Source organism: Carcharhinus amblyrhynchos, chromosome 12, assembly GCF_965287045.1.
Source record: "Carcharhinus amblyrhynchos chromosome 12, sCarAmb.v2.hapA, whole genome shotgun sequence".
NCBI classification, from domain to species: domain Eukaryota; kingdom Metazoa; phylum Chordata; class Chondrichthyes; order Carcharhiniformes; family Carcharhinidae; genus Carcharhinus; species Carcharhinus amblyrhynchos.
The window spans coordinates 2,964,595-3,252,952 of NC_137335.1; the positions used below are offsets into that span (position 1 = coordinate 2,964,595).

The 288,358-nt window shown below is 44.7% G+C and overlaps 1 protein-coding gene across 4 annotated transcripts; it reads left to right on the forward strand.

Moving 5' to 3' along the window:
- The first annotated feature begins 7,165 nt into the window (after nucleotides 1–7,165).
- LOC145350738 (homeobox protein Meis1) lies at nucleotides 7,166–234,649 on the forward strand. 4 transcript variants are annotated; one of them, XM_080199986.1, is made up of 14 exons: nucleotides 7,166–7,697; nucleotides 7,977–8,203; nucleotides 8,867–9,008; nucleotides 9,641–9,691; nucleotides 10,616–10,666; nucleotides 11,748–11,900; nucleotides 23,888–23,986; nucleotides 44,460–44,568; nucleotides 83,953–84,098; nucleotides 137,482–137,558; nucleotides 193,935–194,074; nucleotides 229,782–229,871; nucleotides 230,214–230,309; nucleotides 233,023–233,139. In XM_080199986.1, the coding sequence occupies exons 1-13, from the start codon at nucleotides 7,686–7,688 to the stop codon at nucleotides 230,270–230,272; spliced, it is 1,356 nt and encodes a 451-aa protein (XP_080056112.1). In that variant the 5' UTR covers nucleotides 7,166–7,685; the 3' UTR covers nucleotides 230,273–230,309; nucleotides 233,023–233,139. The 4 variants fall into 4 exon arrangements, with proteins under 4 accessions (XP_080056112.1, XP_080056110.1, XP_080056113.1 ...); XM_080199984.1 differs by lacking the exon at nucleotides 230,214–230,309 and having other exon boundaries at nucleotides 7,167–7,697; nucleotides 233,023–234,649; XM_080199987.1 differs by lacking the exon at nucleotides 23,888–23,986 and having other exon boundaries at nucleotides 7,169–7,697.
- The last annotated feature ends 53,709 nt before the right edge of the window (nucleotides 234,650–288,358 follow it).

A 288,358-nucleotide genomic window follows, 5' to 3' on the forward strand; every position in this document is an offset into this window, starting at 1 on the left:
TCGCCACAGAAGAAGTGACTGCTGGATGCCAGAAAGTGTGTACATATAGTTTCTATAACTCGGGGAGAATTTTAACATGAGTGCACCGCACTGAAGAACCGAAAACTGTGTTCCTCCATTAACTGGATCCTATCTCAATTAAACAAAACGGAATGCGCAAAAAAAAAGTAGTTGGAGGTGATAAACACTTCGAAATATAGAAATTAATTATCATTATCAATGATCTATCTCGAACATCCGCGAGTATTAAAAAAAATCATCTTATAAATGTTGGCAAACCAGCTGTTAGCTTCGATGAATTTATTACAGCAAGGCAAACTCCAATACTTTTAAATTAACGTCAATCATTGCTTCATTTAGATTTCCAATTATTCTTTGATCTATAAGACTTCAGAAAAGCGTCAATTAATTAATTTAAAAGATTGTAGATTAATGCGCCGTTTACAATGTGCCTCCGCCTGCCTCTGACACCTGTACAAAACCCGGTAGGCGGGGAAATTCGGGAGCAAAAGAATCCAGTGAATAAAGTCTCCATTACAGGGCAGCCAATATTTATAACGGCCCTTTTGGAACAAAAGGAACGCCGTTCCTCGATAAATTATGCAAGATAGTTTTATGTATGATTTAAACGCCCTAATATATATCGATAATTGAAGGATTGGGCGTGCATTAAAATATGCACTCACTTGACAAATAAACCGCACGGATGTCGATGGGTGAAACAAGTTATTTTAACAGACACGTGAAGCAAATCAAATTTGAACTCTCAGCCTTTTTGATACCCGCATCAAGTTTTAGTTGCTAAGCCTTTAGTTAAAAAAATGGGTTTGCAAACGCCTGGACTCCAGTTATTGTTTTACTCAGAATTACACAGGTCATTCCTTTCGCCACATTCCTGTTTTCTGCACACCTCTTTGGGCGTTTTGATTTTTTTTTTAACTGTAACATCGCCTCTCCGGGACCCAGCGAGAGATTTGGATAGTGAGCGGTGTGGGTAGGGTTTGGAGTCAGCCAGCGCTGCGGCCTCTGCACACTGGAGCTCGGTACCTGCTCCCAATCCGATTCAACCGTGAAAGGGAGACGGGGAGAAAAAGGGAGATAATTTCTGTTTTAAAATCGAAAGGAATAAAGTCCTAAGCTTGGCTGGGAGGTTCTGTGAGTCTAAAGCAATTCTGGGTTTAGGCTCACAGACAGTCATATTAAACTTGCCAACAGTACAACAGCAAAGCGCGGATTTCAGCAGAGCGGCTGCGGTAACAATCTCTTATCGGGCTGTCTTTACAAATAATATCTTTGCTGCCTTTCAAATATTTGGGTTTGTCAGCTTGGTGCTGCTTGCCCGTGTTCCTGTAGACGGCGCAAGTGTCGCAGTCCTGAGTGGATAAAGTCAAAAACTCAGCCCAGGATCAGGAGGGGCAGAGAGAGAGAGACTGGGACAATTTCTCCTTTCCCCTGCCCTGCACTGTTCCTTAACCCCATCTCTCTGCACAGAATTTGCCCCTTTCGATTCCCCCCCATCTCCCCAGTCTGAATATTCAAAGTTGAGTATAATGTAATTCGTTTCATTCGCTCACGGTGAGGCCAAATTAAAAATCAAATATCTCCCAGGGAGAGAGAAAACAAAACTGGCAGGACAACGCCTGATAGCTTACCTGAGAAAGTAAGAAGTCTTACAACACTAGGTTAAAATCCGCATCATCTTACCTGAGAAGCAGTAACTGCCCGCAAGAATGTTCCCCAGGGTGTGAGATCTAACTGGCACATTCAGCTGAGCAGAATGCGAATATATTTACAAGTTAGAATGTTAGAATAAACGGCGAAGACTGATCGGCTCAGGAGGTTTGCACGGGATGACAGCGCCAGTAATGTTGGACTGGCTCAGAGCTGGGTAAATCGCTAATTAATGATCTTGCTCTAATAACTTTCACCAGCACATCGCCTTTAAAGCTTTCATTGCTACTGTTTTTGCCTCCTCTCCGGTACCTCTGTGATATAAAGCAGGAACTTCGGGAATAAAATTCTGACTGTTCACGAATATCTACTGGACATCATTCTGGCCTAGCTGCCAGCTAATTGCAATCACAATGTGACTTCCCCGGGATAAAACGATTGCAGAGTTTGGGTGTCTCGGGGGGCGAGTCACAGCTTTGGCAACGCTGGTTAAATTGTTAATTCGCTTGGAGTTTTATTTTCTCTCTTAACATTCAGGAGTTTTTTTGTTCTCTTCCCCCTTCTGTTTTAGTCCCTAGGTTGAGAAGTATTGATTTTTTTTAATATATAATTTAAAACAAAGAATGATAAGGCTGGAGGGAAGCGGCTCCCAACGCTGGCTTCTGCCCGGGAACTCCCTCGGAAAGTTTCTGTCCCTGTCGCTGAAGTTATTTTGGAGTGAAGTTTAGAACTCCCTCTCTCTGTCTCTCTCTCTCCTGCCTTGTAACCCACGCTGACCTCTGCATGACACAGAGAGTGGACAAGGCAGTCCTCTGTTTAAAGAAACATCTCACCCCCCCCCCCAGCCCTCACTCTCACTCCCCCTCCAGCCACCCCCCTCACCCCCACTGCCCCTCCAGCCATCCCCCTCACCCCCACGTATCCTCCCTCAAGCCCATCAACAGACACAAAACCGACAAACTCTTTCAAACCTTCCAAATAGCAAATGACTGGCGGTTTCTTCAAATTCGCTTTCACGGTAAAAAAAAAGGGGACGGGGGTGCTGCTGGAAGGGGTGAGCTGATAAAACACACGCCACAGCTCCGTGTCACTGTCATCTTGCAGTGAATCTAAACTTTGTGACAAGCTTCAGCGGGGAGAGAGAGAGGGTGGGCTTTTTTTTGATAACTGTGAGTTGAGGTTAGAGTTAGGTCACTGTTTTAACACGACCAAGGAACAGAGCAAATCTTTAAGAACATTTGCTCTGACCAGAATGTAGTTGTGGGGGGTGGGGGGTGGGGGGTGGGGGGCGGGGGTGAGATCTCTCTGAACGCCCAGCGGCTCTGGCCGCATTACTCTCTGAACTAATGACCTTGATCAACTTCACACGCATCTCTCTTTCTACCTCTCCCTCGCTTCCTCTCTCTTTCTCCTTCACCCTCTGTCTTTCTCCCTCTCCTTCTCTCTCTCTTCTTTCTCCCTCCCTCTCTTTTTCTCTTTTCTTCCCCTTCTCTCTCTCTTTCCTTCTCCCTCATTTCCCTTCTCTCCCTATTTCTTTCTCCCCCTCCTCTCTCTTTCTCCCCCTCTCACTTTCTCTCTCTCCCCTTCTTTCTTTTCCTCTCTCCCTCGCTCTTCCCCTCTTTCTCTCTCTCTTTTTCCCTCCCTCTATTTCCCCCTCTCTCACTCTCCCTCTCTCCTTATCTCTTTCTCTTCTCTCTCCCTCGCTCTTGCCCTCTATCTCCCTCTTTTTTCTTCCTCTCCCTGTCTTTTTCTCCCCCTCTCCCTCTCTTTCCCTCTCTTTCTTTCCTTCTCTCCCTCCCTTTTCCCTCTCTCTTTCTCCCTTTCTCCTTCTCCCCTCTATCCCTCTCTCTTTCTCCCCTCTCTCTTTCCCCTCTTTCTCCCTCTCTATCCCTCTCTCTTTCTCCCCCTCTCTCCCTCTCCCCCTCTCCTCCCCATTGTTTACCCTTCCCCTCGATATTCGCAGCTTCAGGAAATCTCAAAGCCAAAAGAAAAACAGAACCACACATTCCCCGGGGGCGAGTGTATCGAGTGGCGAAGGGGGGTTTTCGCCCCCGGGAGATACTGTTCCCCCCACCCTCCACCTCCCGTGTGAGAACCCCCCACACCCACCGCCCAGTGAGCAGAAACCAAGCTGAGTTTTAATACAGAAAACCAAACTCAAATCTACCGAAAAGATGGAGAGTGGGGAAAGTGAAAATACGCAAAGCACGCGGTGTGCGGGTTTCATTAGTCAATAAACAACATGTGGCGACAATTATTAATAGGAGAGATTTCTAAATAAATCCCTGCTTCCCATGGCCATTCCCGGGTTTATATTCCAAGTTTTTTAGCGATTGGATGTACGCCTTTTTAAAAAATTATGTAGAAAATAAAGAAGCGTTCACCTTTTAAACTGTCCATATGTTGAGAATAGTAATACACACACACAAAAATATATATAATAAAAATATTAGGTGTGTAAATTGAGGGATAGATGTGATCAAACTATTGTAAGCTGCTAAATGTCGACATTATTGTTATTTGGTCTGAATGTGGGGCAGGGAAGTAAACACTGAGCAGCTGTGCAGAATACAATTTAACCTAAAAATAAGATTTTGGCATTCTGGGTCCACACGGGATCGAAAATAGAATTTAGATTCGGCGCGCTCTGGTTCAATCCGGTGGGTTGTATTCCGTTACTGCCTGCAGATACTAAGTGGCGTTTCGAATGAAGTGCTGTCCGTTTTAAAACTCTTGTTTCCCCCTCCCTCATTTACTTTTCAATTTAGCGGAGGACAGTCGTGTTTGTACCCAAGTGTCAGGAGTCGGTGCTGGGATTTGATCAGGAGGATTTGCGCCGCAGAACTTCGGGGACGCTTCGACATTTAAATCACACATCTCCCTCACAGAAATTTTATTTCGCTTTTATTCCCCCCCCCCCCCCACCCGACACCCCCACTCATTAGTTGCAATGATTTAATGAATAATCTGTTGGGAGCGTGGCGGGAGAGATCAGAACCCGGCTCTCCCCCCGCGTGTGTTAACTGCAATAACTGTTTACTAACTATTGTAAAGAAAATATATATATATATATATACAACAGCCGGGCCAGTAAACTAATTACTATCGTGTCACGTTAGCCCGGGAAAAGAGTAGATCGTGGCCCATTTCTGCTGAGCTGAGTTAGACTGGTCACTCACTGTTCAAATGGGGCTCGGTTAACACTTATTGCGCCTTCGTGCAGTTCCCTCCTCTTTGCGGGGGGAACCTTTCATTTCCAATCTATTGCCTTCGTCTCGTAAGAAGTGCAAGAAAGAAATCTTTCCTTACCGGAGACACTGGCGTCGATTGAATCGTTTCCCGATCGGAGGAGGCGTCCCACCAGAACGGATGGTTGTTATCTCGGGGATGATATTAGATTATTGTGTGGGGGGGGGGGGGGGATGGTGTTTGTTTTCCCCCTCCCGGTCCAGAGCAAATGGTGCGTGTTTCTGATCCGCTGTCCCTAAAATTAAACAAAAAAGAAGCAAAATAAGCGACCACTTGCCTACTTCTCTTTCTCAGGGTGAACTGTTTTAAACACGCGCACTTGGGTGTAATCTTGGTGGCAATTTAACTTTCGCAAATTCCTCGGCAACTTCTAACTGTGGGCTTTCGGTCTGACCAATCGGAATTATTTTATTTCACGCTCCCCAAACCCCTCACCAAGAGTTTTCTTTTAAAAGAAGCATGTTTTAAAATAAACTCTGTGGCAGCCAGGTGTGAGAGTTCCAGAGGACACAAAAAGAGAAACATCCCTTTATACACAATAAAGTTATTGGAGTGGATGTGGCGAGGAGGGGGTTGACTGGGGAACAGCGGGAGAGGAGGGGGGGGATTTTTTTTGGAACAGGGAGTGGGGCTGGTGGCAGTCAGTCAGTGCTGCCTAGATGGACCCGCCTCCGTCCATGGGTTTGAGCCAATCCCTTTGGCTACCGATGCATCCTTCCATAACTGATCACGGGAAAGGCCAATCAAATTGCGGTCTTCCCACGGCCCGCTTTGATTGGACGTTGGCTCCATCTCCAGTGCCCACAGAGCTCCGGGCTGGCTCATTCTCTGTGTAAAATAGGGGGGTGGGGTACAGAGAGAGAGACAGAGAGAGAGAGAGAGAGAGGGAGAAATGCAAACCATAACCACAACTTGCTACATCTGAGGGAACGCACACCTTTGCAAAGTGACACCGCAGCAACGCCAGGAAGGAGGTGGACTGGAGATTCTTCATTTGATTGTGAATGTTAGACCTAGGCAATTCGTAGAGTGAAGTGGCGACAGCGAGAAACATTTACTAAACGAATAGATTTGGGTTAATCTTTAAGGACTGGATTAATCCTCGCAAATTAGCCGGCGGAACAATAACACCGAGGGTTTGGCAAAACAAAAATAAATAGGAAAGAGGATGATAGTGTATAAATATTATATCCTAGAGATACACAAAAAAAAACACAAACAGCGCGAGTGAAACAAAAGTTGGGTGTAATTTCAAGAGAGCAGGTCTGTTCTGGTCACATATATTTAGCAAACAATATTGACACACTGCTCCGTAAATCAAAGCATTTCATTAACAGTTCACACATCCAGAGGAGTTACTAGGAAGAAGTGTCAAAGTCGTGTTGCTCCCCTGATATGAACACAATTTGCTGGCAGATCCCCACTGTTTGTTACGGGGGTGGTGGTGGTTGTGGGGGGGGGGGGGGGGGCCGTGGTGGCTGAGGATGGAATGACAATTGTTTTGACTTTTGTTTAGGGGGGAGAAAAAGTTAATGGATGCAGAGAGAGCAGGGGCAGGACACACACACAATTCTTGAAGAGGCAACTCTGTGTCCTGTGCGTTCCGCTGAAGATGAGTGATGTAGTTGCCTTCAATCTTAATAAATAAATACTTGGGGGGGGGGGGAAATTGTCAAAGGTGCAGATGGGAGAGGTGTAAGGGGGGGGTGTATGTACCTGTCTGTTGGTGTTGGTGTCTTTTTGCATTGCACGGTGTACCCCTGTCCCTATCCACAGCTCTCTCTCTCTCTCTGTCTCTCTCTCTCTCCCCACCCCTCCTGTGTGAGACAGATGAAGCAGTCCGGTGCGCCTTGTGTAAGACGCGACCTGTTATGGCCACCACTGCTTCCGGGTTCCTGCATTCTCTGCAAGCCCACCTCTGGCTCCGCAAGGCTGGGGCAACGGCGCCGGGCCCTTTAAAGATCTCCAAAGTCGGCAGAGAGTGAGAGGCGGGCACACGCCACCCCCCCCTACCCCGAGCACCGGCTCTCCGAGGCTCTTCTGGACAGCCCTGGGGAGGGGGGGAGAAGAGCAGACGGACCCCGGGGAAGAGGAGGAGGAGGAAGAGGAGGAGGTGGTGGTGGTGGTGGTGGTGGTGGGGGGCGGGGGTGGGTGGGTGGGTGGGGGAGACAGAGAGAAGAGGCTGCAGTACTGCGGGCAGATCTCGCTGCCATCGCTAAAAGGTGTCACCCACCACCACCAACCCCCCACCCTCCTTTCCCTTCCCTCCCCTCCCTCCCCCCCTCCCTCTCTCCTCACCACCAACCCCCGACCGACCAGTGGAAGTGCAGAACGGATCATCATTTATTCACTACCTTGACAACCTTGTCTTGATTGACAGCCGGAGTGCCAGAAAGCTATGAGACAGGGCAGTTTTGTTTGAGGGGCGCTTTCCCTGGCTTTTGGGGGGGACGGGATTCTCCAATGCTCCCAGGTGCTGCGCTGCCGGAGAAGGATATCTCTACACCGGGATATATTGAGATATATATACTGTATCGCTGCCCAGAGATATCCCCCCCTCCTCCCCTCTCCCCTCCCCTCCCCTCTCTCTCTCACACCGAGTTTCCACTGAAGACTCTGGGCTAAGATCATCTACAGAAAACAGGGGGACTTTACAGGGATCTTTTTCAGCTGCCTGTGGACTGGCGTGTTTATATCTTTCTGATACTGGCCCTGTAGGGAGTCCAGCACAAACTGCTCCAGAGAGAAGGGTTCGAGACAGGCCGATGGCGCAGAGGGTAAGTGAGTCTTTCCAACTGTGGTACAAGTGCATTTCGCCCCGTCTTTCAGCCTCTCCCACGGCTTGCGAAAACTTTTGACTTAAATGTTATTCTCCCTCTCTCTTTCTCACCCCCTGTTCTCTCTCGGCAACTTCGGATGTGAAGTGCGTGACTTTAAAAAAAAATAATATTTTCGGTCCTCTTAACTTTGCTGACATGCTGATTTCCCCGTCCCTCACTTTTCTGTTTCTCTCTTTCTCAAAACCACCCCCCCCCCGCTTTTTTTTGTCCACACAGTATGATGAAATCTCACATTACGGGGCTATGGATGGAGTAGGAATCCCCACTACGATATACGGTGACCCTCACGCTCCTAGGTCCATGCAGCCTGTCCACCACCTGAATCACGGACCGCCGATACACAGCCACCAATATCCGCACTCGAACCACGCCAATACCATGCCACCGAGTATGGGCTCCTCTGTAAACGATGCATTAAAGAGAGATAAAGATTCTATTTACGGGTGGGTAGCTTCTACCTTTTATTTTACCACTTCTTCAGATCATTTCTTGAGCTGTGGGGAGAGACCTCGCGTGTGACATGTTGGGTTTATTTTTTTAATTGTTCTTTTTTTTAATTTTAAAATTAAAAAAAAAACCAAACTTTCATTTAGACTTGCTTACCATTTATATTTTGTGGGAGAGATCTCAATTTGGAACAACCTTGTGTCAGTTTAATTTCATTTGCAACTGTAAATAGAGTGGCTGCTCGCTGCTGCTTTTGACGGATGTTTTTGTCAATGTAATATTTTTTTGGCTATAAGCTTTTCAAAAAAAAACCAAATTGACGTCCAAAATGGCTGCTTTTCTTCTGGGCCATTTTTACTGCTAAATTCTGGCTTATTCTGCGTATCTTGGACGTTAAGAGGTCACTGTTAAGATTTTTGGTCACTAGACAGAATCGCGGTCTTTCTCCAGTAACTAATTTTGACACAATTTACGACTGTAATTTATGATAAAGCCAGAAATCAACAAGTACTTTTTGGAGAAGTTTTGCCTTGCTGTTGTCTCGGTTATTCTACTAAGTCACTTACAAGGGAATCTCTCTCTTTCTCTGTGTGTGTGTCTCTCTCTCTCTCTCTGCTTTTTTTGTTGTATTATCTTTGACATTCAATCCTCTCTTTCAGACATCCGCTGTTTCCCCTTTTAGCACTGATTTTTGAAAAATGTGAATTAGCAACTTGTACACCTCGGGAACCGGGAGTAGCAGGCGGCGATGTCTGCTCTTCCGAGTCTTTCAATGAAGACATAGCAGTGTTCGCTAAACAGGTCAGCTACCTCGCATGGTCCACTTAAACATTCCAACCTTAAATATTTTTTTAAAAAAAATAAGAAAAATGCCAGTAATTTAAGCGGGCTGGACGCACCTTTTCCTCTGGTCTGCAGCGTGCCTTGTGCAGGCAAAAAAAGACCTTACCAAACAGCTAAAACAAAATGTTGGAGGATTAACAATAGCAAATCGAACGGTCTCAGGTTTGCACCCGGAATCAGGGAGCAAACAGGACAATTACTATCCAAACCGATAGTAATCGGAGTATTATTTTTGTTGTTTCGCGTGTCAAGTTACTTGCTTGCCAGAGGAAAACCAGTCGCTGCACGCTTTATGCGAAGGAAAACGCTGTTTTGTAAGAAGCTGTGAAAATATCATTTTTTAAATATATATGTATATTTAAAACACTCCTGAGAAATGTAGTAACTTATTTTTTATTCGACCACAATCAACGCTTAAAGCCGCATGCTAGGTGAACCAATCTGATCTTTCTGTGTGTGTGTGTGTGTGTGTGTGTGTGATGTTGAAAGTGCAATTAGAAATTGTAAAAGTTTGGAAGTGTGCATTCTGGCAAATCATGACCGTGCAGAATGGGGAGGCAAATCACACTTTTATTATCTTCCCACTTTAGATTCGAGCAGAGAAACCTCTGTTTTCCTCAAACCCCGAGCTGGATAATTTGGTAAGCTTGGTAGCTTTGCAAAGAGGAAGGAAGATTGCGGAGAAATTTGCGTGCGCGGTCTTATTAATCCAAAACAAATATATATTAGACAGATGTATTTATTAGCCAAATCCCCAGTTCTGCTTGGGGAGTTAATTCCGGCGTACGCGGCGATGTTTGCAGTTTAATACAGTCCCGTGTTTTGAGAATTGCGGATAGTGATCGTTACAATCCATTGCAAATCTGCGCTTTTGATTTTATGATAGGTTTGAGCTGTCACCAGCGATAAACATCGCTCGCACTGATTGTACAGCTGTCAATCCACTGGCGATGATGTGTGGGTTCATTTATTTAAAATTAATTTCGCTTTCGGCTTATGATTTTTGTGAGCCCCGAGATCTGGAGTTTCGGCCACTTCTTGGCTTCCCCGTTCCCCCGCCTGGGAGTCTAGCTGTGCACAAATGGTTCTCCGAGGGTTCGCCTCGAGAATTTAAAGAGTCGCTTTTTTTTTCCTCCAAAAGAAAATCCTCCCCCCCCCCCCGCAGACTGATTTCATTCCACCATTCAGAATAGAAACAAAAATATATAAAGTTTTGTATAATTCCTAAGAGGCTTCAAAATGGAGTGTGTTCCTTGGTAGAGAGAGAATATATTGTGTTCTCATGCTGGTTCCTGTCTATATGCAATATAAAGTGGATTTCGCTGTATAGGTAGCATGGGGGGAAATGGAGCTATGCTGATAATATGTTACTGCCTTTAAGGTACATTCCCCCCCGCCACCGTTCACCCCCCCCCAACTCAATCTAGCCCCTCTCCCCACTGCCACACACACATGTTAGAACATTGAAGGTTTTATCATTGCAACTGATAGGAGTAGAATAAGATTTTTTCCCCCCTGTGTGTGTTCTGGATGCTAATAGATATCTACACCTTCCTTTTTAACAGATGATTCAAGCCATTCAAGTATTAAGGTTTCACCTTTTGGAGTTAGAGAAGGTAACTCTTCATGTTCCTAGTGTATTTTAGATGCTGTTGTGCAGCTAGTCCTGGGTGCGAGTACATTTGCATGAATCTCTTCGTTTCTGGCCCCCCTTTGTAATTAGTGTCAAAACCAATCCTGCAGCACATTCCTCTTGCTGTTTAATTATAATTTCTGTCGCTAAAACCCTGACCACAAACGCCCCCGACGTTTTGTTCATTTTAATCTGGCGGCGGGATTTAATTTTGATCATCTTTTTAACGTAAATCCTTTCCCCCCCCACCCCCATCCTCCCCTATTGAGACTAAAGATTTTAAACAGTCGAAAGATGTAAACACTCTGTCGATTATGACTAATTAGACGGGGAAGGGGGAATCATTATATTTTGTCCCTTTAGTCCGCGGGGAATATTTTAATGAAATATAAAGGGGGGAGGGGGACTCTTTTGGGTGGGTGGGTTGGGGGGGGAGGTAGTTTGGGAAAGGAGGGGGTTGGTTTCACAGCCCGTTTGGCTGAATGTGTGAGCGGCGGCTTTGGCCATCTTTTGAACCTGCCTTGTCTCGCCATAATATATACATATATAGACTTGGTGAGGTCCAGGGGCAGTGTATATGAGGGCTGGCCATTGAATGACATCTGTGTCATATTCAAATTCTACACATCTCCCTTTGTGTGTCCAGGGCTCCTCCGAGGTTATAATGAAATAACTAGATGAAATTAAACTGTTTACCTTAAGTGTCACTCATGCGGGTCAGTCCTGTAATGGTCACAACCTCGGGAGCAGCTGAATTTAACACGGATGTTGAATATGCTGTAGTTGAGAATTATCTTGTCATTGTCAATTTTCGACGATATCTCTATATTGCGCAAGTTATTCCAAATTCTTGATGCGTGCGTCTCTGGGGGATAATTGTAATGTTCCCAAGTGCTTCCAACTACTTTGAACCGCCTGTCACAGGCCAACCCTCGACCTCCATTTGTGTCCTTACGGTTGGGGCTGGAGGGGGGTGAGGGGGGGGGGGCGGTGGCGCGGCTCCCCCCCCCCCCACCCCTTTTTAGCTTTTTTTTAAAAATTTCCCATTATTGCTCCGATTGTAGGTACACGAATTATGTGACAATTTTTGCCATCGGTATATAAGCTGCTTGAAGGGAAAGATGCCCATCGATTTGGTTATTGATGAGAGAGAAGGCGGTTCCAAATCAGACAGCGAGGATATCACTAGATCATCATCTGTTAACATTACGGATCAGGTACGGAGCTTTAGATTTCCTCTCGGAAACGCTTGCCCGGGCAAGCTGGCTATTTGCATTTTATCAAGATCTTTCAGTCGAATGGGGAATATTTTTTTCTACATAAGTGCCTATTGTATACTCATTAAAGGGCGCTCTGAGCCTTTGTGTAGTTATGGTTGGAAAGTTGACCTGTACCTTGGCGCTCCTCGTTGCTCTTAAGGATTTTATTTTTGGTGGAAAGTGGTAAGAGGAAAAAGGACAGGGAGCTAATTTTTGAATGAGTAGATGGGGAGGTGTTTAAAATGTGTGAGTGTGGAGAGAGGGGCGGGAGAAATCCTTTCTTATATGGTGTGATTTTTTTTTGCTCCTTGCCCTCATTGCCTTGTTGGCTTCCCCTGGCCGATTTCCCCCCACCCCAATGTTGTTTGGAATTGGGGAGACATGGTCCTCCCTCAGTCACCACCCCCCCCGTCACCCGTCCCAAAATTTAAAAAAAACCCAAAGAAAAACTGTGATCGGTGACTTTATTTTGATTTTCAATTTTGTTTTAATTAATCGGGAGGCGACTCATTTAAAAAAAATCTTGCTTCAGCGAGGGCTATCTCGCTTGGAGATTCCCTGGGCGGGTTTGGTGTGAAATGTGGGGAGAAGGGGTAATGGGTAAGTAGGGGGGGGGGGGAGTTGGTGGGGGCGCCCGCCGCCTGGGAAGCGCTGGACTCGGGGAGACTCAGTGAGGAGGAGTCGGTGCCCAGAGTGGTACATTGGCTTTTGATAAAATCCAAACCGGTTGGAGCTTCGGGTTTTTTTTAAACAAGGACAGCGGCCGAGAGGGGTTGTAACCGCGGCGGAGAATAGATTAAATTCAACGCTGTGTTTTTGTGAAAAGTGTTGGGGAGGGGATTCTCTGGCTGGCTCTCTGCTGCTGCTTTCAAACAGCAGCACAAGCGGGATCCCAACCAGCACTGCATTCCCATGTGATTGCAAACAGGATTCTTCCCCACGTTAGACAAGGCACCCACACAAACAGTGACCCCCTCACCCCATCCCTCTCTGTCTGGTGACATTTGAAAATAAATTTACTTTTGGCAGAAAGGTGCTTAGATAAACTGCCCCGCTTTAGCAAAAGGTTGAGCATGAGATGCAGATATACCTCAAAGAATGGGCTTTCAAATCTCACTCCTATATATATATAATATCATTGAGGGAATCTCTGGATATTTTATAGACAACACGGGGAGGGCGCAGTCATGGTAGAATAATGGTGCCATTGGAATATGTTGGGATGCATTAGCATTTCCCACAAGAGTGTCCAACTAGGGGGACATTGCATTCAAAGTTCCTGCTAAGTAAAATCCTTCTTGGCCCCACTTTGCGCCGTTCGCTCGCAGAAACAGAATGGGGGGTAAACTGGCGCTATTCCTGATCCGCCCGCCGACTCGATGTGGGTGGGTGGGTGGGGGGGGGGGGACGCTTAGGGAAAAAAAAGATAAAAATGCCATCACATTTTTTGCAACCAATTCCATCCTGAACAAGAGTGTGAGAAATGTCTACGTTTAAATCCGCTAAGATTCTCATGGCTGATAGTAAAAACAAGCCGGACAGGCACAGAGGTATTTGCAAAAAAAATTACAATTATTGCTCGGGGGAAAGAGTAAAATCAACATGTTAATTGCCCTCCAAAATGAAGATTTATACCCCTCCTCATCAGTCAATCATTTAATGTTTCATTCTCCAGTCACCATTGCCCTCTTTGTAACTGTGGATTCGATTTCATGAGCATTTGTCAAGGAAAATTAATATATATCATTTTAAAAGCTGCTTACCTTGAGAAAAGTTTAATACTGGTACAGGTTCCCCCCTCATCTTGTCTTTTACATTTTTCCAAAAACTTTCTAGTTTACATTGTCGCAGTAACATCATTGCGGTGTTAATGTGAGCCCACTTGTGACATTAATAAATACACGTAAACATTTAGACTGAGATTGGTGACAACATCCGTAGATTAATGCCCTGTTATGTGTTTTTTAAAAATATTTACCGGCGGGCAAAAAATTAAAAATAAGCAAATTGATTAAACTTAAAGAACAAAAATTATCGACGATGTCAAAAAAAGGGGAATGTTTTTGTTCCCGGTCTAAACACTTTTTTTGCGTTTGGAAGGGTTCCGTTGTCCTAGTTTGGGACTTGTTTTAATCTGCCTCGGTTAGGTGGCTAAGTTCTGGGCCCCCTCCTTGCCACAGCAGTTGGAAAGTTAAGTGAGGTTCCTGCTCTAGCCATGAATGTGGTTTGCCAAGTTTAACAGCCTGGCCAGCAACCGCCCTACAAACACTGAAGAGCCGCATGGAAGGAGTGAATGGGACAGACTGAGGGGACTAACTAGGTGTTGTATAAGCTGCAATAGACACGACTGTTGCGGCTCTTTCTGCATTCATCTGTCTCCCGGGGCGCTTGCTGCAATCATGCTTGCCCGTTTGGAAGGGCAAGGTTCGGTGTGTCACCCCTCTCATTCCAAAATCTGACACCGAGCGGAAAGTTAACAAAGCTCCCCCAATTTTTCACCGAAATACCTCTGCTTTCTGTCCTTGGCCGGCTGTATATATGTGTGTGTGTGTGTGTGTGTGTGTGGAGACTGTGGGGAAGCTCACAGCATTCCACAACAGCACAAACCCCCTCCTCCCCCCAGCAACAACGTGTATCACACCAAAACCAATGTGACACTGGCTGACACTGGCGCATGACCCCCCCACCCCACCATTGGCATTGCCACATGACCCAACCATGTCCATCGTGGCATAGGCTGTCACATGATCTAACCTTGCCAATTGTTATACTGACTGACATTTTCACATGACCCCCATTGGCACTGTCACATGGCCCCCATTGGCACTGTCACATGGCCCAGCATGCCTACTGTTACATTGATTGGTATTACCATGTGCCCCCAGGGCCCTGCCTGCATGGCAGTGAGCTCAGTTGCCTCTTGCCTGGGTTACAGTCTCTGTCTTGGGCTCCTCCGCAGGACCCATTCCCCGTCTCCGGTTGCATCCTCAGACTCTCCCCGGGATTGTTGCAGTCTCTATCAGCTCTCACATGTACCTGGGGGCGGCTAACTCTGCTGGCGATTGACTCCTCACTGAACTTGCTGCTTTTGTATGGCGCCTGGGCTGGCATTTTCCTAATAAAAGCTGGTGGTCTGTAGATTCTTAATGTTGCCGATTGCAACGTGGTGAGAAACACCACTTGCCAAGTGTACTGATTTACTCCTGAGAAAATAATCGCGCGAAACCAGCCAGCAGAATAAATTCCAGCAGATCCTGACCGTTAAAAAAGTGATAATTATTGATGTTATGTTGAGATTTTTGTACACCGATTGGGTTTGAGTATTCTGCAGACATAGAAATATTAAATCGAGCAATTCTCATAAAACGCGGAATATAATTCATGTGGGCAAAACGAGAGCAGCAATGTTTTAAAAATGAATTTAATTCACTTTTATGTGTATATGTTTCGGGTTTTCGGTTTGTTTTTATTTCTTAACTGGTGGTGCTGTTGTGTTGTAATGGAGAGGTTGGTAAAAGCTGCAGCAGCCAGGAAATTTAAGGTGTATGGAATTATGTGACTCATGCCATTGTCAGGGATTGCTGAGAACTTAACGTGACAGCAGATTCTTTGCTGAAGTGTCTTATCTCGTGGAATGTAGAAATACTGGATATTGTGTCAGCATTGAGAAAAATCGAAGTGGCGTTAAATGTCTGTTACTGCGAATTTTATTTTTTATAATGTATGTTGATTGTGTTATCAAGTAATCAAAATAGTAATTAATTTGCATTCGCCAGGATTGTTGTAAGTGGTAAATATCCAAAATTTCTTTCTCTTTTCTTGCGACTGCACTGTCTGGGGATAGCTACCTACTGATAAAGAATAAATTCGCACAACCTGCTTTGGTCCAATTAATATTTGATTCTCCAGTGAGTTATAGAATAATTCTGTAGCTTTTGGACTTCATTTCGAAGCCCCAAACTTAAACACAGCTACAAACAGCTCAATGAAACCAAGTTTACAGCTACCCTTGTGTGTTTCAAAGGAAAGCACAAAATAGTTTTTAAAAATTCTCATAGTCAATAGCAAATTCCAAGCGGTTCTTGGCTGTATGTGCTTGGTGATGTGCAATCTTAATTCTGAATTAATGCGCTTTCTTTATTGTGTGATCCCTTCATTTTTGATTGCCTTTTTTCAGAGTATTATTTTATAAAATTCACATTTAAATCATATTCCAAAAAAAAACTGTGGCAAGTCTTTCATGGTCAGAGACTTTGCCCATTGTATTTGATAGAACAGAAATAATCTCAGTTAAACATCAAACTTCTCCTATTCCGCACATTTTTGTTTTAATATAGAAATTAATCCTAAAAATCAATGCTCAAAACCATCAAAATCCACAGGGTTAAAAGATACACAAATCATCTGTAGTTTTGTTATCTGTTGCTGACTCTAATGCTTAAAGTTTGTGGAGTTTGTCCAAGAGATGAACAATGGACTGGAATATTAGTAATTCAAATACAAAAAAATCTTTTATTCCGATGTTGCTGTAGAGTTTGCTTTAAAAAAAATCCCTTTTTATGTAACTTTCAATATTTTGTTGAGAAATGAAAGCTAAAAATAAGTGTTATGATATGTCAGATGGTAAATATTAGTCAACTGTAATTTCAGATAGCAGCAGTTTTATAGACAGTCTTGTGAAGTGTTTTAAAAGTGTCACTCCAGTTTGTGTTTCCAATCGAGAATAACACACGGGTCCTCGTATGGTAGCATGAGTGGCCCTGGGTGCAGGTGTTATGTCTGCTATCTCTGTTTGAGAACTGTTTGACATGGGTGCTAACTCTATTTGAGGAATGGCTAAATAATGCTGGCAATAGTTTCAAATAAATAAAGTGATTCTAAATGAAGTAAAATCTAGGCCTACTTTGTACTTTGTCTTGGCAAACATGTTTGGATGTAATGGCATTTGATAGCTAGGATTGGATTCTCTTCCAGAGAACTTTTTTTTTCCATTAATGATACATTTGAACAAAATTTTCCAACATTTAATATGTCTAAGAATTTCCGGGTTGGGCAGTGATGAATTTCAGTTTAATTGAGACAAAATTGTCCCTGAGAAATGTGACTAAAGGCAAGTGGGGTGAATGTGACACCTGGTTAGAAAATGGAAATGGAATGCTTCTTTCACATCCGCATAGTTAAACTGATAATGTTATAATGTTCTGGGAGACCATACCATTGGATAAACTGTGTTAGCTCATTTTATTATTTCATCTGTGATAAATCTGATTTATCTAGTTTTCTGTTTTTGTGGACACATGCTTCACTTCTTCACTTTTTCATTCACATTCAGATGTTTTCTACGCGTTGCATCTCATCTCAATATTCAGTTTACATAATAGTTTGCTTTTTCATGTTCTGTTGTGGTCTGGTAACATTCTGAATTGAATGTCCGTATCTCATTAATTCATTGAATGGAGGTGTCATTGGCAAGGCCAGCATTTATTGCCCATCCCTAATTGTCTGCAAGTAGGTAGTGGTGGACTGCCTCTTGGACCGCTACAGCCTGCATGCGGTGGATGCATCTACAGTGCTATTAGGAAGAGAGTTTTTAAGGATTTTTATCAAGCAACAGAGCGGAATGATGATATATTTCCAAGTCAGAATAGTGTGTGATTTGGAAGCAAGCATCGCAGCTGATAGTGTTCCCATGCATCTGCTGTCCTTTTCCCTCTAGCTTAAGTTTATTTATTAGTGTTGCAAGTAGGCTTACGTTAACACGGCAATGAAGTTGCAGTGAAAATCCTCTAGTCACCACATTCCAGGGCCTGTTCGGGTACACTGAGGGAGAATTTAGCATAGCTGATAAATCTAACCAATACATTTTTCAGACTGTGGGAGAAAACCAGAGCACCCAGAAGAAACCCAGCCAGACATGGGAGAACATGCACACTCCGCACAGACAGTGACCCTAGTCAGGAATCGAACCCGGGTCCCTGGCACTGTGAGGCAGCAGTGCTAACCACTGTGCTACCGTGCCTCTCTATTTGGTAGAAGTTGTGAGTTTGGGAAGTGTGCTCAAAGAAGCTTTGGTGAATTGTTGCGAAACATCTTGTAGGTAGCACACACTTCAGATATAGAGTGTCATTGTTGAAATGAATGAAAGAGGTGCTAATTAATTGTCCTGGTTGACATTGAGCTCTTTGAGTATTGTTGGAACTGCATTTACCCAGGTAAATGATGAATGTTCCATCACACTCTCGACTTGCGTTTTATAGTTGGTAGGCAGGCTTTGGTGAATTAGGAGGATTGTCACATACTGGAGATTTTCCTGTCTCTGACCTGCTGTGGTAGCCACAGTAGTTATATGGCTGGATCCAGTTCAGTTTCTGGTCAGTGGTAACACCCAGGATATTGATATATTGATACTGGGGAGCAGTGGTAATGCCATTGAATGTCAAGAGCAGATGGTTAAATTATCTCTTATTGGAGATAAGAGCACTTGTTTGGCATGAATGTTACTTGCTAAAACATTCAGCCAAAGCCTGAATGTTTCTAGGGTGAGATGTGGCCTGTTTCAGTGTCTGAGGAGTTGCAAATGAAACTGAATACTCAGCAAAAATCTCCACTTTTCATCTTAAGATAGAAGGGTGGTCATTGATGGGATAGCTGAAGATTTGTTGACCCAAGGTACTGCCCTGAGGACACCCTGGGACTGAGGTGATTGGCTGTCTTCCTACATGCTCAGTATGACTCTAGTCAATGGAGAGCTTCCCCCTGATTCCCATTGAATTTAGTTTACCAGGGCTTCTTGATGCCACATTCGGTCAAATGCTGTCTTGGTGTCAAGGACATGCATTCTTACCTCATCTTGGGTTTTCAGCTTTTTGGTTCATGCTTGAACCAAGGCTGTAATGAGATCTGGAACCAAGTGTTCCTGGCAGAACCCAAACAGAGCATTGGCCAGTGGGTTATTGTTTGAAAGCACTGGCAACAACACCAAACATCAATTCTCTGACTAACGGGCCGGTGGTTGGCCAGGTTCAATTTGCCTTTCTTTCTCATGGGCAGGATATACCTGGGCAATTTTCCACATTGCCGGGTAGATGTCAGTGTTGTAGCTGTACTGGAACAGCTTGTCTTAGGGTGCGGCTAGTTATGGAGCGCAAGTCATCAGTACTACAGCTGGGATGTTGTCAGGGCCCAGAGCCTCAGTGCAGACAACCATTTCTCGATATCACGTGGAATTAATCAAATCAGTTGAAGTCTGGCATCTGTGATAGTGGAGAGCTCAGGAAGGGGATGAGATGGATCGTTCATCTTCTATTTATTTATTTAAAACTTTGGTGTGGTGGTGACAGAGCTGAGAAACTTTAAACAAAGTGCATTAGTTAATAACGCAATTTGGCGTGTTCCGCTCTTTGCAGTTTGCAGTTACATAGCTACTTTCTGAATTGAGAACGCTTTACCGTTCCTGCTTCACAACTGTTCCATCTGTACTGCCTAAGAACCTGAATCTCAGGCTGCAATTTCTTCCCCATGATCTCTGGCAACATAATTATTTTTGTGACAGTTTGTGGAGGATAAACAGTGGTGTTTTTTTTCAATTAACAATTGAACAATTCAAAGGACTGGTCCGAACCCAAATAAAAAATGGATTGTACCAATCTTTTTAAATTGGTCATGTCAGAGTAAAGTTACTATTCAATGTACTTCTTAATTTAAAATCTACCTGGGAAGTAAAATAGAACAAATGAATTGTTCTGGCAGGAGAGATGCTGTTCCTGTCCTCAGAAATTTATATAATTTTGTCTTTCATTTTGAATGTGTTTAGCAATTGAAATAACTATAATAAACAAAATGCAAATGCTGCCTTGGTTGTTCTTGCCCCAGATCTCTGTACTTGGCTTTTGCTGAATGACATATGTGTTATTGTTAGACTAAGACTTACTTTATTTGTTCAATTGTCATTGTGGGTCGTGGAAGTTGTACCTGTGGTTATTCATGATCAAGAAATTAGACAAGTTGGGAGGAGTCTATGGTGGTACAAGTTTCTTGTGTTCTATGAAAAACAGCAACCTTTATGGGATAAATAGTCATTTCGGATACTCTCACTTTTTAAACAGAACTGTAGCTTACTAAATGAAAACTATTGACCCCAAAACCTCAAAGACTTGTGTTATATTTTTCTATATACACGATTGTTATCTGCTTGTTCATTGGTTTTGTCTGCGCTTGAGTTCTTGATTTCAAAGTTTGAGTCTCCATGTGTGTTGCAATAAGCTGGAATCTAAAAATAGTAAACTTGGGTCCTAAAAAGTTTACTAATGCTTTCAGAAATTGTTCTTAGTTTGGGTCAGAAGGAATGGAATAATTGTGTTAATTGATCCTAAATTGCATTGTACTGGATTCTACCTGCTCCAGCACAAAATATATTGAGGGAACAAAGCACAATGTTTGAATATGTCTTAAATTTGATAATGGCGCATCAGTGAATTGTTACATTTTTGAATGAAAGTAAAACAGATACAAACACTTGAAGTGTAATTACCTAAAAAGAATTGTTATGTCGTCTGAAATTTATTCTCTGAAGCATTGCCCAGAAAACTTAAGTTTTGCTCACCATTTCTACATTTGTCATACAGTGTGGAAGGTTGTGCACAGTACAATGCTTCATGGTACACTGATCACATCTGGTTATTATCAGGTACATGTTGAAAATACTGGGCGATAATTAAAATAACAGAAAGAGAAAAAACAATTTATGTTGTATATGTAAAGCTTACATAGCAGCATATGACAAGAAAAATAGCTTCAGGCTGCCTTTTGGAAAGTAATCTGCCCTAGAGAGCACACCATCTCAGAATATAGCTTTGACTAGGTCTAAAAGGGCTTGCCTCCAATAACCTAAAGCTCTTTTCTTAATATCCTGCTTTCATCCTATATGGTGTTCGAAAGCTCGTGTAAAATTTGTCTAATTTGGTAACAGAAATACAAATATGTGGCATTGTAGAGCATTTGTAAGCTGGCTACACATAGCGGCTGGACAAAATCATAGCAACTGTTCTGGCTAAACAAACATGCCATTAGAATCATTACCACCAGTTTCTTACTAGTCAAAGATCTTAATCAATGGGGCTATAGCTTGTGCCTATCTGCACTGCATACCTCAACGTGACAGAGCTTTCCCTACAGAATAGAAACACTTTCGCAAATGCTACTTCTTTAACTCTCTGACATCAATGGGTTACTTTTATTTGGCAGCAGTTCTGTTTGGTTTGTATTGCGACAGTTTACAATGCACAAATTAAAAAGGTTATGAATCAGCGATGCTGCCATAATGAACAGTGATTTTGATTTTTCACCAAGTTGGTGGTAGATGTGAATTCTATTACACAATTAAAGTTGGCCAGGAAACAGGAACCACACAGCTGTATAGACCTTATTTGTACCGACTGAAGTTAAAGTGGAGAGTGGTATTTATTTATAGAGAACAGTTGTTTGAAAAGAGTTCTGTGCATTAGCTGTGACAATTGTATTTGGCCATATAAAGTGATGTGTGCAGATTTATAATGTTAAACTGTTTTGTTCTTATACTAAAAGATTTTGGTGCTTTTATTAATTTCCTTGCAGAAGGATAGGTATCTGTGACAGTTTATGGTGTAAAATGTTCACATAATTCCTGAGTCATGGTAATTAATATTGCAACATGTTTTCTTTTGAAGTTTTACTTACTTTAACTTTGGGAGTTGAACATATAGAAATTAAATTTTATCAGACAAGCTAACACACAGCTTTCTACACACCAGTACATAGCAATGGTGGCGTTCTTAAAATGCTGTTCTAATATTGCTGATTTAATCTAATTGCAAAATAAACATATTTTTACTGTTTGATTTCTTCCCCATGATTGTGTATCCATTTACAATAGCAGAAAAATAAGTTGCAAGTCATTTATAGCACTTGTCTGGACAACTAAGAAATCACAAGAGTAGTATATCAATTTGACTGAGTCCCAACTCATTATATTTGATCCCTAGTTTGAATTAGAACTAAGGTGCTCAGCTATTAAAATAATAACTTGGCATATTGACTTTAATAGCTTATAATATGACTCTATAATTTGCTTATAATTTAGCTCAGTTGGCTGGACGGCTGGTTCATGATGCAGAGCGATACCAACAGTGTGGGTTCGATTCCCGTTTCGGCTGAGGTTATTCATGAAGGTCCCACCTTCACAAACTTAACCCTCGCCTGAAGTGTGGTGACCCTCAGGTTAAATCTCCCACCAGTTCAGCTCTCTCCCTCAAAGGGGAGAACAGGCAATGGTCATCTAGGACTATGGCGACTTTACCTTTATATATAATTTGCTTCTTAAGTGTAGCATTATGATTTATGTATGATTTATACTAATACCCTTCTCTTAGGGCATTACAAGCATTCTATGGAATACAAAATATGTAGAAATTATGTAATAAGAAGAAAGTACATTTCTGGAAATGTTAGAATTTTCCTCCATGTTTTACATTATCACGGAACTCAATTTGTTTTCTCATTCAACTCAGAACAGTAAACTCACAAAATGATACAATACAGAAAGAGGAAGCCATATACAGCTACAGATAGATTAACATAAATGGTATTATATAAAGCAATATTGCCTATCACTAAACCATTGTGCTCACTATCCGAGTATAAACATAATTAGTCATCACTTTTTGCAAAATTTTATCTTGCTGTCTTTTGGCTCGTTGAATACTTGGTTAATGATGGGCGCATTGGTTTGAAGAATCAATATTTTTTGGTGATACCAGCACAGTGGCGCAGTGGTTAGCACTGCTGCCTCACTGCGCCAGGGACCCAGGTTCGATTCCAGCCTCAGACCAATGTCTGTGTGGAGTTTGCACCTTCTCCCCGTGTCTGCATGGGTTTCCTCCAAAGGCTCCGGTTTCCTCCCACAGTCTAAAGATGTGCGGGTTCGGTAGATTGACCATGCTAAATTACCCCTTAGTGTCAGGGGGACCAGCTAAGGTAAATGCATGAGATTATGGGGATATGGCCTGTGTGGGATTGTGGTTGATGCAGACTCAATGGGCCAAATGGCCTCCTTCTGAACTGTAGAATTCTATGATTCTATGAACTGAAAAGGGCAATCTGTATAATATGACATGTATCAGTGTGTAAGTGCAGAAATCAAATCGGCTTATGTACGATAGATTCAATACTTCTCAGGTTAATGGACATATTCAAGAATTGGCTGTCGATGATTCACAGGGTGTGTGTGTAATTGTAAGCTTCATATAATAAACCTTCATTGAGCTGAGTAATATTGCACTGCAGTTACCAGTCAAAGCATGTTACCCTTTGACTAACACAACTTCAGTAGGGAAGCATGTGTGTGTGGTACACGTGGGATTATTATGTTACATTATTTTGGAACCAGTGTCATGGAGTGATAAAGTCTTAATGTTTTATTTGCAGTATATGTTATGCATATTTTAAGTTAACAACCTGATATGGTTCAGTTCAAATAAATGTTATTGTATCTGCTCTCTGAGCCCCAGTTTCTGCTCCCTTGACTATTTCCCCTTCCAACTCCTGATCATTCAATTGCTTGTTTGCTTCCAAGCTCATTGACCTTGTTATTGGCTCCATCTGCATGGGAATTATTGCGATCATTTACAAACCAACCATCAAATATTCTTCCTCTGCCGAGCGACCTTATTCCTTGTTGTATGTACCCAATTCTTAGCAATCCACTGTCAGTACTGAGACACCTCGTCAAGCCCCATCTTTGTGACCAAGTTTGTGATCATCCTGCCTAACCCTTCTCCTCTTCCTCCCTCTGTACTGTGTCACTTTGTGAGTCTATTGTTTTACATCCATTTCCCCTCTCTGAAGTCTCACAACACCAGGTTAAATTTTTCCTTTTTTTTGTCGGTTATGTCCCGTATTTGTCTTCTGAGGAGGTTGATGTGGTTTTCCGCTGTGGCACGTCGGAACTGTCGATTGATGAGTCGAGCTCCATATCCCGTTCTCACGAGGGTGTCTTTCAGCGTCTAGAGGTATCTGTTGCAATCCTCCTCGTCTGAGCAGATCCTGTGTATACAGAGGGTTTGTCCGTAGGGGATGGCTTCTTTAAGGGTGGAAGCTGGAGAAGTAAAGCATTGTGAGGTTATCCGTGGACTTGCGATAGAGTGCAGGGCTGAGGTGCCTGTCCTTGATGGAGATGCATGTGTGAGACTTCTTAATGTGTCCACCCCAGTCTAATTCATCTCCACATCATGAAGTACCTTGGGAAGCTATGTATTGTGTTATTGTGACGTGCATGCTATTTTAGTAACTAATAATGCTTTAAAAATAAACTCAACAATATCTCAGATTAGCAAATTCAGATTAGTGGTGATAAAAGCTGGGATCACTGTTGTTTACCAATTACCTAAAAAACTTGGAGTCAGCAATTTCAAATGATGCGATGGTGACACCAAATTAGAGGGTGCAATCAATACAGAGAACAACTGTGACGAATAAAGAAGACATCAACAAACTCGCAGAACGTGCATACAATTGGCAAATTAACCTCAATATAGATAACTATGTGGCAGAGAGAATAAGGAAGTCGTGTACTTCTTAGAATGTAATTGTCTAAGTGAAGTTGAGTAGAACAGGGAACAAGTGGTATAGGTACACAGAACTCGAAATAAGCAATGCAGTTTGGCGAAACTATAAAGTAACAAGCAAGGAAAGTCAGAAGCTTTTTCCCCAGGGTGGAAGTGTCAATTACAAGGGGGCACAGGTTCAAGATGAGAGGAGGAAGGTTTAAGGGAGATGTGCGGGGAACGTTTTTCATGCAGAGAGTGGTGGGTGCCTGGAACGCGCTGCCAGAGGAGGTGGTGGAAGCAGGCACATTAGCAAAATTTTAAAGGAATCTAAATGGGCACATGAATAGGGAGGGAATAGAGGGATACGGATCGAGTAAGGGCAGAAGTTTTGTTTTAGTTCAGTTAGGGCAGCATGATCGACACAGGCTTGGAAGGCCGAGGTTCCTGTGCTGTACATTCCTTTGTTCTTTAAGCAGTGCGCTAGGATGTATTTAAAACTAGAAATATCAGATTGCTACAAAAGCTTTATAGACCACACTCGGAATACTGTGACCAGTTCTGGTCTCCATATTGTAGGAAGTACTGAAGTGGGTGCAAAAAGAATATGCCAGAAGTGAGAGATTACAGCTATCAGGAAGAATTGAATGGAAAGGGTTACACTTCTCCCTGGAGAAGAGAACGTTAGAGTTGTCCAAATGGAGACCTTCAAGATAGTGAAAGGGATTTGGTTTAATCTCACTGCCCAGTGCCACCGGTCACTGATTCGGGGGCCGGGGCGGGGGGGGTGCGGTGGGGGGAGGGGGTACCTGGGGTTTAGAAACCATTCATTTAAAAACTGTTCCATCCCAACCGCAACTCTCCCAAAGCATCGAGACCTGAAAGTTTGGGATGGGAAGTGATCCTGGGAATGTCTTTCATGCAATTGTAAAGTGGATGGAAGTTCATCACCTGCTGGTTCCGAACACTGAAACTTCCAAATCAAGTCAGACAGAGCCATGGGGAATCCATTGTGGTGTGAGAGAGACATTGAGTTTGGACGGCACGGTGGCACAGTAGTTAGCACTGCTGCCTCGCAGTGCCAGGGACCCAGGTTCAAATCCGGCCTCAGGTGACTGTCTGCGTGGAGTTTGCACGTTCTCCCCATGTCTCCGTGGGTTTCCTGCGGCTGCTCCGATTTCCTCCCACAGTCCAAAGATGTGTGGGTTAGGCTGATTGGCCATGCTAAATTGCCCCTTAGTGTCAGGCAATAAATACATAGGGTTACGGTAATAAGACCTGGGTGGGCTTGTTGTTGGTGCAGGCTCGATGGGCTGAGCGAGCTCTATTAGTAATAAATTGTAATAAATGCAATAGAGAATGTAGAAAAACTTTTCCCGAGATGGGTGTGAATGTGGAACAAGGAGCAGCAGAAGTGAAAAGTATGAATGCGTCTAAAGGGAAGCTGGATAACCATATTTGGGAAGGGAGGAAGGACTAGAATGATATGTTGATGCGTTTGAATGAATATAGTTGGAGGAGCCTTGTTTGGAGGATAAATGTTAGTATGGACTGGTTGGGTTGAATGGCCTGTTTCTGTGCTGTGATCCTGACGTATCACAGAGCCAAGGAATCATTATGGTGCAGAAGGAGGCACTTTGGCCCATCGTGTCTGTACCAACCCTCCAAATGACTTAGTGGCATTCCCCTGTACCCGTGCATATTGTTTCTATTCAGCTAAACATCTGACGCCCTTTTGAATGACTCGGTTGAACCTGCCTCCACCACTTCTCCAGGCAGTGCATTCCAGACCCCTGTAGAAGGAGACTGGTCTACAAACTTAAAGAAAAATACATTTGAAGCGTTTCCTATACCAACATTCCTCCCAGTTATGGGGTACCATTGGCTGTTGAGAATTCCCTTTCAGTTTAATGGGAACACAGAGCCTGCTGAGATCTCACCCATTCTCTGTCCACCCTGTTTATCTTTTGTCTGACTATGGTTAATGAAAGGATCCACCAATTGCAAAGCAACTTGGAACACCTTGGTTAAAGGTGGTGACCCAAACCCTAGACTGTCCCTTGTGAGGAATCCACTCGCCTAATCTGGAAGAAATTTGGACATATCCCAAAGAAAATCTGGCTACTATTCATGGTAAAATAGTCTGCCAAGCATCACTGGAATGGGCCTATACTTTCTAAAGTTTAGTAGAGTGAGAGGTGATCTCATCAAAAGATATAAGATTTTTCAAGGGTTTGACAATGTAAAGTCTCAGGGACTAGTTGGAGTCTTTACAGCTAGGGTTAGTCTCGGGGTAAGGGGTCACCCATTTAGGACTGGGATGAGGAGGAATTTCCTCACTCAAAGCGTTGGGAATCTTTGGAATTCTCTATCCCAGAGAGCTGTAGATGCTCAGTCACTGAGTATATTCATGATGGATTGATAGCTAATTGGGAATCAAGAGAATCAAGGAATATTGGGATTGGACTGGAAAGTGGAGTTGACGTTGAAGATTACCCATGATCTTATTGAACGGCGGAGCAGGCTTGAGGGGCCGAATGCCCTATCCCTGCTCCTGTTTCTTATGTATTTGGTTCACACATGAAGAGCGACTTGGCCCACATCTTGGAATAAGGATAGCTTGGCTGATACTGCCCATTTCAGTAGAGGAGGGAAACAAATTCTGGCTGAAGCTTTTAGTTAAAGGTGTAATAATGTTGGTAGAAAGTACAAAGAACCATTGATGCGTACCTGAGTGTTTCCAACCAAATAAACAACATTTAATGTGAATAAGAAGCTTCCATTTTGTTTGTTATGGTCTTGTGAGGGTCACTGAATTTGTGGAATATTCTTTTGCTGCACAGTCAATTGAGGAGTAGAAATTTTATTCTAGTGCCAGTTGATTTATGGGGTTACATTTTTGATTTGGTTTGATTTTGATTTGATTTATTATTGTCACATATTAACAGACAGTGAAAAGTATTGTTTCTTGCTCGTTGTACAGATAAAGCATGCAATTCATAGAGAAGGAAATGAGAAAGTGCGGAATGTAGTATTACAGTCATAGCTAGGGTGTAGAGGAAGATCAACTTAATGCAAGGTACATCCATTCAAAAGTCTGACAGCAGCAGGGAAGAAGCTATTCTTGAGTTGGTTGGTACGTGACCTCAGATTTTTGTATCTTTTTCCTGACGGAAGAAGGTGGAAGAGAGAATGTCCGGGGTGCGTGGGGGTCCTTGATTATGCTGGCTGCTTTGCCAAGGCAGTGGTAAGTGTAGACAGAGTCAATGGATGGGAGGCTGGTTTGCATGATGGATTGGGTTACATTCACGATCTTTTATTGTTCCTTGCAGTCTTGGGCAGAGCAGGAGCCCATACCAAGCTGTGATACAACCAGAAAGAATGCTTTCTTTGGTGCATCTGTAAACCTTGGTGAGAGTCGTAGCTGACATGCCAAATTTCCTTAGTCTTCTGAGAAAGTAGAGGCATTGGTGGACTTTTTAAACTATAGTGTCAGTGTGGGAGGGACCAGGAACAGGTTGTTGGTGATTGGGACATTTAAAAACTTGAAGCTCTTGACCCTTTTGACTTTGTCCCCATTGATGTAGACAGGGACATGTTCTCCTTTATGCTTCCTGAAGTCGATGACAATCTCCTTCATTTTGTTGACATTGAGGAGGGATTATTGTTGCTGCACCAGTTCACCAGATTCTCTACCTCTTTCCTGTACACATTTAGGCTAGTCTGGCTAGTGCAAATGGGATTGTTTGGTTCAGATTCCCAATTTACACTCTATTACACTCCAATTCTATTCTCCATTAATATCAATGGACTTGGTTAAAATTGCCCCCATTGTTAATGAAGAGGAAGTTATCCTTCTTCTTTGGCAGTTCCTCAGAGTCGGGGATGACTCTGGGGAGGAGGGTTCTGGGGGTGACTGAAACGTTCCAATCTTGGAGCCGCAGACTCTGCCACAGGTTTGGCGGGGGGGTGTTTGATGAAGGGTGTGGGTGGGACTCTCTGGGTTCTCCATTCTCTTTCCGCTGTTTACACTTGGTCTCCGCCTTCTCCACCCAGTGACATTTGAGGTGATTGGCGCCTTCACGGATGCTTCTCCTCCATTCTAAGGCAAGCGATTCCCACGCGTCGATGGGGACATTGCATTTATTTAGGGAGGATTTCAGAGTGACCTTGTAGCGTTTCCTGTGCCCTCCTAGTGTTCGCTTACCCCTGCAGAGCTCAGAGTGGAGCACTTGTTTCTGAAGTCTTGTGTTGGGCATGCGGCCAGTGTCATCCTCCCATCGCAGTTCGTTGAGTGTAACCTCGATACTGGAGATACTGGCCTGGGAGAAGCCTGCAGCAGCAAAAGAAAAGCCTAACTCATGAAATCTCTGAGCGGTAGATCCATTTGGTGTGCTATGTCTACCCTTAGCACCAATGCATGGCCACATAGATTACTAGCAAACCTTAAGCATGGCAGTACCCATTCCTATATCGGTAGCTGGCTCTGCTAACTTGCACCGGGACCAGGGGTTCCTTTTGGTGTTGTTTGTTTGGATTCAGTGCATTCAGAGCTCTGTACTCACTCCCAGGCAAAGCTGATTGCACTGACTCTTCCAGCACATGTGTTAGACAACATCTCATCCTGATGTCTACCACTCTTGGAATCGCTTATGGTTACCCTAAACAGTTCTCCACCAAAAGGTGGAAACAGTCCCATGTTGGAATTTCACCTTGGAATTTTGAACCACAGAAACCTCCAAAGCAACAGTGCGAGCATTCACGAGAGATGCAGCGCTGTGGTTTGGCCTGTGGAACTAAGGTCGCAACTGCAAATACCACTAGGGTTGCCACAAGTTCAGTGTCAGAATGAAATGCACATAATCAATAACCCAGTGTTGGATGGGTTGGACTGTCCCAATGCATCTCACTGTCCAATGCAGTGTGCATGCTACAAATAATCTCTTCATTGCAGAGCAGGAACATGTAACCCAGTGAGTGACACTCAGCGCAATGGGCCACACCCTGTGCTAACTGGCCCCATTATCAACTCCTATCCTTGGCAGTTCTGTGCTGTCAATGCTCAAGGCCTCTCACTCTGCTTTCCCCTCCCCATCACTCTCTGCAATAGTGTGTTTCCTGTGGTGCCAATAACATAAGTATGAGAGTGTGCGTTACTGCTCAGGTGAGTGATTCTCCTAATCCTTGCACAGAGCAGCTGGGGTTCTTTTTTCTGTACTTAATAACACTAATTAATTATTAATTAATGTATTGTTATTGCATGCACCAGCATAAACTTGTGTGGCATGAGTATATCTGAACATGTTAATACAAGGTAGTATGCAAATCATAATGATTAACATGTAATACTGAACTCTTATCCAATATCTTCATTCCTAATACATTCCATCCAGGTTTACCACTCCAAATACTTCCTGTGGTGCTGAGTCTTCACCTGTAAAAAAACTTGCATTACAATAGCGCCGTTCACAACCACTGGCCATCTCAAAAGCACTTTACAGACAATCACATACTTTTAAAGTGTAGCTGCTAAGTTGACCCTAGTTTTGGCGGGGGGGGGGGGGGGGGGGGGGAAGGGATTTGCAGGGTAAATATGTAGGGTTAAGGGGATAACGTGGACTTGTCAGTACAGGCTGAAAGACCTCCTTCCGTACTGTAGGGGTTCTATGATTCACCGTTGTGAAGCGAGAATAAAAGCAAATTAATGCGGATGCTGGAATCTGAAACCAAAAGAGAAAATGCTGGAAAATCTCAGCAGGTCTGGCAGCATCTGTAAAGAGAGAAAAGAGCTGACGTTTCGAGTCCAGGTGACCCTTTGTCAAAGCTTTGTCAAAGGACTCGATGTCAGCTCTTTTCTGTCCTTACAGATGCTGCCAGACCTGCTGAGATTTTCCAGCTTTTTCTCTTTTGGTTTGTGCACAGCAAGATCTCACAAACAACAATGTGTGAATGATCAAATATTCCATTTTTGTGATTGATTGAAGGATAAATATTAGAAAACTGGGGAGATCTCCCCTGGCTCTTCTTCAAGCTAGAGCCATAGGATCTTCTCCACCCACCCAAACAGGCAGACGGAGCCTCAGTTTAACATTTCAATCAAAAGACAGCCCCAGTGACAGTGCTGCACTCCCTCAGTCCTGAAAGGGGACTTGAACCTTGTGGCTCTGGGTGAGACTACTGCTAGCTGTGCCATGACTAATCCTACGTAACTCTGTGTATTCATTATTCTGCACAAAAGCAGTGGCCACTGAGTTGCCTGCAACTCACTGCGTAACATTCTCACCTCAGATCTTTGAAGGCCCAAAGTCCAAAGATGTGTAGGTTAGATGGAATAGCCATGATAAATACATGGGGTTGTGGGGATAGGATGGGGGAGAGGGTCTGGATAAGATTCACTGTCAGAGAATCGATATAGACTCGACGGGTCGAATGGCCTCTTCTGCACTGTTGGAATTCTAAGATTTCTGTGATTTCTCTGAAGGTTGAGGGTTCAGAAGCCGTTACGAAGTCTTGTACAATAAATCCAGGTTGACACTTGCCACACAACGCTGAGGGAGTGCTGCACAGTTGGATGTGGCATCTTTTAGGTGAGGTGCTTAAACTGAGGCCTCATTTACCCTCTCAGGTAGCAGTTACTGAATGTGGGGCACTATTTGGAAGCAAAGCTGGGGAGTTTCCTAAAGTGTGCTGGTCAATATTTATCCATTAACCAAAATCATAAGAACAGATTAGCAAGTCATTATCACAGTGCTGCTCATGGGATCTTGCTGTGTACAAGACTGGCTGTTCCACTTCCTGCATTGCAATATCTACCCTTCAAAAGTACTTAATTGGCTGTAAATCACTTTAGAATTTCTTAGTTTGTGAAGGGGGGGATGCGGCAGGAATATTAGCCTTTAGATTTCACTCAGGATCATCCCTTCCTGTGGTATTTCCCCTTCTCCAGTCATGCAATGTCCATGTTGATTTGCATAACTGCATTGTTTTTACTTCTAGCTCCATTCTTCATTCTCAGAGTCAGAGAGCTTTACAGCACATAACGAGGCCCTTCAGCCCATCTGCTCCCAGCAGTGGATCTTCCAGTCCAGCTGGTGGGAATGGGTAGGGAGTGCATAAAATGGGAAACCACGTTTAGAGTGGTGGACCAGAGGATCTCGCTTCTGGCGAACGATGGGCTCAGTTCCTGGCTTGGGTCACTGTCTATGCAAAGTCTGCATGTTCTCCCCATGTCTGTGTGGGTTTCCTCCCAGTCTGAAAGACGTGCTGGTTAGGTGCATTGGCCATGCTAAATTCTCCCTCAGTGTACCTGAACAGGTGTCGGAGTATGGTGACTATGGATTTTCACAGTAACTTCATTGCAGTGTTAATGCAAGCCTACTTGTGGCACAAATAAACAAACTTTAACTTTAATTTTACAATGCAGAAGAAGGCCATTCAACTCATTGAGCTTGCACTGACAAAAATCCCACTCTTGCCCTCTTCTTGTAACCCCACGTATAACCCTACTAATCCCCCTGACACTAAGAGGCAAATTAGCATGGCCAATCATAACCTGCACATCTTTGGACAGTAAGAGGCAATTTAGCACCACCAATATACCTTACCCACACATCTTTCGGACTGTGGGAGGAAACCCCGGAGCACCAGGAAGAAACCCACACAGACATGGGGAGAACATGCAGACGCCACACAGACAGTGATCTGAGGCCAGAATCGAACCCCGGTCCCTGGAGCTGTGAGGCAACCATTGTGCCATGTCCCCGTATATACAGCTTCTATGTTGCAGCAGTGTCCACTTCACCTGCACCTTCAGCCTGGTCCTCCTGATTAGTCACTCGCTGCTTTCATGAAATTCTTGATGCCTAGTTTCAGAGCTGAAAGATGCCTTCTCCCACCAAAATTCTGTCTGCGTTCTATAATAGCAGAGGGTATCATCAATATGCAAGACCTTGTCAGTAAATCAACGGTTTTACGATTTTTAGCCATTTTCCAATAGAATTGTACGTTGAAACAGCTGGAATAACAAACCATTCTGACATGTATATTGGCTAGTCGGCTAGGTAGCTGTTTGTTAAGTGTTAAAGGGTCATTATTGGAGGTACATCTTGATTAGTTACTACTTTGCTAACAGTCGTAAAATCATATTCTTGGGAAGTGCAGGTTTCAAAATCACCTTTCCCAGGACTTTGTACGGGGGCTGTAAATTATATTACGAAACAAGCACATCTCCTGCTTTTATTCAAAGGGTAAAAATCTCACTCTGAGTTATTTTACTGCCTTGCCTGCTGAGTTTCAAACAGTTGCCATGATGGTAACTTGCACCATTAAAAGAGAAATGGACAAAGTGACAATTACTGACTGATTGAATAAATAAGACAAGAATATGCTCGAGTGCTGAAAATTTTAACCGTTTTATTAGCAATAAAATGCATCATTTTCAGTCTCAAATTATTTGAATGTGGGTATTAGAAAGAGCGAAACATTTAATTTTATTTTAAGAGTCATAGTAGTTAACAGCATGGAAACAGGCCCTTCAACCCAACTTGTCCATGCCACCTTTTTGTTTTAACCAGTCAGCCAGTCCCAATTGCCCACATTTGGCCTCTGTAGCCATCCTATCCATGTAGCTGTCTAAATGCTTTTTAAAACACAAAGTTGTACCCGCCTTTACGAGTGCCTCTGGCAGCTTGTTCCAGACACTCACCACCCTCTGTGTGAAAAAATTGCTTAGATAAATTGTAATTTTAATCTTTATTTAATTGCACTTTATTTTAATTCGTATTTAGGCTTCTAATGCCAGGCTTCTGATTACTCTGATGGTTTTATAAGTGATTTTCTTTCCGCTTATTTGACCTTTTTTTGACTATAATTTGTATTTTTCTTCCTGTTTCTGCCCCTATCCTATAATTTTCCTTCCAGTTTGTAGTCAGATGTAGGCTGTTTCCTTCGATGTTAAACGCTGGACCTTCCAGGAACAGCAGCAACGCGAAAAAAAAACCCCATCCAACAACCGTCGGTGTTAGCACAAGAAATAAAAACCATGTGAAAGGGAGGTCACATGGCGTTGCTGAAACCCAAACCGAATGTCGAGCTCAGAAACTGTTCTATACCCCACACTAAACTGCTCCCCCTCTGCTAATCCTTTCTCCCGTATCTAACTGCTCCTGAAACGCCTCCATGCATATTCACTGGGGGGGTGAAACTTAAGTGTGTCTGCAAATTAAGGCACATCAGCCAATGCTGCAAATCGCAAAGGGGTGCGGGGAGGGAGGGGGGGGGGGTGGTGGGAAACGAGCATTTAATATTAAGTCATAGGTTGATTGTGTAATATTAAAGCAAAAAGTTAAGCCTCAAATAACATTGGCTGCAGAGAAAGGGACCCACGGCGGGTGCCACAGTCCAAAAACATTCACTTCTTTCCATACTAAAATCATTCCATTTAATGGGGGGGGGGGGGGGGGGGGGTGTAAAATCATTCCATTTAATGGGGGGGGGGATAAAAGGAATTGCTTCGAGACTGAGAAAGATTTGCATGTAGCCGATACAGTACCCCACTTATTTAATGCATTTTCTTGCACATGCATTGGGGGTATCTGTTGCTTGTTAATACTGCAAAATTGGCTCCCCACCCCCCTCCCAATGTTAAACTCCTTTGTGCATCTTTTTTTAGAAGTGTAGGGTGTTGCAATTTGTCAGTGCATGCTGGTCGGGCCTGTGTCACTTTGGATAGGAGTTTTGATTCCTTGAAGAAGAAGAAGAAAAAAAGGGATATAATTTGATTTTGCAAACATAAACTCCTCCACTCTTGCACGGAGATCACTATCTGTGTGCCCCGTGAGCAAAAGGGAAGGAAAATGCAAGGGGCTTGCCAGTTTGGTTTGTTATCCCTCTCCCCCTGTGATCTCACTGAGGGTGAAGGCTGGTGGGGTCCCAGTACAAATCTCCCCTTTCCATTTATCACCGCTGTCAGTGTGAGGCTCATTTGATTCTCTATTCGAGAGACTAAAGTTTGCTGAAACGTTACAAATGTTTTTTAATGCCCTTGATTCAGTGGCATTTCATTGTGTCAGACTTATATGAATAAAGTTGCGTTGGCTACAGCAGTTGTTGAGGGCAGAGTGAAAAGCTGTGTTTAGTTTTTTCTCTTCCCCCCCCCCCCCGCCCCACCATTACAAAAACTGCACAATGGAAGTTTTAATTTGACTGAGCAATTTGTTGTGGGAGAGTTCTATTTCAAACCACCCTCTCATTTCATCCACATTTAAGAGAGACACCAGCATTTTGTCCATATTTTGTGTGTTGAAATCGCATTGGAGGGTGACTGTAGCAGAAATTGCTATAAGCCGAAGTGGAATCCAACATTTTCTTGCATGGTCGCCTGTATAATGTGGAGATAGCTGTGTGAAAAGGGAGGTGGTGGCGGTGGTGGGGGGGGAATGCTGCTACTGCCCAGCATCTAAGACCCAACACAATGGAAATGCAATGAATCGGAATGCCTCACAGATCATAGCGGAATCCGAATTTCCAGCGAGGAAAATCTTTTCATGGTGTATTAAGTGCTGGAGGAGAGTGAGAGAAAAAAAAATAGTGATGAGAGAGGGAGAGAGAGAGAAAAAAAGGTATGCTCAGTTTCACAAACGCTGAACTGAGCAGCTCAGTGGTTGGAAGGGTTTAAGAATCTTAGTGAAGAATAGAAGGCGGAAAATTGAATTTACCAAACAATTAAGAATTGAATTAGCCTGCATCCAGTACTGGAGTGAGAGAGAGAAAAAAAAGGAGGACGGGGGAGGGGAGAGCAGTAGGAAGAGACAAATAAATGGGAGCAGCTCATTAAGGAATGGTGACTGTGTGAGCCCAGTTGTGTGACAGAGACAGTTACCAGTGAATCAGTGCACAGTTCTTTTAGGCAACCCTTTTTTTTCTGAAGTCATACACTTAATCTGGTTAATAAAAGCTTTTCTGCTGAGACCAGTCTGTTTCTCCATATTTTCTCATATTATACACGGCTATCCTATTAATTACAAGTTGTATTGCCAATCAACAAGAGGAGTAAGGGACAAAATAAATGGAATGAGAGTGCCCTAGAGATGTCACTTAAAGGATCTGATGTATCCTGGAACTCCCCTGGGTCTCTGCAGCCTCCCACATGCCTTGCTAGTCTTTTGTTCAATTACAGTTAATGCAATAGTTTGCCATTTTCTCCTTCTAATTATATTTTCAAGTGGGATTTGTAGCACATAAAAAAACATCCTTTTACATGTTGAAGCACCAGGGTTTTGTGTCTGGCATTGTCAGTCCCCTGAGTGCTGTACCATTCTTTCGATGGAGCTCTGAATAAACAAATCCCCCCTTTTAAAAACCCGCGATGGTGCAAGCTAACAATAAATACTTTAACCCTCCGCACACTGAATATGCGTTTGAGATTGCACGCCAGCAGTTTACTTTCCATTGCTCTCAGTGGTCTGAACTGTTCGGTGCTACCTTTGCCACCTGTTAGTTTTACAGTTAGCGGCGTTTCCTTTGTGGAAAAAAGTGTGGCAGCATTTGTTGACCACTTGGTGAAATAAAAAAGTGAATGTTATATTTAGTGATCAAACATCCCATCAGATACAACGTTAAGATTCTCGAAACTGCAACAACATCAGTAGCAAATAAAAGCCTTGTGTAAAAGTATTTGATATGTATGTATAAAACATTATTGTTATATCCCCTTTCAATGTAGCATAAATACAGTTTATCCCCAAGGCAATTGGAAGACTGTATGAACCTGGGTCAACATTTTCAAACCCCTACCTCCCCGGCTAAAACAGATGTTAAGAAGCCCTTGCCCAGGTCTGTGGAGGCTGCCAAACACACAAGAAAAAACACATCTCTGGCGCGATATTCTTTCTCTGTGAGTTGGCCTCAAACAGACTTCTGGATTTTTGAGCAGATAGAAATCTGCCTGCAATGGTTGATCTCTGCTGATTAGGCCTTTTGTGTTAGTATATATTAAAACAAAATGATAGGCCAGAAGTGGCACCTCCTGTCCCCTTCAGGATTGACATCCTGAAAATAAACAGCAGTTCATTAAAAACAAAATCCTGATGTTTACAAAGGTCCCCTCACTTCGAACGGACTGCATTTGGGTTCAATTCCAGTGGGGGGAGGACGTCCTGGAAATTGGTTACTAGCATACATGTGCACGCACCATCATTCCATTAGCTTAAAATTTAAATTTATTCCTCTGAGCCCTAACATTTCACATGGGTGGAAGTCAAAGCAGTTTGCACTCAGCTGCTTAATGCATTTATAGTGGGGAGGGGGAGGGGGGAAGGAATGGATTTGGGCACTGAGACATCATAAACTGCACAGTGATGCAAGTAAATACATGGCACGGTGGCACAGTGGTCAGGGCAGTATGGTGGCACAGTGGTTAGCACTGCTGCCTCACAGGGACCTGGGTTCGATTCCCGGCTTGGATCACTGTCTGTGCGGAGTAGGTATGTTCTCCCCGTGTCTGCGTGGATTTCCTCTGAGTGCTCCTGTTTCCTTCCACAGTCTGAAAGATGTGCTGATTAGGTGCATTGGCTGTATTCTCCCTCAGTGTACCCGAACAGGTGGTGGAGTGTGGCGACTAGGGGAATTTCACAGTAACTTCATTGCAGTGTTAATTTAAGCCTTACTTATGACTAACAAAAACTTAAAATACAAGTAGGCTGTTATTATAGTATTCCTTTAAAGGGAATATTTGTCTGCATTCCAATTCTAATCATTGTCCTATTAAAAATTAAGTGTGTATTTAATACATGACCAGTAGGAATAGTTTTTTTACCCAGCATGGCCTTTTGATAAAAGAGCTTTATTTTGATTTGTTCCTCATCCCCTTCATGGGTACGGTACAATAATGTTTTTTCAAAGTATTAAAATATATCCGAGGCAAAGAAAGACTCAATGATGCTGTCCTGGGGATTTTCACAGTAACTTAGTTGCAGTGATAATGGAAGGCTACTTATGATATGAATAAATAAACTTTAAAAAAACTTTAAACTGATTTTGAAGTGCAGCTCAGATTTGTCCCAAAACAGAAAATAATAAATTTACATTAACACAGCCTTCAATTTTTGCCAGACAGTAAACTTTCTTTCACTATTAGCATGTTGTCAGCCAGTGAATCTTTAGTGATTGGTCAGGGACATTGAGACCGAGAACTCTAAGAAGAGAATGAAACACCTCCTGCATTATAGATGTTTGAGCGAGTTTTCAAAAAACAAAGTTCATTTATTCTCCTGAAAGGTGACCTTGCATAATACTTTACTCCGTGTGAGAATATACTCCTTACATAAAAAAAAGATCAAAAATGGCCTGCAACTTATTGTTGCCTTTCAAAAGCTTGTCCAGGAAGCTAATTAGATGTATTTTGTTCTGGTGATTAAGTACAGATTTGGGAGGAGAGCAGCGTAATCATTCTATATTCATCCCTCCAAAATTCAATTTGCAGTCAATTTCTTTGAAACTTTGAAAGGTTCCCGATGATAAGAAACAATATCTATTTTACTGCCCAGTAGTATAAGGTTACTCGGTACGGGGCAAAGGGTCCATGGGATGCTGGTTGTGCCGATTTGAAATATCTCTCCCATGCAAGTTGCACATCGCAGGTTTATGTCATAACAAATCTTCAATACTCTTAACCACTTACCTGCTCAGAGTAACATATATCTTTGTTGCTAAATGAACACACTGAAAATGAAAGGATTTTTCTGCAGTTTAACTTCAGTGTGCTTGTTCAGCCTTATGGTAGGTTATTTCCCTGATGTAATTTCTTAGGTACATACACCTCTGAATATGAATTTATTTGTAAGGAGGAATTTTGGAATTCAGATGGTTGTGTCTGTTTTTCCATTCAGTCAGATCAAGACTAGTCTGTAGCTTGGTTTTGAAACTATTAATACCCCTTGCCTCACAACATTCTATTAATCTCACTTTTGACATTTTCCATCAATCTCACCTCCATGCCCTCAACAACCCCAACAGTTTCTTTGGAGAGTGAGTTCTGGATTTCCACTCCTTCTTTGTCATAGAATTCCTACAGTGCAGAAGAGGCTGTTTGGCCCATCTGTTGATCCAGAAGGAACTCTTCCAGTGTAGACACTAAAAATATAACAAAACTTACTCCAACTTATAAATCAAAGGAAAGGTTTAATAAAGAAACTTCATTCCTCCAAACTTGAGGCCCCACCCTGGGCCATTCCAAGTAATCTCACAATTCCCAACAGGTTCTTATTGATACTGAGTCAGCTAGTCAGCTGATTATTATATCATTTTGTCATTGGTTACATGGTTTATTGGGTCAGCTGACCCTTACAGCCTGTTACCATTGGTCATATTATAACAGATCCAACGTTAACACTGGTTACATTCTAACACCATCTAGTCCGCACCAACTCTCTGACAGTGTACCTTACTCAGGTCCTCTCTGCTGTCCTATCCCTGTGAATCCACACGTTTATCATGGCTGGTCCATCTAACTACAGACATGTGAAGAACTGCTCCCCATCATCACCCATTATCAGCCTGGTTCTAATTTTAAGACAATGGTTGGGATTTTACTCACCCGTCCCCCTCCCCATCCCCCAGCCCCCCTGAGATAGGTAGCCCCTTCCCAGTGGAGGCGTCGGGTTCCCGGCGGTGGAGCCGGCAAGTCATTGCCTTCGGCGGGACTGGAAGATCCCACTAGTGAGCTGCTCAAAAACCCGCTGCAGTGGGATCTGGAAAATCCTTGGCCTACACCTCTTTATTCCAGATACCCCTCCCCAGAGGATGTAGCATCTCTCTCTCTCTCTCTCTACCAATCCTGTCAAGTCTTTCATTCACCCGAAAGACCTCAATCACAATCCTGTCAATCTTTGATATTTGAGGTAACACAAGGTTAGTTGATGTAACTCTGTCCTCGTAACCTAACCCATCTAGTCCTGGAATCATTAGTCTGTAAAATCGATGACATGCAAGAAAAAAATTTAATGGGATCCTTTCAGCCAATGGTTCAGATCACACCCAGTCAGCTCGCCCACGCAGTTAGAAGCTTTACGTGGTAATCTGCCGTACCTTTTATTGGGACAGGGCTCTCTGATCTCATCCGTGTCCATCCCCGCTGCACGTGAGGATGGAGAATCTGGCATTCCGGATGAAACTTTCAGCTGCACTGGAGAATCCCAGCCGCGAGTGAGGGCTTTGATGTTGAATTTGTGTGAGAAACGATGGATCTTTTCTGTCAGATAGCTGGTTTGGTATCATACAAAACGAACAAAGGTTCATACATACACCTTCGGCTCACAAAGCCAGCAATGGTTTTGCTCTGAGTGCTGTGAGTTCTAACTGAGAAGTGCAGGCTTTATCAGTTGGATTTGGACCCTGGGCAGAAAGTGTCCAGACCTCTGCACCTGAGAGCCTGGGAGATTTGAACTTTCAGTTGGCGTCACCTTCCTTGGTCCAGTCAGCCTTCCATCTGAGCCTGGTGGGGAGAACAGATTGACCCCAGGCAGGTGGGCGTCTGTGAACTGACTGTCCCTGGCATTCTGCTAAGTGGTTGAGTCAGGGGGGAGGAGGATAGGGTGATCTGGAAGCCATCATGGCGAGAGCCAGGCGTAAGTGGAAAGCCCAGGACAGGCAAGCCCCAGGGTCTCGCTGTCAGAGGCGGACAACTGCTCCTGCTCCATCTGTGTTCTCGGGGAGCCAAGTGAAGGAATGATGCCTGTCTGGGCCTCTCCAGGCTCCGGCTCCCGGCTCCTCTTGCTGGAGCTAGGCCCAGGCCGGAGATTCACAGTGGCCTCTCACCCAGGCACAGGCTGTGGGTTAAGATGGCAATCTGGCCCTGCTGCTTTGATGGCAGGTTACTGACTCACCTGCTCTAACCCATGGGGAAGGTAGCAAGTGAGCTGCCACGATCAATAAGACTAACCGTTCAACTGGACCAACACATTTTTGAATCAGTTCTCAGTCATTTCACACAAAGAGGAGCTTTGATATTTAAGTAGGGTTTCCTGGAAAAGGAGGACTGCAGCATCTGTTCAGCCTTCTTCCCTGAATTCCTTTAGTTCTTGTCGAAACCTCTGTATTTGCAGTCCGTCAGAGGTACAACTACCCAAGAAAGCATGTTTGAAGAGGCCTCACACTGGAAACTGCCACTGCTGGTAGGACAACCACACATCTGCAATGTGGCACTCTATCACCACTTAAGTATCTAAATTGAACAAATTCACTCTGAATACTATTAACCTATATGTAGCTTTGAATGTCATTTAAACAGCACTCCAGCATAAAGTACCCACAGGACCAAAACCACTTGCAGTAAATCACTGGACTAGTTAATGGGTTAAACATTACTGTCATAGTGGTTGGACTACATACATATCTGCTCAAATGTTAAAGGCCTCGCAATTTCAGTACGTGCTCCCATGTAAAACATCAACTTGTGAATGTAATTAGTTAACGACCGTTAGCATTCATTATTGAAAAAAGCTAAAAGATCAACTGTTGCCTCCTAGGCAAAGAAGTAATCTGCTGCTAAGGAAAAGCGTGCTTTATTATTTTTCCTGGGTAAGCGGGGTTAACAGAAAAATAATAGCATGCTCCAACGCAGCGAGAACCTAATCTCAGCTGACGCGTCTGGGAGTTGTCGCAAATGATGACAAACCATTTCCCCACAGGAAAACTGGTGAACAAGTGCAACAACACTGCTCCTACACATCTCCCAGTAGCCAGTTCAAAGTTAGCCTTGGTGAATGTGCATAACAGATCTCCACGCGGATCATAGTTTACGATACGAGTGAATCCCAGAATCCAGGGTTAAGGTTGGCGAGGGAATTGAAGTGGGAGGAATTTCTAAAACAAAAAGACCAATGTGGTAATTCACTGACCCATTTAACTGTTTGTTAAAACATCTTATTTGTATCTTGACTGTTACATCGGAGTTATTTTATCTAAGTTACAAGTTCAAATCCCAACAAGTTGACAGAATAAAAAAAAGCTGGTGTTAGTAATCGTGACCCACAAAGTGACTGGATTGTCATTAAATGTCCATTAGGTTCCTTTAAAGAAGGAAATCTGCTGTCCTTACCCGGTTTGGCCTACCTCTGACTACTGATCTATAGTCTGGAGAAGCTGGTGTTTGACTGGGGTGGGCACAGTAAGAAGTCTCACAACACCAGGTTAAAGTCCAATGGGTTTAGTTGGAAACATGAGCTTTTGGAACACTGCTCTATCATCCTTCATTACCTGATGAAGGAGCAGCGCTCCAAAAGCTCGTGATTCCAAATAAACCCGTTGGGCTTTAACCTGGTGCTGTGAGACTTCTTACTGTGCCCACTGATCTATAGCATCTGCTTGATGCTTAACTGATCTCTGAAATAGCCAAGGTGTTACTCAGCTACACCGAGGTGGACAATAAATGTTGACTGTGAAAGCAACAGGCCTTGTGAAACAAATAAATAAAAAGATGCCTCTGTAGTCCTCTCTGTCTTTTATCAAGGTCAAATTGCTCATTAAGTACAGAATTAGTTTGAAAATGCATATCAGTAATGGGAATGTAAAGAAAGAGTCTAATAATTCTCTTAATTGCTGTTCCCTGTTAGTCAGACTTAGTCGTTAGGATTAGATTCACTGGAGTTTAGAAGAGGGGATCTAACAGGGTTAGACAGGGTAGATTCAGAAAAATGTCCCCAGTGGTGGGGGAGTCCAGAACTTAGGGGTCATAGTTTGAGGATAAGGGGTAAATCTTTTAGAACTGAGGTGAGGAGAAATGTCTTCACCCAGAGGGTGGCGAATGTGTGGAATTCGCTATCACAGAAAGAAGTTGAGGCCAAAACGTTGCGTGATTTCAAGAAAAAATTAGATCTAGCTCTTGGGGCTAAAAAGATCATGGGATATAGGGGGGAAGGGGGAATCAGGATATTGAATCTGATGATCAGGCTCGAAGGGCCAAATGGCCTACTCCTGCTTCTAATTTCTGTGTCATTTCTAATTCTTAAAGAGTGCAGTTTTTTTTGTGTTTTATGTAATTGTCGGATAGTAATGGTGAGGAAAATAGGACTTGTGAATGGGAGTAGGCCATTCAGTCCCTCTTGCCTGCTCTGTCATCCAATAAGATCATGGTTGGTTCCCTGTCTGTCCTCCATAATGCCGACTGCCAAAAATCTGTCCAACTCAGTCTGGAGTGAATTCAGTGACGTGGCCTCCCCTGCTTTCTCTGGGAGAGAATTCCACAGACTAACAACTCTCCAAGAGGGGTAAGAGAATTCTTGGGGGGAATTTTCCTGCCCCTTGGGAATCGTACTGTGATGGTAGCAGGAGGTAGGGCGGGGGTGGCGGGGGCGAGGGTGGTTGGACCATGCAAAGGTCTGTTGATTTTTGGGTGGGATTTTCCAGTTTTGGGGTGAGCGCGCCCAGAAGATCCCGCTCCTCATCTCTGTCTCAAAAAAAGTGGGACTGTGGTGATGGGATATCACTTCAGCAGCACTGAACGCATTGGTGCATAGGTCCTCAGTGATCATGAAGGGTGGAGTTTGAATTTCACATGTGGCAGTATCTGGGCAGTGGTGTAGGGCGGGAGATATGTGCTTGAGTTTGCAATATAACAATGGCAAGTCGAATTCCATGGTGCCTTTGATAGGGAAAAACACCCCAAGATGCCTCACAGAGCTGTCATCAGAGAAAATGAATGTGGAGAAATTGGGAAATGTGATGGATATTAGAAATATGATATGTTAGGGGGGAAGTGATGGCCTAGTGATTTAATCACCAGACTATTAATCCAGAAACTCAGCCAACGCTCTGGGGACCTGATTTTGAACTCTGCCACGGCAGATGTTGTAATTTGAATTCATTAAAAAGTATCTGGAATTAAGAATCTCCTGATGACCATGAAACCATTGTCGATTGTCGGGAAAAACCCATCTGGTTCCCTTTAGGGAAGGAAATCTGCCGTCCTTACCTGGTCTGGCCTACATGTGACTCCAGAGCCACAGCAACGTGGTTGACTCTCAACTGCCCTCAGGCAACTAGGGATGGGCAATAAATGCTAGCCAGCAAGCGTGTCCCACGAATGAATAAAAAAAATCAGAGGCTTTGTGAATCGTTATCATAGAATCATAGAATTCCTACAGTGCAGAAGGAAGCTATTTGGCCCATTGAGCCTGCAGAATAATAATCCCACCTGAGCCCAATCCCTGTAGCCCCACGTATTTATCCTGCTAATCCCCCTGACACTAAGGGGCAATTTAGCATGGCCAATCCACCTAACCTGCACATCTTTGGACTGTGGGAGGGAATGGGAGCACCCGGAGGAAACCCACGCAGATACAGGGAGAACGTGCAGACTCCGCACAGGCAGTGACCCAAGCCAGGGATCAAAGCCGGGTCCCTGGCGCAGTGAGGCAGGAGTGCTATGGTTAAATAATCAAAGGCGCATGGAGTGTGTGAGTGAGAGCATAAATGGGACAGGTAAAGACAGATCTTGGATGAATCGGTAAAAAGTGAGATTCCATTAACAAACAAATGTCTTTTTCGAGAGATGATGGTTATTTTCTACTTGATTTCCATCCTCTGACAGCCGTCCTGTATTTTTTCCTGTGAGGATAGTTGGGAGATTTGATCCAGAGTTGTGCCCGGGCCCCATATAACCAGCAGCTAGGCTAGGGGGGGCTGAATGGAAAAGTGTCCTTTGACCTTATCTCATGCCTTGGGTGAAGCAAAGCTGAACTCACTGGCAAAGACAGACTCCCACCTGATATCCAGAACTCCTCCAAGTAGCATCACAGAGCCTGAGTGATGGGTACCGTGCTCCCTGTTGGTGTCCTGGGCCAGGATTTGGGAGATTGTCTGGCCAGACTCTGTGTGCCTGTGATAAGGTTGATGTGGTGAAATTGCTGTCAGCGTTCCTGATCTGTGCCATTCCCTCCTCCAGACATGGAATAGAGATCACGATGACACAGCATCAACACGCTCAGGGGGCACGCCCGGACCTTCCAGTGGGGGTCACACGTCACACAGTGGGGACAACAGCAGCGAACCAGGTAAGAGACAAAACCATTACTCTGCAGTTTGACAAAAGCTTTGAGAAAAACCGAATAGACCTTGAGGTATTAATGCCAGAGGCATAAACTCGAAAGGTCGCGTGCTAATGATGTGCCTTTTTCCTCTCCTTTTCAGTGGAGGGAGAGTTAGACGAGAGAGTGATAGGAGGGGAGGGGAGGAGTGGAAGAAGAGAGGAGAGGGAGGGACAGGAGAATGGGGGTGGTGGGGGGAGAATGGAATAGAGGGAATGGTGGGGAGATGAGTGGAGGAGGGAGTGAATGTGATGGGGAATGGAGAAGAGGAGGAGTGGAGGGACAGGGAGTGAAGGGAGGGGGTGGAGGGGGAGTGAGTGGAGGGGTGAGGGGAGTAAGTGAAGGGGGAGTGGAGGGAGAGTGAGTGGAGGAGACTGAGGGGAGGGGGAGTGGAGGGGAGGGGGTGGAGGAGAGTGAGTGGAGGGGGAGTGGAGTGGGAATGGAAGGGAGGGGGTGGAGAGGGTGAATGAAAGGAGGTGAATGGAGGGGGTGAATGAAGGGGGAGTGAGAGGAGGGGGTGACTGGGGGGAGTGTGAAGGGGATGGAGGAGATGAAAGCAGAGGGGTGAATGGAGGGTGAGTGGGGGAGGATTGAGGGAATGGAGTGGGAATTTGACCCTGGGAAAGGCAAAGACTGTTACAAGGCAATGGAGATGACTGAGCTCTTCCCCTGGATATGTGGAGGATAACTCGAAGACAGGTTTACTGTTCACATCATTATCCCCACTGAGACCAGATAATATCACACAATAAGAATCAAATCAGCAGCTTCATGGTCAGTTTCTGTCTGTGAGTTTAAATTGATACTCTTACCGAGTGTGGATGGAACAAGGCTGGGAATTGCGTAGGTTTGATATGGATTTTGATGAAAATGGAATATACAATATCACACCGTTGTGACAGATTCTAGCACTTCACAACATGGTAACTATTTCATTGTTAGCTGTCAGTTAGATATGAGATTTACTGCACCCAGATTGTACTGAGACCTGTATAACACAAACACACACACACACACAAACATAGACACTTAAATACAGTCATCCACAGACACGTATACACAAGTACAGACACACATACAGACACATACACACATCCACACACACACACATACACCCAAACACACATACGCACTCATATACACCCAAACACACACACAAACATACACACACAATCTCACACTCATATGCAAACACGCACACACTCACATACAGACACATGCAGAAAGGCCACACACAGACAAAGACACACACAAACACACACTGGCAGACATATGCAGACAGACACAGACACACACACACATATATACATACACAAATAGTTCACTATTAGTGAAGAATGATGATGTGGGTTGTTCATGTCCCGCTTGAGTGAGTTTAGTCTGTATTATGGGATTAATGTCTTTCAGTCATTACTTTTCAAATCTGTTTTTGTGCTACTGAACTTTGAAGAAACTGCTCAAAGCTAATAGTTTGCTTTCTCTGGCAGCTAAATGTTTCTGCAAATAAACTCTGTTTGGGAGGTGTAAAACTCTGACTTTTTAAAAATAATGGTTTCAGAGCATTGTCATTGTCTTTTTTTATTCATGTGACGTGGGCGTCGCTGGCTAGGCCAGCAGATATTCAACACCCCAAATAGTCCTTGACAAGGTGATGGTGAGCTGCCTTCTTGAGCTGCTGCAGGCCATGTGGTGTAGGTACATCCACAGTGCTGTTAGGGAGAGAGTTCCAGGATTTTGAGCCAGCGACTGTGAAGGAATGGCCAATATATTTCCAAATCAGGATGGTGAGTGACTTGGAGAGGAACTTGCAGGTGGGGGTGTTCCCAGGTACCTGCTGCCCTCACCTTTCCACGTGGTGAGATCATGGTTTTAGAAGGTTCAGGCTCAGAAGCTTTTGGGTTCCTGCAGTGCATCTTATGGATGGTACACACCACTGCTAACGTGCATTGCTGCTGGAGGCAGTGAATGTTTGAGTACGAGGTGCCAATCAAGCGGGGCTGCTTTGTCCTGGATGGTGTGGAGCTTCTTGAGTGTTGTTGGAGCTGCACCCATCCAGGCACGAGGGGACTATTCCATCACACTCCTGACTTGTGCCTTGTAGATAGTGGATAGGCTTTTGGGAGTCAGGAAGTGAGTTACTCATTGCAGGATTCCCAGCCTCTGATCTGCTCTGGTAGTCCAGTTCTGGTCAATGGTACTCCCCAGGATATTGATGGTGGGGGACTCAGTGATGGTAATGTCACGAGTTGTCTATTGGTCATGTTTAGATCCTCCCTTGGTGGAGATGGTCGCTGTCTGGTATTATTCTGTTACTAATAACATAATTCAACCTAAACTAGGATATTGTCCAGGTCTTGTTGCAACTGGAGTTTGAGTGTGCAGTATGTGTGAGTGCATGGAACAAGTGTGTGTGTGTGCAGTGAGTGTCCATTGTATGTGTGTGTGTGTGTGTGTGTATACTGTATATATACAGTGTGAGTATGTGCACTGGGTGTGTTTGTGCGTAGTGAGTGCATGTGTCTGTTATGTGTGCAGTATGTGCGTGCATTGTGAGTGTGTGTGCAGTGTGTGCGTGCAATGTGTGTGTGCACAGTGTGAAGGTAAATGTGTGTGCAGTCTGAGTGTGTAAAGTGTGTATGTGTGCTGTGTGAGTGTGTGTCTGTGTGTGAGGTGACATTGTGTATGGAGTGGGAGGGGGGTGGTTGGGTGACTGTGTGTGTGTATATGTATGTGTGTGTGTATGGGGTGTAGTGTGTGAGCGATGAGAGTGTGTGAGGGGTTTTGTGTGTGTGTATGTGGAAGGGGCGTGTGTGGGATGGGTGTGTGTGTGTGGGGTGTGCATAAGTGTTGGTATGTGTGTGTGTCAGGTATATGTGTGTGTGAGAGGTACATATGTGTATGTGTTGGGTATGTGTGTGTTGGATGCGTGTGTGTGTTTGTGTGTGAGGGGGATGTGTGTGTGTGTGTGAGGGGTGTGTGTGTGTCTGTGAGGGGAATGTGCGTGTGCGTGTGTGTGTGTGAGGGGGGTGTGTGTGTGTGTGTGTGTGTGAGGGGGGGGGGTGTGTGTGTGTGTGTGTGAGGGGGGTGTGTGTGTGTGTGTGTGAGAGGGGGTGTGTGTGTGTGTGTGTGTGTCAGAGGGATGTGTGTGTGCGTGTGTGTGTGTGTGTGTGTGTGTGTGTGAGAAATGGATGGGGGTGGGGGTTGGGCTGTATGTGGTAAACCAGAGGCAAAAAGCAACTCCATTTATTATTGAAGGGAACATTAAGGTTATTTGAGGCCCTGGGAAGCTAACAGACAGATCGGGATGAGGAAAAGGGTCCATATTACGTTCCAGGTGAGTGAGCAACGATTTACTGGAGATAGCAGCTTGCTTTTTACATGAAGGAAGTAATCAGAGCACAAGGGCCAGCACAGAAACATTCAGATAGCTCATGACTAATAGGATAGGTGGAAGGGAAGGTGATGATTGGGTGTCTTAATGAGCAAATTTTGTGCCGAGTTTAGGCTGAAGATCCCCTTGACCTTTGCTCTTTATCGACCAATCTGACACTTCATTTTTCACATTCTTCCAATCATCACTTGGCTAAAGGATTGCCCAAGCTCACTCTGCCTTTCCCCCCCTTTGTACAGAACATGTGAGCATCTCCAATCAGACCTTCAAGGACTTTTAATTTGCAAAACGAGCTGTGGATTTTCAGGGAGAAATCTGAAACTGGTGTCACAGTTGTCACCACGTTAAACCTTATCAAAGCAAGAAGCACGGACAATTTGCCTGTGTCTAATACTGATAAAATATCTATTCTCATCAATTAGGTGCTTGCAGTCTGAAGCAAAATGCAACCACAAGGTGAAAGTACTTCTCCATATTGACAAGTTCAGCAACAAAAAAATGGTCGTGGAATTAAAGGGAACATACAGCACAGAAACAGGCCATTCAGCCCCACTAGGCTGTGCTGGTCTTTATACTCCACATGACTCTCCCCTATTCCATCTCAGCCTTTCAGTGTATCTTTCTATTTCCTTTTCATAGGATCGTAGTATCCTCCAGTGCAGAAGGAGGCTATTTGGCCCATCAAGTCTGCACTGACCACAATCCCACCCAGGACCTATCCCCATGACCCCATACATTTACCCTAACTAGTCCCCCGACACTAAGGGGCAATTTAGCACGGCCAATCCACCTAACCCGCATATCTTTGGACTGTGGGAGGAAACCGGAGCACCCGGAGGAAACCCCACACAGACATGGTGGGGGGGGGGAACGTGCAGACTCCACATGGAGTGACCTGAGGCCAGAATTGAACCCTGGTCCCTGGTGCTGCGAGGCAGCAGTGCTAGCTACTGTGTTACCCAAAGATATTCATAGACATTCACAGCACAGAAGGAGGCCATTTGGCCCATCATGTCCATTCTGGTTAACAAAGATCTGACTACTAATCCCATTTTCCAGTGCTTGGCCCATTGTCCTGGTGGTTACGGCTACGCAAATGAATATCTAAATACTTCTTAAATATTCTGAGAGTTTCTGACTTAACCACCCTGATAGGCAGAGAGTTCCAGACTCCCCCACCCTCTGAGGGAGAAGGTTTCTCCTCATCTCCTCTCTTAACCTTCTACCCCTTTCCTTAAATCTCTGGTTATTGACCCCTCTACTAATGGAAAAAAGCCACATAATCTATACTCACAATCCGTTACACCTCCATCAGATTCCTTCTCAAACTTCACTGCTTCAATGAAAACACCCCCAGCCTATTCGATCTTTCCTCGTAGCTCAATCCTTCCAGCCCAGGCAGCATCCTGGTAAATCTCCTCCCCACCCTCTCCACATCCTCCATATAATGTGGTGACCAGAACTGCACACAGTGCTCCAGTTGTGACCTAACCAGTGTTTGAGACAGTTTCAGCATGGACTCCCTGCACTTGTATTCTAAGTCTCGGCTGATAAAGGCAAGTATCCCATAAACCTTCTTAATCACCTTATCTACCTGGCCCACTACTTTCAGGGATCTGTGGATATACATTCCAAGGTCTCTCTGATCTTCAGTACTCTCCAGGGTCCTACCATTCCTAGTCTAATCCTTTGCCGAGTTAGTGCCCCCCCCTCAAGTGCATTACTTCACCCTTTGCTGGGTTGAATCCCATTTGCCACTGCTTTGCTCCCCTGACCAATCCACTGATACCATCCTACAGTCTGCACTATCCTCCTCACTATCGACCAACGGACCAATTTCCGTGTCACCCACACACTTCTTGATCGTACCCCCTACATTTAAGTCCAGATCGTTAATGTACGTCACAACTAGCAAGGACCTCAGCACCGAGCCCTGCGGAACCCCCCTGGAAACAGACTTTCAGTCACAGAAACATCCCTTGACCATCACCCTCTGCTCCCTGCCTCTCAAAGTCAGAAATCTCACAACACCAGGTTAAAGTCCGACAGGTTTATTTGGTAGCACAAGCCGCTTGCTTTCAGAGCGCTCCTCCTTGTGCTACCAAATAAACCTGTTGGACTTTAACCTGGTGTTGTGAGACTTCTTACTGTGCCCACCCCAGTCCAACGCTGGCATCTCCTCATCCTGCCTCTCAGCCAGTTTTGGATCCAATGTGCCAGCGTGCCTTGGATCCCATGGGTCCTTCCTTTCTTGACCAGTCTGCCATCAGGGACCTTACCAAAAGCTTTGCTAAAGTCCATGCAGACCACATCAAAGGCTTGACCCTCATCAACCCTCCTGATTACCTCCTAAAGAATTTGATTACATTTGTCAACCAGAACCCTCCCTTCACAAATCCTCTCATGTTCAGCTGGCAGTTAGGAAGGCAAATTCAATGTTCGCATTCATTTCTAGAGGGCTACATTACAAGAGCAGGGATGTACTGCTGAGGCTGTATTAGGTTCTGGTCAGGCCCCATTTGAAATATTGTGAACAGCTTTGGGCCTACCTAAGGAAAGAAGGATGCACTGACTTTGGAGGGGGTCCAGAGGAGGTTCATAAGAATGATCCCAGGAATGAAGGGTTTGTCATATGAGGAGTGGTTGAGGAGTCTGGGTCTGTATTCGATGGATGGGGTGGGAATCTAATTGAAACTTACAGCATACAGAGAGGCCTGGATAGAGTGGACGTGGAGGGGACATCTCCACTAGTGGGAGAGACTACAACATGAGGGCACAACCTCAGAGTGAAGGGACACTCCTTTAAAACAGAGATGAGGAGGAATTTCTTCAGCCAGAGAGTGGTGAATCTCTTTGCCACAGAAGACTGTGGAGGCCAGGTCACTGAGTGTCTTTAAGACAGAGATAGAGATGTTCTTGATCAATAAGGGGTTCAGGGGCTACGGGGAGAAGGCAGGAGAATGGGGATGAGAATCATATCAGCCATGATAGAATAGTGGAGCAGGCTTGATGGGCCGAATGGCCTAATTCTGCTCCTATATCCCATGGTCTTATTTGGTTTTCTCCTGAAGGTCTATGGAGGTGACAGTGAGTTGCAGGTTCTGACCACTCTCTGAGTGAAGGAATTTTTTCATATTTCCCGATGGGATTTTTTTCCTCACTCTTCTGTATCTATTGGGCCAGCTGGGACAGGAGGACAGCGCGAATGGTTTGACTGCTCTGTTTGCCAGTTTAGGATTAATATTGTGAATATACTTCAGCTAAAGAGAGCTGAAACACCGCCCTGGGTACAGTGCACAAGTACATGACCAGGACACGTTAGCCATCGACCCACTTCCATTTTGTCAGAAGTCAAACCTGGAGCACTTTCCCTGTGGTCGATTTGGGTGGAGGGGATTTTACACACACACTTTCCCCAACCTCTGCTCAGCCTCTCTGTCACACAGACGCACAGAGTGACATCTGACAGACAACCTAACACCCAAGTATTAAAACGTACGGGAAGATACAACAGACTCAGGGGCTGGGGAAAGGTGGGAAGGGAGAGGGAGAGGGAGGGAGGGAAGGAAGGAAGGAAGGGGGGGGGTGGGGTGGCGTGGGGAGGAGGGAAGAGAGGAATGGAGGGAAGGAAGGGAGAGAGGGGTGGAGGGAGAGAGAGAGGGAGAGGAGGAAGAAGGGTGGAAGGGAGGGAAGAGAGAGGTGGGGAGAGGGGGAGGGAGAGAGGTGGGGTGGGAGGGAAGGAGAGAGATGCGGAGGGAAGATGGAAGAGAGGGAGAGAGGTGGGGAAGAGAGGGAGGGAGGGGAGGGGGGGTGGAAAGAGGTTGGGAGGGAGGGAGGAAGAGAGGTGAGGAGGGAAAGAGAGAGGGAGTTAGGGAGGGAGGGAACCAACCAGGAAAGGCCGGGCAGCCTGAGTGGGGCTGGGGTTCCCCGGCTGGCCTGCTTGTGCACTGGAACAATGTTGCAGAGACATCTCACAGTGCTAAGTGTGGCCTTCCCTCATTCGATAATCACAGGATGAAACATGCCGGAGCTTTATTGTACGTGGCTGTAGGCTGAAAGTAATGGAAGAAAGTGGGTTCCCGGTGAGCAGAGGCAGGTATCTGATAAAGGCAAATCCCTGTGGCCGTGATCCTGAAGAGTTCGAATAGAGACACAGGACTGACAAAAGATGCCACTTAAACATCACAGAAATCATTGTGTCGACAAGACTATTGATGGGCAGCCATCCGTGTGCTTGGTACTCTTTCACCAGTTTGAAGCTGTATACTGTAATGCTGTGATATCAGCGGGGACAGATTATTCCCCACTTCACTGTATATATCCAAAAAGCTGTGTGTTTCTGCGAGGCTGCAGGGGCCTGCAGTGATGTGTGTGTGTGTGTGAGAGAGAGAGAGTGTGTGAGAGAGAGAGAGTGTGTGTGTGTGTGTGTGTGTGTGAGACTGAGTGTGTGGGATTGTGTGTGTGTGTGCGGGGTGGTGTGTGTGTGCATGTGAGTGTGTGAGTGGATTTGCGTGTGTGTGTGTGTGGTGTGTGTGTGTGTGTGGAGGGGGGTGTTATGTGTGTGTGTGTATGGAGGGTTGTGTGAGTGTGTATGGAGGGGGATGTGTGTGTATGGAGGGGGATGTATATGTGTGTGGGGCGGTGTTTGTGTGTATGTGAAGGGGGAGAGTGTGTATGTGTGTACGCGTGTGTGCAGAGGGGTGTCTGTGTGTGTGTGTGTGGAGGGGTGTACATATGTGTGTGTGTGTGGAGGGGACTCTGTATATGTTTGTGTGTGGAAGGGTATGTGTGTGTGTGTGTGTGTGTGTGTGTGGAAGGATGTGTGTATGTGTGTGTATGGAGGAGTGTGTGTGTGTGCGGAAGGGTGTGTGTGTATGGAGGTGTGTGTGTGTGTGGAGGGGTGTGTGTGTGTGGAGGGGTGTGTGTGTGTGAGTATGGAGGTGTGTGTGTGCATATGGAGGGGTGTGTGTGTGTGGAGGGGAGTGTGTGTGTGTGTGTGTGGTGGGGTGTGTGTGTGGAGGGGTATGTGTGTGTGTGTGTGGGGAGGGGTGTATGTGTTAGTGTGTGTGTGTATGGAAGGGTGTGTGTGTGGAGGTGTTTGTGTGTGTGTGGAGGGGTGTGTGTGTGTATGGAGGGGTGTGTGTGTGTGTGTGTGTGTGTGTGTGTGTGTGGAGGGGTGTATGTGTTAGTGTGTGTGTATGGAGGGGTGTGTGTGTGGAGGTGTTTGTGTGTGTGTGTGTGTGTGGAGGGGTGTGTGTGTGTGTGGAGGGGTGTGTATGTGGAGCTGTTTGTGTGTGTGTGTGTGTGTGTGTGTATGTGGAGGGGTGTGTGTGTGTGTGTGTGGAGGGGTGTGTGTGGGTGTGTGTGTGTGTGTGTGTGTGGAGGGGTATGTGTGTGTGTGTGTGTGGAGGGGTATGTGTGTGTGTGTGTGGAGGGGTATGTGTGTGTGTGGAGGGGTATGTGTGTGTGTGGAGGGGTATGTGTGTGTGTGTGTGGAGGGGTATGTGTGTGTGTGTGTGGAGGGGTATGTGTGTGTGTGTGTGGAGGGGTATGTGTGTGTGTGTGTGGAGGGGTATGTGTGTGTGTGTGTGGAGGGGTATGTGTGTGTGTGTGTGGAGGGGTATGTGTGTGTGTGTGTGGGGAGGGGTATGTGTGTGTGTATGTGGAGGGGTGTGTGTGTGTGTGTGTGGAGGGGTATGTGTGTGTGTGTGTGGAGGGGTATGTGTGTGTGTGGAGGGGTATGTGTGTGTGTGTGTGGAGGGGTATGTGTGTGTGTGTGTGTGGAGGGGTATGTGTGTGTGTGTGTGTGGAGGGGTGTGTGTGAGTGTGTGTGGAGGGGTATGTGTGTGTGTGGAGGGGTATGTGTGTGTGTGTGTGGAGGGGTATGTGTGTGTGGAGGGGTATGTGTGTGTGTGTGTGGAGGGGTATGTGTGTGTGTGTGTGTAGAATGAGGAAGAGAAAGAACTTGCTGATGATTTAGTGCTCCCAGCAAATGGAGGAAAATCCGCTTTTTCCATTGAGCAAGTCCAGAGGTGAAACAGCCTGACCTGTAAGCATGCTTTCGGCCTCTCTTTAAATAAAACAATTGATCACCGTGAGTGCAGTTGTCATTAGCAGCCATCGACTGATGGCAATTTGTCACAAGCTTAGAAGGTCATCCAGGCTGCGGATGCTTTAGCCTGTCTTTGATTGACCTTTACTGGTGTTATTGTCACAGGATTGTTTCAGCTCAATATGACCAGCTCTGAGGGGAGACACAGCTTTCACCGTGCAGCCGACCCCTACCATCACCGCTTTCATAAAACATTTGGTGGAGCTGGCTACGTAACCAGAGGTTAACAGTGAATCGCGGTGCTTGTGGTACTTTTGATAAACCTTTGCTTTGTGGCCTTATCATCTTTTTCGTTATCGAGAGGGAAACCCTTATCTACCCCCGTACCATTGTGCACACTGCGTCTGTTAACCCTTGTTGTACATGTGCAGTATCAAAGGATACAGGAACAGGATTAGTCCATTCAGTCCATCAAGCCTGTTCCACCATTCACATGGCACAGTGGTTAGCACTGCGGCCTTACAGCGCCAGGGATCCTGGTTCAATTCTGGCTTTGGGTTACTGTCGGTGTGCATTTGCATGTTCTCCCCATGTCTGCGTGAGTTTCCTCTGGGTGCTCCAACACTTGGGTTAGGTTGGTTGTCCAATGCTAAATTGTCCCTTAGGGTCTAAAGTTGTGTAGGTTAGGTGGGTTAGCCATGAGAAATGTATGTGTACTTATGGGAGATAGAGCCTGGGTGGGATAATTATTGCAGACTTGATGGGCCAAATGGCCTTTTTTAAAAATTATTTATTCATGGGACATGGGCGTCACTGGCTGGCCAGCATTTATTGACCATGGAGAGTAGTTGAGAGTCAACCACATTGCTGTGGCTCTGGAGCCACATTGTAGGCCAAACCAGGTAAGGATGGCAGATTTCATTTCCTGAAGGACGTTAGTGAACCAGATGGGGTTTTCCAATGGTTTTATGGTCGATTCTCAATTCCAGATTTTTTTTTTATTGGATTCAAATTCCACCATCTGCCGCGGTGGGATTTGAACCCGGGTCCCCAAAACATTAGCTGCGTTTCTGGATTAATATCCAGCGATATTACCACTGGGCCATCGCCTCTCCCTTCTGCGCTATAAGAATTCTATGATTCATTCAGTGAGATCATCGCTGATCTGTATCTTCGCTTTATCCAGCTGCCTTCGCCCCATGTCTTGCTCCCTCCTTGCACAACAAAAATCCTGCTGAGTTACGTTCTTGAATTGAATTGGCTTCCTACTGCTTTTCATGGGAGAGTTTTGCATTTCCGTCACTCTCTGCTTACTTAGCACCACAGAGGAAAGAGTCAGCCTGGGCAGTATAAAACACTGCAAAATCTATACTTAGCATCCCAGCCATTTTCTATAGTTACCCTCAGGGTTTATGCAGATATGAGATGTCTAAAGCAGGCTTGTCCCTTTGTGCAAATTGAGGCTCTGTAATGTCAATGGGACCACAGTGTATTTTTCATAGAATCATGGAATCCCTACAGTGCAGATGGGGGCCATTCAGCCTATTGAGTCTGCACCAACAACAATCCCACCCAGGCCCTATCCTTGTAACCCTATTGAATACCCCCTGGCACTAAGGGCAATCCCACACAGACCTGTTCCCCATAACCCCAAGTATTTATCCCACTAACCTACACATCTTGGCAAGGCAGTTTAATCGGGGATGCAGCAGAGGAATCACAGAATCCTACAATACAGGAGGAGTCCATTCGGCCCATTGAGTCTGCACCAACCACATTCCCACCCAGATTCTATCCCCGTAACCCTACTTATCCCCTGACACTAAGTAGCAACTTAGCATGACCAGTCAACCTAACCCGCACATCTTTGGATGCCAGGTCCTTTGAGCATGTCTTTTGGGCGGCACAGCAGCACAGTGGTTAGCACTGCTGCTTCACAGCGCCAGGGACCTGGGTTCGATTCCCGGCTCGGGTCACTGTCTGTGTGGAGTTTGCACATTCTCCGCGTGTCTGCGTGGGTTTCCTCTGGGTGCCCCAGTTTCCTCCCACAGTCCAAGGATGTGCGGATTAGGTTGACTGGCCTCGCTAGAATTGCCCCTTAGTGTCCTGAGGTAGGTTAGAGAGATTAGTGGGTAAAATATGTAGGGAAAGGGAGGGGGATGGGGCCTGGGTGGGATTGTGGTCAGTGCAGACTCGATGGGCCGGGTGGCCTCTTTCTGCACTGTGGGGTTTCTATGATGTTGTAGGACCCATTCTGGAGATCCACTTGCCCTGAGTAGATCAGGTGTGGTCTCAGGGTTACCTGGCCTGGGGGCTGGCTTAGCTCAGTTGGCTGGATGGCTGGTTAGTGATGCAGAGCAAAGCCAATAGCATGGGTTCAATTCCTGTATCTGCTGAGGTTATTTAGGGAGGCCCCGTCTTCTCAACCTTCCCTCTCACTTCAGGTGTAGTGACCCTCAGGTTAAATCACCACCAGTCAGTACTCCCCTGCAAAGGGGACAGCAGCCAATGGTCATTTGGGACAATGGTGACTTTACCGTTTACCTGGTCTTGGGTTAGGGTGTGGTCTCATTATGGTCAAACCATCATTTTTCTTTAAAGATTGCTGGAGACTGTCAGTAGAAAAGGATGCTTTTGAAAATGAATGATTTCCATACGAAATGGAGCCAGGGGAGCTAAAACGCTCCTCCTGCTATTTAACACGTCTATAAGATCACTGTTACTCCCCGCTCCCATCGCATCCCCTGGCCCATCTCTCTCTCTCGCTGTTCTTTAACCCTCCCTCAGGACTTGCCTTAGGAGCCTTGCTCTAATTACAGGGGGCCAGAGTGGGCAGCTGGCTCTCGGGATGTGACAGACAGTGATAGACAGATCACTTTAAAATTTATTTATTTATTAGTCACATGTAGGCTTACATTAACGCTGCAATGAAGTTACTGTGAAAATTCCCAGGTCACCACACTCCAGCGCCTGTTCAGGTACACTGAGGGAGAATTTAGCCTGGCCCAATGCACCTAACCAGACCCATGCAGACACGGGGAGAACGTGCAGACTCCGCACAGACGGTGAGCCAAGCCAGGAATCGAACCCGGATCCCTGGCGCTGTGAGGCAGCAGTGCTAACCACCGTGCCACCCTATTTGGATGGTCGCCATGAGCTTGGGAGACCAATTTCAGGTGGTCGCTCCTCTGGTGCATGCGACACCCATTCATGCCCAAAGATGATCTCGGGGCAAGTTATCCCTCAGAGTTTTGAGCTCTGGAACATCCCCAATCTCAGTGATCAGCATTTTGTTCCCTCAGGTTAAGTGCTTGTTGTTGAATGTGTGCTTGGTACATCATTACCCAGTCCCCTGGTAACAGCTGCAAATGAGGTGACAAGACAAATACAAATTCAAAATGCCTAAACGTAATGGAGTGTGCCACTAAACTGTGCTCGCACATGTAACCTGCACCCTCTTCAAATGGGAGCTCTGCATGAAATGTGTTATTACAAACTATGTATATGGTGTTTGCGTGATTATTTAAAAATTACAGGTAGATTTGTAAGCGCTGCGCTTTATATTTAAAGTTCTGGTAAATGAAGTGATGTAGAATTGTAGAATCCCTACAGTACAGAAGGTGGCCATTTGGCCCATCAAATCTGCACCAACTATTATCCTACCCAGGCCCTATTCCCGTAACCCCACACATTTACCCTGCTAATCCCCCTGACACTAAGGGTCGATCAACCTAACTCGCATATCTTTCAGACTGTGGGAGAAAACCTGGAGGAAACCCACACAGACACGGGGAGAACATGCAGACTCCACACAGACAGTGGCCCGAGGCCGGAATCGAAACCCGTTGCTGTGAGGCAGCCATGCTAACCACTGTGCCACCGTTGTGCTGTGTGAATTTTACAAGTGAGGGGTTAAGATATTTGAGATGCAGAGTATTAAATCTCAAATGTGGAATATGAATATTCTGCAAATGAGTTCTTGAATTTTCAGCTTATGGCTACAATTCATTTTCCATGGTGCGCTACCTTGGCGTTGAGATATTTAGCCCCCTATTCAGCACACATTTGTGCATCTGTAAAATTATGTTTTCCAGAAAATTTTCCACAAAGCCCATTTATGGAGATTTTGCAGGTGTGAATAATGGCATTGAGCTGCCGAAATTCTGCTGAATACCAAGTCTAATCACTAAAGCGCAAGCGAGGGCCTGAAAATTAGTATTTCTCTGCTAATCGACTAAACAATGCTGTACTGCATTAGGGAAATTGATTCCCACAAACTCCTGTCTTTACCACAAACGGTAAATCTACCAGAGGGAAGTGCAATGGATTTTAGCAGCATACTTTATAATGACAGGGAGATGGGGATATTTTGTTCCCGTCCTCATCCATCCTCCCCTGAGATGTCAAAGATCAGGTGGGCCCTCAATTAGAAAGAGAGGAACAGAAGGTCACAAGAAATGGGAACAGGAGTAGGCCGTTCGGCCCCTCGAGCCTGCTCCGCCATTCAATCGGATCACGGCTGATCCATCATCCAGCTCCTCAAAGCCATGCTGCTATTTCATTAGACCATGGCTGATCTGCAACTGACAGATAGGGGATATCGATGGAGAATCTACTTCCTCAACTGAAATCAACACTCTGACACATTTTGACAGCGGGAACTATTGCCTTATTTTATAGTTTTCTAAAGATTACCTGGCATTGGAGGCAGTCCAGAGAAAGTTCGTTATGTTTATCCCACGTACGTAGGGAGTTTTTAATGAGGGAAGTTGTGTGTAGATTGGGACTATACTCATTGGAGTTTCAAAGAATGAGAAGCGAGCTGATCAAGACAGAAAGGATTCTCGGGGGGCTTTGACAGGGTCGATGCTGAGAGGTTGTGTCCCCTTGTGGGAGAGTCTAGGACCAGAGGGCAGAATCTCAGAGTAAGAGGCCACCCATCGAAGACAGAGATGAGGAGGAATTACTTCTCCCATTGAATTTATGGAATTCTTTATCACAGAGGTGTGCAGGTTCGATGGATTGGCCATGCTAAATTTCCCCCTAATCAGGGGGATTAGCGGGGTAAATAAGCAGGGTTATGGGGATAGGACCTAGGTAGATTGTTACCAGTGCAGGCTCGATGGGCCGAATGGCCTCTTTCTGCACTTGCAGAGATTCTATGATTCTTCTTTGATTCAGAGCTGTAAAAGGTCATTAAGTATGTTCACGGCTGAGACAGACAGATTTTTAATCAGTCAGAGAATTGAGGGTCATGGGGATAAGGTGGGCAAGTGGAGTTGAGGATTATGACATCAGATCTCATTGAATGGCGGAGCAGACTCGATGGGCCGAATGGCCTACTTCTTCTCACCCATCTTATGGTCTTACATGAAGACTTTGTGCGGTCATGCTTTTGAGCAACTAGGACCATTGTCTGGGACAGTTCAATCACTGGTTTCACGTTCTATTTCATTCCTCTGTTTCTCTCATTCGCCTGGATGTTGTATTTTGCAAAGCAGTGCTGGATATTTCTTAAGCTTGTGGCCTACAATCGGGAGCACGATAGAAATCTAAAGTCTGAGAACCCAAAATCAGGTCACCTATTTTATAAAAATACCATCTGATAACGCGACTGAGCTCCAGATTTTAAAATACCAGTTCCCCTCTCTGAATTCAGAAAATGAAGGATTTCAGTGAAGCAAGAACTCAGCATTTGGCCTGGGATTTCTCCAGGAGGCTGTATTAGCACAGTATCACACTGCTTTTGAGTTGTTGTTCCAGTACAACGCCCTGATCAGCAAATTATCTTTAAACACGAGGTAACTTGATTTGCAATTAACTGAGGTCAACAAAGATACCCCACTCATCAAAACAAAGCCACACTTGCAAAGAATTTTTTTCAATTTTTTTCTTTTTAGACCTTCAGACCATAAGACATAGGAGCAGAATTAGGCCACTCGGCCCATCGAGTCTGCTCCGTCATTCAATCATGGCTGGTATTTTTTTCATCCCCATTCTTCTGCCTTTTCCCCATAATCCCAATCCCTTTATTAATCAAATAGCTATCTATCTCTGTCTTAAAGACACTCAAAGGCATTCTTTTTCTAAGACGATGTCAGAACGAGGTGACATCTTGCAAGCTGTGCTCAGCGTACCTTCTAATCCTATCTTTTACTCTCGTTCTATGCTTCTAAAACATCCTAGTTATGACTACATTCTACAATCTCTTGTTTCCTTCTCTCTGAATGGTATGCTTTGTCTGCATAGCACGCAAGAAACAATACTCTTAATTGTATACTAATACATGTGACAATATAAATCAATTCAAACCGAATCAAAAAAATTGAAATGCAAAATGGTTAGTCAGTGGCACAGTGGTTAGCACTGCTGCCTTACGGCGCTGGTTCGATTCCCAGCTTGGGTCGCTGTGTGTGCGGAGTCTGCATGTTCTCCCTGTGTCTGCATGGGTTTCCTCCGGGTGCTCCAGTTTCCTCCCACAGTCTGAAAGACGTGCTGGTTAGAGTGCATTGGCCGTGCTAAGTTTTCCCTCAGTGTACCCAAACAGGCGTTGGAGTGTGGCGACCAGGGGATTTTCACAATAACTTCATTGCAGTGTTAATGTAAGCCTTACTTGTGACGAATAAGTGAACTTTAAACTTTTTAAGAGAGCGTTGCCACTTTACGGTGGGCTGGATTGTATATTCAATCACCGTTTTAAAACCTTTGTAAGGTTTTTATCATCCTCCATTGTGAGGTATCTTTGAAAATCTGGTGGTCAGAGTATAGTTGGACTGTGACTTTCTCAGTGGTTCACTTGTTGGGATGGGCTGGCAAAGATTGGCAGCTGATTGTCTCCATAAATGGATGCCATCACGTTATAATTGTTGGAACAGGATTGTTTGATTAGCTGGAAATTGCCTCCTATTCAGTGATAGCTTTCAAATCACTTGTTTATTGTGAGCAATTGTCAGCCATACTGTTTATTACCTAGCTGAATATCAGTAGCAAATGCCCCCAAAGATAAACGAAAATGCAAGTACTTATTGACCTTGACTTGTTTTTACTAGTTGGTGGAGTTGATGGCTTTATTGCTGTTCAACTGATAACGAGAGAGATGTTGCGCTATGAGGGGGAGAAAGCTTTTAATTCCCAGAGGAAAAACACACAGGTTTGCTTTGAGAACGGCTCCCAGTGCTGAAGTCAACATCTACCTGAGCTGTGGGAAAATTGGACACCACGATTTTACAACTTCATTTCCAAAGGTGCTTCATTTCCAGTGTGGATCAAGGTTCTGCAGTAAACCAATTATAGCCTTCACACTCAAGCAGCTTGATATTTTGAACACCCTCCTAACTAATAGTTCACAGCAAAATGCAGAGGTAACCTCTGGGCTGGGCAGTGGCACAGTGGTTAGCACTGCTGCCTCACAGCGCCAGAGACCCAGGTTCGATTCCTGCTTCGGTTGACTGTCTGTGTGGCGTCTGCACGTTCTCCCTGTGCGTGCGTTTCTTCCGGGTGCTCCGGTTTCCTCCCACACTCCAACGATGTGCCGGTCAGGTGGATTGGCCATGCTAAAGTGCCCCTTAGTGTGCCAAGATGTGTAGATTAGCAAGATAACTGGAGTTACGGGGATAGGTCAGATGGGGCGGACAGGGGCGAAGATGCTCTGTCAGAGAGTCAGTGCAGACTCAATGGACCAAATGGCCTTTCACTGCATTGTCAGGGATTCTGTGACTCTATGAAAATTATTTGGCCATTTGGATTATGTGCTAGGAACATAAAGTTTATTTATTAGTGTCATTAGTAGGCTTACATTAACACTGCAATAAAGTTACTGTGAAAATACCTAGTCGTAACACTCCAATGTTTAATCAGTTGAACTGAGGGAGCATTTAGCACGGCCAATGCACCTAAGCAGCATGTCTTTCAGACTGTGGGAGGAAACCGGAGCACCCGGAGGAAACCCACGCAGACACAGGGAGAATGTGCAGGCTCCGCACAGACAGTGACCCAAGCTAGGAATCGAACCGGGGTTCCTGGCACTGTGACACAGCAGTGATAACCACTTTGCCACAGTGCCACATAGGAAAGCCCATGAGAACAGAAGGAGACCATTCAGCCCACCAACCTGTTACATCGATACTATAGGAGGCCACTCAGCCTCTCGAGCTTATTCTGCTGTTCAGTATGGTCATGGCTGATCAGTGTCTTAATTCCATCTTAATTCACTTGGTTCCATAACCCATAATATCTTCTGTCTAACAAAAAAATCTAACTTCCTCAAGTTTTGCAACTTTTGATTGAACTCCATTTTATATTTTAGCATATAAAACTATAAAAGGATTAAAAAGACTAATTAATTGTTGATTAGTGACAGTTCTGTTGCCCCTCCCAGGATTGAGGCCTTGTTCAAGTACATTTCAAACCTACTCACGTGCAAAAGTATTGAGTTTCTTAATTTAGTTGCTCACAAGTTAAAATGAACACCATATCCCATTGGAACGAATAGTTCATGAAACTTAATCAGGGTTGAAGATTCAAGCCTTATACTGTAAGGAAACTTTTGAAGTTTTTGTTGTGACATGTGCTCTTAGGCCATTGTAATGTAAAGGGACCCAGCTGAGTAAGTGGTAATGTGGGACTGGAGAATGGTACTACCCACAGTATGATGTATAGAGTCGCATGGTAAGAGACTCTGAGATTAGTCTAAAAGCAGAACTCGGGAAGTAAGCAACCTACCTATGTGAACAGCTCAATACATGACCATACCTTAGAACAACAGCTTAAAGTCCAACAGGTGAGACTCACCTGATGAAGGAGCAGTGCTCTGAAAGCTCATGATTCCAAATAAGCCTGTAGGACATTAACCTGGTGTTGTGAGACTTCTTACTGTGCCCATCCCAGTCTAATATCGACATCTACAGGTCATGTAACCATACCTTGAAATGGTAAATAGTTACAGACTATCAATAAACAGTTCATTTTTGAACATACAAGTCTCAAGCTCTCATCATCGAGACATCATCATATTGCAACTGGTAAGTAGGAGATCAGTTTAGCTACATACATCTTGAGCGAGATTCTCTGGCGATCCTTGGTGCATTTCTCAGCGGTGGGAGGGCAGTGTGCTGGTTGCTGGTGGCGGGCTCATCTGGTCCCACCGCTGTCGATGGGGATTCCCATTGAAGCCACCCCCAATCTGCTGGGAAACCCGTGGCAGGGAGAGCACCATTGTGGGATCAGAGAATCCCGCCGGTGTGAATGGTTGGGGAATCCCAGCCATTATTTCACTTACTTGGGCTGCAAGACAGAGGAAAGGTAATGACTGCCTCGGAGCTGAGCCCGGGAGTGAGTGAGCAGGAGTGCTCCTCTTTCATGTTCTTGTTTGTGACTGGATTTATTTCCGAACGAGGGAAGATCTGTCGACCTCAGATTTTGTGCAGCCAAAAATATATGGCTGAAAATGGCAAGATATGTAGCGTAGAACACAGGATCCTTCCAGTCCGCCAATATTGTACTCTGTTCAAGATGGAAAAATGGCACAAAGAAAATTGGGGATCATTTCCTCAATTGTGAAGTTGTCAAGCTGTTTGTGGATAGTTGTTTCATCATTTTTGCTCGATCTGGCACATGGTGGCTCCTCTTCACGCACACACAGTGATAGTTTATAGTAAAGAAAACCCAAAAGGAAAATGTGTGTTTGGGTGGTCACTTTGAAACGTTACCCCGTGTGATTGTCCAAAAGGGGAGTTCACCCCCATTCAGTTTCCCAGTGATTACAGGTTAGGAGGAAGTTTCGTGCAGTGCTCATTCCTGCAAAATTCAAGACTTGAGCACATTCACGGTGGCACAGTGGGTTAGCACCGCTGCCTCACAGCGCCAGGGACCCGGGTTCGATTCCCAGCTTGGGTCACTGTCTGTGTGGAGTCTGCACCTTCTCCCCGTGTCTGCGTAAGTTTCCTCCTGGTGCTCCGGTTTCCTCCCACAGTCCAAGGATAGGTGGATTGGCTAAGCGAAATTGACCTAGTTTCAAAGGAATGAGCAGAGGAAACATGCAGGGTTACCGGGATAGTGTGGGATTGTTGTCGGTGCAGGCTCCATGGGCCGAATGGCCTCCTTCTGTACTGTACTGGATTCTATAATGTAGACTGACCCTTCAGGGCAGCAGTAAGGTAATGCTGCACTGCTTGCTCATTGAAGTGGATGTGAAAGATCTGGGGAGGCCTAGTGGTATTGATGCTAGGCTATTAATTCAGAAACTCAACTAATGTTATGGGGACCTGGGTTCAAATCCCGCCACAGTAGATGGTGGATTTGAATTCAATAAAAAATAATTAAGAATCTACTGATAACCATGAAACCATTGTCGATTGTTGGAAAGACCCATCTGGTTCACTAATGACCTTTAGGGAAGGAAATCTGCCGCCCTTACCCGGTCTGGTCTACATGTGACTCCAGAACCACAGCAATGTGGCTCACTCTCAACTGCCCTCCCAGGGCAACTAGCGATGGGCAATAAATGCTGGCCAGCCAGAAATGTCCATGTCCCCCAAATGAATAAAGAAGAATCCCTAGACACTCTTTGGAGCTGAAGTCTCTAAAAGAAGGATGCAGAAATTAAATAAGGTGGTAGTGAAGAAATATCATTTCATCAGTAACGTGAGGGACCCTAGCATCTTATTAAATCCAACTTTGCAAAGCTCTATGGAGGAAATTTTAAATCTTAAGTCACCCCACCCTCTCTGTTTTGTATTCATTCACAGGATGTGGGTGTCGCTGACTAGGCCAGCATTTATTGTGCATTCCAATTGGGAAGGTGGCGGTGAGCTGCCTTCTCACTGTTGCATTCTGTGTGGTGTAGGTACAGCCACAGTGCTGTTAGGGAGGGAGCTCCAGGACTTTAACCCAGTGACGGAACGATGACACATTTTCAAATCAGGATGGTGTACGGCCTGGAGGGAATTAATACTACATTCTATCACAGAGTGCTCTTGAGGACTGACAGAACCTGTTGGATTTCCCAAATCCTGAAGCACCTTCTTTTTCCACTCTTCTCTGCAATCCTTGGCAGATCATAAGACCATAAGAGATAGGAGCAGAATTAAGCCATTTGGGCCATCATGCCTGCTCTACCATTCAATCATGGCTGATATGATTCTCATCCCCATTCTCTTGCCTTCTCCCCATAACCCTTGATCCCCTTATTAATCATGAACCTATCTATCTCTGTGTTAAAGACACTCAGTGATCTGGCCTCCACAGCCTTCTGTGGCAATGAGTTCCACAGATTCCCCACTCTCTGGCTGAAGAAATTCCTCCTCATCTCTGTTTTAAAGGAGCGTCCCTTCACTCTGAGGTTGTGCCCTTGAGTTCTAGCCTCTCCCACTATTGGAAACATCCTCTCCACATCCAGTCTATGTAGGCCACCCTAATATAGGCTAGATTTACTCCAGGAAGTCACAAAAGCTCATTGAAATCAGATGGGCAGAATGTCTGTCCCACCTGTCTGTAGCTCGCTCAAGATGGAAAATCTGGGCCTGTATGCCCTAGTATTTATCGCACATCAATCTCACACCAGCAGTTTTTTTTTCAGAAGCAATTCACACTTTGTTTTCCAACTACCCTGGGCACACGTTGTGTTGGCTTTTTTGTTGTTGACAGTAATCACCCAGAGCCATCTTTTTGTTTCTCATGATGGATTGCATCTTGGCGATAAAGCAATGAGTGGCAATGAATGAGAATTAGTCTATAAGCAACAAGAGGTGCTGAAAGACTCTATCTGATACGCGTTGGCCACATTTCCAGGGAAGATCTGATAGCACGTACACATTGTGTATATGTCTCTAAACTGATTGGACTAGCAACGTGGAGCAGGCATGGTGAGAGAGAGAGAGAGGGGAAATCTCACGGTGTTAGATGTGATGTGATAGAGAATTTAACTCCTTTCTCAGTCCCTGCCTGTGTATTTTTGTACAGCTAATCCTACTGGGTTTGTTTTAGTGTTTGATTTGGAGATTAGATGGGTAACTATCAACTGAATGAGCTGTATCTTTTTGATCCTGTTTCAATTGTCTGTATTATCATTCGCTCGCATTAGATCCTCTAAGGGAGCAAAGCTAGTGACTGCCTGCGCTGTTTGAACAGATACACTGACCTGCTGCCGACGTCTTTCATTTCATCTTTTGTCCTAAATGATACATCAAAACGCTCACCAACCATTTTGGATTTGATGAACTCATTTAACGTTCGAACGCTGCGGCCAATTCCAATCTTTCGAAAATTAAAAGCGTCTCGGCCCCAGAGACGGCAATGAGCATCCTGGTCAAAAGTTTAATTGCTCGCTTTTTACCCCTGTTTAGCTGCCCGAGTGAGGACAGGAATGCTGTTTGAAGTGTCGCTCTCCGAGCGCCAGGCGCTATTAGTTTGCATTATTGAGATGCAGAATATCAAGACTGAGCTGAACTGAGTCGTGGGCTAATGCTGCAGTGTTGTGCTAATTTTAACCTGAAAAGAAGATCAAGATAAACTGAGTACTGCTAGGCTCCATATGCCACACTAAAGCTAATACGGTGCTGTGCAACGTTCTGTGAACAATACCCCTGTTCCTTCATTTTATCTTTTCAAATCTTAAGAGTATAATTTTTCTCATGCAGGATGCTTGTTGAGTTTCTTGTACAAAATATACACCGCTGCTTTTCGCCACCCCACCCCCCCTCCCCTCCATGCCACTCCCGGCTATTTCAGCCCATGCAGCAAGAATTAGAACCTGTAATGCTATTAGTGTCATTGCATTAACCTATCTGAAAGGGCTAAAGCACGAGTTTAATTCAGCATTTTAATAGTTTATTTATTAGTGTCTCAAGTAGGCTTACGCTAACACCGCAATGAAGTTATTGCGAAAATGCCCCTATTTGGCCAGAAGTGGATCACGTTTGTTTGAATTGTTTTCGAATGAGTCTAGATTGTGAAAAGCTTCCAAAGAGATCTCCTGATTTGATTTTAACCCTGTTTAAGCGGACGGTTAAAATCTTCCGAGTCTCCAGCAAATCCAAAATCTTTTTCCTCCAAAGGGACCATGGAGTGGTCCCATGTTTGGGGAATTTCGGTGCTACAGATAAAGAGTGTTTGACCTTTTTATTTGTAACCCAGAGCACTCACCGGACGGGGATTATTTGTTCCTGCTAAGCTAGGAACCCTCCCCGGTGTGGACACTGCAGATGGAGTGAGCCTCGTTGGGGCTTGGGAGGGTGGGTAAGGAGCTTTGTGTGCACAACTGGCAAAGAGCTTGACCTGCGGGTGACCCTGGCCAAACAAACGCAGAGCTGAAGAGGCTCCTATTGACATGGATACCCATTGAGGGTTTTAAACAGGGGGATAACCTGACCCCTCACTCAGATTGCTGGGGAGTTAGATTGAAAATGCCTGACACAAAGTATTCCTAAGATTGACTTGGAGGAGTTAAATTGTTGTAAGGTGAAGGATATTAAATACAGCCTGAGAGAGGGCAGGACAAAAGATGGTGTTGGCGCAGTCTTTAGTACACACAAGATGGTGGAAGATTTCAGTAAGTTCTGTTGCTAAGTTGCATCTCCGAGATGAAGAAGTGCACATATTTAAACAGGTAATTCGATCCTCAGAGCAGCTCATGGAGTTGAAAAAATAGGCAGGGCTCCTTGATGGATATGTTTGATAAAGTGCTGAATAAAAGAGACCTGGCATTAAGCAATGTCAAATCTTCCCTCTTGCTATCCTGGCTCTTTGTCTCGGCAGGGTCTTGTCCACAGGAACAAATACATTCAAGTAAATAAAAGCAAAACAGCAGCAGTGGCCCGTATCACTGAGACACACATGCTCACAAGTCAACTCCTGCAGGAAGCTGGGAAGGCCAGTGCATACCATTTCCATTGCATCTTTATCTCCCCAGCTGATTGTTTGCTGCTCAGGGCACAAGCTGCAATTTCCCCGCGTAAAAGCTTCCTGTTGCCTTGCCTTTTTAGCACAAGTTTTTTTTCCAGCAGGATTCTTAAGTCCATTGAATGGGTGGTGGGAAGATTAAGCAGCATCTTAAATGACCGCAGGAACAACACAATAATGCCTAAGCTGAGACCAGGGGAGGTGGTGGGGGGAGGTGGTTGGGGGGAGGAAGTGGGGGTTCGGAGGGGAGGGCATTCAAAAAGCACAGCAAGATTCCAAGTGTCACTTCAACTCATGTGATAGCTTGCTGTATTTACGTGCGAGGGCCTATTTTCAAACAAAACTTGGCGCAGAGCAATTTAAGGACATTCCAGGGCAGGTTTGCCGAAAGGTTGATTGAAGAGGTAGATTTTAAAGAGTTCCTTCCAGGACAAGAGAGAGAAAGAGAGAGAGAGAGAGAGGTTTAGGAGGGAAAATTCCACAACTTGGGGCTCAGGCGTGGTCGCCAATGGTGGAGCAATGGAAATGAGGGGAGGGCGTGTAGGAGCACAGATTAAACTGAAGAATTGCAGCGCTGGAGGGGTCGAAAGAGGTTACCAAGATAGGGAAGGGCGTGAATCCAGGGAAGGGGGTTTGAGAACAAGGATGTGTCCTTTTAAAATTAAAGTGTTGCTGGCAAATGTAGGTCAGCTGTTAATCCAAATTATTCCGAGGCGAAAGAACATCAGTATACTTGAAAACTCACAGTGACTGCACGGAGTCACCTACGTGAGATTTACTCAGATTTACACCCTCCGCTCATCTGTAAGAAATTACACTTTTCTTTCTCCCCCAGCACAAAACACAAACATATTTCAGCACCGCGAGTGGCACAAATGGACAGAGCGTTATGCTAATGACCGTAGCTAAAGGTGCTCTCACTAACCCTGCATGTTTGGCCACTGCTTAGGAGTTAGCATTGCAGAGAAGCAATGCCCTCGGGCTGAACCATCAATTTCTGCATCCTGACACGTAATTTTCTCACCCTGAGAGCCTCCAGACTCCTGTGCACTTTTAAGAGTTGGGTCCTAATGTGAGGCAACGAGAAAGTAAAAACGTGAAAAAAATATATTTGAAAAAAAAACACGTTACGTGGTTGCCAAGTTAAGAAAGGAGTCCTTAAAATTTAACTGCGTTGAAAAAAAGAGAATATAGTTACAAGATTATATGGTTTTAGGCGAGTTAATAATTTTATTGACAGTAAAAGTAGTGATTTGTATCATACTGACAGCATTAAAAATAGATCATTCATTGCACAATTATCCTCTCATTTCAGTTTATCAGACAATTGATTTGTTACAGGCCACAAAATGTCACATTTCTCAAGTCTAAATTTTACAATAATTTTGATAAATCCCCCGCCTCTCCCCCCGGTTTAACGCTTTGTGGATTGAAGCATAGGACAGTTTACACCGAAGTTTAAAGTTTAAGTTTATTTGTTAGCGTCACAAGTTGGCTTACATTAACACTGCAATGAAGTTACTGTGAAAATCCTCTAGTCGCCACACTCCGGTGCCTGTTCGGGTACACTGAGGGAGAATTTAGCACGGTCAATGCACCTAACCAGCACGTCTTTCTGACTGTGAGAAGAAACTGGAGCACCCAGAGGAGACCCATGCAGATACGGGGAGAATGTGTAGACTCCGCACAGACAATGATCCAAAGCCGGGAATCGAACCTGAGTCCCTGGCGCTGTGAGGCAGCAGTGCTAACCACTGTGCCACCGAGCCGCCCCAAGGCTTTGCGTTCGAGCATTTGAATAAAACCACTCAAGAAAAGTGGGGGAATTTTCCAACATTAGCCTTCTTCATCTTTTTGGGTCAGGCAATGCACCAGAAAGGAACTTTAACAAGGGCACAAGTTTGTTGGGGTAACATTCACCTGAGGGCGAGGATGGGAATTATTATAAAATTCCCCAGTAAGCTCAGGAGCTCTCATTGTTCTGTTGTCTTCAGAGCAGAGGCTGTGCATTTATGAGACTCACAGGAAGCCACTGCGTTTAAATTTTTAAGCGATGTGCATATTTACAGTCTATTGGTAATAACGAATTTAGGAAGATTGGCATCACCCGGTTAAGCCTTCTTGCCTTTCCCTGTTTCAAAACAAGTTTTTGACTATTGTAAAACCCGCACCGAGCAGACCATCTCATTAATTACCACTCACCTTTCAAGCTAGAACAAAAATTAATGGAAAGCTTCCTCATACAATGTAGTTTCCAGCTTTTCCCAGTCATCTTGAGTGATCTTTTCCGAGTTGTTTTTGGGGCCAGCTGTCGAGAAATTTAAAAAAAATTTGCTTTAAATATGTGTCGGAAGAAATCGGTCTCCTCTCGCCCCACACCTCCTGCCCTTTGGCTCACCAAAAACAAGAAATGATGAGAACCCTCAACGTTAGTCTAAATCCTTGAACTGTATCATCTTTACTGTTTGAATTTAGCATAAGACATGTTTGTTACAGGGAACAACCATACACCAGGAAGCTTACTTATCTCCAGTCTGTGTTATTTAGATAAGTGGTGTATAAAAAAAAATTCATCCGCTGTGTCAATAGTTAATAAAAAAAAAGCTCATTTTGGGAAACTGCAGAGCTGGGTTTACACAGTGAATAAAGAAAACAGGGAAACATGTTAAAAGGTCTGGGATACAACCAACAGCACTGGTGTGTTCTTGGTTTCTGTCTCTGTCTCTCTCCCTGTGACTCTCACCCAGTTGTGAGACTGAAGAGCAACAGAGACCTTTATTACCCAATGCTAACGTTGCAATCAGAGTTACACATTAATATAATAAATCAAAACTGGTTTGCACTCTCAATGACACATTGACCAGGCCCGCATCCACTCGTTGGAAGTAGGGGATCAGCAATCAATGGTGCGGACCAGTTAGTGAGGTGTGATTTTTAATGGCACAAGCAGAGATGGATGGTGGATGTGATGGATTAGAGAGGAGAGACAGGAAAGGAACGTATGAAATGGTATCAATTCATAAAAGTATTGATTTTAAGAGCTGCGAAACTGGGTTCACCCTGGGGACTGATGTCTGTTTTTTTGGAGAGACAGCCCTTATTTGCTCCCATTGGAGGCTTCTAATAGTTGCTAGAGGTGATTGTCTAATTGGGATGATCACAAGGGCAAGTTTCATTGTAGCGTACAGGCTAATATTGAGCTTTTAGAATATGGTGTTAGTGCTGTTGGATGGGATAATTACTCTTCAATGCTCCAGCATCTTAACCTCTTGTGAAGTCAATAGATTGTGCTTTATATCACAGTGTTGGCCCTGTAAAACACTTCTTGCAAATAGTACAATAAATTTGTCGAACGTTTTAAAGATATGGTCATAGTTTCTGAAGTAAACTGCTGCCAAGTTTGCTTGCGATTGTTAGATTAAACATCCCACTCCCTCCACCACTGACAGCCACAGCCATGTGTACCATCGACAAGAGGCACTGCAGCAACTCACAATGACTCATTCAAAAACACCTTCCAAACTCATGACCTCTATTACCTGGAAGGACAGGGGCAGCAGACGCATGGGAACACCACAGCCTGCAATCTTCCCTTCAAGCCACTTACCATCTGGACTTGGAAATACGCTGCATTGCATTACATTTCTGACCTTACGGCTGTGATTACACTGCAAAAGTGGTTCCTGGGAAATGTTTTGAGGCATCCGAAGGCCATGAAAGATGCTGTATAAGTGAAAATATTTCTTCCTCCGTTGTTGCTCTCTAACAGCACTGTGGGTGTCTCTACACCTCTTGGACTGCAGCGGTTCAAGGCGGAGACTCACCACCAATTTCTCAAGAGCAATTAGGGATGGACAATAAATGCTGGTGTCACAAGTGTTAATTGCACCTCAAGAATGATTGGCTCAAGTTTGTTCTTCAAGTAGGTCAGGACTGATCTGCTGCAGTGTCATTTTCCTGTATTATCCCCATGTGCCGCAGAGTCTTTGATGTCTCAAGACCTCAGTCTTGAGTATATTCAATGTTCCTAACCTCTACAACCCTCTGTGGTAGAGAACTCCAAAGATTCGCCACTCTGTGAGTGAAGAAATTCTTCCTTATCACAGTTCTAAATTTGTTGCCCCTTATTCTGAGACTGTGGTCCCCTGCGTCGTAGCTACACCCAGAGTGTGTTAGGGAAGGAGTGGCGGGGTTTTGAGTCAGCAACAATGAAAAAAACGACAATATAATTCCAGCCGAGGTGATGGGCTAGTGATATTATCACTAAACTATGAATTCAAAAACTCAGCTAATGTTCTGGGGTCCCCGGTTCGAATCCCGCCACGGCAGATGGTGGAATTTGATTTCAATTTAAAAAAATCTGGAATTAAGAATCTACTGATGACCATGAAACCATTGTCTATGTTAGAAAAACGCATCCGGTTCACTAATGACCTTCAGGGAAGGAAATCTGCCATCCTTACCTGGTCTGGCATACGTGTGACTCCAGAGCCACAGCAATGTGGTTGACTCTCAACTGCCCCTCCAAGGGCAACTAGGGATGGGCAATAAATGCTGGCCAGCCGCGACGCCCATGTCCCATGAATGAATAAAAAGAAATCAAGATGGTGTCTTACTTGGAGGAGAATTGAAGGTGGTGGCAGTCTGTAGGCAATGAATGGCTCCTTTTCTGAAATTGCTGTTAGTCAGCTGGTGAGCCGCATTTGCTATTTGACTGCAGAAGGAACCGCAGCAGGTCCTGTTTCCATCCTATTCTGGCTGGAGGGTGCTGCTTTTTCTAACAGTCCCACTCCTGATACCCACACGTACTAACTTCCCACAGAGTTTGATGGGCAACAAACTGCAGTCAGGGGACCCGGGTGAGCTGTGCTGCACCCAAGGGCATTGAAGCCAATTCCGATGCCACTTTTGTTGCCCCCACTGAGTTCAACTCATTTAGAGAAAAGTGGGGTTTGGTCCAGAAAGGGTTCCGTTCTGCTTGGCCGAGAATGTGAAAGATGATAATGTTTTGACTTAAAATGCAATATTTTTTTAAAAATCTCAAAAGGCCATGCTTTGCAGCTCCAGGAGGCAAGTGCAGCAGTTTAAGTTTATTTATTAGCGTCTCAAGTCGGCTTACATTAACACTGCAGTGAAGTTACTGTGAAAATCCCCTAGTCGCCACACTCCGGTGCCTGTTCGGGTACACTGAGGGAGAATTTAGCACGGCCAATGCACCCTAACCAGCACGTCTTTTGGACTGTGGGAGGAAACCGGAGTACCCGGAGGAAACCCACGCAGACACGGGGAGAACGTGCAGACTCCACACAGATGGTGATCAAGATGGGAATCGAACTCGGGTCCCTGACGCTATGAAGCAGCCGTACTAACCACTGTGCCACCATGCCACCCGTACATTCAGTGATGTAAGGAACTGCACCAAAATTTCTGATGGAAACCATTTCCACGGCTATTGTGCGGGATTATTTCACATCCTCTTGAAAATGACTGAACAGAAGGATTGGCGAGTTTGGGGGTATTTTTAACTATTGTTCCCACTGCCTCGGGAAAGGCAGCCAGCATGATTAAGGACGCCACGCACTCCAGACATTCTCTCTTCCACCTTCTTCTGTAGGGAAAAAGCTACAAAAGTCTGAGGTCATGTACCAACAGGCTCAAGAATAGCTTCTTCCCTGCTGCTGTCAGACTTTTAATACCTTGCATTAAGCTGATCTTTCTCTACACCCTAGCTATGACTGTTACACTACATTCTGCACTCTGTATGAATGGTGTATTTTGTCTGTATAGTGTGCAAAAAACAATACTTTTCATTGTGTATTAATACATGTGACAATAATAAATCAAATCAAAATCCACTCTCTCCTTTCCTTCTCTATGAATGGTATGCTTTACTGTATAGCACGCAAGAAACAATACTTTTCACTGGATCCCGTTACACGTGACAATAATAAATCAAATCATAAGAACATAAGAAATAGGAGCAGGAGTAGGCCATCTAGCCCTTCAAGCCTGCCCCGCCATTCAATAAGATCATGGCTGATCTGTCGTGGCTCAGTTCCACATTCCCGCCCTATGGGATGATTTGGAAAGCTGGTTTGCAGCCAGCTCGATATCACAAGCATGAGGAAGCGATCATGAAAATGTCTCGGTATGTTTCACTACATCGAAGGTGCTACGTAAATGCGAGTTGTTGTTGTACAATAGGTTGGGAAGGGGGCACGAAGCCATGTGATCCAGTCAGCTTGTCATTGGCTTTTGGACTTCACGCCGACAAGTGCTCTTGATGGTTAGCTGAAGAAGATAAACGGTTAAAGTTCTGATTTACCCGAGCCTCAGATTAGGAGTTGAAGTGAGCTTCACGGTATGCAGCCGATTCCCCGAACAGAGCACTAACCTCTGAGTGGACAAAACCGCTGAGCTCGGAAGCCCAGGCTCGTAGTAACTCATCGAGCTACAGGCAAGCCTGTCAAAACAGCAGAGGGAGTTCCTCCAACCCCAAAAACCACTTCACCCTTTCAACCAAGAGAAACGTCCACACCAAAACAAATGTTGAAATTGGTGTGAACCTTTCCGTGGATCAAAAGGTTTTCTTTCAGGTGGTGATTAGAGTCATAGAGGTTTACAGCATGGAAACAGGCCCTTTGGCCCAACTTGCCCAAGCCACCCTTTTTTTTAAAGATGTGGAGATGCCGGCTTTGGACTGGGGTAAGCACAGTAAGAAATCTCACAACACCAGGTAGAAATCCAACTGGTTTATTTGGTAGCAAAAGCCACCAGCTTTCGGAGAGCTGCTCCTTCGTCAAGTAAGTGGGAGTTAAGTGGCACAGAGCTCCCAATTACCTGATGAAGGAGCAGTGCACCAAAAGCTAGTGGCTTTTGCCACCAAATAAACCTGTTAGACTTTAACCTGGTGTTGTGAGACTTCTTTGTTTTAAACACTGAGCTAGTCCCAACTGCCTGCCTTTGGCCCATCTCTCTCTATTTAAAAGACAAAACTGTTTCTACTATTACCTCTACCTTCTTTTTCTAAAACATGCAGTAGATTTCATAAGAAAAACAATCCTTCCTAATTCTAGGAGCACAGAAGCTAATAACTGGAGTTTTGTTTCGGATTGTGAGTCAGGAAAAGTATCCACCTGATACTTCACGTTGACAAAGTCATTCACGAAATGTTTCTCTGGGGGTTTAATCATAGAATCTACAGTACAGAAGGAGGCCATTCACCCATCGGGCCTGCACTGACCACAACCAGCCCCTATTCCTGTAACCCCACATATTTACCCTGCTAACCTCCCTGACATTAGGGTCCATTTAGCACGGCCAATCCACCTAACCCACACATCTTTGGAATGTGGGAGGAAACCCACGCAGACACGGGAAGAATGTGCAAACGCCACACACACAGTGACCCAAGCCAGGGATTGAACTTAGGTCCCTGGAGCTGTGAGGCAGCAGTGCTAACCACTATGCCACCCACGATCATCAATGTTGGAATGATTCACATTGGGGAGGGGACCTATAGTAACTGGTGAAGGTTTGACCCTTGACATAGTCTGTATTCCCTGTAAGACAATTTATTAAGGTCAACACTGGAGAAGAAAAGTTACATTCATATTTGGCAGAGGACAAGCACACATGAAGAAAAGTGATTTGACCAAAAATAAATATTGCTTTATCGTGGGCTGGTTGCAGTATGAACTTTGCGCTAAAGACACTGATTTTATTTCAATAAATCACAGCAGGTTGAATACATGTGAGACACATTGAGCAGAATAACTCGTAAAATCTGAAGCAGCTTTAACACGGCATTCTAGTATGTATCCTCAGAACATCAGCTACATATTGCCAATCTGGAATCCTGGGTGCAATAGAAGCTGTGATATTATCCCTTTATCATCAACTGACTGTAAAAATAACTTGTTTATAAATGAGCAGTGTGGGCCCGTAGACAGGGAATGTCAGGGTGATTATGCTTCTGTTGTCTGTAACCTTCGAATGAATACTGTTGCCAGAGCCACAGACTGTGTGCACAATATTGCTTCCCCATGCACATGTGCTGGACAGAAAGTGTCCTTGTCATGTCCAGCTTACCATGTGTCTGAATTTTGTGAAGTGGGCCATTAATTATGCTGACCTTCTTATGTCGGAAATTGGAGGAAGAACAGGGATTCAGCGAAATAAATGAGAACCAGAGTTGCTTGTACCACTGTTCCTAGCCAGATAAAGTAAAAATAAAGTTTATTTATTAGTCACAAGTAAGGCTAACATTAACACTGCAATGAAGTTAATGTGAAATTCCCCTAGTCGCCACACTCTGGCGCCTGTTCAGGTCAATGCACCCTAACCAGCACATCTTTCGGATTGTGGGAGGAAACCAGAACACCCGGAGGAAACCCATGCAGACACAGGAAGAATGTACAAACTCCACACAGACAGTGACTCAAGCTGGGAATCGAACCTGGGTCCCTTGGCACTGTGAGGCAGCAGTGCTAAACTTTGTGATATAATTGGATAATTTCTCCCCTAACCGTGTTGGATACAATTGGATAATTTCTCTATCAATCACAAATAGAGACCATGCTGGCGTTAGTGATTGGGATTGACCTTACACCTTGTGCATGTTACTATCCTCCGCTTCCTGCATTTTACTGGAAAATTCGTAGAGTAGTACAGCACAGAAGGATCCCATTCAGCCCACTGAGTCTGCCCTGACTCTTTAAAAGAGCAGTTAGTTAGTTCCACCCTTCCTTCCCGCTCTTTCCCGCATTGCCTTGTTTTTATTGGGACAGAGGGCTGCAGTCTTGGTTAGGAGTTCTGTTTGCTGTAGTTCGCAGAGACTCTTGTTAAATAGACTCTGTAGACTTGTTCAATGTGGGGCGCTGCTCAAACAGACTCTGTTTGCTTTGAAATAGACTGTTTGCCATGAACCCTGCCACAAGCCCCCATCCCCACTTCTTCAACTCATTGTTGACTGGCAACCAATCGGTGTATTTCGGGGGATTGGTTAGACCAAAGGTCTTTCCCCAACCCCTCAGCTTTTGTTGAACAAGTCTGTAGAACTAATACACACCAAGCAACCAAAAAAATTTTAAAATATCATTATTAAGCTATTAAGATGACATTCAGATACTCAAACAACATGAGTTATCAGACATAAATGGCAAATGGCTGATGTTTGGGCACTCCTGCTATTGCACAAGTATATAATATTTAGGGAAGGCGATGGCCTAGTGATATTATCACTAGACTATGAATGTAGAAATTCAGCTGATGTCCTGGGGACCTGGATTCAAATCCCACCATGGCAGATAGTGGAATTTGAATTCAATAAAAAACATCTGGAATTAAGAATCTACTGATGACCATGAAACCACTGTCAATTGTCAGAAAAACCCATCTGGTTCACTAATGTTCTTTGGGGAAATGTCACAGTAACTTCATCACAGTGCTAATGTAAGCCTTACTTATGACAAATAAACTTTTTAACTATTGGGAGGGAAATCTGCTATTCTTATCTGATCTGGCCTACATGTGACTTCAGTGACCATGAAATCATTAGATTCTTAATTCCATATTTTTTAAAAATTGAATTTAAATTCCACTATCTGCTGTGGTGGGATTCGAAACCAGGTCCCCAAAACATTAGCTGAGCTTCTGGATTATTATTCCAGTGATAATGCCTATCCTGGCAACCCAAGACACTTCCCAAATCATTTGTAATTTGCTGCTATTTATTTGCAAGATTTATTCATGGAGAACTGGGTTATTTTAATAGACAAAGACAATAACATGGGACAATATCAATACTTGCAGTAGTCGATAGTTTTACTCTCATCCAGTTTGTCGGGAAACGTATGGACCTTTCCATCTTTCTGTGAGCAGCAAATATCTGATAATGCAATGGCACAATTTCACAGTTCTTTTCTAAGCAGTTTAGGCTAGGAAAATGTTACTAAAAATGCCATGGAGAATTTTAAAAATCAATAATATTACCCACATCTGTATTTGGATTAACTTAAACTGCTTTGAAGCTAATCTTAAAACCTGCAGATACATAGTCAGGGGAGGCTAAAATATAAGACAGAAAACATAGAGACACACAAATAGGTACACACACACACACACAGGTACACACACACATACATACACACACAGATATGCTCACAAATTGATACACACACTCAGATACACATACGTACACATATAGTTACATACACGTAGACATAGATACATACACATAGATGCGCACACACATACACATGTATAGCTACACACACAAATATACACAGAGATACACACACATAGACACACTCATATGGTTACGCATACAGAAACAGACACAGATACACACAAGTACACACATATATACACACAAATATATGGATACTCACACAAAACAGATATATACAGACACAGATATAGATACAAATAGATACGCACACATACATACATAAATACCCACACAAAGAACACATAAAACACACACACACATTTAGATACTATGTGCACACACACACATACTCACACACATACATACATAAATACCCACACAAAAAACACATAAAACACACACATATATAGATACATACACACACACAAACACACAGATACACACACACAGATAAAATGTTTTTATAGTGTGGCTAGATTTTCAAGAGGAGGAGGGAAGATTGCCTTGACCTGTGTGAAGGGGAACCCCTGCAGACATAACCATTCTGACCCATTGAATGGTCTGAATACGATAAATGCTGCTTTATCTTCTCTTGAAAGGAACTAGATAGAGAGGCCTAAATGCCTGGGCATGCTTAAATGGACAACTGTGCAATGTTTGAGCTGAGTGGGTGTTTGAAATCTGAGCAATCCAACAGGCTAAGAGCTGCCACAGGTCACCTGCTGTCCTCCATGGGGATAGGCGCAGACCTTACAAGAAATTGCCCATGGTTGAATTGAAATACAAATTCCTTTCTCTGCTGACTGGCCTCTTTCACCAGACCATGGCCTATAAAATTTTGTAAAAACAATTCTAAAAAAAAATATTTCAAAGGGCAGGCGACTGTGATGAAAGGTTTGACAGTTTTGACTTACAGTTCATGCTCTTCATTACTAGAAAACTGAATTGCAGGCCACACTCAGAAAAGCTTGCTACAGATCCCACGGTATTCTTAACTAAAGCCTAGTTGTGGTGCCTTTTTTTTCTGCCCCCCTCCTCCTCTGGTGCTTGAAGCAGCAGTATATCAGCTTGACTGATTTCAATCGCATTTTGACTACATTGAGATAAGCACAAAGCTTGCACCTCGACTCGAAATGTGGCATTTATTGCAGAGCCAGGTATCGGCAATTAAAGTGGCATTTCCCCAAACAATCGTATCAAAAGAGATTACCCCAAATTCATCTGATAATGTCACGCCACGCCTAGAGAGAGATGGGCAAGGGAGGTTACAGACCCATTGGAACGGATCAAACTGGGGACGCTCACCACGGCGGCTGGCTTTAAGTGTGCTGCAGATGTGTGGAAGTGACTGGGAGGCCTGTGTGCAAAGCTCTTTCTGCTCTTCCCCCCTCCCCAAATCCCTCCCCCCCCCCCTTCCCCAAATAGCCAGAGGCGATTGAAGAACGCCTCTGGCCGCCCCACTCACTGGTCTGCTGCTTAATTGCCACATGGAGTCCGTGACACATGGGCAGATGATATGACATTTTCAGTTCCTGTCACTAGCGAGAAGCCGCCACACAGCTCACACTAGTTGCTAAGAATCTGTCAGAAACTGTTAGCAGTTGGCAAAAGTTGCCCCGTGGCATTTCCTTGTGGCATCAGCAAAAAAACGAGCATAAAGCACCCAGTGCAGCCTGCTGCTGTGCTAATGAGGCTGCGAGCTTGTTTATCAACTCGCATCATTTTTATGATTATTTCCACCTTTTCGGTTTTCCCTTCGTAATTTGCCTTCGCGGGCAGCAGAAGTCAGAGCTAGAAGTGAAGTCAGCGCTGATATTTTGCAAATGTGACCCGTAGCCGCTACCATATGGCTGTCTGTGAGCGAGCTGACTGGAGTCTGAGAGAGAGAAAGAGAGAAAGAAAGAAAGAGAGAGAGAGAGAAAGAAATTAGCCCCAGACCTCACAGAAATCCTATCAAATTACAGCGAAAATGGGAATGCCAATAAAATTGATGCTGCCGAGTTTTCTCCAAGGTTTTGACTCTCAGAGGTCAGGACGGCAGCGAAGTTAGAAAAGAAATGGGTGGTGGGGGGAGAATGTGTTTAAGGAAAGAAACGGAGGAGAAATGTGAGTGAGAGCACAGTGCTTTCCTGTGGCATCCAGTGGGTCAACAACTCCCCAAGTCTCCAACTCAATCCGGAGGAACTAACTCAGAGCTTCTGTTTATTTTTTTTCTGAGGCATTTCCCCCCCCCCAACCCCCCCACCGATCTCAACCCGATTTTGCGGCGGATTGGAAGCATTTCTTCCTGATGAGAATCTTGTCTTAGATTACAAACCGAGCGGCCCCTCCCAGAGCCAAAGCGAAAGCGTCTGAATTCGCCTTAAGAAACAGTAAGGGAGAGAACACGAGATCTGGAACTGTATATATATATATATATTGGGGGCTGGAGATAATGATGTAACAGAAACCTGTTATTTTGGGGTAAGCCTCCCTCTCCAGACTGATTGAGGGGTAGAGTCTCCACTTGAGAGCTTGTACGTACATAAGTCTCCACTTAAAATTTCTGTTTCCAGTGTGGGTGCTTTTGCTACATGAGAGAAACAGGAAAAGTACTGGTGAGTGTTTTATATGGAACGCAGAAAGCCTTCCCCTCTCTTAATGGTGTGTTTAATTCAGGTGCCCTAAAGGCATGCTTTCAGGGGTCTTTTTGCCTTAGGTAATGGGAAGCAAAGGCTGTTTTAAAGCCTTGATTATTCTATTGATGCGCAAAGCTGAAAAAGTCATCTCTGGATTATAGTAGATATTTCCATAAATTATCAATGAATTCTCCTCTAGTGAGGCAGTGGGGCATTATCAGTAAATGAATTTGAAGGCTTTTTTTTTGTGTGTGGCACAAATGGAAAGTTATCTGTAAAGAGGAGTGTTGATGCCGAGATATTAAGGTGGGGAGGGCACCTCATTAGATTGGAAGCTGTTGCAGATTTTTAAATCAATAAGCGGTCCCCCTGACTCTCATTTTTGGTTGCCGCGGATAATCTAACGTTTGCAGTATTTATATTCAGAATCAAACAGCTGTTGGTGTGTTCTTCTAGTCAAATTTCTTTAATAAATTATAATGGGATGGAATAAATTGCTTTGCCTTACAACAGGAAACCCTCAGTATTCACCTCAAACTCAATGATAGTGCCACAACATGCACTATGCGTTATTAATGAAGCAAGAGGGTATATTTTTCTTTTGTCCTTGCCTGCTAAATGAAAGTGTAATTCCAGCTATAACATTTTAGCACCTACATTCGCTTTTGCAACTTATTTTTTGGTGTTTCTCAATGGCCGTGTTCTCCAAGACTGTGCTGCAGAAATGAAACACAGTTCACTTTGCCTCATGTAAGCTTAAGTCAGAATATAACATAGGTCAGTTCCATTGTGCAGCCCTCCACACTGGGACTTAACCTTTGCCTCAAAATGGCACCCCCTACTGCACCAGCGAGGGATTTTCACTTCTCACCCTGTCTGGCCTTTGCACAATTTTGTCAATTTGTGCTGAGACAATGGTCAGGCCCTGTGCTGTGGATCTCTATCCACAGAGAACACATCCGTGACTGTCCAAACTCAAAAGCATTTAAATAGGCTTCCCCAGCCGTCTGCAGAGCACAGACACTTTCCAGCCCACTGGTCTGAGAATCGGGAGGCCGGCGTTAAGCAAAAGTTATAAAGCTTATTATTATTGTCGCAAGCTTACGTTAACACTGCAGTGAAGTTACTGAGAAAATCCCCACGCTCCGGCGCCTGTTCGGGTACACTGAGGGAGAATTTAGCATGGCCAGTCCACCCTAACCAGCACGTCTTTTTGGACTGTGGGAGGAAACCGGAGCACCCGGAGGAAACCCACACAAACACAGGGAGGATGTGCAGACTCTGCACAGACAGTGACCCAAGCTGGGAATTGGACCCGGGGTCCCTGGCGCTGTGAGGCAGCCGTGCCAACCACTGTGCTGCTTTGTACAGTCCATTAGCACTGTAAACTTAGCATAATGTACAAAAGAGTGTTAACAGTGTTAATTTTACTCTGCACTGAAGCAGCATCGATATGTCGATAGGGGACTGAAAAATCAACACTTTTTCCCCCCTCCTGCCCCCGACATAACTTTAATTGTAGAGTTTAAAAGGGAACTTGGGGCTGTGTGGCAAGTACCTTTGGAATAGTCAAAGTGTTAATGACTTGTACCTGATTCCCACACTACAGGTGGGATCTTTAGCCACTCAGCTACGTAGGAATTACAAATGTTGCATTGTTAATTGTGCTTATATGTGTGTGGCTGTACAGTCTGTGCTGTGTGCGCAGCACCGAGGTAAACTGCAGCTTGCAAATTCAGGTGAGGGTAATATTGGTCCCAATTCCTTCGTCTTGGCATGGGCATTGAAACTATCAGTGCCAAGCAAACTGTGTGTTTTGTGGCTAGTGTAAGCACAGGCAGATGGTTTACATCTGTGCCTGAAATGTTATTTTCCTCTCTGTCCCTGTCTGGCAGTGGGGCATTGAGGCGAGCTGGGGGGGTGGGTGGATTCTACAAGTCCAAGACAAGTTGAATCACTGGCCAGTCCAGCTGTTTCCCACCCCGTTGTTGGATCTGACCATTTCCTTGTGTTTAAGTAAGAGCTGTGAGCACAGATAATGCACGCTGGCCACCTCATTTTATGCAAAATAAGTTTAAGTTTATTTGTTAGCGAGACAAGATTGACATAGTGGTTAGCACTGCTGTTTCACAGCGCCAGGGACCTGGGTTCTATTCCTGGCTTGGGTCACTTTTGTGCGGATACTGCACATTCTTCCCGTGTCTGCGTGGGTTTCCTCTGGGTGCTCCGGTTTCCTCCCACAGTCTGAAATTCATGCTGGTTAGGGTGCATTGGCCATGCTAAATTCTCCCTCAGTGTAACCCGAACAGGAATGGAATGTGGCGACTAGGGGATTGTCAGAGTGCCTTCATTGCAGTGTTAAAGTCAGCCTACTTGTGACACTAATAAATAAACTTAAACTTAAGAAAAAATAAATAAACAATGAGAGAGGGAATTTGCAGGGTGGGTGAAGGTGAGGGGTGGGGTTTGTTGGAAAGAGGTCTCTGTTGTGATCTTTTCCTCCAGTTCAAAGTTCAAGATAATTGGTCATGTGTCTTGGAGGGGGTGGGAAGTGTGGTCAGTGGGGCCAGTGGTACTGAACATACAGAGCAGAATACTGCACTGTACGGTTGTAGGAGTTCAGGTAGAAACCAGCTATCGTTTAGTGGGACTTTACAAACAAGACTGCACTAGCGCCCTAGTGCTGGGATATGATCAACAATTTATTTTGATGTCTCCAATCATTTGAGATTACAAGACTTTCACCAAAACATTAAATTACCTGTATCCTAAACGCCTGGAAAACACTGACATTTAACAAAATAAAAATAACTCCCAATTGTATGATGGCCACAGTGGTTAGCACTGCTGCCTCACAGCCTGCCAGGGACCCAGATTCAATTCTGGCCCAGGGTCACTGGCTGTGCGGAGTTTGCACTTTCTCCCCGTGTCTGCGTGGGTTTCTTCAGGGTGCTTTAGTTTCCTCCCACAGCCGAAAGATATGTGGGTTAGGTTGATTGGCCATGCTAAAGTTCCCCTTATGTCAGGGGGAGTAGCTAGGGTAAATGTGTGGGGTTATAGGAATAGGGCCTGGGTGGGATTGTGGTCGGTACAGACCTGATGGGCCAAATGGCCTCCTTCTGTACTGTAGGGATTCTGTGTTGTGCAACCTAAAGAAGCTATACAAAAGTCTTAAATGACCAGAGAAGAGTGCCTTAAAACTGCATCTTTAATGTACTGACAGGTGATGGCTTGGACAACAGTGTAGCTTCACCCAGCACAGGAGATGACGATGATCCAGACAAGGATAAAAAACGGCAGAAAAAACGAGGCATCTTCCCAAAAGTAGCCACAAACATCATGCGAGCGTGGTTATTCCAACACCTCACAGTAAGTGAAACATAAATTGATAAACCTTGAGATGTGGGTGAATTTCTCGATAATGGGGTGGGGGGGATGTTATTTCTTTGATGGAAGAGTCACCTGGATGGAGCACATGGGTGATGGGCGGGGGGGTGGGTGGGTGGGTTGCACACCTGCTTTGCAGCCCACCCAATTGCCTGCTGATTTGCTTCATTTGGTGGACAATTTTCCCTGTCTGTAGATGTTCTTCAGACCACAGTTACTAAGCGTTGAGGGGCGATAGCTACGCAAGGCCACAAAGAAACAAACCCAAGGCTTTATTTCCAGAGGGATAGAATTTGGGAAGTTAGGCTAAAGCTGTATTGAAACTTGGTCAGAGCACACTTTGAGTTACTGAACGCAGTTCCGGTCACCTTATTATGTACGAAAGGGACATGGAGGCACTGGGGTTGGTCCATGGAAGATTTACAAGGATGATATCAGAAATATGTTGGAATATATATCAACACATGATGGGCTGCATTTCTTCTCTCTCAAACAAAAAGGCAGAGGAGTGACCTAATTGAATGTGTTTACTTAATAAAAGCAAGGAAACTTCAAAAACAGTGGCACGGTGATTAGCACTGCTGCCTCACAGCAGTGTCTGTGTGGAGTTTGCACATTCTCCCTGTGTCTGCATGGATTTCCCCTGGGTGCTCCGGCTTCCTCCCACAGTCCAAAGATGGGCGGGATAGGTGCATTGGCCATGCTGAATTGCCCCTTAGTGTCCCGGGATGTGTAGGTCAGAAGGATTAGTGGGGTAAGTATGTGGGGTTATGGGGACGGGGCCTGGGTAGGATTGTTGTCGGTGCAGACTCGATGGGCTGAATGGCCTCTTTCTGCACTGTAGGGATTCTATGATTCCATTCTATGAACTAGGAGTCATTGTTCGAGGATAAAAGGTAAGCATTTCAGGGCTGTGGTGAGGAGAAATTTCTTCACCCAGGAGGTGGTGAGTGTATGGAATTCACAGAATGAGGTGCAGGCTAGAACATTGTGTGATTTCAAGAAGAAATTAGATATTGCTTTTTGGGCTGAAGGGATCAAGGAATATGGGAGGGAAGGAGGGATCAGGATATTGAGTACGATGATCAGTCATGATCAAAATGAATGCAGAGCAGGCTCGAAGGGCCGAATGGCCTACTGCTGCTTCTAGTTGCTATGTATCACTGGCTTGAGAGAAGGAAAAGAGAATTGTAAAAGGAGTAAGTGGATAACACTGCAGCAAATGGAGTTCAATATGTCCGAGTGTTATAATATTGACTTTGTAACCAAGAAAAAAATATAATCAGAATATTTTCTCAATGGTGAGGTATTAGAAGCTTTGAAGGATTGAGGCATTTCCATGTCCAAATATTGAAATCACTCAAAACTCGGGGAGAAGTACCGAAAGTAATCAAGAAGTTTCATTAATTGAATGTTGGTCTTTATCTGAAAGGGGTCTGAATACAAAGGAGAGAAGGAAATGATTCAAATGGACAGAGTCTTGGCCTGACTCCTGGGGTCCGAACCTCAGGGAGGATATGGTGTCAGCGGAGGAGAAACGGGGTGGGCTTTTCCAGCCATGTTCGCCCCAAAACTGGAAAATTCTGCCCGAGGTCAACAGAGGTCATGGCCTGCCCTCTACCCGCTACGATTCCCACGGTGGGCGGAATGGGGAAATTAGCCCCTTAATGTCAGATCCCCAAATGACACTGGAGCTTAAAGTGTTAAATCATGAGCTCAAATTGTATAAGCTTGCCTTGGCTTATGCAATTGAGGTAGAAAGCTTGAAGACACCAGAGGTGTGTGTGTGTTTGTGTGTGTGTGTGTGTGTGTGTGTGTGCTGCTTCCAGCCAAAATTGAAACTAAGACTGGATTGCATGACACATTTCTCTTGTAGTGATATCATGTTGCTATTCCTTCATAGGCAGGCATATTGCAACACCCCATCTCTTTTTAAAGAAACTTTTCTCCCTTCAAAAGAATTTACAGTGCATGTTCATGATTAGTCATGGCACTGCGGCACAGTAGTGAGCACTGCCGCCTCACAGCGCCAGGTACCCTGCCTTGGGTCACTGTCTGTGTGGAATTTGCACATTCTCCCTGTTTCTGTGTGGGTTTCCTCCCACAGTCCGAAAGACATGCTGGTTAGGGTGCATTGGCCATGCTAAAATCTCCCTCAGTGTACACAAACAGGCGCCAGAGTGCAGCAACTTGAGGATTTTCACAGTAACTTCATTGCAGTGTTAATATAAGCCTCCTTGTGACGCTAATAAATAAGTAAACTTTAGTGACCATTCACAAAGTGTGTAGAAGGGGGTCAAGTGTAAAGATAATCTGCTGGTACACCCAGATCTTGCAATGGTAACCTTGTCTGGAGGTTTCTTTAATTGCTCTCAGAAATTAGTGGAAATGTCATTCTGGAAGTAGTTCCTGATTTCAGCTGGGATCCGGTCCTCGATGCAGTGGGAATGCTTAATGGTTAAGGAGCTGGAATGAATCTGACTTGTCCTCGGGTTATGCCTCACTGTTGTGACTCCGTGTGTAATGATTTCATAGCACCTTGGTTCCGAGTGAATCTTTGCATCCTGAAATAGCTCACCAAGACATTGTAGACTGTTGTTCGTAACAATCTCCATAGTCATACCAAACAAACTGAAAATAGCACTGGGAGTGCGCGCGACAATTATGCACAATGTATGGTGCCATTGTTAAGTAATGGGGTATTTGGGGTCTATGATGATGATGAAGTCAGTGTCTTGGACATGAAAGAGGTCACCAGCATCCGAGAGCAGCTTTGTGTGACCACGACCTTGCAGTTCTGATGTGCAAAGTCTGTTGCTGTTTTCCTGTGACAGTGAAGGTAAACGGTGATGTACACACAGCCCCTTTCTCTCTGGACCCCGGAGCCTTGTAAAAACGGAATAAAAGTTTATTGTACCATGTGTGTTAACTGCTGCCACCCACGAGCAAGTTCTGAAATGCTGGAGAGATAACATTGAGGTCCCACGAAAGCTGTCATAAAAATTCATGTGTGGCTTAACCGACGAAGCAAAATAACAAAATATTAATCCAGTTAGTAAACTTTTATTAACGCTGTGCTGCACATGTACAGTGAGCCATTTCAGAACGTCTAAAGTATGTAGCATTGGCTTCAAATGTGGGGGTGAGAGAATGTAAAATGCTGGACTGTTAATCATTCATTATAATCAATGGTGTAGTAAATAGTTGTTTTGTAATGGTGCTGTAGTTCTATTAGTATCATGTTGAACTCAAGATGTGCATACTTCCTGATGGAACATGCAAATATCATGTTAACACTAAGTTGAATTATTGGTTCGACCTATGTAGGCCTGAACTCTTGCACATTTCCAAATCTAAGCTCCATGCAGTTCTGAGGATATGTCAGTTATTTTGAAGCCATCTTACAGTGACACAGTGGTTGGCACTGCTGCCTCACAGCACCAGGGACCCAGGTTCAATTCCTGGCTTAAAGTTTATTTATTAATCACAAGCTAGACTTACATTAACACTACAATGAAGTTACCAAGAAATTTCCCTAGTCGCCACAGTCCAGCGCCTGTTTGGGTCAATACACCTGATCAGTGTGTTTTTCAGACTGTGGGAGGAAACCGGAGCACCCGAAGGAAACCCATGCAGACATGGGGAGAACAAGCAGACTCCACACAGACAGTGACCCAAGCTGAGAATCGAATTTGAGACCCTGGCTCTGTGAGGCAGCAGTGCTAACCACTGTGCTACTATACCGGCTTGGGTCACTGCCTGTGTGAAGTCTGCATGTTCTCCCCATGTCTGTGTGGGTTTCCTCTGGGTGCTCTGGTTTCCTCCCACAGTCTGAAAGACGTGCTGGTTAGGGTGCATTGGCCATTTGAACTGGCACCTGAGTGTGGAGACTAGGGGATTTTCACAGTCCAATTCCAATTGGACTTCTTCAGAACTGTGTTTTATTTCTTTCTGCATCCTGTTGTTACACTGTACACACTGGGTTCCTTCACTAATCTTGTCACATCTCCTCAGTGGGGTGACATGGTGTCACAGTGGTTCGCACTGCTGCCTTACAGTGCCAGGGACCTGGGTTCGATTCCTGGTTTGGGTCACTGTCCGTGTGGAGTTTGTGCGTTCTCCCCGTGTCTGCGTGGGTTTCCTCCGGGTGCTCCGGTTTCCTCCCACAGTCTGAAAGACGTGCTGGTTAGGGTGCATTGGCCGTGCTAAATTCTCCCTCAGTGTACCCAAACAGGCACCAGAGTGTGGTGACACGGGGGTTTTCACAATAACTTCATTGCAGTGTTAATGTAAGCCTACTTGTGACACTAATACTTAAATTTAAGAAGCATCAGCAAATTCAGGTAGATTTTGATGAAAAAGTCTTCCTCATGCAAAGGTATTTTAAGCAACAATTGAGACGACAAAATCTGGCCCATTCTGATGCTCTAGGGCAACTGTATGAGGCAAAGGCTGATGTTAACACGTGAACGCTTCAACAGACTCTCTGCCCACTACCTTCTGTCAACAGTTTTCCCAATTCCTATCACCTGTGGCAGCACAGCCAAGCTTAACAAACAGTAGCCAGCTTTCCAGTACCACATGTTCCTCTCATGTTCAACCCTGACTGCTCAAGCTTGTTTGCGTGCTCATACATATCCGTACATGGCACACAGATTTGATTGCTGGGATGTGGGACATTATTTACAAAATCATTTTGTACAGAATTATTTTGTACATTATTTACAAAAGTCTGAGGTCACGTACCAACCGACTCAAGAACAGCTTCTTCCCTGCTGCTGTCAGACTTTTGAATGGACCTATCTTGCATTAAGTTGATCTTTCTCTACACCCTAGCTATGACTGTAACACTACATTCTGCACCCTCTTCTTTCCTTCTCTATGAACGGTATGCTTTGTCAGTATAGTGCACAAGAAAGAATACTTTTCACTGTATGCTAATACATGTGACAACAAAAATATCATCACACCAATTTTGACGTCACCAGTAACGAATTGGAAAAGTATGGAAATAACAAAAATGGCAACAGGAATCTCTGTTGGAAAAATGGAATAATGTGGACATGGATTATAGAGTGCAGCCAGTATTTCAGACATAGCACAGAATCTATAGCTCAGAAACAGGCCCTTTTGATTTGATTTGATTTATTATTGTCACATACATTAGTATACAGTGAAAAGTATTGTTTCTCGCACACTACACAGACAAAGCATACTGTTCATTGAGAAGGAAAGGAGAGGGTGCAGAATGTAGTGTTACAGTCATAGCTCGGGTGTAGAGAAAAATCAACTTAATCCAAAGCAGGTCCATTCAAAGGTTAAACAGCAGCAGGGAAGAAGCTGTTCTTGAGTTGGTTGGTACGTGTCCTCAGACTTTTGCATCTTTTTCCTGACGGAAGAATGTAGAAGAGAAAATACCCGGGATTTGGCCCATCCACTCTGTGCTGGTAATTATGGGATCTTCTTTCCATTCTCTATGTAGCCGATGTTAAGTCAATAAAACTACAGGTCGCAGATAATTTCAGTTATCCCACTGCAAAATCACAGTGTGAGAAAATAAGGGAGTTAGCAATGAGAAGTGAGGAGGAAAGCTGAAGTAACAATGTGGCAGAATCTAAAAGAAACACATTGTGATAGTTACAGTTGGGCAGAAGTGAAAATTTTGATTCTGTTGTACAGTCTAACTTGTCTTTAATGGTGTTCCAGTATGTTATAACGGGGTGCCTAATATTACGAATACATTGTGAACTAACGTGATTTTCTGATAGCTTTAATATCCTTCTAGAATCACATAGAATCATTACAGTGCAGAAGGAGGCCATTTGGCCCATCGAATCTGCACCAAGCACAATCGCACCTAGACCCTATTCCCATAATCCCACATATTTACCTTGCTAATCCCCCTGACACTTGGGTCAATATAGCATGGCCAATCAACCTAACATGCACATCTTTGAACTGTGGAAGGAAACCCACGCAGACAAGGGGAGAAAGTGTAAATTCCATACAGTCAACCAAGGCCAGAATTGAACCTGGATCCTTGGCACTGTGAGGCAGCAGTGCTAGGCACTGTGTCACCATGCCGGCCCCCACAGAAAATGTAACCCCACATATAAAGCAATTCAGGTGGGCAATGATGGCGGTAGTTCCTGTTTAATTTTAGATTTAAAACAGGAGAAGTGTTTTCTCGGAGCCAGTGTATCAAAAAACACCAATTGAGATAATTCATGGGTGGCTGTATCCATTGGCCTTTGAACAGTTTTCCCCTATTTGTGTGGTGTGCTTGTTTGGGAGTGAGGAGTTACATTTATATTGGGGCCACCCTTCCCCCCGTGACACTCTCACCACTCACCACAGTGATCCACCACCCCCCGAACCCCATGCACTCTTATGTTCAGGAATTCTCACTCTGGGGTTGCTCTGGAGTTGGTTCGGTTAAAGTTGTTCTGCGCCAGTGTAAATGCAGCCGGATTCACGCTCCCCTCGAGACTAGGGGAGCCTGCCTAAGGCGGATATCTCGGAAACTTTTGTTCTGTAACAGCGGCAGTGTGTTTCCCTTCTTAGACTGGTGCCATTGATAGGGGAAAGCACATGGAGATGACTTCTGTGAGAGAAGGGTGAAGGGGTCAGGTGTACTGCCTGACTGTGTACTGGCAGCGTACTAATTATCACAAAGGGCAGAATTTTACCAGCACATCCACCTGAGGTTCATACGATCCCACCTGAGGCCAATGGAGAATGCCATTCTCCGATCCTCGCCAGCCCCCGGAATCGGGGCAGGTGTACAGGTAAAATTCCGGCCAAAGAGTCACTTTGGATTACTTGTTATCTTGGATGGAGATATTTGAATGTGCAGAGTTGAAACTCCCTCGGATCAGTGCTAAGCTGTTGACTAATCCAAAGCTCTTGAACTAATGAGTCACTAGTTTCCACCAGTACTGAGGACAGAGCCCCGGTGCATCTGTAAGGTCAGAACAATCTGTCACCCAAAACCCCAGACAACCATCCCCATTGCAAACAGCAACAACATTGAAGCAACAAGCACTGGAGTCATAGGATTGATGTAAAACTGGTTTCCAGTTGATTAGTCACTCATTTTACACTCTCCCAATTTCCCTTTCCAATCGGAACAAGAAGCAAATATGATGTAGACATATATGTATAAGTGACAACTTATCCCATACGGACATCTGCAGCATCGACCAGATTAGTAACCATTCCCTCCATTCTCATTCAAAATTGGGGCCATTCATTTTAACAATCTTGGATTTAAGTCAAGAAAGACTTCGGAGTGTTTTAAAATGATGTTTACAGTTCAGTGAAGGCTCAATCAACTTAATCCTGGGATGAGAAGCTTATCCCATGAGGAAAGCAGGTTAGGCCTTTCCCTGTTGGCGTTTATAAGGTTAGAAGTCTCACAACACCAGGTTAGAGCCCAACCAGTACTTGATGTCTGTGCTGATGTGCACAGTCTTTTTGGAGATCCTCTCCACTTGGATCCGGCAGTTTGCAGTGTCAATGGTAGTCGTGATGTAGAGATGCTGGCGTTGGACGGGAGTAAACACAGTAAGAAGTCTCACAACAACCTGGTGTTGTGAGACTTCTTACTGTGTTTACCCGAGTCCAACACCAGCATCTCTACATCGAGTTTATGAGGATGAGAGGTGATCCAATGAAAAATATAAGGTCCCGAAGGGGCCTGGTAGTGTGGTAATGGGGGGAAGTTTATACTGTGGGAGAGTCTGGGGACACAGTTTAAGAACAAGAGGTCTACTGTTTAAGATGGTGATGAGGAAACATCTCTTCTCTCAGGGGGTCGTCAGTCTGTGGAGGTCTCTCCCCAGAGAGTAACAGCGACTGTGGGTATTTGAATATATTGAAGGCTGAGTTAGACGGAGTTTAGATAGACGGGGAAGACAAGTGTTATGGGGGAAGATGGCAAATTGGAGCTTAGTTTGCAATCAGATCAGCATTGATTTGATTGAGTGGTGGAGCAGGCTCAGAAGGCCGAATGGCCTACTGCTGTTCCTAAGTCCCATGTTTCTATGACTTGCATTTATTTAGCGCCTTTCACAACCCCAGGGCATCCCAAAGTGCTTTACAGCCAATCAGTACTTAGATGTCAGGGTGTTTCAACACCGCACACTTTTGCAGCGTAATTGCCAGAGTAATGTAGGAAAGACCACAGCCACTTTGTGCACAGGAAGATCCCACAATGCTCTAAATGACTGACTTGATAACAATGAAGTGGGAAATGTCACGATGGTACAGTGGAGGATGGTGTGTCAGGTTGGTGCAGATGTGGTTTATGCCGTCAGTCTCCGGTGGGTGGGGTGGGGGCAGCGGGTGCGGAACGGAGAGTGCCCGATAGGACCAGCAAGGCTGGCCCCACAGAGATTAGGGTGCCCTAATCAGTTCTGAACTGATGTTAAACTCCCCCAGCCCTCCTCCACCACCAAGGTATCAGGGGCTCTCTGTAACCCCCTCACCCTCCACCATGGTACAATTTCCTCCCTTCCCACCACTGCACAATATTTTGGGGCTTTCCCATCTTCTCCCCACCCCACCCCACTACAACCACTACGGCATACAGTACAAAGTCTCCCCAGTACTCTCCCCAGTACAAAGTCTCCTCCCCCTCCCGCCTCAGTATCAAGTCCCCATCCTCCCGTTCATTGCCCATTCTCCCCATCACTGCCAACTCCCTTCCTTCAAAGACCTCAGACCTCTCCCCCTGCCTCCCGCTCATAACAAGAATCCCCCATCATTGCTCAACATACTTGGAATACCGTGTACAGTTCTGGTCACCCTATTATAGAAAGGGCATTATTAAACTAGAAAGAGTGCAGAAAAGGTTTACTAGGACGCTATGGGGACTTTATGGATTGAGGCATAAGGAGAGGCTGGATAGACTTGGACTTTTTTCCCTGGAGCTTAGGAAGCTAAGGGTGATCTTATAGAGGTGTATAAAATAATGAGGGGCATAGATAGCTAGATAGTCAATATCATTTCCCAAAGATAGGGGAATCTAAAACTAGAGGGCATAGATTTAAGTTGAGAGCGGAGAGATACAGAAGTGTCCAGAGGGGCAATTTTTTTCACACAGAGGGTGGTGAGTGTCTGGAATAAGCTGCCAGAGGCAGTAGTAGAGGCGGGTACAATTTTGTCTTTTAAAAAGCATTTGGAGAGTTACATGGGTAAGATGGGTATAGAGGGATATGGGTCAAATGTGGACAATTGGGATTAGTTTAGGGGTTTAAAAAAAAGGGTAGCATGGACAAGTTAGGCCAAAGGGCGTGATTCCATGCTGTAAACCTCTATGACTCGATAACTCTACGAAATAATCGGTTACTAAGATAGCGTGAACAGAAATATGATTAAAGCAGAGCTGTGTAATGGTTTGGAGAATATGATGTGTTATTGCTAACCAGTGCTACGATTGAATTGAATGAAATCATTAACAATGCTTTGATTGATTCTGGTCGTGTTGGAGAATATTGTGAGATATTGCCTTTGTTGGATTATTGTCTCCTTAGTGCGCCTCTGTCTGAGTCTTCAGCATGAGATGGTGAGCACAAATGGGTCAATGTATCTGATTTTGTGATCTGAAATCCATTTGCTTTTATTTATTATTATTGTACACAGTGATATAAAAAGGTAGTAAGGAATAACGAGATACACAGTATGTATGTGCGGTCACTATCCCGTTATCTCCATTATTTTTCTCATTCATTTTTATAGTTTTATACTTTCCCTCCTTGTTTTCAAGTGGCCTCTCTCTTCCCCATGGCCGCAATCTTCTCCAGCTGTGTACCCTGTCCTCCAACTCAGGCCTTTTACATATTTCTGATTTTAATCGCCCCGGCATTGGCAGTTCTGCTATGAGCACCTGAACTCTCTCCCTACACCTCTCTCTGCTAATTTTCAGGCACTGATTAAAGTCCACCCCTTTGACTAAGCTTTTAGCTAACTGTGTAAGTATCTCCTCATGTGGCCCAAGTGGCAAACTTTGATAATGCTCTTATGAGACACGTTGGGCTGTTTTGCAATGTGTAGGGTACTATGTAAATACAAGTTGTTGTTGTTGTGATGTCTTGTGCTAGGGTATGGGGTAGCGGCAGTAGCTTCCTGATACCCACCCAAGGCGAACATCCTTAATATTCAATCCTGTACCATCAGTGTCAGCCGCAGACTGAATCTTACTGTGACTCTCACATGCAGTAGGGGTCACTGGATTCGGGGAGTTAACCATCCCTAATTTCTGAGGACAACCAGAGCTCTCCGTGACTCAGTCGTTGCACCATGCGGTATGTTATAGAATCACAATCCCTATAGTGCAGAAGGAGGCCATTCAGCCCATCACCTCTGCACCGACATTCCGACAAAGCATCTCACCTAGATCCTATCCCCGTAACCTCACATATCTACCACATTAATCCCCATAACCTGCACATCTTTTGACACAAAGGGACAATTTAGCATGGCCAATCCACCTAACCCACACATCTTTATTAACAAAGGGGTAATTGGCATGGCCAGTCCACCTAACGCGCACATCTTTGGACTGTGGGAGGAAACTGCAGCACCCGGAGGAAACCCATGCAGAAACAGGGAGAACGTGCAGACTCCACACACTGTCACCCAGACCAGAATTGAAGTCGGGTCCCTTGCACTGAGGACCACTCACTCACCCCTACTCGCTGGGACGTGAGTCTTTAATGTAAACTTGGTCTCCCAGCTCTTGATCCATATTCCTGTAGGTCAGGATCCGTAAGTGCCTTTTTTTTTAAATGCAGTGATGGTTTCTGCCTCCAGCACTCATGTAGGCAGAAGGTTCTAGACCCTTCATCACCCTCTGGGTGAAAAATGTTCAACTCCACTCCCCTCTAAACTGAATAAGGTAGAAATGTGATGATTGTTCCAGCATATTGGTGACATTGCAGAGGAATTAACTTTTAGACACTCTGCATTGGTGCATGACTTCACACTTGTTGAATTTGCATGCTTGACTGGAGTGAGATAAGATAGCTTCAGCATCCAATAAATATACTTGATCAAAAGATGGTACAACAATTCAGGTTTCACGATGGCATCTATTCAGTTTGGAAATTGTTATTTTTGGGCCTTATCTCTCATGGGCACATCAAGGTTTGAGCCACCGTCAGCTCCAGAGTATCGACTTTGAAGTGCCTCCTGTATTGCTGTGAATGTGGAATGTGAGTGTTAATGTTTACGAGCTATGACGTTTACTGTCAGTGCTGCTCAGATCTCTGCTCCTTACAAACATTACTGGAACAGCAATCGACAGATTTGCTGATACAAAGGGCTGTATTTGCAACCTCACATTGCAGTTATGCTGCTTGGTTGTAAATAGATCAATGCCATTGGGCTTGTTATTTTCAGTGCGATAAAGAATCTATCGGTTTTTAATCTGCAGGGTTTTAATCCTCTCCTGATTGACTTATTTGATGCTGTGGAAACTGTTCCAGTTTCATCTGAGTTTCTAAATCAGAGAAGGCCATTGTTCTTTCAGTTTTCTGTAATTACCCATCTGGAGGATATGACAGGATGGACAGACACACACGTACACTCACTTATCTCAGACACACAGAAATGCACGCACCCACACACACACACAACCACACTCATACACAGGTGCACAAACACTGACACATACACACACAGTCACACACACGCAGAGAGATGCACACACTCACTCACACACAGATACACAGGCACACAAACACTGACACACACACACATAGAGTTGCACACACAGAGAGATGCACACACTCACTCACACACACAGATACACAGGCACACAAACACTGACATACACACAGTCGCACACAGAGATGCACACACTCACTCACACACATAGATACACAGGCGCGCAAACACTGACACAGACACACACATAGAGTCGCACACACAGAGATGCACACACTCACTCACACAGATACACAGGCACACAAACACTGACACACACACAGTCGCACACACACAGAAATGCAAGATGCACACATTCACACTCACACACAGATACACAGGCGCACAAACACTGACGCGCACAAACACTGACACACACACACATGCGCATACTCACTCACACACACAGATACACAGGCGCACAAACACTGACACACACACACACATGCGCATACTCACTCACACACACAGATACACAGGCGCACAAACACTGACACACACACAAACACTAACACACACCCACAAACATATCAACTCTTTCATTGACTGGTGCCATACTAAATTCTGCCCCATTCCAAAAAAAAGAGTTGTCAAAGCTTCCTGTTTGAAGCAACAAGCCCAACCAACAACCACTATCCTCCCCTAGGCAAACCCACTGCCCGCCAGTGTTTTAATTCTAACGCTATTGCTTTGTTAGTACATTTGAATTGGGTTGTAGTTTTCTGTGTTACAAGTTACTGTGTCTTGTCAGAGCCTTCTTCCTGTTGGCAGCGGCGTTTAACAGACATGCAGACAAACTGGAAATGTTCAGTAATCCTACACTGCGACAAGAATAACTTTTCAGCGTGTTACTAATGAAGCAGTTGTTAAGTAGTGGGGCTGCGGTGGGGGGAGTTAGTCGATGCTTTTTTGGAATAAAATGGAACAAGATATTGTGGAATTGCTTGAAGGGAGGTGGAAGGTTTGGACAGCTCTGCTCCTAGCTGTGGCTTAGATGGGGCAGAACCTGTTACACAGGATTTTTGTTTTCCCCTTCACTGTCCTCAGTGTGAGTGAAAGCAAATAGGCAGGTAGCTGGAAATTATAACCGTGCCACAAGCCTAGCCTGGCAGGCTGCTCCTTGGAGATATCCTGCAGCAGCTACAGTACAGAACCGTGTGTCCCTCGCAGGCGCAAATTTGCGACAATAACCACCTCTTTATCTTAATAACAACCCCCAACGTGTGAAACCTACCGCACCAGTCAGAAAGTGAATGTCAGAAATATGAGCCCGTTCTGCTCTACGTAGTTGGTGTTTATCACAGCGGGGGTGGCCACGGGCTTACCCTGGGTCAGAAATCATTTTCCGAGGAAGTCTTCCCCCCCACTCCCCTCCCAAATCCTCTAGCCCACTCTGCTTCCTTTTTTTTCAAAAAGAGAAAGGTCAAATTTATGGAGAAATAAACAGCAAACTTAAGCCCCCCTCCCAGCTCTGAGCCTGGTTGTGTTGCTCACAGTTCCCCAGTATACGGCCAATTTGTGAAACACTGTGATGGGGTAATTAGCCAAAGCCAGAGCTTCCCAATTGCTGCCATGCATGCATGTTGAAAGCATTTTTTTTAAAAAAAACACTGCACCAGCGTGCCGGCAGGGCTGCGAAAAAAGAAATACTGCCCTGGTTTATTTGTAAATAAGACGGCAGGACAGCCACAGATGAAAGCACTCAAAACACTACCTCATGAATTAGTCACAGAAAAGCTTTTGAGATCCGTAATACGCACATGTAAAAATCGGAGCTGGGATAGCTGCATGCCTCTTGCAATATAATTAGGATCTAATTTACCACCCTTTGCACACAGATGTAATAACGTCTAGATATTTATTTTCTCCTTAAGCGTATTACATGTACCTCCGTAAAGCAGTTATTGAACAGAAACAGGTGTGTGAATCCCTAATTCATTTCTTTTGCCACAAACACAGAGCAGTTTAAAAGAAATATTTACCAAAAGGACACAGCAGAGAGGGATGAGAATGCCAGTAAATGGGATGTTAATGGACAGTTGCCCTTTACTCACTGATGGATTTTGTGATGGTTAAGTAAATTAAGGCAAATGCAGCGAAAATCAATAACCATTGCAGAGGCCTGGTTGAGGCTCGCAGAGTATGGACAGAATGACAGATGTTCTGCATATGACCTCGCTAGGAATTAATGCTTGTACTACCAGGCACACATTGAATTGTTTCTTTTACCTCACTGAGCCTTGGAACCATTGTAATTATCAAAAAGGTCTCCTTGTAACACTAAATTCTGTGTGACACTAAATCCTTTAAAAACAACAGAATTATCATGGAATCATAGAACCCCTACAGTGCAGAAAGAGGCCATTTGGCCCATCGAGTCTGCACCTAACACAATCCCACCCAGGCCCTACCCCCATATCCCTACACATTTACCCATTAATCCCTCTAACCTACACATCTCAGGACACTGAGGGACAATTTTAGCATGGCCAATCAACCTAACTCGCACATCTTTGGACTTTTATGTATTAAAATTATATGCCTATCTTAATACATAACAATTTACAGATAGACATTAAAATATCTATATCAACATTTCAGAGTTTTTTTCACTCTTTTATTTTGCAAATGGTTTTAAAATTCTGTCCATTCTGCCCAGTTGGTCATGTCATCAAGGGCAGCACAGTGGTTAGCACTGCTGCCTCACAGTGCCAGGGATCTGGGTTTGATTCCCGGCCTCGGGTCATTGTTTGTACCTTCTCCCTGTGTCTGCGTGGGTTTCCTCTGGGTGCTCTGATTTCCTCCCACACTCCAAAGATATGCAGGTTAGGTGGATTGGCCATGCTAAATTGCCCCTTAGTGTCAGGAGGATTAGCAGGGTAAATACATGGGATTACGGGAATAGGCCCTGGGTGGGATTGTGGTCGGTGCAGACCGGATGGGCTGAATGACCTCGTTCTGCACTGTAGGGATTCTATGAATGTTGCAAAGTATCGTCCTTTCATTTGAATATTGATGCAGGTGCAGAAATGCTCCTGTAAAGCTTGAGATGTGTCTTCCAGCATCCTACTCAATGGGAATTCACAGAACGATTTAAATGATAGCCCTTGCTAATATCAAGCTTCATCCCCTCACCGATCTGCAAGTCATAAACTTCCTGACTCCCCAAAACATGTCCACAATTTACAAGGCACAAGTCAGGAGTGTGATGGAATATCCCCACTTGCCTGGATGAACATTCAAGAAGCTCTTCACTATCCTGGACAAAGCAGCCCCACTTGATTGGCACCCCATCCATCTCCTTCAACATTCACCCCTTCCACCACCGACAGCTGTGTGTACCATCCGCAGGGTGTGCTGCAGCAAATTTCCAAACCTCTGACCCCTGTCCCAAGCTGACACATGGGAACATCACAACCTGCAGATTCCCCTCCAAGCCACTCACTATCCTGACTTGGAAATATATTGGCTGTTCCTTCACTGATGCTGGGTCAAAATCCTTGAACTCCTTCCCTAACAGCACTGTGGCTGTACTTACGCCGTGTGGACTGCAGCAGCTCAAGAAGGCAATTCATCACCTTCTCAAGGGGCAATTAAGGTTGAGAAATAATGGCTGGTCTGGCCAAAGATGTCCGTAAACTGTGAACGATGCCCTAATCCATCAACACCTAACCAGCCCTGTTGCCTTTGAAATCATTTCAATCCTGTTCACTCCCGCATGTAAGCTGTGCCCCTCCCCCAAGGTTCTTGGTGCCCCCAAACTGACACCTTGACCAGACATGAGGAGCGTGAGACAGTTTTCTTCAAGACAATCCAACTGGAACGGGCATTGTCTCTAATCTCAGGAGGAAGCAGACATTGACCTTGGAGGAAATGCAGAGCAAATTTCCCATAATGATATCTGGGGTTCAGTTACAAGGAGAGGTTACACAAGCTAGACTCGTATACACTGCAGTTTGGAAGGTTATCCGGTGATTTAGTCGATGCTTTCAAGGTATGAGGGGGAACGAATTCTCTGAATAAGGAGAATACGCAGGTTGGGGGGAGGGCGGGCTGGGGTCTCGGACTGGGCTTTTGAGACACAACCTAAAAATTAGAGGCAAACCTCTCAAGAATAACATGTAAAGGGTGGCCAACAATGGGGAAGTGATGGCCTAGTGGTATAATAGCTTGACTTTTAATCCAGAAACTCAACTAATGTTCTGGGGACCCGGGTTCGAATCCCAGCATGGCAGACGGTGCAATTTGAATTCAATTAAAAATAAATCTGGAATTAAGAATGTACTGATGGACTGTTGTCGGAAAAACCCATCCGGTTCACTAATGTGCTTTAGGGAAGGAAATCTGCCGTCTTTACCTGGTCTGGCCTACATGTGACTCCAGAGCCACAGCAATGTGGTTGACTCTGGACTGCCCTCCAAGGGCAACTGGGGATGGGCAATAAATGCTGGCCCATGTCCCAAGAATGAATAAAAACAAAAATGTGGAACTCCCTTCCCAGTTAATACTCGGTCAGCTGGTAATATTGAAACTGAGATTGACAGCTTATTTTTTTAAATTTAAGCGATATGGGGCAAAGGCTGTAGAGGTGGTTAGATCATAGGTCAACCATGACCTCACTGAAAGGCAAGAGTGGGCTCAAAGGGCTGAATGGTCTCTGTGTTCCCATGTCTTGGGGAGGACAGTGGGGGGGGCTCTGATTGTAAATGCCAGCTGTGAAAAGGATTCCAAAAGGAAAGTTGAGCTTTTAGCATTCCAGCTCTGCAGCAACTGGAATTCCTTGACAAACGTTGGATTTTACATTTCCTCCATCGGTGACTGGAGCCAATGCTGGGCTTCCTCCAGACTGAAGGAGGAGATTGCTGTGGCCATCTCGTTTACTAATGACTGTAATTTGTTATGTATTATGACATAGGTGTGAAGCAAATAATAAAAGCCTTTTTCAAAATATTCATCTTGCGTGCTAAATTGATAGCGTGGAAACAGTCTTCAGAGAATACTCAGGAGGGGTAGATGGTAATTTAACAGGTTGTTAGAAAATTCATATAAATTATGATTTCATTAATCCTTGTATTGCAAATTAAGGCACTTTAGAATTCACAAATAAAAAGCTTTTAGCTAGCAGGCACGATGGATTTTCTTTTGGGATAGATGAGCTAAACTGCTTTGAGTTTCCAGGTTTCTATCTATTTTTGGATAGTTTGCGGAATTCAGGAAGTTCTGCTTTGATATTCGGAGTTTCCCCATTTATGAGCCTTTAGTTATAGTAAACAGACGTGAATATCGTTGCCAATTTCAGTTGCCAGGTGCATGTTTCAGCTCATTCTTAAAGCAATTCTCATTCAGCCCCTGTTGTCGTCTTAACTTACAGTAAGTGCCCTCCAACATGTCAGGGCAGCGAAAGACCCTGAAGGAGGTCCGACCCATTCTTTTATGATAAATCCCAGCCCCAGCGCCCCACCTTCTCTCAAATTCCTTCTCTCCATACCAATTCATTCAATGCTGTTAATACCTGTTTAGACTATCTCCCTCAATGGATTCCATCTGCTGCAATTTTCCTTCCAGATAACATTTGCCAGAGCTCCATCACTCACTGCCTGAAAGAAAAGGGACCCCTCCACTCTTAACTTTCAAATTCTTAAGTACTACCATGTTTCAGTTTTCCACCTTTGTGTAATAATCGGCTGGGATCATCCTGCCCATTTCCCTTCATTAGAGTCTTGAAAGTCACCTTGAAGACTTGTACTTTTCCTAAAGAATTCAAATCCGATTCCCTCACCTCCCCCCATCATTTAGATTGCGAACACTCAGCCTTGCCCGCCCTCTCACCTCAAATGGACAGTCATATCCACCCATGATTAGATAGCTGAGAGATGGTTTTGCTAATTTTCTATTTGCGTTCGCTATTCGAACACAAACAGCGAAATGAAGATGCAGGCCAGAATACTATAAGGGTGGCACTGCTGTCTCACAGCGTGAGGGACCCTGGTTCAATTCCGCCTTGGATCACTGTCTGTGGAGAGTCTGCACATTCTCCCCAGGTCTGCATGGGTTTTCTCCGAGTGCTCCAGTTTTCTCTCACAGTCTGAAAGCCGTGCGGGTTAGATGCATTAGCCACACTAAATTCTCCCTCAGTGTACTTGAGCAGGTGCCGGAGTGTGGCGACTAGGGGATTTCCACAGTCACTTCGTTGCAGTGTGAATGTAAGCCTACTTAGAATCATAGAATCCTACAGGACAGAAGGAGGCCATTCAGCCCACTGAGTCTGCACTGACCACAATCCCACCCAGGCCCTATCCTCATAACCCCAGGTATTTACCCTAACTTATATCCCTGACACTAAGGGGCAATTTAGCATGGCCAATCGACTTAACCCACGTATCTTTCGACTTGTGACACTAATTAATAAATAAATAAATAATGGCCATTCGCGCCATTTCCCATCCTGCCGCAGGGCACCAAATTCTCACTGCAGCGGGAGCGTGGTGTGAATGGTGTGAAATCTTCTCTCTGGAACTGATGAGGCTTGGTCTCAAACAGCAGCAGTGGCCGGAACCTTCTGCCCCACCAGGAGGTGGGTGGGCATCAGGACCGCTATCCAATGTCCTCCCAGCTCCACTACGAGAACAGTTTGTGTGGGAAGGCACACATATTTGACCTTCCCGACTTGCCTCTAGTTGAGTCCCTTAAGGACCTGCTCGCATCTCCACTTCTCTATCCACCTCCAGAAACTCCGGTCCATACGTCTACCACCTACATGCCTGGTAATACCATGCAGGCTGCCTGTTTCCTGGAGGGTGGAGGGGGCAGAAGGCTGGGACACCCTGGATATACGTTAATGTGTGCTTGATTCAGTGCGAGGACATGAGGCAGGGGGATGGTCACTGACAAAGTTTCAGTTTATTTGTTAGTGTCACAATTGGGCTTACATTAACACTGCAGTGAAGTTACTGTGAAAATCCCCGAGTCGCCACACTCTGGCACCTGTTCGGGTACACTGAGGGGGAATTTAGCACGGCCAATGCACCCTAACCAGCACATCTTTTGGACTGCCACCTGCTGCCAACAAACCCCACCCCACAAGACACCACCCAACCCCCTCCCACCCAATCCCACTAATTGCTCTTACCTTTCTCCTTCACTGCTCTGTGATTCTGGAGCGGGTTGGGATGTGGGGGTGGATGTACCTAGTATTAAACTGCAATTTGTTTGATTATGTAACAGTGAGTGAAAAGGAGGGGAATATGCACCTGTCATTAAATGTACGACAATGTTCATCTGTGTACAAAACAAATAAAAACCTGAAAGCCAATCAGTTTTGAATCCGATTTGACTATCTGATTACTTTTCAAATGTGTATAACTGCAAAGAGCACATTTTCAGCACAAGACAACTGAGGAAAACTTTTTTCTTTTGTAATATTTTTGAGGAAATCTTTCAGCAAACTTTGTAGAACCAGGAATTGTAATGATGATTATAGGTTTATTTTTCCAACCTCAAACTGCAAGTCAAGTTTATGGTGCACCCAATAACTGAACGTGGTGGGATCTCATGTTGGGTGTTTTATTGTAGTGGAAAGATTTCATTGCAACACAAGCTGCACGGAGCTTGTGTGACTCCGACCATTGAATCCCGATGTGAAGGATCTTTAGCTCTTAGTGATCTGGGACAGAATTCATATAACTGTAGTGCCAGATTGCCATTGTAGGGGCTGTCCCCATGCACCCGCATTTCAATTCATGCCTCACGTTTCTTTCATTGCTTACCTTGTCAAGCTACATCATCTGGTTGGAGGTCATACTATTTCAGAACCACTCCTGAACCTGGGCAGGCGATGGCCTCGCAGTATTATCACCAGACTATTAATCCAGAACCTCAGCTAATGTTCTGGTGACCCAGGTTCAAATCCCATCACAGCAGGTGGTGGAATTTGAATATAATTTAAAAATTCTGCAATTAAGAATCTTCTGATGACCATGAAGCCATTGTCAGAAAAACCCATCTGGTTCAGCAGTGTCCTTTAGGGAGAGGAAGTCTTCTGCCCTTACCCAGTCTGGCCTAGATGTGACTCCAGAGCCACAGCAATGGGATTTACTCTCAACTGCCCTCTGAAATGGCCTGGCAAGCCACTCAGTTGTATCAATCGCTACTGCAGCATTTCAAAGAAGACAGTTCACCACCTTCTAAAGTGTTGGGCAGTATATACTGGCCAACTGCCTAGGTTCCAGGAATGAATAAAAAACAATATGGCCAGCAAGTTAATCCAGTTGACTCATTGATTTTTCTCTACACCCCATCATTTAATTTGATTGATTATTGTCACATGTATTAGCACAGCGAAAAATATTGTTTCTTGCGCGCTATACAGACAAAGTATACCATTCATAGGAAAGGAAACAAGAGAATGTAGTGTTACAGTCATAGCTAAGGTGTAGAGAAAGATCAACTTAATATGTGGTAGATCCATTGAAAAGTCTGATGGCAGCAGGGAAGAAGCTGTTCTTGAATCGGTTGGTACGTGGACTTCAGAATTTTGTATCTTTTTCCTGAAGAAAGAAGGTGGAAGAGAGAATGTCTGGGGTGTGTGGGGTCCTTAATTATGCTGGCTGCTTTGCTGAGGCAGCGGGAAGTGTGGACAGAGTCAATGGATGGGAGGTGGGTTTGTGTGATGGATTGGGCTACATTCACAACCTCTTGTAGTTCCTAAAACTGTGACACTAAATTCTGCACTCTATTCTTCTCTTCTATGTTACTCTATGAATGGTATGCTTGTTCTGTATAGCGCAAGAAACCACACTGTATATCCAATACATGTGACAATAATAAATCAAATCAAGTGAGAGTCAGTGCCACATTGTAACATTCGGGATTTCCATCTGCTGCGTTCACTTTGGCAGTGAACAGATGAAAATCGGATATTTAATAGGTCACGCAAACATTTATGAAAGACACCACATTTGCATACTGTATTTTCTACAAGACATTTCTGAAAGAGATATGTCACTCTTATTCCCAAGTTGATTTGTAGGTAATTAAGCTCGAGGAGCAGTGATTGAGCATCGTGCTGATCTTTTACATACGATAGCTGTAAACCTGGTGTTGCATCGCCCACAAGAGTTCCTCAAAAACCATTGCTAATAAAGATCAGACACTTCTAGCGAGCGAGCTCAGGGGAGAATTATTTGGGAATTACAAAGCATTTGAAAAGGTAGATGTGTGCGCACAGACAGGGAGATTGTCAGGCTTGTAACCTGGAGCAATGTGATGTCAGACTCCTTTGAGTTACTCATATCCATTTCCATTGCCATGGTGACAATGTGCCATGATGAAAGTTGTTATTATTAAGGGATGGACAGCGTGCATGGTATTTTTAATGTAATCGGAAACCTCCTTGCTGCCCGATGTGTGTGGAAATGATGGTCATTGTACAAGCAAGGGACCAGATATCTAATGAGAATGCCATTCCCCCATCTATTTGCTTGCGGAATGTGTTTAGGACTATTCTTTAATGGGCAGATGATGCAAATATAGAACTCCGACAGTGCAGAAGGATGCCAGTCAGCCCATCAAGTCTGCACTGACCCTCTGACAGATCATCCCACCCAGAACCTAACCCTGTAACCCTACATACTTATCCCGCTAGTCCGCCTAACCTACATATCTTATGTGGATTGGCTATGCAAAATTGCCCCTTAGAGCGAGGGGGACAAGCTAGGTTAAATGTATGCGGTTTTGGGATAGGGTGTGGGTGGGATTGTGATCGGCACAGACTGTGGGCTGAATGGCCTCCTTCTGCACTGTAGGATTCTATGATTCATCTTGGAACACTAAGGGCCAATGTAGCGTGGCCAATCCTTGTAACCTGCACATCTTTTCACTGTGGGAGCAAACCAGAGCAGCCAGAGGAAACCCACACAGACACGGGGAGAACATGCAAACTCCACACAGACAGTCACCCAACCTGGGAATCGAACCTGGGTCCTTGGCACTGTGAGGCAACAGTGCTAACCGCGGAGTCACTGTGCTTCCCCTCTTCTGGAAAATTTTCCAAATGGGCTCTTACACTTGACCATTATCCCAAAATTGCCCTGAGTGAGCCGGGAGGAGGGGTGGATTCCAGCCTCATTGTCCTTGCCTCTCTGGGTCCCTCTTGCTTACTTAGCTCACTGGCGTTTACAAAGCTGTTAACTTAAGGCCCCAACCCTGTATTAAAGTTGTTGATATGACTGTTTTGCAAGGAGAAAGATCCCTTGTTGCCATGGTCGCCTGCCAACAGATGCTAGTTTTTTTGTGAGCCGGGCGGACAAGTCATGCGTTTGACATTGTTGCCTCTTGAACTGGATCGTTTGTCAAACTGTCCAGGCCATTGAGAGTCAAAGGTCACTCAGACTCCTGAAGTCATTAGTCATTGGCTGTTTATTGCTAAAGCCCCAGGATGTCAGTGCACTGGTCACCCATAGCAACCTGGGCAGGACATGCTACACTGACATGGCAGGGAGCGAGTATCTAACACCACCGGTTCATCTTCATATGAGGACGCGATTCCTAGTCTATACTGCGTTCATCTCATTGGGCAAAAAAAAATAAATTGCTCACACGCCCTGATGTAATCCAGTGTAAAATTAGACTTTTGGAATATAAATGAATGGACATAACTTTCTACCAATCTACTCGAGAACAGCTCCTTCCCATCAGAGTTTTCAATGAACCTACGTCGCATTGAGTTGATCTTTCTCTACACCCTAGCTATGACTATAACACTAGGTCCTGCACTCTCTCCTTTCCTTTCCTATGAATGGTACGCTTTGTATAGTCCGCAAGAAACAATACTTTTCACTGTGTACTAATACATGTGGCATTAATAAATCAAATCAAATCAAAGCTTTAGAAATGTTTGCTGAGCGCTTGTTGTAATGAATTGTGTGCCATCAAATCATCCCATGATAAGGGAAATAAGAAATATCAATGCTTTTGCCAACAGGTTTTATCAACGTTCTTTGGTTCAAAGTTTTGTCACAAGTTTCTGAAGGAGGGCGTTCAGTACTTCAAATTACAACAGTCACTAAACCCCATCAGCTCACTGGTTTAAGACTTAACCAACATTCTATGTGCACAGTGATAATACATCCCCTTTAGAAAAAAAAATGAAAGGGCAGTTGGAATTAATGAGTTTATACTTACAGGAGTCACCAGTAAAAGGCACAGCTGAGTCAATTCATGCAGTTTAACTCCCCGTTGAGACCTGGTGCATCCCAATCCCATACCTTACAGTGAAAACATCATCAATTAGAAAACTGACAGGCTCCTGGGATGTTGTATAAGGAGCTCCTCTGGGGTTATTCACCATAGACCAAAAACTGCTGGCACACAGCAACATTCATCACTTCCAGCCTCATAAGCCAATTGAATAAACCGCAGGGCCAAATTATCAAAGGTTGATTTAGAAAAGGAACGGACAACAAATGATCTGATCAAGGGACGCCGGGGCCAAGGTGCTTTCGGGCTGGTTTCAATTAAGCAGCTCCAGCCCCGAATGGTAAATCGCCCATTGCAAATTTTAGATACCAAAAAAAAGAGACCCCCACACCCACCCCCCCTTCATTTGTATTTATCCACTTAATCCTTCAAATAACAGTTCAAAGCCTCTGGCACTACAAAAAATAAATAAATACAGCAAAGAGAAAAGATTCAAAATTAACATGGATTTCTTTTTTTTTAGTATTTCATGTGTTGCCAACTACTTGAGGTCATGTTGCTGAGGTAATAAAGCCTTAACATTGATCCACTGTAGAAATGATCTTGTACATTAGCTGTTCAGTCCCTGTAATTAATATTCAGAACCATGAATATTGGCATATTTCCAGCGACATGATTTTGGGGACTGAGGGCTTGGCTTATCTCATTAGAAAGAGCATTCAGCAAACATTTCCAGAGCTAATGTCCGTTGTTTTAAGGGTAGACTTTTGAGAATCATTGCTGTGGCATTGTGTGAATAAACAAGAGAGGGAAAGGGGGGGCTTATCTATAAGGCACACTGGTTATCATATCATTGTCCGTCTCTCAATTAGCAGTTCTATGTGGAGGGTTAGCAGGCACTGATAACCCTCACATAATGTTTCAATCAGACATTATTGGACTGACAAGGCAGCAACATTGCCTGTCCCAGTGAGGGGGGCGGGTTGGGGGGGGGAAGGGGATGATGAGAGGAGGTGTTCTGCATTAGAGGGTGTGAATCTGCTCTCTGCGTTGGGCATGGCAAAATCCTCTGCTTATTTTGATTTTGTTGTTGGGTGGGGGGTTGGGGGGTGGAAATAATATGTCTGGTTGCTGGCAACACTGCTGTGTAACGCATGCAGTTCCAACAATACACACACACACACACACACACACACACACACACACACACACACAACCCCATGCACACAGACACACACAAACACACACACACACATACACACACACACACACACACACACACATACATACACACACACACACACACACACACAACCCCATGCACACAGACACACACAAACACAGACATATAAACACACACACACACACCCACATACACAGATACACACTCCCACACACACACACATACACACAGACATAGACACACACACACGCCACCACACACACACATATACACGCACATAAGCGCGCACGCACACTCACACACAGACATAGACACACACATATGTACACACACACACCCACATATACCCACACACACACACACTCACCCACGCGCGCGCACACACCCACACACACACACACACACACGCACACACACACACACACACATGTACATGCACACTCACACACACACACGCACCCCCACACCCACATACACACACACCCACACACACACACACACACACACACACGGGGGTTATTTCTAGGACAGATAATTGAACATTAATACTCGTTGACATTGCCGTTCGGGTGATATGTCAACCTGACAGGGCCGATGAGCTTGCGTCTGCTGATTGGCTGTGGATGGTAGTAATGTCTGTCAGCCCATGGCCAGGGCTGGGGATGAGCCATTCATTAATCACAAACTGCCATCTCCGGCCTGACACATCTTCTAAAAATGTACCATTCGCATGTTCCTGTGGTCTGGTGCTCTGCAAATACCAGACGTGACTGCGGAGCATTCCCCGTCGGAGGACTTTCACTGGAGCTGGAAAGGGCGGAGAGGAGAGGAGAAAGAAATGTCCTGGAAAATTCAGACAGGAGAGAGAGAGAGCAAGACACGCGGGAACCCGGGAAAGACCAGAACAGGATTATAGAAAGCCACCTCCTTTTAAATGCTTCAAGTTTCTTCAAACTAAACCAACGCAAAATTAGGCAAAATACTGCGGATGCTGGAATCTGAAACAAAATCAGAAAAAGGCAGGAAAATCTCAGCCGCTCTGACAGTGTCCGTGGGGAGAGAATAGAGCCAACGCTTCGAGTCTGGAGCTTTGAAGAAGGATCATCCAGACTCGAAACGTTGGGCAGGATTTTATGGCCTTGCTCGGGGAAGATTGAAAATTCCTGCCTGAGGCTAATGGACATTTCAGTCGCCGGACCTTCACCTGCTCCGGTTCCGTGGTGGGAGAGGTGGTAAGAGGTCTGGCATTGGCTCCATCCTTTCTCCTGTCGGACCCGCTGAGTTTCTCCAGCATTTTCTGTTTTCGCTTCAGAATTAATGATCATGTCAAGCCCTCACCGTGTGGGTGGCACGGTGGTTAGCGCTGCTGCCTCACAGCGCCAGGGACCCCAAGTTTGATTCCCAGCTTGGGTCACTGCCTGTGCGGAACTTGTACGTTCACCCCGTATCTGTGTAGGTTTCCTCTGGATGCTCTGGTTGTCTCCCACAGCCCAAAGATGTGTGGGTTAGGTGGATTGGCCATGCTAAATTGCTCCATAGTGTCAGGGAAACGAGCTAGGCTAAATTAATGGGGATACAGGGATAGAGCATGGGTGGGATTGTGATCGGTACAGACTCAATGGGCTGAATGGCCTCCTTCTGCACTGTAGGGATTCTATGATGACCATCAACCTCCCAAATTGTGTTGTTACTTATCACCGGTATTTATTTTATGAGCTAATTTATAAACATTTATAACCTACCGAAAGCAGCATTGCTTCAGAGAAATAACTAACTCTGGCGGAGGAATTGATGTGTAAGGCAACACCAGGAAGGGATCCTGCAACTGATGGTTTTCACCATGCCAGTTTTCCAATCACATGGAAAATATTGTCAAGATTTTTAAATTCCAAACTAGTGAGTGAGGTCAATGTAGGAGCCGAGTTTCCAAAGAGAGTTTGAGGGAGTGATCTGTGAGTCTGTGGAAAGGGGGGGGTTGAGATTTGCCAGTGGGCCCTGGTGCACATTGCTGGTTTTACACCAGCTTCACGCCACTCATTTTACAAAGATTGCAATGTTGGCAGCAAAAAGCTGTCGCTTGTATTGAGAATTTTAAATTCTTTCTTTTGCTCAGTCGATCCATGAACCATCAGGAACTAAATTAATCAGGAAAGATGGCCTGACTGAAGAAAGGTATGGGGTAGCACAGTGGCTAGCTCTGCTGCCTCACAGCGCCAGGCATCCCAGTTCGATTCCCGGCTTAGGTCGTTGTCGGTGTGGAGTCTGCATTCTCTCCCTGTGTGGGTCTCCTCCGGGTGCTCCGGTTTCCTCCCACAGTCCAAAAGACGTGCTGGTTAGGGTGCATTGGCCGTGCTAAATTCTCCCTCAGTGTAACCCGAACAGGTGCCGGAGTGTGGCGACTAGGGGATTTTCACAGTAACTTCATTGCAGTGTTAATGTAAACCTATTGATGACACAAATAAAAATGAACTTGTTTGTTAAATAAGTTAACAAGTACAAGTGTTATTGAATCCCTACAGTGCAGAAAGAGGCCATTTGTCCCATCGAGTCTGCACTGACCACAATCCCACCCAGGCCCTATCCCCAAAATGCACATATTTACCCTGCTAATCCCCCTGACACTAAGAGGCAATTAAGCATGGCCAGTCAACCTAATCCATACATGTTTGGACTGGGGAAACCCACGGTGGAAACAGGAAATGCCGCCCATTGTGTCAGCGTAGCTTAACGTTATTGTCGGCTTCATGATCCAATGGGCGGAATTTTACCAGTGCGTCTGTCCGAGATCCATACGATCCTGCCCGAGGCCAATGGAGAATGCAGTTCTCCAAGCCTCACCCACACCCGGAATCGGGGCGGGTAAAATTCAGACCACTGCCTCAGTCAAGAAATCCAGGAGATGGCTCTAATTCACATCTGGGCCCTCCATTATTCTCAGTACACGCTGCCTTCTGTAATTCACTTATTATTGGTAATTGCCTATATCAGTACTTGCTCATTTGTGTTTTTGATGCTGAAAGTCTGTAATTGAATTGATTGTGCCTCTGTGTCAGAAGCTGTACACTGCCAAAAGTATAATGAGCTGGTATTAATCTAATATTATACACATAGTAGAATTCACTAGGTGCTAAACAGCTTTTGAAATATCCATTTGCGGTGAGCTGTGAATGTGATGCGTCTGAGTAATAAGGATGAAAGATTTGCAATAACTCCTTCCTCCCTGAATGAAAGTGAGAGAGTTTTGATGGTTCTCACTCAGGATGGGCTCACAAAAGTAAGGGTGTTTTTCTTTATTACCGACTCCCCCCATCGCCTTAACCTTGCTTTTGCTAAAGCTGTGACACTCTTGCTGGGGTTCTCTTTGTTCTGTCCTCCAGGAGTTGAGCCAGATTGCTAGTGTTTTAGCCTGGTGTGCGTCAAAGGATTTGATTATGGATCCATTCATTAAACTTCCTGTAGATGCAGCCAGCAGTGCGAATCCTAATGGGGGCGTGACCAGCACCCCATCTGAAACATTCACTCCCTCCAGCACTGACGCACCATGGGGGCCACGTGTGCCATCTACAAGATACACCACAGCAACTCACCAGGGTTCCTTCGACAGCACCTTCCAAACCCGCAACCTTTTACCACCCAGAAGGACAAAAGAACAAAACAAGGGCAGCAGTTATCTGGGAACAGCACCACCTGCAAGTTCCCTTTCCAATCTTGGAACTGTATTCATTGTTGCTGGTGGAAATCGCAGAAAATCCTTTCTAACCTCACAGTGGGTGCACCTACACCAAAAGGACTGCAGAGATTTCAAAAGCTGCCTCGCCACCACTTTGACTTGATTTGATTTATTATTGTCACATATACTGGTGTACAGTGAAAAGTATTGTTTCTTGCGTGCTGTACAGACAAAACATACCATTCCTAGAGAAGGAAAGAAGGTGCAGAATGTAGTGTTACAGTCATAGCTAGGGTGTAGAGAAAGATCAACTTAATGCAAGGTAGGTCCATTCAAAAGTCTGACAGCAGCAGGGAAGAAGCTGTTCTTGAGTCGATTGGTATGTGACATCAGACTTTTGTATCTTTTTCTCAACAGAAGAAGGTGGAAGAGAGAATGTCCGGGGTGCGTGGGGTCCTTAATTACACTGGCTGTTTTTCCGAGGCAGCAGGCAGTGTAGACAGAGTCAGTGGCTGGGAGGCTGGTTTGTGTGATGGATTGGGCTACATTCATGACCTTTTATAGTTCCTTGTGGTCTTGGACAGAGCAGGAGCCCAGACCAAGCTGTGATACAACCAGAAGGAATACTTTCTATGGTGCATCTGTAAAAGTTGGTGAGAGTTGTAGCTGACATGCCAAATTTCTTTAGTCTTCTGAGAAAGTAGAGGCGTTGGTGGGCTTTCTTAACTATAGTGTTGGCATGAGGGAACCAGGACATGTTGTTGGTGATCTGGACACCAAAAATCTTGAAGCTCTCAACCCTTTCTACTTTGTTCCCATTGATGTAGACCGGGGCATGTTCTTCTCTACGCTTCCTGAAGTTGACAGAATCTCCTTTGTTTTGTTGACATCGAAGGAGAGATTATTGTTGCCGCACCAGTTCACCTGATCCTCTATCTCATCCCTGTACTCTGTCTCGCCATTGTTTGAGATCTGACCCACTACGGTGGTGTCATCAGCAAAGTTGAAAATTGAACTGAAAGGCAATTTGGCCGCACAGTCATGGGTGCATAAGGAGTATCGGAGGGGGCACCGATATCTTCCCCAGGGGTTTTCAGGAGGGCACAAAATGCTGTCCTTCCGAGTGACGACTACATCTCATGAATGAAAACATTAAAAATAAAAGAACCAACGGTGCCTAGGCAGAAATCAAAGGCTCCAGCCTTCCTATTGTGCGTCTCAGTCACTGTATGGCTAAGATTACTGAGCCTTTGGGAGGAATCCAGGAATGGACCCATTAATAAAAAATCTAAACACTGCATCTGTTTCTGTGCAGAGCAACAGTGGAACCGAGTTTATACAGACATCCAGAATCACTGTTAACAATTGAGTTCTTTAGCAATCAATCACACAGTCAGTATTGTTATCATTGTGCACTGCATATATTAATGGTGCTGTGTGAATATTTTAATTATTGATCAGTCTAACCATTGCTCACAAGACTGAGAATTTTTGGCCCGAATTGCTTGTGAACTTCTGCCAGTGCATTTTATATGTGGAAACCTCGAACGTGGTTTTTTTGAGATCGTTTGACAGAAGCCCCGTTCCTTTGGGGTTTTTCTGAAAGGACCGTGTGATTGGCAGCTAGGGGCTGTATGTCTTTGCACCAGATAGAACAAGTTAAATGGTAAACAGTGTTTAAGCATCGGGAAATTCCCGGAGCTTCACGGAAACCAAACGGAAAGCAGGACTCAAGCCTCTAAACACAATATCAATTATAACTCAGGCAGCACATAAACTCCAGAATAGGAAATGCTGTTCAGAGCAATAACCTGCTCTAGTGCTAATGTTCCCCAAAACACGATTTAGTGTCAGTGCAATACATCCAGAAGATAAACTCAACCGGTCTGGCAGTATCTGTGGAGGGAGAAACCAAGTCAACAACCAGAACTACCCAGTACTTCCCTGTGGGTGGCACGGTGGCACAGTGGTTAGCAGTGCTGCCTCACAGCACCAAGGACCTAGGTTCGATTCCCGGCTTGGGAAAAGTCTGCATGTCCTCCCCGTGTCTGCATGGGTTTCCTCCGAGCGCTTCGGTTTCCTCCCACACTCCAAAGACGTGTGGGTTAGGCGGATTCGCCATGCTGAATTGCCGTTTGATGTCGGGGGCAAATACATGGGGTTACGGGTATAGGCCCTGGGTGGGATTGTAATTGGTGCAGACTCGATGGGCCGAATGGCCTCCTCCTGCACTGCAGGGATTCTGTGATCTGCACCAGTGGCAGGTTTCCTCGGCAGCAACGGAGAAAGCCACTGCTATCGTCGGGACTGGAAAATCCCACCATCATCCAATTGTAGGCCACTCTTCCACACAAGACATGTTGGGGTGGGGGGTGCGGAATGGGTGGGGGGGGGGGGGGCGTAGTCCCACCCAACATATCGAGTCCATGTGAGCACAGCTCTGAAGAGGAGCCACACAGACTCAAAAGGTGAACTGTATTTTGCTCTCTCCACAGACACTGCCATATCCACTGAGTTTATCCAGCATTTTCTGTTTCTATTTCGGATTTCCAGCTTCCACAGTATTCCGATTTTAGTAATGCAATGTATCCAGTTGTTCTTTGAAATTTACCTTGTTTTCTTTGATACCCATCTTCAGTTTTGCGTACAGCGATAAAGAGCGATATTTTAACCTGAGCAGCGTGCTTGGTTAGAAATCGCCTGTGTCTCTGTCCTATTAGCTTAGAAAATTGTACGTAGTTCTAATCGGATTACTTGCACATTCCTGGTTTTCATCATCCCACCATGAGATCTGCTGCCTAGGCCCTAAGTTCCGAATGTCATTTCTAAACCTCTTTACCTCTCTACCTCTCTCTCTCCTCCTTTATGGCACCATCTCAAAACCTCCTTGTGCATGAGTCGCAAAAACCCAGCCTGCAGGTGCAGCAGGTGGTCAGGAAGGCGAATGGGATGCTGGCCTTCATAGCGAGGGGGATTGAATATAAAAGTAGGGAGGTCTTGCTGCAGCTGTATAGGGCATTGGTGAGGCCGTAGCTGGAGTACTGTGTGCAGTTTTGGGCGCCGCACCTGCGCAAGGATATTTTGGCCCTGGAGGGAGTGCAGAGGAGGTTTACTAGGCTGATACCGGAGTTGAGGGGATTGAGCTATGAGGAGAGGCTGAATAAACTAGGCTTGTACTCGTTAGAGTTTAGAAGAATGAGGGGAGATCTCATTGAGACGTATAAGATGATGAATGGGATGGATAGGATAGAGGTGGAGAGACTCTTCCCGCTCAAAAAAGACAGTAGGACTAGGGGGCACAGCCTCAAGATAAAGGGTAGGCGGTTTAGAACGGAGTTGAGGAGGAACTTCTTCACTCAAAGGGTGGTGAATCTCTGGAATTCTCTGCCCGTTGAAGTGGTGGAGGCTGCCTCGCTAAATATTTTTAAGAAGCAGGTTGATGGGTTCTTGATAAGAGAGGGGATTAAGGGTTATGGGGAGAGGGCGGGAAAGTGGAACTGAGCCACGACAGATCAGCCATGATCTTATTGAATGGCGGGGCAGGCTCGAAGGGCTAGATGGCCTACTCCTGCTCCTATTTCTTATGTTCTTATGTTCTTATGTTCTATCCCTCTGACCAAACTTTTTGTCTTCCGACCCCATACCTCCTCATGTGGTTTGGTTTGATGTTCACTCTGGTGACGTGCCTTGGGTTGTTCCTATGTTTAAATGGCGCTATGTAAATGCAAGTTGGCTTTTGAATGGGAAAACCCCGGGAAGAAGGGTTTTGCAAGAAGGGTTTGCTGGTTTATAACATTAGTCTTTATCTGTCTCCCTATCCACAGAAAGCTGGGATGTACTGAGCTTTCCCAGGAAGGTAGTGGTCATTTTAAATACATATGTATTATGTGTAATTCATGGCACAGTGGGTAGCACTGCTGCCTCACAGAGCCAAGGGCCTGGGTTCAATTCCGGCCTCAGGTCACTCACTGTCTGTGTGGAGATTGCATGTTCTCCCCGTGTCTGCGTGGGTTTCCTCTGGGTGTTCTGGTTCTCTCCCACAGTCCAAAGGTGTGTGGGTTAGTTGATTGACCATGCTAAATTGACTCTAATGTCAGGGGATTAGCAGGGTAAATATGTGGGGTTACGAGAATAGAGTCTGGGTGGGATTAGGTACTGACTTGATGGGCCGAATGGTCTCCTTTTGCACTGCAAGGATTCTGTGATTCTGAGGATTCTGTTACCTCACAGTGCCAGGGACCTGTCTTCGAATCCTGGCTTGGGTCACTGTCTGTGTGGAGTCTGCACGTTCTCCCTGTGTCTGCATGGGTTTCCTCCGGGTGCTCTGGTTCCCTCCCGCAGTCTGAGCGACGTGCTAGTTAGATGCATTGGCTGTGCTAAATTCTCCCTCGGTGTGCCCGAACAGGTGCCAGAGTGTGGGGACTAGGGGATTTTCACCGTAAGTGTTAATGCGAGCTGACTTGTGACACTAATAAATAAACTTAAAACTTAAAAAAAATTGAATTGTGAGGTTTGGCTTTAGCAAGACCGATATATGGAGACCCGCTACAAGGAGATGATTAAGCTGCTCCAAGTCAGCTGCACTTTGTGCTTTGATGTTGTTTCAAGAAAGCGATTTGAAAGATGTGTCTGCATAGGTTCCCTAATGATTACAGAATGTAAAGCAGGCTACAAAGGTTGTAGATATGTTTTCATTTCACTTTGGTGTTAGTTTTAATCCACAATGCCTTTCATTATGTATGTTGCAGTCTTTTATATACCTCGCTATCAGTCTGTTTTTCTTTAAGTGAGATCGAGTGTCTAAGCTCAATGCCCTCGCTGATTCTTTTTTTTTTACCTGCCAACTGTGCCTCTTTCTGTGTCCCTACAGATATTAGGTCTCTGCAGACTTTGAGCAGCCTGCTTCCAGCTGTGGCAAGCATGGTGCGGTGAATTGGCTTCGAATGTTCTTTACTCAAAGAGGCAGTAATTACAAGCTTAAAGAGGTTTAGTGGTCCAGTAAACTACATAATCACCCCGGAATTAGCCCAAGCTCATCAGTTGCAGTCCAGCAAGTCCCAACCAGTGGTCCTCATGTGGTTCTTATGGAGAGTGACCTGAGCAGCAGGTGTGGAATAGCAAGCGCCCCTCACACACAGGCGTCTGGGGGAGGAGGGGAGGGGGTGGGGGGGGGGAGGGGAGGAGAGGAAGAGGGGAGAGGGAGGGGGAGAGGGGTTTGTGGTGGGGGAGGGGGCTGGGAGGAGAAGGAGGGGGAGGAGTGGGGGGGGAGAGAGGGGAAGGGGAAGGAGAGGAAGGAGTGGGGAGTAGGGGGAGGAGACGGAAGGGGAGATGGGAGAGGAGGGGGGAAAGTGGGGGGGGGTGAAGGAGGAGGTGGAGAGAGGGCAGAGGAGAGGGGAAGGAGGGGGGGAGAGAGGGGAAGAGGGGGTAGGGGAGCAGGAGGAGGAGGAGGTAAAAGAAGAAGGGAAGGGAGGAGAGGGGGTGAAGGAAGAAGGCGATGGGGGAGGAGAGGGAAGAGGGGAGGAGGGGGAAGGGGAGGAGGGGGAGTGGGTGAAAGGAAAAGAGGGGAGGAAGAGGAGGGGGGAGAGGGAGGGGAAGGGGAGGAGGACGGAGAAGGGGAGTGGGGAGGAGGGAGGATTGGAGGAGGGAGGAGAGGGAAGGGGGAGGAGGAGGGAAAGGGAAGGGGGGAGGAGGAGGGGGAGAGGGGCAGGGCCGTGCTCCCTAATGGAATGTAGTGTGTGTGCAGTTACAGTGCAGTGGGTGAGTTAATGGAGAGCGTAACATGGATGAGGGCACTCAGAGCACCGACACACGCCGGTTGGGAACGCTGGCTCCTCTCCTTCTGAGTAAACAGTGATTTTTCTTTCCTCCCCCCCACTTCCCCCCAGCCGTTTTGGGGACCCGCGCTGTTTCTTTCAGAGCTGAGAGAATTGACAGATGTGTGTTTGAATTTGCATCGTGAGGACTCTAAATCAGTGTGAGCGGAGAGGATCTTCAGCCGCACCAAATCATTGCCTTGTTCCTAATGCGAACATCAGCATCCGCACAATAATGACTTCAATAATTCCTGCTAATTCTGAGCAACAGCCGCAGCTATTCTTAGTCAGAGCCTCAGGCTAAGAAAGCCTGGACTGAGGTGCCTGCTCGCATATTTTGTCCTTGCTTTCCGCTTTTATATTTAAAAAGAAATGTCCTGTCAGTACCTCACCCCATTTGTAAATCCAGGGTCGGGGTTTGATGGATTTGTGATTTAAAAAAAGGAACAGATTGTGGAGGGAAAATAACCACGTTTAGGAACTCTTGTGCTGTCTGTCTTACAGAGGGTGGAGGCTGGGGGCGGGGAGGGTGAGGACAGAACATTCGCCGTTAGTGCTACATGTTAAGCTCCAGTCAAAGTATTTTATTATTCCTTTCAGTTTTAGACAAGACCTACACCTGACAGCACTAACAAGAATACCTAGGCGGCATCCCCCCACCTCCACCCCCCCCCAATCTCCCTGATAAGACAGGATCCCCCAGGTCAACATTTGTTCCATTTGCTACAAGCTTCGCATTTTCTTGATGAGGGCAGTGGGGCAAGTGTGACAAAGAGGTGGTTGAGGGTGGGTGGCAAAGTCTGCTTCACCTGCTGGGCGGACCAGTTTGCTCAGGGGACACGAAAGCTTCACTGAATTAAAAAACACACCTCCCACACAGCAAAAGATTACTCTTAACACCGCCGGCCACACACTGTGTGGGGCGGCACGGTGGCATAGTGGTTAGCACTGCTGATTCACAGCGCCAGGGAGCCGGGTTCAGTTCCTGACTTGTCTGTGCCGAGTTTGCACGTTCTTCCCCGTGTCTGCGTGGGTTTCCTCCGGGTACTCCGATTTCCTCCCACGTTCTGAAAGATGTGCTGGTTAGGGTCCACTGACCTGAGCAGGCGCCAAGAGTGTGGTGACTCGGGGAATTTCACAGTAACTTCATTGCTGTGTTAATGTAAGCCTTACTCTAATAAATAAACTTAAAAAAAAACTGGAGTTCACAACAGCAGTAAAAACACTGCAGTTTTTCTTTTAAAATATTCTGAAGCAGGCACCCTTTTCTATTTACCTTAACATACACTCGAAGAGCTAAACGCAACCCACCAAATGCTTTACTTTTGTTGACAGTTTTAGGTTTATTCGGTCACGATATTTAGGATGATTGATCCAAGGTGGAAGGATGCATTTAAGGTGCAAATGGGCTCATTGAAAGGGGGAATAGGTTCAAAGAGTTGAATGGTTTCCTTCTGTTCCTGTGATCTAACACTAGATTAGAAATGCATATCAGTAAGCAATTCTCGTGAATTAATATTTGTGTATAACATTGTTCCACTAGTTTGATAAAGGAGTACCATGTAAGTGCACCATGTCTTCACTTGTCAGTACCTCCCAACTGTCTATTCTAGCCTGTTGTGTGACACCTTTGCTCGGAGTCGATCACTCAGTAGAAACTGATAAATAGAATATATTAGATGGTCAGAGCCTGTGACTCATCACCAACCTCTGAGCTGGTGGTTGGTTTTAACAATGAACTTTGCAGGGTTAGGTTTGATGTTGATTTGATTTATTATTGTCACATGTATTAACATAACAGTGAAAAATATTGTTTCTTGCGCGCTGTACAGTTAAAGTGTTCATTGTGGTGGAAGCGAGAGAGTGCAGAATGTAGTGTTGCAGTCATGGCTAGGGTGTAGAGAAAGATCAACTTAATGCGAGGGATGTCCATTCAAAAGTCTGACGGCAGCAGGGAAGAAACTGTATTTAAGTCAGTTGTTACATGATCTCAGACTTTTGTACCTTTTTCCTGACGGAAGAAGGTGGAAGAGAGAATGTCCGGGGTGCGTGGGGTCCTTAATTATGCTGGCTGCTTTGCTGAGGCAGCGGGAAGTGTAGACAGAGTCTGTGGATGGGAGTCTGGTTTGAGTGATGGGTTGGGTTTCATTTGGCCATGCTAAATTGCCCCTTAGTGTCCAAAGATGTATAGGTTAGGGGGATTGGCCAGGGAAGTGCGCGGGGATTGTGGGGGAGGGGAGGTGAGCCTGGGGGTAAGGTGCTCTTTAGGACTGAGCTGGCTGAGACTCAACGGGTTGAATGGCCTCCTCCTGCACTGCAGGGATTCTGTGATTTGCATTTACAACTTGAACTTAAAACAAGAGCTAAAATTTCACAAAAAGACGACCGTCTCAAAAGGAAGCCCATATACTGGTTGAAAAGAGAGCGCCACCCCCCCTGCCCTCCCAATCCCCCTCCCAGATCCCCACCTCCCCCCACAACCCCCTGCCCTGGTTAAGTAGAAAGGGCCCCCAGCAGGAAACTTTGGAAATGCTAACAAGCACCTTGGCTTGTGTGATAGCATCAAGCTGTGCCTTTACTGGACATCACAGCTCCTCACTCTCGCTCCTTGTAAAGTGCAAATACACGGCGCAGGCTAAATCTTTGATCACATTCAGTGGGGAAGGAACAAAAGTCACTTTTAACATTGTTGAACAATCTGACGCATGCTGAGCACGAAACAGGTTCTTTGGATGTGCAGAAAGTCTGTAAGGCGCTTTTATTTTTCTGTTGTTGTGTGTGAGGTGAAGCATCTATCTCACCATTACATTCCGGAGTTTAACTCAAGGTCAGTCTATATTAGTGCATCAGTCTGTGCTGTGGAGGAGGAGAGCTGGAGGAAAAAGGATAAAAGAACTTCCGAAGTTGTTCTTCAACATATTTAGTTGAGCAACAGAATGCTGTCCTGATAAGGGTTATGTTGGAGTGCTGCCATGGTGCCTCCTCCTTCTCAAGCACTCAAAATGCCTGTCCTCAAAACATTTTATAACATCAATTTTGATTTTCTCTCCCGCCTCCCCAACCCGGCCACTCTTCCTCGCTCGTTCTTTCCTTTTCTCTCTTTCTAACGAGTCCTTGGAAGTAGCCTTCACCCAGGGCCACCACCAGGCCGCACTTACTCAGCAAGCGTCGGCGCAGGGAACGGGCCACACCAAGTAAAATTACGGAACGTGGGCCTGTGTCGGACAAGAGCAGCCTTCCCATTATCGCAGCTGCTGCTGCCGCTGCACAGGATTATTTTCACATTTTCTGCACCCATTACATTTGTGCTGTCATAGCGTTCAGGCTGTGAGGGAGGGAATGTTATTGATACTTGCTTACAAGCAAGAGATAAGATATAGAGTGTATATCACTGTCCTGGCATCCACATTTTGCAGACTGTGTGGAAAATTTGATGAAAGGAGTACATTTGGACAAGGAGTATCATTAAGATAGGAGGGCTGGAAATTTTCCATCAGTACTTAGCTGCCTTTGTTTCCCACCATTACTGGTCTGGGGGAAGTTCTCGTTATTCACAAAAGGACATTTCAAAAATAGCAGTGTAGCGTGACAATGTATCTGAGGAAGCTTTCACAAACTAAAGCACTCTGAGTTTCAAAAACATTAATTTTATTACCAAGTATATTTATGCCGGCGTTTGTTGACGTGACTATCCTGGTTGGATTTTTTTTGGTTGTGCTTTGAGAGTGTAGTTTGTTAATTGCTCTGTTGCCAGCGCTACTCCCCTGTTTCAGTTGATTTGATTAATTATTGTCACATGTACTGGGATGTTTCCTGCGCACTACAGAGGCAAAGCATACCGTTCATAGAGTGCGCAGGGGAGAAGGAAAGGAGAGGGTGCGGAATGTAGTGTTACAGTCGTAGCTCGGGCGTAGAGAAAGATCAGCTTAATATGAGGTAGGTCCATTCAAATGTCTGACAGCAGCAGGGAAGAAGCTGTTCTTGAGTTGGATGGTACGTGCCTTCAGGCTTTTTTGTATCTTTTTCCCAACGGAATTGGAAGAGTGTGCAAGGGGTCCGTGATTATGCTGACTGCTTTTCCGAGGCATCGCGAAGTCTAGGTGGAGTCGATGAGTGGGAGGTTTGTTTGCGTGATGGACTGGGCTACGTTCACAACCCTCTGTTATTTCTTGCGGTCTTGGTCGGAACAGGCATTCCTTATTGAGCACAGGTTAACAAGTATGTTCTCATAAAACCCACAGCCTCCCTACAGTGCAGAAGGAGGCTATTTGACCCATCAGACCTCGACTGACAACGATCCCTCCCAGGCCCTATCCCTGTAAATCCACACTTTTACCCTGTAATGTTTTATCTGCCGGTTTTCCAGAATTTTGGTGTGTCAACAAGCAATGCCTTCCTCTGCTGCATCCAAAGATGTGTAGGTTAGGTGGATTGGCCATGCAAAATTGCCCCTTAGTGTCCAAAGAAGTATAGGTTAGGTGGATTGGATAATCTAAATTGCCCCTTAGTGTCCAAGATGTGTAGGTTAGGGGGATTGGCTGTGCTAAATTGCCCCTTAGTGTCCAAGATGTATAGATTAGGGGGATTGGCTGTGCTAAATTGCCCCTTAGTGTCCAAGATGTGTAGGTTAGGGGGACTGGCCGTGCTAAATTGCCTCTTAGTGTCCCAAGATGTGCAGGTTAAGGGGATCGTGTGGGGTTATGGGTATTGGGTGGGGAGAGGACCAAGGTAAGATACTCTGTCAGAGAGTTGGCGCAGACTCGATGGGCTGAATGGCTTGTTCTGCACTGTAGGGATTTTATGAACTAAATTTGTCAGCAGAGGGAATTTGAACATTGTTCATTCGATGTTTAATCTGCAACCAGTATCGGCCATCATTGAGAATATTTATGACTAACTGAGTGGGATATTTCTTTAATCACCTGAATAAACCTCCCCTCTTCAAACTGAAACACAAACTCTAGCTGGAAAAATGAACAAAATACACAAGAGCTCAAATACAAACTGCACAGGAGAACTATAAAAAAGAAACGCGAGATCAATTCAGACATGTCTGGCCCCTCAGTGAAATACCAACACGAATGTATTATTTTAATCCTTACTTATAAGAAAACTATTCTTTTCCCATTGCAGTTTATATGCAATGGTTCAGTGGAGGTTTTTTTTTAAAACTGTCAACGAAATGAAGGCCAACTTCCCAAATTGGATTCCCACTGGGGAGCAAACGTTTGTTTTCAACAAATCTCCCAGACTCCTTCAGAATCATCAGGATGCAGTGAGAGAAACTCCATAAGAACAAAATTGGAAGAGAAGAAGATAGAATTATAGAATCTCTACAGTGCAGAAGAAGGCCATTCAGCCCATTGAATCCACACGTCTTCATTTACTATCAATCCTTTGAGCAATTCAAAACAAAGCAGTTGATTAATTTGGGGGGACTGTAGACCTTTAGCCTTTGGATTCTGCCGTGCTCAGTGCCAATGGAAAATCCCCTAACCTTGTCCTCAATACTAGTTTGAACATTCTAAATTTCATCGTCTACCAAAGAGTGAAGACATTTCCTGCCTTATAGAACCTCTCCAACTTACACTCAGAATTTAAAGTTAATTTATTAATGTCACAAGTAGGCTTACATTAGCATTGCAATGAAGTTACTGTGAAAATTCCTGAGTCGCTACACTCCTGTGCTTGTTCGGGTACATTGAGAGAGTATTTATCATGGCCAATGCATCTAACCAGCACGCCTTTCGGACTGTGGGAGGAAACCAGAGCACCCGGAGGAAACCCATGCAGACACGGGAAGGACATGCAGACTCTGCACAGACAGTGACCCAAGCTGGGAGTCGAACCCAGGTCCCTGGTACTATGAGGGAACAGTGCTAACCACTGTGCCACCGTGCTGCCCATTTAAATAATATAAAGAACATTACTCCATATCAGAATTCTTTATGAAAATTGTTGCTTATCTCACTGGAGAGTTGATAGACCTTTGTTATAGAACACACCACTCCATAAAGAGTCTCTGACAGTTGGCTTTGTGGTGACGCAAATACAAAGCACTTTACTCCTAAAGTAACAAGTGTTTAATGTTAGAGTGAGGATGCACATCTATCTTCTCATGATGTTAAAAATGTTCCTTACCCTTTTAATATTCTTCAGAGGTGCAACAAACTGCTTTGGCAAATTTAAAATGCAACTTTGCACCATGTTATATTCTTCTTGTCTTCACATCCAATGATTAGTGAAACATGAATGTGGGTCCTTTATTGGAAGGTAGGATTATATTGAGAAAATGTTACGTATGGTACACCTGATCTTTACCCTGCTGCTTGCAGACCTGACTATAAATAATATGACTAATACATCACAACCTGTTGAGGTGTAATGATAAACAGCAGCTTAAGAAATGCTCCCTTAGAGGTGCATCTCATCCTATCACAACATCCCCCTTTCTTTCTAAGCCAAAGGTTTACCTTTAAAGAATCAAATACATGGACAAAGTAGGATAACATTGTGTCTGAGTGTACCTTAACACAAAGTAATACACTTACAAGTGTCAGAGATGTGCCGGCATTTTGCTTATCATTCCATCTTCACCTTTGCTGGAGGTTGCTACATTCTTCCAGCTAGTGAGGGGTTGTTTTTGTTGTGTCTTGGACCATGTTCTGTCCTCGATGTTTCTGGTTGATGGTATTGTTCGAATTTGGTGTCTGTTCCACCGTGGTGTTTACACTTGATACAATCTTGGTTCTGGGTATTCATCAATGATTTCTGCTGGATTCCAGGTGCCATCAGTCGGTTGTTCTGTCCAATGTTCAGGTTAGATCATTTGTTACCCGCGTGGCGGTGGTAGACATCTTTCATCTTCCTCTGTTTTTTGAGTAGAGCGTCACACAGTCCTGGGAGCACCGATGAGTGATAGGGCCGGCACGGTAGCACTGTGGTTAGCACTGCTGCCTCACAGCTCCAGGAACCCCGGTTCAATTCCCAGTTTGGGTCACCGTGTGGAGTTTGCACATTCTCCACATGTCTGTGTGGGTTTCCTCCAGATGCTCTGGTTTCCTCCCACAGTCTGAAAGATATGGGGGTTAGGTGGACAGGCCATGCTAAATTGCCCCTTAGTGTTAGAGGGACTAGATAAATGCATGGGGTTGTGGGGACAGGGCCTGGGTGAGATTGTGGTCAGTGCAGACTCGATGGGCCGAATAGCCTCCTTCTGCACTGTATAATTCTATGATAACTGACGAAGGTAGTCCACACTTTTCTGCCGAATTGTAAATCCACAGCTGAGGGATCAGTCAATTGCAGATGAACCCTGTGGACTGTCGATATATTAGTGGAGCTTTGTACTTGCGCCCACTTTGTATTGTGCTTCCATGGATTGGTCCAAAAGATCTGGCTAGAATGCTTCCACCTGTGTCGATACTATCATGATATCGATGACCCTGTCAGCTAACTGCCATGAAGTCATGAATTCATGTCTTTTGTCTTGGAATCTAGTTATGAACTGTCAGTGGTCACTGTTGGTTGTTGCCTAAAGGACATGAATCCCAAATTGCAAGTTAAGCTTCACTCACAATTGATCCGTGAGTGTTGGCTGCGTCTTGCTGGAGTTTTTTTAAGAGGGCTGTCAGACCAACTTGATGTGTTCAGTCTGTGGAGGCTTTTATTGCCCACAGCAAGTTAAATTTTAATGGCTTGTTTATGGAAATCATGAGGTCCAGAAAACACACTTAGTGGCATCCTCTGGCCTCCCCACGGCACTTTCTCAGTGGCAGGAGGTGGTGGCCGGTGACAAGACCTTCAGGTCCCGCCACTGTCAATGGGATTTCCCATTGATTCCACCCCATACTGCCAGGAACAATGTGCCAGGGTTGTGCCATCAGTGGGTCTAAGGATTCCACTGGTGTGAGGAGCTGGAAGCTTGCACCCAGCATCTCCTTTATGAGACCAGAGTAAAATTGGATGTGATTTATTACTTTCCTTACTCTTGCTCCTACACCCAACCAGCAAATCAAATTGGCCAGTTTAATTGGGATGCACATGTCATGAGTTGGCAGATTCCGAAAGGGGGGCAACAGGGGCTTTCCCTCCTTAGTCGCTGTCTGACATCTCTTCACTGGACCTCAAGATGTTAAAGCACATCAAACGGTTGGGGACTCTAGGTCCGGACTAATTGGAGTTTAAAAGGATGGGGGTGGGGTGTGGGGTGGGGATCTTATTGAAACTTACAGGATACTGCAAGGCCTGGATAGAGTGGATGTGGAGAGGATGTATTTCCTACATAGTAGGAAAAACAAGAACCACAGGGCACAACCTCAGGCTAAAGGGACGATCCTTTAAAACAGAGATGAGGAGGAATTTCTTCAGCCAGAGAGTGGGGAATCTGTGGAACTCTTTGCCGCAGAAGGCTGTGGAGGCCGGGTCATTGTGTGTCTTCAAGACAGAGATAGATAGGTTCTTGATTAATAAGGGGATCAGGGGTTATGGGGAAAAGGCAGGGGAACGGGACTGGGAAAAATATCAGCCATGATTAAATGGCGGAGCAGACTCGATGGGCCGAGTGGCCTAATTCTGCTCCTATGCCTTATGATTTTATGGCCTAAATAAGAAAGCACTCCCCACAGGCCCACAAATTATGACACCACCTCCACATTGCCCTAATTGTTCATTTGTATTGTGAGATCTGAAGTTAATTTTGTTTGCACTCCTAATGCGCCGCAGGTCTCCCCGCAGCCTAGGCCATATCCTTTGTCAAATTCCCATTTGCGTTTGATTGTTTGCAAATAATTACGTTTTTAAGGGATAGTGGTTGGAAACGGACGTGCATGGCAAATTAGACATCCGAATCATCACACACCGTACCATGCAAAATACACCTGGACCGTGTGAGGTGGCTCTGCTGATTCAAGTATATTTGACTGCAAATATCTTTCGTCAAATATTTAGCTAGTGAGAGTTGCATACTTGGGGCCTGGGAGAAGAGTGAGGGGGATAAAGCACCAAGAGCAAAGTTCAGCCGCTGGATTGGATCCACGGTGCAGGAGTTTAAAGAGATAACTGCCTTCAGAACAAACTCTCTGTTGTCTTGGCAGCGCTGGCAGCTTTGAAATGTGTCCTGTTGCTTATCTCCGGACGATGATGCGATGTCTGCCTGGGTGCATGGGACGGGATTTGCTCTGCTTGTGGGTGGGAAGGCAACATGAACTGGAATGTTTGTATAGCAGCCTGGCCCATGGCAAGTTGGTTCAGTGTAAAGTCATGGGTTTCTATCAAGGACAGTAAGTCATTCAGTGCTTCCAATTTGACAAGAGTTTCGCCCTCAGAATTCTTTTAGTACCGCATCGGTTTATTTTTCAAAAATGGTGTATTCCTTTTCCCCTTGTTATTTTGCTTTAGATGGGTGGGGTAACTGTGTGAGGTCATGGTTTTCATGTGATTAGAGCAATTATTATTTCTTTCTAAGGCATACTGGCAGGCAACAGGCATTGCATTAAGCAAGGAATCAGCTGATGCCGAGAGCTTGAAGTTGCACATATTGATGTCTTTCTGTATTTTGTTGTTATTTTTAGCGTGGGCATGTTATTCTAACTGTCGACCAATCCTGCCTTTTTGAAAAGAACCACCAAATACTTTCCATTTCAGACCAGAGACACAATTCTTGAAGCCCAATAGCTGGAGGCAGTGTATCAATTAAGATTTAGCACATCATATTAGACTCGGTTCATAGTGATTATCTAAAAACCAAATCACATGAAAAGTAACAGATTTGGGGACAATGATTAAGTATTAAACAAGGAGGTTTTGTCTACTTTTGAAAACGAAGGGCAGAGAATTTGACCTTGGAACAGACAATAAGGCAGATTTTGGGTGGAGGACTATTTCTGATTTGTCCTATCAATTCTTTTTAGAACTCCATTGAAAGGGTCTGGATCTTAACCGTCCAGCTATTAGCTGTCCATCTCCATACTTGGGACATTTTTTGCAAAATGTGCCGATTTGATTTTTATAACAAAGCTCTCATTTTCCTGATAGACATTCCAACGTATCTCCTGAAATAATGTCACCTTTTTGGGACTTCAAAGATTTGTGTCACATTGTTTTGAGATACAGTGGTTACCTGTAGGGGTGCACAGTGGCACAGTGGTTAGCACTGCTGCTTCACAGCTGCAGGGACCCGGGTTCGATTCCCAGCTTGGGTCACTGTCTGTGTGGAGTTTGCACGTTCTCCCTGTGTCTGCGTGGGTTTCCGCCAAGCTCCGGTTTCCTCCCACAGTTCAAAGTTGTGCGGGTTAGGTTGATTGGCCATGTTAAATTGCCCATTAGTATCCCAGGATGCTTTTGTTAGAGGGGTTAGCAGGGTAAATATGTGAGGTTATGGGGATAGGGCCTGGGTGGGATTGTTGCCAGTGTAGACTTGATGGGCTGAATGGCCTCCTTCTGCAACGTAAGGATTCTATAATGATTCTATGACCTGCAGGGGCGGCACAGTGGTTAGCATTGCTGCCTCACAGTGCCCGGGTTCGATTCCTGGCTTAGGTTACTGTCTGTGCAGAGTTTGCTGTGTCTGTGTGGGTTTTCTCTGGATGCTCTGGTTTCCTCCCACAATTCGAAAGACGTGTGGTTAAGGTGCATTGGCCGTGCTAAATTCTTCCTCGGTGTACCCGAACAGGTGTTGGAGTGTGACGCTAGGGGATTTTGACAGTAATTTCATTGCAGTGTTAACATGAGCTTGCTTGTGACACTAGTAAATAAACTTTAAAAATTTACCTCTGAATCATCCCTGGGAGGTACAAAAGATGCGACAGTAATCAGTAAAGTCGAATTGCTGGTGCTGTTTAGGCACCAGTTCAAGTTGGGCACAATGCTGAGTTTAATTTTAATGCTGCCATTGTGGTGATAATGTTCGCAGTGTAATAGGTTTTACAGTGTTGGACCACAGGGCAGATTCTGCTAACACAGCAAGGGGTGACTGCTTAGCCGTTTAATGAAGACTCAGTTTGCCAGTTGGCACAATAAAATGGTTTTACTGTGTTGATCTGGAATTCTTTAACAACAATTGCAGAAAAACATAAATGCAAGGTTTTCTTGAACTCAGAAGATCATTGCACTGTCTAGCTGTGTTAGATCATAGCTCAGAATGATTATAAAGGGGATCTTTGGGATATATAAAAACGCTGTGTGTTATACACTTGGAAAAGACCTTGATAAAGTTACAATAAACACAATGTTATTTTTACAAGAAACAGGAAACTCTCCAAATCCTGCAATCTGTAGCTACATGAGGTAATGGAAATGTGAAAAAACAGTGCACTGGAATTAATTGTTGTATCTAACCACTTACTCAAGAAACTAGAAAGCTTCAGAAAGTACTTTAGATTTTCATTGTAATTCTGTCCTTCAGAGCTTGGTGATGAAGAGATATAATTGGATAGTTATTGTTTGATTTCTATATTAGGAGAGGAAATGACTAACATTGCATTTTCTATCGGAGGCATGATATGTCAAAGGGTTTATTTTTTATTCTTTCATGGGACATGGGCATTGCTGGTTGACCAACACCTGTTGCCCATCCCCAGTTGTCCTTGAACTGAGTGTCTCACTCAGCCATTGCAGAGGGCAATCCATCACACAAACCAGCCTCCCATCCATTGACTCTGTCTACACTCTCCGCTGCCTCGGCAAAGCAGCCAGCATAATTAAGGACCCCCACGCACCCCAGACATTCTCTCTTCCACCTTCTTCCGTCAAGAAAAAGATACAAAAGTCTGAGGTCACGTACCAATTGACTCAAGCACAGCTTCCTCCCTGCTGCTGTCAGATTTTTGAATGGATTTACCTTGCATGAAGTTAATCTTTCTCTACACTCTAGCTATGACTGTAACACTACATTCTGTACTCTCTCATTGCCTTCTCTATATTCTGTCTGTATAGCACGCAAAAAACAGTACTTTTCACTGTATGTTGTAACATGTCACAATAATAAATCAAATCAAATCAATTAAGGGTCAACCACATTCCTGTGGCTCTGGAATCACAGGTAGCCCAGATCAGGGTAAGGACGGCAAATTTCCTTCCCTAAAGGACATTAGTGAACACATGAGTTTTTATGACAATTGATAGTTTCATGGTCAATGTAGCTTAAAAGTAAAGGTAAAGTTTATTTATTAGTGCCATAAGTAGGCTTACATTAACACTGCAATGAAGTTACTGTGAAAATCCCCTACTTGCCATACTCCAGTGCCTGTTCGAGTACACTGAGGGAGCATTTAGCACAGCTAATCCACCCTAACTGGCACGTCTTTCAGACTGTGGAAGGAAACCAGACCACTCGGAGGAAACCCACGCAGACATGGGGAGAACATATCGACTCCACACAGACAGTGACCCAAGCCAGGAATTGAACCCAGTCTCTGGCGTTGTGAGTCAGCAGTGCTAACCACTGTGCCATCGTGCTGCTCCAAGGATGCATCATAACTTAAGTTAAATTTTTTTTAAAGTTTCATTTATTTACTGCCATTCTCAAAGTGACCTAAAATGCTTCACAGCGAATGAAGTGCTTTGAAACCGTACTATGGGTGGCACAGTGATTAGCATTGCTGCTTTACAGCGCCAGGAACCTGGGTTCAATTCCAGTCTTGGTCACTGTCTCTGTGGAGTTTGTGTGTTCTTCTCCATGCGTTTCCTCTGGCTTCCTCTCACACTCCAAACATGTGCAGGTTAGTTGGATTGATCGTGCCCCTATGGAAAATCCCACCCAAATCATCTGTTTGAAATGAGTGTAAATGGTAGAATAAGGGACAAGTGTGTCTGAAAACAAAAACGATCACAAGCAAGATTCAGATTGGCACGTGGCAAAAAAACAGGTCCCCGGAGAAGGGATTCTGCAAAGCAGTCACCCAGTCCGAGTTTGGCTGTCCCAATATAGGGAAACCGGATTGTGGATAGCGAATACAGTCGACTTAATTGAAAAAAGTACAAATCTGTGACTGTTCTACCTGGAAGGAGTCCAAAAATGTGTAGGTTAGGTGGATTAGCTATGCTAAATTGCCCCTTGGTATCCCAAGATGTGTAAGTTAGGCAGATTAGCCATGCTAAATTGCCCCTTGGTATCCCAAGATATGCAGGTTAGGCGGATTAATGGGGTTATGGGGATAGGATGGGAGCAGGTTTGGGCTTGGGTAAGATGCTCTGTCAGAGAGAGGATGCAGACTCAATGGGCCGAATGGCCTCCTCCTACACTGTAGGGATTCTCAGTGTTTGGGGCCTTGGACAGTGAGATGAAAGGAAGCAAATGGTGTGACTCTTGCTGTGAGGAAAGGTATGTTGGGGGTGAGGTGTTGGGGTGATTGTAAAGTGGGCTAGGGTGTCACAAAGGGAGGGTCGTTTTACTGTGCTAATAGTATTAGAATGTAATCAGTAACAAATTTGTATTGGGCATAATGTGACCAATGGGAACAAGATGTAAGGATCAGCTGACCCAATGAAACATGGAACCAGAGTGATGTAATAGTCAGCTGACCAACTTTCTCACTATAAATAAGGAACTATGTAGAATTGTGGGAAGCTTGGAGTGGCCCAGGGTGAGGCCCCAAGTTTGGACTTTTTTTTAATTAAACCCTTTCTTTGGTTTATAATTTGAACTAAGTTTTGTTGTTTCATTAGCTGCATTTTGAAGGGTTTCTTCTGAGGAAACAGGCAGGGGTGGAGAGGGGAAGCTGAAACGTTCTAGAATTTAACAAAGGATAAGCAAAGAAATTGAAGGGGCAAGAGAGTTGATCGAGACCAAACCAGCAAGTAACATCAACAAGATTGTGAAAGCTTGTATAGTTATGTGAAAAGAAAGAGATTAACAAAAGGAAACGTTTGTTCCTGAGAGGCAGAGACAGGAGGAAGTATAATGGGGAATAAGGAAATGGCAGAGATGTTAAACAAATTCTATGTGCCAAATGAGTGGGAAAATGGGAGAGAATCACTCCAATTTTATTTTTGGGTGAGCTCCCAGATACAATTGTACGGCACTTAGGGAAAAAAAGAGCTCAGATATGATTTTCACCCAAAGGGGAAGGGGGTTGAGCCTAATCTCTCTGGGAAGCCGACTGCTGAGTTATAGGGGGCGCCATTACGCTGGCACCCCAATCTCCCAGTGCAGTGTGTACACAGTATACAGTATCCTCCCTCGCTCCGATACTGAAGTGTCATCTTCAGTTGTGCGCTCAAGTCTGTGGGATGGCAAAAAGAAAACTATCCAAGGCTGTAAATTTGTGTTATTCCAGTGCTCTGTGTGAATCTCATGACTTTAAATTGTCTCATTCAGTGCTAACACCATTGACTGGCCTTCAACCAGCAGGATTTACTTTAGTATTGTCAAGTTAACCCTCTCAAACGAGACAAAGTCTCCTGTCCTGTAACCTCCCCAAGCCAGGATGCTTGGGACCGAGTCATTTCTGGATTTTGGAATATTTTAGATTATAGAATGACATAAGAATCCCTGACCACAGATATGAACACTGTAGAGAAAAATATTTATCTGGAACGTAAAAGAGTCACAAAACATTGTCTTCCTTTTCCGAGTACTATCTCCCATGTTTACAAGCTGCTTCTCGGTGCCAGAAACTGTTGAGACACCCACTTCATACATCTCGCACAATCTTTCCACTGAAGCACCTTTATATCTCGTTTCTTTATGGTTTCCATCTTTTCCGATATTGTCAGCTTATCGTGCTTACGTTTTCTTAGTTGTCTTGGTGAGGTTCTTTTTAAAAAAAAAAGCAGACTGCATTCTGAGAATGCTTGGGTCCCAACCAGAAACACTACTGCAAGAGGAGGGGAAGGGGGAGAGAAAGGGAGAGACACATAAACAGCCACAGAGAGAAATCAAGAGAGAGAGAGAGAGGGGAAATAGACTGAAAGGGAAAACAAAGGTGAAAGACAAACTGAAACAGAGATATGAGAAATGGATTGACAGAAAGAGAGAGAGAGAGAGAGAGAGGGATCCACACAAGAAGTCCGAGACAGAGAGGGAAATTGGATATTGATGTAACCTCGTGCTGTGTTTTCCTGTTCAATGGTCTCTGTGGCAAATCAGCCCATGCTTTCTCTATTTATTGCATCACCAAGTGGCAGGTTGGTGGGTCTAATCAAAAAAAGTTCCAAACAATTGGTCTTTCCAGACTTTGGATTTCCAATATTCTGTAGCTGAGCAAGCAGTTCAGATGGATGAAGTACAAAGAATTCACTAATCTACCTGCCATTAACAACAAACATTCATTCGTGGGACATGGATATTGCTGGCTGGCCAGCATTTATTGCCAATCCCATCCTCTCAAAGGCAATTGAGAGACAACCACATTGCTGAGGCTCTGGAGTCATGGGCGGCACGGTAGCACAGTGGTTAGCACTGCTGCTTCACAGCTCCAGGGTCCTGGGTTTGATTCCCGGCTTGGGTCACTGTCTGTATGGAGTTTGCACATCCTCCTCGTGTCTGCGCGGATTTCCTCTGGTTTCCTCCCACAGTCCAAAGATGTGCGGATTAGGTTGATTGGCCATGCTAAAATTGCTCCTTAGTGTCCTGAGATGTGTAGGTTAGAGGGATTAGCGGGTAAATATCCAGGGATAAGAAGAGAGGGCTTGGGTGGGATTGTAGTCAGAGTGGACTCAATGGGCCAAATGGCCTCTTTCTGCACTGTAGGGATTCTATGATATGTCAGCCAGACAAGGTAAGGATGGCAGATTTCCTTCCCTAAGGGGCATTAGTGAACTGGATGGGTTTCCTGACAATCAACAATGGTTTCATGGCCATCAGTAGATTTTTAATTCCAGATATTTTTATTGAATTCAAATTCCACCAGCTGCCATGTGGGATTCGAACTTGGGTCCCCAGAATATTAGCTGAGTTTCTGGATAGTGGTAATACCACTAGGCCATCACCTTCCCTGTTTGAATATACAAAGATACAAATTAAGGGGCCACTTAGCCCCTGGAGCCTGCTCTGCTATTCAGTATGATCATGGCCGATCTGATTGTAACCTCCTGCCTACCCTCAACAACCTTTTGCCCTCCCCCCCCCCACTCCTTGTTAATCAAGAATCTATTCACCTCCACCTTAAACATCATTTAAAGACTTTGCTTCCACTGCCTTGAGAGAAAGAGAGTTCCAAAGACTTACAATCCTTTGTAAGAGTGTTCTGATTCAAAATTTGCCACAGAGCCACGAGAGGAAATGTTGAGGCAAACTTGGTCAAGGAAGTAGGTTTTAAAGATGAAGGAGAAGACGGGAGATTTAGAGAAGGGAATTCCAGAGCTTAGGATCCAGGCACAGCCGCGAATGATAGAGTGATTAAAATTGCAGAAGCTGAAGAGAGCAGAATTAGAGGAGAGCAGAAATCTTGGCGAGCTGTGGAGATAGGGAGGGGCCGAAGCCACAAGGACATCTGCAAACAGGGATGATCATTTTAAATTTGATGCTTCTTCTGACTGGGAGCCGGCAGGTTTCAGCAAGGGAGGACATGATGAGCGAGAGTTAAGACACAGGGCTGCAAAAGTTTTGGTTGACCTCGGGTTTATAGAGGGTAGAATGTGGAAGCGGAACCAGCTTCCAAATCTGGCAACTGCCACAGGTACAACATTTGTATCCTTGTGACATTTGCATGTAACTGAAAGGAATGTTAAGTAGTGAATCTTTCGCAAGATAAAACAGCAAACGCCTGTGTTTCACTCATGGTAATCTCATGATTGCGAACATTGCACACATTAGGGCCTCGCTTGGGCAGATCAGAAATTCCCGCCCGAGATCAATGGAGATTTTTGTTGTCGGATCCTCGCCTGCGCCAGGCAAGATGGTGGAGTTCCAGCCATTGTCTCTTAAAGCTGTTGGCACGTGCAAATTTCCATTCAATGTCTATGCAGATTGAGGTTTGATGCAGGGATAGGAGTGGTGCCCAACTCCCTTGTGCGCAGGCTGCAGTATAACTTGAGCCCACTGCAAAGCTGTGGTTTGAATGGTTCCCTGGTAGCTCATTAAGCAGAATTTTTCTAATGAATGAGAGCGTGGGCTTTACGCTCGCATTCTCAAAGACATTAAGAATTAATCAGGCTGGGAGCAGAGATTGAAGTAAGTCCTAATGCATATACCCCAGGACACCGCCTTGGTGAACTCACTGCCCATGATGTGCAGCTCACAGTATTACTTGCGTCTGAGGGTATACAATAATTTCTACATCTACTATTCTGAGGCTGGTGGTGCAGCGTGGCAGCTATGCTGTCTTCTCCTATTCGAGAAACCATGAAAAAGATCACATCAATTATTCAAACCAAAATAAGAAATGCACAGCAGGAATGCTTTTTTGAATGTTTGTTTTAGTGAACTGAGAACTTAATTTAATTAATTATTTATTAGTGTCACAAGTAGGCTCACATTAACACTGCAATGAAGTTACTGTGAAAATCCCCTAGTCGCCACACTCTGGCGCCTGCTCAGGTACACCGAGGGAGAATTTAGCACAGCCAGTGCACCTAACCGGCACGTCTTTCAGACTGTGGGAGGAACCTGGAGCACCTGAAGCCAACCCTTGCAGACATGGGGAGAATGTGCAGACTCCACACAGACAGTGACCCAAGGTCAGAATTGAACCCGGGTCCCTGGCACTGTGAGGCAGCAGTGCTAACCACCGTGCCACATGTTTTTGTGGTAGAAATACTTTTCACTCCCGTTCTGAAGGAAGGCAGAAAATGTTATTATTTTCACTTTATATTTACGATAAAACAGTGAAGTGACTTTTCACCACTTCAAATGAAATACACATCTGCTCAGGTGACTAACCACTGTGCCACCGTATTCCTGGCCTGGGACCCAGATTCGGTTCCCAGCTTGGGGCACTGTCTGTGTGGAGTTTGCACGTTCTCCCCGTGTCTGCATGGGTTTCCTCCGGGTGCTCTGGTTTCCTCACACAGGCCAAAGATGTGCGGGTTAGCTAAATTGGCCATGCTAAATTGCTCCTTAGTGTCAGGGAGACTAGCTAGGGTAAATGCATGGGGTTATAGGGATAGGGCATAGCTGGGATTATGGTTGATGCAGACTCTTGGATGAAATGGCCTCCTTCTGCACTGTAGGGATTCTATGATTCCAACTGTCATTCTAACGATGGTCAGTATTGCATTAAACTGCATTCAAAACTATTTGTTAATGGTTCAGAGAATGTGAGCATTGTTGATGAGTCCAGCACTTATTGCCCATCCCAAATTGCCCTTGAGAAGGTGAGCGGTGAGTTGCCTTTTTGAACTGTTGCCGTCCCTGTGGTGTAGATAATGCTGTTAGAGAGGGAACTGCAGGATGTTGACCTCGTGACAGTGAGTGAACGGCTATATATTTCCAACCTGACAAAGGGGCCAACCCCGAAAGCTAGTGGGTTTACTATCAAATAAACCTGTTGTTAACCTAATGTTGTGAGACTTCTTACTGTGCTTACCCCAGTCCAATGCCGGCAATCTCCACATCACATTTCCACGTCAGGATGGTGTGTGGTTTGGAGGGGATCTTGCAGGTGGTGATGTTCCCATGCATTTCATAGAGTCATAGAGGTTTACAGCATGGCAACAGGCCCTTCGGCCCAACTTGTCCATGCCACTCTTTTTTTTAAACTCCTAAGTTAATCCCAATTGCCCACATTTGCCCCATATTCCTCTATACCCATCTTACCCATGTAACTATCTAAATGCTTTTTAAAAGACTGTACTACTACCTCTGACAGCTTGTTTCAGACACTCACCACCCTCTGTGCGGAAAAAAATTGCCTCTCTGGACACTTTTGGATCTCTACCCTCTCACCTTAAACCTATGCCCTCTAGTTTTAGACTCCCCTACCTTTGGGAAAAGATATTGACTATCTAGCTGATCTATGACCCTCATTATTTTATAGACCTCTATAAGATCACCCCTCAGCCTCCTTATGCCCCAGAGAAAAAAATCCCAGTCTATCCAGCCTCTCCTTATAACTCAAACCATCAAGTCCTGGTAGCATCCCAGTGAATCTTTTCTGCACTCTTTCTAGTTTAATAATATCCTGATGAAGGATAGTATTAAACTCATCTGATGAAGGAACAGTGCTCTGAAAGCTCGTGATTCCAAATGAACCCGTTGAACTTTAGCCTGGTGCTGTAACTTCTTAACTTGTAGATGATGGACATGCTTTGGGGAGTCAGGAGGCGAGTTACTCACCACAGAATTTCCAGCCTCTGACCTGTTCTTGTAACCACAGTGTTGATCTGGCTGGGTCCAGTTCCGTTTCTGGTCATCTGCTCTGGTTTTATTATGTGACAATGGGGTCAAATCTGTTATTATTTGAAAACTTTTGACATGGTATCATCAGAAAAATTCCAGTGAATGTACTTGAGATTCCCAGGAAAGTTTGGGTGGTTGTTTAACAAAAATTAGAATTTTATAATATCACACACCCGAAGGATAAATGGGAAGCATATACTAATTAATTTTTATGGTCCTCTGCGAAATTGCCTGTCTCGTTCTCTAATAAACTTGAGTGAGCAGGTACAGCCAGCATCTTAATTAATGTAGCTGTTTCCACACTTCAGTTAACTTTATAATTGGCTTCCCATTTGCTGCCATTAATTAGATGATTTCAGATCCCACTAATGCTTAGGAGACTACGGTACCTCAGCTTACTTGTGTTAATTAATGAACATATTCCAACTTATTGCATTTTCGCGGTTGCCTTTATAAAGTTCTTTTCGCTGATTGTCTCGTCCTAACTTGTGCCTCTTTGGTTTGCCATCTTTCAGCACCCTTATCCATCAGAAGAACAGAAGAAACAACTGGCTCAAGACACGGGGCTTACAATTTTACAAGTGAACAACTGGTAGGTAGTTTGATTGTGTTTACGTACAGACAACACTGAAGCCTCTGGCTAATTACAGCTAATGAGCTGCAAGAAGACAACACACCTTGCTGCCGATGGAGCTCCCCCTTGGATTAGCTGGGGAGAAAAAATATTCCCCGTAGATAATCCAGTGACTGCTTTGATTTTATTGTCCTCCGAATGTGTGTACGTAAGGTAAATTTAATTAGATTTCAACAAAGACATCTATAAGGAAATAATTAGGCTGAAGGCACCCCCCCCCCCACCTTGGAAAATGGTCACGTTCTGAACTTGTTTTTTTTCTGTTCGGTCAATAGAATTACTGTCCAGATATTATCATCCTGTTTAAACACTGATTGGCAAAGGCGTCATCAGGGAAATAGCTTGGAGCAGTCTCTGGCGTTAAGCTTGATGTGTGTGAGGAAACGGAATTATCTTCAGTGGATACTGTCATTAACCCAGGGTGCTTCAGTGTCTGGTCTCGCTTCAACTGTGTGTTAATTCAAGCTCCCGGACACTTCTGGCCCTTTATTAAATGATGTCATCAACATTCTGCTTAGGAACAGAAATATGTAGTCAAAAATATAACCAAGAGAAAAGGATATTATAAACAGTTGCCTCTCCACTCTACCACTGGGCCTGAAAGAAAATAAAGTGCGATGGGTTCTTTAAACTTGAAGTGTCGCTGTCACATTTTAAGTGTCGGTTTAACAAGGTCTAAACTGGCCGTCACACTGTTGCAGCAGTTTAATTAACTTATATTGGATAGAAGTGGCGGAATGTTTTATAGTGTAAAAACCAACCTTGCCATTAATTCCATTTCCACCACATCTGTTAATTAATCTTTGTTCCAATTAAATGATGAATTGTGGACTCAGAGGCGATGATTATATCCTAGCGCGTGCACAGACCATAAGACCGTAATATACAGGAATTAGGCCATTTGGCCCATCCAGTCTGGCTCTGCCATTCAATTACGGCTGATATGGTCCCCATCCCCATTCTTCTGCCTTCTCCCCGTAATCCTTGATTTTTTGAACCTATCTATCTCTGTCTTAAAGACACTCAATAGAATGGGATGGAGTGTTTAGTTTTGCACCTGCCCCAATATTACTTGTTGACTTTAGTAGAAAGTTCAATCGGGTGGGGTGCAAAAAAAAAATAACTTTGGGCCCAATCCCAACAGCTTCCTAACTGGCTGGGGGGGTGGGGGTAAATCACCTCAGTTGAACTGGTTGTAGTATCAATGTTTGACTTGATTCCATGTGTTCCCCTCCCAGTGAGAGAGCTCAGTTAGGATTGGACCCAAAGTATTTTGATCCCTTACGGTTGCAAAAGAAAATGGAATAAATCTTTTTCAGCCAGCGTCAAGACCAACAATGGAAAATGAAGCGGACACTTGATAGGGGTGTTCAAATCTATTTCTTTTTCCTATTGGATCTCCTTCATCTCTTCCTTTCTGCTACCTCCCTCTCTCTTTCTCCTTAATCCTCTGTTCCTCGCTCTCCAGTTCTTGCATCTCTTCTATTTATCACTACGTTCCCCCCTCCCCATGTTCTTCTCACACTCTTGTTCCCATATTCAGTATCATAAGGATGAGGAGACGGAGAACATTCACTTAAACTCAGTCACAAGTGAATTAAAAAAACAAAGCAGACACTCCATATAATATTATTGAGATTGTAATGTAATTCTGACTAAATTAAATTGCTTGTTACTATTTATTATGGAGGATTTGGATAGGGTAACAGGGAAAGTTGGTAATCAGAGGACACATATTTCAGATGTTTGGCAAAAAAACTGGAGGTGAAATGAGAATTGTTTGGGTCATTGTGATGTGTAAGGCATTTCCTGACAAGTAAAGTTTATTTATTAGTGTCACAAGTAAGCTCACGTTAACATTGCAATGAAGTGACTGTGAAAATCCCCTAGTCGCCACACTCTAGTGCCTATTCAGGTACACTGAGGGAGAATTTAGCGTGGACAATCCAGCTAACCCGCCCATCTTTGGACTGTGGGAGGAAACCAGAACACCCGGAGGAAACCCATGCAGACATGGGGAGAATGTGTGGACTCCACACAGACAGTGACCCAAGCCGGGAATCAAAACTGGGTCCCTGGCACTGTGAGACAGCAGTGCTAACCACTGTACCACCAAGCCGCCCCAAGGGGTTTCAATCGCAATCTTCGAAAGGAAATTGGATAAATGGCTGAAGGGGGAAATGTGGAGAAAGAAGAGTGGAATGGGATTAATTGGAAAGCTCTTTCAAAAAACCAGTGCAGGCACAAGGGACTGAATGGCCTCTTTCTCTCTCTCTCTCTCTCTGCTCTATTACTTCATCTTACCAGTTTTCCAGGTTATTGATGTTAAGGTTCACAAAGAGCAAATAGAATGAAAAGTATGTTAAATAAGTTCCGCTTAGCAGGAACAAGGGATTAGCAGGAATTAGGATATGCTGTTCCTCATTTGGAACACCGCCATTCACACTTCTCTTTAATGTTTCCAAACTGACGTCAGTTGGGTAATCTTGCATCAATTCCCAAAGCAGTGCCCAGAACTTGGCAGTGAGTTTCAACCTGAAATGCCAGAAAAATGACTGACGTGAGACGTTAAGAAAAGAATATGTTTTGACACGAAGAATAGAAAAGAACCTGGAAATTACAGATTAGTCATCCCAAAATTGTTAGCGTAGGAAGTCAGAAACATCAGATTGCCTCTGGGTTGTGTAGAATAGGTACTCTACACAACACAGTGTTGTGTTGGATGCAGTGAATGGGCTATTCTGCACTGGCCCCTTTAGGTCCCAAAGTTGTAATTACACTAGATCATGGAACACAGCAAGCCAGGCTAGACTGGGGTTAGCTGTAGCTTGGGGTCAGTGCCTGCCAGTCCAGAGGGAGATATGCCACACACATGCATGCACAGCTGCACTGTGATGGTTACGGTTTTAATGCTTGTGCGAGTTTGACCAGCATAGAATCATAAAATCCATCGAATCCCTACAGTGCAGAAAGAGGCCATTTGGCCCATCGGGTCTGCACTGACCACAAACCCACCCAGGCCCTATTCCCATAACCCCACATTTTACCCTGCTAATCCCCCTGACACTAGGGTTAATTTAGCATGGCCAATCAACCAAACCCACAGATCGTTGGACTGTGGGAGGAAACTGGAGCATCCGAGAAAACCCACGCAGACGTGGGGAGAATGTGCAAACTCCACACAGATAGTGACCCGAGCCTGGAATTGAACCAGGGTTTCAAGCACTGTGAGGTAGCAGTGCTAACTACTGTGCCACCATGCCACCCGTAGAACTAGTTTACCCATTAACATGTTTCTCTTCAGTCTCCTCTATTCCAAGGAAAAACAATGCTACTCTCTCTGTGTTGAGTGACTAAGAGGTCTAACTCTGAATTTCTAAAGCTAGTTTGAACTGAGCTAAGGGTCAGGGCAAAGGAAGCGTGTGAAGTTATGTCCTCCAGGTGGTTACATGCCAACTTAACCTTAACACATTCAGGAATCTGACGAGAATCTTGCCTTCTGAGTTACCCTGACACTGCTGCGTGGATGGAGTTGATAAAGTAGCAATGTGAGATAGCAGTATAGATACTGTCTTGGTGATGACCAATGAATCATTCATAAAATCATAGAATCATACAGTGCAGAAGAAGGCTATTCAGCCCATCGAGTCTGCACCGACCACAATCCTATCCAGACCCTTTTCCCATAACCCTGTGGATTTACTCTAGCTAAACCCCCTGACACTAAGGGGTAATTTATCTTGGCCAATCAATCCAACCCACGCATCTTGGAGTGTGGGAGGAAACCGGAGCACCTGGATGAAACCCGTGCAGACATGGGGAGAACATGCAAACTACACACAGACAGCAACCCGAAGCTGGACTTGAACCCGGGTCCCTGGCGCAGTGAGGCAGCAGTGCTAACCACTGTGCTACCGTGCTGTCCCGGCACCTGTCTTGACTTTGGAGGAAGATTGAAGGAGAACGCAATCCCGTCCCGAGGAAAAGCAAGCACGTTTATAGAAAAGTTTGCAGTACTGAGGGGTTGGCGGGGGTGGGGGTGGGTGCTGTTTGACAGTGCCGACTTTGGTACCATGTGAGTTATTCAGGTTGCATTAACTTCAGGTTCACACTGGTGCTCTCCGCAGTGACTCAATCTGTTGGCTGCCACCTGCCCAACCCTCAAAAATGGTACATTTCTCTCCTATCGCCTCCAATAGATAAAGCGACCGCTCTGAGCTCAAAACGTAGAGCTATGCGATAAAGCCTTGTAACAAGGCATGATTTGTTGTATGTCAGCACACTGTAAATCAGACTTCATATAGTTGCAGCACTGACATTCTGCTGCGGATTGAAATTCAATAGCCATTAAAACTAACTGTATCTAATTAATTGTCTAAATATTTCAGATGGATGTTTGTAGTCAGAAATTCTACTCTCTTTGATGTGAAAAAGCAGAAAATAGCCAGAACTGCTTCCCAATGTTCTGGGCTTTGCCAGTTACCAGATAAAAAATATTTGTTCTTTCAAATAAGTGCCGGAGATTAATATTTTACAGCCGTGATTACAACCATAATCCATTTTAGTGATTAAATTGGGCTTCCATGTTGACATGGATTGCATTACCAAACCCTGCTCACTCAACAAGGGAGGGAGCAAGCCCAGAGGAGAGATTTGCGATATTACTAAACTCCATTACAGAAAATGTAATTTCTGTCACCATAATCCCAGCATTGTTCAATTTCAGTGCCACAGAGATAACCAGCTACTTACAATATATTTGCCTTTGGAAGTTTAATTTACAGAGTGCACTATCTGGCAGACACAGGCCGGCTAACATGACTGGAGCTTGTGAAGGTTATCAATTTCTCTGACCTAACAGCCACCCTGCACAATCGATTTCTGTAGCTGTCTGGGGGTGGTGGTGTCGGCGGGGGGGGGGGGGGGGGGGGGGGAGGAGCAGTCGGGGATAATGGGAGAGCACTTTGCAAATGGCCTGTAGGGAAGATTTGCACACATGGTGCTGTTCAGGCCTTGGCAGTTCGCAGAGCCTGTATCGTCCAAGCCAAATGCATTCTGTCAGGGCCACAGTTCCCAGACTGGGAGCAGGGCTACAATTAACAGACCGAATTTCTAATAAATGCATCGACATCCCGGTTACAGCGCATATCTTGAATCTTGTGCAGGGGCATCGAAAGAATGTAGTCCCTACCTGCAAAACCTAACCATGTGTTTATGTCCTTGAACATTGATTTAGGCAGAGAGAATACGATATTTGATCTGATTTATTACTGTCAATGTATTGAGATATAGTGAGAAGTATTGTTTCTTGCGTGCTATACAGACAAAATGTACCGTTCATAGAGTACATGGGAAAGAAGAAAAGGAGATGGTGCAGAATATAGTGTTGTAGTTACAGATAGGGTGTTGAGAAAGATCAGCTTAATGTATGATACACTCAGGAGTCTGATGGCAGCAGGGAAAAAGCTGTTCTTGAGTCGGTTGGTAGGCGTTCTGACTTTTGTATCCTTTTCCTGACAGAAGAAGATGGAAGAGAGGATGCCTGGGGTGCATAGACCCCTGATTATGCTGGCTGCTTTTCTGAGGCAGTGGGAAGTGTAGCCAGAGTCGATGGGTGGATAGTTGGTTAGAGTCGATGGGGGGATAGTTGGTTTGAGTGATGGACTGGGCTATGTGCACCAACCCTTTGTAGTTTCTTGCAGTTTTGGACAGAGCAGGAGCCATACCTAGCTGTGATACAACCAGAAAAGATGCTTTCTGTGGTGCATCTGTAAAAATTGGTGAGAGTTGTAGCGGACATACCAAATTTCCTTAGCTTCCTGCGAAAGTACTTAAATGGAAGGAGTTACATTATTTCAAGTTCTTTTAGAACTTGCCTTTTACGGATTGAAAAAGTGGTTAATGAAGCTGCGACTTTACTGTTACGTTACACGTTTGTCTCATTGCATTTTAACTATGTATAATTGTTACATTTATCAGATGTTATCAAAAATCTGTTTCCCTTCTCTGCTTTCCAGAAATTTAGTCGGCTCTTTGAGAGAAACATGTTCCTGTTGGTTTTTGGGGCAGAAACTTACAGCCTCGCTCATCCCAAAACCACAAAATCCCACCCAAGGTCAACAGACCTTTCTATGGTCCGTCCCTCACCCGCTCCGATTCCCATGGTGAGTGGGCCAATAAGAGTCCAGCCTTACAACAATTGTCTGATCCTGTTATTCCCCCCTTGTTGATAATTCTCTTACAAATCTGATTCCTGGGATGGAGGAATAACCCAGTGAGGATATGTCGGGTCTGTATTCATTGGAGTTTAGGAGAACGAGAAGCGGTCTTATCAAAGGGAGGTTATGTTGCAGCTGGATAAGATGCTGGTGAGGCCACACCTGGAGTTACTGTGTACAGTTTTGGTCTCCTTACTTGAGAAAGGATATACTGGCACTGGAGGGGGTGCAGAGGAGATTCACTAGGTTGATTCCAGAGTTGAGAAGGTTGGCTTATGAGGGGAGAGTGAGTAGACTGGGGCTATACTTACTGGAATTCAGAAGAATGAGGGGAGATCTTATAGAAACATATAAGATTATGAAGGGGATAGATCAGATAGAAGCAGGGAAGTTGTTTCCACTGGCGGGTGAAACTAGAACTAGGGGGCATGACCTCAAAATAAGGGTCTGAATTGAGGAGGAACTTCTTCACACACAGGGTTGTGAATCTGTGGAATTCCCTGCCCAGTGAAGCAGTTGAGGCTCCCTCATTGAATGTTTTTAAGGCAAGGATGGATACATTTTTGAAGAGTAAAGGAATTAAGGGTTATGGTGAGTGGGCGGGTAAGTGGAGCTGAGTCCATGAAAAGATCAGTTGTGATCAGAACTGACCTTATTGAAAGGCGGAGCAGGCTTGAGGGACCAGGTGGTCTACTCCTGCTCCTACTTCTTATGTTCTGTTTTTAAAACATATAAAATCCTAAGAGGATTTGACAGGGTGAATGCAGATTAGATGTTTCCCCTTGTGGGAGAGACCAGAATGAGGGAAAACAATTTAAAAATAAGGGGTCTCCCATTTAAGACAGAGATGGGAAGAAAGATTTTCTCTCTGAGGGTCGTCAGGGGGCAGAATTCTCTTCCTCAGAGAACAGTGGAGGCTGCTGGGTCATTGAGTGTGCCCCAAGGCCGAGTTCAATAGATTCCTGATGGACAAGGGCCTCAGAGTATATAGGTAGACAGTCACATAGAGATCACAGTCAGATCTAGCCAAATGGTGGAGCAGGCTCAAGGGGCCAATTGGCTTACTCCTGCTCTGAATCCGTATGTTCATATAGATGTTTGTTGGAGAGGAATTTTCACCGGCCTAATCCACAGACTCCAACCGTGCAGAACTTGAGTGATTTTGAAGCTATCCATGGGAGCATAGAGAGTAGGAGCAGGAGGAGGCCATTCAGGCCTTCAAGCCTGCTTCACCATTCATTACGATCATGGCTGATCATCCAACTCAGTAGCTTGATCCCATCTTCCCTCCCCATATCCTTTAATCCCCTTCACCCCAAGTGTTATATCTAACTGCTTCTTGAAAACATACAACAGTTTGGCCTCAGCTGCTTTCTGTGGTAGCGAATTCCACAGGCTCACCCACTCCCTGGGTAAAGAAATTTCCCCTTATCTCTGATCTAAGTGGTTACCCCACGTCCTCAGACTGTGATCCCCTGGTTCTGGCCATCACCACCATCGGGAACATCCTTCTTGCATCTACCCTGTCTATCCTGTTAGAATTTTATAGGTTTCTATGAGATTCCCCCACCCTCATTCTTCAGAACTCCAGTGAAATATAATTCTAACCGACTCAATCTCTCAGACATCAGTCCCGCCATCCCGAGAGTCAGTCTGGTAAAGGAATACTTACTTGGAGGCTTCTGAGGTTTTCTGGGTGGAGCATATATATTTTTTAAAAGTCAATAAAAGGAAGGAAATGAACACTTGAGATAATAGTCAGTGTGTTGGGGAACATTGGTTTTTAAAAAAAAAATCTCCATATGATTGCGCAAAATGCATTACCACAAATTATGCTGTGAAATTTGTTAAGGCACATGCACATTTTCGAATTATTAATGACAAGTTGCTGTAAATCTGTGTTGCAGAGATTAAATAAAACTGCTGAAGGGCAGGTTGGGTGCAGATCAGTCATAAATTATTGGCAGATGCACAGCATGCGGGGATATACGAACTACAAATACTAACATAAATGCTTGTCTTGTCGAATGCTGGCTGTGTTACACTGTGCACAACAAATAACTGGGTTGTAGATGGAAGGGGAGCACCCATTTTTGGGAGATGTTCAGACAGGATCAGAACTGGGCACAGTTCAAGTTGCGTTTGTTTCCAATCTGAGACATATAAGATGATGAATGGGATGGATAGGATAGAGGTGGAGAGGCTCTTCCCGCTCAGAAAGGACAGTAGGACGAGAGGGCACAGCCTCAAGATAAAGGGGGGGGTGCGGTTTAGAACGGAGTTGAAGAGGAACTTCTTCACTCAAAGGGTGGTGAATCTCTGGAATTCTTTGCCCATTGAAGTGGTGGAGGCTGCCTCACTGAATATATTTAAGACGCAGGTTGGTAGGTTTTTGATAGGCAAGGGGATTAAGGGTTATGGGGAGAGGGCGGGAATGTGGAACTGAGACACGATAGATCAGCCATGATCTTATTGAATGGCGGGGCAGGCTCGAGGGGCTAGATGGCCTACTCCTGCTCCTATTTCTTATGTTCTTATGTTCTTATTGGGTGAGGAATCCAGTCCCAGGCCTCCCCAATGGGGAGGTGATGGCTAAGTGGTATTATCGCTAGACCGTTAATCCAAAAACTCAACTGGGTGACCTAAGTTTGAATCTCACCACGGCAGTTGGTGGAATTTGAATTCAGTAAAAAAAAAATTCTGGAATTAAACATTCCAGATGAATGGATTGTTGGAAAAACCCATTTGGTTCACTGATCCCCTTTAGGGAAGGAAATCTGCCGTTCTTACCCGGTCTGGCCTATGGGTGACTCCAGAGCCACAGCAATGTGGTTGGCAAGATTAGGGGTGGGTGGCTTGGTGGTTGGAAGGCCACCCAAGGAATTTTATAGGCACTAGGCACAAATCTGCTGGCTGGGGACTGTAGTAAAATGTGCTCGTTTTGTGAGTAACTCTTTGCCGCTGGATTAAGGCACAATGTTTCTGATCTGCTCATCCACAAGGACTGGTTATTCGTCAGTGAGGTAGACTGAAATAGTGCAAATTGATTACAACTTTTTCTGCAGGGCAATAGTAACCACACTTAAAAAAACCACCTGTCTGCAAGGCACATTGCAGAATCTCGAAGAAGCTTAAGGTGCTACATAAATGCAATTCCATCCTTTTATTTGTGCATCTGAGTTTAGATCAGCTAGGGGAATTTCACAGTAACTTCATTGCTTAATATAAGCTCTACTTGTGACTAATAAATAAACTAACTTTAGATCCTTGTACTTTTGTGTTTAGCTTCACTGGAACTTTATCAGCCAATTATCAGCTAAAATTTAGTTACATGGGGTTGGTCAGCTCAGCTGGGTGGTTGACGAAGGGCGTGGTTTAGAGTAACACCAACGGTCCAGGTTCAATCCTTGTGCCACCTATTGTGCTTCATGGAGATCCTCATCTCAACCCAGGATTTATCCCACCCAAGCAGCACTGAGAACAAATCTTCAACTAAACACATCACAAAAGCACCAAGACGGTGATAACACCAGTGGATGAATTCAAAGCATGTTCCCCCGCGAGCTATATTAATATTGTGGCGCCCCTCAAGCTATGGTCTCTTTCTCTAACAGACGTAACTATCGTCCTTTATGGGCTGTATGTAAAATATAGTTTTTTGCAGAGGTGATTTACCAGGGTGTCGCCTGGGCTGGAGAGTTTTAGTTATGAAGAGAGATTGGATAGATTAGGGTTGTCTTCCTTGGAGCAGAGGAGGGACATGATTGAGATGTATAAAATTATGAGGGGCCTGGAGAGAGTGGACAGAAAGGAACTTTTCCCCTTGATGGAGTCATCAATGACCAGGAGGCAGAGATTTAAGATAAGGGGTTTAGAGAGGTTGTGAGGAAAAACTGTTTTATCCAGAGAGTGGTGCCTGAAAGGGTGGTGGAGACAGAAACCCTCAGAACATTTAAGAAGTATTTAGATGTGCATTTGCAATGCCAAGGCTTTGGGTCAAGTGCTGGAAAATGGAATTAGGGTCGATAGATGGCTTGTCTTTGACCAGCACAGACGCGATGGGCCAAAGGGCCGTTGTAAGCTGTATGCCCCAATGACAAGAAATAAGATCTAGCAATATTAATGTGTACTTAATGCATTTGTGTGACAAGCCTCTGTCTGCCATATCGAAAATGTTAATATAGCTCACAGGGGAACATGCTTTGAATTCACCCACTGGTGTTATCACCAGTCTAGGTGCTTTTGCGATGTATTTATTTGAAGATTTGCTCCCAGTGCTGCTTGGGTGGGAGGAACTGTCACAACACTGACCAGGAATCAAACTCTGCAGCTTCCTGCTTCATACGGCACTCTGCATCTGGCAGTCATTTGAAGAACCTTTTGGATCACGGCTTAATTAGTTTGCCTTTGCTCAGAGGCAATGTGGGGATTCCCTTCGGAACAAAATAAAAAGAACAAGCAAAGCATCCCCGATCTGCAAGTAACTGTCCGGTGGCGCACATCTCTTGTGCTAAAGTCACAAAAACTTGCACCTACAGGGTAGGGGAAAGGGGTGGTGAGAGGGTGATGTTGTGTAAATTTATTAGGGTCTGTCTCTGAACTGAGAATCACAAGTACACTCAGAGTTTGTCTGCTTATGTGGGATACCCGAGCTCATCAGATCATGAGCCCTGCTTGATCCACTTGGGGAAGTTTATACGGAAGACATGACTCCATATGCAGCATGATGTTTTGCCTGCTTGTCACACTGATAGCTTCTAAGTAGGGTGACACTGTAGTTAGCACTGCTGCCTCACAGCACCAGGGACCCGGGCTGGATTCTCGGCTTGGGTCACTGTCTGTGCGGAGTCTGCACATTCTCCTCGTGTCTGCGTGGGTTTCCACCGGGTGCTCCGGTTTCCTCCCACAGTGCAAAAGACGAGCTGGTTAGGGTACATTAGCTGTGCTAAATTCTTCCTCAGTGTACCCAAACAGGCTTCAAAGTGTGGGATTTTCGCGGTGATTGCATTGCAGTGTTAATGAAAGCCTTATTTGTGACACTAATAAGTAAACTTTATGAAAAACAGTAGTGTGTGACTGAGGGATGAACACCTGCCCTTCATGGTTCCCTCGTGCCGGTTGCGGAATTCAAAGATAGAAGCCAATCTTTTGGCTGGACACGACCGACCCCTCCCCCAGCTCCCCGCAGAGCAGTTTTTGTTAGGAGGCCCAAAACGGGAGCTTGGGCCCCTCATTTGCATCAGAAGGGTCCTAAATGGTGACTGGGTGTTAATTTTATCGATTGGAATTAAGTATACAGTGGTGGAGGACGTGGCTACCTGAGCACGCACTCACGCGGGGAGTGAGGAGATGTGTACCTGGAATGTTTCGCTCTGCGAATAAATCTATTCCGAGGAAAGACTGGCGTGCAATCCTTTCTTCACAACCTGGCTCTCAGGAGAAAAACACCAGAGGTGCCTGGAAAAAAGCACGACCCAAACTCCAACGCGCACTCCTTTCAGGTAGAGGGTTTTAGTTCATCCGGAAGCCAGGCCAATTCAATCCCCATGTGGTATTTTCAAATCTGTTCATTGCCGGCCTATTGTGCATCCTGCTCCAGTGAACCCCTGCGCATGTTTTAGGAGTGGTGGGGAAAAGGTTTCAGACGGAGTAGGGAAAGCGTGCGACGTGAATGAGCACGTGGTCCCTACACTCTCACGGCCCGGCAGAATTTCCATTGTGGGAGGGGGCGCGCAGGGGACGAAAATATTTTGAGAGTATAACCAGCTCATCTCCAAGGTCGCAGACTGGCTGGGGAAATGCGCCGGGGTGGAATTTTACATTTAAACGATGCTCATTCCGGCCATTTCCTGCTCCCTATTCAATGCAGCCTACATCTGTCCCAGTTTAACAGTCAACCCGGGGACACACAACGTTTCAAATTAGTGCAACTTCCCAAAACCCCTTGCCAAAAAATTGCAACACATTTGGATTCCAGTATTACTGGGGGAAGGAGGAGAGGGAGTGCTGGGCGGTGGGGGGGGCGTTGTGGATATCATCTGCATTCTTGTGCAAGTGGCCAGCACGCTGATATTATTTGGAATAAAGTTGAGCCCTGCAACCCCCCCCCCCTCCTTGCCTTGGATCCCTTAACCCTGTGTGGCACAGAGATGGCCAGGGCAAGGTTTTCCTGTAGGAGGCTCCTGATTGGGGTTTAATAATGAGAATTAGAATAATAATGAAGATTGTGGAGTTTTCCTTGATTACCTTTGGGGTCCAGGGAGTATTTAAATAATGCTTTCCCTCGTGGGGCTGGCTTGGTGGATGGAATCCAAAATAGAATGTGCTTTCCATGGAATGTGTTCATTTAAAAGGCGTTGCTTTTTCCTTGATTTCCTGAGGTAGCTTTTATTTTTCACCTTTTCCTCTCTCTATTTTTTACTATGTACACGCTGATTAGGTACAGTTAGGCTAACAATCCGGTAAAACAAAACGCTGAATTCTTGCTCGTATAAATTTGTTGCACTTTAACATGCAAGACTGACTGGTTCAATAAGATTGGGCCTCTCACTGCCTTCTTGGTGTATTTTAAATTCTGAGACAGACAGGGTTTGCCTTGCAACTGAAAAGGAAAATTTGAACAACTGAGGGATTTCGTAAGTCTGGCTGGCTCACTTATAAAGTTTGGCGTGTCACTTATTTATAATATGGTTCGAGAATTGCATTTGTGGGTGGGGGTATAGTGGTTAGCATTGCTGCTTTACTGTGCCGGCGACCCGGGTTCAATTCCAGCCTTGGTGACTGCTTGTGTGTGTGGAGTTTGCACCTTCTCCCTCCGTCCATGAGGGTTTCCTCCGGGTGCTCCCGTTTGAGGATGCTCCATCATTGAATACATTTAAGGCAGATACCTCGTCTCTCAGGGAATCTTGGAATATGGGGAGTGGGCGGGTAAGTGCAGCTTAAGCCCAAGATCAGCCATGATTGTATAGAATGGTGGAGCAGGCTCGATGGGCTGAATGGTCTGCTCCTGCTCCTACTTCCTTTGTTCTTAAGTTCTCATTTAAGTCTTTTTAAATACACCCCTTCACATGGTGTGACATTGTTTACAGTTGCCTTGAACCTGTGGTCCCACACTGAAACAATCCCGTGATGATGTCCAATAATGTACATGTAGAAACTTGTAGCAGACAGAGAGATTAAATACTAGTGCACAGAGTGTTTAATACGCTAAAGGTCCCCAGCAGCATCACACTGTAGTCTTGCCTCGTGAATATGGGAAGAGGTTCCATCCTGTTGGGAATGTGGTGGCTTTGCATCCCTTGAATTCAGAATTCAACCTCCGTCCAGTGTGCCACCTCATTCTTGCTGAGAATTTCACAATGGCAAGACCTTGAGTTTAAAATGCTAATCCTTGCTCTCTCTCCCTCTCTCTGGAACATCCTCCAGCCTTGCAGTCCTCCAGGATGTCTGCACTCCTCCAATTCTGGACTCTTGCTGATTTTAATCGTCCCAGCATTGGCGGCTGCGCCTTTAGTTTCCTGAGCACTAAGACCTCAAATTCCCTCCCTAAAATTCTCCCCCTCTCTCTTTTCCATTTAGACACCCCTTAAAACCTGCCTCTTTAAGCTTTTGGTCACTTGTCTCAATATAGGGATGGCACAGTGGTTAGCACTACTGCCTCACGGCACCAGGAACCTGGGTTTGATTCCTGGCTTGGGTCACTGTCTGTGGGAGTCTGCACGTTCACCCCGAGTCTGCGTGGGTTTCCTCTGGACACTCCGGTTTCCTCCCACAGTCCGAAAGATGTGCTGGTTAGGTGCATTGGCCATGCTAAGTTCAGTGTACCTGAACAGAGTATGGCAACTGGGGGATTTTAACTTCATTGCAGTGTAAATGTAAGCCTACTTGCGGCACTAATAAGTAAACGTTATCGCCTTGTATACCTCGTTGTCAAATTTTGCTACTGTGAATTACCTTGGGATATTTTGCCACATTAAGTATGCTATATAAATGCAAGCTGATATTGTTGTATCATTTAGGAGAGAGAGTGACTAATGTTGATTGAAGTGTTGACTCCAACTCTGGAGACACAGGACCCCATCTTGCGAGTGTTGGATCTGTTGTAATAGGTAATCTGGAGTGATAGGCAGTAAGGTGGTGGGGAGGCCATGAGATGATGCTAAGGACACGGCAATATGAACATAAGGATAATTTATCCATTCCTTCGCAGCAGTTGAACAGGCTGGGGTTCTGCTTTCTAGAAGGTTAAAGTTTATTTATTAGTGCCACAAGTAGGCTTGTGTTAACACTGCGATGAAGTTACTGTGGCATCACTCTGTAGCATCAGAGAGGGTGATGTTTTCCTGGATCATTAAAAAATAGTGAATATAGCGGCACAGGGAAAGGTGTAAAACAGTTTTGCAGGGAGGGGGGAGCAGAGCTGAGAGGTTATCGGCTTTGGGAAATACTGAACGTGGTGGCTTCCTTTTCTGTAGAAACCTGAGGAAGGAGCAGCACTCGAAAAGCTCGAAAACCTGTTGGACTTTAACCTGGTGTTGTGAGATTTCTTACTATAGAAGGCAGAAAGTTGACGAGTTTATAGAATGATGAGTAATTATAATAACAACCTTCCCCTTGTGGAGAGACCAAAACTAGGGCCATAAGTATGCAGGGGGAGACAGGTGCGTGGTTATAATGTGATCGGTCTAGTAACTCAAAGGCTCAGATTCTGAGGTTCAATCCTCACAATGGCAAATGGTGGAATTTGGATTTCTTTAATAATTCTGGGGTTATAAAGCTTGTATCATTTGATGATTGTCATAATAAAAAATGCATCTAGTTCTCTAAAGCGGCCACCCTTACCCAGTCTGCCTTCCATGTGACTCCAGACCCACAGCAACGTGGTTGACTCATAACTGAGTGGCCTGGCAAAATCACTCGGTTCTGGGGGAAATTAGGGAATTCTGGGGAATTCCTTCATTTCTGGAATTAGAAATTCCAGAATTTCTAATTAACAACTTACTGTCCTGTCTGTTAACAACAGAACAGTCAGTAATAAATTCAATCAGGAATTCAGGACAGGAGGAAGAATGTGGAGTTTGTTATCCGAGGGACTGGTTGAGGTGGATAGCACCAATGTATTTAAGGGGAAGCTGGATTAAACACATGAGGAAGGAAGGAATAGAAAGATCCGCTGATAAACTAGGATGAAGAGGAGCTGGAGGTGGTCTGTGCGGAGCTTTAACATTGACACGGATTTGTTGGGCTGAATGGCCTGTTTCTGCTCTGGCACACCATGCATACACAGCAGAATGTGGTCACACCAGCAGCAGTGGAAGATAATTCAGGATCGCCATTATAAGCAAAACAGGCACTTTCTCGGTCAAACAGTCATGTCCAACGTATGGGCTAGCTTGGCTTAACAGTCCCATTATTGCTTTCATTCATCTAAGCTAAACTATTAAGTGGGATACATTCAAGTATTTTGTATATCGCTAAAACATTTATGATTTTGGAGATGCCGGTGTTGGACTGGGGTAGGCACAGTCTCACCACACCAGGTTAAAGTTCAACAGGTTCATTTAGTAGCACAAGCTTTTGGAGCGCTGCCCCTTCATCTGGTAAGTCGAAGCAGCACTCTGCAAACTCGTGATTCCAAATAAACCTGTTGGACTTCACCCTGGTGCTGTAAGACTTACTGAAACATTTATGTCCCTGAATAGGTGTTTAAAAAGACAGGGAAACCACTTTTCTGTTCCTAAGTGCTGTACAGGAACCTGCTCGCGAACACTGTTAAAAGTTCCTGATCCTGTGTTGTGCGACAGGCCCACAGGTTTTGGTGCAGCAAACCCAGATTTGTGAAGCTGCCCTCCTCGTGACTGTGGTGCCTCTCTGCGTAACCACATCACTGGCTCCCAGTGGTAATGGAGGGGTGTGAAAATTCAAAAATGTGTGCTCCAGTGTTCAGCCTGTTTGCAAACTCACTGCCAATAAAATCACATTGCCCAGATGCTACCGCTCCATCTTCATTTCTCCCCGCTGTTACAACAGAGAGAGTGTTCAGTTCTCTCTCTGCCTCGGCATGTTCTGTACCACATACTTACGGTCAGATGAACATCTTGTATCGCTATAAATATCGTGATTTTGAGAGTACAGCGTGTAGAAAAACTGACTGGAGAAATAAGCCAACAGAAATGTAGACTGACAGTGATTATTTTTCTAAAATTTATTTATTAGTCGCAATAGGCTTACATTATCATAGAATCCTACAGTGCAGAAGGAGGCCATTCAGCCCATCGAGCCTGCACCGGCCACAATCCCACACAGGCCCTATCCCCTTAACCTTTACTCTAGCTAGTCTCTCTCTGACACTAAGGGGCAATTTAGCATGGCCAATCCACCTAACCCGCACATCTTTAGACTCTGGCAGAAAACTAGAACACCCGGCAGAAACAGGGAGAATGTGCAAACTCCACACAGTAAGAAGTCTGACAACACCAGGTTTAACACAGACAGTGAGTGACCAAGCCGGGAATCGAACCCGAGTCCCTGGTGTTGTGGGACAGCAGTGCTAGACCACTGTGCCGCCAATAACACTGCAATGAAGTTACTGTGAAAATCCCCTAGTCGCCACACTCCAGCACCTGTTCGGGTACACTCAGGGAGACATGGCCAGTGCACCTAACCAGTACGTCTTTCGGACTGTGGGAGGAAACTGGAGCACCCGGAGAAAACCCACACAGGCACAGGAAGAATGTGCAGACTCTGCACAGACAGTGACCTAAGCTGGGAATCGAACCCGGATCCCTGGTGCTGTGAGGCAACAGTGCTAACACCTGTGCCACAGTTAAAGATGAAATCTGTAATGGGCATGCAAGAGCATTTTACCTGGATACGTTTTGTTTTTTTACAGCCTGTTATCTGTCCCAGTGTTTATGTCTCAGGCAGTGCCTTGCTATCTCATGAGAAAATCCTTTTAAGTTATAATCCTTAAGGTGGCTTGCCAGATCTGAGTGAAATCATGTGCCATTGCATTTCTCTGTATCCGAGTACACTGTTCACCGTTTAAAACATGCAGTGTACTTCATGACCACGTCATGTGTTTGCAGTAGTGTTGTGTGTACTCACGATAAACACTCTCATTACATTCACAGATCTCGTTCTACTTCCGTGAAGGTACAAGTTGGTTTAATCTTTCCATTCCCTCCCTTCTCTCATGTGAGAAATGGAACAGATTACAACTCTGATAAACTCTATCTTCCCACACAGTTCCCATTATGAATGAACACATCAAAACCACCGTTGATACGATCAATTTTTAAAAAATTTTTCAAGTGCATTCGGTTCACTGTAAAATGGTGAAACCACTATTTCACAGACTCATTATAAAGATCTTATCAGAAAACATCAAAATATCTTATTGCATTATATTTTTTTAATATGAATTGATCTGGCCAGTTTATGAAATAGAATGGGTTATAAATTAGTATCTCCGCGCAACAACTAAAAGCTTATTTTCTCACCCAATAGCTTCATCCCGGAATATTTCACAGTTGGTAGTATTTCCAATGGGAATACCGAGTTCCTTCCCAAGCGCCTTTGTGGTGCTCAGTTGGGTTCCAAGCTTATTGTCTCTTTCCCTCAGATGTCTTCTGCTCACACCAGATGTTGGAGATTCATTCGGGAGAACTCAACCCATCAGTGTTTTGCCAAGCGACCCCTTTTCACACTGGACCCTTAGAGCAGAGAAGGTCAAAGGGAGACTCAATAGAGGTGTTCAAAATTAAGATGGATTTTGACCGAGTAAAGAAGGTGAAACTGTTTTCATCAGCAGAACACAAAAAATCTGGTGCGTAGATGCAGCAGCTCATTAAAGGCTGGCACGGTGGCACAGTGGGTTAGCACTTGCTACCTCACAGCACCAGGGACCCGGGTTCAATTCCAGCTCTGGTGCAGAGGGATCTGGGTGTCTTCATTCATGAGTCACAGAGAACCAGCATGCAGGTACGGCAGGTAATAAAGAAAATGAATGGAATGTTGGCACTTATAGCTAAAGGAATAGGATATAAAGGTAAGGAAGTATTGTTGCAACTATACAAGGCATTGGTGAGGCTGCACCTGGAGTATTGCGCACAGTTTCGGTTCCCTTATTTGAGGAAAGATGTACTGGCATTGGAGGCAGTTCAGAGGAGGTTCACTAGATTGATTCCAGAGATGAGGGGTTTGTCGTACGAAGAGAGATTGAACACTTTATGCCGATACTCTCTGGAATTTAAAAGAATGAGAGGGGATCAAATTGAGATATACAGGATAAAAGGCCTGTATAAAGTAGACATGGAACGGATGCTTCCTCTTGTGGGACATTCTAGGACAAAAGGTCTTAGGGTAAGGGGTAGCAAATTTAAAACAGAGTTGAGGAGAAACTACTTCTCCCAAAGGGATGTGAATCTGTGGAATTCGCTACCCCAAAGTGCAGTGGATGCTGAGACAGTGAGTAAATTTAAGGAGGAGTTAGATAGATTTTTAATTGGGAATGGGTTGAAGGGTTATGGGGAGAAGGCAGGAAAATGGGGATGAGGAGCTTATCAGCCATGATCGAATGGCAGAGCGGATTCGATGGGCCGAATGGCCTAATTTTGCTCTTATAACTTATTAATTTGGGTCACTGTCTGTGTGGAGTTTACACGTTCTTCCATGTCTGCGTGTGTTCCCACCAGGTGCTCTGGTTTCCTCCCACAGTCCAAAGATGTACAGATTAGCAGGATTGGCCATGTAAATTGCCCCTTAGTTTCCCAAGATGTATAACTTAGGGGGGATTAGTGGGTAAACACATGGGGATAGGGCAGGAGTGGGCCTGGGTAAAATGCTCAGGCAGGGAGTTGACACAGACTGGATAGGTCAAATGGACTCCCACTGCACTGTAGGGATTCTGTGAGAATTAGGAAGGTAAGTGGAATGTTGGCCTCTATTACAAGGGGGAGCAAGCATAAAAGTCAGGAAATGTTACTATAACTGTACAGGGCATTGGTGAGACTGCACCTGGAGTACTCTGTACAGTTTTGGTCTCTTTATTTTTGAAGAGGGTTATATCTACATTGGAGACAGGTCAGAGAAGGTTCACTAGGCTGATTTCTGGGATGAAGGGGTTGTTTAATGAGGAGAAGTTAAGCAGGTTGGGCTCTCTTCATTGGAGTTTAGAAGAATGAGAGGTGACCTCATTGGGACATAGAAGATTTTTGGAGGGACTTGACAGGGTAGATGCTGAGAGGCTGTTTACCCTCGTGAGGGAGTCTAGAACTTGGGGGTGACAATAAGGGGGTCTCCCATTTAAAACGGAGACGAGGAGGAATTTCTTCTCAGATTTGTGGATCTTTGGAACTCTGTTCGCCAATGAGCAATGGAGTTTGGCTCATTGAATATATTCAAGGCTGAGTGATATTTGATTGACAGGGGCATTGGGGTAATGGGGGGACAGGCAGAAAAGTGGAGTTCAGATCAGCGATGATCTTACTGAATGATGAAACAGGCTCGAGGGGTCTGCTTCTGCCCCTGTTTCTTAGACGTTCTAACCAGAGGACAGACTTACAGTAATTGGCAAAAGAATTAGAGGCGATGTGAAGAAAGATATTTTATACAACGGATTTGGAATTCACAGCCTGATAGGCTTGTGGAAACAGATTCAACAATGACAATCAAAAATTAAATGGATAAATACTTAAAAATGAGAAACGTGTTGCCCCGGGGGAATGAGCAGGGATGAGGGAGTAATTGGAGAACTCTCAATTATCTTGTACATCCATGATGTGTTAAATTGTCTCGCCTGTGTTGTATTGGTCAGTGATCACAGTGCATAACCTGGCCATCATGAGATGGTACAATGTGGAACTGTTCACCTCCAACATTGAAACAGAGATATCAGGACTGGTGATCCAGAGCAGGAGCCAAGATTCCGTACACAAGCCCCTCCACCATAACTGGGATCGATACGGAATTATAAAATTCTCATCCTTCTTTTACAATCTCTCAATTGCCTCATTCCTCCCTATCTCTGTAACCTCCTCCAGTCTCTTCAATCCTCCCTATCTCTGTAACCTCCTCCAGCCCCTACAACCCTCCCTATCTCTGTAACCTCCTCCAGTCCCTACAACCCTCCCTATCTCTGTAACCTCCTCCAGCCTACTAGAATCTTCTCTATCTCTGTAACATCCCCTAGCCCCTCCCCACAAACCTCCCTCTCTCCAAGATATCCACAATACTCTAATTTTTGTGCGTGACCCTAATTTTGATCACTCCGAATTTGGCAGTCATGCCTTCAGCTGCCTGGACTTTACTGAAGTTCCCTCTGGAATTTTCTCCCTGAACAGCTCTGTCTCTCTCAGCCTCTTTCTCCTGCTTTAAGACAATCCTGAAATCTTTGAGCTTTTTAAGGTCTCCTTACGTGGCTCGGTAACAAATTGATTTAAAATAATCACTTCTGTGAGGCATCTTGAGATGGTTTACTTTGTTAAAGGTGCTATGTAAATGCAATTTGTTGTTGCTGTTGTGACGCTCTCAGTTTGATTGACTCAGAACCACAGTGCACCATGCGATCTATATAATCACAGAGAAACCTGATCATGCTTTTGCTAAGTAGAAACTCCAGCCAGATTTCAGAACACCTGATTGATTACTGTTAAGTAACATTGCATTTCCCATTGCCATCCGGCGAAAGTAGGAGAAATGTCTCTGGAATAGACATGTTTTTATTTGTGAACATGCGAAGCAAGTTGTTGACAGCAATGAGAGATGGCTTGCTATTTTTATTGTGTGTGGGGACTGGTGGAAAGAGAGAGGCAAGACAAAGGAGTGATTGTGTGAAAGGACATTGTACATCGAGCAATTGCAGAGAACCTGAATGATCACGCAATCACTGCTGAAATTGTAGATTAATTACAGAATAACCACATCCACCAGGTAATTTCTTAGATGATATCTTAAGTACAGCGTTATATGTTACTATAGCACTGGAGAAGGCCACTCAGTCCATCATATCTGTGCTAGCTCTTTGAAAGAGCAATTCTAACATTGAGTCTGTATGGAGTTTGCACATTCTCCCCATGTCCACGTGGGATCCCTCCGGTTTCCTCCGACACGCCAAAGCTTAAGTTATTTATTAGTGTCATGAATAGGCTTGAAGCTATCGTGAAAATCCTCTAGTCGCTACACTCAGGCGCCTGTTCGGGTAACTGAGGGAGAATTTACCATGGTCAATCCATCAAACCAGCAGACCAAGCTGGGAATCGAACCTGGGTCCCTGGCACTGAGGCAGCAGTGCTAACCACTGTGCCACCAATACACAGGTTAGGTGGATTGGCTATGGTAAATTGCCCCTTAGTGTGCAAAGGTGTGTAGGTTAGATGGATTGGCCATGGTAAATGTGCGGGTTATGGGGATTGGTCCTGGCTAAGATGCTGTTTCGGAGAGTCGGTGCTGACTCGATGGGCCAAATGGCCTCCTTTGCGCTGTAGGGATTCAAATGTAGTTCAGACGGTGGCACTCTTGCATCTGAGTGTAAAGGTTGTAGGTTGTAGCTGAGTCCACGAAAAGATCAGCCATGATCTTATTGAATGGCGGAGCAGGCTTGAGGGGCCAGATGGCCTACTCCTGCTCCTAGTTCTTATTAGGTTCATGTCATACTCTGGGATCATACACCTTTACTTTCCTCATTCTATTTTTTTAAAACTTGTTGCCTTTCCTTTCCGTTGTTATTACTCGTTGAATCTCCCTTGCATTTCTTAGCTCTCCGAGACCCTTATTTGATCTGCTGCCTTTCTCTCGGCCTCTGAGTGTTGTGGCCCCCACTGGGCACAGCTTCACAAGATCCCTTGGCTCCTTCGCTCCCCTCGAACCCTTAACACAATTCTAGTTTTTTATTTGCACGCAGGGTACAGCCAAAATGTCACGCTGCAAGTACATTTTTCTGCTTGTGTGTTGTTTTTAGCATGAATAGAAAATCATTCATCTTCTCTCCCTTTTGAACGAAACAAACGCTGTGTCCTATCCTTCAACCATTTGCTGCTGGGGATGGCTCTGGACTTGTTACCTTCGTATTATTCATCAATCAGTCTCACATTAACAAACACTCATGAAGAAATAATTGGACAGTAGTAATCATCCTGATTGCAGACAGCTTTAAATTCTCCCTTGATAAGTATATGACGTGAATTGTGCTTTTAGTGCTAAATTACCTTTGAAGCCTGTAACACATTTCTTATCATCTACTCATCATCGCAGAGTAAAATGCTGCATTAGTGCAAACAAAAGGCAGGAACACTCGGGGTGAAAAGGTCTGCTAACATCCTCACTGCCGCAAACCAAGCCTTAAGTTTGAAAACAATAATTTCGGAAAGATGTCTTGCACATCATTAACCTCGATTTCTCTGCATTGTGTGGCATTTTCATGATTAGAGGATGTTGTAGCGTGGACTTGTCAACCAGCGGGATTTTCTACTACACCCCCCTCCCCCCCACCTCGCCCCCACTCTGCAGCATGTTTTACAGAGGCCCCCCAACATTGGCCGTTGGCACCATCTTCCGTATGGACGAGGATTTTCCAGGGACGGCGGGACTGAAGTATTGAGGAGAGATTGACCAGGTTAGGATTGTTTTCACTGGAGTTCAGACAAATGAGGGGGGATCTCGTAGAGACTTATAAAATTCTAACAGGACTGGACAGGGTAGATGCAGGGAGGATGTTCCCGATGGGGGGAGTCCAGAACCAGGGGGTCACAGTCTGAGGATTCAGGGTAGACCATTTAGGACGGAGATGGGGAGACATTTCTTCACCCAAAGAGTGGTGAGCCTGTGGAATTCATTACCACAGGAAATAGTTAATGCCAATACATTGAATGTAATCAAGAGGTGGCTGGATATAGCACTTGGGGTGAATGGGATCAAAGGTTATGGGGACAAAGCAAGATTCAGCTACTGAGTTGGATGATCAGCCATGGTCGTAATGGAATGGCAGAGCAGGCTCAAAGGGTCAAATGGCCTCCTCCTGCTCCTATCTTCTATGTTTTCCTGTGTTTTCACCCTACTGGTGCCTAACGGGGTGGGGGATGGGGGGAGGTCACTGTTGGGAACAACCTGAAAGTTTTGGTCAATGGCCAGAATTCTCTAGGTATTCACGCCCCATTGCCATTGCCAGTGAGAACAGAGATTTTGACGTTCAGACATTCACTGCAGCAGGACCAGAGAACACCAGCCACGGACAAGGTCATGGAATCCAGCCAATGTCTCTTTCTCCTGGGGTGTAAATTGTTGTGATAGTTTAAAATTTGGCCTGATGAGTGCAAGATGAAAAGCTTCAGCAACACATCTCTCATATTAAAGAATTTGGTGTATGTGGACCTTCTGTACAAAATGTGCACAAAGCAGACGCGATGCTACATGAATTTTAACCAAAGGAAAGTGGTCCTTTAACATTAGGAAGTGGTCATGGTTCAAAGACTGGGAATCACATTCCAAAGAGACTGAAATAAACTGTGTACAGTTTTGGTCTCCATATCGAAGAAAGGATATACTTGCCCGAGCAAAAGTGCAGAGAAGGTTCACCAGACTGGTGACTGGTCCAAGAGAATCTCCCTTGAGGAGCAATTGAGTGGAGTAGGCCTACAAGAGGTGATCTCACTGAAACATATAAAGTGCTGCAGGGGTCTGACAGGTAGATGCTGGGAGGATTCTTTACCCCTGGAGGGGGAGTAAAGAACTGAAGGATGGGTCACATCACCGGATAATGAATGGACAACTTAAGACTGAGACTGGAGACGTTTCTTCACTCGAGGGATTTGTGAATGTTTAGAATCCTCTACCCCAGAGAACTCTGGATGTTCAGTCGTTGAGAATATTCTTGACCAAGGTTTATAGATTTTTGGACACTAAGTGAATTACGAGGTGTAGGAATTCTGCGGAAGGATGGAGTTTTTTTTATTGTCACAAGTGGGTTTAGATTGACACTACAATGAAGTTACTGTGAGAATCGCCTAGTCGCCACGCTCCGGTGCCTGTTCAGGTAGGGAGGATTTAGCTTGGCCAATGGACCCTAACCAGGACATCTTTTGGATTGTGAGAGGAAACTGGAGCACCCGGAGGGAACGGGGAGAATGTGCAGACTCTGCATCGTGACCCAAGCCAGGAATCAGACCTGGGTTCCTAGCGCTGTGAGACAGCGGTGCTAACCACTGTGCCACCGTGCCACCCATTTAGCCAACTGACCCCGATGCATGAGTACCTGTCAAAAAAACTTCTTGAGAAGGGCTCACAATTCCATTTCCAAAACAGCATCCGATCACAGAGAGGGCAATTGCCATTGGAAAAGCAGTAAAAGTAAGAAGGAACAAGTTGTTATTAAAATTCTACCAATGGCCACATTAGTCAGTCTAGCCTAATGACCCTCTTCTTCTGGTCCACCCACTCATCCTCCCCCTCATCTTCTGCCTCCCCTCCCCTTTCGGTGTGTGTACGCCCAGGGAATGCTGTAAATCATCTGAATCCCTCTCCTTTTAATTTCAGTGACCCATCAGTAAATAAGTGTCTGCCGTGGCTCAGTTGTTAGCGCTCTCATCCCTGCATTCAGCTCCCACTCCAACACTTAGACACACAAGTCCAGGCTAGCACTCCAGTACAGTACTGAGGGAGTGCTGCATTGTCAGAGGTGCTGCCTTTAAGGTATGTTGTTTAAACCAAGGCCCAATCTGTCTCTCAGGTGAATGTAAAAGATCCCAGTATTTTGGAGAAGAGAGGGGGAGTTATCGTCAGTGACCTGATCGATATTTACCCCTTAATCAACATCACAAAAACAGATGTCGATCATTATCACATTGTTGTGTGTGGGAGCTTGCTGTGCACAAATTGGCTGTTGCATTTCCTACATTACAACAATTAATACACTTCAAAGATACTTAATTGGCTGAACAGCACTTTTGAGATGTCTGGTGCTCTTGAAGAGTGCTATGTAAATGCAAGTCTTCCGGGATGGCATGCTGGCACAGTGGTTGGCACTGCTGCCTCTCAGCGCCAGGGACTCCGGGTTCAATTCTGGCCTCAAGTGGCTGTCCATTTTCCTCTTTCTCCATGATAACTGGGGTGGCACGGTGGTTAACACTGCTGCCTCACAGCGCCAGAGACCCCAGTTTCAATTCCCAGCTTGGGCCACAGTCTCTGTGGAGTTTGCACATTCTCCCCGTGTCTGCGTGGGTTTCCTCCAGGTGCTTCCCACTGTCTGAAAGATGTGCAGTTAGGTGCATTGGGCCATGCTAAATTCTCCCTCGGTGTACCCGAACAGGTGTTGGAGTGTGGCGACCAGGGGATTTTCACACTAACTTCATTGCAGTGTTAGTGTAAGCCTTCTTGTGACACTGATAAATAAACTTTAAAGTGTTTTTTTGAACCCTCTTATTTGAGGACAGGTTATTGATTACTCTGCACCTACTGGCCAACACCACTGCTTCCCAAATCTGGATTTAGACCTGATTAAATTTTAAATGCAAGATGAATGGTTGATTTGTAGAGAACATGTTTGGTTATGTATAGTACACCATAAGGCAGCCTTTTAATATCTAGTGATATGAGAGTCAGATACTTTCCCAAGCATAAAAGCAGTTTTATAACAAAGGGTGCATTTGATAAGTGAGATAATCCTCACTCACCATCACACAATGGCCACTTGAAGTGCGCTTACTTTACTCCTTTTATCATTTTTGTTAATAATTATGATTGCTGCCTTTTGGTCGCAATTACTCCCCATGTTATTTCTTCACCTGCTCTACAGCTGTAATTCCGAGATGCTTATCTTGGGGTTTCTCCCGGGTTCATTTTCTTTTTCTGCTCACGATTTAAGAAGTCAAATCCACAGGGCTGACCCATCAGGACTTGACAGGTAGCAGAGAATGGCCTGAGAGATAGATCTGACAATGTGTCCTGAGGGCCTTTGTGTGAGCTGTGTCAGATATGGGCCGTGAGTGTCAGACAGAGACAGTTTATGAAGAGGAATTGGCGTGCTGCTCCGAACAAGTTCTGTTCTTCGGGTTAACTGTGTGCTTGTTCTGTGCGAGACATCTTGTTATGACAGTACATACAAAGACCACAATAGCAAAGGTAAATTGGCCAGTGCCCAACATCATTACATCATTAATGTGGCAAACACTCAAGCAGATGTTAGTCTTGCTGGCTTTAGACATTCAGAAAGTCTCAGGTTACTTAAATCTCCTTTAACTCTTCTTCACTTATTCAATTCACACGACCCCTTAAATCTCCACCTGTACTTTAGTTTGCCCTTCATTTGGGGTTGAGGGCAAGTTGATCCCACACAGCGCGGACATTCTCTCTTCCGCTTTTTCCATCGGGAAAAAGATACAAAAGTCTGAGGTCACTTACCGACCGACTCAAGAACAGCTTCTTCCCTGCTGCTGTCAGACTTTTAAACGGACCTACCTTGCGTTAAGTTGATCTTTTTCTACATCTGTAACACTACATTCTGCATCCTCTTCTTTCCTTCTCTCTGATGTACTCTATGAACGGTATGTTTTGTCTGTATAGTGCGCAAGTAGCAATACTTTTCACTGTAAACCAATACATGTGACAGTAATAATAAATCAAATCAAGAAAGGTTAGGCTAGGATTCTGTCTCTGACTTACAGTGGGTGCTGTTTGTGATATCTGATAAAATAATTGTGAACAGCTCCGGTACAATATTGAGTCACGGCTACTGGCCTCTTCGGCATCCCTGAGTTCAATCACTTCACTGCCAGTGGCCGTATCCTTCAGCAGACTGGACCTTAAGCTCCGGAATTCCTGCCTGGAGACACATGCGCGCACATACACATTCTCACTCACACCCTTTCAGTCCATCTCCTCCTTGAAAACATTTCTTAAAACCTGCCCCTTTGATAGCTTTTGTTCATCTGCCCAATATGTTCTCATAGAATCCCTACAGTGCAGAAGGAGGTCATTTGGCCTTTTGTCTGCACTGGCTGTCCAGTAGAGCACATGTCCCCAAATGCCCAAGTATCTACCGCACTAATACATCTAATGTGCACATGGTCACACTAGGAGCAATTTAGCGTGGCCAACCACCTAACCCAGCACATCTTTGGATTGTGGGAGGAAACCAGAGCACCCAGGAGAAACCCACGCAGACATGGGGAGAACATGCAAACCCCACACACAGGCACAATTACCTAAGGCCGAAATTGAACCTGGGTCCCTGGAGCTGTGAGGCAGCAGTGTTAACCACTGTGCCAGTGTGCTGCCTCTTGCTAACCACTGTGTCACTGTGCCATCCCTTGGTAACCACTGTGCTGTCCTTCTGTGCACAGTAAGAAGTCTTGCAACACTAGTTAAAGATTAACTGGTTTATTTGGAATCACGAGCTTTCGGAGTGCTGCTCTGTCATCAGGTGACTCATTTGATGAAGGAGGGCGCTCCGAAAGTCCGTGATTCCAAGTAAACCTCTTGGCCTTTAACCTGGTGTTGTGAGTCTTCTTACTGTGCCCACCCCAGTCCAACGCCAGCATCTCCACATCTGTCCTTCTGTGGCATTATGTTAAATTTGCTCTGATAATTGCTCTTGTGAAGCACCTCAGGATATTTTAGTGAGTTAGAGGTGCTATATTGGTGCAAGTTGTTGCTGTTCATATAAGGTGCAACTTGATGTTACCCAAGCTAATGAGGCCTTCAGTCTGGCAGGGAGTGTAGAACTTTCACAATCCCATCTCCCCATCAATAGATTCCAATTTCCCACTGCAGGAGCTGTGAAACTAGTTCTCAAATGACCTTTTCTCTCTTAAGTAATCTCCAGTAATTTGTGATCAATATCAAATGATCAGATTTCGCACATTGATCACTTTCCACTTTTACCCCGAAATCTTATAACACACTGGAAAATGGTGTGTAAAGGATAATGATCGATTGTTGCAGAGTCAATACAGTTGGCAGGGTTCTGGAGGATGTTTTGAGTGGTGGGGAGGGGGGGGAGGGAGTGAGCGTAAAAGCATTAAAAACAGTGCTGAGTTGAAGTAGCTTGTTCCAACAGCATGTACACATTAGATTCTTTTGTTCACATGTTCACTCAGTGTTATTTAGCTCGTCACAGCTTCTGGTAATCATTTTGTGGTTACGGCCAGCTTTTAGAAAGAAAACACAAATTTAACCTTCCCTGCTTGTGGCCAGCGGTTAAAGTGAGCACCACACTTATCTCCGTCACCATTGCCTCCTATGGGTTCCAAACTTCTGAGGTGACGGGTGGATCCACCCATATCAACAGCAATTTGCCTTTCAATGGGATAAAGTCCCAGAGATTTCACAGGAGCTTTCACACTGAACTACATAAAGAGAGATTGGAACATCTAAGCAGTGACTTGGTCACAGATGGGGTTGATGGGGCATCTGAAAGATATAGAGAGAAGTGATTTAATTTGATTTATTATTGTCACGTGGATAGGGATACTGTGAAAAGTATTTTCGGCACAGTGGTCAGCACTACTGCCTCACAGCACCAGGGACCCGGGCTCGATTCCTGGCTTGGGTCACTGTCTGTGTGGAATTTGCACATTCTCCCCATGTCTGCGTGGGTTTTGTCTGGGTGCTCCGGTTTCCTCCCATGGTCCAAAGATGTGCGGGTTAGGTGGATTGGCCAAGATAAATTGCCCCTTAGTGTCCCAGGATGCATAGGTTAGAGGGATAGCAGGGTAAATATGTGCTGTTCCGGGGATAAGGCCTAGGTGGAATTGTTGTCAGTGTGTACTCAATGGACCGAATGGCGTCTTCCTGCACTGTAGAGTTTCTGTGTTTCTATGATTTTGTTGTTTCCTGCGCACTGTACAGACAAAGCATACCATTCATAGAGAAAGAAAAGGAGAGGGTGCAGAATGTAGTGTTACAGTTTAATTTACAGTGTAGAGAAAGATCAACTTAATGCGAGGTAGGTCCATTCAAAAGTCTGACAGCAGCAGGGAAGAAGCTGTTCTTGAGGCGGTCGGTCCATGATCTCAGACTTTTGTATCTTTTACCCGACGGAAGAAGGTAGAAGAGAGAATGCCCGGGGTACGTGGGGTCTTGATTATGCTGGCTGCTTTTCTGAGGCAGCGGGAAGTGTGGACACAGTCAATGGATGGAAGGCTGGTTTGCATGATGGGTTGGCTACATTCACAACCTTTTGTAGTTCCTTGCAGTCTTGGACAGAGCAGGAGCCGTACCAAGCTGTGGTACAACCAGAAAGAATGCTTTCTATGGTGTATTTGTAAAAATTTAAGGAAAATATTCCATAGTTTTGAGCCCGGGAACAAAGGCAGCATCAGCAATAGTGGCAGAGTGATTAAAATCAGTGGATGCGCGAGGGGGCAGACTTGGAGGAGCACAGAGACCTCCGCGTGGCTGGGGGAGATTACGTAGATGGAGCAGGAGCAAGACCATAGAAGGATTTGAAAACCAGGGTGAGAATTTTAAAATTGAGTTGCGGCCAGACTGTGAATCAGTGATTCAGTGAGCACAAGGGACGAGGCGAGATACCAATCAGGCAATGTTGATATTACTGAGGCCTTGTTGCAATTGCCATTGAGGCTCGTGTGAGAAAACCACTTTGGCTCCACTAAGCCTAACTGACTGCAGGTGGCGCCCAGGGCTACAAGTGGTCAAGAAAGGCCAATTCATCTTATTTATTTGTGTGTTCTTGTTGGTGCCTCCATCTGGATTCTGGGGTCACTTCCGCCTCCGTGCTCTCTCCTTCCATCCCCAACCACTCCCCTGAGTGTTGGCCAGTGCTGGGGAGAGCTCCTTAATGTCACCTGGTGGGGGCTTCCTACGTACTGCTGTACACTGGCTGTGTCCTTCCTGCCAGCATTGTGCAGGAGGCCACTGGAAGCTTGGTGGGAGTTAAAATCAGCCCTGAATATCCGAGGCCTTTGCTGAGTGCTTGGAGCTGGTGGTTTTAATTCACTCTATATCGTTGAGCAAATTCACAAATATTTAATGAACCCTTTCGTTAAGTGCATTGACAAGGAGCTTGTAAAATAAACAGTACAAAAGCTCCAGTTCTGTCTTGTTGTGCTGTAGACCATCAGATATTGGTGGCTTTGAACTGAAGGGTAGCTACATGACATGCAGTCTGTTTTGACGAACCTGTCAGTGTGAGTTGCATGTACAGAGCACTGAGCAGCAAGCGTAAACCTCAGGGACAACATATCTATGGCAGTGTCTGTCTACTTGCACCCAGTATTAAATTGCACCATGGCCCAAAAGCTTAATATTATGTAAATCAAAAAAAATTGGATCTTTTCACTCCTTTTGTTGGACTGTAACAGAATGTGATGAGTTGGGGTCCCTCAGGGGTCCGTGCTGGGACCTCATCTACTGACAATCTATGTCAATGACTTGCACTAGCGGAGCAGAGGCATGATAGCTCAATTTGCAGATGATCCAAAGATAGATGGTGAAGGGGACATGAGGGGTGGAATTCTCCGGCCGCGCTGAACTAAAAGCCGGAAATGCCCGCTCGACCATCATTGGGGTTTCACATTCTCCGCAACCCGCCCGCTAAAATTCCAGTGGCGGGCGGGATGGGAGAATTCTAGCCAAGGAGCTTCAGAGACGGATATAGATAGGTTGAGTGATCGGGCAAAAATCTGGTAGATGGAGTATAATGTGGGAAAATGTGAAGCAGTTCACTTTGGCAGGAAGAATAAAAACTCCAGAGAGAATGATTGTAGAATGACAGGGGTGCAGAGGGATCTAGGTGTTCAAGTGTATGAGTGAGAAAAGGTTAGTATACAGGTACAGCATGTAAACAGGAAGGCTAGTGGAATGCAATCATTTATCACCATAGGAGTTCAACATAAAACCGAGGATATTATGTTTCAGTTATTTAGGGCATTGGTGAGAGCACATCTGCAATACATTGTACAGTTTTTGGTCTCCTTATTTAAGGAAGGATACATTGAAGGAGTTTCAGAGAAGACCTACTAGATTGATACTTGGAACAAGCACATTGTCTTATGAGGAAAGGTTGGGCAGATTGGGCTTGTTTCCACTGGAGTCGAGAAGAGTGAGGGGGTGATTTTGATTGCAGTTTATAAGATCCTGAACAGTACTGACAAAGTGGATGTGGAAAGGATGTTTCTGCTTGTGGGTAAATCCCTAAACAGGGGGCACTGTTTTAAAATTAGGGGTCACATTTATAGGTAGGACAGAGGTAAGGAGAATTTTTCTCTCTGAGGGTTTTGCCACTTTGGAACTCTCTGCCTCAGAAGGCAGTGGAAGTGGGGTCTTTGAATATTTTAAGGCAGAGGTAGATATTCTTTTTAGGTAAGGGGGTCAAATGTTATCCGATAGATTGGAGCATAGAATTTGAAACACAAACAGATCAGCCATGACCTTAATGAATGGTGGAGCAGGCTCGAGGGGCCAAATGGCCTACTTACTTCCAACTGCTCCTACTTCTTATGTTCTGAGTATGAACCTCGGAATAAACCTGGGGGGCACAGTAGCACAGTGATTAACACTGCTGCCTCACAGCACCGGGGACCTGGGTTCAATTCTAGCCTTGGGTCACTGTCTGTGTGGAGTTTGCACATTCTCCCTGTGTCTGCATGGGTTTTCTCCAGGTGCTCCAGTTTCCTCCCACAATCCAAAGATGTGCAGGTTGGGTTGATTGGCTGTGCTAACTTATCAGGGGGGATTAGCCGGACGAATATGTGGTGTTGCAGGGGTGGAGTCTGGGTGAGATTGTTGTTTGTGCAGGCTTGATGGGCCAAATGGCCTCGTTCTGCACTGTAGGGATTCTGTAATAAAATATGTAAGCGTGAGACACATTATTCAAACTCTGAGATAAGATAGTAAAATTTCTACTATTTTGCGTGCCGTTCCTGTGCCGATAATACTGTTGCGGTCATATTTATTTCACGTTTCTGGCTATGATTAAGGGTCACACAGTCAGTGTGTGACTGTAGGTTGGAGTGGGTAGTGGAAGCAGGTTTCCTTGCCCTGAAGGGCATTAGTGAACCAGATTTTTATAACAACCCAGACTTCATGCTCATTTTCCACACAGCAATTTATCAACTCGTTTTTATAACTAATGACAGAACGTGAGCATCGTTGGCAACCCCAGTATTTATTATCTTACCGCGTTGCCCTGTAAAGCTGGCAGTGGGCTGCCTTCTTGAACTAATGTATTGGGTTGATACGACTGGCACTTTCAAAGTTGCCTGCAAGCCACTCTATCAGATTGGCAAGGAAGGGGGATTTAAGGAATTTAATTTCTCAATTCGCCGTAGAGGGATTTGAACTGATAACCTTGAGGTTTTGTCTTAATTTAGTGCCTTAATCACTGGGCACCACTGTCACCGATGATGACAGTAGACGTTTGCAGATTTATTTTTGTTAGAACCTCAAATCTGCTTGACGTGTGGGATCGCAGCCGCAGTGCTGAGGCAAACTAAATGTATCCACCATTGCAGATGGCAGGATATTGCAAATTGGATAATGTTCAATGGGCAACCATTCCACACTGTCAATTATCGTATACTCTGTAATACTGTCCTTTGGCAACAGTGTGAATGGAAGGGTCAAGCTACAGAGGATTACCTTATTCATAACCGCATACAATATTTTCAAAGAGGCAGAATTATTTTCATGAGTCCCTTTATGCTTCCTCTGTTTAGCTCAGGAATATCAATTACAGATGTGGCACGGTGCCACTTTGCATTGTGCTATTACATTCAGAGAAAAGCATTCCACAAGAGCCTATCCGTGACATAGGAACAGGAGGAGGCCATTTAGCACTCCATGTTCAGCTGCTTACTGAGATCATTGGCTGCTCTGTAACCCAACTCCAGAGTCCTGCCTTCGCCCCATCTCCCTCAGTACCCCTGGCTGACAAAAGTGGACCGATTTCAGATCTACAAAGCAGAATTGACCAAGCATTGGTGGAATTAATCACAGAAAATCCCCCAACGGTAGTGAACGCCACATTAACACCCTAGATATTCATCTGCTAACATCAGCAATACAAATTAAACGGAATATAATTTTTACTTACTTCATTAGCTTTTTCTCACTGCACAAGTGCAATAAAATGTCCAGCAACAATCAATATAGGATTGTAGAATCCTACAGTGCAGAAGGAGGCCATTCAGCCTATCGAATCTGCACCGACCACAATCCCACCTCGGCCCTATCCCTGTGCATTTACCCTAGCTAGTCCCCCTGACACTAAAGGGTAATTTGGCATAGCCAGTCCACCTTATCTTTGGAGTGTGGGAGGAAACCAGAGCACCCGAAGGAAACCCGCACAGACATGGGGAGAATGTGCAAACTCCACACAGACAGTGACCCGAGCCAGGAATCAAACCCAGTTCCCCGGCACTGTGAGGCAGCAGTACTAACCACTGTGCCTACCCACAATATAGGTAATAGATTTCATACTGTGTGCAGACCTCGCCCCAGTCCTGTGTGGATACAGTCGCAGCAAATGTTTCCATTCGACTGAAATTTGAATCCAACTTGTTTGTGGAACATAAATGCAGTTTGTGAAAAAGTGCCTGCAGCTTTTACTTGGCCTCAATATGCAAATTAAGGACAGTTTCAGTCACTCCCTGAAATACGCAGAGATGCCAAAGTGCTCTGCGGTGTGCATGAGTTCAGAGAGGGGGAGAAGCTCTATCGAGTTTGCAGTAAACTCAAGTCTTACAGGTCCTCTGGAATTGGTTCCTACCCCTTTAGCATGTGCAGAGTGAATCAGATCAATGAGAACTGGTTTAAACTCCCTGGTGCGTACGGAGACACTGGAAGTGTGCCAGCATTGGACATGGTAACACTACAAAGCAAAACAAAAGGCATCGAATCAAGCAAGCATCAGGTAATTTCATGCCAGTGAATTTCAGGGCATTCTAAGGTATGTTTCTTCTTGTCTGCAGAGCTTGTAGTTTTCCAATAGAGAAAGCTCTGTTTGTACAGTAACACTTTCATCGCCAATTGCTTTTTTTAAACTTTGCGCAATCAGATTCAAACAGGGCGGCACAGTGGGTTAGCATGGCTGCCTCACAGCTCCAGGGACCCGGGTTTGATTCCTGGCTCGGGTCACAGCCTGTGCAGAGTCTGCGCGTTCTCCCCGTGTCTGCGTGCGTGGGTTTCCTCCGGGTGCTCCGGTTTCCCCCCACAATAAGAAGTCTGACAACACCAGGTGAAAGTACAACAGATTTATTTGGTAGCACAAGCTACTAGCTTTCGGAGCGCTGCCTCTTCATCGGATGAGTGGGAATTCTGTTCACAAACAGGGCATATAAAGACACAAACTCAATTTACAAAATAATGGTTGGAATGTGAGTCTTTACAGAACATACAGAATGTACAGAAAAGCTAGTGCCTTGTGCTACTAAATAAACCTGCTGGACTTTAACTTGGTATTGTGAGACTTCTTACGGTGTTTATCCCAGTCCAACGCCAGCATCTCCACATCATTCCTCCCACAATCCAAAGGTGTGCGGGTTAGGTGCATTGACTGTGCTAAATTGCCTCTTAGTGCCCCAGGACGCATAAGTTAGAGGGATTAGTGGGGTAAATATGTGGGATTACCAGGACAGGGCTTGAGTGGGATTGTTGTCAGTGCAGACTCAATGGGCTGAATGGCCTCCTTATGCCCTGTAGCGATTCTATGGATTTCTATTCTTTGAAACTCTTATTTCCTATTATTTGAAAATACAAAGCTGTCCTGCGGTGATAGTTTAAACGAACTGTCCAAACTGCAGAATGATCTTTTATTTATAATTGTGAATTTTAAACTTACCCCCATCTCATAGTTCATTGTTTTAACCCTTACCCTTTTGAGAAAACATGCACCACAGGGTTGTTCCAGCAAACGCAGTAACCTGAGCTGGAAGACTGTGTGTTTTTGGATTATTAATAAAAGTGATAATGCCACAGATATCCAACACCGTAGCTTCAAACTTGGGGAAAGGGAAGTCCTCGTGTAGTGAATTTTCTCTGAAGCTACACGAGACTTTTCTTTTGGGGAAAGCCGCAGTATTTTTGTAAAGTGCGTTATCTGGATTTCATTTCCTGTAGTTCTGAACGTTCAAATCCATCCAGACTGACAATGTTCAGACATTATTTCCAAGGGTGGCCTGTAGTTTTCAATATCGGCATGGAGGTGTCTATGTGGTAACTCAGAACAATTCCTTGTAACACTCTGCTCTTTTCAGAACTGGGATTCAGTGTCGAAAGCAAAAAAAAGAGCAAAAGTGTCTGACGTTGGGAATGTGGAATTGAAGCACTGTGATGTCCCTCGGGATCAGCAGTTAATTCTTTTCTTTCTTTATTCTGATTGTGCTGGATCTCAGCAATTAACAAAGAAACTAAAAGCAGGAGGAGGCCATTTGGCCCTTCGAGCCTGCTCTGCTATTCATTTTGATCATGTCAGATCATCAAATTCAATATCCTGACCCCCCGCCTTCTGCCCCTATATGCCTTGACCCCTTTAGCCCCAAGAGCGATATCTAATTTCTTCTTGATATCAGACAACGTTTTAGCCTCGATTACTTTCTGTGGGAGTGAATTCCACGCATTCGCCACCCTCTGGGTGAAGAAATTTCTCCTCACCTCTGTCCTAACCCTAACCTTAATGCAGTTCTAACCCTAACCCTATATTCTCAAACTATGACCCCTTGTTCCCCCAACATCGGGAACATTCTTTCTGAATTTACCCCGTCAAACCCTATTAGAATTTAGTAAGTTTCTATGAGATCCCCTCTCACTCTTCTAAACTCCAGTGAGTGTAATCTGAACCGACCTAGTCTCAGTTAGAATTAGATTCAGTAGAATTTAGATGCAGAGCAGACCTATCCACCCATTGTACCCCTCCTGTGTGAGCTCTCCCTCACCAATAACAAACTCTGCTCCTCATACCCTTCAACATTTTACTCCTCCCAGTGTTTTCTTAGTTCCCCCTTAAATACCACGATTCACTCAACTTCAACACCCACCCATGGTAACACATTCCATATCGGAGTAATCACTTGAATAAAATATTCCTTCTAATGACACACTGGCACAGTGCTGGTCTCACAGCACCAGGGACCAGGTTCAATTCCTGGCTTGGGTCACTGCCTATGTTTGGAGTTTGCAGGATCTCCCTGTGTCTGCGTGGGTTTCCTCCGGGTGCTCCGGTTTCTTCCACAGTCCAAAGATGTGCAGGTCAGGTTGACTGGCTGTGCTAAATTGCCCCTTAGTGTCAGGGGAACTGGCAAGGCGAATAAGTGGGGTTACAGGGATAGGGCCAGGGTCAGATTGTTGTTGGTGGAGGCTTGATGGACCAAATGGCCTCCTTCAGCACTGTAGGGATTCAATGATTTTAACCCTGACCTCAGTGCTCCAAGCATCCACCTACAAGTTCCCCTCCAAGTCATTCAACATCCCGACTTGGAAATATATCGCCATCCCTTTGCAGTCGCTGGGTCAAAATCCTGGAATTCCCTCCCTAATGGCATTGTAGGTCAACCCATAGCATGTGGACCCACAACGATTCAAGAAGGCAGCTCACCACCACCACCTCACGGGCAACTAGGGATGGGCAATAAATGCTGGCCAGCCAGCGACACCCATGTCCCACAAATAAATAAGAAAAGGCTCTGAGATTCTGCTTATTCTAGCTGTTGTTACCTTTTGATAACCATTTGTTGGGTCTCAGCTGGATCATCTATGGCTTGGTTAACTCAAGGCAAAAGAAATTGTCAATATTTGTTGGTCTGTGGCAAAGAGGGAAATATTTTGTGGCGTTGCGTAAATGGTTCTGGATTATCATTGGTCTTCTGGATTTGAGCGGTAATCTGATGGCAAACTGTCCTCTTCTCAAATATCTAAAGATTCATATCCATCAATAATCCCTTTGCTTCTTCAACTCATACTTCTTGTTCTTCCCTCTCCCTTTGCCAAGGTAGGTTTTTATCAGTGTTTGGAATGCCACTTGCCCTATGTGAAATGGCCTGAGTTTGAGTGAACTAACTTTCCACGGCTACGATGGGAGAGAGTTCAATTCCTGGGTTTCTCAGGGCAACAGAGGACTTTTCTATGGCAGTTGTAATAAGTCCGCAGGAGTGAAAGACCCATCACCAAAGTTCCTTTATCCACAAGATCCCACCATATCGCACAGAGTGCGCAGTGTGCCACCCTGCATCAGGAGGGCAGAGGGATTGACACTCCTGCTGAAATACAGGACATGGGGCACCCTGATTGGTCACTAATTGAGGACATCTTTTGATACCAACCAAATTAACAAAATCAAACTAACTTCGGGACAACTCAAAAGGGGCAGCTCCCTAGAAGGAGGGGAAACTCACCCGAAACAAAAGACAAAGCGGAAAGGAAACTTAAAACATCAAATTAACATGTGATTAAGGAGGTCAGTAATGTACCTCAGCCCCCGCGGTGCCCAGCGGGCACGGAGGACATTAACAATGCCCTCGGACGCAGCATGCACCCTCTCTAGGGACACCCAGCTGCAAGTGCAGAGGGTCAGACAGTTGGGTTGGAAATAATAAATCAGGGAGCTCATATTCAAGCAGGCCAACCTCAATTGCCTGATTAAAGTCATTACAGAGAGATACTGTTAAAATTCTGAATGATTGAGCAGGATAGGTAAGGAGAAATGTTTCTACCTGGGTGAAAATCAAAAACTGGGGGCGTGATAGTTACTCATTCCTTTGCCCAAAGAGCAATTAGTAACTTGCCACCACAGGAAGTGGTTGTGTCAAATATCTTAGATACTTTCAGCAGCAAACCAGACCGGAACATGAGGGAAAAGAGAATATAGAGACATGCAGAAAGGTTGAGGTGTGGTACCTGGAATGGGAGGAGATTGGAGTGTAAAGAGCAGCACAGATTACTAAGGCCAAAAGGCTTGTTTCTACACTATGAGCAGGGTGCAGGAGCGGTTTACCAGGATGCTGCCTGGATTAGAGGGCATGAACTATAAGGAGAGGCTGGACAAGCAAGGATTGTTTTCTCTGGGCAGCGGAAGGCGAGGGGAGACCTGATAGAAGTCTATAAAATTATGAGGCTTAGATAGGGTTGGCAGTCAGAATTTTTTTTCCAGAGTTGAAATACTAGGGGGCACGCACAAAGTGAGAGGGGGAGAGTTCAAAGGAGATGTGAGGGGCAAGTTTTTTTTAACACAGAGTGGTAGCTGTCTGGAATGCACTGTCAGGAGTGATGGTATAGACAGATATGATAGGAGTGTTTAAGGGGCATTTAGATAAGCACATGAATATGCAAGGTATAGAGCATATGGAGCAAGGGCAGGCAGGGGGGATTAGTTTAATTTGGAGTCATGTTTGGCACAACATTGTGGGCCGAAGGGCCTGTTGCTGTACTGTTCTATGTTCCATGTGCTGATGAACGAGACTGTGACTCCAGCCTTCAGCAGCAGGTGGCCATCTACTTGAGCTATTGTGTCACCAGCACAGGTCTCTCCGCCGCTGAAATCTGTGGCTGTGATATTTATGTCCTGCTGTCAGAATCTGCAGAGCGCGATTCAGGAGAATTACAACTCACTCACATCAAAGTTTCCTTAACGCTATTTATATGCGATCTGCCTCTCTGGTATGTGATGATTACATGGGCCTGATTTGCACCTGTATTGTGCGCACAACTGTAAAAACAGGAAGATGCATTAACTGTACAGACGTAAGGCCAACTTACTAAAAGTTGTGTCCCCAGAGACACCAGTCTTCCTTACAACACAATTAAACCATCATGGCCTATGGGGCAATAAGCATTTTGTATTGTTACAGCGTGGCAATTAAACGTTGACAATTTTGACGTTTGAACCATCAATTTTGGCGAATTAATTTGTTGTTTTCTCAGAAGCTTCTCTCCGGGAGTGTTTGGAATTCTCTCCCCCAGAGAGTGGTGGAGGCTGGGTTAGAGGGATTTTTGATTGGCAAGGGACTCAGAGGTTATGGGGGGGTGGAGGAGGTGGTGGGCAGGGGCTGAAGACCACCAGGAGATCAGCCGCAATCTTATTGAATGGCGGAGCAGGCTCGATGGGCCGAATGCCCGACTCCTGCTCCCATCTCTAGTGTCCTAAGCCAGCCAAATATGATAAACTTTTAACTCTGCCTTTCACCAACTTAGGACATCCCACAAGGTTTGACAGCCAGTGGAGTATCACTGAAGTGTAGGCATTGTTGTGATGTTGGAGATCATTTGCGCACGGAGAGATCCCATACACAGCAGCGTGATGATGGCCAAATAATATAGTTTTTATGTTGTTCAGCGGAAACCAACTCAAGAACAGCTTCCCTGCTGTCATCAGACTTTTGATGGCATTAAGTTGATTTTTCTCTGCACCTTAGCTATGACTGTAACACTACATTCTGCACTCTCCTTTCCTTCTCAATGAATGGTATGTTTTGTCTGTATAGCGTGCAAGAAATAGTACTTTTCACTGTATGTTAATACATGTGACAATAATAAATCAAATCAAAAAGAAAGGTCCAGAACCAGAGCATAATTATCTTAATTAAAGCAGATGCTGGAATCTGAAACCAAAAGAGAAAATGCTGGAAAATCTCAGCAGATCTGGCCACATCTGTAAAGAGAGAAAAGAGCTGATGTTTAAAGTCCAGGTGACTCTTTCTCAAAGGCTTTGACAAAGCCATCTGGACTTGACACATCAGCTCTTTTCTCTCCTTACGGGTGCTGCCAGACCCGCTGAGATTTTCCAGCATTTTCTCTCTCAGTTATCTTTAAACAGATTTACGCAGATGTGGAGTGTGATGGAGGAAGATTCATTTGAGGATTTCAAAAGAGAATTAGATAACTATCGGAAGGGAAAAATATTTGTGCGGCTTGGGGAGGGGGGAAGGTAGGCGAGTGGGACTGGGCGACGAGCACTTCCAGAGAACAAGCAGAGACATGACAAGCTGAATAGCCTCCTTCTGTGCTGTAACCTCTCAATTATAGAATCGTTGATTTGTTATCAGGACAGCAGGGATAATTCCACTGCCCTTCTTCAAATTAGTTCAGAAGATCTTGCCAACCACCTGAGAGAGTGGATGGAGGTCTCAGCTTACTGTCGCATCTCTGACAGTGCAGCACTCTTTCTTGCTGTTTACACTTGATTTTGTGCTCAGCTCTGGAGGATGGAATTTGAACCCTGTTGAATCAGAGCTGAGAGTGCTGACATTTGGGTCCAGGCCTTTGCCATAATGGAGAGCACCCTCCGTTGTGGTAAAATTAGTGAAACTGCCCGAAAATCATAAGTCCCACCCCTAATATGGCATTTCCCATTTTTGCGGGGTTGGAATGGGAGCGAATCATGTTTCGTGGATGTGCCTTTTGTGGAGGTAGCTGGACATTTTAAATCAGCTGCCTTCATTGAAGTGGGATTTTGGTAACTTTGGACCAAATCTCTCATATGTACATTCAACCTGATAACAGCGGGACTGAATTTGGTGGATTTATTTCGATAGCTAGGTACCCCTTTGGATCTGGGCCTGGGACACATCTAGGGAATGTCAGCCCTTCAGTATAGGTCAGGTGCTCTTTGGAATTGTTAACGGTCGGCATAAGTGTACACAAAAAGCACGTTAACTCATTGCTGTCAACTCATTGGAACTGTCAACATCCCTGTCAACTCAGTCTAAAGCACTTGTCAAGAGAGTCTGTAAAAACCACCTGTCAAAGGGAGCTTCAAGCTGTCAAGGATTTAAATGTTCTGCCTTTTCAACCTTTGAAAAAAATGTTTGGAGTGTGTTTTCAAAAAAAAATGCTTGCTATTTCACTCAGTCTGTTGACACAAGCTACTGGATTAGATTTCACAACCAGCCATGATAACAGCAAAGTGCCTATCATTTCAGTTTGATTGACAGTGACAAGTGGTTATAGATTCTTTGAAGTGCGATTATGAACTTCAATGCTTGCTGCTACAAGGGATTATGCACTTGAATAAAATGTTTGTTATTATAAAGCTTTATTTAGTTGAAGGAATGTAAATGCAATAAAAATGAGCTTTTATGAATAAGAATTTTTTTTCAACATAGTGAAGTCTAAAATAGACATTTAGAACTTTATTTTATAGAAATGTATTTGGTCTCATCTCTGCATGGCTACTGAAGCCTGCCCAAAGTGGATACCGGATGATTGGATATTGGCATGGCAGGCATACAGGTAAAGGGTGGGGGGAAATGGGTTGGCACCAAGTTGGCATAAGGGCTATGAAGGGTCATGAATGGGTGGCAAGGCATATGTTGGGTGGAGAGACTTGAGAGGCCATAGGAGTTGTTTGGGGAGGGGATACATTTGCGTGGAGGGGATGAAGAGTCATGAGAAATGGGTGGGGGGGGTATAAGATGGCATGGATCAAACATGGAGAGTGCAGAGGAGGGTGAGTTGAGAGCTGGAGGGACGTCAAAAGTTTTTAATCTTTATTTTTAAATTTTGGACATAGTGCTGGATTTGAAAGGCAGACTTTCCACCAAGATCACCTCCGCTGTCTCCTCGGTTCCTCCAGGGACACCCACCCCGACTATTGATTCACCACCGCCCCCCTTCCCCCACCATCCCGCTACCCACCGCCCCCCAACCATCCTGCTCCCCGCCCCCCCTCCCCCCCAGCCACCCCCACCCCGCCATCCCACTCCCCCTTCCATCAGATCAAAAATGCAACATCCAGCCGGCCATATTTTCAAATTCATGGCGCCGTGAATTCCACCATTTCTGTGTAGCCAACCCAGCAAATCTGGGCCTCAATGTTTAGTACCATGTGACATACCATTTGTACTCCTATTCCTTGTGTTTTCTGATAATTAGATTCTTCTAATTTGCACATTTTCAATTGGAGGAGCAGTGTTTCCTATTGCTTTTACAAGTTGATTGGATTTATTCTTGTCACATGTGTTAGTATACAATGAAAAGTATTGTTTCTTGCGCGCTATATAAAGCATACCATACATAGGGAAGGAAAGGAGAGAGTCAGAATGTAGTGTTACAGTCATAGCTAGGCTGTAGAGAAAGATCAATTTATTGTGAGATAAGTCCATTCAACAGCAGCAGGGAGGAAGCTACTCTTGAGTCGGTTGGTACGTGACCTCAGACTCTTGAATCTTTCTCCCTCCTTCACAAATGCTCCTTGAGCTCTCATTTCTCTTTACCATCTCCAGTTCGGGTGCAATCTTTCCAAGTCCGATCTCCTTTACTGCATGCTGCATTGTCTTTTTGATTGCTCGTTCCAACTCCTCACCATCTAATCTTCTCACCTTCAGAAGCTGCTTCAGATCGGTGCCTTGGATCATTCCTTCAGCCACCTCCCCGACATGTCCTCCTACATGCAATGCCCGGAGAGATTTTACTGCGTTACAGGCACTATGTCAATGCAAAACATTGGTCCCTAATTTGTTGTCAAAATAACTGCAGGTTGGCAGGGGTGAGATTGAATATCAGGGGATCTAATTGTGTTGCTATTACTGCTGCTTAAATATCACAGTGACATCATGACACAGTAGTTAGCACTGCTGCCTCACACCACCAGGGACCTGGGTGCGATTCCAGCCTCGGGTCACTGTCAGTGCGGAGTTTGCACATTCTCCCCGTGTCTGCATGGGTTTCCTCGGGATGCTCCAGTTTCCTCCCACGCTCCAAAGATGTGTGGGTTAGGTTGATTGGCCGTGGCAAATTGTCCCTTAGTGTCATGGGGACTAGCAGGGTAATTAATAAGAAAGGATATTATTGAACTAGAATGAGGATGTTACCAGGACTAGATGGTTTGAGTTATAAGGAGAGGCTGGATAGACTGGGACTTTTTCCTCTGGAGCGTAGGAGGCTGAAGGGTGATCTTATAGAGGTCTATAAAATAATGAGGGGCACAGATCAGCTAGATAGTCAATATCTTTTCCCAAAGGTGGGTGAGTCTAAAACTAGAGGGCATAGGTTTAAGGTGAGAGGGGAGAGATACAAAAGGTCCAGAGGGGCAATTTTTTTCACACAGAGGGTGGTGAGTGTCTGGAACGAGCTGCCAGAGGCAGTAGTAGAGATGGGTACAATTTTGTCTTTTAAAAAGCATTTAGACAGTTACATGGGTAAGATGGGTATAGCGGGATATGAGCCAAACGTAGGCGATTGGGATTAGCTTAATAGTAAAAACTGGATGGCATGGACAAGTTGGGCCAAAGGGCCTGTTTCCATGCTGTAAACCTCTAAATACTTGGGGTCACGGGGGATAGGGCCTGGGTGGGATTGTTGTCGGTGCAGGCTCAGTGGGCAGTACTCCTTCTGCACAGTAGGGATTCTGTGAATCTATGATGTCGGAAAGTTGTGAGGCTGGAAGAGGTTGCCGAGAAAGGAAAGGGTGAGGCCTTGGGGGGGGATTTGAAAACAAGGATGAAGATTTTAAAATCAAGGCTATTTTTGTCTTGAATAGGTGGGCAGCAGTTTGCAAATGTATTTTTGTACAAATGAGACATAAACAATGAACTCCCAAGAAAAAAACTGAATTGAAAACTGTTCCTTTCTCCTGTGGCCTTGCCGAGTTTGGAGGGATATTCCATATTGTGCCTGTAAAGCGGGTGGGTTGCAATGTACATCCTGCTCTCTGGCTTACATATGATGTATTACAGCTTAGCTGTACTCTTGGAGAGGAGGAGTAACAAAGCGAGAAGCGGTGCCAAGCATGACTTCATGCAACTTGGCTTCGGTTTCGAGCAACCTTTAAACGTCTTGTAGCTCCAGTGCAGAACGTAAAGAGACCGTAACTCAGGGTCTCCAGCAGCTGTTCTCTGTGGGCCAGGAACAGTGGTTTATCCATTTGCGTAGCCGAAGAGTTAAAGACAGTGCGTCATCTGTTCAGAGGCCTTTCGCGGGCTGTCAGTGACTCTGCGCTGTTACCCACACTGCCGCGTTTAGGGTTTGGCACAACCACACAATTACTTATTGTCAGGAGAGTGACAGGTGAGTCTTAATTCAAATATAAACACCAATCAGTTTTATACTCATGGTAAAGCCATGAATTACTTGATTGATCTTAAGATCTTCGCTTGTGCCAAGATAACAGTGGCAGCTTCAACCTCTAGTAAATAAAAGTGATTCCCTTGCAACCATCTTTTTCTCTTTGTTGTGGTAAATTGTGGAACTTGCGTGCAAGATCATGTAGAGGTTTTAAAAGGTTTTACCCATCTCAGGTGATTACTAACACCAGCGTATCACGTAGGACTTCCAACTGAAGGTCATGAGTTCAGATTTCAGCCTTAGTTGACAAGGGACAAGTTTCAGCAGCACTTCCCTGCGTTGCTAGGTGGAGGCCCAGCATGGCAACAGGCCACTTGGCCTCAAGAAAAGGAAGCCAAAAGAAAACTGGCAGGTTGAGTCCTGTCCTGCTGAGTTGTATCTTCAACAAACCAAGCTTGTACTGGATAATCTGGTCAGTCTACCTCCATCATTGGAGATTTAACACGGTTTTTGTAAAGGGGAATCTCTTCCAAACTGAAGAATGGAAACAGGGGAAGCAGGAAATTCCATCATTGGTCTGTAGGGTCCTTCCCCTTCAATGGAGGCGATGGCAAGGTGGTATTATCGCTAGACTAATAATCCAGAAACTCAGTTTATGTTCTGGGGACCTGGGTTCAAATCCCCCCATGGCAGATAGCAAAATTTGAATTCAATTCTTTAAAAAATCCGGAATTAAGAATCTACTGATGACCATGAAATCATTGTCAGAAAAAACCCATCTGGTTCACTAATGTCCCTTTAGGGAAGGAAATCTGTCCTTACCCGGTCTGGCCTACATGTGACTCCAGAGCCCCAGCAACGTGGTTGATTCTCAACTGCCCTCGGGCAAGTAGGGATGGGCAATAAATGCTGGCCCAGCCAGCGACGCTCAAATCCCATGAATAAATTTTAAAAACCGTGTCCGGAGCGTGGGATATAATGGAACCCTGGCTGGAATTCTCCACTGCTGTTGTGAGGTAACTTCAAAAGCTTAGAAACATAACCTGACCCTGTGTGAGGGAAAAAAACACCCTGGGACAAGTGGCAAACTGTCTGGTATTTAAAAAAAAATCAGGCTTTTGCAGAGGTAGATTTTCTTCAGAGGAGAGGGTTTTCTGACTGCTTGCCAGAAATCCATTTTGTTGACCTAATGTGCCAGACTACCACACAGCAGAGATGGAGGTCCACCCCTGCGCGTCTGATTTATTTTATTAATACTTTTCTTGGCATCCCAGTCAATAATTGGGATTGTCCAGTCAAAAGCCAGCTGTGCAGTTTTATACGCAAAGTAGGTCTGGACGTCTTGTTAAAATATATAAACATGAACCTCCCCTCCTGGGAACAGGTTGGCCCATTCCCCCATTGTCCTGCTCCTGTTAAACTCGGAGCTGGATGAGTTGAAAATGGGGTGAGATTTTTTTTTGATAGTTGACCCGGTTTTAGGGAGTTGCGATTTCAATTCATTGTTTTGGAAGCGTTTTTGATTGCGAAGAATGGTGCAAAACAATTTTTAGATAAATGCCTTTCATTAATTTCACAAAATGCAATGGGATGCAAATTTGCCTCATCATTCGCCCACCCAGGATTAAGGAGTCCATTGAAAATGAACATTTTTTTTGTTGGGTGGTTAAAATCTCCCTCTGGAAGCAATATTTATATAAGATAAATCCCACTGACATTAAACACCTTCTCTTCTGGCGATTTATTTTTTTGAAAAAAATATTAAATTTTACATTAAAATAGAAGCAAGGGGCAGCACGGTGGCACAGTGATTCGCAAAGGGGTGGCATTGTGGCACAGTGGTTAGCGAGGGGGCGCCAGGGTATCACAGTAGTCTTGAAGGGTGCCAGGGTGGCACAATGGTCAGCACTGCTGCCTCACAGCACCAGGGACCCGGGTTCAATTCCCGGCCTTGGGTCAGTGTCTGTGTGGAGTCTGCACGTTCTCCCCGTGTCTGCGTGGGTTTCGTCCAGGTGCTCCAGTTTCCTCCCACGGTCTAAAGATATGCAGGTTAGGTAGATTGGCCATGGGAAATGTGTGGGACTATGTGAAGAGGTCAGGGGAGGGAGCCTGGGTAAGGTACACTACTGGAGAGTCAGTGCAGACCCAAGGGGCCGAATGGTCTCTTCTGTACTGTAGGGATTCCATGATTCAAATAGCAAAGAAGAAACAACTTGTTTAGCGGGATAATTGGATTATATAACACTTAACATGCACCTGGTAAAATGAGAGTGGAAGGTTTCCAGTTGACAACCTGCCCAAATCTTTCATTGTAAGCGAAGGAATACATGCCGGTTGAAACCAGAAATCCTTATGTAAACTATTGACTAAGAAAGGTAATCTTTGTGAAATATCACAGGACATAAAAGCAAAGTCTTTGCTTTGCTAAGTAGCTACAACTGTTGCCTCAATGCAGAGCTCACACTGTGAAACTGCAGATCCTGTTGCTGACACTGGGATTTGCGCAGTCTCTTGTTGTTCTAGTAGTGTGTCTATTAGATCTCTGTGGCTTTGTTTAGACTTCACAAAATGCCATTCAATCAATCAGTGAGAACGACCACATTTACCAAATCCCCGTGTGCTGCAAGTGCCAAATCACTTGACTCGATTGGGCTGAGAATCTAGACTGTTGATGGGGATCGAAGGCCTGTCTGTTCCATGGTTAGAGGCATGTCATTATGTTAGGCTTTAAACTTAGACAATGATCCCATCTACCTGCATGTTAAAGATCTCATGGCAATATTCTAAAAGGAGCAGTGATTTCCTCACTAAACCCTTCTCTTAACCAATCCCACTGAAAACACATGAGCAGCTTATTCGGTGGGGAGGCGATGGCCTAGTGGTATTATCGCTAGACTATTGATCCAGAAACTCAGCTAATGTTCCGGTGACCTGGGTTCGAATCCCACCACAGCAGATAGTGGAATTTGAATTCAATAAAATATGTACTGATGACTGTGAAACCCATTGTCAGAAAAACCCATCTGATTCACTAGTGCCGTATAGGGAAGGAAATCCGCTGGTCTGACCTATGTGTAACTCCGGAGCCACATCAATGTGGTTAACTCTCAACTGCCCTCGGGCATCCAGGGATGGGTAATAAATGTTGGCCACCCAGCAATGCCCATGTCCCGCGAATGGATAAAAAAGAACATCAATTAGTTGGCATTTGTGCTCTTGCTGAATACTAATGTGGCTGTTGTGTTTGCTTACAATACTGATTCATTAGAGCTTTAAGCAAAACACATACCACAAAAAATATTTGAGATGTTTCAGTGGTTAGCACTGCCGCCTCACAGCACCAGTGACCAAGGTTCAACTCCCGGGCTTGGGTCACTGTCTGTGTGGAGTTTGCACGTTCTCCCCGTGTCTGCGTGGGTTCCTTCCCACAGTCTGAAAGACTTGCTGGTTAGGTGCATTGGCCGTGCTAAATTCTCCCTCCGTGCCTGAACAGACGCCGGAGTGTGGCGACTAGAGGATTTTCACAGTATTGCAGAGCTAAGCCTACTTGTGGCACCAATAAAAATAAACTTGGTAAGAAAATAAATAAACAAGTGCAAGTGTTCTTCCCGTCAGAATGGAAACTTGACAAGTTGTGGCTCTAGGTTTTAGGCGAATGTCAAAAAAGGAAAAATAAAAACCCAAAGTTCTGGAAAAGCTCAGCAGATCAGTCAGTGTCTGTGAAGAAAGAAACAGCAATAAACGTTAACTCTCTTTCAGAGCTTCAGGTTTCCCGAAGCTTCTGCTTTTATTCCAGACCTCCAGCATCTGTAGTATTTTGCATTTATTAGTGTTGGTCCAAAACTTTCCTAATTCATTATCATTTCTGGTTTATATTTGATATTCATTATAAAATAAGCACATCTAGCAAGTTTCCATTGATGTATGTAGATACATTTTAGAGTTTGATTTACAGGAAAATTAAGTTTCCGAATCATTCTGCCTGAATGCTTATGTTTATTAAACAGGAAGATGGTGCTTGAACCCCACTAAAATGTTTCATTGTTTTCTCCGAACTTTTGTTAGAATCATAGCATCTCAAGAGTGTAGAAAGAGGCCATTTGGCCCACTGAGTCTGCAAATCTACACCTGGCTGTCCGACAAAGCATCTCACCCAGACGTAACCCCTGCCCTAGCCCCATAACCCCATGTATTTATCCTGCTAATCCCCCTAACCTACACATCTTTGGACACTAAGGGGCAATTTAGCATGGCCAACCACCCCCCCATCCTGCACATTTTCGGACACTAAGGGGCAATTTAGCATGGCCAATCCTCCTAACCTGCACGTCTTTGGACAAGAAGAGACAATTTAGCACGGCCAGTCCCCCTAACCTATACATTTGGGGATACTAAGGGACAATTTAGCATGACCAATCCACCTAACCTACTCATCTTTGGACACTAAGGGACAATTTAGCATGGCCAATACCACTAACCTACACATCTTTGGACACTAAGGGACAACTTTGCATGGCCAATCCCCCTAACTTGTACATCTTCGAACTGTGGGAGGAAACCGGAGCACCCGGAGAAAACCCACGCATGCAGGCACAGAGAGAACACGCAAACTCCACACACACACACACACACACACACACACACAGTGACCTGGGGCTAGAATTGAACCCAGGTCCCTGGCACTGTGAGGTGGTAGTACTTGCCACTGTGCCACCCAAGCTTATCAAAATGAGAGTCCAGTTTTACTCTGTTGCTGGTACATGGCTGTTTCCTCCTGTTGGACATCAGCTTATTCAGTGTGGCTGAGAAACAGTCACATTCTGGATGGCTTAACCCTGACCGTCTTGTTTCAAAAGCTGGAGCTAAAGTGAGTGCAGCCTTGTTGTGATGCGGTTGTAGGGAGGGAGAGAGAGAGAGAGAAAGAGAGCAAGGTGAAAGACTAATGGGCTCTGCAGAAACAAACAGCTGGACCAATTTATTTAAACACTTATTCTCGGGATGGGAAGCTGACCTAAGAATAACCCTTGTGGGTGGAGCAAGAACATTCTGTCATTTTATTACGTTGAGCAGCCGGGAAGTCTCTTTGTGTCTCTGCTGTAGCCTGCACATTGCGGGGGTAGAAGTGATCCCAATGGGTTATTGCTAAATAAATACCGAGTACAACAAGATAAGTTGCTGCTGTAACAAATGTTGGGAGAAAAAAAGAAACCATGCTGGATGTTCATGCAGTTAAGCTTGGGGAAGGAGACATTTCTTCCTGTGTGTGTGTTTTTTAGTACTGTCTATTCTCTGCAGCTAATCTGAGGATTTAAAAAACAAGTTTACTCAATTTTGTTTTAAAAAGAAATTAAGAGGAAAAGCTGCCTCTTGCCAAACTTTTAAGTGTTTCCCAGAAAGTTCGGACTCAGCATAACTTCCTCACGCCAAACGCTCTCCTTTTTAAAGAGCAATGTCCTTTTCAACCGCAATCTAATTGCATTCTTGGGGATAAAAGAGTTAGGAGAGGGCCATTGAAAAGGGTGACAAGTTGTCCTTTGGTTGGAGAAATTCGCAGGAAACCTTTAGTTGCTCTGGCTTCCTGCTAGGAGAGGAATTCTGAAGACTCGGTGTGTCGTGGAGGGAGGGGGTGGGGGAAGGATTTGGGGATTGAGGAATGGAAGAGCAACGTTGGCCTGTAGGTCTGCTCAGATGAAAGGCCAGTAACTCTGTTGATTGCGAGAATAAACTGCTTTCAGGAAGACACAATAACCTTCCCCACCCTCAGCCTGTGATATTTATTCTTTTTTTTTAGAATTCTGATTGGTCAGGGAATAAAAGGGGCTAATGAAGAAGCAGTTTATAAAGAAGATAAATAACCCATACAGTGAATGTTGTACACCCATACTTTTTAATGCCAGGAAGAATTAGTCAACCCTGCACTGCCTTGGGAAAAGGTTCTCCAGAAAATGCCCAGGATAAATTGTTCCAAATTTTAAATCTTGGCATCAATGCAGCACTTCTGTAGCACTTGGAGCTTGTATGCGACAACATCTCAGAAATTTTCCCTCCCAGTAACCCCTCAGGATTTTTTAAACAAGGCTGTGCGTATTTAGCCAGTTTGGGGGATCGAATCCACTCCCTGATGCTATTAGCACCATGGTGGCACAGTGGTTAGCACAGCTGCCTCGCAGTGTCAGGGACCCGGGTTCAATTCTGGCTTCAGGTCACTATCTGTGTGGAGTTTGCATGTTTCTCCCTGTGTCTGTGTGGGTTTCCTCCGGGTGCTCCGGTTTCCTACCACTTGGAGCTTGTACCTGACAACATTTCAGAAATCTTCCCTCCCTGTTGCCCCTTCAGGATTGTTTTAACAAGAGTCCAAAGATGTGCAGAATAGGTTGATTGGCCATACTAAATTGACCCTAGTATCAGGGGATTGGCAGGGTAAGTATGTGGAGTTACAGGGATATGGCCTGGGTGGGATTGTGGTCAGTGCAGACTTGATGGGCTGAATGGCCTTCTTCTGCACTGTAGGGATTCTAGCTGAGCTAACCGGCCAACAGTATAACCCTTCAGTGTGTACAGTCTGTTTGTTTGCAGTTTGTGGTTCCTTTTAAGGATGCTGAGTGGCCCCTTTAAGATCTTCACACAGTTTGGGAGCGAACATTGCTTCCCAGTACGGCTGATTTCAAAGTAGCTTGTTCACCAGTCGAAACTCTTGAAATATATATCTCACTTTGAGCTGGTTTTCCTGTTTGATCTTTTTTAAGTTCAATACGTATCAACAAAGTGTAGGCTTTAATAATTGAGTATTATTATTCATTTCGTCAAAGGGTTATATTTGGAAAGACTCTTTATCAGCTCGTTGCTTGGTGAAGTTAATGGCTGCACCGAGTTAGGTGCAGTCAGAGTAGAGGTTGGTTGAGGCTTTGTAACTCTTGTTTCTGGAGAGTGACAGAAAACTTTACTTTAAGTAAGATCAGTGTTACAAGAGGGGAGTCTCGTACCCTGTTGCTGACTCTGGTCCCCCATCAGCAGGGGAACAAGAGTGAGGGGTTGCTATAGGACCAGAGTGAATATTGACTGTATTTTAAACACATGCAACAGGAGAAGTGACAACTCCAATGCAGTGCTGCAAAGTCAGTGGGTATGAGCTGAGATTTTATGATTTCCATTACCCCCAGTGAGGTTTACACACACAGATTTGCTTCATATAATTAGATATGAAAATCCCTTCCCTTTCACTATTAGTAAAGTTCTAAAGTTTATTTATTAGTGGTCACAAGTGGGCTTGCATTAACACTGCAATGAAGTTACTGTGAAAATCCCCCTAGTCGCCTCACTCTGGCGTCTGTTCGGATACACTGAGGGCCAATGCACCTAACCAACACGTCTTTCAGACTGTGGGAGGAAACTGGAGCACCCGGAGGAAACCCACGCAGACACGGGGAGAACATGCAGACCCAGCACAGACAAGCTGGAGATCGAACCTGGGTGCCTGGAGCTGTGCTAACCACTGTGCTACCGTGCCTGAAAAATCCTTCCACAAAGGATTTGCTTGTGTCCCTTATTTATCCCCCAAATTGTCCTTTTTTCGTGAATCCACCACCCTTGTGACAAAGTTTCACTGAACAGTCATACTCCATAACTTCTCCTTCTTACTTTCTTTTAACAAATGGCTCCCTCTGTAGATTCCAATGTGAGTGCGCAGACACACACACACACACGCACATGCACACATACACATGTCTCTCTCACACACACACACTGTCCCTATCTCTCTGTTTGTGTCTCTCTTGCTCTCTCTGTCTGTCTGTCTGTCTCTGTGTCTTTCTCTGTCTGTCTGTGTGTGTGTGTCTCTCTTTCTCTCTCTCTCTGTCTCTCACACACACACCCCTGTACCAACTGTTTATTCATCTGAATAAGCTGGTTTGACCGCCTCACTGGGTAGGGCTGCGGCAGAGAGATATACCAGGATGGCAAAACTCGCTCAATTGAGATTTGCCACTGTCCCTTTAGATAAGTGAGTTCTTCCTATTTTCAGGCAGATGTGACAGGGTGAGAATCCAATCCCGAACACATACATTGTGTTTGCAACTAAAACCACAAGCAGCACATTCTTATAGCACCAGGAGCAGTAAGGGTGGCACAGTGGGTTAACACTGATGCCTCACAGCGCCAGGGACCAGGATTCCATTCCGGCCTTGGGTGTCTATGCGGAGTTTGCACTTTCCCCTCGTGTCTGCGTGGGTTTCCTCTGGGTGCTCCGTGGGTTCCCTCCCACACTCCAAAGATGTTAGGTGGATTGGTCATGCTAAACTGCCCATTACGGTCCAAAGATTGTAGCTTAGGGGGATTAATGGGGTAAATGTGTGGGATTACGGGGATAGGGCCTGGGCAAGAAGCTCTGTCGGAGAGTCAGTGCAGACTCGATTGGCTGAATGGCCTTCGTCTGCACTGTAGGGATTCTGAGTAGGTACAGTTGGAAAGGGAAGGTTATGGAGTTTCCTCTCAAATAAGACTTTCAAAAGAGACATACCTATAAGAAAATGTGTAATTAACTTCCCTGGCTCTGACTTCCTCTGCTGCTGTGATGGTACACATCATTGCATTTGAGTTAATTAGTGTCTGCATTATTAAAAAAAAACACTTACAACTGTGTAGGCAGAAGCTTTTGCAAATATATTGATGTGGATTTTGCAGTCAACAGTGAAACAACAGTACCCACATATAACCTTGAAGAAAGCTGCTCACAGCGATCTAGCCATCTCTGAGGCGTGGGTTCCCCCTTTTCCAACACTAATTTGAATCTGGTGCCACATCAGGGGATCTCCAGGAATTCAGCAGCAGTGATACCATCAAGCAGGCTAAGTAGCCAACCATGTTGAAGGATCCTCACAGACAGCAAACCAGGAAATACCACACAGTGATTCCAGAGAGTGAAATAACGATCAGGACATTTACACAGGGTTAAAATAGAAGTTGAAATGCACCAAACAAACTTTAAAAAAAATTCTATTATTTAAAAAAAATAGATTTTTAAAATGATAATGAAGACATTTGAAATCTCACAAACAAAAAAATTTTTAAGCAGGGCTGAAAAGAAGAATTAACATAGTCAGTTTGTGTTAAAAACCTTTACATTCTCAGAAGACTAAGGAAATTTGGTTATGTCAGCTACGAATCTACCAACTTTTGCAGATACACCATAGAAAGTATTCTTTCTGGTTGTATCACAGCTTGGTATGGCTCCTGCTCTGCCCAAGACCGCAAGAAACTACAAAATGAATGTAGCCCAATCCATCACACAAACCAGCCTCCCATCCATTGACTTTGTCTACGCTTCCCACTGCCTCGGCAAAGCAGCCAGCATAATTAAGCATAATATCCACACCCCGGATATTCTGTCTTCCACCTTCTTTCTTCGGGAAAAAGATACAAAAGTCTGAGGTCACGTACTAACCGACCCACGAACAGTTTCTTCCCTGCTGCTATCAGACTTTTGAATGGACCTACCTCGCATTAAGTTGCTCTTTCTCTACAATCTAGCTATGACTGTAACACTACATTCTACGCTCTCTCCTTTTCTTCTCTATGAACGGTATGCTCTGTGCACAAAAAACAATATTTATCGCTGTATACTATTACATGAGACAATAACAAATCAAATCAAAAAAATCCAATCACTTCTCATTCAAGAGGGCATGACTTTTTCCGAGAGGTTTTGAAGTGAGATGAGAGTGTTAATGGCGAGTTCTTGCCAATTCAAGTGATTTCTAAATGACGGTTAATTCGAACAGCTTTGTCAATATTACAATTGTAAATTCTCGGCCAATTAATCAGAATTGAAGTTGGTGCATAGGGAAGATTTAATCCATTGGTTACTGGAACTGAGTGATTTGTTTTCATCCCCTCATTGAGTGGCTGGACAGACTGGGGGGGGGCTAAATGAGCCCCTCCTGCTCCTGTATTCCGAAGGAGACTGGTTAGCAAACTGGAGTTGATGTAAAACTTCAGCTGGAGCCTAATGGCAGAGCAGGTTCAAGGGTCAGTATGACCTACTCCTTTATCCTAATGTTCCACATTCTGACTTTCGTGTGATTTCTTACCTGTCTTCCACTCTACAATGTTCCCACCGTAGCCGAGGGCCTGCCTTAAGCACGTTGAACACTTTTTTGGGTTCTGGGACACCGTTCCGACGATGTGGCAATTGTGCTTTTCTGTAGCCCAGGTCAAGAAAAATGGGAGAGTGAATAAAGGCACAAATATTGCAGGATAGGGTTATTCGAAAGCTGCATTTCTTTCACAACAGTCAATCTGAACTCTGTGCGTGGGCTCTGGCTCCTCCGACCAGGTTTTTCCCCCGCTGCTGCTCCTTTAAGAGTTTGACATAGGCTTCAAAAGCAGGTTTTCCACAGATTATTGTGTTAAGCCGATACGTTAAAGGTTCCTCAAAGTGTTGCTCACTCCCCTTGCATTTTTTTTAAAAAAAATCCTTCTTTTTCCTGCCCCTTGGCCACATCAGCCTTCCCCAGAAAGATTTTATGGGGGGATTTTTTTTGTGTGTGTTGTTGCGGATCTGGCTGTAAACCTTTACTGAAAACTGGAGTTGGAAGGTCAGTGGTTGTATAGCGGTGACCTCTGTTTGACCCTAACTTTACATAAAGGGTAGGGGAGGAAAAGACAGAAGCTTTAAATGGAATGCTTTGCGCTGATCTCCCTCAGCAGTATGAGTTACTGGTGATAAAAACTCCAGACATTCTCGTTTTTTTTTTGCTGGCATACCACTGCGGTTCGTTTCTTAACACAAGCCTTAAAATGGAGTTAGTAGCCTAGAAGGAATGGGGAGAGTGGGTTGAAGATTGTAGTGCAAGTGGAACAAAGGGGAGATTCTTCACTAATTAGGTGAGGCAACAGATGCTCATATGAGCGAAATTTCTTTATCAGCCACCATTATTTTGTCTTGAAAAGAGAAGGGAGCGCAGTGTTGGGTATTGTTTCTGGGAATGTCTAATTATGCCCCCTCTCTGAAAGATGAAATGGAAATGCCCAGCTGTGGCGCAAAAAAGAAACCAGAAGGACATAAATCAAAAACTAGCACCCCTGAGCTTGCACTCGGAGCAGGTCAGCAGAGGTTACAGGGATCCAGTGCGGACGTTGGAAGCAAATTGTAGACAGGGGAAGCTCGCGTCTCTGTTCCGAGAATCTGTATGTACCCACTCGATAAAAGCAAATCACTGCGGAGGCTGGAATCTGAAACCAAAAGAGAAAATGCTGGAAAAATCTCGGCAGGTCTGGCAGCATTGGTAAAGAGCTGATGTTTCGACTCCAGATGATTCTCTGGAAGCTTTGCCAAAGGGTCACCTGGACTCAAAACATCAGCTCTTTTCTCTCCTTAAAAATAGAAACCCTACAGTGCAGAAAGAGGCCATTCGGCCCATCCAGTCTGCACCGACAACAATCCCACCCAGGCCTATCCCCCTATCCCTACATATTTATCTGCTAATCCCTCTAACCTACGCATCCCAGGACACTAAGGGATCAATGTAGCATGGCCAATCAACCTAACCCGCACATCTTTGGATTGTGGGAGGAAACCGGAGCACCCGGAGGAAACCCACACAGACACGGGGAGAATGTGCAAACTCCGCACAAACAGTAACCCGAGCCAGGAATCGAACCCAGGTCCCTGGAGCTGTGAAGCAGTAGTGCTAACCACTGTGTTACCATGTTACCATGCTGCCCAGATGCTGCCAGACCTGCTGAGATTTTCCAGCGCTCTCTCTTTTGGCTGCATGTACCCACTCTGTTCACTGCTGTTGAAGATCACGGCGCCAGGGACCCGGGTTCGATTCCCGACTTGGGTCACTGCCTGTGGAGAGTTTGCACATTCTCCCTGTGTTTGCATGGGCTTCCTCCGGGTGCTCTGGTTTCCTCCCACAGTCCAAAAAAATGTGTGGGTTAGGTGGATTGGCCATGGTAAATTCCCCTTAGTGTCAGGAGGACTGGTTAGGGTAAATGCATGGGGGTTGTGGGGATAGTGTCTAGGTGGGATTGTAGGCGGTACAGGCTTGATGGGCCGAATGGCCTCTTTCTGCACTGTGAGAATCTATGATTGTTATCACTTTGGCATGTTCTCTTTGTTAAAAAAAAAACTACTTCAATGTAACTTCTCTTTTACTTCCCTTTTGCACAGGTTCATAAATGCCAGAAGAAGGATAGTCCAACCAATGATTGACCAATCTAATCGAGCAGGCAAGTCCCCAATAGTAACTGTATTCAAGTCACGCAGGCGAAAATCATCCTCAAGCCATTCACTGGGCGAGCCATTATCTGGTAAATAAATTGACACTGAATGCTGGGATTGACTGACAACTAAATTCAAATAGGACTTTCCTGTCGTAACCAAACTAATCAGTTTACTTTGTGATATTTTCCAACCTTTTAAGACTATTTTTTCATTATTAATAACTGATAGTTCTGATGCCCCACTTTAAGGGCGTTTTACGTTAAAAGATGAATTAGGCATTAATATTTATTGATTGATTTTCGAGTTCTTCTTCCCAGCTTTACTCTCTGCTCCTGTGACAATCTCCTGGTGCATGGCTTGGTGTGGATTTGCTGTAGACTTTGATTACCTGTCAGAGGGGGCCGAGATGTTGGGATTGCTTGGGGAACATGGCCAGGTTTGAAGTTACTTTGAAGGTAGAGTTTGATGTGTGTTAGTCACTAATAGGTGCTTGTCTAACTAACTGGTTCAGCCTTGGAATTCAGGTGCGGTGGATCAAATGAGATTCTCTTTTCATTACTAAACATCTCTGCAATATTTTTCACCTGTCATCGTTTTTTTGTTTATTTTAACAAACTGTTGTCTTGTTAATAAAGAACTTGGGTTACTTCCCTCACCAGCTACAGTTTGTTTGGCTTTACTATGATCAGGTTTGGTAATGTTTGACTCTAACTTTAGGAGAATGTAAAGAATAAAAGAAGGCTCATGTTTTGGAAATAAAGACAATTTTAAAGTTGGAGCCAAACAAAATCTTGGCACTAACATTATGCCATGGGACGTCAGTGTAAGAATAATAATACTTTGTCTGAAATTCTTTTCTCCGCTGTTTTAGTGGGGGTGTGAAGCTACTTATTTGAAACTGTAGGCGCCTGTAGTGTTTAGTGGGGTGGCACAGTGGTTAGCACTGGTGCCTCACAGCACCAGAAACCTGGGTTTGATTCCCGGTTTGGGTCACTGTCTGTGCGGAGCCTGCACTTCCACCCCATGTCTGAGTGGGTTTCCTCCAGGTGCTCTGGTTTCCTCCCACAGTCCAAAAGGCGTGCTGGTTAGGTGCTAACTTCTCCCCCCAGTGTACACAGGCGCTGGAGTGTGGCGACTGGGGGAGTTTCACAGTGCCTTCACTGTAGTGTTAAGTAACTCATACAGTAAGCCTCCAATTACAAGGGGGCACAAGTTCAATGTAAGGAGGGAAAGGTTCAGTGGAGATGTGCAGGGGGAAGTTTTTTTACACGGAGGGTGGTGGGGGCCTGGAATACACTGCCAAGAGAAGTGGTTGAGGTAGAAACGTTAGCGACATTTAAGACTTACCTGGATAAGCACGTGAACAGATGGGGAATAAAGGGATACAGGCAGTTCGTCTAGATAGAACAACGTGATTACATAGGCTTGATGGACTGAAGGGCCTGTTCATGTGCTGTATTGTTCTTTATTCTTTGTACTTGTAACACTATTAAATAAATGTCAGAACTTTAACCTTCAACGGAGATGGAAATCGCAGAGAAATATATTTGCATTAGCTCACTGGTGCCATGCAGCATACTGACTGGCAAAAAGTTCTTTAAAAGGCATTGAAGGGTCTATAGCTTATCTTTGCCAATCCATTTTGAATTATATTTAAATTGTCATACAAAGAGGAATGATTTTAAATGAAGAGTGATACTCTAACTGTTGTTACCAGGTAGTATTCAGCTACAACTGATATGCGTATAGTGGTCGATCTTGTTGGTTTGGAGAATATTAATCCAGAAAAATTCGGGCATTTATAAATCTCCAGGCTCTTTGTTGTCCCCACCTTAACTCATGAAATATTGACTGCAGCTGAAGTACGGCTCCAGGGATTCTGGGCATTCATTCCTATTTCATTCAGTTGTAAGTCTTGTGTGCAAGTGATGCCCACACCCCACAACACTCGTGGGACTCACTGTAGCGAAGCTTGACGCTATTCTTGGTCTACACCTTTGCTGTGGCTCTGGGGGTAGCACCTTTGCTTCTGAATCACAAAGATTTTCTTTATTTTTTACTCCATTCTTGAAGTTCCAAAGCCAATGCTCAGAGTGGACTGGGCAAACCCGAACCCATTCCGTGCTTGCTTGGTTCAAAATCCAATTGAAATCCACACAAGAGAGACGAACAAGATCCAAGCTGACAAGAAAAAAAACATTGCACCGCCATCCTGGGCTTGATCTGACAGTCAATATTAACCCAAAAGGCCAAGAAAGTTCCATGTTCAAAATTACACTCCAATGCTTGAGCACAGAGTTATCCGCTGACACTCCAGTGCCGTACTGAGGGAGTGCTACACTGTTAGAGGTGTTGACTTTTGGATGAGGTGTTAAACTGAGGCATTCAGAAAAACAGATTTGCCAATGGTACGGAAATATTTTCTCTTTATCTCAGCTATCGAGGTGGATTGACCAAGCTAAATTGCCCCTTAGTATCCCAAACATGTAGGTTAGAGGGATTAGCATGGTAAATATGTGAGGTTATGGAAAAAGGGCCTGGGGGGGTGCGGAATGTTCTGTTGGAGAGTTGGTGCAGACTCGATGGGCCAAATGGCCGCCTTCTGCACTGTAAGGATTCTATGATTCCTTTGTAGCATTACATTTGATGCCATCATTGGTAAGGCCAATAAGTGGCCAAGTGTATCCAAATCTATTAAATATTATCTCCAAGTGAGCCATTGTCAAAGGGCTTTGAGTATAGGAGTAAAGACAGCTTACTGCAATTATATAGAGCCTGGGCGAGACCACACATGGAGCATTGTGTGAAGTTTTGGTCCCCTTACCCAAGGGAAGATATACTTGCTGTAGTGGAAAGAAAATTCACCAAACTAACTTCTGGGATGGAAGAATTGTTCCGAGGAAATGTTAAACAGACCGGGCCTGTATTCTCTGGAGTTTAGAGTGAGAATAGACAAGGCGATGGCCTAGTGGTATTATCGCTAGACTGTTAATCCAGAAACTCAGCTAATGGTCTGGGGACCCGGGTTCGAATCCCGCCACGGCAGATGGTGGAATTTAAATTCACTGAAAACCCCCGCAGTTGAGAATCTACTGACGACCATGAAACCATTGTCGGAAAAACCCCATCTGGTTCACTAATGTCCTTTAGGGAAGGAAATTTGCCATCCTTACCTGGTCTGGCCTACATGTGACTCCAGAGCCACAGCAATGTGGTTGACTCCCACCTGAAATGGTCTAGCAAGCCACTTAACTGTCAAGAAGGCAGCTCACCACCACCTTCTCAAGGGCAGCTAGGGATGGGCAATAAATGCTGGCCCAGCCAGCGATGCCCACGTCCCACGAATAAGTTAAAAAAAGCACTTTCTGCTCGGTGTGTCCTCCGGTTTGGACTCTGTCTGATGGCCCCTTGGCGACGCCACACCCTGCAGGTGCCCGAATAGCCCAATCAGCACATGCCATGTATACCTCAGCTTGCTGGATGGCTTGCATGTGGTTTGGGATGACACCGGTGGTGTGGGTTCAATCCCTGCACCGGCTGCGACAGTTGATGGAAGCCTTCCTTCTCACCCTGTTAGTGGATTGGTGCCCCTCAAGCGATATTAACCAATCCTCCCTCTCTCTTCCCTCCCCCCTCTCTAATGGAGAAAAGTTCCTGTGGCCCTTTGTGCAATCTGATTGCCTTCGAGTCTCTGAGCTGTGATAGGTTCAGATGCCACCGCGCTGACCCTGTGCTGACCTGTGCCCAAACAGAAGTTAATGAACGGCAATCAAAGACAGGAACCCTCGCTGATTTTTCCCTTCCCCACCCCAAGGCCTCTCTTCCCATTCCTGGGGCTCCGACCACTTACCCCAGCGCATGTCAAGCTAGTTCTGCAGTCATCAGTAACCCAATCTGGTACCTGCTGTATGACTTAATCACTCACTGCTTTTATCATCCAGGTTGGGGGTGGAGAGAGCGGAAGCCAAACGGCGCTGTTTTCACAACTTTCAAAAGATATCTTTGCATTTTCAGTTGTCACAGGGGTTGGGAGGAGGCCTGTGAATCATCCTGGTGCACATTGTCCAGTATAAAGAGAGAGAAAGAAACATTTTAGAGGATTGAGAGGAAAGCCGTTTTTAGCATCTGACTTGTTTATCCAGCTCCCTTTCAGGCCCACTGCTGTTCTTGGGTTTCCTTGCAAACATGAGCCCTGAGAGGCAAGGCAGTCAGCTAATGTCCTCCCAGGCCACTAATGAAACCGGATGCTCTGATGTGTAAGATTATTGCCCAGGGTTATTCCATCAGTTATTTCCTCTCTTGTGGAGTGTGGCTTAACATCTCCTCAGCGCAGCACCGCTGAAATCAGGAGCTCAGTGTATGGGGGGAGCTCTCGCCATCTCATGCCTTAAGTCCTCTGCACCAAATGAGTCATTTTTTCAAAACTGGATACTTTGTGACGTCAGTATTGAAAGCTGGGATTCTTTTTCCAGGCTTTTCAGATCAGAGCAACACTCCCCTGCCACCCCCCACCTCCCCCCAACAATTGCAGAGTGAAGCATGGTACATAGAATCCCTATAGTACGGAAGGAGGCTATTTGGCCCATCACGTCTGTACTGATCACCATCTCACCCAGGCCCTACCCCTGTAACATCACATATTTACCCCGCTAATCCCCCAGGCACTAGGATCAATTTAGCATGGCCAACCAACCTAACCTGCACATCTTTGGACTGTGGGAGGAAACCAGAGCACCTGAAGGAAATCCATACAGACATGGGACAAACGTGCAGACTCCACACTGACGGTGACTCAAGGCAGAAATTGAACCCAGGACCCTGGCGCTGTGAGTGTTAACCACTGTGCTGCCCTAAATGCAGTCATTATGCAGTTTGTGCAGTCTTAAAGACAAACATTAAGCCAAGCTGTTTCAAGGGTTCAACACAGTTGCGTAATGCCATACCCCAATGGCATCTGATCTCAAAGAGAATGATTATCATTCAGAGGGTGACTAATAGAGTGAGCAATGGCTAATTTGAGCTGGCAAGGGTCTAGATCTCATTACATGCTTGGCCCAAACATGGACAAAAGAGCTGAACTCCAGAGGTGGGGTGGGACTGACTGGCCTTGACATCAAGGCAGCATTAGACCATCAAGGAGCCCTAGCTAATCTGGAGTCAATGGGAATCGAGGAGAACGTTCTGCTGGTTGAAGTCACACCTAGCACAAAGGAAGATCGTTGTGATGGTTGGAAGTCAATATCTCCCTCCCAGGATAACACTGCAGCAGTTCCTCAGGGTTAGTGCCCTAGGCCTAACTATCTCCAGCTGCTTCATCAATGATCTTCCTTGCATGGAGATGTTTGCTGAAAATTGCACAATGTTCAGAATCATTCACGGCTCCTCAAATACTGAAGCAGTTCATGTCCAAATACATCAAGCCCGAGACAAAATTCAGACTTTGCCTATTAAGTGCCAACTCATATTTACATCACACAAAAGTCAGGCAAACACCAGCTCCAACAAGTGAGAATCTAACCATTTCCCCTGTCATTCAATGGTTTTACCATCGCTGAATCCCCCCCATTATCAACATCCTGGGGCAGCCAGTGACCAGAAACTTAATTGGACCATGATGTTCATTGGCCAACGTTGGATTGGGATGGGCACAGTAAGAAGTCTGAAAACACCAGGTTAAAGTCCAACAGGTTTATTTGGTAGCACGAGCTTTCGGAGCAGTGTGAGACTACTTAATTGGATCAGTCATATAAATACCGTGGCTACAAGAGCAGGTCACTGGCTGGAATTCCTGACTCCCCAAAACCTTTACATCATCTATAAAGTCCCTGTCAGGGGTGTGATAGAAAACTCCCCAATGCAGCTCGGTCCATTAACACTCAAGAAGCTTGACACCATCTAGGAAAAACAGCCTACTTGATTGGCATCCTATTCACCACCATAAAAAATAATTCTCCCCCCCCACTGGCACACAGTAGAACCACTAAATGCATTGCAGCAACTTACCAACTCTCGCATAGCACCATTGAGCAAAAACTGAGTTGGATTTGACGTGTTGCTACTGGAACAAGTTAGAGGCCAGGAATTGTGTGCCAACTAACCTCCCAAAATCTGTCCACAATCTACAAGTCAGGAGTATGATGCCTGGATGGGTGCAGCTCCAACAACACTCAAGAAGCTCAACACCGTCCATGACAAAGCAGCCCCGCTTGGTTGGCACCCCATCCATAACCATTCAGTCCCTCCACCATCAATGCACAGTGGCAGCTGTGTGTACCCAACTGCACAATGTACTGCAGGAATTTACCAAATTTTTTTGGGCATCACCTTCCAAACCCCCAACAAGGGCAGCAGACACGTGGGGAACACCACAATTGTATATTCCCCTCCAAACTGTACACTACCTGACTTGGAAATATATCACCATTCCTTCACTGTCACTAGGTCAAAATCCTGGTACTCCCTCCCTTACAGCACTGTGGTAGTCCCAAGAAAGCAGTTCACCACTACCTTCTCAAGGGCAATTGGAATGCTAGCTTCGCCAGCAATGCCCACATCACATAAATGAATATTAAAAACCCCATCAGTTGGTACATTGATCTTGTTAAAACGTATGAGATTCTGAGGGAGTTGACAGGCTGGATGCTGGGAAGATGTTTCGCCTTGTGGGGGAATCGAGAGCAAGGGGGCACAGTTTCAAAATGAAGGCTCTCCCATGGGAGACGGATGAGGAGAAATTTCTTCTCTCTGAGGATCAATAGAGTTTGGAATTCTCTCCCCCAGAGTGCAGTGGGGGCTGGCTCACTGTACATACACAAGGGCGAGTTAGACAGGTCTTTGATTGACAAGGATGTTGAGGGTTACGGGGTGCAGGCAGGAAAGTGGGGTGGCTGTGATCTGATTGAATGGTGGAGCAGGCTTGATGGGCCGACTAGCCTACTCCTGCTCCTATTTCTTAAACCCTTACGTTCCAAATCCTAACCATTCATTGCACGAAAGGTATTTCCTCCCATCGTTACTGGGTCTTTTACCAAGCACCTTAAATCTGTGCGCTCTTGTTATTGAACCTCCAGTTATAGGGAACAGTTTCTCTTTATTTTTTCTAACTAAACCTGTCATGATTTTAAAAACCTCCATCAATTCTCCTTTTGGCCTTCTCCACCCCATAAAACCAGCACTATTCCCATGTGCCAGCACAGGTACAACGTGCCAAATGATGACCTTGTGTGCTGTATCATTCAATGATAATCGATGCGGAGCTGTTCATTGATGAATTTGACGTTATTCTAAAGCACCGTCAACACTTTCCAACACACTTTGTTTCTGGATGCTTGTGGTGATAATGTTTGCAGCATCTAATACTTGCTGACAGACCGAAACAGCTCTTACCCTCAGGCCTGGTCTCCGACCTGGGAAGGATCCAATTGTGATGACAATACAGAGAATATGGCTGATTGCAGAATCATAGAATCCTACAATGCAGAATGGGGCCATTCGGCCCAGCGAGTCTTGTATTCTAGAGGCGGCTGGATATAGCACTTGTGGCGAATGGGATCAAAAGTTATGGGGAGAAAACGGGATTAAGCTATCGAGTTGGATGATCAGCCATGATCATGATGAATGACGGAGCAGGCTCGAAGGGTCAATTGGCCTCCTCCTACTCCCATCTTCTATGTTTCAATGAGTCTGCACCAACGACAATCCCACCCAACCCTATCCCTATAACTCCATGCATTTACCCTAGATAGTACCCCTGACACTAGGGTCAATTTAGCATGGCCAATCAACCTCACCAGCACATCTTTGGAGTGTAAGAGGAAACCAGAGCATCTGAAGGAAACCCACGCAGACACGGGGAGAACATGCAAACTCCACGCAGACAGTGACCCAAGCCAGGATTTGCATCCAGGTCTTGAGCTCAGGTCCCTGCCGCTGTGAAGCAGCAGTGTTAACCACTGTGCCACGGTGCTACACAGAATAGTTGGAACCCTGTCCTGCCCTATCAACCTCTTGCTTAATCGACTGGCCGTTGAATAATTTGGGCTGAAGTCGGTGGGGTAACATTGAAGAGGCAATACTTATCGATATGATTCTGAAGAACGTCTCATTATGAGCTGCTAATGATAGCACCGCAAAACTTTCTCTTTGTTCATTGAGAACGCAACACAGTTCAAACCCTATTACTGGTGATCTGGAATTCCCATTAGAGTTAAACTAAGCTTCATTGGCTTGCATTTGTCTTAATTTTCAATTTCACATTCAAGATTCATGAGCTGGGGTTCAATAGAAGATAATATTTCATGGAACAATCTGAAATCCTCACAATTGGTTATAATTTAGACCTGAGCTGTTTCAGTGTGGATGATAGCCTTTATGGTATAGTTTAAAGTTTATTTATTGTCACAAGTAGTTTTACATTAGCACTGCAATGAAGTTATTGTGAAAATTCCCTAGTTGACACACTCCGGCGCCTGTTCGGGTGCGCTGAGGGAGAATTTAGCGCAGCCCAATGCACCCTAACCAGCACGTTTTTCAGACTCAGGGAGGAAACTGGAGCACCCCAAGGAAACCCACGCTTACGTGGGGAGAACATGCAGACTCTGCACAGACTGTGACCCAAGCCAGGAATTGAACCCGGGTCCCTGGCGCTGTGAGGCAGCCGTGCTAACCACTGTGTCACCGTGCCACCCTAAGCCCATGCTCCTTCTTCAGGGCAGCACACAGTAAGAGCAGATCATTAACTTTCACCATCCTCGTACTTACTGACATTCATTCTTTATTCTGAGCTATTGATTCTTACTAAATGGATGTCAGTGAAGATAGTCATAGCTGATTCTCATAGGGGAGCAATGACCTAGTGGTATTATCGCTTGATTATTAATCCAGAAACTCAGCTAATGTTTTGGGGACCTGAGTTCAAATCCCACCACGGCAGATGGTGGAATCTGAGTTCATTACAATATATCTGGAATTAAGAATCTACTGATGACCATGAAACCATTGTCGGAAAAACCCATCTATTCACTAATGTCCTTTAGGGAAGGAAATCTGCCGTCCTTACCCGGTCTGGCCTACATGTGACTCCAGAGCCACAGCAATGTGGTTGACTCTCAACTGCCCTCCAAAGGCAACTAGGGATGGGCAGTAAATGCTGGACTGCCAGCGATGCCCATGTCCCAGGAATGAATGAAAAAAGCATGTCAGTTTGAGATTATGGTTGAAGTTTTATTTCTTTTGAACAAGTAAGTAAGGAGGCAATATCTTATTGACACAACATGATTATTTGATCACAAATTGGAGTCAAAGGACTCAATGATAGTCCAGTTACAAGTGTAGTTGGATGAATTTTTTGAACTTTGAATGAGACTTTGATGGTATTGTGTCTCAGGGGATGAAAAACTGACATAAATCATTTTGAGCAAATGGAATCATTTTGGAAACTGGTTGGTCACAACTGATAACGCATGTTGAAAGATTGTTGTGTTTTTATTCATTGAGAGATGGCTGTTGCTGGCACAGCCAGTTCCCCTTGAGAAGATGGTAGTGAGCTACCTTCTGTGGCAGCTGCTGCCCACGCGGTGAAGGTTCTCTAACCGTGCAGACGGGGATTTTAACAAACTGTCAGTGTATGTGCAAGTCGGGATGGAGGGAAAGGTGGCACTTCCGTGTTTCTCAAGGTGGTAGAGTTCACAGGTGTTGGAAGGTGTTGTTGGAGAAGCCTTGGTGAATTGCTGCACCTTCTAGATGGTGCTGCCCCTGTGCATTGATGGTAGAGGTGGGGATGGGGTGGCGATCAAGTGGACCTTTGTTGTCGTGGATGGTGCCAAAGTGTTGTTGGGGCTGCACTCACACATTCAACGGGAAAAAATCTCAGATCATTGGCCTTTCCAGACTCCAATAGGGAAGTGATGACACATAAGGAGAGAGATATAAAAAGATGGTAAGCGAGACCTACAAGTTGCAGCATTTCTTCAAATCCCAATTTTAAAAGATTATATATTCTTCCAAGTGATGTGGGGCAGCACGGTGGCACAGTGGTTAGCACTACTGCCTCACAGCTCCAGGGACTTGGGTTCAATTCTCGGCTTGGGTAGCATGTCTACATGGGTTTCCTCCGGGTGCTCCGGTTTCCTCCCACAATGATGTCCTGGTTTGGTGTATTGGCCATGCTAAATTGCCCCTTAGCATCAAGAAAACTAGCAGGTAAATGCAAAGGGTTAAGGGGATAGGGCCTGGATGGGAGTGTTGTCAGTGCAGACTCGATGAAGTTGATTATCACCCCTACCCTCTCCCAGTCTGTTACAAATGGCCTCCTTCTGCACTGTAGGGATTTGATGATGTGAGAGGGATATTTGTTACCGATTCTTATTTGCCCTTCAGAAGACAGTGGTCACCACTTCATCAAGAATACTTCGATTGGCTTGACTTAACTTACACTGACTTTGCTAATGAGAGTCATGGCAGTGATTTTGTTGAAAGGACCTGTCTAGGTATAAAATCACCCAACTGGGATAATCTCTGTCCCTAACAGCACTGTGGATGTACCTACACCACACTGACTGCAGCGGTTCAAGGTGGCAGCTCACTACCAACACCTCAAGGGCAATTAGGGATGGGCAATAAATGCTGGCCTAGCCAGCGATTGTTCCGTTCCCATGAAAAGAAAATTCCACCATTTGGCTTCAAACTTACGCTTGTATGTGTAGATGATATTTTGGAAATTTACCCCTGGAGTTGAGGTTTCAAGTATGTTATTTCAACAGTGGTGCCAATTTGTGGAGTTAGCATATTGGAAGGCCAAAGGAACATACGATATCATAGGATCCCTACAGTGCAGAAGGAGGCCATTTGGCCCATCGAGCCTGCACTGACTACAATTCCACCCAGCCCCTATCCTTGTGACCCTATGTATTTCCCTTGCTAGTCCCCCGGTACTAAGGGGTCAATTTAGCATGGCCAGTCTGCTTAACTTGTATATCTTGTGGGAGGAAACTGGAGCACCCAGAGGAAACCCACGCAGACACGGTGAGAATGTGCAGATCCTGCACAGACAGTGACTCAAGCCGGGAATCGAACCCAGGTCTCTGGAGCTGTGAGGCAGCAGTGCTAACCACAGTGCCACCATGCTGCCCCACATTGCATGGAAGAATATATAATCTTTTAAAATTGGGATTTGAAAAATGCTGTGATGTTTTATTTGTAGGTCTCATTAACTATCTTTTTATATTTCTCTCGTTATTTGTCATCCCTCCCCTATTGGAGTCTGGAAGGGCCAATGATCTGAGCTACTCACTGAGATTTCCTCCAGGATTCGATTCCCAGCTTGGGTCACTGTGTGTGCAGAGTTTGCATGTTCTCCCCGTATCTGCGTGGGTTTCCTCCCGGCCAAAAGACGTACAGATTAGATGGATTGGCAATGCTAAATTGCCCCTTGGTATCCAAAGGTGTGCTGGTTAGGGTGTATTGGCCGTGCTAAATTCTCCCTCAGTGTACCCGAACAGGCTCCAGTGTGTGGCGACTAGGGGATTTTCACAGTAACTTCATTGCAGTGTTAATGTGAGCCTACTTGTGACACCAGTAAATAAACCAAACTAAACTAGTAAACACACTATGGCCGGAATCTTACCACTGTTCATGCCGGTCGGATTTTCCTGTCCCGCCGCAGTGAATGGAGATTTGGCCGGGCACCAAATTCTCTGACCTATCTGCAACGGGAGCATGGCGTGAATAGCTGGTAGGCTCGCACTCCCAATTGCTTGAATTGCAAAAAATCCATTTGTAGCTTGGTCATAACTGAATCTTACTGGAATCCTTAGTACAGCATTATTGCTGAATTGTCAATGAAGTTGATTATCCCCCTCCCCCAGTCTGCAGCAAACCAGAGAGATGCAGCACTCTTATTGAATATGGTGGCAGAACACGATATGTGTATATTGAGGAAGAGCCAGTTCTTTCCACTGGAAGAGATTACCTCGAAGGCCTTTTTCACGCTGCGGCGGATTTCATTCTGCTTTGGAATAGTTGGTTGAGCAGACGAGACACTCGGTGAATCGTTGTCTGATTGCAGCTGTGCATGTTCTGTACGTCTGTTGCATTGTTACGTGCCGATGTGTATCCGGAGATGAATGGGACATCGGGTAATGAGAGAGCAGTCAGACATTATCACATTGCCGATACTCTTTAACCTGCCTAACCAAGGAGATGAACAGTTTCTCTGTCCTCGAGATTTAACCTTAATGCAGCAGCTTGATGGCACTGTTCCGTGGCAGTTGTGCCAAATTACTCCTCGCTGCTGTGTGGGATAACCTCTGCCTTGTCTCGGCCTCCTGTTAGTAACTTCAGCCACAATAATCCACTTTTTACAGATCAGAGCTCTTTGGCACCAGTGTGCAAAATCAGTCACCACCTTTATATTGAAATATAATGACCCCAATTTTCCCCAGCTCGCTCTTCCAAAGCAGGGGCACTAATGCTTCAATGTGTGTCTGGTCACAGGCTGACAATTCTCTGTCTTTGCTGGAATATCGAGGCATTAATATTTAAACAATCCACTAAGGAGGAAGCAACAGCCAAGAGCTAATCTTTCTAAATTTACACGGGGTGGGATCTGGTGCAGGCTGTCGTGGCAGGAACCAGGTTTCCGTACCTGTTTAATCGTGCAGTAGGCCCAACTTCAGTCTCCTGAGAGGCACAAAATCTCGTCCGATAGTTTTTTTTCAAATTTTTAATTTTTTTTTTATTAATTCACCAGAGGTGGGTGTTGCTGGCTGGGCCAGCATTTATTGCCCATCCCCAGTTGCCCTTGAGAAGGTGACACAGCTCTGCCTTCTCAGACATTGTTGGCACAGTGGTAAGCACTGCTGCCTCACAGCGTGCCAAGGATCCAGGTTCAATTCCAGCCTCCGGTCACTGTCTGTGTAGAGTTTGCACTTTCTCCCCGTGTCTGTGTGGGTTTTCTCCGGGTGCTCCGGTTTTCTCCCACGCTCCAAAGATGCACGGTTGATTGGCCGTGCTAAATTGCCCGTGGTGTCAGGGGAATTAGCAGGGTAAATGTGTGGGGTTATGGGTTTGGGTGGATTGTGGTCGGTACAGACTCGATGAGCCGAATGGCCTCCTTCTGTACTGTTCGGGATTCTATGAACTGCAATCCATGTGATGTAGGTACGCCCACTGTGCAGTTAGGGAGTGAATTCCAATCAAGTTGGAGGTTAGAAGGGCCTGATGTGAAATCAATAGCAGGATATCACTGAGGCTCAGGATTAGCCGATTTTCACCTGTTATCGCTGAACCCACTGTCGTGGCGGCATTTCTCACACCTAACGTAGGGCACCCAGGAAACACTGTCTGGTTTGCCAGTGCCCTCCCCAGGGGGGGGAGTCTGGCTCCCTCATTGTTGAGCAATCTGTCCAGTTGAGGGACTCGGGGGGGAGGTGGGCACTCAAAGCTACCCCCCTGCTCTCTGCCTCTGACCAGCCTCCACATCCTCCCACCCCCCCCACCCCCAACACACACACACACACACACACACACACACACACACACACACACACACACACAGTCGCACCTCACCCAGGCTCACCTTTTAATCTGGAATCCTGCGTTGACCAGGGGCCTCTGGGTGCATTACCGGCAGCAACCACAGCTCCCATTGGTGCCAGTGGGCAGCAAGAAGCTCTCAGCCTCCGATTGGCAGAGCTCTCAGCAGCTGGGCTTCCACCGGTGAGTTCCTGAATCCCTGGGAAAGCCCGACAGTGGCCATGCCTGTGCCCGAACGGCACTTGCCGCTCAACCCCAAACTTCTAGTGCCAACGCAAGTCAGCAGTGGGTGGCACAGTTGGCACTGCTGCTTCCCAGCTCCAGGGGCCCGGGTTCGACCCCTGGTTTGGGTCACTGTGCAGAATCCGCACATTCTCCCTGTATCTGCATGGGTTTCCTCTGGGTGCTGTGGTTTCCTCCTACAGTCCGAAAGACGTGCTGGTTAGATGCTTTGGCCGTGCTAAGTTCGCCTTCGGTGTAACCCGAACAGGTGCCAGAGTGTGGCGACTAGGAGATTTTCACAGTAACTTCATTGCAGTGTTATTGTAAGCCTACTTGTGACCACTAATTAACATAACGTAGAAACTTTGTGAACTTTGCATGCATGCTTCTGTTTGTAGAATCCTCTGCGACCACATTTAACGGGTCATAGGCAATTATTTCAGTGTTCCCAGTGGCCCATAAAACAACATCGTGTAAATGAAGGTCATAATTTAAATGATTAAAAATTCTCTCTAAACAGCATCTTATGAACTGTCCTCCGCAGGGACATTCAGACAGGATTCTGCTATTTCACTGTGAGTTTCCCTCACCCCCGTGGAGCCCACATCACCTCTTGGTTCAGGCCCTGCGCTGGAGCTTTGAGTGCACATCTCAGCCTCTGCTTCAGCACAGAATTGAGGAATACTCCCCTCCCAAACACACTGCACGTCAGAGAGGACAGGGAATGGAGGCCAGTATTTTCCCCTGATGCAGCGTCCCTCTAAGAGGCTGCCTTTACTATTTTGTCCCCTGATTTTGGTCACTCAGTTTTGCTGATTTGCTACAAAACTGATTTGGAGAGAGATTCCGTGACGGGAGGGCACTGTGTGACTGGAGTACCACTTCAGCTCCCAAGTTTCCGCGTTCTCCCCGTGTCTGTGTGGGTTTCCTCCGGTTGTTTCGGTTTAGAATCATATCAGAGGATCCTTACAGAGCAGAAGGAGGCCATTCGGCCCATCGAGTTCGCACCCACCACACACAATCCCACCCAGGCCCTATCCTTATAACCCTATGCATTTACCCTAGCTGGTACCCCCCCAACACTTGGGGCAATTTTAGCACAGCAGATCCACCTAACCTACACATCTTTTGGAATGTGGGAGGGAACCGGAGCACCCAGAGGAAACCCACGCAGACACGGGGAGAATGTGCAGTCTCCACACAGGCAGTGATCCGAGGCCGGAATTGAACCCGGGTCCCTGGCGCTGTGAGGCAGCAGTGCCACCATGACACCCACAGTCCAAAGATATGTGGGTTAGGTTGATTGGCCATGCTAAATTGCCCCTGAGTGTCGGGGGATTAGCAGGATAGATAGATGGGGTTACAAAGGTTGAGCCTGGATGGAATTGTCATTGGTACATGCTCAATGGCCTCATTCTGCACTGTAGGGATTTCATGATTCTATGAAACAACATGTTAATTTGGTTTGAAAAGATTCCTTTAATAAGCAGTGTTTTTGTCACAGTGCCCTTTCGGAGACTATCAATCCGTTTAATTGTTTTATTTTATTGGGAAGTTCTGTGGGCACTCCAGGCACCGGTGTACTTCACCAGCCCCAGAAATAACATTTTAATTTAGTTATGTAAGTTTCCCTTCAATTTTTGTCTTTGGTTACTGTGCCCCCTCCAAGGGGCTATCAATTTGTTGAATTTGTTAATTATTTTACCGAGCTCAGAAAGAGTTGAGAGAGAGATTGCTGGGACGCAGGGCGGGGTGAGTCGGGAGCAGACAATAAGTGATGTTGCAGTCTGGAAAATATCAAGTACTTGGCTGGGCTTTACGTTAACAGTGACCACACTTTGTTCACTGTTTCCTTGGGGTCTTCAGAGCATTTGAAAGGTGCTATATAAATGCAGATGCATTTCTTATTGGCCAAGAGTTGTGAGGCATGAGGAAACCTTAAATTTTAAAAAGGAGGGAATATAGAATAACCTTGAAGAAGGGCAGAATCTTCAAACGGTATAACTCACTGCATTTGATTTAATTGAATTTCACAACGTTTGAATACAAGATGAATTCTTCTCTTGTCTAATCCTTCTGAAATCTTGCAAATTAAGTGTTTACTCCAAAGGAATAAAGGTCATCGATTGTTTGCCATTATACGTTTGTTTGTTCCAGTGCATTACAAATCAGGGGGTTGGGGGGAAGGCTCAGGTTGTTTGTGATTGTGAGTTGTGTTATTACCATTGTACATGAGTATCCTGGGCTTGTTTCTAATCACTCAGACATGTGGATTACATTCAGGCACTGGAAACCGTTACTAGAAGCAGGGACAAAGAACAAAGAAAATTCCAGCACAGGAACAGGCCCTTCGGCCCTCCAAGCCTGCACTGACCATGCTGCCCGACTTAACTAAAACCCCCTATCCTTCTGGGGATCGCATCCCTCTATTCCCATCCTATTCATGTATTTGTCAAGACACCCCTTAAAAGTCACTATCGTATCCGCTTCCACTACCTCCCCCGGCAGCGGGTTCCAGGCACCCACCACCCTCCGTGTAAAAAAAAAAAAATCTGCCCCATACATTTTCTTGAAACCCTGCCTCTCACACCTTAAACCTGTGCCCCCTAGTAATTGACTCTTCCACCCTGGGAAAAAGCTTCTGACTATCCACTCTGTCCATGCGTCTCATAATCTTGTAGACTTCTACCAGGTCGTCCCCTCAACCTCCATCAAGAACAAACCAAGTTTCTCCAACCTCTCCCCATTGCTGATAGTCTCCAAACCAGGGCAACATCCTGGTAAATCTTTTCTAGTAGTTTTTCAGGAGTAGGCCATTCGGCTCTTCAAGCCTGCTCCACTATTCATTTTGATCATGGCTGATCATCAAATTCAATACCCAGATTTCCCCCCCTTCCCTCCATCTCTCTTGATCTCTTTAGCCCCAAGAGCTATATCTAATTTCTTCTTGAAATCACACAATGTTTTGGCCTCAACTACTTTCTGTGGGAGTGAATTCCACACATTCACCACCCTCTGGGTGAAGAAATTTCTCCTCACCTCAGTTCTAAAAGGTTTGCCTCTTATCCTCAAACGCTGATCCCTAGTTCTGGAGTCCCCCACCATTGGGAACATTCTTTCTGAATCTATCCTGTCTAACCCTGTTTCTATGAGATCCCCTCTCGCTCTTCTCTGCTGTGCCAAGGTTTGTACCTACTGGGTCGGTGCAGGCTTGGAGGGCCGAAGGGCCTGTTCCTGTGCTGTAATTTTCTTTATTCTTTACTGGCAGAGGACTGAGGGGTGAGGGCTGGAACCCCTGGAGCATTTTCAGATTGGGAGGAGGGGTAGACGAAGGAAACCTGGGAGCACACTAAGCAAAATGGATTGCCAAAATCTGTGGCGTGCTTTTTGGCCAAATTGTACGAGAAGGAAGGCGAGCGGTAAAAATTAGTAAATGTCAGTTTAGGTTGTGTTAAGCTGGGAATCGAACCGGAGTCCCTGGCACTGTGGAGCAGCAGTGCTAGCCACTGTGCCACCCATTGTCAGAAGGTGATTGAGAGTTTCCAATTGGCCATGTGGGCCCACGAGACATCAGGGACTAGTCCAGCTCTCGGGACGTGATCCCATGACAACTGCTGTGGGGGGGTGCCAGCACTCCATGTAGGCTTTCAGCAACTGCCCCCCCACCCCCCAAAATGGTGGTCAGGCAGCTATGGCCATTTTTAAGTTTAAAGATTTAAAGGTTTAAAGAGGGCGGAGGGGCCTTCTGGCCCTCTGGCTCTCTGGCTCTCTCTCTGTCTGGCTTTCTCTTTGGTTTTCTCTCTCTGGTTTTTTCTCTCTCTGGTTGTCTCTCTCTCTGGCTCTCTCCCCCTCTGGCACTCTCTCCCTCTCTGTTTCTCTCTGTCTGGCTCTCTCTCTGTCTGGCTCTCTCTCTGTCTGGCTCTCTCTCTGTCTGGCTCTCTCTCTGTCTGGCTCTCTCTCTGTCTGGCTCTCTCTCTGTCTGGCTCTCTCTCTGTCTGGCTCTCTCTCTGTCTGGCTCTCTCTCTGTCTGGCTCTCTCTCTGTCTGGCTCTCTCTCTGTCTGGCTCTCTCTCTGTCTGGCTCTCTCTCTGTCTGGCTCTCTCTCTGTCTGGCTCTCACTCTGTCTGGCTCTCTGGCTCTTTCTCTCTCTCTGGCTCTCTCTCTCTCTCTCTCTACTCTCTCTAGCTCTCTTTCTCTCTCATGTTTGGTTCTCTCTCTCTTTGGCTCTCTCTCTTTCTGGTTCTCTCTCTTATCTGAATTGGAAGGTTCATCTCCTTCCAAGCTGGAAGAGCCCCTATTGGTTCTTCAACTTCAAAACTCTGACAACTATCCTGAATTAATGGGTGTGCCCGCTGCCTAGCCTCTAATTGGCCAATCTGGGGAAAATCACCACTGGGTTCTGTTCACACACACATACTGGAGTTGTGACACCCATTTGACCCTGACATCAGTATCCCGATGCAAAGGACAAATTCCGGCACATGGTTACTCCATCGGAAGATGCCTGACACTCATTCAAATTTGCCCTGTCTCTCCAGTATTCTACAAATAGATGATCAAAGCAAATGAAAAAAGCATGCATCTTCTCTTTGATGGCCCAAGGGTTATCCTCTTGGCTGCAGCTCCAATTAGTGCCATGGGGATGAATCTACAATCTACAGGCCAGCTCCTGGTAACTTGCTGACACATCAGTGACTGGAAATGGTCTCCAGAATGTCGATGGTGGTTACAAAGAAATGCCTGGGATTGACGTAGGGGCAGTGTAAATCCAGTTCCTGTGCGTGGCTAGCTCAGATTGCTTCAATGATCTCTTTAGCAAGCAATTATCTTTGTAAACCCACTGGGCCATGTTGACATGTCCATGACTTACTGTGTGGCTGAGTGCTACAGGAAACGTCAGTAAGCTTTGCTGCCTCATTGTGTGTGTGGCTGAGTTTAATCCTTTGCCAAGTTTAGCATTACCGCTTAACAAAAACAACACATTAGTATTTGAATACCTAAAGGGAGAAGCAAATTGATGCGATTCTTGGGTGGAGACAACACATTGGAACCATTTGTTGTCGTGAGTCACTAAATTAGGGCACTTGCTTTGGGAACTTAGAGAATAAAATTGTGACCCACCAAAAAGTAGCCTGGCCAGGATACTACAATGTGGGAAAAGTGGACAACACGCAAACTCCACGGGCCGGATTTTCCGTGTGGGGTCAGGAACTCCCAGCTGGATCTTGGGTTCTGACCCTGGCTGCCCAGTCTTCAAAGGTCTAGCTGGGTAGGAGGAGGGTTTGATGCCCAATGGTGATGCCAAGCACCTCCTGGGAGGTGGTAAAGGCAGGTGGCAATCATGTTGGGGCTTACCCGTTGGAGTAGGCAGCTCCTTGAGGTGGGGTACAGCAGAAGGCAGCCAGGGACGAGAAGGTGGGGAGCAGTGCTGACCTTGCTCGATCCCCACCGAGTTGATTTAAATACTAATAAATCCTAAGGCAAAGTGATTTACGAAAACTCCTCAGCAAATCCGACACCAAGCAAAAACTATTCAGGCTCACTAGAAAGATACTTCAGTATCCCAATGACAGACTGACAGGTTTCCCAACCAGCTCCTAGATGAGCTAAAAGGCTGTTAAATGACAGTGATCACTTTTCATAGAACTATAGAATCCCTACAGTGCAGAAGGAGGCCATTTGGCCCATCTAGTCTGGACCGACAACAATCTCGCCCAGGCCCTATCCCCATAATCCATACATTTACCCTAGCTAGTCCCCCTGACATTAAGGGGCAATTGAGCATGGCCAATCCACCTAACCCTGCACATTTTTGGGCTTTTCCCACTCCATTTGCAAGCATCGCCAGCCCTTTCAAAACACTCTGGAAGATGCCAGGATCCTGAGAAGGCCGCAGGGACTCTGACTATTGACTCTGTCCAGCACCCGGTCCCCAACCCTGCGAAAAGCTGACCCCAGAAAAGGAGCTGAATAAGTTAACAATGACATTGTGAGACATTTCCGTGCGAGTAACACTCAACACTCAAGATGCTGTATCCGTGCAAAGCAGCAAGCAGCGAAACCAAATGTAAGCGTGACCAAACGTTCCAATGCAATGAAAGTCAGCGGAAAGCTTGATAAGTTGCTGAGACCACCCTTTGGTTACCTTGTTCATTCCTAGTCTGTGAGACTCAAGGGTGTTGAAGCACGAGAAGGAGAGCAAAGAAACCAGAACGCTGATGCCTAGAGTTAGAGAAGGGGGCCAGAAAATCTTGACCTTTCATTCGGACCATGTCTGAGATGTGGTCTCTTCGGGGGAAGACTACTGGTATGGAGAAAGTAAATTCACCAAATTGTCGAAACCAAATTGTGCGGGCCAGGTAAGGAACCTGAGGACCGAGAAGAGAAAACTGAGCACTGATACTTAGACTCATTGAACTCTACAGTGCAGAAAGAGCTATTCGACCCATCGAGTCTGCACCAACAACAATCCAACCCAGGTCCTATCCCCGTAACTCCATGTATTTACTCTGCTAATCCCCTGACGCGAAGGGGCAATTTAGCATGGCCAGTCAACCTAACCCGCACATCTTTGGAGTGTGGGAGGAAACCGGAGCACCCAGAGAAAACCCATTTAAAGAATTTAGGAAATTTGTCTTCATGTGAGAAAACATTAGCACTTGGAATAGACTCTCTGGAATCCTTTCTGAATCAGTTGTTTGTTAAAGTGGGGAGGTGGGACGAGGGGGAGGGACTTTAGGACCATCCTGTTTGGATGGAATAAAATGGGCTGAATGGGTTTCCTCATTCTAAATGTCTTGTGATATTGTAAGCAAAGCGTTTCAACACAAGGGCTAAAGTAAGCAAGTATTGTTTTCAGTGTATCCGCCTTGTTATTTAATACTAGGATGCATTCTAACAAAAGGGGCTGCCTTATTATTTCTCCTGGCTCTTTGCCATTTCATTTCATTTCTATAATGCATGTTGCATTTGACATTTTCTTTAAGCCTCGTTCCAGGCCAAACGGTTAACAATTTGATATCATCTCGAGTTCTCCCCAATTCCCCCCGGGGGGATTTGGTTTATAAAAACATGGAAAGGCCCGGAGCCTCGGGAGACTCTTAAAAGGCAAACTTACGAGGCCACAAAAAGTTTTTTTTTCAGAAATTAAAAAAGAAACGAAACAAAGTGATTTTCTGCGGGTCGCCCACAAAACTCCCGAGTGACGGTGGACTTTCACCCTCCATTGTATTGTAGCTGAACGCAGGAAAGCACTGCTCAATTGGAAGAGCCCTCAAGCACATTGTGACTTCCATTGAGTAATAAGCCAGATTTCCTTTTGTTTGTTGAAAGGGGTTAATTGTCTCCTTTGCAGAATAGAAGTTGTATCTGCTTGTGCTGTGGATGTGTAGCAAGGTGGTGACCACAAGAAGCAAACTGGCCAATCATGCCTACTATGAAAGTTTCCATATGTAGACTCACACCACCTGGATCTGCCTCACCACCATCAACCCCCCCACTGTCTAGAATCTGTCCAACACCCAACATTAGATGAGCAGAAATTTCCCCTGACTCAATACTGGGAAGAGCGTCACTGCCTTCAGTCAGTGCCAGAAACCCTGTTCCCTCGCCATTAACTCCATCCCTGGCAACTCTTCAAGGCTGAACCAGCCAACCCACATCTCCAGCCCTGAAATCAAATTTGGACCATGTTGCCACTTCTTTACTCGGATCACCTGTTTCCATCTCTATAACATTCTCGTACTGTACCTATGCCTTAACCAACCTGCTGCTGAATTCTTCATTCTTGTGTTTATTACGTATAGACTTGACCATTTTGGTGCATTCCTGATAGGCCGTCCATGAGCTACTCTCTGTAAATCAAATCACTGCTGCCAGATGCCCTAACCCATCTTCCATTGCCCAACACCCCCTCCCTACCATGTTCGCTGGCCTCCCGGTTAAACAGTGCTTCCATTATTAAAACCCCCGTCGTTGTTTTCATGGCCTTGCCACCACCATCCTTCCCCCGTCTCCTCCGGCCCTGCATCTCTCCAAGATCCCCGTGCTCTGCTAATTCTGACCTCGCGTGCGTTCCCAGTTTTAGTCACTCCACCATTGTTGGGTTCTGCCTTCAGCTGCTTGGGTAATAAAACCACAAGACCAGGGGACCTAAAGCTCTGACATTCCCTCCCTAAACCCCTCATCTCTCTTGCTTTTGGGAAGCCATTCCTTAAAGCTGAAAGATTGGTCATCTGAGCTAATAGCTCCTTTGTTGCTAAGTGTCAGATTGAGTTTGATTATGCTCTTGTGCCTTGGGATACATAGCTGTGTTAAAAACTCTGGGGGGAGTTTTCCTGTCCCGCTTGCCGCAGGAATTGTAGCAGGCTTGGGGGGACGGACCATACAAAGGCCCATTGTCCTTGGATGGAATTTTCTGGTTATGGGTTGGGCATGGCTGGAAAATCCCAGTCCCTGTATACATCTAAGCAGTTTTTGAGGTAGTTTTATGGGTGTTATATTTACATCGGAATTGTTAAAGATATCAAAAGCATGCAATAGTAGGGAAGTTGATGAATTTCTGGTGTAAAAATAGTCAGTTGAAGGAGAAATATGGAATTTAAAGTGGCTACTGTAGAGGTAATTGTCTTAATGGAGATCATAGACACAGCTGTCAGAGTAACTGTTAATGCTGCTATGAATGATTTAGATCCAAAAATCCAAGAAGCAATCAGGACTGTCTTTAACTCATTTATAGAATGCTTAGGGAGCAGCTCTCACACAGGGCCTATGTTCTACATTTGGACAGATCAGTGGGCATCGGGAGATGATGGCTTTCAGCAGTGGTTTGCACGGAGAAGCACAGAAACAGCTGACTGACAAGAACATCAGCTGCTACTCCACAAACTCAACACGAGTGCCTTTTGGCACAGCCTCAGATTCCTGCCTACAGCATCTTCAATGCAAGGGACTAATGAAGAGATATCAACAGTTATTTGCAGACAGAGGTAGAAATCCTCCTGAATCATCGACGACTAGTTAGCTCATTGGTCGACCGTCACAGCTGGTTCCTCGATTCAGAGTGAATCGCACACTGAATTACGCAAATTGCAATGATAAGTGCGACCAAAGCCCCACTGAAGACTTAATCAGGAAGTAAAATAAAAAGCAATAAAAACTAAAGCCATTTTGCTATTTCCTTGTGCAGAAAGGAAAGTATAATTTTTTTAATGTAATATAAATAGAACATAGAACAGCACAGAAACAGGCCCTTCGGCCCACAATGTTGTGCCAAACATGACATCAAATTAAACTAATCCCTTCTGCTGCCCTTGCTCCATATCCCTCTACTTCTTGTATATTCATATGCTTATCTAAAAGCCCTTTAAACACCCTATTGTACCTGGCAGCGCGTTCCACACATCTACCACTCTCTATGTGAAAAAAACTTGCCCCCCGCATCTCCCTTTGAGCTTTCCCCCCTCTCACCTCAAGTGCATGCCCTCTAGTATTAGACATTTCAACTCTGGGAAAAAGATTCTGACTGTCAACCCTGTCTATGCTTCTCATTATTTTATTGACTTCTATCAGGTCTCCCCTCAGCTTCTGCCGCTCCAGAGACAATCACCCTAATTTGTCCAGCCTCTCCTTATAGCTCATACCCTCGAATCCAGGCAGCTTCCTGTTAAACCTCTTTGTAGGTATGAAAATTGTAATCTAAAGCAACAGTGTATATGTCCAATACAAAATTATACAGCATTGTAAAAAAGTTTTAAATTGGGCCCAATTATAGTGACTAATTACAGTATCTTTGTCCGAAAGCTTTGAAACCATCTCCCATCTGCATTTTGTGATAAAATTCCCAAATAGTTTGTAGGGCAATATCCCATTCAGATGGGGTATAGCATTCCCTATATTCTTTCGTGCTCATTGTAAAAATGACCCATTTAGCCTTAGTTCTGTGCCCAGTTTAAAAAATAATTACTTGGTCTCCATTTGTCACATCATTTCACAATTTTAAATTTCTCCCAGTTCCTTTTTGAAAGGACCAGGATAGTCAATCTTTCCTTTGATAGCATTCCCTTAAACTCTGGGATTGACCATTTAACCCTGATCCATACCCTATAGTAGGACAGATGCATTTGAGGGAGATGGGAATAAGAGGGTTACGGTGGGAGATTTGGGTGAGAAAAGATGGGAGGAGGTTCAAGGGGAGCGTAGATGCTAGCATGAACTGGCTGGACAGAATGGCCTGTTTGTGTGCCAATATCCCACGTATCCGATGTAATCCTATGTAATACATGACTCCGATAACAAAATCGATGGCTGGCTTATGGCCCCAGGAAGATAGTCTTAGAGAGATTCAGGACCTTGCCAGAAAACAGCAAAAGAGGGAAAAAGAGATACGGCACTCCCAATTTGACAGTAAAATTACAGGAAAATAACTTCTAATCCCTAACACCTTGGGCCAAACAAACTTTCCCTTAGTGACACACAAACGGGCATGATGTCAAACTCAATCGAAACCCAACTTGCATCCATTCATTGAATTGATATTATTCCACTGGGAGCTGTGTGTGTTTTTTTAAAAATGTATTTAAATTCAGTTCAAATTAGTAAGCTGTGGCCTGCAGCCTAATGAGCCTCCAACAGCATATCATTGAACAGTGACCAGGAATACAAACTGGGAAAGTATCACCATTACCCTCATCCAAACCTGGCCAAATGTAAATATTTCCAAAATTCCATGCATGGTATTTATTTAGTGTTTTCATTATTTATTAGAGTCACAAGTAGGTTTACATTAACACTGCAATGAAGTTTCCTCTAGTCGCCACACTCCGGCACCTGTTCGGGTAGAATTTAGCATGGCCGACGCACCTAACCTGCAGGTCTTTTGGACTGCCTATCAATCGAACTCTTTTTCACAGTAACTTCATTGCAGTGTTAATGTAAGCCTACTTTGTAACTAATAAATTAACTTTAACTTTGTGCATCGACTTTGACTTTTATGAGACAGAAGTGCAGTTGTGAGGGCGTGCTGTATTGATTTGCACAAGAGACTGTTTAAACTGAGGGCCCCATCAGGTGAACGTAAAGCATTGTGTGATGCTATTCGAATAAGTGGAAAGAGGATCGTCCCAACCAACATTGACTCCAACACCCATAACACTGAAACAGATCATCTGTCCATTTCTCTCATTACTGCTTAAAGTTTATTTATTAGTCACAAGTTAGGCTTACATTAACACTGCAATGAAGTTACTGTGAGATTCCCGTAGTCGTCACACTCCGGCGCCTGTTCGGTACACTGAGGGAGAACTTAGCACGGCTAGTGCACCCTAACCAGCGGAAGGACTGCTGAATTTCCTGATATTGAGTAACTACTGGGCGGCACAGTAACACAGTTGTTAGTACTGCTGCTTCACAGCTCAGGGACCTAGGTTCAATTCCCAGCTTGGGTCACTGTCTGGGTGGAGTTTGCACATTCTCCTTGTGTCTGCATGGGTTTCCTCCAGGTGCTCAGGTTTCCTCCCACAGTCCGAAGCTGTGCGGGTTAGGTTGATTGGCCGTGCTAAAATTGTCCCTTAGTGTCCTGAGATGTGTAGGTTAGAGAGATCAGTGGGCAAATATGTAGGGATACGGGGTAGGGCCTGGGTGGGATTGTGGTCAGTACAGACTCGATGGGCCAAATGGCCTCTTTCTGTACTGTAGGGTTTCTATGATCTTTCTACTCAAAAATACTTAATTGACTGGGAGGCATCCCCAATTCATGGAAGGAGCTGGATAAGTACAACTGTTTGTCTTTCTTAACATTATGGTTTGTGAACTTTCTGCTTGAAAGTCTTCGTGGATCAAAAGTTTTGCATTTCCCTGAAAATTGTGAGCGTAGTTCTGCACGATTCGGAGGCTGAGGCTGGTGTTACACGGCATGTTCTCCTGCCTTAACTTCTCTGGCTGCAAGCTGTGTCACTACCTCTTTAGTGCTGGGGCAGGTCAGGTCAGATATGGGGGATGGGAGAACAGGAGTTTTGTTTTAAGTTGGTAATTGGGTTCACACTAGATGGAAACCAGATTTGTCCCAGTCTGAATTGCAATGGGGTTGAGTGCAGTCAGGGAAACTCTCCCTTTTGATTGTTTGAAAGATGTGAGAATCGGGGGGCCTTGCCAACAATCGCTCGGAAATGCGGTTTCTGAATACGGTGGATTTCCATTTGCGTTTGGTTGACCTCTGAGCGTTTGGGCGCAACCATTTTAAAATCCAGACATGTTGCCACATTCTTCCCCTTTGGGGAAAAAAGAATCTACGTTAAGACCATTACTCGAATAGCAAGCTTTGCAGCGACACATAAATCTCCATCTGGACTGGATATATTGGAGCATAACGATGGCTACAAGGAACAAGTGAATACATTGCTGCATTCTGGAGAGTTCCTGTCCGTATGAATTGGAGTCCTTTACACCCACTCCTCTTAACTAATAAAAATTACCAATCTAGAATCAGAAACTGGGTCTGTCTACTCTCCAGTATTTACATGCATGGGCTGGAAGCAGCAAACATTTCAGACTGCATAGATGGTTAGCTGATAACGTCACTGTTCAACTTCTGTTTTTAAGATGGAGGCAGTAGATATTAAACAGGGAAGCATCGGCTTTTGCAGATTAATAAGCGCGTGTTAGTTATTATTAAATTCTTCATAGAGGGGATTCATAGTGAAGGGGACAGTGAAGGGGAAAGTAGAGGAATTACTTCAGTTGTATATCGTGTTTTTAAGAATTCTTTCTGGTGTCCCCCCCCTCGTCACAAGCTGTCCAAGACTCTATTCAAGCCGATCTTTTGTTACCTGATGTGGAATTCTCAGTTCTCTTCCTCTGATAATTGAGTTGAGTAAGGTAATAGATAGTTCCATGGGTTAGATACTGTTCCCGGGCCCCAGTCAGTGGTGAATAGATTGTGGCCTTGGTCAAATAGCAATATAGGGGCTACAACTATCTCGCCAACCCTGCACTGAGGAGCCATTCATTCTCTCTTTTTATTCGCTTGTGGGATATGGGTGTCACTGGCCGACCAGCATTTATTGTCCATCCCTAGTTGCCCATGGACAGCAGTTGAGAGTCAACCACATTACTGTGGCTCTAACTCACATGTAGGCCAGACCAGGTAAGGATGACGGATTTCCTTCCCTAAAGGACATTAGTGAACCAGATCTTGATCCCTATCCACTGCTTTCTGCTGAATACGAAGTTGGGTAAATACTAGCCAACTGGAGGTGGCCCTTTGAGCTTTTTCCGGCATTCAGATCGAGGTCATCTGGATGTTAACACGGTCCATTCACCATTTGCTCTTGCCAAATGCAAGTTTTGAGATTTTCACCTGATTTTCAACTCTCTATGTTCCTTTGGGCTCAGATATTCCAGACATTATTTGGAGGGGGAGGGAACTAAGGCAGCAGGGAAGGTTGCATGGACTGGACCTCTCCCCTACAATTCCAGCTCTACAGTTTGTCTCCTCAAACTCCAGCCTCTTGCTCCACCATTGGTGACTGTGTCTTCTGTTTATTTATTAGTATCACAAGTAGGTTTACTGCAATGAAGTTACTGTGAAAATCCCCTAGCCGCCACACTCCGATGCCTGTTTGGGTACACTGAGGGAGAATTTAGCACGGCCAATGCACCCTAACCAGCACGTCTTTCAGACTGGGAGGAAACAGGAGCACCTGGAGGAAACCCATTGCAGGCACGGAGAGGACAGTGGCCCAAGCTGGGAGTCGAACCCAGGTCCCTGGTGCTGTGAGGCAGCAGTGCTGACCACTGTGCCACTGTGCTGCCCAGAGCTGCCTGGGCTCTAAGCTTTGAAACTCCCTCCCTAACTGCCTCTCTCTCCTTTTACAGTTCACTCTTTAACTTATGCCTGTTTGACCAAGCGTTGGGCACCAGCCCTCTTATCTCCCTGTGCGTGGGTGGGCCATTGTTTGATAAACACCCCTGCAGAACGCCCTCTGGATATTTTGTTGATGAAGGGGCAACACTCCAAAAGCTCGTGCTAACACATAAACCTGTTGGACTTTAACCTGGTGTTGTGAGACGACTTACTGATATTTTGTTGATGGTGGAACCCACAGCAGGCCATCTCCCGGGGAGATTCCGGATCGTGACTCAGTGAGGGAACTAGGAATTCTTGAACGCAAAGTGATTTCCCCTCCTTTGCCCCAGCTCCATTCCCTTAGCATGATGGGTTTTTGTAAGGGACGGGCAGAGGTGCTGCCTCTGCAATAGATCTAAAACTCCCAGGAGCAGCAGGAACTTGTTCTCCAATTGGTTTTTCTGGAGTCTGGAGGTTTTTCATCTAGAATCATGATGAATTCTCCAGGAGATTTTGGAGGATCTATGATTTGATTTGATTTGATTTATTATTGTCACGTATTGGGATACAGTGAAAAGTATTGTTTCTTGCGCGCTGTACAGAAAAAGCACACCGTTTATAGAATACATGGAGGAGAAGGAAAGGCCCCCCCCCTTTGTTGTATGTAAACAGATTGTTGTGTGAACGATAACATTAGTCTAAATCATACACTTGCTTTTAAATTCATTAATTGAAAAGGAATCCCACTATTTCAGATGAAAAGCTCGGAAGGTTTGAATCTCATTCCCGATCACACGCAAGCTTTGCAATGCTGGTTGCCGGTGATATGAATTATGTTTTCCACGGAGCAGATGACACCTTTGTGCTAAATATTAAGAAATACTGAAATACTCTGACTTACAAAGATGAAGATGCCCTTTGAATGAATTATGAAGTGCTAAATGACTCGACTGCGCCCATTATCGCACTGAGAACTGCATTAATGTTAAAGTAGAGAATAAAGCAGATCAGATGTATCTCTTAACAAAGGGGAGTAAGAAATAACGGGGCCAGGATGAGACACAGGTCTGAGCGGAAAAGTTATTGACCTAAAATATTAATTTGTTTCCCCCAACAGATGCTGCCTGACCTGCTGAGTATTTCCAGCATTGTTCTGTTTTATTATCTGTTCATGTTTAGCAGTTATCGTTGAGCCAAAAAAAATCAAAATAGACAATGCAAAAGGCTTAATTACACGAACACTAAAAGTGCTTAATGTTGTTCATTTTCTGTTGAAAGTTGTTTATTTGTATTATCTTAAATGATTTGATTTATTATTGCCACATGTAATAGTATGCAATGAAAAGTATTGTTTCTTGCATGCTATACAGACAAAGCATACCGTTCATAGAGAAGGAAGAGAGAGAGTGTAGAATGTAGTGTTACAGTCATAGCTAGGGTGTAGAGAAAGATCAACTTAATGCGAGATAAGTCTGTTCAAAAGTCTGACAGCAGCAGGGAAGAAGCTGTTCTTGAGTCAGTTGGCACGTGACCTCAGACTTTTGTATCTTTTTCCCAATGGAAGAAGCCGGAAGTGAGAATGTCTGGGGTAAAAGTACTGTTTCTTGCGCACTATACAGACAAACCATACAGTTCATAGAGTGCATAGGGGAGAACATAGAACATAGAACATAGAACATAGAACATTACAGCGCAGAACAGGCCCTTCGGCCCACGATGTTGCGCCGACCAGTTACAAAAACAATGACCCACTAGCCTATACCAATCCCTTTTCGTCCATAAACCTATCCAGAGATCTCTTAAACGCCCCCAAACTAGACGCATCTACAACTGCAGCAGGCAGGGCATTCCAATCCCTCACCACCCGCTGGGTAAAGAACCTACCCCTGACATCCGTCCTGTAGCTACCCCCCCTTAATTTAAAGTCATGCCCCCTCGTGCTAGCTTTCTCCATCCGAGGAAAAAGGCTATCACTATCCACCCTATCTAAACCCCTAATCATCTTATATGTTTCAATAAGATCCCCTCTTAGCCGCCTTCTTCCCAACGAAAACAACCCTAGATCCCTCAGTCTCTCCTCATAGGACCTCCCCACCATACCAGGCAACATCCTAGTAAACCTCCTCTGCACCCTCTCCAACGCCTCCACATCCTTCTTGTAATGCGGGGACCAGAACTGCACACAGTACTCCAAGTGCGGCCGCACTAGAGTAGTGTACAGTTGCAACATTACACTGCGACTCCTAAATTCAATCCCCCTACCAATAAACGCCAAGACACCGTACGCCTTCTTGACAACCTTATCTACTTGATTCCCAACTTTCAGGGATCTATGTACACACACACCTAGATCCCTCTGTTCATCCACACTATTCAAAGTCCTCCCGTTAGCCCTATACTCGACACATCTGTTGCTCCTACCAAAGTGAATTACCTCACACTTCTCCGCATTAAATTCCATCCGCCACCTCTCGGCCCAGCTCTGCAACCTATCTAAGTCTCCCTGCAGACTATGACACCCTTCCTCACAATCTACCACACCTCCAACTTTGGTGTCATCAGCAAATTTACTAATCCACCCAACTATACCCTCATCCAGATCATTAATAAAAATTACAAACAACAGTGGCCCCAAAACAGATCCCTGAGGCACACCACTCGTAACTAAGGAAAGGAGAGGTTGAGATTATAGTGTTACAGTCACAGAATCAAACAATCCCTACAGTACAGAAGGAGATCAGTTGGCCCATCGACCCTGCACTGACAACAGTCCCACCCAGGCCCTATCCCTGCAACCCCCTGTATTTGCCCTGCCAATCCCCCTAACACCAAGGGATAATTTAGCATGGCCGATCCACCTAACCCGCACATCTTTGGACTGTGGGAGGAAACCGGAGCAGCCGGAGGAAACCCACGCAGACACGGGGAGAATGTGCAGACTCTACACAGACAGTGACCCGAGGCCAGAATCGAACCTGGGTCCCGGGAGCTGTGAGACACCAGTGCTAACGACTGTGCCACTGTGCCTCCAGTCACAGCTGGGGTGTCAAGAAAGATCAACTTAACATGAGGTAGGTCCATTCAAAAGTCTGATGGCAGCAGGGAAGAAGCTGTTCTTGAGCCAGTTGGTACCTGAATATTGCAAGAAAGTAAGTCTGCCTTCGAGCAGAAAAAAACGCATTGAATGAGATTCTTGGAAATCCGTGCGTTTTACACGTGAGGGATGCCCACTGGGATCTGCTGTTAGGCTGCTGTGCATCTTCTAAATGTAATCCTTTAGGCTTTTAACAGGGCATCGCCAGTGTTGGTTACAGCAAGTCACTTATCAGTGAATTAATCTGCTCAGCCTTCTCCTGTCTACGTGTCATAACTCAGGCCCAAAAACTCAGGTTAATAAAGGCCCTGATCACTGCTCACTGATTATCATGTGTGGGCAAATAGGAGTGTTGCTGCAATCCATAAAACTAACATTCCTGTGGCTCAGTTGGTTGCACCCTTGCTTATAACGTGGTTCCAGATTCAAGCCACACTCCAGAAACTGAGCAGAAAAAAAATATCCAGTATTGCAGCTTTGATGGTGTACTGCACTGTCGCCTTTTTAGCTGCGATGCTAAATCAAAGGCCTGTCTATCACACATAAAAAATCCCATGGCACTATTTCGAAGAATGGGAGGATTTGCCCCTGGTGTTCTGGCTATTATTTATCTCTCAATCATAGAATCCCTGCAGTGCAAAAGGAGGCCATTTGGCCCATTGAGGCTGCATCAACACTCTGACAAAATTATCTCAGTAAGAAGTCTCACAACACCAGGTTAAAGTCCAACCAGTTTATTTGATAGTAAACCCACAAGCTTTCGGAAACGGTGTTCCTTCGTCATGTGGAAGGGAACCTTAAGCTTGTGGGTTTACTATCAAATAAACTGGTTGGACTTTAACCTGGTGTTGTGAGACTTCTTACTGTGTTTACCCCAGTCCAACGGCGGCATCTCTACATCAGAATTATCTTACCCAGGCCCTCTCCCTGCCCTATCCCCGTAACCCCACACATTTCACCATGGTTAATCACCCCCTAGTCTACACATCCTTTGGACACCAAGGGGCAATTTAGTACGGTCAGTCCACCTAACCTGCACATCTTTGGAAATCAACACTATACAACACAGATGGTCCATTATCACATTGCTCAGTCTGGGAGATTGTTGTGTGTTGGATTCTATGTCTCCTACCAGTGACTGTTCTTGAAAAGCAGTCCACTGTGTGTAAAGCATTTTGTGTCATCCAGTGGTTGCAAGTCTTTTTTGTTCTTTTACAACAAGAGCTTGCATTTTTACAGCACCTTTAAACAAGTATGCCACGCCAAGACACTTCACAAGAGCATTATCAAACAACATTTGACACCCAGCCACAGAGAGTCAAAGGGGTAGATTTTGAGGAAGAGAGAGAGAGAATGATTTGGAGAAGGGATCCCATATCACCTTCCACACAACTTAATTCCACCAAGAGCCCACATTGGCTGCAGAGTCCAAATTCTGTGAGACTTCCTTTGTTAATTTTGCTTAACACCAGCTAAACCATGAGCGATTGTAATGTGATCAAGGTGTTTGTAACCCAATGGGTGTCCATTATCTTTTCTTAATCTACGCATGAAACAAAGCAACATTTATGTCTCCTCTTACCATCATTGTGGCTTCGAAACAAATGTGGAATGATAAAGTGCTAAGCAGTGTAACGTCGCTGGGCCAAGTGAAGCCTTCTCCCAGGTGGGAATAGGAAGGTGCAAGGAGAGTCATTATTGAGCCAATGTCATACATCTCTGCACAGCTAACTCAAGAATGATGTCAATGAAGCATTGTGAGTAAGGGCACTAGCCAGCCTTCTCAACCATAGAAGATGGATAGTCTAAGAAGGCCAGCACAGAGAGGAAACCAGACCCCAAACGGTAAAAACAAGGCTATATATTACATCCGCAAATGCTTAATCACATTGCGGGGGTAATTTTTGTTTTGTGCCTAACTCCCACTCCACTGCGAATTAGCAGGATGGCTGTGGTGATATTTAAGAGGTGATGTTGTGTCATTTTGCCTTGAGCTCTGGCCGTGACCTCCACTGTAACCATCTAATGGAGAAACCGTTCAAGCACCCTCTGTCTAAAATGGCACTAATTTTAACCCGAGGCCTTGGAACGCCATAGAGTGGAATTCTCTAGCTGAAAGATTTTAATAGACGGACATTTTGAAACTGGGACAGAATGTCTGCAGACTTCCTCCACCGGGTGTGTGTGTAACTAAAGAATCATCTTCTTTCTAATCATGTTTCTGATTCGGTTACACAGCGAAAGACTTCCTCTGCCCTTTCTAAATGAGCTTGTGTTTGAAAATAAGTATGATGGTGTTTTAAAACCATTGTTATTGTAGATTTTTGGCATGTTTCTCCACTGTCTCTGTCCAACCTGCTTTTTAGCTTTTGGTATTATTTTTAACCGTTGTGTGCCCAGCGAAGATGGAACAAACCAGACAAGAATGATCTTGCTTTAAGATTATATTCAAATAAAGATTGAGGACAACAACAAAGAAGTTCCACAAGATCTTTATAACTCACAAGGCCTTGTAGGGGACACAAAAGAGGTTTACTAAAATAGTCCCAGGAAGAGGGACTTCAGTTCTGTGGAGAAGCTGGGATTGTCCTCCTTAGGGGAAGAAGGTTAAGGAGAGATTGGTTAGATAGCTTCAAAATTATGGGGAGGGCTTGATGAGTATAATTGAAGGGGAACTGTTTCCAGTGGCAGGAGATCAGAAGATATAGGGGCAGAAACAGGCCATTCAGCCCATTGAGTCTGCAGTGCTACTGATCATAGAATCTCTACAGTGCAGAAGGAGGCCATGCAGCCCATCGAGTCTGCACCAACTCTCCGATAGAGCATCTTACCCAGGCCTTTCCCCATAGCCCCTTATATTTACCTTGCTAATACTCCCATCTTGGGATACAAAGGGACAATTTAGCATGGCCAATCCACCTCACCTGCACATCGTTGGACTGTGGGAGGAAACTGGAGCACCCAGAAGAAACCCACGCAGACGCAGGGAGAACATTCAATAAAAAATATCTGGAATTAAAAATCTACTGATGATCATGAAACGAGAGGACACAGATTTAAGGTGCGGGGAGGAAAGTACAGAAGTGATGTTAGGGGTAAGTTTTTCACTCAGAGGGTGGTGAGTGAGTGGAATCGGCTGCCATCAGTGGTGGTGGAGGCGAACTCGCTGGGGTCTTTTAAAAGACTTCTGGATGAGTATATGAGGTTTTATGGGATTGGGGGTTATAGATAGGTGTTGATGTGATCGGCGCAACTCGTGGGCCGAAGGGCCTGTTTGTGCTGTAGTGTTCTATGTTCTATTAGTCAATTGTCAGAAAAACCCATCTGGTTCACTAATGTCCCTTAGGGAAGGAAATCTGCCTAGTTTGGCCTACATGTGACTCCAGAGCCATAGCAATGTGGTTGACTCTCAACTGCCCCTCTGAAATGGCCTAACAAGCCACTCAGTTCAAGGGCAACTAAGAATGGATAATAAATGCTGGCCAGCCAACAACACCCATGTCTCACAAATGAATTAAAAAAAAAATGCAAACTGCACACAGACAGTGACCCAAGCCAAGAATCGAACCCGGGCCCCTGGCAATGTGAGGCAGCAGTGCTAACCACTGTGCCACCGTATAATTCCACTTTCCCGCCTTATCCCCATTTTCAGTAACCAGCGGAAGCAGATTTAAGGAGTTTCCAGGGAGAGCTTTTTTTGTGACATGGAAGGCGCTGTCTGAAAGGACGGTGGAAGCAGACTCAGCAATAACTTTCAAAAGGCAATTGGGTAAAGATTTGAAGTGAAAATGTTCAGGGCTGTGGGGATAGTGCAAGGAAATGGAATTAATTGACTGGCTCTCCAAGAGCTAATACAAGCAGAGAGTGTGTCCTGTCTGTGTGATGTAACCTTGAATAATTCCATGGAAAGTTTCGAAAAGCAACCACACACCCACTGCTGGAGTCATTGCTGGACAGAAAGGGTACTTTCCTTTTAATTTTACTGGAGTGCAGGGGGACAGATGGGCAGCGGCAGAAACTTTCCAGGGCTGATGTTACATTAATCAGCCAGCATAACCCCCGGACATTCTCTCTTCCACCTTCTTCTGTCGGGACAAAGCTACACAAGTCTGAGGTCACGTATCAACTGACTCAAGAGCAGCTTCTTCCCTGCTGCCATCAAACTTATGAATGGACCTACCATATATTAAATTAATATTTTGCTACACCCTAGCAATGACTGTAACATTACATTCCATATCCTCCTTTTCCTTCTTCCCTATGTACTCTATGAATGGTATGCTTTGTCTGTATAAAGTGCAAGAAACAATACTTTTCACTGTATTCCTATACATGTGATAATATTAAATCAAATCAAAAATTCTGGGTGGAATTTTCTCACCCCACCCACCACGGGAACCGTAGTGGGTGAGACATGGGCCATGGAAAAATCCGGTGACCTCAAGCGGGATTTTCCGACATTGGGGCAAGTGGAAAATCCAGCCCTTTGTGTCAGATTTTCCAAGTGGAGAAAGCAAAGCGTTCCAGGGTGCTGGTGAGCACAAGGTTCCCTTATGGCTCCCAAAGACAGGATGTTACAAAATATATTGTCCGAAGAAAAACTGGAGAGAGACAGCGGTGCCTAATCACAAATCAATTGACAATTACTCTGCCACAGAAGAATAGTCTAAATTAGCCTTAGACCTTCCATACTTTTTAGTGGCACCATCTTCAGAACCTACTCAGTGCTCAATCTGTACACAGTGTAATGCCAACAAGCTACCCCCATAAATAACCAAAGCAAAACTGGTTCAGTAACCTTCCCTCTGTTTGAATGATATAAATATCCGGGGCCTCTACCAAGGAGCAATTAGTTTCACATTTTGAAGTGAAAGAAAGCGCACAGGGGCTAATACTTTTGGCCAGATTACGTCAGTCGGGCGAACATATATATATATACTTTTTTTTAAGAGATGGCTTTGTGAAAAATGAGTCAGCGAGTTGAAATTCTGTTCATATGCTTTGTATTATGGAACCTCTGCAGACAAACATGTCCCAGAGTTTGACTCAGATCAGGGCATTATCGGCAGAAAATGATATCCAGACTTGTGTTTAATTCTCAGTGAGCCAAGGTGCGCCCTACAACCCAGACGGTCAGCCAATGGGAGGCTTTGTGATGGATGGCCAGCAGCATATGGGAATCAGGCCCCCTGGTAAGAGGTGTATATGTGTATTTTTGTTCCCCATATTCCATGCTCACCAGTGTTTACATCCTCATTCACACAAAAATTCAGAGTGCTTATCAAGATTATCACCCTCATCTTTTGCTGCACTTTAGCTGCCTGCCTTGCCTTGCCTGTCTTCTATGCACCTAATGATTTAAAAAAAAGGGGGAAAACCGGTTTCTCTTGTTGTAGAAGCCCATTACCCCTGCTTGACCCTCAGATCCTGGTGTTTAAGAGAGAGAGAAAGAAAGGGTCTTATTTGGCACTATCTGTTTTTTTTTGACTTTGCTCATTTTCTGGAATCTTCTTGGATTTTTATCTCCTTTCTAGGACCTATGAGTGGAATGGGCATGAATATGGGTATGGAAGGGCAATGGCACTACATGTAACCTCCATCTAGTTTACCAATCGCAAAGCAAGGGGGAAGTAAGTACAAATAGGGTCTTTGTTTTTACATCTTGTTCTAGGAGAAATTTTTTTTTCCCTCTTCATCCATTTTTTTTCTGCTGTTCCCGCCCATAACTTCATGCTTCATTCACTCTTTTCCAAACTATTCTTGGGCTGTTTTCTTTTTTTCTCTTACCCATGAATGCTTGAATTCACCACCGGTGACATAAAACTTATGAAAACACGCACGTACAGCTATAGGTAGATATGTGTTTATATATGCACACGCCCGCACGCACATACACACACATATCTATCGACACGTAGGGGTAACATTTGTGTCTAATGCTGTTATGTGGAACTGTGCACAGTAATGCAGAGAGGACCACATGACACAAACAAGAACCAGCCAGAGGGGGGGAGTGTGTCGCTATAGCAACAGACTGATTGGCAAAATGTAAGCAGTCTGCAGCAATGCAAGGAGAGGAAAGAGCATGTCCCCAAAGTGTCATAAATCTGTCTATCCACAGTTGATGCATGAGTTACATTTATACACTATCCTGGGAGACACCAAAAAGGCAATCGGACAACGTTCCAACAGCCAAGCAAACCAGGAGCATTCAACATAATTTGAATTAAGACAAATCCCTACACATTCAATTAGGGCCCCAATTTATCATTTTTGTTTTAAACTAACAAAGCATTTTTCTTTTTTTATTTTTTTTTGGGGGAAATTAATTTTAAAAAAAAAATCAGGAGATGCCAGGCAGAATGGAGGAGGGTGCAGCGGGCGTAAGGAGTTCGGCTCAGACTAATTGCACACATCCAAATTAAGTATGCCATCACGTGCAGTGTGACAAATGGACTTGACTTTTCGAGGATACAAAAATAGAGATCATTAATGCAATCCTGAATGCTTGGTCCGGGTAAAAGCGAAGCCTTGTGAGCTCTCTGCTTTTTACTGCCCTTGCCCTTCATGATAAATGAGAGTTATTCTTCTCTTTTTTTTAATTAAACCAACCATTTTGTGAGTGTGTGTGTGTGTGTGTGTGTGTGTGTGTGTGTAGATTCCTGGAGTGCTCTGTTCCATTCAAACACCCAAACACACCAATCAACAGTGACACATTAAATATATAAAAAAAGGCATCATCTCTTTACTGCAATTCTGCAACCCCCCCCCCCCCCCCACTTCTCCCTGAAGATTGGCATTAATTGAGGGTGCCTTCTGCTTCTTTCCAGTAACTCTGTTCCTCTCATGTGTTAGCACACTATATTTTTTTGTTTTGAGAGGATCTGAAGGCCAAGTGAATTCTAGATTCTGCCTGGAATCAAAGATCAGTGTGACAATTAGCTGTAAAAAAAAATTCCATTGAGCTCAGGAAGGCAACAGACTTATTACCTCAGCATGGAAATTTCTAGCTTGGCTAATTTAAATATTGTTTCTTAGTTTCTAGGGTCAATTAAATTTAAATGATGTATTATATGCTTCATGACCAATTAAATTAATAGGTTATTACAAAAATATTATCGGCTTATTTGATTATGGAGCAGTGGGTACAGTATATTTTATAAGCAATTTTCATTAGTTGGCAATTGTTCCTTAAGGGTAGATTAAGCAGCCGTTTGCTGTACAGCTTTAGAGACCTGAATCCAAGGTGTTTGTAGTCGTCACAGCGCCATATTACTCAGAAGCAAAGCCAATTGAACCTACTTAGCGAGAGCACTGTGCGTTCCACCCCCAATGATTATAGAGCTTATAGCTCTTAGGAACAATACACCTGTCAATTTCCATCAACCGTGGCAACCCATGCAGAAGGTAGCGGGCCTAAGGAGAGCAGGAGGCTCATTGTTTTAAACCGCCACCCCACCTCCCCCCTCTCCCTCCCCATTTTTCTTTTTGTTTCCATCCCAAACTCAGCCAAGGGTGGCCCGAATTCAAATTCTTGCTTTTCAGACATTAGTGATCACAGAGAAAGATTTAATTAATGAACATTATTGATTTGCTTCTCTATGTGCCCGGCCGCCTCACAGGTATGGTTTAGTAACCATGCTTAGTGACCAAGTCTTCCTCCCTCCCTCTCTGCCCCCCCCCCCACCCCCCCACCACCCCCTCCATCCTTGGAGGCTTTTTTTTTGTTAGGAAATCCACCCTCCAATTACCAAGCAAAAGTTTTTTGACCTTTTTTTTAACAAGGTCATGATTGCCTCCCCCAGCCCCCACCACTTCTTTTGCTCCAAACCTTTTCCATTTTCAGTAATAAAAGTGATTGCTGATTAAGGTTTCGCTTAAGTTGCGGCGACCCCATGGTCTTCGAACAACAGGGGGTATGTCGTTCCAGTTCTCTCCAGTGGGACAGTGCAATTAGAAATTTCTTTCTAATTGCATCACGCCAAGTTTGGGCTAAACTTTTCCCGCAATAATGAGGGACTCATTTCAAACGGTGGGACACATTCCGAATGTTACACTCAGTCAACATTTACTCTTTGCATGACCATATTTTTTTTTCCTTTTAAACTTCTGAAAGTTTTTTTTAAGACTATTATTCAATCGTTGGTCTAAACTTCCCATTGTTCTGCAAAACACAGTGGACCAAATGTGTCGGTATGATACATTGAACAAGATTTTTTTTTTATTTAAGCAGTTACAGTTTTGCATAACTCCCACCTTTGACTGGATAGGTTTATATGTTCTAAGTAGATTCTGAGGTTGCCTCCGTTGTTTCACTAAAAGCTCCCGTGTGCTTTTTTGCAGGATTGCAAGGTATGCCAGGGGACTATGTATCGCAGGGTGGTCCAATGGCCATGAGCATGGGACAGCCAAGCTACACCCCTCCCCAGATGCCCCCTCATCCCGCCCAATTACGACATGGACCTCCCATGCATTCCTACATTCCTGGACACCCTCACCACCCAGCAATGATGATGCATGGGGGACCACCACCCCACCCTGGGATGCCAATGTCAGCATCCAGCCCTACAATGCTTAACCCGGGAGACCCAACAATGGGAGGACAAGTGATGGACATCCATGCCCAGTAGCCGAATGGGAAATTGCATCCGGAATGGTGACCTGAGTTTCGGACACTGATTCTTAAGCAGTGAAACGGGAGCTGTGTTCCTCACATCAACTGTGGACCAACCACAATCTGACATCTTTTCACAGGGATCCTGAGATCAGGACACGCGTCGTGTGAGAATCAACTCCTGGGGACAAGAAATTCTGTTCAGTGCTATTGTAGAATCACATGGGACGATAAAAGAAAGAAGACTGCTCTGATTTTAACTTGTACATTGGATTGTACTGTCCCTATAATATGTTGTTTTCTTATAGATTTAAAAAAAATATGTAAACTTTCTTCCACACTATGTGTGTTGTTCCCCAGTCCTCCTTCTTAGTGCAAAAAAAACACAGCCTTACAATTGCCCTTCAAGTGACTGGAAGCTGTTATGATCAGGATATTTTTCGGTTGGGAAACAAAAGCCACACACAACGCTGCGACCACCGTTCTTCGGGCAGAAGATTGCCAACGCCAGAATTTGAGCCAGGCGGGCCTCTCTAGCCTAGGGGGCGAATTTGCATGTCCAAGTCACTCACTCACCATATTTCAATTGGGCTTCAGCTGATGTAAATTGGGGAGGATGGGAACACTGCAGCCATCAACCACAATTAATCAGCTGTTGCAGGCAGTGTCTTGAGGAGGGGGGGAGGCAGAGGTTCCATTTCCCCCCCCCATCCACCACCTAAAAAAAAACCCCTCAACTGTCACATCAGAGGCTATTGAGTGCTCCTCTCCACAATGCCCGGCATGCAACACAAATAATATTTGGTGCAACTGAACAAAACACAGATATCCATGGACCCGATTGAAGACATTTTGTTTTGGCTACAAATATGTTTTCTTTTTATTCCCCCCCCCCCCCCACTTCTCAGACCAGAACAAACACAAAAAAGAATCTTAATCCCTCTTCCCTTCTGCGTGCATTTCCATTTCGTTTATCAAGAATTTGTGTAAACCTTGTAAATAGATACAATTCTCTTTTTTTGTGCAAAAAAAAGGACTGGAAATAATTAAATGTATTATTGCAAATTTTTTTGGTAAAAGTAGCAGTTTGGTATGAGTTGGCATGCATAAAATTTACTAAAATGCGATGAGCTAATGCCTATTATTGTGGTTCTAAACAGATGCTTGTGGATAGCATTTTTTTTCTATCAAGGAAGCTGAAAAGATTACAATCGCACACCCGAGTCTTAGAGTTCTGATCGAAGCGGTTTGGATTGTAACATAACGGAGTCAATTGTTGTAGTTTTTTCTTTAACTGTGTGCGTCCTGAAATCTGAATATAAAAAAAATAAAAATTATTTTTGTCATGCTGACGGAGCTTGTTTTGGGGAATCCCGTTCTTTAATGTCTGCCCAGTGCTGATATCCCCCCCACCCTCCTCTCTCACCGGGTGGAGGGGAGTAAGAAATCCTTTGGGTTGAACACGACGCTCCCTGGATGGCAGAATGTTGGAAATGGAGAGGGGGGATTTATTTCCCAGTTTGCAGGGATTGATTCTCGAGTTTGGGGCTATTCCAGAGTTTATTTGGGACAGATTCCCGAGTTTGGGGGGATTGATTTCCCGAATTTAGGGCTATTGCTGAGTTTGTTTGCGACTGATTCCCGAGTTTGGGGCTATTCCCGAGTTTTTTTTTGATTTGATTCCCAAATTTGTATTTGATTCCCGAGTTTGGGACTATTCCAGAGTTTGTTTGCGACTGATTTCCCGAATTTGGGGCTATTCCAGAGTTTGTTTAGGTTGGATTCCCGAGTTTGTGTTTGATTCCCGAGTTTGGGGCTATTCCAGAGTTTATTTGAGACTGATGTCCCGAGTTTGGGATTATTCCTGAGTTTGTCTGGGACTGATTTCCCGAGTTTGGGATTATTCCTGAGTTTGTCTGGGACTGGTGCCCGAGTTTGGGGCTATTCCAGCGTTTATCTGGAACTGATTTCCCGAATTTGGGGCTATTCCTAAGTTTGTTTGGGTTTGATTCCCGAGTTTGGGGGGGGGGGGTTGATTTCCCAAATTTGGGGCTATTCCTGAGTTTATTTGGGACTGTTTTCCCGAATTTGTAGCTATTCCCGTGTTTGGGGCGATTCCTGAGTTTTTTTTGGGGGAGGATGTGATCCCCCGAGTTTGGGGCTATTTCTGAGTTTGGATCTCTCAGTTGGGGGGCGGGTTGATGAGTTTCTACATGAAGAACAAGTTGTCTTTCATGAAGCGATGCAAACGCTTCGATTCTTCAGTTGTAACCCAAGTGGAGTTGGCACTGGCAACAGGAAAAACAAAAAAAAGACCCACTTTTCCCACAAACTTCGGGATTTTTGCTCCATCTCGTAGCCCTCGAGAAAAAGTTACCCGAATTGCAACTGTGAATTGAAACTTTGGAAAAACTGCTACATTTTGTCCGTCCTTTGATAGTTTATGTCTTGTCCTTTGAACGTGTGTTTGTTTATTTAGTTTTGCAAAAGTATTTGCTTCAAACTGCTGGATTTATCCCACAAGATTCAAAGGTGCTGGAGAAATGATTTATAACAGGAATGACTGAGGGAGATTCAGGTGGTTGTGTGTGTGCAGATCAGTTCAAACTGGCCTAGAATTAATTAAAAAAAAACTTTTAAAAAGTTAAGTATCAAAAGTATGTCCCGCTCCTCTCCCCCCTCGCCAAAAGCAGGGAGCTCTGACCCCATAGTCTTCATAGAAAATTGGCCGCTCCTTTTTGCATTAAAATTCATTTAGATAAAATTGCCACAAACATTTAAATACATAGATTAGTTCCCAGTCACGCCTTATTGCACTCTCTGAATGGCCGCGTTAAGTACATTTTCTTGGTGGAGATACCGTATTCTCGGGGCTGCCTGGCGTTTCCTAGTTACACCAGACCCAAAAATAACACCCCCCCCCCCCACCCCCACCCAGCCGGCCCCTATCTCCTTAGTCATTCAGGGGCCGTTACATCGCCCCTTCCCCTCACTGCCCGCTCCTGTGTTTTTGGGGTTGGGATTGAAGAGTGACCCCCCCCAACTCCCATCCCTAGGGTCCCCCTTTTTTTCTCCACAAGGGGAAGCCCCCTCCCCTCCTCTTCCCCCCCCCCCCCAAAAAAACACAAAGAACCCCTGAGCTTGTGCTGAGAAGTTCCACCCCCCCCCCCCCCCCCCCAAGTATGAAGGCCGTGTTCCGGGGAGCTCTGCAAACTCAGCGCCGCAGAAGCCACTCCATCCCTGCAGCTCAGGCTGCGAGCTGTCTTCCTCAGCTTTGACTGCCATCTCTTGGGAAGGCGGAGGAATGTTTCTGGTGAATGTTCCCAGCACTCTGTGTGTTTCCACCCACCGCCCCCCCCCCGTTCCCTCTCTGCTCACTTGGCTTCAGGAATGGCATTCGGGCTGGTTTGATTATTTCAAACACTTCTTATTTTGGACATAAGGGGAAATAAACAGTGCAGTGGGAGGAGTGCTGGTGACAAAGTTTTCACCATATTTGTGTGTGTGTGTGTGTGTGTGTGTGTGAGGGGGAAATGAGCTGTTTGTTCAGGGACAAGATCTCCTTCTGAAATTGCTTGCTGGGGGTTGTTTACCCCTGTATGTATGTGAGAGAGAGAGAGTGTGTGTGGATGAGTTTGAATGCATGTGTGTGTGTATGAGCGAGTGTGTGTTAATGTGTATGTGTCTGTGTATGTGTGTATGTTCTGTGTGTCTATGTTTTAGTGTTTGTGCGTGTGTCCATATTTGTAAGTGTATGTAATTGCATTTGTGCGCGAGTCTGTGTGCCTGTGTATGCGAGTTTTGTGTGTGCATGTATGCAAGTATGTGTCAGTTTGTGGGTATGTATATATGTTCCTATGAGAGTATTTAAATGAGTGCATGTTTGTATATGGGTGAGTTTGTGTGTGATTGCATGTGCGTGAATATTCTTGTATGTGTTTGTGTGATTTTATGTGTGCATATATGAGTGAGTCTGTGGAATGTGTGGATGCTTGTATGTGAGTTTGCTTGTGTCCATGCGAACTTGTATGTATGTAGATGAGTGCATATGTGTGTGTTTGTGAATGTATCTGTGTAAGTGCATGTCTGTATCCCTGTGTGTTTTGTGAGTATGCGTTTGTGTGTGATTGTGAGCGTGTATGTGTGCTTGTGAGAGTGCGAGTGTGTGTGTAAATGTGTGTGTAAATTTGAGTGCGTGTCTGTGAATGTGTGTGCATGTGTGACTGTGAGAGTGCGTGTTTGTGAGAGAGTGTGTGTATATGTCTGTGTGTTGTGTACGTGTGAGTGCGTACGTGTGTGTGTGATTGTGAAAGTATGAGAGGGTGTGTGTATGTTTGTGTGTGTGTCTGTATGTGTGTGTGTGAATGTGAGAGTGCGTGTGTGTGTATATATATGTGTATATGTCTGAGTATGTGTGTGTCTGTGAGAGAAGGTGTGTGTGTGTGTATGAGTGTCTGTGTGTGTGCTGCCTTCAAGTCAAGCTGAGGCTGGAAGGAGGGAGGGGGTGAGGACGGGATGATGTTAATATTCCCCCCGTACTGCCATTGCTTTGGATGTCATCGGTTTCCTTGGTGACAAGTAATACAGCCCCAAACCCCCGGGCTCCCAGATTGTTAGAGAGGGAGAGAGACTATTTCTGGACCCTCATCTATCACTGTCAGGAGATAATGATTCCCGTTTCAGCTTCTTATTGATGTATGTAATTGCGTTATCTCAGAAGGAAGGACAAGGGCCGATCAATAGGAGCCTCCGTCTGGGAGGGAGCTGTAATGGAGATGGCCTTTGGAAAATGTCTCATTCTCTCCTGTACCCCCGGCACAAGGCAGGAAAGGGTTAAACCCTTAACAGAGGGCCGCAATGAGAGAGGGGCGACGCCTGGGTCACAGTTACACTTGCAATGAATAAAGAATAAAAGTTCATTATCAATATACTGGCCAGCACTGAGTGCCTAAGCAGCAGATATCAGACCCTTAGTGAAACTTAGAGTGAATGTAACGCCAGGCACAGGACTTCCAAAGGACATCCAGTCATGGTGGGGTGGGGGAGATGAGAGGGAGACACACTCACACACACACACACACACACACACACACATAGGTTTTCCAGTTTAATGAAACAATAAAAACAACACTTCAAAAATTAATGGCGTATTTTAAAAGAGCACTTTAATTCACTCGTTTCCCCCCCCCCCACCCCCCACCTTCTGCCTTGCAACCATTTCCAGCGGACAGGTCGCCACCAAACAACGGGGACGGTGCGAACAGGTCACAACTTCGCATATCTGTTTGTTTGTGTGTGTGTGTGTGTCTCTGTACGAAAAGCGACCCTTTCCACCTCAAAAAAAGGCGTAAGATTTATGTATGTAAATTCTAACACTGCATCGCCCCCCCCCCCCCCCCCCCGCCCCGCACTACCTTTTCCTTTGCCGGTTTACTGGGGAACATTCAATGAGTTGTCCCCTAGATATTCAAACGGGATGAATGAATACATTCGGTGTGGTTGGTGCTATATGAAATATTAATCGGCTGGCCTCTCTCTGTGATACGCTGGCCCCGCTCAATTGTTCCAACTTGTTTTAAGGCTTTGCCGTGCTCCAAGTTAAAGTACCCGAACGAGGTTTAAATATAAAACTGCAATGAATGTTTGCTACAAGTACTATCTGTCCTCCCGGAGATTGTACGTTGCAGAAAATAATGTTCTAATTCAAATTTCCCTTTGAAAAGACAGACATTCCAATGTCCCCACTTTCACCCACTCAATTTCTCTCTGAATCGATTCGGTAACCCAAACAAAAAAGAAAATTGGTTCAGAAAATGCTGGAAAATCTCGGCAGATTGGTTCACCGGATTGCGTCTGATTATTTTAACAAAAATAATATTCTGAAGAGAAGGATATTTCATCCGCGACCCCTCACTTCATTTAAAAAAACCTCCCCGAATTAACTCCGCTTTAATTTCACCCCCTCCCGACTTCAACCGCAAACACAGGATTCCTATTTATTTACTATATTATAATCTCACTATTAACTGTGCCGCAGAATGGAAGTAGCAATAATATTTAACCTCCTTGTTTAGGGCTCGTGAGAATGTTCCATCAAACAAGTTCCTCAATAAATATTGGGATCGTTTATTCCTTGTTGGTTTTTTTTTTGGTATAATCTTGTGGATCTGTCCCGCAGTGGCGGGGTGGGGGGAGGTTGCTAGAAGGGGAGTGGGCTGGTAGATGTATAGTAAATACATTCTCTCTGTTTCAGATTTGGGTGTTTAGCACTCAGCTCCTAGCCGGGCCGTTCTCTCTCTCCTGCCTCTTTTTTTCTCTGTTTTAACACACAGGTGATATCTCACTAATATTTCTGTTCAGATGCAGATGATTTGATTGTAACTCCCAGAGGGCTTCAACCCGAAATCTCTCTGTCCCCAGAAAGCAGGTCAGCAATAACCGAATATTAATCATTGCACTGGGACCGTTAGTGGGGAGAAAAATACGAATTTAACGTCCTCCCCGCCTTAGTCTGAACGAAAAATCACCAGCATTATTCCCAGTGTAAAATCTATAGGGCTGTTTAATGAAAAGAATGAGTGTAACTATTTCATCCTGATTGGAAAGTGATCTCAGCTAGTTTATACCAGGGGCGGTATCTGTTTACTGTCCTGAAGCTTCAAATTTAGACTTTTGTTTTATTCTGTCTGCTTAACAAATGAAAGGAATCGCTTCATTATTTTAAACCTCATTTTCATGTCGGCGGTAACAACTCTTTCACCTCTGTCTCGCCCCCATCAACCGGAGCCTATCGAAATTATAAGATAAAAGAATAAATATAAATAAACGGATTGAATCGGTATCCAAACTGAACATGTTTTGCAAGCGAGTTTTTTTATATTAAAAAATAGATGTTTCGAAATTCAAACGTGAAACGAAATTGAAATGAAATTAAGAGGGAGAGACAAGAAGAAACTTTGGAAAAGCCTAAAGTTCAAAACGAAATTGAAAAGGGGGAAAAGAAAACGTGAATTGCTGCCCCCTCGGTAAGATGCACATTTTATTTTGCTTGTAGTTTTCTTAAGAGGTTATCAGGGTTCTCCAAACGGGGGAAATGTTATTCGGACTGGCTGGCTGGAGTGGGGAAGTGAGCAGCCGCTTTTTTTCGTTCAGGGAGCCGGTTTTGAGAGTGGAAATCAGTCGCAGACTCCGAGCGGAACGCGAGTGAGTCTCCCAACTGGCGTTGAAAAATGACGAAGCCGATAATATTTCCATCCCAGGACACTGGATCGCTGCTCCGACTCCAGAAGGCCACCTGTCAACAAATTATTGATGTAAATATTCAGATTAGTAAATCAAACTGCTGGGAGGTGACCCATCACAAGATCAGAAACACAATTATATACCCTACAATTACACACACACACACACACACACACACACAGGCTTCCCAAAACACCAGAGAGACAGGGAGTGTGGACCAATAAACTCATTTCATAGCAAGAAACAGGGCAATATTTCAATTCTGAAATTCTCTGCCCAGTTTACATTTCTTGGTCGACTGCTGGGCTCCCAGACTCGTAAAATGATGCTGACTAACCTCTCCTAGATTTCTGTTTAATTGTGGTCTCAGATCTATACGAAGAATCGCAATTGTCAGGCCGTGATCTGCAACGAGTCACTGTTGATTATAATTGAGTGTTTAGAATAGACCCCCGGTCCACCCCCCCCCCCCCCCGACCCCCCATAATCGTAAAATGTCATGATAAATTCAGGGAATGTAATATTAAATGTGTATATATATAGTGTACAGCAACATCACATAATTACCAAAAAGGTGGCGAGGAAAATGAGAACATTATTTCAAAATAGCTGAAAATTCAAGCGAATTATGGGGGAAAAGAATTTGGGGGGGGGGGAGACAAGACAAGAGGGGGGTTAATGATGACAGTCAGGGGAGGGAAAGCAGTGATCCACTGGTAAGATAAAGTGAGAGAAAGGACATATGGGAGAGGGGAGGGGAGGGAAGGGAGGAGGAAAAAATAAATTCAGGGATGTCTGCTCAGCAAACGGAGTTCTGGTGATCCCAGGGAATTTTGGAGCAGGATTCGCGATGGAACCGACAGGCTTCCCCCTACTGGCGAACTGTTCAGCTCAGCCAAACTCACTGGAAAGGTCATCACTGCAAGTAAAACAGATGGCAGAGAATTCACCAGAAACATCGCTGTATGGGTTCCTACAGTTTTCGTTCGACTATTTCTTAGTGCCAAAAAAATACAAATATATATTTGTCCACACACACACACACACACACACGCACACAAGAGCACATTTTAAAAAGAAGCCGTCCCTTGCAGCAGGGCTGAATGGAAGACAGATGCACAAGCGTTTTTGCTCAGACTTTCCTTATTAATCCAGCCAATCTTCATTTACTGAGCTGCCGTCTGATTTAATCTGTGTGCATCAGAGTGGGGTTGGGGGGGGGGGGGGGGGGAGAGAAACCAGCTGCAATTAAAAGCAGGAACATGACATGTCTCAGCTATTGTTGTCAAATAAGGTGGGTAAAAAAAAGTGACAAGATTCCCCCAGTAACTTGTCTCAATGAAACAGTGTCAGAGTACACGTGGCAAAAGGTGAAATTTCAGCGATGCGGTCTGTTTAATTATGGGGGGATGGTGACGGGAGTGGAGGGGAAGAGGGGGTGAGGGGTGGAGGGGTGAGGGGTGGAAGGTGGAGGTGGAGGGTGGAGGAGTGCAGGGTGCAGGGAGGGGAATGAGGGAGGGGGAGGAGGAATGGGGGAGGGATGTGGGAGAGAGGGGGAGGGGGAGGGGGAATGGGGGAGGGATGTGGGAGAGAGGGGGAGGGGGAGGGGGAATGGGGGAGGGGGATAGAGGAGGGGGGGAGGGAGGTGGTTGAAGTTGGGGGTGAATGTTGCCCTTGGCCTCGCCACGCGATTAGACTGCGATGGCCGGGCAACCTTGGAAATTATCCCTTCCGTTAAGTGTGTGCAAACGAAGAGAATCTCCGAGTGATTCTGTCTAAAATTAAAAGAAGAAATATTAAATGCAAAGTGTTTTTTTTCTTAAATGTCCTACCTTTCTGGTTTCTTGTCTCTTTATTTTAATGAGATCACCTACCGTTAACCCTTTCACCGCCGCAAACTCAGAATTAGACTTTGAACTAAAACTTACCCAGATAAAAGAAATAATCAATTTGCCTTTGGATTTCTGTACGTCGTTTAAAGAAGATGAGAACACTTTTTTTTCACCCCGGGGAATAAAACATTTACTGAAAATTCTTAACAGCAAAACAGTTAAAAGAATTTAAACATTAAACTGAACAACTTCTTTCACTGCAGTACTCTGAAGAGTATTTGACTGATTGGACCTGGCTAAGTGAGAGTGACAATTGTTCCATGTTGCTTTACGTTTTATTTTATTGGCATCATTGCCATTGTAAGTTTCAATCCATTAACTGGTTATTTCCTATCAGAGGCTAACTATTACCCCTAGAGTAAGCCAATTATTTGTCATCATAAAACCAGTACTTTTTGTTTGCACTGTTTATCCTTTAGGTTGTGGAACAAAATGTGCTGTTGTTAGGAAAAAAAACACATTTCAGTAATTGATTGAGATTGCACATTCTGTATGGAGTGGCATCCAGGTGTGGCAACATTCTGAAAAAGAGAATGCGGGGCCATATGCCCTGTTTTAACCTGTACCTGTTTAACCATTCTTCTCTCTCTCTTTCTCTCGCCAACCCCCACTCGTCTCAGAGTCCTGAGATCTTCTTCAGCCAGCAGAAAGAATTAAGACTGACCTTGGCAGCTGATTGCCAAGGTCAGAGCAGACTCGGCTGCCTCAGGTGTCAGCACATGCTAGGCCCTCCACCTGATGCGATCTGATCCAATAATAGTCACTGCGTTAGCCTTTAATGAGGCGCCCTGTGAGAGCTTATCGGCCTCCACCTGCTCTCTGTAGTAATACCAACAGTTCCAGAGAATGTCAAAAAAAAGCACAACCGTACTTTCCCTCTTCATTCTCTTGTACCGGGAGATTGTGTTTCAGACTAACAATAGCCACTTATGTTCCAGCCGTCTTTGATCCAGGTACGTCCTGGAAGAGCACCTGACAGTGTGAGGCAAGAGAGAATGTGGAGAGAGAAACAGGACTCTCTGTATCTGTGGCTAATACGAAGGATGAGATTATGGGGGCGAACCTCACTGAGAACAACTCAGTTTAATGTCTCGCAGTGTCAGAGACTGCGGATTTATCTGATAATACAATATATCTGTTTCCATGATTATCATAAACACATGAATTATCATCTCAAACGGTTTTTGCGAAGGTCTTTTATGCTGTAATAAATGCTATGTGACAGCTAAATCCTTTGGGTGAGGTAGATAAAAGAATACTAAAGAGGTAGGACATTTAAGAAAAAAACACTTTGCATGTAATATCTCTTCTTTTAATTTTAGACAAAAGATAAGTAAGGGAAAGTAGAACCAGGCGGCAGCTAAAGCTGTTGTAGATTATTTCTTCACATGTGAAATTTTGCTCTTGATTTTAACTTTTACAAGCCGTCCGCAAATATTATACGAATTGTAAAGGATCCTGGTGAATTTGTTCCGAATTTGCCTGCCAGTTCTGGGAGTTAGCATTGTTCAAGCGTTACTGAATAACAGCAAAACACGGGCCGGGGAAGGCAATTCTTTCGCTCCGTTTCGCCCAAGTCCTCTTTTGCACCCGGGATTGTACGGGAGGTACCATTTGCTGGTTCACTTCCTCCAGCTTCGGAGGTTTACTATCAGGCAAATGCAAATAATAGGGCAGGGAAAACATTTAGACGTGCCACAGTCAACAGTCTTAGACTGCGTAATCAGTGTGTGTTGAGGCTTTATGGGAGAGGCAAAGATCAGGCATGCAGGGCCTGGTAACAGATAGTGCTGGGGAGGAGAGAATGTACACAAAAAAAATTTTTTCTCTTGCTGTATGTTGATCTCAATGTTCGGCCTGCACTGTACTTAGATAAACAACTGCCACAAAAGGATAGCAGCTCCATTTATCAACATGTTTGTCTACTGAAGGGACAAAAACCTATATATATAAATGATACAAGACGATGACATTGGTTTTGATTTATTTATAATTTATTTAACATTTTACTTTTGTCTTTGAAGATTTGCGTGTACGACTTCCTGAACATTTCAGGATTGCAGAATAGTGGCCCAAGTAAATGAGAAACACCATGAACTTAAAGATTTAATTTAGATTCAGACGGCATACTGGTTGTGACACACACCAATGCAATGGATTATCTTTACTCAGGTATCACGAAGGGATAGTTTCTATCTGTCTGACTAGAGATCTTCCAGGTTAGACAGATACTCAGGATTTTTGCCATAAAAATGTAAATTAAAAAATATCTAAGCTGTGGCCTGGAGTCAACTAACCCTAGCACACAGTGAATCATTATAGAATCTCAGAAACCACAGTGCAAAAGAAGGCCATTTAGCCCATCAAACCTGCACTGACAACAATCCCATCCAGGTCTCATCCCCATCACCCCACATATTCACCCTCCTAATCCCCCTGACACTAAGGGGCAGTTTAGCATGGCCAATCAACCTAACCGACACATCTTTGGACTGTGGGAGGAAACCAGAGTACTTGGACGACACCCACGCAGACACAAGAGAACGTGGAAACTCCAGACAGACAGTGACTCGAGGCCAGAATTGAACCCAGGTCCCTGGTGCTGTGAGGCAGCTGTGCTAACCACTGTGCCACCATGCCCCCCACCACCCTGACTCTGTGAAGTTCAAATGAAATTTTCCACACATCCATATATTGTGCTAAAATATTTCAGAAATTCCAATATGATTTTATATATTTTTGTCACACAGATATTTTGGGCCAAAGTATTTTTTCCATTTGTTGAAGTAATTATTTTTAAAATAAATTAATAGTTTTGTTCTTAGTCTGACTTATAACCTTTCCTGACATACATCTAGTTCTTTACTCTCTTCCCCCCCTCTCCCCCACCCCACACCCACCCCTAAAATCTCTCTACAATGCATACAGAAATATCATTAAAGACAGTTCCGACAACTTCAAGGCTTCTCGACATAGAATCCCTTTATTCTCTGTGTCCAGGTAAATGCATCGCATTTTCAACTGATGAGGAAGCAATATTATCAGTGGAAAAAATGCTAGTAAATGGTCAGATATCCAGAGAGATAAGGAAAGTCAGAACAGATGAGTTACAACTCTGCCTTTGTTGCCAGGGAAATATTTGCTCAGCTCTCAATGAAATGAGTGAAATTTGCTAAAGATCTCTTGGAGATAGCACAGAAAAATCCCTTTATATGGCTATCTGATATGAAGGATATATAACAGAGAACAGTGGGATACACAGCTTGCCCATATATGAAGAGTCCATAAAGTTAAGTTTCCAGACATGAGTGGGATAAACTCAGCTTCCTATAGTCTTCCCTTTTCTTTAATGTGTTTGCACTCAGATGTAAACGTTAACGCAGAGTTTGTATTTATTATAATTGTACTTGAAAGGTTTTCTGATTTATGTGCTTTACAATATCGAAGTATGCTACATGTAATCAAAACAAAACCCCACTTGCAGCATTGCACAGATCTTTTATTATTGTTTTGTTGTGGTTTCCATGCGTGTTGCTAATGAGTACTGACTAAAGCATAAACTCCCTAGTCTAGGATAAATTACACTGCAAGGGCCATTGTACCTGTCAGTAAACACAGTGTGATGCGACTGGGCTGTGTTGTGGAGTGTACTCTCTGAATGTTGGTTTTTACCATGCATCAAAGACAATACAATCACAATGGAAGACTAATGTGTGACACAGGGATCAGCAAACATCAACAACTTTAATGTGGTAAAACATCCCACAACATTTCGCGAGAATAGATTTCGGACAAAATTTAACGCTGAGCCACATAAAGAGATATTAGGTGGATTGGTTGTGCTAAATTACCCTTAGTGTTCAAAATATGCAGGTTAGGTGGATTGGCCAAGCTAAATTTCTCCTTAGTGTCCAAAGATGTGTAAGTTAGGTGAATTAGCCATGCTAAATTACCCTTTGATGTCAAAATGTGTAGATTAGGTGAAATGGCCATGCTAAATTGCCCTTTAATGTCAAAAATGTGTAGATTAGGTGGATTAGTCCTAGTAAGTTGACCCTTAGTGTCCAAAGACGTCTACATTAGGTGGATTGGCCATGCTAAATCATAGAAACCCTACAGTGCAGAAAGAGGCCACTTGGCCCATTGAGTCTGCACTGACCACAACCCCACACAGGTCCTACCCCGTATCCCTACATATTTACCTGCTAATCCCCCTAACCTATGCATCTCAAGACACTAAGGGGCAATTTTTAGCATGGCTGATCAACCTAACCCACACATCTTTGGACTTTTGAGGAAACTGGAGCACCCGGAGGAAACCCACGCAGACACGAGGAGAATGTGCAAACTCCACACAGACAGTGACCCGAGCCGGGAATCGAACCCAGGTCCCTGGAGCTGTGACGCAGAAGTGCTAACCAATGTGCTACTGTGCTGCCCTCTGAGCGGCGGGCAGGCAGCTAAGTTATCCTCTTATGTCTAAAGATGTGTTGGTTGGGTAGATTGGCCATGCTAAATTGCCTCTTAATGTCCAAAGATGTGCAAGTTAGATGGATTGACCATGGTAAATGAGTGGGGTTATAGGAATAGGGGATGGTTGGGTCTGGTTAAGGTGCTCTTTCAGAGAGTCAGTGCAGACTTGATAGACTGAACTGCCTCCTTGTGCATTCTAGCGATTCTATGATTCTATTCCATGTAAGTTAGGATGGATGACTGAAAACCTGGTCAGTTTTAGCAAATGTCTTAAAGGAGGAAAGAGCGAAGGAAAGAGGCAGAGAAGCTCAGGAAGAGAATTTCAGAGCTGAGGACTTGAACAGGAGAAGACAAGACTGCCATTGGCAGAGCAATGAAAATCAGGTGTGCACAAGAGATCAGAATTGAAGGAGTGCCAAGACCTCAGAAGTTTGTGGAGTTGGTGTGGATTACAGAGACAGGAAAGGGGCAGTCAGGGAGGGGTTTGAAAATAAGGATGAGAATTTAAAAATCGGGCCAGTATATGTCAGTGAGCAAAGTTGCTGATGGATAAATTTGACTTGATATGAGTTAGGATAAGAGCTTAATTTTCCAAGACTCCCTGAATTCCATGAAGGTCATTATAGATTGGAAAATAGCAGATGTAACTCCAATAAGCAAAAAGGGAGGGAGACAGAATGTGGGAAATTGCAGGCCAGTTAGCTTAACATCTGTCATAGGAAAAATGTTAGAAACTATTATTAAAGAAGTTATAGCAAAGCATTTAGATCAGCTCAAAGTAATTTTTGTGAAAGGGAAATCATGTTTATCTAACTTATTGAACGTCTTTGAGGAAGTAACATGCGCTGTGGATAGAGGGGAACCAGTGGATGTACTGAACTCAGATTTCCGGAAGGCATTTGATAAGGTGATACATCAAAGGTTATTGCACTAAATAAGACCTCATGTTATAGGAGTAACTTTCTGGAATGGATTGAAGTTTGGCTAACCAACAGGAAACACAAAGTAGGCATAAATGGGTCTTTTCAGGTTGGCAACATATAATCAATGATGTGCCAATTTAGGGACCTCAACTGTTGACAATTTATATAAATGACTTGGATGAAGATATTGAAGGGATGCTAAATTTGCTGATGCACAAAAATAGGTATGGAAGTAAGTAGTGAAGAGGACATAAGGAGGGAAGAAAAATATATAGATAAGTTAAGTGAATGGGCAAAGATCTGGCAAAAGTACAATGTGGGAAAATGTGAATTTGTCCATTTTGACAGGAAGAATGAAAAGAAGCATGTTAGCTCAATGATGAGAGATGGCAGAGGGATCTGGGTGTCCTAGTACATGAATCACAAAAGGCTAATATGCAGGTGCATCAAGTAATTAGGAAATGCAATAGAACATATTCATCCCTTTTGAAGGGAATGGGATAAATATGTAGGAATGTTATATTTCAATTGGAGAGGAAACTAATGAGACCACATCTGGAGTATTGTGTGCAGTATTGGTCTCCTTATTTAAGGAAGTAAATAAATGCATTGGAAGCTGTTCAGAGAAGGTTAACCAGAATAATCCCTGGAATGGGTGAGTTATCTTATGAGGAAAGATTGGATAGGCTAGGCTGCTGGAGTTTAGAGGAGTAAGAGGTCGTCTGTTGTGTTTCTGCTGGTGTTGTTGAAGGGCAGCGTGTAGATGAGAAATAAGAAGAGCGGGCAGGTGGAGGATAGATGCTTGATGTAATTGTGAGTGCTAGAGCAAGATCGCAGTGATGGCATGAGGTCAGAGGCTACGCAAGATTACAATGGCGGAGTAAGTTTTGCAGTGACACTGAGTGCCACCATTCTCAATCCCAGCACCAAAAACAGATCAATAACTTGACAATTGCAGGCAAGGTATTGATTCAGCCATCTCCATGGATATCAATAAACTCTTTGCTCACTGAAAGGAATAACTGGACAAATCATCCCTCAGACTGCACTGTGTTTAAGGGCCTCACTAGCTCTGTTCTGTTTTGCCTACTCTATGAGCTTTAAAAGCATTTCCTCGCCTGGAACAGGATGGATTACAGCTGCCTACCATTTGGGATACATCCTTCAACTGTGAGCGTCAGGTAATTAATGCAGTCTTGCTGTCGGAGAACCTTGTGAGTAATGAGCAAAGGCAGGGAACCAGAATGGCCTATACTGGACATTAGAGAACTGGCTTCCCATCAGGATCGGAATATGCACCGTTCTTTTATGTGAAGGAAAAATTAAAGTTTAGTTTGTTAGTCACAAACAAGGCTTACATTAACACTGCAATGAAGTTATTGTAAAATTCCCCTAGTCGCCACACTCTGACATCGTTTGGGTCAATGCAGCCTAACCAGCACATCTTTCAGACTGTGGGAGGAAACCGGAGCACCTGGAGGAAACCCACGCAGACACCGGGAATCAAACCTGGGTCCCTGGTACTGTGAGGCAGCAGTGCTAATCACTGTGCCACCGTGCCACCCTCACTGTGCACTCAAATCCATCACTGACAAGGCACCTATTGAAATGATCTTATATATTCCAACCACCTAACAGCAGACATTTGGGGCGGAATTTTCCCGTCCCGTCTGCCACGGGAAGAGTCGCGGGTGGGACATGGACCGTGCAAAGGTCCGTTGACCTCAAGTGGGATTTTCCGGCATTTGGGTGAGCGCAGCCAGAAAGTCTTCCCCTGTTTTGGTATCAAAGGATGGCTTAATAATTTGGGGTGAGATTCTCCAGCCTCCCAGCCGCTTGTTTCCCACCGGTGGGGGGTGGTGTGTTGTTCACTAGCGGTGGGATTCTCTGGGCTCCCCCCCCCGCTCCCCCGGAATCAGTGGAAACCCCCATTGATGTCACCCCCATGCCAGCGGGAAATCCACAGGCCGGGGCGTGCCACCGGCGGGACTGGAGAATCCCACCAGTGTGAACGGCTGGAGAATTCTGGACATGGTTTCCTTGGCCACGCATTGCTAAAATACACTAAAGAATTCAGCAACTCCCTTAGAGGAAGATGTTGTTATGAGATAAAAATGAAAATATCCAGCATCTCTGAAAATGTGGCAGGACACACTCATGAGAATGGCACTACTTGGGTAATTAGTGACTGCAAGTGGTGTAACTCTGTAAAGCAATAGGCACAAAGTAGCCTCGATACAAACAATATCCAGCAAATGTCTAGTTTGTTCATTTTATTATAGGCCCTAGATATGAATCTATTGATTTTTAGCTCGTGCCTGCTGAATAAAGTACTGCAAACATTATACTTTGATTTATCAGGGAGCTGGAGGAGGATATTTAGAAAACATTCTATTAAAATTCTAATTTTGGTATTGAGTTCTGTCTAGAAAATCTGGAAAGCTGCCATGTTTAATATAAATGTAGTCTCGCTCTCCAAATTAGACACAAGAGCTTTGAAAATGTGAAATGAAATGGAAACAGCCATTGAAAGAAACGCGTTAGGATCGAGTGTTGGATGATTCAGATAACCAGCTTACATCTTGATGAAACCGTGAACGCTTCCAGTTAATTTGAAGGGTAAATGGCTCAAGGGGCAAAAATGCAAAGATTATAATGAAGTGTCACAGGCACAAGGTTAGAGGGTATAGAACTGACCAGTTTTGGAGCTTGTTCTTTCTTTATTTGCCTTTGGCCAAAGCAAACAGAGAGACAGTGATACCTCCTGTCACTGGTTCTTTTTCCACACAATCCTTAGGGTGCAGGAGAAAGCCATTCGGCCCATCGAGCGTGCACCGTCAACAATCCCACACATGCCCTATCCCTGTGATCTGACATACTTACCCTGCTAATCCCCTGACAATTTAGCATGGCCAATGCACCAAACGTACACATTTTGGGAGGAAACTCACGCAGACAACGACAAAACGTGCAAGCCCCACACAGACAGTGACCCGAGGCCGGAATTGAACCCAGATCCCTGTACAGTGAGGCAGCAGTGCTATCCACTCTGCACCGGCTCTTCAGCAGGACATCTTATCCAGGCCCTTTCCACGCAACCCCAGGCATTTGCCCAGCTAATCCCACTAACCCACATAGATGGGACACAAAGGGGGAATTTAGCATGACCAATCCATGTAACCTGCAAATCTGGGACACCCGAGGGACAATTTATCATAGCTAATCCGTATCCTGGAGCACTAAGGGGAAATTTAGCATGGCCAATCAACCTAACCTGTACATCTTTGGACTGTGGGAGAAAACTGGAGCACTCAGAGGAAACCCACACAGACATGGGGAGAATGTGCAAACTTCATACGGACACCCAAAGCTGGAATTGAACCCAGGTCCCTGGCAATCACTGTGCTACCATGCTGGTGTCTTTGTATCAGAGATCGTTGTTTCAGAGAAATCTGGTGTCAGAAACCCTGCTGTGTTCAGGTATACCTGGCATGCAAAACTGTGAGAGCAACATCAGCCAAGGTACTGAAAGCCTTGTGGAAGGCCTCTGTCACATTTAAAGCTTTTTCTATGAGTTAAGTATCGTGCTAATGCTGGCCTGGTGCAGCTGGTGGCAGGATTACCAGATTCACTCGGACTGACAACTGGGAAAGCATGCTCCAGCATTAGCCCGACTCCTGCTAAACACAAAGGTATGTTTTGTCGCATTTTCAATTTTAATCTCGTGCGCGGGAGATTGAAATGGAACTGCTATTAGCCGTCGCCAAAGAAAGACACAGATCCAGAATTTCCTGGATCAACATTACGCTGCCTTCTGAACTGACCTTGTCACCCCCGAAATTTCCTGGTTGCAATGGAACGCAACAATTGATGCAATACAAGTGCAATTGTAACTGAGCGGTTTCAGAGAACAAATTTTGGAAGCGATATAAATGATCTAGGAAGTCTGTGCATAATATTTCAATATAAAACTGATGGAACTTAGTTTTCATGAGTCTCATGGATTTGAGAAAAATTTGATTCAAAGCCACCATGACACCCCAGTTACATCAAACCTTCCCAGGGAATCCCGAGCCTTGAACCCTGACCTTACCTCGGGTGAATGGGAAGACAGCAGGAAACTGCTGTGCCATCATCGGCACATGAGCTGGGCCATTTTAACTCTCAGGCGTTTAGCTGACCGGGTCGAAAAATATGTAGCCCACCCGCTTCTGTGGCGCAGCCATTAGCACTGCTGACTCACAGAGTCAGAGACCTGGGTTTGATTCCAGGCTTGGGCCACTGAGTGTGCAGAGACTGCATGTTCTCCCCGTGTCTGCATGGGTTTCCTCCGGTTTCCTTCTATAGTCCAAAAGACATGTTAGTTAGATGTATTGGCCATGCTAAATTCTCCGAACAGAGTGTGGCAACTAGGGGATTTTCACAGTAACTTCATTGCGGTGGTAATGTAAGCCTACTTATGACAGAAATAAAGAAACTTCAAATATTTCCTCCCTGCAATTTCCTGAAGGTTTCCCAAGGCCTCCTTAAACCTTTAGCAACAATGCAGCATTCTCTGAAGCATGATTTTAGTTCCTGTGCAGTGGACGCAGTGTTGCCAGGACTAATGTGTTTTAAAAAAGTTTAAGTTTACTTATTAGTGTCACAACTAGGTTTACATTAACACTGCAATGCAGTTACTGTGAAAATCCCCTAGTCGCCACATTCTGGCGCCTGTTCAGGTACGCTGAGGGAGAATTTAGCACGGCCAGTACACCTAACCAGCATGTCTTTCTGACTGTGGGAAGAAACTGGAGCACTCGGAGGAAACCCATGCAGACACGGGGGGAAGGTGCAAACTCCACAGACAGTGATCCAAGCTGGGAATCGAACATGGGTCCCCGGCACTTTGAGGCAGCAGAGCTAACCAGTGTGCCAAGATCTGGTGTGTCACTGGAGCTCCTAATGGAGCACACGTCCCCCAGAATTGAGTTAAAGTCACAAGGAGAACATTTAGGAGGATCAGGGAAGTGGATGGTGGGAAGGAAAGCTCAGGGTTGGAGAGATTTAAACCATCTTTTAGTGGGGTGCCTTCTTCACCTGTTATCACAGGGGGCGTCAAGAGAAGTCAAAGGACTTATCTTTTTGAAGCCCTTCTTGACTCCAGTCCCTTCTCTAACCAGGTAAGCTGGATGGTAAAGCCACAGTCGCTTCTTGCACACAGAGTATGGATGGAAATTTCAAAGAAAGACCCCCAGCAGATGTGCCAATAGCTGAGAAATGAAGATTAAAATCAGAGACCTGCAGAGACAAGCAGGCGGGCAGGGTTAAAATTGCCTCTGATTGGACATTGGATCATGTGGCACAGACTGGCAACAATATCTGGGAGGGGGACAAAACCGGCAAGAGACAAAAGAAGTGATTCTGCAGCAAAATATAACTCACATTAGCCCTTTCATTCTAAACACGAGGTCTTTGTTTCAGAGAAAACAAAGAGCAAATGATTTACTGCATGTCCAGTAATACATTCAGCTGCCCTCCCACAGGAAATTATGTACCTACTGCACAAGTTTAGACAAGAAAGTTGTGATTGAAATAATACTGATATAGGGTATTAGCCATAAACTGCCAACTGTTAGAGTGCCTCATAACTTTTGTAGAAGTTATTCTGTTATCAGATGTGTCAAATCTATATTTACGGCACAACTGACTGTGTAGTACGCCATGGAATAGTGGAATGTTGTTAACCTTGTTTATAAATGTTGTCAGTTATAAAATATCGTCGCTGCCCTTTTATACCGGCAAAGTAACAGATGTCAACAACAACCAAACTCAAACTAAACTCCTGCAGAGAATACCAGCTCTCCAGGGACTTAGTTACCGAGCAGCTCTGATGATTTCATGAACAGCAAGAGTGAGAGGTGGACATTTCCTGACTGATGTCAGACCTTACAGGTGGGGATTTTGCAGCTTTGGACTCTCACATTGGCAGCTTTCAATATCATCCCAAGATTGCAAATTTCCTCAGAAATGCACAGGTAAACAAGATTTCTGATGGCAGAGTGGTTAGCACTGCTGCCTCAGAGTGCCAGGGACGCAGGTTCGATTCCTGGCTTGGGTCACTGTCTGTGTGGAGTCTGCACATTCTCATCGTGTCTGTGTGGGTTTCCTCCGGGTGCTCTGGTTTCCTCCCACAGTCCAAAGATGTGTGGGTTAGGTGGATTGGCCATGCTAAATTGCCCTTCAGTGTCAGGGGAATGAACAGGTTAAATACATGGGATTACGGGGATAGGAGCCTTGGTGGGATTGCTGTCTCGATGGACTGAATAGCCTCCTTCTGCACTGTAGGGATTCTATGGTTCCCAGCAAAGTTACAGCATCGTGGGAGGGGCTGCCAGCCTTTAAGCTTTGATATTTGGGGTTCATAACTTTTGTTAACATTTTTGACACCTTGCCATTTGGTTCCTCTTCAAGGCTGTGTGGATATTATCCAATGACAGCAAAGTGTGTGTGTGTGTGTGTGTGTGTGTGTGTGTGTGTGTGTGTGTGTGTGTGTGTGTGTGTGTGTGTGTGTGTGTGTGTGTGTGTGTGTGTGTGTGTGTGTGTGTGTGTTACATGTAAAATTAGATTGACGTAACAAACTCCCACAAATGCCAATTTTTTAAAGACCAGGTAATTGTTTCTTAATGAAGTTGCCTGAGGGATAAATATTGGTTCAGGACTGAAGTACTTCCTTTAAACAACAACAGCTTATATTCATATAGTGCCTTTCCAATCATGAATCATCCCAAGATGCTTCAAAGGGACACGAGAAAGCAAAATGTGACACTGCTAATTAAAGAAGGCCAGAGGCAGGATTTTCCTTCTGCACTTGCCCCAAGGTTGGAGATTCCTGTCTGAGATCAATGGACCTTTGTATGGTCCACCCCTCGCCCACTAAGATTCTCGCGATGGGTAGGGTGGGAAAATTCCATCCAGAGAGCATGTCTAAATTAAAGATGCATGACCTCAAATTTAGAGAATAATCTGTTTAATTGAATCATCAAAGCTACCAACCTCTGTTTGTTAAGTCATATTGTACATCATTACCACTGCAAAATCTGGGCTGGTCCACCTTCTTCTGTCAGGAAAAAGTTACAAAAGTCTGAGGTCCTGTAGCAACTGATTTAAGAACAGCTTCTTCCCTGATGCTGTCAGACTTTTGAATGGACCTACCTCGCATTAAGTCGATCTTTCTCTACACCCTAGCTATGACTGTCATACTGCGTTCTGCACTCTCTCCTTTCCTTCTCCCCTATGTTTACTATGAACGGTATGCTTGGTCTGTATAGTGCACAAGAAACAATACTTTTCACTGTATCCCAATATGTGTGACAAATAATTAATCAAATCAAATCAAAAGTTCAACATAAGGAATTTATGTTATTTAGTTGTCAAAGTGGCTAATGGACAGGAACACATTGAGGACTAGTGGGCAGGGTGAGAAGGTGGGGAGGAACCTCAGAATGAAGCAAGATGGAAATTGTCCAATTTCCTTTAGCCTTTAGGTAACTGGATGTCACCTAGAAAGCTACCAAAGTTTTAATGAGCTAAGTTTTGTTTTGATTCATTTATTTATTTTGGCTGGGCCAGCCTTTATTGTCCAATCCAAACTGCCCTTGAGCTGTGTGGTTGTTATTGTTCATGGGGCATTAAGAGTCAACTTCATTGCTGTGGATCTGGGGTCACCAGCTAAGGATGGCAGATTTCCTTCCTTAAAGGACCTCAGTGAACCAATTGGGTTTTTACAACAATCGACAATGGTTTCATGGTCATCAGTAGACTCTTAATTCCAGATTTTCTTTTTAATCAAACTCAAATTTCACCATCCGTCATGGTGGGATTTGAACCCGGGTCCCCAGAGCATCACCCTGGGTCTCTGGGTTACGAGTTCCGTGACAACACTACTACATCATGGTCTCCAATTATTACTCCAGGTTGGGAGTGGGAGAAATATTAAAAAGGATATTTCAAATAAAAATAGGAAATGCTAGGGAAAAAAACTCAGCAGATCTGGAAGCATCTGTGGAAAAAGAAACAGATTCAAAACTGTTTCTCTCTCTATAGGCGCTGGTGAGTTTTTCAGCATTTTCTGTTTTTATTTCAAGCAATGATGGAATCAGTTTGTAAAAGAGGAACATTTTCTAGAGCAGCATCTGATGTTGAAGAAGGGACTCCAATTAGTATTGCCTGTCAATAATGCATTACCATGACTTCAAAGAATGTGGTTACATTCATTAGATGTCTGCATTTTGCAAAATCATGCTGACTGTCCTAAAATTAACTAATTTCTTTCCAGATGATTCTGTTATCGCACAGGCAATTATAACCTAACCCAATCTCTCTCCTCAAAAGAGGAATGCAGCGAGGATGTGTTCTCCAGAACGGTTCAGCCTACACGCTGAAGTCATCACCAGAGACAAGAAGATCTTCCAGTTTGCAACATTGCAGGTTTGAACCCATTCAAGATACTCAGATATCACTGCCAAGTCAGAAGAGACACTGCAGGAAATTGTAAAGAAAGTGAAAGTAAAGAGGGAGGAACATTGCTTGAGAATAAATATAAAGAAGACCAAGGCAATGGTGATAAGCAGAGGTCTAACCCGGAAGCAAAAAATGGAGTAAATGGACAGGAGCTGGATCATGTGAGTAAGTTTACATACTTGACCAGATTATTATAGATGATAGGAGACGTGATTGTGAAATTTGAAGGGGAACGGAGAGAGCCAAATGAAGAATATGTTAATATCAAAGAAACTGAACCTTAAACTTAGCAAAAGAATGCTGAAGTGTTTTGTTTGTCATCCATGATATTTACCTTGGATTCAAGGACAGCAGACAAAGAGATTGTTGAAAAACTAAATACATTGGAGATATGGACATGTAGGAGGGTGTTCTGCATATCCTACATTGACAGAGGAATAATGTGGAAGTGCTGGAGATTGCTGGCGAGAGAAAGGAAATTAGTTCATAACGCAAAATAAAAACACTTCTGACACATCATCAGAGCAGATCGTAGACAGTTTTCCGATGGGCAGGTCAATGAAAAATGTAGGAGAAGGAAACAAGGAGGAAATGGATGATGGACACAATGGACTGGGTGCAGTTGGCATGTGGACTGTTGTAAGGACATCACAGGAAAGACAGAGATGGAGATCTGTGGCAGTCAACATTCTGGGAAGAAGATAACAGCAACAAATGAACAGCCATGGTTTCATGCACCTGTTCTGCTTTACATTGGTCTGTACCATACTGCCCTCGTGAATCTATTGATCATTACATAAAGCTTTTGAAAGTAGAGTTTTGTGGGCCAATTTTAACTTGGGTGATACTGAATGATGCTATCAACCATCTCTCCAGACTTGGTGCTTCAATTAGTTTTAATGGAGAGGAAGGTAAGGTATGATGTACAATGGATGATTAATTTGATATGACCCAGTTTACACCATTCCCAGTGTTAAAATTAATCCTAAGCCCCTTGATACAGTTCCAGTATTATGAAATTTTGGACAGCAATTATATTTTTCTATGGCAGAAAGGGCACATCTGCAATGGGAAGAAACCTCAATGCTGCCAGATACCACCCTGATTTATCATAGAATCCTGCAGTGCAGGAGAAGACACAGTAAAAAGTCTGACAACACCAGGTTTTAGTCCAACCTATTTATTTGATAATATACTCGCAAGCTTTCGAGGGGTTACCCTCTTCGTCAGGTGAATGGCAGGAGAAGGCCATTTGACATAGCAAGCTGCACCAACCACAATCCCACCCTATTCCCATATATTTACCATGCACATTCCCCTGAAACTAGAGTTGATTTAGCATGGCCAGTGCATCTAACCTGCACATCTTTGGACTGTGGGAAGAAATTGGAGCACTCGGAGAAAACCCATGCAGACACAAGGAAAATGGGCAAACTCCATACAGACAGTGACCTGAGGCTGGAATTGAACCCAGATTCTGGTGCTGTGAGGTAGAAGTGCTAACCACTGTGCCATCCATTTGTACACATGCATCTTGAGCGTGCCAAAGAAGTTGAATTTCATGGTTTCTGTTTCCATTTGGAGGGCATCAGGTGAAATATTTCTTAACACAGAGAACAACACTTTTTACACTCCCTAAATGTGATCTCTGAGCTGCGTATATTCTTCTGAAAGCACTATCAGTTGCTGATAATGAAGAAGGTTGCAAACAAAAATGAATGACTTGACGCACAATTTATAAAGCACCTAAATCTGCCAAAATATGTGGGTGTCATTTCAGCTGGCGGGTATTATATTCTATCTGCCCACTAGTGTGGCAACCCAGAATGAATAAAACGAACAAAAGTAATGGTGTGATTGCCAGCCAATCAACCTGACTAACATGTTTTTGGACTGTGGGAGGAAACCCACACAGACATGGGGAGAATGTGCAAACTCCACTCTGACCTGAGGCTGGAATCAAACCCAGGTCCCTAGCACTATGAGGCAGCAGCACTAACCACTGTGCCACCATACTGCGCTGGTTGTAGCTATGTGTTTATATGGGAAGGGGAGATTGTGAGCATTTGTTTGAAAGGATAGGAAAGAAAGCCAGAATGCTGAATCCCCATGTTACACCCGGAGATAGTTAGGGTGAATTATCCGACATGAATTTATATATTTATGAGGGAAAGTACTTTTTCAAAAAGGACAGTAAAAAGGATAGAGTTGGAGAGCTGTACTTGAAGTTACCTCAGAGCAGAAGAAGCATGGATGATTTTAAAAACCATATGATCAGATATTTGCTAGCATCCTATCACTAGGAAGAGGTTTCACTGAGTATGTTTGCATGTCCAGCGATATTAAGTTTCCCACAGCCGGGCCAATGTGTCATATTGACCTGTGCTGTAATGCAGTTTTTGGATTGACCAGGTGTACAGGATAGGAATTTTTGTTTGGGGTAGTGGCAGAATTCAATTGAAATGTCAGCTGATTTTTGACACTCAGTCAGACAGGCTCTTCTCCACCTGTCCAAATGTTGATCATCATTGGGTAAATATGATCAAAGGAAATGAAGGAAAAGACCCAGCTCCCCATCCCCAACACCTCCCCCCCACCCTGCCATCCCCAATGGATTTTTAAAGATTTTTTTTCCTCTTGGGTTTGACTGTGGAAGTGTCCTGAAGGTTAATCTGCAATGCTGCACTCTCTCCAACCCTGCTGCATTGGCAGTGTCTCCCATTTAAGTCTTGAATGAAAATAGCAAATTGGGACAAATGATACAATTCATCCTTGAGCAGAATATTTAAACAGTGCCCCGCTGGCTTGGATCAGGGTCCTGAGCAGGTGTTCAATAGATCTGGTTAGTTACATAGAATTGTATAGAATATGCAGCACAGGTATAGTCCAACCAGGCTAGACTTCATGCTCCATTCCAGCCTCCTGTTGCGTTTTCTTATCTAACTCTCTATTCCCTTCCCTCCCATATGTCTATCTCATCTCCCCTTAAACACATCAATGCTATTTGCACGTTCCACGCTCTCATCATTCTACGCCAATCCGTCATGAAAAAGATACAAAAGCCTGAAAACACGTCTCAACAGGTTTAGGAACAGCTTCTTCCCTGCTGTCATCAGACTTTTGAATGGTCCTATCATATATTAAACTGATCTTTCTCTTCACTCTATGTGTAACTGTGACACTTTCTCCTTTTTCTTTTCCCCTATATAATTTATAAACGGTATGTTTTGTCTGTGTAACATTACTTTTCACTGTACACGTGACAATAATAAATCAAATTAAACTCTAGGGGTGGAATTTTCCCTTCCCACAGGAATCGTAGTGGGCAGGACACGGACCCTGCAATGTCCATTGATCTCGGGCAGGATTTTCCAGTCTTGGGGCGGGCACAGCAGGAAAATCCCGCCCCAGAAGTTTCTCTGAATTCTCGACTGGATTTATTGGTGACCATCTTATACTGATGGTTTCAAAATTTCTCTTCTCTTCTGTCTTTGTTTACCCTGTTCAAAGCTTTCTAATTTTAAAGATCTCAATTAGGCCATTTCTGAGTCTTCTCCTTTCAAGATTAAAGGGAACCAACATTTTTTGATTGGATTTTTATTGTCACATTAGTATACAGTGAAAAATATTGCTTAAAGTTTATCTATTAGTCAACATACATCAACATTGCAATGAAATTTCTTTGAAAATCCCCTAGTTATCACATTCCAGCACCTACTCGGGTGCACTGAAGGAGAATTTAGCATGGTCAATGCACCTAACCAGCACATATTTCTGACTGTGGGAGGAAACGGGAGCACCCGGAGGAAACTCATGCGGACAAGAGGAGAATGTGCAGACTCCACACAGACAGTGACCCAAGCCTTAATCAAACCCAGGTTCCTCATGCTATGAGGCAGCAGTGCTAACCACTGTGCCACCCATGCCATCAGAAATCTTGTTATATCAGCAAAGCATACCATTCATAGAGAAGGAAAGAAGAGAGTGCAGAATGTAATGTTACAATCACAGCTAGGGTGTAGAGAAAGATCAACTTAGTGCAAGGTAGGTCCATTCAAAAGTCTGATGGCAGCAGGGAAGAAGTTGTTCTTGAGTTGGTTGGTACGTGACCTCAGACTTTTGTATCTTTTTCCTGATGGAAGAAGGTCAAAGAGAATACGTCCGGGGTGTGTGGGGTCTTTAATTGATTATCACTTCCTGATACATATTACCACTCAATTTTAATCCTGTCTTTGTATATCTTCTGCACGTTCACCATGCTTTTGTATTCATTTTATGATATTATTCATACCTGTTGGAAAGGCGATGGGTTTGTGGTGAGTAACTCATTCATATCATTTGAACTGCCAACCCCAGATAGTTTCAGGGCTAATTATTGTCTCCACAAACTGCATTGGCTTGAGATCAATACTGATTAAAACAACAGTTTCACTGAAGACATAATACATCTTCATATAATTAATAATCAATTAATATTCTTCTCACCCAGACTTTGGTACCTGATTAATATTTCCCAATCATTATATATCCATTTGCCTATCCATTGCCCTTACTTCATTCGCAAAAAAAATTTATAGTTAGGATTGAAAATCCAATTCAAAAATAGCTGATGAATTTTGATTGTTGTAAAATGATAATTGATAATATGCATGAAGTGCTCACATGGGGGACACATTAATCATATAAATTTAGTGTTAAACAGGATCGTAATATTGATATATTACCCTCCAGAAACAGCAGAAAGGGGACAGTTAGGTGCATTGGCTGTGCTAAATTCTCCTTTGGTGTATCAGAACAGGCACCAGAGTGTGGCGACTAGGGGATTTTCACAATGACTTCATTGCAGTGTCAATGTAAGCCTACTTGTCACACTAATAAATAAACTTTAAGAACTTCAAAAATGAAAGGCGAAATGCCCCAATGACCCATTACTTGTCCACTAATCTCAGCATGAGGAGCAGAAGCAGGAAGAGTGGTCAACATTGCTTCCAATGCAAAGTTAAATCAGATGGGGTTTCAGATCTTGCTAGCTTCCCAACAATGGGTCAGGTTCAAGTTGCCATTAATTCTTAATCAACAAGCTCTCTAAGGGTGTCATTATCCTGGGAAATAGTCCAAAAAGTGAATTAGTTATCTCTAAAGATAGCGCTAGATCTGTGTGTTGTCTAGGAGGGAAAAACTTGCTCAGCCAAGACGTTCTGACTGTTTTAGCTGAGCGAGTTTTGGCTGACTGAGCATGATAGACTAGCTTGACTTTTTCTGCTTGTCTATTTTTCATAACTCTTGTGGAATTTTGACACCACCACTCTTAGCAGTTCACCTCTTTCTTCTCTCAGAACTCCTGATGTCGTGGATTTTGAAAATTTAGTAAGTAGTCTCACAACACCAGGTTAAAGGCCAGCAGGTTTAGTTGGTAGCACAAGCTTTTGGAGCAGTGCTCCTTCATCCTGATCAGGCACCCACCTGATGAAGGAGCAGCACTCTGAAAGCTCGTGCTACCAAATAAACCTGTTGGACTTTAACCTGGGTGTTGTGAGACTACTTACTGTGCCCACCCCAGTCCAACGCCGGCATCGCCACATCATTGCACTGTTTAGAATGCAAACTCTGGCGTTCAGTTAAGGAAATGTATTTTTATACACCAAAGTTCAAAATGTATATTTTAAACATGTCATAGAATCATAGACAGAGGAGGCCCAGTAAAACTGTGCTAGCTTTATAAAATGAGCTATCCAATGAGGCCTGCTCTTTTCCTGCAGCCTTGCAAATTCTTCCCTTTCAATGTTAGGCTCCTCTATGTAGAAAGTATCCCACACAAACAGGCCAGGCCACCCTACTGGCCCATGCTCAATGATGCCCATCACGGTTATGCTCCACATTAGTCTCTTTCTACCTCTTTCCATCTAATCCTATCAGCATTACCTTCTATTCCTTTCCCTCTCATGCAACTATCTAGTGCTCCATTGGAAAGGGATGGTGATGGCCTAGTGGTATTAGCGCCAGAATTCAGAAACTCACCTAATGTTCTGGTTCTGAGTTCGAATCTTGCCCATGAAGATGGTGGAATTTGGATTCAGTAAAAAGTATCTGGAATTAAATGTCTAATGACGGCCATGAAACCATCGTTGTAAAAACCCATCTGGTTCATTGATGAAGGAAATCTGCTGTCCTTACCTGGTCTGGCCTACATGTGACTCCAGAGCCACAGCAATGTGGTTAACAATAAATGCTGACTAGTCAGTGAAGTCCATGTCCAATGAATAAAGAAAATCCTGATCCTGCCTTTAGCCCCAAGAGCTATGTTTAATTTCTTCTTGAAACCTGCCATCCTTACCTGGTCTGGCCTACATGTGACTCCAAAGCCACAGCAATGTGGCAGACTCTCAACTCCCCTCAGGCAACTAAAGATGCTGGCCAGCCAATGATGCCCATGTCCCACAACTGAATAAATTGTAGCAATGGATGCTGACCCGAGCTGGTCACTCGTAAGTGCCTCTTAATTCCCATGCAATAGTTGCTCTGTTATCTTGCTCTGCATTCTGTGGCTGTATCACAGAGAGTCAAGGGAAAGCCATACACATCTTGAGAAATGAGACAGGCTTACATAGTACCATGACCACTCGGAAGCACCAAAACAACGGCGTTGGCTTGAGTTATTGGCAGAGGCACAATATTAAATTTCACTTGGCACTCACAAACTACAAAAGCTTTGACCTCCATTTATGGTGTCACCTGAAGCCCACAATTACATTTTAGTTTTGTAATGCACCCACCCAACCAACTATTCTTCCATGTCCGCCTGCGAGAGCCTCCATGTACTACAGGTACAGTTCATAAGAACATAAGAACATAAGAAATAGGAGCAGGAGTAGGCCATCTAGCCCTTTGAGCCTGCCCCGCCATTCAATAAGATCATGGCTGATCTGAAGTGGATCAGTTCCACTTTTCCGCGTTCTCCCCATAACCCTTAATTCCCCTGTCTATCAGAAATCTATCTACCCATGACTTAAATATATTCAACAAGGCAGCCTCCACCACTTCAATGGGTAGAGAATTCCAGAGATTCACCACCCTTTGAGTGAAGAAGTTCCTCCTCAACTCCGTTCTAAACCGGCCTCTGCTCTTATTTTGAGGCTGTGCCCTCTAGTTCTGTTTTCCTTTCTAAGCGGGAAGAGTTTCTCTACCGCTACCCTATCTAGCCCCTTTATTATCTTGTACGTCTCTATAAGATCCCCCCCTCAGCCCTTCTAAACTCCAACGTTCAAATCTCTGTTTGAGCTGAAACAGTGATGCTTTAATCTACAAGTTCAACATGTGAAATAATTAAGTCCACGCCCATGTTTAACAATAACTGTTATTGAGTTTGTTTAAACAGTTGATGCACAAGCGAAAGTTAGGAGCTTGTAATAAAGCAGATATTGCCAGAAAAGCTTGCTTTTCTTTTTAACAACGTCTCAATCTTAAGTCGAAGTGAACAAGCAAATGTAACAAGAGACCAGGTCAATCCCAACAAAAAGAATTTATTTTCTCAAGCCTGTGAAAGGGAAGCAAATAGCTTATTCCTGCAAGGGATCGTTCAGTTATGTGCTAACTCTGAGGCACAGCGAATCCTCAGACAAATAAACACTGTTTCTAAATACAATCATTAAGCTGAAATCTGAGAGGGGGAAGTAGTGTGGCTCTGTTCCTGGAGACTAACAACACCCAAGAACATCTCACTTTGTGCTTAATGAGAAGTGGTTGAAAGTGTGAAGGTGAAAAGACAGCTATAGGGATTACTGGCTGACAAGGTGAGACTACTTCGTGCTTACAATGTTATTTTTTTCAAGCCGCTGTTATGGGGATAGATTTCTTTTAGTTGAGACACAGAAAACATAATCTGACACTCAAGCTAAAGGGAGGAAGCTAATGAACATATCTACACGTTTTGCTGTCATTGCATTGCTCTGTAGGAAGATAGGGTTGTAAGGTTTATAATTTATCTGCATTTTTCAAGTTGCACATTTTGAATAATTATATTAATTTATTCTGCGTTCTTCTTGTGTGAATTCTGCATAAATAGTAGCAGCACACATTATAAAAGTGTCCCAATATAATACTTAATCAGAAACGTGCTTATCTCTTATCACTTCTGTGCTCTTGATGAGAAACTGAAGAATGACAAGTGGAATTACTGATTTTAATTCTCTGGTTTGTTATTTAACTGAGGCTTAAATGTGAAAACACGATCACCACTACCTTAACAATTCACTATTTACCATAATTGAGTTTCCTCTTTAGACATTTCCTGTCACAGGTATCTGACCTTAAGACTATTTGAGATTATTGAGCTCTGCATGGTTGCATCTGTCTGTGTATTGCTGTCCTTTTTACTACCCATGTATTGATTCTTCTGGATCTTGTTTCATTTCTCAATTGAAGTGATCATTTTTTTATCTTCCCTCATTTCGTGTGAGACCTCGAGGTCAAAATTATCCCACAGCGCACTTTCTAGAATTATTTGACTAACCTGAATTTTAAACATTTGTGCTACAGACCTACTTAGATCCTACTAGTCTCTATTCAACTTAGTAAGAAAGGTCAGCTGTATAATCCGTGACCACCAATGTCAATGTTGTCCCCCCCACCCCCATGGCTCCATCCCCTTCTCAGCTTAAGGCAACAGTGTGCAAATTCCAATGATCTCACCCAAGCTATGAAGGTAAGGCTCCCTGCACAACTCAGTGCTCAGACCATGCACCATAAGGCATTAACCCCAGTGTTATAATTCCAGTCAGAAACTCCAAAGTGTTTTATGAAGTCCACCAGGATCATAAGTTTCGTAATCTAAATTTGGCTAGGGTGAGCATGAGATGTTTCACTTCAGGTATGATTCCAATGACCAACTAGGGAGCTTTTAGCAAGTAAAGTTTATTTTAGAATACAGTTGACATGTATAGAAAGAAAATTAGAAATAACTTTTATCCATTACAAACAAGAAAAAAAAACCATGATGTTGTATATACCTTAACAACTAAATACTGTTCCAATCAAACAAATCCCATAAACTAAACGCTTGCCACAGGTTTAGCACAGAAAACACGAATGCTCACATAATGCTGGAGCTTAGTCCCTTGATTAGATGCTGCAGTTCTCTTGATACACTCACAGACAAGCTTGAAGTCAGAACAGTTTCCTGAAACACCAGGGAGAGAGAGAGAGACTCTAATTACCAGTTAGCAAATCACCAACAGCAGACATTTCACTCCAGGAAGGCAAAAATACCTGCTTCCATTAGCCAGCAAAATTTCCAGTACCAGAGAGAGAGAGAAAATACACGTTGCTTTCAGTCTAATGTCCAAACACCTTCCAAACTAAAACAGTAGCTCAAAACTGAAAACCAAAGGGCTCCCGTCAGCTGACCTGGCAAACATTCCCCCTGCCAACAATGCAAGGTCACAAAAAATCCCGGAAAGCACCTGAGGTCCAGAGCAGAAACAAACAAAACCCCATTTAAACCGTTGAAGCAGTAATAAAAGGACTTCTAACAGAGAGCCTGGTGCCACAACGAAATCAAAAGGCCTGCTTTCAAACTGCAGAGAACACGATTTTAAAAAAACACACCTCTCAAAAGCACCCCAGCATCATGTCAGCACCTGCAATCTTTCCCTCAACCTCTTTCTAATGGGGTTGGGCATTTGGTTTGGCTGGGGAAGGGGAGGGAGTGGGTGGAAGATGGAAGTTTAGGAGCACATATGACATCTCAAAAAATAAATACTTGATGTTTAATCAATGGGAAACCTCATCAACAGCGGCAGAACAGAGAATCCAGCCACTAGTCAATGATGTGCTATCTCCCATCTCTGATAAATATGCCGTGTAGGATAGGGGAGGTCAGAAAATCCCACCAGAAGTGTTTTGGGGGCATCCTGAAGTTTTGATAGGGACCATACAAATGTAAACCTTTCTTTATCACACAGGGCTAAAGTTCCTTAAGAGGGTGAGCTCAAGCAAGTGGCATTTAATGGCATCTTCTGTATGATTATGATTTGATTTGATCTGATTTATTATTGTCACATGCATTAGTAAACAGTGAAAAGTATTATTTCTTGCACGCTATACAGACAAAGCATACCGTTCATAGAGAAGGAAACGAGAGAGTGCAGAATATTGTGTTACAGTCATAGCTAGGGTGTAGAGAAAGATCAAGTTAGTGAGATGTCGGTGCATTGAAAAGTCTGATGTGGAGATGCTGGCGTTGGACTGGGATGGACACTGTAGGAAGTCTCACAATGCAGGTTAAAGTCCAAAAGGTTTATTTGGAATCACAAGCTTTCAGAGTGCTGCTCCTTCATCAGGTGAATGCTCATAGAGAAGGAAAGGAGAGACTGCAGTATATAATGTTACAGTCATAGTGAGGAAGTAGAGAAAGATCAACTTAATGTGTGGTAGGTCCATTCAAAAGCCTGATAGCAGCAGGAAAGAAGCTGTTCTTGAGCCAGTTGGTACGTGACCTCAGACTTTTGTATCACTTTCCCAACGAAAGAGGGTGGAAGAGAGAATGCCTGGGGCACGTGGGGTCCTTGATTATGCTGGCTGCTTTCCGAGGCAGCAGGAAGTGTACATGGAGTCAATGGATGAGAGGCTGGTTTGCGTGATGGACTGGACATCGTTCATGGCCCTTTGTAGTATCTTGCGGTCGTGGGCAGAGCAGGAGCCCATACCAAATTGCAATTGTGGGAAGCTGAGGAGACCAGGAATGCTGTGAAACCTGGAGTAAAAGCAAGGGATCTAAACCCCCAAAGCAATTCCCTTCCACAAGGTCTGTCCTTCCTACCTCTCCACTGGAAGCTTTTAAACAAGGGGTTTAAAATAATGACATTGTTGATTGTGACATTCCGTATTACTTAGCAGATTAGAAGCATTTTGATGTGTTTCTCCTGAGTGTGATATGAACAATTTTGGGTTAGATGAAAGTAAATGTTAGCCATTCGTGCAGATCGAGGACATACGCATCTATAAGATTAATAAACGTGTTCCAATTGTGTTCAGTTTAATTGTTTCCAGTCTGAGTTCAATTTTGAGTCCAGAGTTCAGCAAAGTACTGCCATATTTCACTGTTAGTCGATTCAATCCTACTTTTCAGAAGATAGCAGGGAGATTGGAACAGAAAATAGAACAGTTCATATAGCTTTAAACAAAGTGATCACTGGAGATTATAGCTGACATTGCAGCAACTCTTAAGGTCATTACTCAGCTGAGACTGAGACTTGGCCCTTGTAGCAATCGAGGACCTCTGATAAACTCTCAACCTTAAATCTGACTCTGCCCACATCAAAACTCTGACTGATCATTTTTAATCAGCGATCTTATGAATTGGAATCTTTGGAATTGTATCACATGACTAATTTTGTAACCTCTCCACATTGAGGAGGATGAAAATTTGTAAATAGATTTGTTAGTATGGACATCTCCCTGTTAGGAGGATTGGCCATCTAAATTTCCCCTTGGTGTCCCAAGATGTGCAGGTTAGGTGGATTGGCCTTGCTAAATTTCCCCTTGGTGTCCCAGATTTACAGCTTAGGTGGATTGGCCGTGCTAAATTGCCCCTTAGTATCCCAGATTTACAGGTTAGGTGGATTGGCCATGCTAAATTGCCCCTTAGTGTCTCAAGATGCTGGTTAGATGGATTGGTGATGGTTAAAGGTTAGAGTGGTGGGGGAAACTGGGTAAGATGCTGTTTTAGAGAGTTGGTGCAGACTTGATGGACCGAATGGACTCCTGCACTGTGGGGATTCTATGGTTTTATGCTTTTTAATTTCCACTGGTGGACGTAAAAGGAGAAAGATTTCATTCAGAACTAGAGGGTGTCCCAAAGTATTTTACAACCAACTAAGTACTTCTCAAGTCGAATCACTTTTGTAATTTAGGATATGTGACAGCCAATTAGTGCACAACAAGCTCCCATAATGCGATAATGACCAGATGATTGAGGGATAAATACTGGCCAGGAGCTCAGGGTTAACGTGACTGTCTTTGACAAAAGCAACCGGATCTTTTAGATCTCCCTGGGAAGGCAGGCAAGGCTTCCAGTTACAATGTCATTGGAGAGACAGCACCGTGCGTGGTGCAGCATTCTTCCACTACTCTACTGGAGAGTCAGCCTTAATCTGTATGCTCCAGACCCTCGAGCGGGACTTGAACACACTACTTTCTAGCTTAGTGGCAAGGGTGCTACCAATGAGCCATGCTTGATACCTTGTTGACTGCCTGGCCACTCTGCCTAATTGATGTTTCGGCTCATTTTCTGTTGGGGTAACTCTGAAAAAAGAGATGCGTTGAAGCTTTTCATTTTGCACTCATCAGGGCAATTCACCAGTATAAGGGGCAAACAACAATTTATACTGTGTGGGAAGAGAGTAGAGATTGGTTCACAAGTGGACTCCGATTGACAGAAGCATTGCCACGGACAATGCACTAGTTGATAATGACTGACAGATAACTGCCAAGCCTTGCTTAAAATGTAAACTGCTCAATTTGATCCTGATTGGTCACAACATTGCCCCTGGGAATGAGTAAGCGAATGGCTATCACTTATATCATTCAGTATGACCAAACATCTAGCTGGGATAACATTACCCTTCAGGGCATATCTTCCTGTGGTAGGAGGTATCTTTGGTTCTTTGGAATGGTTGGGAGATAGGGAAATGGAGGGTAGTGTTAAAGTTTCAGAAAACTTATCAAAAGAATTTCAAGATTATTTCTTTGGATCCATGAGAATAAAAGATCCAATTGCCTGGCAGCTCTCTAATCATTGCAGTGATAGCTCAGCAGTGGAGCTCAGAGTCTAACCCCGGGCACTGGACGCCCAGTTAAATTCAAGGGGCCCCAGGGTAGAAAGGTGCGCAGGGGGTGATTGCACTCTTGGGTAAGATGCCGGGGTGGGGAGGTGGGTATCTTGAGGCCACCAGACCTGAAAGGCTTCAATTCAGATGCCATGGTCACACAGTGGTTAGCACTGCTGCCTCACAGCACCAGGGACCTGGGTTCAATTCTGGCCTCGAGTCACTGTCTGTGTGGAATTTGCATGTTCTCCCCGTGTCTGCGTGGGTTTCCTTCGTGTGCTCCGGGATTCTCCCACACTCCAAAGATGTGTGGGTAAGGTTGATTGGCCATGCTAAATTGACTCTAAGGATTAGCGGGGTAAACATGTAGGGTTGCAGGGTAGGACCTGAGTGGGATTGTGTTCTGTGCAGACTTGATGGGCCGAATGGTCTCCTTCTGCACTGTGGGAATTCTATGAATTGGGGCGAGGGTGGGCTTCCGTCCGAAAGCTTACCCAACCTAGTGTGAATTCAATGTGTGGTGCTGGGTGCGTGGCTGGCTGGGTGGGTGGGAGTGGGAGGTCGGAGACCAAGAGGGAAACCCTTTCAATTTCATGCTCCCCGCCCCCCAGAAAAAAAAATCCTGTAAAACTCTGGCCCTTGGTTCACTTCCCATCTCAGCCAGAGAAGTGTGCGTCAAATGATCTTAAATTAGGGGGCCTGCGGGGGAAGTGAAACCATGAAAAGCATCAGGGAATATCGCTTTAGATCAGTGGAGATAGGAAACCACATTATCAGAATCCTCATTACAATATCAGTGAAGCTGGATGGGGTATTACAATGAGAATGTCAGAGAAAACATAACACTAGACCACAGAGATCAGTTGCACAAAAGAAGAAAGAAATATTCATCCTTCATGGCATTTACCAGACCACTGCGAGACAGATTTAATATTCTTACTTCCAGAAAAGGGAAGTAAGATCACGCCCCCAAGATTAAAACAAAGAAAGCATGAGGAATCAATAGAAACCCAGGGGCCACACTGTGCATAGAATCCCTACGGTGCAGAAAGAAGCCATTCAGCCCATCGAGTCTGCACCGACCACACAATCCCACCCAGACCCCATCCCCATAACCCCACAAATTTACTCTGCTAGTCCCCCTGACACTAAGTGACAACTTAGCAGTCTAAACCTAACCTGCACATCTTTGAACCGTGGGAGGAAACCAGAGCACCCAGAGGAAACCCACGCAGACACGGGGAGAACGTGCAAACCCCATCCGGACAGTGACCCCAATCCAGGAATCAAATCCGGGTCCCTGGAGCTGTGAGGCCACCCTGCCTCCATTTTTACGTACACGAAGGAATGAGCCTTGAAAGAATCATAGACTCCTACAGTGCAGAAGGAGGCCATTCGGCCCATCGAGTCTGCACCGACCGCAAGCCCAGCCAGATGCTATCCCCATAACCCCATGCATTTACCCTAACTAGTCCCCCGACACTAAGGGGAAATTTAGCATAACCAGTCCACCTAATGATGACGTTATGCACCTGAACATTCAGAGAATTAAATTATTTCCTGTTCTGGAGCCAAATTTTGTTCTGCTGATGGTAATGTATGTTTAGCTTTCAAAGTAAAAAACACAAGTTGGCTGCCCCAAAACAAATCCTCTCTTTTGTTGCCCTTCTCAGGGAATTAAGGGAAATAAATATTGAGTTGGATCCTGCCCTTTGACTCAGGGAGCTCTTAGCTGCATGATGGACCTTGATGTACGTCCCTATCCGCTATGACACTTACAGGAGTTTGAGATCAGTATTGAAGGTGGGTAAAGATGTCTATTTCAGTGCCATTGGCATTGAGTGTTCTCTGGGTGGCTGACAGCTTAGACTCGCCTTTAACTCATCACCTGCCTCTGACAGCTTCGGAAATGTAATACCGGACCAAGAAATACAAGACACAGACACCAAAGTGAAGGATATCTTGCGGGCGTTATCTATTTCCTGCTGTGTTTGGCAACAAATAAGCTTTTAGTGAGCCTGTCGAAGGTTGTGATGGAAGTTGAATTCTCTGTTGTGTTTGTAGTTAGCACCAGGTAAACTTAAATTCCAATTGATAAAATTATTGGAAGCATCAAACTCTTACAGTGGCAGGTGCACTCAAATTTTAGGCAAATTCTCTCACTTTTGATAAATGCAAATTATACCCAACGGATCAGCACGATGACACAGTGGTTAGCATTTCTGCCTCACAGCGCCAGGGGTCCGGGTTCAATTCTAGCCTTGGGTCACTGTCTGTGTGGCGTTTGTGCATTCTCCCCGTGTCTGCGTGGGTTTCCTCCGGGTGCTCCGGTTTCCAGCCAGATTGGGTGGATTGGCCATGGTAAATTGCCCTTTAGTGCTGGGGGACTAGTAGGGTAAATACATGGGGTAACAAGGATTGTGCCTGGGTGGGATTGTGGTCTGTGCAGGCTCAGTGGGCCCAATGGCCTCCTTCTACGCTGTAAGGATTCTGTGAATATTTGGTGGATTGGCCATGATAAATTGCCCCTTAGTGTTTAGTGTCATACACAACTATCGAGATATTGAAACAGTCAATGTCCATATGTAGCAAGACCTGGGCAATATCCAGGCTTGGGCTGATTAGTGACAAGAGATTCACACCACACAATGAGCACCCCCAGCAAGGGTGAATCTAGCCATCTCCCCTTGATGTTCAATGGCATTACATCACTAAATCTCACACTACCAACATCCTGGGGAGTTACAATTGCAGAGAAACTGAACTGGAATAGCTATACCCATACTATGGCTACTAGTGCAGGTCAGAGTCTAGAATCCTGTGGCGAGGAGGGGAGACAAAGGCCTAGTGGTTCTATTGCTAAGCTATGAATCCAGAAACTCAGCTAATGTCCAGATTCAAATCCTGCCATGGCAGATGGTGGAATTTGAATTCAACAAAAAAAATCTGGAATTAAGAATCTACTGATGACCATGAAACCATTGTCGATTATCAGAAAAAAACCCATCTGGTTCACTAATGTCCTTTAGGGAAGGAAGTCTGCTGTCCTTACCTGGTCTGGCCTACATGTGACTCCAGAGCCACAGCAATGTGGTTGAATCTCAACTGCCCTCCAAGGGCAACTAGGGATGGGCAATAAATGGTGCCCATCCAGTGACACCCATGGCTCACAAATGAATGAACAAATTAATAATTCAACTCCTGACTCCCCAAAGCCTACCTACTGTCTACCGGACATAAGTCCGGAGTGTGATGGAATACTCTCACTTGCCTGGATGGGTGCAGTTTCAACAACACTCAAGAAGCTCAAAACCGTCTGAGACAAAGCAGTCCCATTTGACTGGCACCCCATTCAGCACTTTAAACATTCACTCCCTCCGCTACCAATGCACAATGTCATATTTATTCCTTAACTAACTTGTCTAAATAGATTACCTGGCCATTATCATGTTGTGGAATGAGCTGCCAGATGAAGTGGTGAAAGCGGGCTCACTTTTAATATTTAAGAAAAACTTGGACAGGTACATGGATGAGAGGGATGTGGAGGGATATGGTCCAGGTGCAGGTCAGTGGGACTAGGCAGAAAAATGGTTCAGCACAGCCAAGAAGGGCCAAAAGGCCTATTTCTGTGCTGTAATGGTTCTATGCTGTTTATGGGAGCTTCCTGTACACAAATTGGCTGCTGCATTTCCTATGTTACAACAACACTTCAAAAGTACACCGCTGGACTGTTGAACACTTTGGGATGTGCAGAGGTCGGAAGGGTGCTATATAAATGTAAGTTCTTTCCGTGCTCTATAAAATGACATGACTCTGTTATTTTGCCAGTGGAAATTAATGCTTCCTCTCAACTCTTCAGCCAGAGGTCAGATGTTGGCGCTGGAGCCAAGGGTAAAAAACACACTCAACAAAATCATCAAAAGATGACTATCGGCCCCATCACTAAATCAATAGAGTTTTAGTGACTGTAGCAATCCATCCCCCCTCCACTACTGCGGTCTTCGTTAGAATATCAGGAAAGTCGAATAAAGACTTGCTATTAAAATGCCAGCAAGAACAAGACACCGGGCCACAGAGATCAGATACACCAAAAGAATTAAGAACTGTCCATCCTTCAAGGTACTAAGTGATTCCTTTCTCCCCCAAACAAATAAAAGGTCGTTTTGGTGCTGTCACATTATCTACACAGCCGCTATTGACCCACGAATGACAATGGAAAATGAATGACAGAATGCACACACTGTCATGCACATCTTTAGGGCAATATCGCATGTCTCTTTGTTTTGTACACAGGCAGATAGACCAGTCCAAGAAGCTGAAATTTTCAAGCTTTTGAATACCTTGGTTGAGGCTGCTTTTCACTGAGTTACAAATTCACCTGGCCAATCATCCTCCACACAGGCAAACTGTGGGGAAAATGAACTTAGTGGGGGATGTTTAACTATGTCACTTGTGTTGAATCTATCCTTCCATCCCTTATCATTTCAATTCATTGATCATTTCTCTTTTCTCAGTTTATATGGGGGCACAGCGGTTAGCACTGCTGCCTCACAGCGCTCGGGACCAGAGTTTGATTCCGGCCTCAGGTCACTGTCTGTGTGGAGTTTGCACGTTCTCCCCGTGTCTGCATGGGTTTCCTCCGGGTGCTCCAGTTTCTGAAAGGCATGCTGGTTAGGTGCATTGACCATACTAAAATCCTCCTCAGTGTACCCAAACAGGCGCCGGAGTGGCGACTAGGAGATTTTCACAGTAACTTCATTGCAGTGTTAATGAAAGCCTACTTGTGACAAATAAATAAACTTCACTTTATATCAGACAGGCTTAGTTACACCGTATGTGTTAATGGCATTGTTTGTTGCCTAATCCTCCTGTTTAGTTTATTGGTAGTGTACAACAACAGCTCACATCTAAATAGCACCTTTAATGGAGTAGAAGTCCTCAGTTTCGTAAACTCTGTCCTTGAGTCCATTCAGCAGTCTTATATAGAGGAAGCACTGGTGAAAATATGTAATACTCCTACATCAAACGTATGAATTAGGTACAGGAGTAGGCCACTCAACCCCTCAAGCCTGTTCCGTCACTCAGTAAGATCATGGCTGATCTGATTTTTTTTTATTATTCATTCCTGGGACATGGGCGTCGCTAGCTGGTCAGCATTTGTTGTCCATCTCTAGTTGCCCGAGGGCAGTTGAGAGTCAACCACATTGCTGTGGCTCTGGAGTCACATGTAGGCCAGACCGGGGTAAGGGCAGCAGATTTCCTTCCCTAAAGGAAGATGGGTTTTTCTGAAAATCGACAATGGTTTCATGGTTATCAGTAGATCCTTAATTCCAGGTTTTTTTTATTGAATTCAAATTCCACTATCTGCTGTGGTGGGATTCTAACCTGAATCCCCAGAACATTAACTGAATGTCTGGATTAATAATCTAACGATAATATCACTAGGCTGTTGCCTCCACCTCAATCCCACGTACCACTGATCCCGATAACTTTCACCCCTGGCTTGTCTAAAATCTATATAGCTCGGCCTTAATAATATTCTAAGACTGCTTCCACTGTCTTTTGAGGAAGAGAATTCCAGCGATTCACGATCCTCTGACAGAAAAACTTTCTTCCCATCTCCGTCTTAAATGGCAACCCTTATTTTTAAATAGTGACGACCTAGTTCTAGATTCTCCCACAAGAGGAAACATCCTCCCCATATCCTCTCTGCCGAGACACATCAGGATTTTATGGGCCGGATTCTGCGACCTCACCCACAGTTGAGGCTCACTGCACCTGCTGCAGTAAACAGAGATTTGGCTGAGCGCCAAATTCTCCATTCTCGCTGACAAACGCAGCGAGGCACCAAAAAAATCTGGAGAATTCTGCCTTCCGTGTTTCAATCAAGTCGCCTCTTAAGTCTTCTAAGTTCCAGCAGATACAAGCGTAACCTGTCCAACCTTTACTCAAAAGACACCCCTCCCATTCCACATAGTTCTTCTCTGAACTGCTTCCAATGCACTCACATCTCTCCTGAATTAAGGAGACCAAACCAGCACGCCATACTCCCAGATGTGTGTCCTGTATAACTGAAGCATGGCCTCCCTCCATTTGTATTCGATTCCCCTCACAATTGGCAGTTGGTAAGGTGGCGCCCAATGTAGAATCATAGAAAGCCTACAGTGCAGAAAGAGGCCATTTGGCCCATCGAGTGTGCGCCGACCACAATTATTTAATAAATGTACTTAATAATAGCGTCTAACATTTTCCCTGGGACAGATGACCTGTAGTTCTCTGCTTTCTGTCCCTCTCCCTTTTTGAATAAACGAGTTACCTTCCTTGAATTTAGGAAAATTTGGAAAACTAAAAGCAACTCACCAACTATCTAATTAGTCACTTTTGTTAAGAGCCCTAGGATGAATTCCGTCAGGATTCAGGGATTTGGCAGCCTGTAGCTCCAACAATTTTCTCAATACTACTTCCCTGGTGAATGTAATTTTCCTGAGTTCCTCCCTCCCTCCCGTGTCTTGACTTAGAGTTATTTCTGGGTCCTAATTAATTCACCCCCTTTAAGTCCAAAGTGAGGAGAGATTTTATTCGTACCAATTAATGCTCTGGTCCTCACAGCTACTCAGCTCTTTCATCTGACTTGGTTTCTAGTTAGTCTAGTGTGAATTGGCTATGATATCAGGAAGATGGTTAATTAACGATCTGACTCACACTGACTCAGGATGTTCTTGCTGCGTCTTGTTCACTGTTATTACCCTGCATTTTTCGCTGAACGTGCAGCTGTTGTCCAGTTGGGAATAATATCTTGGTAGTTTGATTTATCACTATCTAACCCAAATAATTTGGACCTGGGCTTAGGGAGGACAATATCAACATTTGCTGATGACTCATGTGTAAGGGGTTTGGGCTAGCAGCAGGGAGGTTTCAGGTTAACATGAACAGGTCAGTGGAACACGAGCACAAACTAACCTCAGAATTCTAAGTAATGAATTTTGGAAGGAGCAGGCAGATAAACTCAGTGCAAATTCATTGAAAGACCTGGGTCACAATCTTCCAAGTAGAGTGGCAAGAGACGTGGTCAAGTGGCAAAATCCTCTCCTAAGCCACCTTGCCCAGCATTAAGGCGTTAATCTGTTTTCGGGGAAGGATGTGTAGCCTGATACCCTGCTCCTTTGGGCAGGACATGTAATTGGCATGCCTGACACCAGACTGAAGCAAAGGCTCTACCCAGGACTCAGTCATAGCAGGAGTCTCCCAAGAGATCAGTGGAAATCCTTTAAGGATGCCCTCAAACAGAAGTTGTCACAATGATGGACCATAAGCCTCATTACTTATGGACATATTGAATTTTTGGTTGAGAAATGAGCTATTAAAATGGACCACAAACTAAACATCGCTGAGGTTGTACATTCTGAAAACATAATACACACAAAAAGGTGTTAAAAACCAACTGGAACCCTGCTCTGTGTGTGCTGGTCTGGTGTTTGGAGGTATACACTTGCAACATGTATCTCTGTAAATAAAAGCCTATAAAGCCAGTAAAGATTAGGCTCTAGTTTTATCCTCTATTCGAGTTGTCTGGAATGAAAAAACTTTCTCTATTCTGCAAAAAATGCTACTTTCTATTTTGTGATATCTTGAAACCAAAATATTTTCGACGTAAAGTTACATCTTCCTTTGGATTAGTTTGGAGTTTCACTTTAGCTTCCAAATTCCTTGCTCTAAAGTTTTTTTAAAGTTTATTTATTAGTCACAAGGAAGGCTTACATTAACACGGCAATGAAGTTACTGTGAAATTCCCCTAGTCGCCACACTCTGGCACCTGTTCGGGTCAATGCACCTAACCTGCACATCTTTCAAAATGTGAGAGGAAACCAGAGCAAACCCATGCAGACATGGGGAGAACGTGCAAACTCCACACCGACTGTGACCAACCGTGGGGAATCGAACCTGCGTCCCTGGCACTGTGAAGCAGCAGTGCTAACCCCTGTGCCACTGTGCCACCACTAGGCTTGTTTCACACTCTCCTCTGATTGTTTCCATAACTATCAGTCTCTCGCTGACTCTAAGCATTCACGCATTTGTCTTTGAATCTGTCATCAATCGATTCTGTAGCTCTGAACCTCCACTGGAGATGGATTGTGTCTTGTTTACCTTGTTTATATTGGGCCTGGTGTACTGAATTTTTTTGCAAAGACTTGGCACTTATCTCGATTGTCAGTGCTGAATCCCTAGTTTGTGCCAACAGATTTTCTGAAGTTGAGCTGGGCTGCTCCCTCTCTTTGTGGTAGAGGTGAGAACCTGTCGTTTGATCATCAAAGTTAATCTCTTCTATTTCACGTGGGTTTTGTTTTTGCATGCAACCTATAACCTATTGCTTTGTTCTGTGCTTAACCGGGGTTTCAAAACAAAGTCAAAACATTTCCATGGAAGTGAAATCTTGCTGACACTGGAGATTTGAAAGGAAAACAGAAAGTGCCGGATTTTATTCCAATCCAATCAAAACAAGTCCAAATCAGAGTCCCAACAAGTTGGGACATTCCCAATCCAAGCTGACAAGACAGGGCTCTCACCTCCTGTCCTGGGCTTGATCTACATGATCCAAGCTGATTGGAGTATATATAGCTCTTCCTCCAAGGCTTGATCTCATTTCCATCTTAGCCAAAAGGCCGAGATGCCGCTTTTAAAAATTGCATCAAATGAAGCTAAACTGTAACCTAATGACTTCAACCAAACATAGCATGTCGATACTACACTTGATCTAAGCCAACGCAGCAAGACTGGCAATAACTGTGGAACTACTGAACAAGAGTCATGTTGAAATGTTAACTCTGTTTCTCTCTCCACAGACGCTGTCAGACCCGCTGAGTTTACCCAGCATTTTCTGTTTTTCAAAAAAAAAATTTCACTTTGTTTCAAATATTGGCTGGAATTCGCCAATCTTGCCCCCGGGATTCTCCAGTCCCGCTGCAGTGAATGGAGATTTGGCTGAATACCAGATTTTCCATTCTCGCTGGCAGTGGGAGCGGGGCGTATGGAACCGGAGAATTCTGGCCACTGCCTTACGATCGGAAACCGTAACGATCAGGGAAATGTGCAGAAGATCCGCCAGCGTGTGGCAGAGAGACCTGAGGGCTTTTTCAATGTGCCAAAGTTGTAATGTGGAGATGTCGGCGTTGGACTGGGGTGGGCACAGTAAGTGGTCTCACCGCACCAGATTAAAGTCCAACAGGTTTATTTGGTAGCACGAGCTTTCGGAGTGCCGCTGTTGGACTTTAACCTGGTGTTATGAGACTACTTACTGTGCCTGTAAAGCTGATAGTGTGTCACCTGCAAAGCATGAAAAAAATTTTCTTTTTCTGACATTCATGCACTGTAACTTCAGCTTTCCTTTTAGAACTTGGGTTTTATCTTTGACATTTGTTATTTGTTTACAAAAATCTAAACCAGTTTAGAATAATGTTTCATTCCGTACAGGTGAGGATAGAATTTCCCCGGTGATGGTTAGTTCCTGGGTGATAAATGGCAGGCACGCATTACATCTAACGGTTGCCAACAACGCCACCAGAAATCTTGGCCAACTAAACAGCCATTTCATCCAATCCAATATTTATATGATTAATGTGACAACGGTGTTCAAATTAAACGATCTTTGAAATGGGGCCTCAGATTTCTCCCATTTGTAGCTTGGGTCAGGGTCCAGAATATTGAGATTCTGATTCCTGGCGACTCCTGGACAATGATTAGATCAAAGTTCCTCATCCACTCCAAGATGCTGGGATCTTCTCGCATCTGTATTATCAACCGGCAGATGTTGTTTGTGATGTCAGATTGCAATATGCTTTTCTCATCAACCAAATCCCACTGGAGAGCTCGAGTGAAAGAATATCAAAATCGTTGACTTTAATGGAAGCGATGCCACTTGGGCAGACACAGAGCCGTCTGTTTGGTGGTGCTGCCCAAGCTGAATTTCATTCCACTCAAGTTACTGTCAAATTCCCCGAGTCACCATACTCCAACGCCCTTTCAGGTCAATGCATCAATGTCACGTGTTTCAGACTATGGGAGGAAACTGGAACATCCAGAGGAAACCCATGCAGAAATGGGGAGAATGTGCAGTCTCTGCACAGGCGGTGATCCAAGCTGAAAATCGCACCTGGGTCCCTAGCGCTGTGAGGCAGCAGTGCTAATCACTGTGCCACCTCACTGTTAATAAAGCAGACAGTATTCAGGGCTTTATTGATGGAGGCACAGAGTGTAAAGAGCAAGACATTATGCTAAACTTATACAAAATGCCAGTTAGGCCTCAGTTGGAATATCGTGCACTGTTCTGGGTGACACACTACAGGAAGAATGTGAACGCATTGGAGAGAGTGTAGCAGAGGTTTACAAGAATGATCCCAGGGATGAGAAACTTCACTCAGGAGGATAGCTTGGAGAGGTCGTGACTGTTCTCCTTGGGGAGAAGGCCAAGAGGAGATTTGATAGAAATGTTCAAAATCATGAGGAGTTCGGATAGAGTAGGCAAGGAGCAACTGCTCTCTCTTGTAAATGGATCAAGAACGAGAGGGCAGAGATTTATCATAATTTGCAAAAGAACCAAGTGTGATATGAGAAAAGATGTATTCACACAGTGAGTGGTTGGGGCCTGGGATGCACTGCCTGGAAATGTGGTGGAGGCAGGATCAATCCAAGCATCCAGGAGGTCATTACACGACTGCTTGAACTGAGCCAATACAGGGAAAAGGTAGGGGACTGGCACTAAGTCATGATGCTTCTTTGGAGAGCTAGTACAGACACAATGGGCTGAATGGCCTCTTTCTGTATCGGAACAATTCTGTAAATGTAAGATTACTGCTGTCCTATCTCCGGCCTGCCAACGTCAGGACCCACTCAGAATGAGCTGTCCCCATTAGGCAGCTCTCCTCCACCCGATATGTCACAAATGACAAACCGGCCAGGCACCCAGCAAAACCCCCTGAGGGAAGATCACCCGGGAATGCTTCGTGTCTGAATCAAGGCCCAAGGGTACCGCCAGAACTCGACAGGGGGCAAAACTACGCCATGTCTCATTGGCAGCCAGGGTTAGAAGGTGTGAGCTGGGAATAACTGGCAGCCTTCTCCTGGTTAAAATGGGCACTGAGTGTGATTCTACTGCCTGTTCATGCCACGGTCCCACTGCAGCAGAGATGGAGAACCTCCAGTCCTTTTGTTGGAATCTCAGTGACCAGGGTAGCTAATACATAAAGACCCATCATACCAAGTGGAAAGAGCACACGTGTGCGATGATTAGACGGTGAAGGATAATGACTTACAGAAGATCAGCTAGCCTTTTCCCCAGTTGACAGCTACGTGGACCCAGAGCTCTGGAATTCCCTCCTAAACCTCTCTGCTTCACTTTCCCCCTTTAACATGCTCTGTAAAAACTCCTTGACCAAGATTTTGACCACCTGTCGTAATATTTCCTAATGTGACTCTATTACATTCTACTTTGATAATCTGTCCTGTGAAACAACCAGGGACTGTTCCATTATGCCAAAGACATGACACGGGCCAGCAGTGCTGCCTCACAGCGCCAGGGACCGTGGCTTTGATTCCCGGCTTGGGTCACTGTCTGTGTGGAGCTTGCACATTCTCCCCGTGCCTGCGTGAGTTTCCTCCGGGCGCTCCGGTTTCCTCCAAAGATGTGCAGGTTAGGTGCATTGGACATGCTAAATTGCCCCTTGGTATGGTGGGATGCATAGATTAGAGGGATTAATGGGGCAAATATGTGGGGTTACGGGGATAGGACCTGGGGTGGGGTTGTTGTCGGCGCAGACTCGATGGGCCGAATGGCCGTCTTCTGCGCTGTAGGATTTCTATGACATAAATGCAAGCTGTTACTGCAATGACAGCAGTCATTCTCACTGTTGACATCACGGCTGGTTTTGTCACAAATGGCTGTAGCATGGGTGACAGAGGGATAAAGGGCGTTTTTAACAGATTGATTCTACCTTTTAAATGAACACAAGAATGTGTTGGTGTGAGCTTTGCAATGTCTCCCTGTGAAACCATTGATCTTGCCATCCTGTCCGCCACATGCCTTTTGGGGATTCTCCTGATGATTCTCCAGTGATGGAAGACACCTGGGCTGATTGGTGACTCGCGCTTTGTTGTGACAGGGTGACAGAGAAGGTGATTATCTGGCCGGGCGTTTGATTTAAACTGAATCTGTAATGGGCTTTCTAATATGGTTCAGTGACTGTCAGCTTTCTCTATTAGGATCAATGTGAGATACACTCCATTTCATTCCCTTTTCCCATCTAAGGCTCTGCTCCTTGCTTTTGCAAGTTGGCAAATTGCAACATGAATCGAGTTTTTCAAGATATTGGGAGAAAAGGTAGGGTAGAGGGAGAGAAATGATCTCCAATGGGTGGGGAGCCACAACTAGAGAGTACAGTCTAAACATGAGAGCCAAGTTATGCAGGAGGGTGGCACGGTGTTAGCCATGCTTTCAGTCCCGCTGACAGGACCTCACAGCTCCAGGGACCCGGGTTCGATTCCCACCTTGGGTCACTGTCTGTGTGGAGTTTGCACATTCTATCCGTGTCTGCGTGGGTTTCCTCCCATAGTCCAAAGATGAGTGGGTTAGATTGATTGGCCAAGCTAAATTGTTCCTTAGTGTCCTGGGGTGTCTGGGTTAGAGGGATTAGCAGGGCAAATGTGTGGGGTTGTGGGGATAGGGTGAAGGGTGGAATTGTTGTCAGTGCAGACTCAATGGGCAGAATGGCCTCCTCCTGCATTGTTGGGTTTCTGTGATTTCTATGAGTGAAGTTAGGAAACATTTCAACATGAAAAGCATGCTAGAAGTATGGAACTTCCTTTAGAAAACAGCAATTGATTCAGGACAAAGTTTTCTGGCTGTTCCCACCAACAAATCTTCCATTCCCGCCGACGGGATCTCCCAGTTTCACCGACAGGATCTTCCAATCCTGCCAACGGACCTTCCAGGCCCGCTGACAGAATTTTCCAGTCCTGCTGATGGCATCTTCTAGTCCCCCTCTCAATGGGACTTGCCAGTCCCGTCGACAGCAACTCCTCGCCACGGTTCCCTGGCAACACAGGATATGAGCAGCAGCGGGAATGGAGAATCCCAGCCACAGACAAGATCAGAGAATCCAGCCATTGATCTGTTACTATCCCAGGTTAGCTCAGATGGGTAGAACGTGGTGCTACTAACGTCAAGGCGAGGGTTCGATCCTCCATACTGGTCAAACAGCCTTGTTAAAGCAATCCTGAACAGGCTACTGGGAGGGAAATTTTCTGAGATATTATCGCATACAAGCTCCAAGTGCGGACAGAAGGTGGCTATTAAAAACTGCATTGGTGCCAAGGTTTAAAATTTGGATTTATCCTCACCATTTTAAGGGTGGCATGATGGCACAGTGGTTAGCACCGCTGCCTCAGAGTGCCAGGATCCTGGGTTCGATTCCTGGCTTGGGTCACTGTCTGTGTGGAGTTTGCATGTTCTCCCTGTGTCTGCATGGGTTTCCTCCAGGTGCTCCGGTTTCCTCCCACAGTCCAAAGATGTTTGTGTTAGGTGGATTGGCCATTGCTAAATTGCCCCTTAGTGTTAGGCGGACTAGCTACGGTAAACGGGGATATGGGTGGGGTTGTGGTCTGTGCAGACTTGATGGGCCAAATGGCCTCCTTCTGCACTGTAGGATTCTATGATTACATTTAAGCTCTGGGTCTGTATGAAGCAATCGGTGTCATAGAATCATAGAGGTTTACAGCATGGAAACAGGCCCTTCAGCCCAACTTGTCCATGCCGCCCTTTTTTTCAACCTCTAAGCTAATCCCAATTGCCCACATTTGGCCCACATCCCTCTATACCCATCTTACCCAAGTAACAATCCTTTTGTTTGAATTTTTGATTGTGTGTAGAAAAGATTGCAGTTGACTGGAGCAGCAGAGAGATGAATACTTGCCTCTCTGGGCTAACTTTTCAAATTAAAACCCGCACTCGGCATTGTGAAGTTTGTGAGCCAGAAACAATCTAAGGAGTAAAGTGATTACCCTCACAACAAGCACGGAATGACAACCGAGAACAAAATTAAAAATGTCCAAGCTGTCATCGGATTTTTAAATTGTGCAGCAATGAACTGCTCACAGGATGATTCACGACTCACACTGAGTTTATAAAAACATTGACACAGTTCATCAGAGAGGCAGGCTGAGTGAGCACTGGGGAACGTTTGAGAGAGGAAGTCAAGTTCTGGGATAACACTACTGACAGTTAGTCCCAGCGAAGGAAAACAGTCAGAGGCAGAGCAACCAATCACTCCTCAATAGAATGGAAAACACTGTGTTTGCTACACTTTATCAAAACAAACAGTATGGTACATTTGAATTAAGCACAACACAGGGAAATTTGCACATTTTGATCACCCAAAGCTGAGAAGGGAGCGGATCCTCTGAAAGTGAATTGGAAACAGTTGTCTAATATTTGGAGATGTCAACAGGGTAATGACTGAATATCGAGACGTTAGCTCAATTACTTTTTGCTGAGTTTCACAAGCAGGATTAGCGGCAATGCTGTGGTTTGAGTGTTGAGGCAGATGCTGGCAAGAGGCATAAACTTCAAGGAGTTTCTGGGATTTAAAGTTTATTTATTAGTGTCACAAGTGTCCTTGGGGCAGCACGGTGGCACAGTGGTTAGCACTGATGCCTCACAGTGCCAGGTACCCAGGTTCAATTCCGGCCTCAGGTCACTTGCTGTGTGGGGTTTACACGTTCTCCCCATGTCTGCGTGGGCTTCCTCCCGCATCCCGAAGATGTGCTGGTTAGGTTGATCAGCCATGATGAATTAGCCCCAGTCTCAGGGGATTAGCAGGGTAAATATGTAGGGTTAAGGGAATAGGGTGGGACTGTGGTTGGTGCAGACTCGATGGGCCAAATGGCCTCCTTCTGCACCATAGGGATTCTGTGATTCTAAGTAGGCTTACATTAACACTGCAATGAAGTTGCTGTGAAAATCCCCTAGTCCCCACACTCCTGTGTCTGTTCGGGTACATTAAAGGGAGAGTTTAGCACGGCCAATGCACCTAACCAGCACATCTTGGAAACTGATGCAAACAGAAAAGTAATGAAAACTAACACAAGGAGTGCTTGAGGAGAATTGTGTTGATGCTTTTGAGAGAGTTCTAGATAAATGCCTGCAGGAGAAAGATCTAGAAGATTTTCTAGAATCAAATCAAACTGAATAATGGCTTTAAAATCTTACTTAATTACAACCACTTTCATTGATATAAAAAGGCTGCTTCCGTTAGCCAGTGCCTTCTATGCAATTTATCCTGCAAAGGAAGGTGATGGCCTATTAGTATTATTGCTAGACTATTAATCCAGAAACTCAGGTAATGTTCCGGGGAGCCAGGTTCGAATCCTGCCACATGATGATGGAATTTGAATTCAATAGAACACATCTGGAATTAAGAATCCACTGATATCCATGAAACAATTGTCGTAAAAACCCATCTGGTTCACCAATGTCCTTTAGGGAAGGAAATCTGCCATCCTTACCTGGCCTGGCCTATATGTGACTCCAGAAACACACTGATTGACTCTCAGGTGCCCACTGAGATGGTTAAGTAAGCCACTCAGTTGCAAGGGCAACAAGGGATGGGCAATAAGTGCTGGCCAACCAGCAATGCCCATGTCCCACGAATGAATAAAAAAACTCTGGACTTTTTTGATGGCGTTGCAATGAATTTTATATCGGATCTGTTCATGGGACAGAGAGAGAGCCTGGCAACCAGTGGGCATTATAGACAAAGAAGACACATTACCTGAACCAATCTTGTTCTAGGAGAGAAAATCAAAAATCAAACTCAATTAGTGTACTTTTGGAAAACAATATGTTCCAGTTATGACTTTGCTACACACAGAAAACAAGGAATCAGCATTTATACAGACTCAAAAACAGAGTAACCAGGAGAACTCCAGAACTGAATACAAAATATCAGCATCATATAAAAGCAAAATACTGCGGATGCTGGAATCTGAAACAGAAACAGAAAATGCTGGAAAATCTCATCAGGTCTGACAACATCTGTGGAGAGAGAATAGAGCCAGTGTTTTGAGTCTGGACGAGCCTTCGTCAGAGCTGAAGACAAAGAGAATGGGATGAGATTTATATTGTTAGGGTGGGGGTTTAAGTTTATTTATTCATTAGTCATGAGTAAGCTTACATTAACACTGCAATGAAGTTCCTGTAAATTCCTCTAGTTGCCACAATCCGGCGCTTGTTTGGGTTACACTGAGGGTGAATTTAGCACGGCCAATGCACCCTAACCAGCACATCTTTCAGACTATGGAAGGAAAGCAGAGCACCCAGAGGAAACCCACGCAGACACGGGGAGAACATGCAGACTCCACTCAGACAGTGACGCAAGCCAGGAATCGAACCTGGGTCCGGTGAGGCAGCAGTTCTAACTACTGTGCCACCGTACCGCCCTGTGGGGGGAGTAATTGATAAACATAGCATATACAAAAAGAGAAAGGGAATATAAATGGTGGTAGTGAAGGCTGAGAGTGGTGCTAATAGCAGCCCATTAACAGATGTATAGTTGTTTGGACTTTAAAGTAATCAGGAGATAGGGCAGGAAGGGAGAGCTGAGGTAACTTCCTTTTATTCATTCATGGGACATGGGTGTCATTGGCTGGGCAGCATTTATTGCCCATCCCTTGTTGCCCTTGCAACTGAATTGCTTTGATCTGATTGAAGACTGGAGTAAGCTCAAAGGACTGTATGATCTACCCTGTTGCAGTTTCTTATATCTGAATATACGGGCATGGCCACTCCTCTCTAATACAACCCCTACCTTAAATTCTGACTCAAGGGAATTGCATGAACGTTCCTGGAAATTTGTCCAACCTGATATGATTTCATCCCCCCCCCCCCCCCCCCCACTCTCTTTCCTCCACACTGTTCTGTTTCCAGTGAAAATATGCTTGAGAGTTTTAATTGAAAGTTGAGATATCCAACATGCAAGTGAATCTAACAGGATGCAAAGCAGATAACCCAACAGAGCAACTGACACATGCACTACAAGTCAGTGTGTGAGCACAAAGGGTAAGGAATCTGAATCTGAAATGTAAATATTTAGAATCATCACACAAAATATGTTACAAATCACACTCTGCTGTGCTTTGCAATATCTCACAAGCCAAGAGCAGAGGTTGGGCAGATTCCATTGTTATGCTTTACAACATGTGAGTTTCTGGGAGCGCGACTAACTTCCTTTTAACCAACATTTGACTCCACACTGACTGACTACACAATGAGAATCTAACTTTATTAGGATATATTTGACATTATATATGGGCTGGATTTGTGGGTTTGCTGGAGGGGAAATCTTGGGCTCCGTGCCCATCAACTCTCTGCTCACCCCTATCCCCGCTGCCATCTTACCTGTGACGGGGCTGGGGCTGGACACCTAGCCCACCTGATTGGGGGTGGGTAAGGGGCCAGTGATCAGGAGGAAGGTGGGGTGGAGGGGAGAAGAGAGGTGCCAACTCCCATCAGGGGTGGGGAAGGGAGTCCCTGAGACCTCCATGATGGAAAGGTGGGGGGGAGATTTATTCCTCTTATGATTAGACGCCTTTTATAGATGGCACCCCAATCTCTGAGCTGCAGGGTTTTGCCGGCATATCCCTGGAATGACAATGTGGAATACACCCCCTTGGTTATTTTGGCGGAAGATCTGGAAAGAGCTTTCTTGCCAGAAACAACTCTGCCATTTTTTGGAAAGATTCCCCCGTAGAGAGAGAGAGAGATAGATAGATAGATAGAGGGAAAGAACAAGATATGATCTGTCCCTTAGGGATAAATTCTCCAGAACATTATGAAATGATTTTGTGTTTTTGCAGCATTGTCCATTGGGAATTTATGCAATAAAAATGCCAGGCAGATAACTGTGCACAGAATATCAGATGAGTGTTTTCCAGAAATACTTACTGGCTGAACTGAGCTGAAATGGGAGTGAACAGAAGCATCTCGCAGAGGTGATCTCAGAATCGGGAAGAGTAAGTTCCCATTCATGTGAATAATTGTTGAGCAGGATATCAAGCCAATCTCAGGAAACTTATTGGCACTTCATAAGGGAGTATGTAAAGTGAAGTCCACTCAAATATATCCTTTAAGCGACCAACTTGCTGATCATAGAATAGAATCATAGAATCCTTACAGTGCACAAGGAGGCCATTTGGCCCATTGAGACTGCACTGACAACAATCCCACCCAGACTCTCACCCCGTAACCCCATGTATTTACCCTGCTAGTCTCCCTGATATTAAGGGCAGAATTTTCCTGCCCAGTCCACAACAGGAATCATAGCGGGTGGGACACGAGCCATGCAAACGTTTATTGACTTTGGGTGGGATCTTCCAGTCTTGGAGAGAGCGCAGTTGGAAAATCCCACCCTAAGGGTCAATTTAGCATGACCAATCAACCTAACCTGTACACCTATGGACTTTGGGAGGAAACCAGAGCACTCAGAGGAAACGCACGCAGACACGGGGAGAACGCACAAACTCCCCACAGACAGTGACCCAAGGCTGGGTCCTAGATGGTGAGGTAGCAGTGCTAACCACTGTCCCACTGTGTCGCCCAAATTATATAGGATTATTCATTTCCTGTACAGACAATTATATTAGCTTGCAACATAAGGGCTGGAATGGTGGCACAGTGGTTAGCGCTGCTGCCTCAAAGTGCCAGGGACCCAGCTTCAATTCCAGCCTCAGTGACTCTGTATGGAGTTTGCACACTCTCCCCTGTGTTTGTGTGGGTTTTCTCTGGATGCTCTGGTTTCCTCCCACACTCCAAACATGTGTAGTTTAGTTGGATTGGCCATACTAATTTGCCCCTTAGTGTCAGGGGGATTGGCAGGGTAAATACATGGGGTTAAGAGGATAGGGCCTGGGTGGGATTGTTATTGGTGCAGGCTCGATGGGATCAATGGCCTCTTTCTGTGGAGATTCTATGGCTTTATACTATAATCGGGAAAACAGATGTTAAGATATTAAGACACTCCTCGCTTATTTCCTGATAGTATTGGCCATCCTCACATAATGTCCAAAAGATCATTCAGAAAATCCCTCCTTTTTTTAAACAAAGAGGTCTTATCTGGATAATTATTGCTGGTTTAGCTGGCTTTTCTGAAGTAGGTCTGCAGGCTA

What these genes read in the sequence shown, in the direction of transcription:
- LOC145350738 (XM_080199984.1), top strand. An exon ending in GATAAAGATTCTATTTACGG is followed by an intron (nt 8,204 to 8,866) that starts GTGGGTAGCTTC and finishes CCTCTCTTTCAG; the next exon opens with ACATCCGCTGTTTCCCCTTT. An exon ending in TATGGGAATCAGGCCCCCTG is followed by an intron (nt 229,872 to 233,022) that starts GTAAGAGGTGTA and finishes GCTTTTTTGCAG; the next exon opens with GATTGCAAGGTATGCCAGGG.